The following is a 288,358-nucleotide window of genomic DNA, read 5'->3' on the forward strand; positions in this document are numbered from 1 at the left end:
AATACGGCGCTGCGGTTGGTAACGCCTATGTAAGACAAAAAGTGTCAGGCCCAGTTGTTAGATCAATTACTGCTGCTACAATAGCAGGTTACCAAGATTTAAGTGAGTTTGAACGTGATGTTAAGGTCGGCGCACGGGCGATGGAACACAGCATCTCTGAGGTAGCGATGAACTGGGGATTTTCCCGTACGACCATTTCTCGAGTGTATTGTGAATATCAGGAATCCGGTAAAACATCAAACATCCGCCATCTATGCGGCCGGAAAAAGATCCTGGAAGAACGGGACCAACGACAACTGAAGAGAATCGTTCAACGTGACAGAAGTGCAACCCTTCTCCAAATTGTTGCAGATTTCAATTCTGAGCCATCAACAAGTGTCAACTTGTGACCAATTCAACGAAGCATCATCGATATGGGCTTTCGGAGCCGAAGGCCCACTGTTGTATCCTTGATGACTGCACGAGACAAAGCTTTACGCTTCGCCTGTGCCTGTCTATATCGACATTGGACTGTTGATGACTGGAAACATGTTGCCTGATCGGACGAGTCTCGTTTCAAATTGTATCGAGTGGATGGACGTGTACGGACATGGAGAAAACCTCATGAATCCTGCATGTCAGCAGGGGAGTGTTCAAGCTGTTGGAGGCTCTGTAATGGTGTGCGGCGTGTGCAGTTGGAGTGATATGGGACGACACGTCTAAATACGACTCCAACAGGTGCCACGTACATATGTATTCTGTCTGATCACACGCACCCATTCTTGTGCTTTGTGCATTCCGACGGAGTTGACCAATTCCACCAGGACAAGGTGACACGCCACACGCCCAGAATTGCTACATAGTGGCTCGAGGAACACTCTTCTGAGTGTAAACACTTTCGCCGGCCGCCAAACTCCTCAGACATGAACATTATTGAGCGTATCTGGGATGCCTTGCAATGTGCTGTTCAGAAGAGATCAACATCCCCTCGGACTCTTACGGATTTATGGACAGCCCTACAGGATTCATGGAGCCAGTTCCCTCCAGCACTACTTCAGGCATTAACAGAGTCCATGCAACGTAGTCTTGCGGCACTTCTACATGCTCGCGGGGGCCTCACATGATATTACGCAGGTGTACCACCTTCTTTGGCCCTTCAGTGTACATATACAGGGTGTTAAAAAAAAGTACGGCCAAACTTTCAGGAAACATTCCTCACACACAAATAAAGAAAAGGTGTTATGTCGACATGTGTCCGGAAACGCTTAATTTCCATGTTAGAGCTCATTTTAGTTTCGTCAGTATGTAATGTACTCCCTAGATTCACCGCCAGTTAGCCCAATTGAAGGAAGGTAATGTTGACTTCGGTGCTTGTGTTGACATGCGACTCATTGCTATACAGTACTAGCATCAAGCACATCAATACGTAGCATCAACAGGTTAGTGTTCATCACGGACTTGGTTTTGCAGTCAGTGCAATGTTTACAAATGCGGAGTCGGCAGATGCCCATTTGATGTATGGATTAGCACGGGGCAATAGCAGTGGCGCGGTACGTTTGTATCGAGACAGATTTCTAGAACGAAGGTGTCCCGACAGGAAGACGTTCGAAGCAATTGATCGGCGTCTTAGGGAGCACGGAACATTACAGCCTATGACTCACGACTGGGGAAGACCTAGAACGACGAGGACACCTGCAATGGACAAGGCAATTCTTCGTGCAGTTGACGATAACCCTAATGTCAGCGTCGGAGAAGTTGCTGCTGTACAAGGTAACGTTGACCACGTCACTGTATGGAGAGTGGTACGAGAGAACTAGTTGTTTCCGTACCATGTACAGCGTGTGCAGGCACTATCAGCAGCTGATTGGCCTCCACGGGTACACTTCCGCGAATCGTTCATCCAACAATGTGTCAATCCTCATTTCAGTGCAAATGTTCTCTTTACGGATGAGGCTTCATTCCAACGTGATCAAATTGCAAATTTTCACAGTCAACATGTGTGGGCTGACGAGAATCCGCACGCAATTGTGCAATCACGTCATCAACACAGATTTTCTGTGAACGTTTGGGCAGGCATTGTTGGTGATGTCTTGATTGGGTCCCATGTTCTTCCACCTACGCTCAATGGAGCACGTTATCATGATTTCATACGGGATACTCCACCTGTGCTGCTAGAACATGTGCCTTTACAAGTACGACACGACATGTGGTTCATGCACGATGGAGCTCCTGCACATTTCAGTCGAAGTGTTCGTACGCTTCTCAACAACACATTCGGTGACCGATGGATTGGTAGAGGCGGACCAATTCCATGGCCTCCACGCCCTCTTGACTTTCATTTATGGGGGCATTTGAAAGCTCTTGTCTACGCAACCTCGGTACCAAATGTAAAGACTCTTCGTGCTGGACGGCTGTGAAACAATACGCCATTCTCCAGGGCTGCATCAGCGCATCAGGGATTCCATCCGACGGAGGGTGGATCCATGTATCCTCGCTAACGGAGGACATTTTGAACATTTCCTGTAACAAAGTGTTTGTTTGAAGTCACGCTGGTACGTTCTGTTGCTGTGTGTTTCCATTCCATGATTAATGTGATTTGAAGAGAAGTAATAAAATGAGCTCTAACATGGAAAGTAAGCGTTTCCGGACACATGTCCACATAACATATTTTCTTTCTTTGTGTGTGAGGAATGTTTCCTGAAAGTTTGGCCGTACCTTTTTGTAACACCCTGTATAGAGAATACGAGCGGTCTTATCACACTTCCCTGGGACATTTGTGATGATACCCTTGCCTCTGATAAACACTTGACGTCGATGACATACACATTACACGACTACCCCGCTTAATAGAGTGTTAGCCTAGCTTTCGAGCGCAATACAGCAGAGACTCTGCGTGGCATAAATTCTTCAAGTGCCTGGTTGGCGTCCGGAGGCATGTGACTCCAGATGTCGACGCACAGTCACACAGATTCAATAAATTACGGGTCGGTATGTGTGCGCACAACTGGCGACCGATACCTTCCCAGACGTGTTTCATCGAATTCAAATCACGTGAATTTGGTGGCTAAGATATCAAACTGAGTTCACTACCAGGCTCCTCAAACCAATGTAGCATATTTCTGGCTTTTTTACACGGAGTTTTATTCTAGCCCTAGGAGCACCAAGGTATTTTAGGTTACACGGAGCACCAACCAAGGGCAAATTTTACCCGTGTTGCACGTTGTAAATACTGTAATATATATTTATTTTAAGTAATTGTGTTTCCATTTTGAAATCAGTTTAACAGGAAATAGTGACAACATTACTGCTAACGTAATTTTTTGAACACACAGGGTGAATACAACAAGGAACAGTGGTCGAATCTTGGACAATGATAGTCTGTATAAACTAGGAACATCAAGTCCGTACTTGAATACAAAGGCTGTCCAAAATTTCTGTGCACTCTTTTTTCTAATAACTGAGTAATACAGTTTTCTCTTTGACGAAAGGTTTCAAAAACAGAAATAAAAACTCTTGGGCAAATATAGTAAATAATACATTGAAAACGTTCGAAAAACACTTAACGTGGAGAACATACTGCTATTTACAGGTGACAGTTACCTTCTGTACACAGAATGGTTGATTCTGGATGACGCTTACACGGATGAAGACCACAGCTTCCATATGTTAACTTGGTTTTCGAGATGTTTCTCTGGATCTCTGGTTACTTGCATCATTCAAGCGTATGTAGCATCTTACTTTTCTAGTTGGTTCCTAATTTGCAGTAGTTTTGGTTACCTCTAGTTTCTTTCCAAGGATCTCTCCCATCGTGCAAATAATAGGCAACTGGAATCCTTTCAAGCCCTCGGATCGGTCTTCTAGATATGGTTTCAAAAGTTCAAGGCCTAATTCGTGGAGGTATAGTTTTCTGGCGTTTGATTTCCCATCGTTTCAGTCATGCACATTCATCTCCAACAGTGTGTGTAAATCTATGGCACTCACTCCTCCCTTAATGCAATTATGGTACAGGTTTATATAGATTTTCTTTTTTGGTACATCAACTTCAACTCCTGCATCATGATATTGTGTTGACAACATCAACAGATTTCTTTTGTTTTTCCTTTGTGACGTAAGAGACAATTGTTACTGGAGGCTTCTTAATAAATAGCTCTGTGAATGCAAATTTGGAAGAACACAGCTCTCTGCTTGTTGTCGTCTTATGTCCTTGCGATATGTGTTTTCTGTTTGATTTGAGTGTCCAAAACAATGTAAGTTTTTAATCTTCATACAGAATGTCCCCCAATTCTACAGAAGTGTAGAAACGTCAGTTGCGATATTGTACCCTGTTTTCTTTACTGTGTCTACCAGTCTCTTCACAATCTCAAGAGAATCTCGTTCACAGGCAGGTATACTGTATTTTCCAGCATACACTTCTATTTTTACTATGTGTCGTTCAGTTGCACTACTAAGAATTCCAACAAGTATAATATGAGGGTTATTCGGAAAGTAAGGAGCGATCGGTTGCGAAATGGAAACCACAGTGAAAATCCGATGAAGTTTTGCACCAGTGTGTTGGGCAGTGTCTCTAGTGTGCCCGTTGATCGCGTTACGTCGTTCTTTTTAGTTCTGAGCACACTGGGAGCACATAAAGATACCTAGAACAATAGTGTCTCCCGCCAAGAGGGCCTGGTGAGAAATTTCGCCCGAAACTATACAGCCAACATTACATAACTGTCGTAGGTTTTCTTCTTCAAGACAATTCTTAGCTGCATTCTGCAGGGGCAATGAAGATGCTCCTGCATAGTTTGCAATTGGAAATGTTTGATTACCCACAATACAGCCCGTAATTGTCTCCCTCTGAGTTTCATCTCTGCTCACATGAACCTCTGGCTATGAAGACAACATTTTGGCACAGACAACGAGCTGTAGGCCAACGTAGAGAAATGGTGCAAAGCACTGGCGGCTGCCATCTATAACGAGGGTATTGGAAAGTTGGTACAACGCTACGACAAACGTCTAAGTCAGATCGGCGACTACGGAGATAAGTAGCTGGAAGCTGTAGCTAACTCTAGCAAATAAAACTGTTTTGATTTTCACCGTGGTTTCCATTTCGCGAACTATCGTTCCTTACTTTCCGAATAGCCTTCGTATTTTCCAGGTTTTCTCTGAGTAAAAAGTTAAAAGGACAACGACTTCTGAAACGACATTGCATTTCGTCAATTGCATTGTGAGGTCCACTTCTGAAGTACGTTGGGAATATTCCATTCAATTCTTCAAATACTTCACGCAGCAGCACAAATTTGTCACTTACAGGTCTTTCTGCCGTGGTACCTTTATCATTAAAACGAAGAATTTTCAATGGTTGATACGCTCTTATCTTAGCCATAGTTCCTCTATACACGGCTCTTCACGATAAATTTTACCATAAATCATAAAACGAAATATTGGTATTTTGGTAAATTTCCATTAGAATTAAGATTCCCATCAAAGCATATATTTCAGAAACGCCAGCAGGAGATACGGTTTTCTTTCAGCTTCTTCTTCCTTTGTATGGTCAACAATTTTCTGCACTATTCCAGGGGTGAAAATTTTTTTTGAATGATCCGCATATACTTGTTACTTCCCCCGCAGTAATTATTCCCTGATGTTTACGGAATATGTTGGCAAAATACCTTTTACAATGCCTCGGAGCTTCTGAAATATACTCTCTACCAGAACTTGTATTTGTTTGCAGCGCTACCTACATGGTTTGCTACACCGCTTTCCTCCACTTCTTCATTTGAATTCTCTTCTACTTCTGTGTGAACAGTCTCAAAATCACTAAGTCTGATAATTCGTTGTCTACTAAAAGTTCAGCAAGAATTTCTGCGTAGTGCAAGCCTCTATAATTCATTTTGGAAAATCTGCTTTACAAGAAGGGCGTTTACTCTACTGTGACAGACTACTAATAATAATGGTTAGTAATCAACAACGAAAATGAAGCTCGATAATTAGACTCTCAACAAGGCACTTTAAAACTCACATCCGAGCTTGCCAAATGAAATTTAACAAACGATAAATCTACGGGCAATTTTTATCCGTGCTTAGTGGTTGTAGATTGGCTCTGAGCACTATGGGACTTAACATCTGTGGTCATCAGACCCCTAGAACTTAGAACTACTTAAGCCTAACTAACCTAAGGACGTTACACACATCCATGTCCGAGGCAGGATTCGAACCTGCGACCGTAACGGTCACGCGGTTCCAGACTGAAGCGCCTAGAACCGCACGGCCGCACAGGCCGGCTAGTGGTTGTAGAGATGATGATAAAATTATGGTCGCATGTAGTGTCAACCCACGGCAAAATGTGTCCTTGGGCACAAAATTTCTATTTCTTATTTATTATTTTTGAAATTCTTAACCAGAGAAATGTACAGTATAGTACTTTATACGATGAAAGACATAGAAAAGGCCCATAAACAGAGATGGATATTTGTTATGATTTTTTTAATAAAAGAAAAATGTACGGCAATTTTTGCCTGTGCTTGGTAGTTGTAGGGCTAGTGGAAGATGCTAGGCTATCGAAGAAGGCATAAAATGTGAAGAGATGCTTGTGGTCCGCTGTAATGTTCACGTGGTTTACAGCTGTCTGTCCGAAGCCCCATGTTCAAAATACATACAGAATAACATTGTGTATGTTATTAAGAAGTATAATGCAATGTTCCTTCGGACATACATGTATAATACAGGCAGTGCTATTCGCATTTATTCGCCAATACCAGACCATCGACTCTGAATAAATATGTCCTCCCTGGCCATGACGTACGAATGCAGATACGCTGTGGTGACCGTTTTTCCTCTTAGTGACATACTTATCATTTTCACGTCCATATGTGTACAACGTAATAGTGAAACATGCAGATAAACTTTATAGAACTGAAATATGGACGTGAAATTGATAATAAGTGTGTAACTAAGTGGAAAAACGGTCATCACAGCGTAACAATAATAACGATGCTTCAGCATTATGTAAGTACAGATATATTTTCGACAAATGCTGCCTTGTCAGTTACAATTGTGCCACTTGTATCTGTTTAGTCACCAGAAAATATTTTTTTTTGTATTTATACAGTTATCTCGAGTATATAAACATGTACATGAATGTATAAACACCTGACGATTGGCGCAAGCACGAAACCGGTCGTGTGACAAATAAATAATCTTTTATTGTGACTGGTAGCGGAAATTTTTCTACACCCTATTTTGACCAACTGTTTAATAGCGTGTTGATCCACTTTTGAAACACAGTACAGCAGCGATTCTGCTTGGCACGAATTCTACAAGTCGTTGACAGAATTCCAGAAGTATGTCGCATCAAATGTCTACTCATTGGTCGCTAAATTTTCGCAAATTACGAGACGGTGTTTCGTGAGCACCCAGCTGTCGCCCGATATGTGTTCCATTGGGTACTGATCAGGAGCAGAATCTACTCTGTAGGAATCAACATGGATTCCAGAATTAGCGATCGTGTGAGACCCAACTCGATTTATTTGTTCATGAGACCCAGAAATTATTAGATACAGGCTACCAGGTAGATGCCATTTTCCTTGACTTCCGGAGGGCGTCCGATACAGTTCCGCACTGTCGCATGATAAACAAAGTAAGAGCCTACGGAATATCAGACCACCTGTGTGGCTGGATTGAAGAGTTTTTAGCAAACAGAACACAGAATATTGTAAAACGTCCCCTTTTGAAAAATTATACATGACTGTGCTTATACTGACACACAATATTTAATTGTTCTCAATAGAGAGACGTCTACAGACGTTAAAGTAACCTCTGGCGTGCCACAGGGGAGTGTTATGGGACCATTGCTTTTCACAATATACACTCCTGGAAATTGAAATAAGAACACCGTGAATTCATTGTCCCAGGAAGGGGAAACTTTATTGACACAATCCTGGGGTCAGATACATCACATGATCACACTGACAGAACCACAGGCACATAGACACAGGCAACAGAGCATGCACAATGTCGGCACTAGTACAGTGTATATCCACCTTTCGCAGCAATGCAGGCTGCTATTCTCCCATGGAGACGATCGTAGAGATGCTGGATGTAGTCCTGTGGAATGGCTTGCCATGCCATTTCCACCTGGCGCCTCAGTTGGACCAGCGTTCGTGCTGGACGTGCAGACCGCGTGAGACGACGCTTCATCCAGTCCCAAACATGCTCAATGGGGGACAGATCCGGAGATCTTGCTGGCCAGGGTAGTTGACTTACACCTTCTAGAGCACGTTGGGTGGCACGGGATACATGCGGACGTGCATTGTCCTTTTGGAACAGCAAGTTCCTTTGCCGGTCTAGGAATGGTAGAACGATGGGTTCGATGACGGTTTGGATGTACCGTGCACTATTCAGTGTCCCCTCGACGATCACCAGTGGTGTACGGCCAGTGTAGGAGATCGCTCCCCACACCATGATGCCGGGTGTTGGCCCTGTGTGCCTCGGTCGTATGCAGTCCTGATTGTGGCGCTCACCTGCACGGCGCCAAACACGCATACGACCATCATTGGCACCAAGGCAGAAGCGACTCTCATCGCTGAAGACGACACGTCTCCATTCGTCCCTCCATTCACGCCTGTCGCGACACCACTGGAGACGGGCTGCACGATGTTGGGGCGTGAGCGGAAGACGGCCTAACGGTGTGCGGGACCGTAGCCCAGCTTCATGGAGACGGTTGCGAATGGTCCTCGCCGATACCCCAGGAGCAACAGTGTCCCTAATTTGCTGGGAAGTGGCGGTGCGGTCCCCTACGGCACTGCGTAGGATCCTACGGTCTTGGCGTGCATCCGTGCGTCGCTGCGGTCCAGTCCCAGGTCGACGGGCACGTGCACCTTCCGCCGACCACTGGCGACAACATCGATGTACTGTGGAGACCTCACGCCCCACGTGTTGAGCAATTCGGCGGTACGTCCACCCGGCCTCCCGCATGCCCACTATACGCCCTCGCTCAAAGTCCGTCAACTGCACATACGGTTCACGTCCACGCTGTCGCGGCATGCTACCAGTGTTAAAGACTGCGATGGAGCTCCGTATGCCACGGCAAACTGGCTGACACTGACGGCGGCGGTGCACAAATGCTGCGCAGCTAGCGCCATTCGACGGCCAACACCGCGGTTCCTGGTGTGTCCGCTGTGCCGTGCGTGTGATCATTGCTTGTACAGCCCTCTCGCAGTGTCCGGAGCAAGTATGGTGGGTCTGACACACCGGTGTCAATGTGTTATTTTTTCCATTTCCAGGAGTGTATTTTCTCGACTCGCCTGATCCACCAGCTGAACAAAATCATCTGTTGACACTCGCTTCCTCCCCTGACCGCCTGCATCATGGACGTCTTTACGAACTGCTTCAAAGTTCGTGCACTATTGCCTCACTTTACTGTCACACATGACAGTTACGTTATGTGGGCTCCATGAAATGAGGCGGAACCCCTCAGCATGAAGAACTCGGATGACAGCACGCACTTCCCCCTTGGTGCGAGATTATTGTCCTGAGAATCTCAAAGTACTTACAGTGCACTCAGAACTGAAAAGGGTGCTGTGGCGGACATACTAGAGACACTCCGCATCTCATCTGCGGAAAAGCTTCGTCGTTCTATCACTGTGGCTTAAATCCTCGATTGATCGGACCTTGGAAAAAAATCGCCTTCGTATGTATACATCCCGTGACTCTGTGTAAACACATAAGTAATTAACTATCAATTTTAATGATTTCTGTGACGATATTGACACCACTGAAAACACTGTAGCTCAGAGGATCTTCTGATAAATTCTGTTATGAGCTATGGCTAGATGATAGAGGAGTACGGAAACAAATAAGTAAACTTCTGTTGTGTAACAACGGTAGAAACTATTTTACATCGTAGTGGGTCGCATAATTAAAATATTAAAAGGCCACGTACAAGTTAATATAATTTATTATTCTTTACAAAAATTATCATTTCTTACAAAACTAATAGTTATTGTACTATTACTATCAGAAATATGGCATTCTTGATGAACATTACCTCTATAATCAAAATCTGTCTCTTTACCAGAAGCAGATTTACTTCTTGCATGGAAAATTTGTACAAAACTAGTTTATAAATGTACAAAATAAATTAATATAAATTATAGTCAGCATGAATTTTGTTGTATATTTTTTCAGCGGTTCCAAATTACGTAGTTATACATAGAGACTGACTGGGTAGATATAAGTGGTTGTAAATGTAAATTATGCAGTTGGCAAATAAGGTACTACGTAGCAAGTAATTTGCCGAATAATAATCTCATACTGCTAATAGTATGCTCTAAAGAAAAACACTGTAAAACAAAGCTTGTAATTTCAGTTATTCAGTCCATTTGTTCTTAAAGATATTATTCAAGTGACATTACTTGCACACGAAATAATAAATTTCATTAATTGAAAAGTTGCTGCTTGCACTACACCTGGTTTTCTGCAAAAATAGGTAAAGTCTGTTTGCTCTTGTGGCCCCTTTTGACGAATGTTGATCTACTTCAAGATGACCGTATAAATGTGGTGTAACAACCAAGAATAAGAAATTGTCGAAATTTTCTTTATCAGAAATATTACTAAGTCCGATGATAGCCCACCAGGTAATTTAAGCAAATATTGAAAACTGGACGTTCATTAAAAGATCAGAGAGACAGCACTAGTTTGTGAACCGAACAGAACTTCACGAACACACCAGAGTAGGTGCGCAACTCTGTCACTAGAATTGCCTGTTTTCCCCTTTCATAACGTTATTTATCTTTGGTGTGATCAGGAGTAATGAATCATGCACTAATAATTCAGAAGGCACACGGGGTATGAAATTAGCGAAGTACAGCGTAAAACGAAATATTCCAGAAACCAAAAGTGAGAAGAAGTAGTACAGTATAATCAGAAGTAGCAATGTACGTTGTTTCCCTCACAGTCAATTTTTTTCTTTGTTCTACTCTGCATTACCAGAACTACATGTACGTTACCAACATAAAATTCATGGTGAATTCATGGTGATTTTATTATTTACATGATACCAATGAACATCCTGAAATGTATGTATAAAAGTTGCAAATATTAAATCATATCAGATTTTTTTTTAATCTGCTGAAAGTTTACAGTGAACCTTTTCAACAGATTTCAGGACTACTTCATTTAACGAAGAACTGAGAACATCGTTCACTATTGTTTGAATGTACACGATCAAAAATGACATTTGTCATATTCCAGCCAGCTCGTGAAAAGAACGTCTCTTAAGCCTAAGTATGGAGTCAAATAGTTCTTTATATGCGTGCTGTTCGCAGAATTGATACATGAAGTTTCAGAAGCTTTGTACATTCGATTCACCTTTTCTCGAAGTAGTAGTTCATAGTCCAGCGCAAGTTGTTCTTGTATAACGCTGCAAAAGTTATTATACTATGAAAGTTATTGTGTAACTGAAGTTTTAAGTTGTCCTGTAATCACTTCAGACAAATAACTTTTATGAAAGTTATAGAACAAAGCACAAATTTCAGTTTCTCTGAGAAATATCCCTTCCACGAAGAAACCACCGTCACTTGCATTTAAACTGTTCATTGCACATAACCATGAAAGATATGTCTCTTGTCTCTGTTATTGCTGCTTGTGCTGTTTCTTGTACGTGCGTCGGTAGAAAGAACCAAAGAGGTAGAGGAAGTACAAAGCATTGACTCCCAGCAGCACGACGATGGCTTTGGGGTAATTGCAGTCGTAGATGAGCAGCTGTATGTTGTGCAGGAATACGATAACGAACTGCACCTGTAACAAGGGGAGACAACCATTAAATGCGTGAACTCTATCAAGTCTACATTATTAATTCTTATCAACGTAACTAATAAACTGTAGCAGCTGGCTGTCAGCATTTTTACTGAAAATGAACGCTAGGAAAAAAATTACCTGGTAGATTATCAGTAGCAATAAATAAAATTCCCAATGATTCTGCATAAGCTTATGTAGTGTAATTCTACAACTAATCTTCTGTTGAGGACACTAACAGTCCTACATCGAATTCCAATCTTATTCTTTGGGACCATGAATTTTAGGATAGAAACCAAAACTAGTTTATACAGACGGTGACGCTGCTTTTAGAACTTAAGGTAGATGTACTCCACATGATCAGTGTCTTATACAGAGTGGTGCAGATGCTTTAAAATCTAATTTTATGCAGTCCGACTATTCATGATATGGCCCCTCTTCGCAGAGCAAGGCAGTAGAATCAACTGAGTTGGAGGATGCCCTGGGTAACAGCAGAAATCGTTAGTGACACTCTGAATTCAATATTGCGAACAGAAAGAACTTCTGAAATGGCCATGATGCAAACAACACGTAAATTACAACACTAAGGGCACACAGAGACTAGAAGAAGGATCTGTATAGCCACTAAATGTCCAGCTGAAGCCAGGATTCGTAACATCTAATTTAGCACGGGCGTGGTGGAAGATTGGATTTTTTATATATATATATATATATATATATATATATAATTTTTTCCTTGTATTCCTTTTGGTATTGTTTATTATGGATGCGCTTAGTTTACAAGGTTACATACCCGATTCCAAAGAACACTCATACTATATGAAGCTTGGCTAGAATAGGGTGACGATATTACGATCCGTGGCTAAGAAATTTCTCACGCATTGTTCTATTCACTACGTCTTTCAGTGAAGCACATTTCGAAATAATTACTTCCGTAGTCGATATAAAGCTATGTAAAGCGTTTTAGTCGCAGTTTGCAAACAATACAACCTCAACGACTTGACAGACTGTCTGACTTCGAGGTTAACAGTTGTCTAAGGCGATCAGGATTCGGTGTCTCCTTTGTCCACACAATCTGTTTTGAACAACACTATAGGAAAAGTTTAGTGGTGTAATATCAGCTCAGGCAAAGGTTCATCTCTTTCCTTTGCCTTCGTCGTGATACACGGCATGAATTGCTCATAAACGGATTCCACCGTGTGTGGTGGAACGCCATCATGTTGAAACCACAGCCTGCAGTGGTCCAACACTGGCACTTCATCAACTATGGAAATTCGTTTTGGAGGAAGTGAGAGTAGGGCTCCCATCAAATTACTACCAAGCAATTGGGACCGCTGAGATAACTGCTGGCGAGTCCAATCAATATGTTTATGACCCATTGTGATGTACACTCTGGAGGTTATCCATACACAGTATTTGTTGTGATGATTAACAACTCGGTTGGCTTAAATAGTTATTAGTCGGGAAATTGGATATATGTGCTACGTAAGCTACGTGGTATTGTCCACATTGTGTAAGGTTCTCCGACTAAGCCGCGTATCAAAATCGTAACCTTCGATGTCTTGTTATATGAAACTGACGGGCGTGCAGCATCACAATATAAGAGACGCCCGGGCTGAGTTGTCAGTCTATGTGCTGATGTGTGGGCTATGTCGAATAGCGCCAAACAGAAGCCGTTAATTTTGACTGACAAACTGTTGTATGATCGGTTGCAAGCCGTGCCCTTCCCTGTTACGCACTTTCATACAGGCGTCGTTTACACCGAGACGACAACTTTCCGTCCGGATGGCGTTCGTGATACAACCGTTGGACCTCTAATACCATTCCTCTCGGTTCTCAATAACACAGTAATATATCAACGTACTTCATTCAACTTCCTCGCATAAACTGTGGGCTATGATATCAATAAAAGAATAAATGTCATGCAGCTAAGTGCGTAGCATCAATCTAGTGCAATAGTTTCAACTGAAAATCCATAGCCTTTCGTTTCCTTAAAAAAAAACTGTAAACGACTACACGCTCTGCATTAATATGCCAAAGATTTTTCTGCACACTCTACATCATTTTCTAAGTCCAAGTGTGACGAAAATGACATTACAGTGGTCGATATTTCTCCAGAAAATACTGTTATATTTGCTGATGTGTGAGAAGCAACTGCAGCTATAAACACATTATTTATATCTGATCATTTTGTGTGTTCATTTGTGCTTTCAATATTTAGCTACTGATATCGTGCTCTTCTCTAGCCAGTAAAATGCAAGTTCTCATTTTTTCCAAAAATCATTGTGCCGTCCCAGCAACAACTGTGTCGTAAACAAAAAGAAAAAAACTTGGAACGAGAAGTGTATCTCGCAACGAAATAAATGCATACGAACCTTGTGTGTTTCTCCGACCGCATAGGTGGCGTAAAATTCTCCTGTTTTATAGCAAACATTAAATTTAATCTTAGTATGAAGGAGTAAACTCCTTAAATGTAATAACTTCTGTTGTTGTGGTCTTCAGTCCTGAGACTGGTTTGATGCAGCTCTCCATGCTACTCTATCCTGTGCAAGCTTCTTCATCTCCCATCAACTACTGCAACCTGCATCCTTCTGAATCTGCTTAGTGTATTCATCTCTTGGTCTCCCTCTACGATTTTTACCCTCCACGCTGCCCTCCAATACTAAATTGGTGATCCCTTGATGCCTCAGAACATGTCCTACCAACCGATCCCTTCTTCTAGTCAAGTTGGGCCACAAACTCCTCTTCTCCCCAATCCTATTCAGTACCTCCTAAATTAGTTATGTGATCTACCCATCTAATCTTCAGCATTCTTCTGTAGCACCACATTTCAAAAGCTTCTATTCTCTTCTTGTCCACACTATTTATCGTCCATGTTTCACTTCCATACATGGCTACAATCCATACAAATACTTTCAGAAACGACTTCCTGACACTTAAATCTATACTCGATGTTAACAAATCTCTCTTCTTCAGAAACGCTTTCCTTGCCATTGCCAGTCTACATTTTATATCCTCTCTACTTCGACCATCATCAGTTATTTTGCTCCCCAAATAGCAAAACTCCTTTACTACTTTAAGTATCTCATTTCCTAATCTAATTCCCGCAGCGTCACCCGACTTAACTCGACTACGTTCCATTCTCGTTTTGCTTTTGTTGATGTTCATCTTATATCCTCCTTTCAAGACACTATCCATTCCGTTCAACTGCTCTTCCAAGTCCTTTGCTGTCTCTGACAGAATTACAATGTCGTCGGGAAACCTCAAAGTTTTTATTTTTTCTCCATGGATTTTATCACCTACTCCGAATTTTTCTTTTGTTTCCTTTACTGCTTGCTCAATATACAGATTGAATAGCATCGGGGAGAGGCTACAACCCTGTCTCACTCCCTTCTCAACCACTGCTTCCCTTTCATGCCCCTCGACTCTTATTATAACTGCCATCTGGTTTATGTACAAATTGTAAATAGCCTTTCGTTCCCTGTATTTTACCCCTGCCACCTTCAGAATTTGAAAGAAAGTATTCCAGTCAACATTGTCAAAAGCTTTCTCTAAGACTACAAATGCTACAAACGTAGGTTTGTCTTTCCTTAATCTAGCTTATAAGATAAGTCGTAGGGTCAGTATTGCCTCACGTCTTCCAATATTTCTACGGAATCCGAACTGATCTTCCCCGAGGTCGGCTTCTACTAGTTTTTCCATTTGTCTGTAAAGAATTCGCGTTAGTATTTTGCAGCCGTGACTTATTAAACTGAGAGTTCGGTAATTTTCACATCTGTCAACACCTGCTTTCTTTGGGATTGGAATTATTATATTCTTCTTGAAGTCTGAGGGTATTTCGCCTGTCTCATACATCTTGCTCACCAGATGGTAGAGTTTTGTCAGGACTGGCACTCCCCAGGCCGTCAGTAGTTCTAATGGAATGTTGTCTACTCCCGGGGCCTTGTTTCGGCTTAGGTCTTTCAGTGCTCTGTCAAACTCTTCACGCAGTATCATATCTCCCATTTCATCTTCATCTACATCCTCTTCCATTTCCATAATATTGTCCTCAATTACATCGCCCTTGTATAAACCCTCTATATACTCCTTCCACCTTTCTGCTTTCCCTTCTTTGGTTAGAACTGGGTTTCCATCTGAGCTCTTGATATTTATATAAGAGGTTCTCTTTTCTCCAAAGGTCTCTTTAATTTTCCTGTAGGCAGTATCTATCTTACCCCTAGTGAGACAAGCCTCTACATCCTTACATTTGTCCTCTAGCCATCCCTGCTTAGCCATTTTGCACTCCCTGTCGATCTCATTTTTGAGACGTTTGTATGCCTTTCCGCCTGCTTCATTTACTGCATTTTTATATTTTCTATTTCATCAATTAAATTCAACATTTCTTCTGTTACCCAAGGATTTCTACTAGCCCTCGTCTTTTTACCTACTTTATCTTCTGCTGCCTTCACTACTTCATCCCTCAAAGCTACCCATTCTTCTTCTACTGTATTTCTTTCCCCCATTCCTGTCAATTGTTCCTTATGCTGTCCTTGAAACTCTGTAGAACCTCTGGTTCTTTCAGTTTATCCAGGTCCCACCTCCTTAAATTCCCACCAAAAAGGTGGGAATAACTTTTATGCAATTAATGAGGGAGAAGAACGCTCCTAGATTGTTCTTCTCTCCCTCTCTCCTCGCTTGTTTCTAGTAATAGGATGCAGACATATTGTACCGCGAAGATTAGTGGTTGTTAATATAGTACGTTAAAGCTTATATGTGAGTTATTTCAAGGTACAGTGAGCGCTCTGTCATGTTCCTTGCACTGAATTAATTTTTCTCAAGACGTTTACCGCTCCACGATTTTAGCGGCCGCTGCTTCAACGCACGCCATTACGCGTCGACCTATAAAGCGAAATCATAGCGGAAGCGCAGAGATCGCCCGCTTTAACATTCAACAAACTTTTTTTTCACGGCAATGAGCCGCAATGGAGAGCAACATTAGTTTTAAGATTTTACATTTTAGCATACGCCGAGAGCCAGGATTCGACTACCACAACCTGGGTTCACAATAATTTCAGTATTTGAGCCCATGCTCTTAAAGTACAAATATTTTCATTTAGAAGTTATATTCTTGGAAGTAAATCAGTCCATTATGTTTGCTGATTTTACTGCTCCGTTGCGAGTTACGTAAAAGTAAAACCAATTTAGCAATAATTTTCTAAAATAGTTAAATAACTCAACAGTCAAAAATCAAAGTGTATATTTAAATCTCTTTCAATTATAGATTTCAAGTAAAAATCATTTACATTTCTTACATATTGGACCACACAATTACATTCACGCGTGTTTTTAAAGACATCAAACAAATGAGAAAAATATAAATAAATAAATATACTCCTCTCGAAGGGCCACTTCATCATCACGACGCAATACCTGTATGTCACTGAATTAAAATTACCAGTTTCCGTCAAACAGACCATCCTCAAGTATATTTTAAATCTGAAGACGGTCCGTTCTCTCACTAAAACTCGTAATTATAATGAAGTGACGTACAGCTGTTGTGTCCAGCCATAATTTTTCAGAAATATGTAAAAGCTGTAAATCACCGACTCCTTGCTAATATGTCCTTATATTATCCCGGGCTAAGGTAACGGACCTATGCTTGCTACAATTATTGCCTAAAGGCATGGGTTGCATAAGACTAGACTGAAAGGATCATTCTGAATAGTACGGCAGTAGGATGATTTACAGACTGTAGAAAGTTTCTTTTTTATTACACGAAGAGCGGAACGAAGCTCAGGCTATATTAACTGAACTGGGCTAAAAATGTGTTTCATGTCATTACATGGAAGTTCTTCCAGAATCTCGACAAAGCAGAGCAACTACCCCACACAAAAAAGATCTATCACATCGCATTCATCTAATAATTTATATTTCACTTATTTATTTTACTTTTAAAGGAACAGTTACTTACTTATAAATAAAATACAGCTATCTGCAGCGACGTCGGAAGCTTAACATCATTTTCACAAATGAACATTTTGTAAATATGTACTGCTTTATGCGTTCAGAATTTATTCCCTACAAATCTCCTTCATTAGATGAGTCATTCGATATTTTCAATTAAAATTAACTTCATATTCATGCAAGAAATATGAAGATGTTTTACTAAAATTTTCCGTAAAGTCAAGGCGCACGATTTTCGGAAGAAATTGATCGTCGTGTCGAAGGTTTATATGAAAATATGATACGATGTCTCATTTCAGCTACTTTTACAAACTATTAACAGGGTAGGTACAAGCTATTTACAATGTCTGAAGTCGTTGCTGGTAGAAAACACAGTCATATTAAGGGGAGCAATTAATATCCCTGTCAGATAGATTAAAATGAATCTTTTGTCAATAACTAAGAGTTATAAATTGTTAAATGGTTTACATTTTTTGTGTTGTTTAGCAAGCGAGATGAAATCTACAAAGTTAAGACGCCTTAAAGAAGCTGTGGGAAGCGGAACGGCGGAGCGAGTGGCTGTGAGGTTGCGGTGTGTATTTCGTGTTGGTGCTTTGACTTCCCTCTGCCAGATTCATCCTGGTGTCTCCCAGGTGCACTCAAATTGCTGCAGTAATAAGTTTCTGGAAATTAGTTTCTCTCTGGAAGTTACAGGCCTACCGTCGAGACGTGCTCACCACAATATTTCCGTTCTCGCGCGAGAGGTCACGAGAGGGGAAAAATAGGCTTTACCGTCAACCCCATCTAAAGCAAGATGAAACTTTTATTCGCACCTCGGTTTATTAGCCGAAAATGTGAAGGCAGAGGCGAGAGAAACAGCGCTTCGTTTGTACTTGTGTTTCATTATTTAACTAATTAAATGTTGTATACATTTACTGAAAACTATGTAGTACGAAAAAGTAACCTGAAAAATAATTTTAAACAGATGAATTTATTTAAATTTAATGAAATAAAAGGAATGGGTCTATTATGATGAAAGCAATGTAGGTGTACTGAAGTGAGATGATATCACAGCATAAGTATTGAAAGAGCGATATAACGAAAAGGACTTGACAGTTGACAATTTATACCAAACAAGGACACAAAACCAGTGTAAATTTCCTATTGACACGACTTATTCAACCTTACGTCTATTACATCTATTGGTGTGAATGAATGGAAACTAAGCTCTTCCATTTTGGGGGACAAAATACATGTTTAACTGTGATTTTTGCAAGAGTTTCGTTAAGTTTGTAATGTATAATTTTCAGTATCGACGCTTCCCATACTGGTGTTGGTTAGCCATCTGTATTTCAGATAATCGCTGATGCCATTCACGTCTCACAACAGAAAGTAGAAGTTCCTCGTACGACCAATTTCAACTTTAAAAACAATTTCTCATACAATGGGACTACCTTGATGGTTTATACTGAAAGGTTACGTTAAAAAGATCACCTGTTTTATGAATAGCATCCCCTCCCTCCCAAATAGAGAGCTGGCCATCGAAAGGAAGTTAACACTGCAAAGAAATGCAACGATGTCTCGTATAGCATATATGTGGTTCATCAGCTCTCCCTAACTGGTTATGCTTTGCATACCTGGTAAATCTGAGCGTCTCATACAGTCAAGGTAACTACTTAAAGTAAGCAACTTCCATTCCCACAGACGGGGTTAGTTGCATTAGTAACTTACATACGTAAATAACTAACTTTGAGACCGTAATTTATGACAGCACGTGTCAGCAAATGCTTTAGGTTATGTCACACACTCTCCACCTTCTATCTACTTAAAAACACTAAAAATCGTCATTGTAAGAAAAGTTAACTATTCACCATGAAAGTCAAAGTGTACATCGAAAAATTACTTTAGGCCGATTTTTCGTACCAGAATTTATAGCTTGTAATTCATGTAGTCTGTTGGTTGATGTAATTGTCTGGCAATATGTAACAGATACAGAAATAGCGAAACACATTACGCATCCATGGATCACGATTCTAACGCAAGAGAAGGAAGCTAGTATGCTTATTGCAGCGTGTCCACATAAAATATCACGCTTCTACAATTATTAACGACTCATATACAAGTACAAATGAAATGGTTCACAATATATAAAACCAATTTGTCGGTTTAATATGCTATTTATGTCATACTTAAAGTAAAGCAATAATTCCAGGTAAGTCTAGTTTCTGTATTACAGTTCATTCTTTATACAATATTTCGATATTTGTAAACAAATAGCAGTACCCGAGGAATTTAGCTACTATTTTGTTGTAATAGCCACGTGCAAATTCACCATCAGTTACGTGGCAGTGAGAACTAAACATGTCTATGATACTAGTCATATTTCACGTCTGTGTTACTTAGTGCACGTGATTTCTATGGAAGCAGAACCTTAATAATGCGAAAATAGTTGTACAACACTTGTGAAACAATAATATATTGAGGATTACAGCCTATTTCAATTATACATTTCTTGTGCGTAACCGTCCGTGATTTTAGTTTGAAAATATATTGCGACAGAAAGAAAGATTAAGAGGTAACCGTTACAGAGATGCCAGAATACTAACTCTCCGGGTGACAGATGAATAATATCTTTGTTGGCAATTGAGGAATGAAAATTATACGGCAAAAATTACAGAAATATGTTACAAGTTGGTAACTTATTGACGAAAATTTGATTAAAGTAGACATTACTTTATATGGCCACAAAATTGCTGTAACAGGAGTCTATGCAATAAGTTAATATGAACCAAATCGTAACAAAGATGTCTTTAACAAACTGGATGGCGTAGCGGAGAGGAAAATAGGAAATAAAAGAAAAGTGATTATTGCTGGAGATTTCAATAGTAGAACAAGGAGACAAGTGAGAAATTAAGTAGTAGGACCATATGGAGAAAATGCAGTAAATGATAATGACATAAAATTAATTAACGCATCTGAATAAAATTCTCTATAAATTATAAACGGTTTTTGTCTGCATTAAGACAGTCATAAATATACGCGGCTTCAGAATACACTTCAATTAAAATCATTAATCGATTACACAATAATTAGAAAAAACAGCCTTAAAAACACAAGACGTCAGAGAATACAGAAGAGTGATCCATAGTGAGCATTAAATTGTGTTTACAGGTGTATATATGACAAGTAAAGAAGATATTGTTGATAATGATGAAGACTTCAAAACTGAAACAAAACTTCAAAAGTATATTGTAAATAGCCTAAAGAATGAAAGTACAATATTTATTCGGAGAAAAATTAGTGAAAGATTAGCTCGAACAAAAATTTAATAGTCCACAAACAGAATATAAATACAATGTTAATAGTTTACATATGAAGCCAAAGAAGTTCTAGATAAACCAATTAATTGCAAGAGAACAAAATCATTATGTTATTTTGATTCAAATATAGAGAAAGAAGTTACAAGTATAGAAATAAAAATATTTAAAATGGTTACAATACAAAATATTCAGGACAAACTAGAATCAATAGTGCAAAAAACGAAAACTAGAAAAATGGCGAAAGAAATGAGACTTGTGAACAGGCTTAAAAGAAAAGTGGACCTTTTTGGGGGAAGAAGCAGCTCAGAAGCATGGAGGATATTGATAATATTGATGAAATCTCTAAAGAAAGACGAAATTAATTGTGTTCGTTTAAGAGATGGGAAATGTTTTGGGAATTATTGACAGAAAATAGGGAAGAACTTTTGGATACAATTAATAACGAAACAGAGATAACAGAAAATAATGAGAGCTTTTCTTTGAACACAGAAACAGTAAAAGATTTAATAAAAAGTTCAAAGAATGAGAAGCTATAGGAACTGAAGGAACCCTAACTGAACTGTTGAAATATGGAATTGATAAATTATGTGATGCTTGAGAAACATTTTTGAAAAATGTTTCAATGGTGAAGATGTCCCAAGGGACTGTAAAGTACGATTTATTCAGTTTGTAAGTAATGAAAAAGAATATGAATAAGAATCACATAGGAATAACGGTGGCAAATACATTTAGCAGAATTTATGGTAGAATTATTAAGCATTCTTAATCGAGGAATTTAAGGAAATCGAGGCTGAAGAAGAAGTTGACTTCAGGGTGGAAAATCAACTGTACACCATATACTTCGTTTGCAAAAACGTACTTGACAAAGTTTTCGAAATCAGCCCTTTCACTTGGTATTTGTAGACATAGAAAAAGGCTATGACAATATACACTCCTGGAAATGGAAAAAAGAACACATTGACACCGGTGTGTCAGACCCACCATACTTGCTCCGGACACTGCGAGAGGGCTGTACAAGCAATGATCACACGCACGGCACGGCGGACACACCAGGAACCGCGGTGTTGGCCGTCGAATGGCGCTAGCTGCGCAGCATTTGTGCAACGCCGCCGTCAGTGTCAGCCAGTTTGCCGTGGCATACGGAGCTCCATCGCAGTCTTTAACACTGGTAGCATGCCGCGACAGCGTGGACGTGAACCGTATGTGCAGTTGACGGACTTTGAGCGAGGGCGTATAGTGGGCATGCGGGAGGCCGGGTGGACGTACCGCCGAGTTGCTCAACACGTGGGGCGTGAGGTCTCCACAGTACATCGATGTTGTCGCCAGTGGTCGGCGGAAGGTGCACGTGCCCGTCGACCTGGGACCGGACCGCAGCGACGCACGGATGCACGCCAAGACCGTAGGATCCTACGCAGTGCCGTAGGGGACCGCACCTCCACTTCCCAGCAAATTAGGGACACTGTTGCTCCTGGGGTATCGGCGGGGACCATTCGCAACCGTCTCCATGAAGCTGGGCTACGGTCCCGCACACCGTTAAGCCGTTTTCCGCTCACGCCCCAACATCGTGCAGCCCGCCTCCAGTGGTGTTGCGACAGGCGTGAATGGAGGGACGAATGGTGACGTGTCGTCTTCAGCGATGAGAGTCGCTTCTGCCTTGGTGCCAGTGATGGTCGTATGCGTGTTTGGCGCCGTGCAGATGAGCGCCACAATCAGGACTGCATACGACCGAGGCACACAGGGCCAACACCCGGCATCATGGTGTGGGGAGCGATCTCCTACACTGGCCGTACACCACTGGTGATCGTCGAGGGGACACTGAATAGTGCACGGTACATCCAAACCGTCATCGAACCCATCGTTCTACCATTCCTAGACCGGCAAGGGAACTTGCTGTTCCAACAGGACAATGCACGTCCGCATGTATCCCGTGCCACCCAACGTGCTCTAGAAGGTGTAAGTCAACTACCCTGGCCAGCAAGATCTCCGGATCTGTCCCCCATTGAGCATGTTTGGGACTGGATGAAGCGTCGTCTCACGCGGTCTGCACGTCCAGCACGAACGCTGGTCCAACTGAGGCGCCAGGTGGAAATGGCATGGCAAGCCGTTCCACAGGACTACATCCAGCATCTCTACGCTCGTCTCCATGGGAGAATAGCAGCCTGCATTGCTGCGAAAGGTGGATATACACTGTACTAGTGCCGACATTGTGCATGCTCTGTTGCCTGTGTCTATGTGCCTGTGCTTCTGTCAGTGTGATCATGTGATGTATGTGACCCCAGGAATGTGTCAATAAAGTTTCCCCTTCCTGGGACAATGAATTCACGGTGTTCTTATTTCAGTTTTCAGGAGTGTACCTTCGTGCATATGGTGAAAAGTTTTAAAATAATATAATATTAATACTATAATAGATAAAGGCAATCCAGAACATTTATGGACAGTACTGTAGTCAGGGGCGCAGTGCATCACCAACAATTTATAAAATAGATGCAGAAAAAGAGTTTGGAAACTTGAAAGAAAAAATATAGAAACATGCGAATCACAATACGTTATAGTAGTATGTATCCTATATATTCCCTATAATTTGTTGATGACCAGCTAATTTTGTCACAAGTGGAAGACGACGTTGAATTAATTGACAATAAGAAATGGGGTCATCAGGTCAACATTAATAAAACAAAATATATGGTAAAAGGAAGATCAGATCAAGGTATTACACTGGAACAAGGGATGGGAACGATTACTCATGCTGAAGATTACAAATATCTGTGAGTAAAACTCATGCAAGATGGTAATCAAGATACGGAAATTAATTGAAGAACTAATGCAGAGAAATTTACTATCGTAACATTAAATTTTATTGTACTCGATCAACAGATTAGAAAGAAAAGAAAAATCTTCAAAGCAATTATTAGAAGCATTATGACATATGAACCAGAAGTATGGAGAGTTAAATCCCAAATAACGAGTATACTGATGGAAACTGAGATGGATTATAGGAGACAGTCTCATACGATAAGCAGGAGACAAAGGGTCAGAAATGAAATCAAGACTGTCACAAGATCAATTATTGATTTTCTGGAAGAAAGATATGGTGCAGACATATGAAAAGGATGTCAGAGGAGAGACTGCTACGATGGGTCATGGAATTTGAACCACCAAGAAGGAAGGAAAGGAGGGACCCCACCATCCACATGGATACAAGGAATTCAGACATTAATTAGAAGAAGAAAATTTATGGACACACACGGGTACAGATGGAGAATTTAAATTAAATTTGATATATAATCTTGGGTTATCGAGAAATTTAAATACATTGTAAAACTTGGAATGACAACAATCTTTGCTGGGGAACTCTCCTGGACTCATACCAGGAAACAGTGAAAATCTAAATCACAACGGCCGGACTAGGATGAAATAAGGCTCCTTGTGAATGAAGACTGTTTTATCTTAAGTATACTGGGTGTATTCCTGATTACGTACTCTCAAGTACGATCGATAAGCACAAAACTAGTGAAACAAGAACGATATGGAATGCTTAGTAAGTATTGCACCAACAGACGAAGATTCCAATGATACTTTTGAGTATCTATCACCAAACATTTTCAGTTAACACGTGCCCAGGCATAATTAACGGTTACTCGACACACAAGTTAGATGGAGCGATGTTCATTATACTCCGGAGATAACAATTCTTTGAATGTTAAAAAAAATTCACATTGTTGTTGTTGGTTACATCAAGGCCCATCATGATGAGTGATCGTGTCGCTTTGTACAAGATGTCCTCTACCTGCCTCAGTGCGATTGGCTAATCTGATCCGTGTCTATTGTTTTCGTAGAGTATTTAAGACCCCTGACAAGAGTTTTTCTTGCCTGCGACCTTGACAAGGATTCAAGAATTAACCGAATGTAGCAGACCGTTTATGGCTATCCAGATTGAATCACACATGCGATTACCACGGTTTCGGTCCTTTGAAAAAGGCCTTAAGGAATCGACGATTGCTGTCAGACGATGATATGCAGCAGGCAGTTACGGACTTCTTCGCGCAGCAGGACACGGTGGTTTACCAGACGAGTATCTCCACCCTGGTGCTTCGGTGGGGTGACTACCTCAATGCTGACGGCGATTTTACCTGACTGGCTTGCTGATTCTTGACTGTACGGCCTCCGAATGGAAACCTTTTGATCATTCCCTATACAATGTTTACATGGAATATGCTAGTGTAAGTACGGCATATTTTTTATGCCTCATCGTTAGAGGATGTGGGATAAATCACAGTACAAGCACTGGAGAAGCTTGTGCTGGACCTTCGTAAATATTTCGTAGTGCCTTAAAGCTATTTTTAAGAATTTATTTACATGTTACTATATGCGGATATTTATTGTGACCACGCTTACATAACGCTCTTCGGTAAACTACAAACGAAATATCGTCGGAAGAGAGCATTGCAGTTTATTAATTACGTGTTGCGCTGATCGTTATACGTTTTGCCACACTCTCAACGAATGTCTGCTATCCAGGCTGTTCGTCCAAAGTCACGGAAACAATACCGAGTCGTTTCTCTGGCTTCAGAAAGAGGTGTGGGAAACAATGTATTACATCCCCTCCGCTGGTGTTTGGACTGTCCGAATTTCATCTACATCTACATCTACATCTACATTTATACTCCGCAAGCAACCCAACGGTGTGTGGCGGAGGGCACTTTACGTGCCACTGTCAATACACCTCCCTTTCCTGTTCCAGTCGCGTATGGTTCGCGGGAAGAACGACTGTCTGAAAGCCTCCGTGCGCGCTCTAATCTCTCTAATTTTACATTCGTGATCTCCTCGGGAGGTGTAAGTAGGGGGAAGCAATATATTCGATACCTCATCCAGAAACGCACCCTCTCGATACCTGGGGAGCAAGCTACACCGCGATGCAGAGCGCCTCTCTTGCAGAGTCTGCCACTTGAGTTTGTTAAACATCTCCGTAACGCTATCACGGATACCAAATAACCCTGGGACGAAACGCGCCGCTCTTCTTTGGATCTTCCCTATCTCCTCCGTCAACCCGATCTGGTACAGATCCCACACTGATGAGCAATACTCAAGTATAGGTCGAACGAGTGTTTTGTAAGCCACCTCCTTTGTTGATGGACTACATTTTCTAAGGACTCTCCCAATGAATCTCAACCTGGTACCCGCCTTACCAACAATTAATTTTATATGATCGTTCCACTTCAAATCGTTCCGCACGCATACTCCCAGATATTTTACAGAAGTAACTGCTACCAGTGTTTATTCCGCTATCATATAATCATACAATAAAGGATCTTTCTTTCTATGTATTCGCAATACATTACATTTGTCTATGTTAAGGGTCAGTTGCCACTCCCTGCACCAAGTGCCTATCCGCTGCAGATCTTCCTGAATTTCGCTACAATTTTCTAATGCTGCAACTTCTCTGTATACTACAGCATTATCCGCGAAAAGCCGCATGGAACTTCCGACACTATCTACTAGGTCGTTTAAATATATTGTGAAAAGCAATGGTCCCATAACACTCCCCTGTGGCACGAAAGAGGTTACTTTAACGTCTGTAGACGTCTCTCCATTGATAACAACATGCTGTGTTCTGTTTGCTAAAAACTCTTCAATCCAGCCACACAGCTGGTCTGATATTCCGTAGGCTCTTACTTTGTTCATCAGGCGACAGTGCGGAACTGTATCGAACGCCTTCCGGAAGTCAAGAAAAATAGCATCTACCTGGGAGCCTGTATCTAATATTTTCTGGGTCTCATGAACAAACAAAGCGAGTTGGGTCTCACACGATCGCTGTTTCCGGAATCCATGTTGATTCCTACATAGTAGATTCTGGGTTTCCAAAAACGACATGATACTCGAGCAAAAAACATGTTCTAAAATTCTACAACAGATCGACGTCAGAGATATAGGTCTATAGTTTTGCGCATCTGCTCGACGACCCTTCTTGAAGACTGGGACTACCTGTACTCTTTTCCAATCATTTGGAACCTTCCGTTCCTCTAGAGACTTGCGGTAAACGGCTGTTAGAAGGGGGGCAAGTTCTTTCGCGTACTCTGTGTAGAATCGAATTGGTATCCCGTCAGGTCCAGTGGACTTTCCTCTGTTGAGTGATTCCAGTTGCTTTTCTATTCCTTGGACACTTATTTCTATGTCAGCCATTTTTTCGTTTGTGCGAGGATTTAGAGAAGGAACTGCAGTGCGGTCTTCCTCTGTGAAACAGCTTTGGAAAAAGGTGTTTAGTATTTCAGCTTTACGCGTGTCATCCTCTGTTTCAATGCCATCATCATCCCGGAGTGTCTGGATATGCTGTTTCAAGCCACTTACTGAATTAACGTAAGACCAGAACTTCCTAGGATTTTCTGTCAAGTCGGTACATAGAATTTTACTTTCGAATTCACTGAACGCTTCACCCATAGCCCTCCTTATGCTAACTTTGACATCGTTTAGCTTCTGTTTGTCTGAGAGGTTTTGGCTGCGTTTAAACTTAGAGTGAAGCTCTCTTTGCTTTCGCAATAGTTTCCTAACTTTGTTGTTGTACCACGGTGGGTTTTTCCCGTCCCTCACAGTTCCACTCGGCACGTACCCGTCTAAAACGCATTTTACGATTGCCTTGAACTTTTTCCTTAAACACACAACATTGTCAGTGTCGGAACATAAATTTTCGTTTTGATCTGTTAGGTAGTCTGAAATCTGCCTGCTATTACTCTTGCTAAATAGATAAACCTTCCTCCCTTTTTTTATATTCCTACTAACTTCCATATTCAGGGATGCTGCAACGGCCTTATGATCACTGATTCCCTGTTCTGTACATACAGAGTCGAAAAGTTCGGGTCTGTTTGTTATCAGTAGGTCCAAGATGTTATCTCCACGAGTCGGTTCTCTATTTAATTGCTCGAGGTAATTTTCGGATGTGCACTCAGTATAATGTCAGTCGATGCTCTGTTCCTACCACCAGTCCTAAACTTCTGAGTGTCCCAGTCTATATCTGGTAAATTGAAATCTCCACCTAAGACTATAACATGCTGAGAAAATTTATGTGAAATGTATTCCAAATTTTCTCTCAGTTGTTCTGCCACTAATGCTGCTGAGTCGGGAGGTCGGTAAAAGGAGCCAATTATTAACCTAGCTCGGTTGTTGAGTGTAACCTCCACCCATAATGATTCACAGGAACTATCCACTTCTATTTCACTACAGGATAAACTACTACTAACAGCGACGAACACTCCACCACCGGTTGCATGCAATCTATCCTTTTTAAACACCTTCTGTACCTTTGTAAAAATTTCGGCAGAATTTATCTCTGGCTTCAACCAGCTTTCTGTACCTACAACGATTTCGGCTTCGGTGCTTTCTATCAGCGCTTGAAGTTCCGGTACTTTACCAGTTAGAGATTTCTACTCTGCACCTATACTTTTTTCTTCCAGCATTTATCCGCCCTATGGCGGGGCCCGCTAATTCTTGATTTGCCTACTGTCTGATTTAATTGTGTGGCCGAATGTCTTTCGTGTCAACTCGGATCGCAGGTAAATCAAGAGAAGATATCTTTTACTCCACCTGTATGAAACGTATTGCCGGCCGCGGTGGTCTCGCGGTTCTAGGCGCGCAGTCCGGAACCGTGAGACTGCTACGGTCGCAGGTTCGAATCCTGCCTCGGGCATGGATGTGTGTGATGTCCTTAGGTTAGTTAGTTTTAAGTAGTTCTAAGTTCTAGGGGACTGATAACCACAGCAGTTGAGTCCCATAGTGCTCAGAGCCATTTGGACCATTTTGAAACGTATTGATTTTGTTGTGTTTCTTGTATTTCAGCTAATTATGTGTAGTGTTTTATGCAGTAAAGTTCGAAAACTATCGCTGCGTTTGCTAGAGAGAACGAGGGAAATAAAATGGAAATGCCGTGTGGTTAGGGCCTCCCGTCGGGTAGACCGTTCGCCTGGTGCAAGTCGACTACATCGACTTGCGTGTCGATGGGGATGAAACGATGATAATTAGGGCAACACAACACCCAGTCCCTGAGCGGAGAAAATCTCCGACCCAGCCGGGAATCTAACCCGGGTTGTTAGGTATGACATTCCGTCGCGCTGACCACTTTTTTTTTTAATCTCATTTTTTTCGCTTTCGTTCGTTGCATCTGCTCGGGGCGGACGTCGTAAGACATCCATTTAAGTTTGTTGTTGATCGATTAACTCAGTTTTTTGGAATGAGGTTTTCACTCTGCAGCGGAGTGTGCGCTGATATGAAACATCCTGACAGATTAAAACTGTGTGCCCGACCGAGACTCGAACTCGGGACCTTTGCCTTTCGCGGGCAAGTGCTCTACCATCTGAGCTACCGAAGCACGACTCACGCCCGGTCCTCCTCATGGCTAAGCCATGTCTCCGCAGTATCCTTTCTTTCAGGAGTGCTAGTTCTGCAAGGTCGCAGGAGAGCTTCTGTAAAGTTTGGAAGGTAGGAGACGAGATACTGGCAGAAGCGAAGCTGTGAGGACCGGGCGTGAGTCGTGCTTCGGTAGCTCAGATGGTAGAGCACTTGCCCGCGAAAGGCAAAGGTCCCGAGCTCGAGTCTCGGTCGGGCACACAGTTTTTTTATTACAGAGGGCTGCTAACGCTCTGACCGAGCACGCCGAGCTACCGTGCCGGCAGCCACTCAGCTACCAGGGGCAGACACGTGGGAAATGAAACCACTGAAGCTGTATCAAGCTGGCCAGTGTACCAGGACTGTGGTAATTTTGAACTGGCACATGAATTCGATACTAGTGCGATCAATACTATACTCGTTTAGCTTTACGAGCAGGTGATGCTATGTTTTTAACTCATATACAAGAAACTTCTATATGGGAATAGTATCTGTTTTAGGGTAACACTAGGTTATCCTCAATTTTTACATTGTGCCCACAGTTGCCACTCTTTACATTAAACTTCAACGGAATTTTCACGACAAAGGCTGGTGACACTACATATTTAAATAATCGAAACTAGGTTTCAGTTACAAAGAAATAAAGTCCCAACCAATAAAGCAGTTTCAGTCCACATAGGGATCAAATTTCCTATGTCTACAATTATTGTCAGTATGTAGGTAAGCTTTATAGGTACTTTCAATATTTGCTACAGTATTTTTGTCCACAAAGTAGCAGTTTTGTAACTTTTTGTCGTAAGTCTAGGTATCCATTTAGTATTTTATGTACTTTATTCCCTGGTATCCAACGCACACATAAACTTGTATCGGAATTAATAGCGAAACCTGACACGCTTGAAAGTACTCAACAATACCGGGGCGTGCAGAAAAGTAATGCTTCCGAATTTTTTCTGTAAAAAAATCTCAAAGACTTTTAAATAAAACAAATGTTACTAACATTCTACACATTTATTCTTCATGTCTATACATTTATTTCTCAACATATTCACTCTGGCGATGAAAAAACTTATCCAACCGAGAGATCAGTTTGTTGATACCGCCACTGTAGAATGTTTGACTTCGTTGACTGAGGCACAACTTGATCTCTGCTTGAACCGTTTCAGCGCTATCACACTGTAGCCCTCGAAGGTGTTCTTTAAATTTTTGGAGGTGCACCATGTGTCGACGAACTCTTCGAATTCGAAACTCAGATAGAGCGCGCTGTTTCTCACGCACCGACATGGTCACGTTACACACTTCCATGTTACTCGCTACAATTCGGAACCCTCTAGCGACAGGACTGCAAATTCGTAGACATGAAAAATAAAAATGTTGAATGTTAATAACGTTTGTTTTATTGAAAAATCTTTTTGAGTTTCCACATAAAAATTCGGAGGCATTACTTTCCAGCACCCATCGTAGAAAAAAACTTCCTAGTAAACATGAGTCCGCAGACAAGTCGTATTCTAGATAAATGCGAATGTATGTATACGAACTACACTGATTTCAGTATGGAACATTGTTCTAGCTACAAGAAATGAATCTCAAGTCTAAACTTTTGGATTAAATCCTCATCCGATTGGGCTCAAATGTAACCCATAGCCTGCCGTAACAAGAAATACAATACCATTTCAACACCTTACAAATTACTGTACCGCAGTACGTGTTAAAAGTGTTCCACGTGCCTCCCTCGCATTTGGACGACATATTGCACTCTGTTGTTTTTCTTTTTCAATTACTCCCGCACAGTTCATAAACCTTGACAGAAATGTACAATTCGCTGCTCAAGTTCTTCGAGCTTATTAAACGGGAGTGCTGTGCATTTCACCATTGAGATGATCCCACACAGAAAAGTTCTTGGAATTGAGATCACGTGATCCTTAAGGTCAATGAACAAGCCCTGCTGGACTTGTCCATAACGGGCAATACTAGTACATTAGTTGTTTTTCATTATCGGCAAAATGTGCCAGTGATCCATCATGCATGCAACATATTCCCGAACGTCGCGCAAGGGCGAATTGCTCATGCAGTCCTGGAAGATCCCGCCGCAGAAAGCGAAGGTACCTTCGTCCATCAGGTTTTCTTGGAAGAATGTGTTGGTCTAATAATCCAAAAGTAATGCACCTAATCAAACATTCAATGAGAAACGTTTCCAGTACGGTGGCTAGTGAGCAGCATGTGACCTTACGTCAGATCTTAGGCCCATTAGGTCGGCACATAATCGACAAATATACGTTTCAAATATATTTGTAGTAACTAGGAAAATAATTCATACTGAATTCGGTGGCAGGTCGTTACCACAATTCGTAACTATCGCGCAACGGTTACTTGGCTCCTTTGTGGACCTATGTTTGTTGGAATGTTTTTGCTTCTGTTGTCATATGTTTTCACTCACCTCATTTTTTTGCTATGGACTGATACACCCTGTATGTACCAAAGAAAAATCAAAGATGATAAAAAAGGAAAACTTATCAGGAGGTTATGACGTTGAATGTGCAAATTCGACATGACATTATAAAATTTTAGTTATTCTGTTTCCTATTTCCATCTTTAAAAGAAAGTTACAATTTTCCGTCAAGCGTCACAGTACTACCAGTTACGGTTATAAACGTTTATAAACCATTGGACGACTGCTTAAAGGCTATGTAGTACAAACATGAGTTACTTTCGTAACGTATAGTTGTGCTATGCATTATTTCTGTAAGAAAAATGTTTAAGTACATATACATTTAATTAGTTTTAAGGTCAGCTAGTTTTTCCATAGCTTGCAACTAATGAGGACGTAAATAAAGGGTGATCAGGGACTTCGCTGTCCATTTGAGAGGTTGTTACGTGTTGTAGTGGTACCGATTGAGTGGCTTACCATCTGCAGTGTTGTGAGGTACTTCTTCCACCAGAGGTATTTCTGATACTGGGGACCCAGCGAAGCCAGCAAGTAGTACGAGTACATGATGATGTGCACGAAGCTGTTTATGAGACCCAAAAGCGTCCCGTGACCACCTGAAATACCAAAAAACCTTTAATACCAATTAAATAAGTATCATAATGTCATTTCTAAGTTGTTTTTCTAATACTATATTTCACGCAGACTGGTAAAATTAACTTAAAATTTCTTTAAGACGATTTTGTGACGAGCAAGATAATTTCAAGAATTTAGGAAGAAAAAACAGAGAATAGTTTTTTGCAACACAGCACGATACCAGTGTGGGCGAAACATATTTTACCTTTTACCACCACACTAAAGTACCTTTAAGTCTTCCTTGATAATTTCAAACATCTCTGACTTGAAATAACGATTTTCTCATCAAATGAAGCAGCTGTGTGTTTTCCATCCTTTGATTTCATTGGCATGTGAACCTATCAGGCGTAATCCCTCCAGTTAGCTTCATGTTTTGAAAGGAAAATAATTCATACATTTCAGATTTTTATACCATATCTGAGAGAGCTGTCCACTGGTGTACTGCCGGTTCACAGTCTACAGTGGGCGCTATCAACCGGCAATACACCCGTAGGGTGGTGGCTCTACTAAAACGCCGTGAGAAACTGATGAAAGTCACTAACACAACAGTTTGTATAACTTTAACAGACTGGCCTGCCGAGGCAAATAATTTAAACTGCACGCATGCACTGGCAGTTCCTTATGTTCGATGCTTCACCTACAAGGAGTTCGTCTCCCAACGATACTTTAACGAAAGTAAGAAACAAGGAGGTCACGTCGTTAAAAATACTCTAAGTACACATTTTATTCAAATATGAGACCATCTGTCAGGAATACTTGACTCCTAAGTATTCCCACGTAGTTTCAGAAGTGAGAGAGGCGACACATTTGAATTCTAGATGTTATGGGTTATCTCGTATAAATAAAATGGCGTGCTTACGCCAGAATTTATTTAAATTACCAGCATCTAAATTGCTACTGTGCTGTCGAAAGAAAAGGCGTGATACGTATCAGAATCAGTAGATGATCATTTGTTCTCCACGTGTCTGGCTTGTACTTCATGGTAATTTTGCTTAGCAATGACCTGTACATTTCCTCACCGACGTGACGTACCACGGTTCACACTCGAGTCCATGCAATAGATGAACAATTTGCCTACTAGCTCATAAATAGTGAAAATATGTATGCACGTGTAAACTAGTACCTATAGACGACCGTTTAATATTTGTTTGGCTATTCCAGTCATTCGAAAGACCCGACAACAATTCCTAAACAAAGTGGAAATTTTCATGTTGCTCCTGAGCTCTTGAGTTTGTCAATGGCGCTAATTAAAAAATATATGGAACATTCAATATGATATTGGCATAATGGAGCCAACTAGGATTAGAGTCTGTTCTGAAACTAATATTTCTTAGGGTCTAATTTCTCAAATTTGGGTTCGACTTTAGTCTGTTAGTTTATAACATTTTGGAATGGTTATATAAATTGCCTGAAGAATAAAGGTATGTAACAGTACACGCAGACCAGTGCTCGTTAGCATCAGTAATATGGTGTGAACATTTACTCTGGCCTACATAAGGCTGTAGCCTCTCATCGCAAGATTTAAACCCCGTGTTGTAACGCGTTGTTTGTTTACCAACCTGGGAGGAAGCGGCAGCCGATCCACGCGCAAACGGGCATCAGCGTATGATGCCACAGGTGCAGGTACGACACCTGGTTGTTCTTCTTGCGCAGCACGAAGAACACCTGCAACACGCCTGCAGTCACTCTCCTGCCTCTTTCTGCCCTTATTTACTTATTGAGTACACGATACTATAGGTGTGTCAAATCTATAGATTGCATAAAACTGTCTCAGCCCTTCCCATTAACATACCTTCGCTGCATGTCTCATAATAACATTCACATCAGGAATTTTCAGATAGTGATTGTCCTAGTACTCTCTGTCTCGCTATGTGTAGTTTACTTTGAGAAACGAATCAAGTATTTTAGTAACCTTATTAAAGACTTTTTATAGTTACGGGTTGTTTGGAAGAGGAGATCAAACAGCGACGTCATCGGTCTCATCGGGTTAGGGAAGTACGGGGAAGGAAGTCGGCCGTGCCCTTTCAAAGGAACCATCCCGGCATTTGCCTGAAGTGATCTAGGGAAATCACGGAAAACCTAAATCAGGATGGCCGGACGCGGGATTGAACCGTCGTCCTCCCGAATGCGAGTCCAGTGTGCTAACCACTGCGCCACCTCGCTCGGTAGCGATTTAGGGAAATCACGGAAAACCTAAATCAGGATGGCCGGACACGAGAGACTTTCCATAGTATTACGCAAGTAGATGCATACAGTCTGATGAAATGTGAGTTTTGTTCGACACAGAAATAAAAATCCACTATTCTGAAAAGGTAATCAAAATTTACCCCTCAATCCCTGCTATTTGTTTTCGTAGTTTACTGATATGAGGACATTAACTACAATTATCTCAGAATCTTTACTCATACACTTTGTAAGAAAATATCACGCTGTTTTTATGCATCCCAATCAATCGCTACTCCAGAACCAGTAATTACGCAAATAGTTTCGTGAACAATTTGCTGCAGCGATCACATTCTTATTCAAAACCTTTGTTCATTTTTACTGTCTAATGAAATCGCATTTCGTTTTTTCTTGTGAAATAGCTAATTCCCATTTTTCTATTCAGAATGTAATGCTATGGGAATGGCCAGAAGTTTATTTGATGAGCAGATACAGCAAGCTGTGGCGGCCCTTGACGTCCTGTTCATTGTCCCACTATTTGTTTGCGTCCTTTTGATTAGGTTGGTTCGAATCCTGCCTCGGGCATGGATGTGTGTGATGTCCCTAGGTTAGTTAGGTTTAAGTAGTTCTAAGTTCTAGGTGACAGATGACCACAGATGTTAAGTCCCATAGTGCTCAGAGCCATTTGAACCATTAGATTAGGTTGGACACAATGTCAGTCTTTTGGGTCCGTTGGTTAGATATGTTGTGTTATTCAGATTCTCTGCCTTGACACTGATGTTTGCCTTGAATTGCCTGGTGTACTTCAAACAACGGAACCAGTAAGAGCGATGAAAAATATTGCACTTTTCAAAATAGTATCTGCTTCAGTCCAGAAAATTTCAGTGAAACGTGTGCTCCGTAAATTGGATGGCTTATGATTGAAGCGAGTGTGTGTGTGTGTGTGTGTGTGTGTGTGTATGTGTAATGTTAGAAATGGTTCAAATAGCTCTGAGCACTATGGGACTTAACATCTATGGTCATCAGTCCCCTAGAACTTAGAACTACTTAAACCTAACTAACCTAAGGACAGCACACAACACCCAGTCATCACGAGGCAGAGAAAATCTCTGACCCCGCCGGGAATCGAACCCGGGAACCCGGGCGTGGGAAGCGACAACGCTACCGCACGACCACGAGCTGCGGACGTAATGTTAGATTTAGTTTTGAAATTTCGGTAACGACGTGGTACAGCAACCTGGATTGTTACTGTGGAACAGCATGAATTAATAATGTAGATACCCTCCGATATAAAGGGGCAATCAATTGAAAACAAGAGAGACGAAAAATGTAAGTGAACAGTTTACAGTTTATTATTTTAAAAGTAATTGCCATAACAGTTAATACATTTTCTCATTCTGAGACAAGACGATCAGTGCCTTCGTGGAATAATGATTGCGATTGCCTACGGAACCATGATACTGTCCAGGCGTGTACCTCTTCGTCTGAAGCAAATTGACGGCCACATAGTCTTTTTTCAGAACTCCAAAAAGATTGAAAAAGATAGGGGAGAGATCGGGACTGTGCGGGGGATGCGTAAGAACTTACCAGTGAAACTTCTGCTCACATGTTGCTAAGAAGGGAGCCGTACGAACTTCCCCTCAACGATTTGATTCATATTGACAGGTTGTGTAGGGCACGACTAAGGCTTCAACATACGTAAACACGACCTAACTCTGAACCATTTTCGAGAAAATCGTGTTTGAACATTTTACCCGTTCATTACACACTTCGCACGGTCGCTAGTAATCAAGGACACCACAGCCAAGAGAGTAATGCTTACAAGGGGAGGCCGCCAATTGTGAAATTCAGATTCGATTCATGCTGCGCATAATAAAAGCTCATGGCCAGAGGTGTGATGTGGCAAAGCACCAAGATGCACTTCTCAGCCGCTGTCGAGAAAATCGACAGTCAAAAAAACCATTGCGGTGAAATACTCTCTACGATTAATACTTTTTCTACAGCGTCATGGCGCAGCGGTAAGCGCTCGGGTTCGTAATCCGAAGGTCGCCGGATCCAATCTCGCGCCATGCAACTTTTTTATTATTTGTTTTTTGTAATTTAAATGTATATATACACGCACACACACGATAGAACAATTTTCCAGAATGTCAATCAGGTGTGTTTCCCAACAGATAATTTAAGAAAACAATTGTTCTTGTGAAAACGCTTCGTTTCTCAGATGTGCTCGATGTCGTGCTGTTTTCTGCTTTCCATGTTTCTATGATAACTATCACTCTGGTTCGTGCGATACTCCAGCTACTTCTGGTCACTAATTGTTAATTACGTGCGAGTGTATACCGAACTTGACAATAAATTGTATCCACTTGAATATTATTTGTGATATCGTGTTTTATTTCAAATATTATCTTTCCACGACAAAGACTTTCAACAACATATTATATGCATAATTGTTGCAACTGATTGCCGGAAATTATATATATATATATATATATATATATATATATATATATATATATATATGTGTGTGTGTGTGTGTGTGTGTGTGTGTATATACATTTGAATTACAAAAAACAAATGATAAAAAAAAGTTACGGCGCGAGCTTCGATCCGGCGACCTTCCGATTACGAATCCGAGCGCTTACCGCTGCGCCACGACGCTGCAGAATATTGTTAATCTTAGAGAGTATTTCGCCGCAACGGTTTCTTTTAACTGTCGATTTTCTCGACAACGGCTGAGAAGTGCATCTTGGTGCTTTGCCACATTACACCTCTGGCCATGAGCTTTCATTATGCGCAGTATGAATCGAATCTGAATTTCACAATTGGCGGCCTCCCCTTGTTAGTTTCGTATTCTCCAGGTCTGTGGATGGAATTTCGCTTCCGGTACTCTTTTTTTATTTAATTTCCATGTAATTCTTGCAACAGATATGCGTGGTAGGCCGCTAAATTGTGCGATGACCGAGCATTGCTTACTAATGTAACCCAAGTTTGTTTTGCAATAGACACATTGAAAAACAGCATGCATATGCAAAGATCCTGCGTTCATTATAAGTGCCGTAGGTAGAAATAACTATTGTTTTCTGTGTTTCTATGATCAGTATCAACGTGATTCGTGTGGTGCTCCATAGGTTACACATCATACTTGCCACAAATGCGGATGAAATAATATAGATAAAATTAAATGGGAGAAAAAGTGCAGCCAGGGATATTCGTTTCATGGACCTCGCTCTCCTGAGACTAACAGCGTAACATGCTCTTTTTTGTTTTTTTGTTTTTCTTATTTTTTCGTTACCTACTTTTATATTTGTTTTTTATTTTTTATTTACTTTCATTTTATGTTCGAAGTTTATTTCACACCTTTCACAAGTAACCACATAAAAACATTACAAAATGCCATAAAAGGCAGAAAATTGGGACAAAATAATTAGAGACGCGCTCCTGTAATATGCATAATATGCATTAAATAAAATGGGCAAATATTGTTTGACAACACCGTCTTGAGCTGTGTTGCCATTACTAGGGCCGAGGCTCTATAGTCACTATTAAGCATGGTGAGCGGTCATTACTGATCCACACTGTGACCTTCAGCCCTTTTCGTTTTCGGGCGAAAGCAGGATTCAACAAACACAGGCGGTACGTATGTGTCAGGCAGCATGAGATTGTACATTGTTATCCATCGGCGCATAACAGGCGAAGTCTTTCCAAAAATACTGAAGCTATGACCCTTTGTGACATCAGATCCCGACCATCCGCGGTATGGAATACGACGATCAACGTACGGCAAGATCGTCGTTTTTGCGTATCACATAATTTCAAATCGAAACTGAAGAGTTTCCTCTTGGGTCAAATGGCTCTGAGCACTATGCGACTTAACTTCTGAGGTCATCAGTCGCCTAGAACTTAGAACTAATTAAACCTAACTAACCTAAGGACATCACACACGTCCATGCCCGAGGCAGGATTCGAACCTGCGACTGTAGCGGTCGCTCGGCTCCAGACTGTAGCGCCTAGAACCGCACGGCCACTCCGGCCCCTCATGGGTCACTCCTCCTATTCTGCCGAGGAGTTCCTTGAAAAAGTAAGCTGATTCTTGTTATATTGTTGACTGCGTTTACTTAAACTTATGGATTGACTTCTTTCGGTTTCATAAACATTTTGTTTTTATCTGTTATTACTTTTATGTTGTAATTTCATGTACTGACACGTTCCATGACCTTGGAGATTTGCTCCTCAATTGGGTACTACGGAACTTGACTTGTATATAAATAAATAAAGTGGTGGACATCCCCCGTCACCACCGTCCAAGCATCTGGCCCTTATACTGTAAGCAGGCCTTCCAACCTGTGTCGCGTGAGAGTGTTGATGTGCGCCTTAACACGGTTAACTTCGCCCTGCCGGTCAGGAGACGGGGCTTGCAATGACACTTCAAGAAGCATCGTGTAATAAAACTCCTTAGTGTCCCTGTGCCATTGTCTTTTATCTTGGCCTTACTTAATACGAGCCGGCCGATGTGGCCGAGCGCTTCTAGGCGCTTCAGTCTGGAACCGCGCGACCGCTACGGTCACAGGTTCGATCCTGCCTCGGGCATGGATGTATGTGATGTCCTCAGGTTAGTTAGGTTTAAGTAGTTCTAAGTTATAGGGGACTGATGCCCTCAGATGTTAAGTCCCATAGTGCTCAGAGCCATCTGAATCATTTTACTTAATACGGTCAATACGGCACGCCGAGTGTCCTGTAAAAAATGTAAATCTTCTCTATTCCCTTTGATTTGTTCCTATGTGACGCCAAGCCGCTATATCACTTGTAGTTTCTTGCAGGTCCTGAAAGTGAGAGTTTGATTCTTCGGAGCTAGGAGGCAACTGAAGTCACAGCCGAGGCGAAAGTGGTCGTACCTGCCGGCAAAAAGAGGAGCAATACCTGCAGGATGAAACCGTGCTCTTTCCTTTCGCTGATCTGTGCTGGGTGGAGGGGGGGGGGGGAGCGTAGATGTTGGTGAAGCGGGTCCCTTGAACAGTACTGCCAGACCCCGCGCAGATGGCAGAAAAGAGGGATCCGTTCCCGGTATTCCATCCCCTATTAGGACGAGTAAGGTGAGTTGTGCGCGAAATATTACTTCAGGGAGCGCGTCGAGCCGTACTTCTTGCACCAATAGGATATCAACTTCAGACGCATGTAATATATCAAGAAAGAGTTCAAATTCAAATGGCTCCAAGCACTATCGGACTTAATATCTGAGGTCATCAGTGCCATAGACTTAGAACTACTTAAACCTGACTAACCTAAGGGCATCACACGTAGCCATGCCCGAGGCAGGATTCGAACTTGCGACCGTAACAGCAGCGCGGTTCCGGACTGAAGCGCCTAGAACCGCTCGGCCACAGCAGCCGGCAAGAAAGAGTTGTAACTTCACCGTCAAACTAGTGATGTCGATAATGACAGTCCAAATTTTACAGGCTTGCGGTTTGGTGTCCGTCATTCGATTTCGAAATGGAGTAAGGGGTGTATCCGCAAGGAGGACTCCCACGGTTTCCACGGCGTAACTACCTTCTTACGGACGTCCAATATCATCAGTCGATTGGCAGGGTGGGCACCACCATGGCGTCGCCGGCGTTCTGTGTGTTAGCCCCTTCAGTTTCATCATTTTGGTCGCCCCAGTCGAGGGTGTCAGGAACCACAACCCTTCCATGATACTTGTTGACAGGTGGTGTGTCTAGATCGTCGCCTGTCACGTCATGCACCTCTACATCAATATCGTGCTCCAGTCTTACTTCGGTCGCCGCAGGCGTTGGGAGTATTGCGTCGGGCGTAATTTGCAGTCGGTCTCCCCTCGACCGTATGCAACGACACTGCCGCCACCTCCTGAGTCGGCGGATCGATAGAAGGCTTCGGCGTCGGCGTGTGCCAAAATGCCTCTACGTGTATCAGCGGAAGAGAGGTGGTCGCATCTGTACCTCAGTGGTCGCCCCTACACAGTTGCCTCAAACTCCTCTACATCTACATCTACATAGATACTACGCAAGCCACCACAAGGCACGTGGACGAAAATACCCTGTACCACTACTAGTCATTTCCTTTCCTGTTCCACTCGCAAATAGAGTGACGGAAAAACGACTGTCTATATGCCTCCATATGAGCTCTGATTTCTCGTATCTTATCTTCGTGGTCCTTACGCGCTATGTATATTGACGGCACTAGAATCGTTCGGCAGTTAGCTTCAAATGCCGATTCTCTAAATTTTCTCAATAGTGTTCCTAGTTGCCTTCCCTCCAGGAATTCAGTTTGAGTTCCCAAAGTATTTCCATAACATTTACGTGTTGTTTGAACATACCAGTAACAAATCTAGCTGCTTGCCTCAGAATTGTTTCGATGTCTTCCTTTAATCCGAACAGTACTCAAGAATAGGTAGCACCAGCGTCCTATATGCGGTATCCTTTATGGATGAACAACGCTTTTCTAAAATTCTCCCAATAAACCAAAATCGGCTATTCACCTTCCCTACCGCAGTCCTCCTCTGGAGGCGTTCCGACCGAACATGGCCCTCACTGTCGCATCCAGAACTGGCCATTGGCTATCCATCGTATATCATTATGGCTCTGCAAAACCCAATGCGCAAATATGAATTCACAGGTTTTGTCAACTTAGTTCTTGCCTGTCAAACACTATTAAGTACCGGACAAGTTGTAAAACTTGTCATTTTTTGGAGGTATGGATAGTCACCGTACCATATTGTCATAATGCATTTGTCACCATCATTTCCGGTACCTCGAAGGGCAGTTGAAAAATCCATATGGTGCGGATACCTAAACCCACATGATCCACTGACACATTTCCTGTATGGCTGCTGAGTGACGAAATTTTAATCCTCGTTTGTCATCGTTAAGTATCTTCTCACATGCCGCATCTGCAACCAGCTTGACGTAGACGACACTGGTCCCAATCGATAAATGGATGTCCGTAAGTTCATTGTAATTAATGCACACTTCGTCTCACGAAAATGTTCGTTTCATGAGCCTTAGGTCTCGTATAGTCGTTGAAGAACGTGCGTGTTCTTTCTGGGAGATGTGCCATATTGCTCATCTATCAGAATTTACATAAGCGAAGACGGCTGCAGTACAACTAACCTCGACCGCGAGCGCGCGGAGCCAGGGTGTAAACAGTTCGGCCAAGCTGCTCGATTGAGAAAGGCAGACTATGAAACTAACCGCCTAACACGCTTGGCTGCGGACTTCTTGTGTACTAGCGACTACATAAAACATATATTTTCAAACTCTATTTCCTCGAAAACGATTGAGAGTTGTGTGTTTCTCTTTACATATGTTGCATACAGATCCTTTCAATATGAGTCGAATCGGTGAGGGGAAGTTTGTACGGTCCCCTTGTTAGGAACACGTTGGCGACCCACATGTTTCTTCGACTACGCTGCAAAAGTTGCGCTGTGTAGCCCTTACACCTCTTCCATACAGTCCCAATCCCTCCCCATGCTGACCGAGCGAGGTGGCGCAGTGGTTAGACACTGGACTCGCATTCGGGAGGACGACGGTTCAATCCCGCATCCGGCCATCCTGATTTAGGTTTTCCGTGATTTCCCTAAATCGCTCCAGGCAAATGCCGGGATGCCTCCTTTCAAAGGGCACGGCCGACTTCCTTCCCCGTCCTTCCCTAATCCGATGAGACCGATGACCTCGCTGTTTGGTCTCCTTCCCCAAAACCAACCAACCAACCTCCCCATGCTGTTTTTCGGACGAAGAGGTACACGCCATGGTATAATCATAATTCAGTAAGCAATTGCAAACTTTTTTCCATGAAGGCATTGACCATCTTGCATAGTGGGATGTGGCGATTACTTTTGAAATAATAAACAGTTTACTTACTTTTTTCCATCAGTCTCGTCTTCATTTGATTGTCGCTTACCCTTTTCTCACTATATGAGCAATATAAATATGTGGCAGTATATGTGGTGAAAGATTGTATTCTGAACATTTTACCGGGGACAGAAATATAGATACCCGCTTATCAAATACTATACACTTTCCTAGAGGAGAATCGGTTAACTAAAATAAATAAAAGATAGTACCCAAGGATGTGAGGAAGGCACATGATTTAATAATACCCGGTAACACAATCATGTGAAAAGCATATTAAGGTAGTAAGAAATACAGCGATGAAGCCGTGTGCTCACCGTGTCTAGGAGCTCCACCAGCTTACACATGAAGTACCACCACACGGCGCGCGCCATCTGCAAAAAAGTCGGAACAGTGAAACACTGTGAACTGAGCACTGTACGATCCACAACACATATTCATTGATTAGATAAGACAACTGTTTTTCCTTTTATTTACATTTGGAAAACAGCACAAATTTAATATCACTTTTGTACGTTTTTCTTAAATAACTCTAAAGCCGCATTCTCCAGCGAAAACGTGTCGCAGTACAAAATTAAACTACATTAAACTTCCTTTATAAAAGGTCTAAGTTGTTTTTCTCTAGGACTAGTAGTTTTCGCCAAGAGAGCGCGATAACATTGAAAACCTTACGCGACGTGCATGCACTGTAGTTTATCACAATTGAAGCTGTGAGGGCGGGTCGTAAGTCTTGGTTGAATAACTCAGTTGGGAAGATAATTACTCTCTAAAAGTAAGGTTCCGGGTTCGATTATCGGCCTGACACATAGTTTAAACTTGTGAGGAAGTTAAATTTATAAACAAATCATGAATCTTTTTATACATCACCTATAAAAAATTCTGTCCTCATATAGACAAAAATATGTTGGACAAAATTTTCAATTTATTTTAACGATTTAAATTTAATGTGGTGTTTGACATGACGAATCGATAATAATTCAGTCAATGATAACACGAAACTGTCTGTGAACTGAGTAACTAACACGACATTGATATCATGATGTACATGTAACTATGTTCGAGCAGATGTGGTGTACTCACCCTGAGTGCCAGTGGGTTGTCTGAGTAGTCTACAGGCTGACACTTGAAGCTGTAATGGTGCAGCCAGCCAGCTTGCAGACCCTAGACGAACAAAAATACATTATCATACTGTACATTGCTTAAGATGAGTGGTACAAAATTAACTGTTATACATTTTCGTCACCACGGGCACAAAGCGTCCTACCCCCCTGCGGAGAATCCAGGTGTTACAAATGTTAACTAGAGTGATCTCTAGGTTGGAAAAACAACTAATATTTAAAGTAGTATGCAAAGTCAAGCAACTATAGGCAGTTCAATCTAAAATGACTGGGGCAGTGTAAGGAAAATTCTTCGGGCTTCTCACGACGTAATCACCAGTTGCTTAACACAAAGGAATCAAGTATTCTAGTATTCTCAGACATATAGGCAGCACGTGAAGATAGGGATTCATTAGTTTGTCAAAAAGAAGACAATATTCTGATCACCTGCTGGCTAAAATCGGCTCTAAGTTCTCCAAGCATTACGGTCTTTACATATACAGGTTGAGTTAGGAACAAAACTACATGCTTTGAGGGATGTTGGTGATTATAAACAAAAAACTTCATATCTACATATGCCCTGTTCCGCATGGGTTCGAAGTCAGCACAAATTTAATATCACTTTTGTACGTTTTTCTTAAATAACTCTAAAGCCGCATTCTCCAGCGAAAACGTGTCGCAGTACAAAATCAAACTACATTAAACTTCCTTTATAAAAGGTCTAAGTTGTTTTTCTCTAGGACTAGTAGTTTTCGCCAAGAGAGCGCGATAACAACGAAAACCTTACGCGACGCGCATGCACTGTAGTTTAGGTAGTTTTTGTAGGCCAATTTGAGGTAGTTTCCCGACTTGATAGACCACAAGAGTCCCGTATCAAATTGACTGTCTCTAACACCTCTACACTCCTGTGGTACGTTGTATACAAGGCATGTTGTATACAAGGCACTGAATAATACAGGAAATAAATAGCAATCTATATTAAATCTTGGAAACAGTTCGGAATAGGGCATACGTTCATAGAAAGTTTTTTGTTCAGAATCATTAATACCATCACCCTTCAAAGCATCCACCTTTTCTCTTGACTCACCCATTACCGTCACGTCGTAACCTGAATGAAGTCGAAATCCGAAAGCAAGGTAGTCCATAAGTACAATATTTAGCACTGAAAGCGCTTGTATTACCATCACCAACGTAAACTCAGAAAAGAACTCAATTCCTGGATGGAGAGTGCAGCTATTTATACAGGCATCGAATATTCAATACTATACATACATAACAAACGCAAGGAATTTCGAGAACATTCCATAAATGTTAAATATTAAATGACAAATAACTGCGGGCCGTCGAGACTGAACTGGTGACCCATAGCAGGCTAGCCAACGACACTAACAGCTATGTCACATCGTATGCTGCACAGTTCGCGCCAGTATGACCCAACATCTTGGTATTTTCACATGCCTTCGAATTCAATACTTACGAAAACCACATCAAGTTTGCCACGAGAATCCCAGGTCATTTTCATTTTTTAAAATTATTTTGCAGTTCATTATACCGTTGACTGCTTCTAAAACTGATTATTGATGTGTACCATTTTCTTTTAGGTGAGTTGATCATTCATTCTTGTAATTAATTTTTCTCCTACGTTAAAAACTGCTCTCTCATGTACTTCCATTAGTTGCTGAACAGAGGCAAATTTTATATCAACGAAACGGAAGTGGTTCACGTATTTTCGATTCAGACGTAATCTGTCTTCTTTCTCCCAGTTCAGGAGTCAGAAAAGGTTCTCTAGCTGACAATAGCACGGTGTGGCCGTGCGGTTCTAGGCGCTTCAGTCTGGAACCGCGTGACTGCTACGGTGACAGGTTCGAATCCTGCCTCGGGCATGGATGTGTGTGATGTCCTTAGGTTAGTTAGGTTTAAGTAGTTCTAAGTTCTAGGGGACTGATGACCACAGATGTTAAGTCCCATAGTGCTCAGTGCCAATTTGAATTGTCTGATGGAATCTTATACAAGGTTTGATACCGACGAATATACGTGTATTATTCATTATACTAACAACAATCGAATAAATGTCTTTCTCAAGAAGTGCTAATTTATATTCACTAGTTCGTTCCATTATCTGGTTTAGACCTTCAGACTGATTCATTTCGCTATACCCACTTCTAATGCCAGCTCGTTACACTGCTTGCTTAAAATCCCATGTCTTTAAATGCAGTTGGTGCTAATTCTAGTCGAAATATTTTCCCTTAACTTTATAAACGGGTCTAACATTTTTATGGAACACTGTTACACTAGACGTGCTAGAAGTTTCAATCGTGTCTTCGGTCAAATAATTAAAGATTTGTTTGTGTCGTCAACGATTTGTAATAACACATTCGCAAGTGCTCAGAAATGTCATTTCCCACTAGGTGGTTCTTAGTGATTGGATAATAGTGCTACATTCGTGCCAACATCCTCCAGATACAACTGCGAAGTATGGTTCAATTTAATGAGGCTGGATGTCAGTTACATTGTTTGAAATTCGTACTGCACAAAACTATGGAGCGGCACAGTTGAAATAATGCCGAGGAGCAGCAGTCGCGCAACGCATACGCCAGCTACAGAAGGTTAGTGGAGCCAAACTGGCTTGTTAGGCTGCGGTTGTAATTACAGAAGTTGACTCACCTCCCACACCAGCCACGTGCTGATTATAACTTGAGCAAAGTTGTAGACCATCAGCACGGCTTTCAGATCGTAGGGCTTCCTGTCCCTCATGAATCGCGGGCCAACAGAAGTCACGAAGTACAGATAGGAGACCAAGAGCGTGATGAGAGGCGCGGGGCTCGTCACCAGGAACCAGTCTTTTGTTCTCGGGTCTGAAACAAAACACCCTCGTTAAACATTGTCACAATACCTTATACGTAAATACAAAATTTAATAGTATCGGTGTTTCAAGATTTTAAACATGGCTGAAATAGCAACTGTTGAAATTCTTCACGGTAAATGATAACAGCCAAACAGTTACAGGATAAAGATTTACTAAAATTCTTGACCACGGTTTCGGTATATCCACTGCAGGATGTGATTTTAGTGTATTTTACTTCTGATGAGGGTATACTTAGATACACCGAAACCGTGGTCAAGAATTTTAATAAATCTTTATCCTGCAACTGTTTGGCTGTTATCATTTACCGTGAAGTATTGGTGTTTGTTAGCACGGGAGTATCCAGATAAGATTTTTATACGTTTACTGAACATCCTCAGTCTAAGAGCTTTCGTCCTCATCTAAGTGATCTAACTTCGTATTTTAGAAGTACTGAGCAGCTAATCTCTTTCTTCTTGGTAACTACTCCGTTGTACGATCCGTTGTGGCACACATCTTACGAGTCGCAGTTCCGTTATGTTAACGTACAGGACCTACAGCAAATGCTTGTGCACTAAGCGCGTCTGCACGTACATTCCTTGTTCGATATGGCTTTACTTATTTAAGTTTTTATATAGTGTGTACCTGAGGTGAAACATTTTGATTTAACCAGAATTCTCTTAATCATTGTCGAGAAATCGCCTAAAATCTGCTTCCAGTCAGTCCAGTGGGGTAAATACGTTACGATAATGGGAGTTAGTGTCTTACAAGCTGTTCCCGTGGGGATGCAGTTTTGTGATAGGTGAAAATCGCGAGAAAGGCAAGAGAAAAGGGGAAAAGAGCTAGCTAGTAAGGGAAGGGGGGAGGAAGAGGAGGAGGAGGAGGAGGAGGAGGTGGAGGAAGAGGAGGAGGAGGTGGAGGAGGAGGAGGAAGAGGAAGAGGAGGAGAATGAATCGATTTGAGGCCACTAAAGTGATAAGAGGTAGGAAATGTACGAAAGAAAATCATGGGGAGATTCAGACTGGACTCTGTTGAACAACACTTTCATAAGACCTTTTCCGTAGTATGGTGACTCTTATTTCTTATTTTCTGCCTCTTGATGGAGCTACTCTCGTTATTCCAAGAGAGCCAACGCAACGAAAGAGTAGATAGTATATTCTGACTGGCAATGTAACAATGAAAAACGAATGACGATAATGCTGCAAACGCTGCAACAGTGGACTGTGTAAATTCAGTATCTTGAATATCGCACAAAAATTAATCATTAAATTAACGGGCTAAGCGGTGATGAGGATTAAACAAGAAAACTAAAGGGAAATCAAGAGGGAAGAAAGGAATGAAAAGACCACCTCCAACAACAGCGGTACGATATTCTGGGGAATTTCTGTCCCTGCTGATTTTTGTTCTAAGAGTATCAAATCCACATGGAAATATGGTAAGGGAAATAATCAGATCCTTACTCTGATCCAGTATTACACTTACTGTATTTCAGGTTCGCCTGTTATGCAGGCACTGTTTCTTTCTTCATACATAAACCATAAATGTTTCAGCACATGTGTGCCATCATCAATAGGAAATTAGCCGCGCGGGGTAGCCACGCGGTCTGAGGCTTGTTGTCAAGGTCCGTGCGGCTTCCTCCATCGAAGGATCGAGTCCTCCCTCTGGCGTGTGTGTGTGTGTGTGTGTGTGTTGTCCTTAGAGTAAATTAGTTAAGTAAAATATAAGCTTAGGGACCGATGATCTCGTCAGTTTGGTCCCATAAGACCTTACCACAAATTTCCAATTTTTTCAATAGCTTATCTTTATTTAGTTCTGTAAAATGTAAACTTGTTTTAAGTAATATTTACTTGTCTCGACATTATGCCTAAAAACAGTTTTTGTCTGCTGCTGTCATTACCGTCATTTTACCTACATTGTGTATATGCGAGTGCCGTTCAAAAAGTAATGCAACACATTTTGTTTCTCGGCCAGTGTCGGTTGAAAAAATAGGGAATTTGTTGTGGGACATCTTGGAATATTCCCGCTTCAGCCCCTACGCTTTCATGAACTTCCGATAGGTGGTGGCACTATACGTAGCCTGCAAAATGGCGCTCGCATCTCGTGGTCGTGCGGTAGCGTTCTCGCTTCCCACGCCCGGGTTCCCGGGTTCGATTCCCGGCGGGGTCAGGGATTTTCTCTGCCTCGTGATGGCTGGGTGTTGTGTGCTGTCCTTAGGTTAGTTAGGTTTAAGTAGTTCTAAGTTCTAGGGGACTGATGACCTAAGATGTTAAGTCCCATAGTGCTCAGAGCCATTTGAAGCCAACCAAAATGGCGCTGTAAGAGAGTTGCGTTCCACGCAGAGAGCTGTCATTGAGCTTCTTTTGGCGGAAAACCAAGGCATCGCGGATATTCATAGGCACTTGCGAAATGTTTACGGAGATCTGCTAGTGGACAAAAGCACGGTGAGTCGTTGAGCAAGGCTTATGTCATCATCGCAACAAGGTCGCGCAAAACCGTCCGATCGATCTCCCTCCTGCTGGCAGGCCACACACAGCTGTCACTCGTGCAATGTTGGAACATGTGAACATTCTGATTCGTGGTGATCGACACATCACAAATACCCCGCTGCTCAACTGGACGTCTCTGTTGGATATTGAAAGGTTTTCTTTGTTTGATATCCTCCCTCTTGGTGCACCGATCAACTGAGTGCATTGTGGCTACCCTCAGGATACTGAAGAAACAACTTCAGCATGTTCATCACCACAAAAATGCAAACAAACTTCTTCTCCACGACAACGTAAGGCCTCACAAGAGTCTGCGCACCCGAAAGAAGGTCACAAAACATCATTGGGCTGTTCTTCGTCATCTACCCTACAGCCCGGATATGTCACTTTCCGTCTTCCATCTGTTTGGCCCAATGGAGGATGCACACTGCGGGAATCAGTGCGTGGATGATCGGGAGGTTATTGATGCAACAAGATGTTGGCTCTAGCGTCGGCCAGTAGAATGGCATCACGCATGCCTGTAAGGTGGCGTATGACCGTCCCATTGAACGAAGATTGGGGAATAGTATAATTTTTTAGACATGAGAATAAAATCAGCTTGTTTTCAGAAAATAATGTATTGCATTACTTATTGAATGCCCCTCGCACTTTACATTAGCTTGTTATCTGCAGTCAAATTGTGTTAGTGCAAATTTGATTGTCGAGTTAAAAAATCTATAAAAGTAATTTTATTGTCCCAAAATATTTCGCAACTATACTTTGCGATTACTTACGGTTAGTTTCAAAATATCCATTCTTTTCTGTGTTTTCATCTGTTTTTGAAATACAAAGTTATGTTGCTGCAGAACCTCACACGTAAGTTTAGCTTTTTGTATTTACCGAACATAGTGTTTGTGTTGCTGTTCTGTATCCAGTTCCTGTTAATTTTAACTTCTTCTCATATTAGTTTGGTATAAAATCTGTTTTTTACTTTCTCTCAAATAAAAACCGTTTTATGGCCAAATTTCCTTACAATAATTCGTACTTACAACGTGTTAACATTTTACAGAACCGAAAATGAGTAGTAACTGACGATGACACGTAGTAACTGAAACACATATTTTCGGAAGGTGGTACCCCACAGCTCGTAAATATCTGAAGAGCGTCTTGATATACCACCAAGAGCTGATGATAAAATTTCGTCATTCAACAACCAGTTTCGGTCCACAGACCATCATTAGGTTCATACAAACATTTACATCATCATATTACACGATATAAAATCAACTGCGTCAGATAACAAAATAAATGAAATCATTATTGGTGCCAGATGATAATGTAAGTTACAGTGTCGATCACAAAATTTGCTAGACAGTGCACTCATTCATGGTATGTCAAGGTCAGCTTTAGCGCCGGTAAACAGTAATCAACTGATCAGTCGGCAATAAGTGGAATGTCTCGTTTCGTAGCGTTAATACTGACTGTTGATACAGTATGAATGAGTGCACTGCTTGGCGCGTTTTATGACTCAGGAGGTAATTTGTATTACTCTGCGACCACAGTGACGAATTCATTGGTTTTATTACCTGGCGATATAGCTTTTATATCGCGTAGTACGATGTTATAAATGAATCTGATGATCCATAGACTGAATCTGGTAGTTCAATACAGAAATTTAGGCAGTAGCTCTGGGCAGTAAATCATGATGTTATTCAAAGCGCTGAAACATGTTTGGGATTACATAAAAAACAGTTGTTCACGTAACAGATGAATCTGAAATCCCGTGATATTGGCTGCAACTATGGCTGCTGCAAGAACTTCAAAACTAAATGTTCAATAGTATTTTACTTCACACATCCTGAAATAAATTAGTCTTAACAAACCTTAATACCAATATTTATGCCATCAACAGACGATTATTAGCGTTGAAGTTAAGGCATCATGAATGATCAATGCTCAAATATGGGGAAAGTTGCTTTGCAACCCGCCTGTCTTCGTAAACATTAAAGAAAATCACAACCCCTTCTTCCTATTAATCGGGAAGAGTACCAGATACTAAGACCTTTAAATACGAACGCAAATGTCTACGTTACTAGTATCATTCACGTCTGATGTTGCTTTGTTTGTGAAATGCAATACAGAGTAAGAGATCTCTTGGTACAAGTTCTCATCTCCATAAAATTTCTGAAAATATTGGCTGTTAACGATCTTTCATTCTTTACTGTACCAGCATAATACGTTATCTTTATCTGTATCGCAGTGATGAACACCGCTGCAAATCTAGAAGATACACATGTTGCATTAGACATCAGCATCAATTATCAAGTAATAAGTCTTTCGCTGCGACTCTTAGAAATACACTCGCTTCTGTAGTACTATATTCATAACATGTTAAGAGCAAATGGCCATTATGAGCTTTATTGTACAGATAATATAATTAGAAGTCTAGCATGTAAATAAAGGTCGGTGTTCTTTATGGAACTGGAAAGAATACGCGAAGGAGAAAGCTGACTGAAGGAGCTACATGACTGTTGCCTCTTCACACCACCGTCGTTAATTATACTGCGACTACTATAGCTTTGCGACGGACGTTTCAATGAGTCGAGTGTCAGGGGTCACCCTCTAAGTTATTTTTCAAGTGCCACGTGTTCGCTGTCTTCCCTATTTTTTAAGCATTTGGAGAACTTTGTCAAGCGTGACTGGTAGCACGTCGGGAACATTCTCTCTCACCCCCTGCCCGACACCGCACACCTATTAATCACAAAGCAATTTTATTCCACATTTGGAGTCTTATCAGCTGATAGAGACCACTTTCTGAAAGTAAAAGGTAGCAGAAATTGCACAAAAGTAATTTTACAGGAATTTCTCAGACACACGGAATTAATTAAGTGTGGCATGTTGATGTGGCGTGAAAGCTTGAGAACGCATTTTCAGAAGTGTTGCTGGTTATGTAGAAGTTGGACAAAAATGTGAAGACGCTGCGAAAAATGCATGCTTGAACATAAATGCAGATCCTTGCCAAGCCTGCAAATTGCGCCTTTGTATTTTACCACGAACTGGCACCTGTGCAATGCCCTCAACACGTCGCCAGTTTCAGTCGTGGTCACAAAAGTGTTCCCTGTAGTTGTGAATGCATTATGTCGAAGCTACGTAAGTTCGATTGTTACCAAATTGTTGGTGCTCGTATGGTGGGGTATTCCGTGACCAATGTAGTCGAAGTCTTCTGAGTTTGAAGAGGTACCGTATTGAAGATTTATACTTCATACATTGATAGCTGAAAAATGTCATCCACTAGGCCACGACGGGGACGAAACTGTGTTGAGCGATCGTGACAAACGTTCATCGAAGGGAACAGTGACGAAAACTAAGAGGACGACAGCTGCAAAAGTCACTGGAGATCGGAATATAGTACTCCCGAACGCTGTGTAACGGGACATCCTCCTCTAGCATTACTTTTCCTAAACAGTAGTTAGTGATACGAGTAATATTTTTCGAATTTTGGGCAGGTCATCATTATCTTAGCTGCTTTTCTGAAAACTTTCATTTAATTTTATACACAATAGGTTATATTTCAAGCTAAAATTTATGAAAAGGAATTACTTTATTTTTTATGTTACTATCGGTATGTACTAGATATGAATATATACACTACTGGCCATTAAAATTGCTACACCAAGAAGAAATGCAGATGATAAACGGGTATTCGCTGGACAAATATATTATACTCGAACTGACATGTGATTACATTTTCATGCAATTTGGGTGCATAGATCCTGAGAAATCAGTACCCAGAACAACCAACTCTGGCCGTAGTAGCGGCCTTGATACGCCTCGGCATAGAGTCAAACAGAGCTTGGATTGCGTGTACAGGTAGAGTTGCCTATGCAGCTTCAACACGATACCACAGTTCATCAGAAGTAGTGACTGGCGTATTGTGACGAGCCAGTTGCTCAGCCACCATTGACCAGACGTGTTCAGTTGGTGAGAGATCTGGAGAATGTGCTGTCCAGGGCAGCAGTCGAACATTTTTTGTATCCAGGAAGGCCTGTACAGGACCTGCAACATACAGTCGTGCATTATCCTGCTGAAATGTAGGGTTTCGCAGGGATCGAATGAAGTGTAGAGCCACGGGTCGTAACACATCTGAAATGTAACGTCCACTATTCAAAGTGCCGTCAATGCGAACAAGAGGTGACCGAGACGTGTAACTAGTGACACCCCATACCATCAAGCCGGGTGATATGCCAGTATGGCGATGACGAATACACGCTTCCAATGAGCATTCACCGCGATGTCGCCAAACACGGTTGCGACCATCATGATGCTGTAAACAGAACCTGGATTCATCCGAAAAATGACGTTTTGCCATTCGTGCACTCAGGTTCGTCGTTGATCGCCGGCGCTCCTGTCTGTGTTACAGCGTCAGTGGTAACCGCAGCCATGGTCTCCGAGGTGATAGTCCATGGTGCTGCAAACGTCGTCGAACTGTTCGTGCAGATGGTTGTTGTCTTGCAAACGTCCCCATCTGTGGACTCAGGGATCGAGACGTGGGTGCACGATCCTTTACAGCCATGCGGATAAGATGCCTGTCATCTCGAGTGCTAGTGGTAGGAGGCCGTTGGGATCCAGCACGGCGTTCCGTATTACTCTCCTGAACCCACCGATTCTATATTCTGCTAACAGTCATTGGATCTCGACGAACGCGAGCAGCAATGTCGCGATACGATAAACCGCAATCGCGATAGGATACAATCCGACCTTTATCGAAGTCGGAAACGTGATGGTACGCATTTCTCCTCCTTACACGAGGCATCCCAGCAACGTTTCACCAGGCAACGCCGGTCCACTGCTGGTTGTGTATGAGAAATCGGTTGGAAACTTTCCTCATGTCAGCACGTTGTAGGTGTCGCGACTGGCGCCAACCTTGTGTGAAGGCTCTGAAAAGCTAATCATTTGCATATCACAGCATCTTCTTCCTGTCGGTTAAATTTCGCGTCTGTAGCACGTCATCTTCGTGGTGTAACAATTTTAATGGCCAGTAGTGTACTTAAAATTATATTTTTTAGAAACATTTGAAACTATGAATTATTTGGCGCACTTAATATTTCTATTATTATGCAATCTAGTACCGTTTACTGTGTTTATTTCTGGTTTCATTTATGAAATAATAATTGAAATTAATAGAAATTCATTTGTCAAGTAAAACTGTGAACCATTTGGACTATAATTATTACCGCAGATTGAAGTAGTAGTAAGCATGATTGTCGGCCGGTGTGGCCGTGCGGTTCTAGGTGCTTCAGTTTGGAACCGCGTGACCGCTACGGTCGCAGGTTCGAATCCTGCCTCGGGCATGGATGTGTGTGATGTCCTTAGGTTAGTTAGAGTTAAGTAGTTCTAAGTTCTAGGGGACTGATGACGTCAGATGTTGAGTCCCATAGTGCTGAGAGCCATTTGAACAAGCATGATTCTGATGTGATCTGACGAATTTTTGTATGTTGGGCGAAGAATGTGATTTCGGCTTTGTTAATGTGAAAATTCAAAAGACTGTATGATATACTAAACTGTGCAAAATATATTAACGTAGCAAGAAAAATTCTGTAATAACAGTCTTAAAATTTGTGAGAATTTCAGCTTCAAGAATCAGACCTCTAGACAAAAAGAACTGGAGCTACCTCTATACGAAAAGCCAACAAGACTAGAAAGTTTATTGTAATCTTCGCTCCTCTCAAATTTTTCATAAAAGACGTTGCTTATTGTGGACTGTGGTGTCACCGCCAGACACCGCACTTGCTAGGTGGTAGCCTTTAAATCGGCTGCGGTCCATTAGTATATGTCGGACCCGCCACTATCAGTGATTGCAGACCGAGCGCCGCCACACGGCAGGTCTAGTCTAGAGAGACCCCCTAGCACTCGCCCCAGTTGTACAGCCGACTTTGCTAGCGAGGGTTCACTGACTACATATGCTCTCATTTGCAGAGACGATAGTTTAGCATAGCCTTCAGCTACGTCATTTGCTACGACCTAGCAAGGCGCCATATTCAGTTACCAGGAGTCATATCTTGAAGAATGTATTCTGAACAGATAATATTGTGAATCATGTACCGTCGAGAGCGACGTTTATCATTACTGGATTAAAGTTAAGTATCAAACTAATTAGTCCGCTTTCTGAATTCTAATTCCTTGTCATGTTCCAGACCTCACGTCAGTATAGTCCTCCCCTCCTCATGCCAGCCTGCGTGAGCTAAAACGCGTGCATTTCGGCCTCCTCGAGTAACACGGTGTTGGCTCTTCTGCCAACACTACATGGACAATAGGTGGAATTATGAAGGAGGGGGGGGGGGGGATATTAGAGCTATCATCGCCAAAACAACAGGAAGTGAAACGTTGGAAACTGCAGGGCGAGCTCGGATTCCAAAGTCACGCTTCGGTGAAGCAATTACCCGTGACAGGAAAACGTGATGCCGAAGCCATAAAACCTGGACTAGGGAGTAATGTAAGAAACTCATTTAGTCGGGTAAATCTTGTTTCACGCTATTTACAACTTCTGGGGGGAGGGGGTTAGATCCTAAGAGTGAAATATGGCCGAGGTTCGGCGATGATTTGAATAGCTATATCGTGGCATTCATTGAGCCCAAGGGTTACGCTGAAAGATCACATTACTGCAAAGGATTATGTGGCCGTTTTCGCTGATCAGATACATCCCATGGTACATTATTCGTTCCACAAGGGTGATGCTGTATTCGAAGACAACAGGGCCCCTGTCCACACAGTTCGCATCGTCCAGGACTGGTTTTGCGTGCACGAGTATGAATTGTCACGTTTCCCCATGGTCACCACCGTCACCAGAACTCAATATTATTGGGCTTTTGTGGTCTACTTTGGAGAAAAGGGTATTTGTTATCCACCTCCATCATCATTGCCTGAACTGGCAGGAAGAACGGTATACGGTTCCCTTGAAAACTGTACAAGACTTTTACTTATAAAAGGAGGTTCAATAAGTAAAGCAACGAATTTTTTTCTCAGCCAATTTCGGTTCAGAAACTGCAGAATTTTTTTGTGGGACGTCGTGGATTATTCCCTCTTCAACCACAATAGTTTCATCAAGTTCCAATAGGTGACGGCGCTATACGTAGCCTGCAAAATGGCGTCTGCGTCGGACGTCAATTCCAAGCAGAGAGCTGTCATTTAGTTTCTTTTGGAGGAAAATTACAGAATTTCAGATATTCATAGGCGTTGGCAGAAAGTCTACGAAGACCTGGCAGTGAAAAAAAGCACGGTGAGTCGTGGAAGAGGCGTCTGCCGTCATCGCTTACAAAACTTCATTGGAACGTTCTTCCTCATCCACCTACAGCCCAGACCTCGCACCTTCCGACATCCATCTGTTTTGCCCAGTGAAGGATGCAGTCCGTGAGAAGTAGTACGTTGATGTTGGGGAGCCTATTGATGCAGCAATACGTTGGTTCTGACGTCGACCAGTAGAGTTGTGCAATGCGGGTGTAAAGGGCATCCAAGTAAGGTTTCGTTGTGTCTGCGTAGTAAATCAATATACACTCCTGGAAATGGAAAAAAGAACACATTGACACCGGTGTGTCAGACCCACCATACTTGCTCCGGACACTGCGAGAGGGCTGTACAAGCAATGATCACACGCACGGCACAGCGGACACACCAGGAACCGCGGTGTTGGCCGTCGAATGGCGCTAGCTGCGCAGCATTTGTGCACCGCCGCCGTCAGTGTCAGCCAGTTTGCCGTGGCATACGGAGCTCCATCGCAGTCTTTAACACTGGTAGCATGCCGCGACAGCGTGGACGTGATCCGTATGTGCAGTTGACGGACTTTGAGCGAGGGCGTATAGTGGGCATGCGGGAGGCCGGGTGGACGTACCGCCGAATTGCTCAACACGTGGGGCGTGAGGTCTCCACAGTACATCGAAGTTGTCGCCAGTGGTCGGCGGAAGGTGCACGTGTCCGTCGACCTGGGACCGGACCGCAGCGACGCACGGATGCACGCCAAGACCGTAGGATCCTACGCAGTGCCGTAGGGGACCGCACCGCCACTTCCCAGCAAATTAGGGACACTGTTGCTCCTGGGGTATCGGCGAGGACCATTCGCAACCGTCTCCATGAAGCTGGGCTACGGTCCCGCACACCGTTAGGCCGTCTTCCGCTCACGCCCCAACATCGTGCAGCCCGCCTCCAGTGGTGTCGCGACAGGCGTGAATGGAGGGACGAATGGAGACGTGTCGTCTTCAGCGATGAGAGTCGCTTCTGCCTTGGTGCCAATGATGGTCGTATGAGTGTTTGGCGCCGTGCAGGTGAGCGCCACAATCAGGACTGCATACGACCGAGGCACACAGGGCCAACACCCGGCATCATGGTGTGGGGAGCGATCTCCTACACTGGCCGTACACCACTGGTGATCGTCGAGGGGACACTGAATAGTGCACGGTACATCCAAACCGTCATCGAACCCATCGTTCTACCATTCCTAGACCGGCAAGGGAACTTGCTGTTCCAACAGGACAATGCACGTCCGCATGTATCCCGTGCCACCCAACGTGCTCTAGAAGGTGTAAGTCAACTATCCTGGCCAGCAAGATCTCCGGATCTGTCCCCCATTGAGCATGTTTGGGACTGGATGAAGCGTCGTCTCACGCGGTCTGCACGTCCAGCACGAACGCTGGTCCAACTGAGGCGCCAGGTGGAAATGGCATGGCAAGCCGTTCCACAGGACTACATCCAGCATCTCTACGATCGTCTCCATGGGAGAACAGCAGCCTGCATTGCTGCGACAGGTGGATATACACTGTACTAGTGCCGACATTGTGCATGCTCTGTTGCCTGTGTCTATGTGCCTGTGGTTCTGTCAGTGTGATCATGTGATGTATCTGACCCCAGGAATGTGTCAATAAAGTTTCCCCTTCCTGGGACAATGAATTCACGGTGTTCTTATTTCAATTTCCAGGAGTGTATATTTCAAATTATCCTGCAGTTCCTCGTATCACCAACTTTTAAGGCAGAGGAAACATTTGGGAACCGAGTTTCAGTAAGATGCAGATTTGACCCCACTCAGGCGAAGGTATATTTATTTCCACAGAAATCATCAGATGGACTTAAGGGATAACATGAGAGCCCTCATACTCATGGTGTGTACAATTCGGGAAAACTACAGTAGTACATTATTTTGCTAGGGTCCAGGTCTACTCTCCTCCCACACAGGCCGTAAAGGCGCAAAGGTCCCGACTGACCGCCGTGTCATGCTCAGCCCACAGGCGTCACTGAATGCGGATATGGAGGGGCATGTGGTCAGCACACCGCTCTGCCAGACGTATGTCAGTTTCCGAGACCGGAGCCGCTACTTCTCAATCAAGTAGCTCCTCAGTTTGCCTCACAAGGGCTGAGTGCCCCCCTTTGGCAACAGCGCTCGGCAGACAGGATGGTCACCCATCTAAGTGCCAGCCCAGCCCGACAGCGCTTAACTTCGGTGATCTGGCGTCCAGGTCTACAGTTGGGTATTATTTGACAAGGAACGTATGCACACGATGCAGCAGCAAATAAACGGCATATAAGAGTCAAACATCCCGTTGAGAACGATGTCATTAGAGACGGACGCTAGCTCGCAATGGGAAAGGATAGGGAAGGAAATCGGCGGCGTCCCTTCAAAGGGACCATGCCTGCATTCGGCCGTAATGGTTTAGGGAAATCGTGGAAAACATTAATCTCGCTGGACGTCAATTTGAGCCGCCATCCTCCCGAATATCCTCCTGAATATCCTCCCGAATACAAGTCCAGGATTTTACGAGAGCCCCACCTCGCTCGGCCATCCCAGTATCCTATGCATGACAAAAAAGTGAAACACCCAGAAACGGAGGAGGAAGGAAATTATCTTTATGTGTAATTTCAGTGATTACAAAATCGAGTCAAATTTACAACGAAACTGACAATGTGAGCCCACTTATAAGATGACGGTGGCAGCCCCTCTGACCTGGATGCATACGATGAATTGCTGGGGAATGCTGTCATAAAGCCGCTGTATCCTCTACTGAGGTAATCTACCCATCTACTGTTGAAACTGGCTACTGATATCCTGCATACTGGCACAGGGATAGAGTTGACGTTCGAGCTGACCTGACCTATGTACTATCGGGGACACGTCTGGGGATCTTGCTATCCACAGGAGTACCTCAGCATCACGCAGTAATTCCATAAGGACATGTACCATGAGTGGACGAACAGTGTCCTGTTGAAAAATGGCTCCGCGATACTGTCGCTTTAGAGCTAATAAATGAGGACGCAGGATGTCCGTGATGTACTGTTATGTCATCAGAACAGCCACAATCACTACCAGCAGTGACCTGAAGCCATACCCGACTGCTCCCAACAACATGACGCCAGGAGCGACACATCTGTCCCACTCTCAAACGCAGGAGGAATAGGACCTATCCTCAGATCACCATCACACTCCCCGACGATAGTCATGCGAGGCAGTGCAGATTCACCATTCATAGCTAAACACAATACAACGCCATTCATCGGCAGTCTGTGCTTCCCGGTCGCAGCACCACGTCAAACGCAGTCGTTTATGTTATCGTGTTAACAGAAGCCTACGTTTGGAACGATAATTCGCTAGTTCGGCTGCTTCTAGTCTCCGATGAAGGGTGTTAGATGACACAGAATGTTGCAGGAAATCTGTTACTTGTTCTTAAAAGGCAGGCGCACTTAGCTGGTGCACCACACTGAGATCATCCCTTGTGAAGTCAGATGTGGTCGACCGGAACCTTGACAGTGAGTATACCTGCCCTCACCTTCCCATGCAGTCCCACATCGGGCAGCTGTCACAGCCTAGTGCCCCACAAATCTAGCTATGCAGACAAACAAAAATTACGCGAAGCGAAATGTAGTGTGAGGAGGGCTATGCGAGAGGCGTTCAATGAATTCGAAAGTAAAGTTCTGTGTACTGACTCTGCAGAAAATCCTAATAAATTTTGGTCTTATGTCAAACCGGTAGGGGAATCAAAACAAAATGTCCAGACACTCTGTGACCAAAATGGTACTGAAACAGAGGATGACAGACTAAAGGCCGAAATACTAAATGTCTTTTTCCAAAGTTGTTTCACAGAGGAAGATTGCACTGTAGTTCCTTCTCTAGATTGTCGCACAGATGACAAAATGGTAGATATCGAAATAGACGACAGAGGGATAGAGAAACAATTAAAATCGCTCAAAAGAGGAAAGGCCTCTGGACCTGATGGGATACCAGTTCAATTTTACACAGAGTATGCGAAGGAACTTGCCCCCCTTCTTGCAGCGGTGTGCCGTAGGTCTCTAGAAGAGCGTAGCGTTCCAAAGGATTGGAAAAGGGCACAGGTCATCCCCGTTTTCAAGAAGGGACGTCGAGCAGATGTGCAGAACTATAGACCTATATCTCTAACGTCGATCAGTTGTAGAATTTTGGAACACGTATTGTGTTCGAGTATAATGACTTTCTGGAGACTAGAAATCTACTCTGTAGGAATCAGCATGGGTTTCGAAAAAGACGGTCATGTGAAACCCAGCTCGCGCTATTCGTCCACGAGACTTAGAGGGCCATAGACACGGATTCACAGGTAGATGCCGTGTTTCTTGACTTCCGCAAGGCGTTCGATACAGTTCCCCACAGTCGTTTAATGAACAAAGTAAGAGCATATGGACTATCAGACCAATTGTGTGATTGGATTGAGGAGTTCCTAGATAACAGGACGCAGCATGTCATTCTCAATGGAGAGAAGTCTCCTGAAGTAAGAGTGATTTCAGGTGTGCCGCAGGGGAGTGTCATAGGACCGTTGCTATTCACAATATAGATAAATGACCTTGTGGATGACATCGGAAGTTCACTGAGGCTTTTTGCAGATGATGCTGTGGTGTATCGAGAGGTTGTAACAATGGAAAATTGTACTGAAATGCAGGAGGATCTGCAGCGAATTGACGCATGGTGCAGGGAATGGCAATTGAATCTCAATGTAGACAAGTGTAATGTGCTGCGAATACACAGAAAGATAGATCCTTTATCATTTAGCTACAAAATAGCAGGTCAGCAACTGGAAGCAGTTAATACCATAAATTATCTGGGAGTACGCATTAGGAGTGATTTAAAATGGAATGATCATATAATGTTGATCGCCGGTAAAGCAGATGCCAGACTGAGATTCATTGAAAGAATCCTAAGGAAATGCAATCCGAAAACAAAGGAAGTAGGTTACAGTACGCTTGTTCGCCCACTGCTTGAATACTGCTCAGCAGTGTGGGATCCGTACCAGATAGGGTTGATAGAAGATATAGAGAAGATCCAACGGAGAGCAGCGCGCTTCGTTACAGGATCATTTAGTAATCGCGAAAGCGTTACGGAGATGATAGATAAACACCAGTGGAAGACTCTGCAGGAGAGACGCTCAGTAGCTCGGTACGGGCTTTTGTCAAAGTTTCGAGAACATACCTTCACCGAAGAGTCAAGCAGTATATTGCTCCCTCCTACGTGTATCTCGCGAAGAGATCATGAGGATAAAATCAGAGAGATTAGAGCCCACACAGAGGCATACCGACAATCCTTCTTTCCACGAACAATACGAGACTGGAATAGAAGGGAGAACCGATAGAGGTACTCAAGGTACCCTCCGCCACACATCGTCAGGTGGCTTGCGGAGTATGGATGTAGATGTAGATTCGACCAGCCGGCCAAATGGAGACCCACAATAAGGCCCCTTCCAAACTTCGTCAGGTGCTGATAACGCTTCTCTCAAGAGTGCGTGGTATTTCCATGTCCCTCACAGTAATGGTTGGTTGGATGATCTGGGGGAGGGTACCAGACAGAGAGGTCATTAGTCTCACGGGATTAGGGAAGGACAGGTAGGAAAGTCGGCCGTGCCCTTTTACAGGAACCATCCCGGCATTTGCCTGAAGCGATTTAAGGAAATCACTGAAAAAATCTAAATCAGGATGGCCGAGCGCGGGTTTCAGCCGTCGTCCTCCCCAATGCGAGTCCAGTGTGCTAAGCACTGCGATACCTCGCTCGGAACTCTGACAGTAACCAATCAACATCCGACGCCTTCACATCGCTTATAAACCCTTCCATGTCTTGCAATAACACTAAATACGAACAACCCTAATGCACTTTGATGGTCGTTCTACTTTTCAGAGAACTGCAACTCTAACGATCTAAATACCTACCAAAGGTGTGTACGTGTACGAAGTTACGCTGCATTCTGGATGCTTGACCTTTCTTTTGTCGGTCAATGTAATTCACATGAAATTTTTAAGATTCCTCGTACAAAGGTACCTCATCAGCCGGAAGTCCACTCTATTCCCACGTAATCTAACACTTTTCTGCCCTGGCTTAGTCCGTCATTGAATTTTACAATGAATTGCCACGACTTCCCAAATCTTCAGTGTTCCAACTGTTCAGTTCCGGCGTTGCTGCTCTAATGATAATCTCTACCCTGTGACGTACGTGAGTGTGGAATTGATCTTGTTCGTAATTTCAATTTGGTATGGCTGATCGCACGTTGTCCTGCACTGAAACTGCGAGGCAATTGCTGCAGTCTGCCCTGCCTGCGTTGCGTTAGAATCCCAGATATCCCACGGCAGACCTCTTCGTCCAGACGTGACAGACTCGTGTAGACACTTAACAAGAGGGCCCGCGAAAATACAAGGCTTCCCAGGTAGAGTGCCGCCTACATCCGGCGTCTGTAATCTGGCTGCGGTCGCAGGCGTTGACAACTCTCGCGTTGTCCTCAGGCAGCCACTACGGGGTCTGACGATCTCTCCGTCCATCTCCTCCTTCCCCCTCCCTGTCCACGTCCTCCTCGCCCTCTCCCTGACCTCGAGCCTTACAAATAGTTATTGCAAATTATGGTTCCGTAATAAATTTCTAATCATAAGCCAATAAGAAATAAATACTACCTTTCTGTTTTCTGTGAAAAGTGACTACAAGGAAGAAAACAATAGCACATTGTTTCCACACAATTTTTACTTAAAATTAATATAGTGTGAAAGAATATGTATGGAGAAACAATTTTTCTAGTGGTTTAAATGCCCTGGTATCGTAGCTAAACGTGACTCCGAGAAAGAACACAAAATTTTTCGTTTTCACAACAGAGTACAGCGCCGCATTTTCTTTCTTATAGTCAGTTTTAACAGGAAACCTTATCATTGTTCTTTAATAAATGTATTGCTTTTGTGCATCTGAATTGTTATTAGAGTATTTCATTCATTTTTAGCTTGAATGGGGCGATCTGTAGTTATTACTTAGGAGGACAACAACTTCTTAGCCTATATCGCTATTAAACATTTTATTGTAGGTAACCGGTTTCGATAAAACTAATTTACCACCATCAGACATGTAATAAAATTACAAGAAGTGCTACAAGTTGGTTCAAATGGCTCTGAGCACTATGGGACGTAACATCTGAGGTCATCAGTCCCCTAGAACTTAGAACTACTTAAACCTAACGAACCTAATGACATCACACACATCCATGCCCCAGGCAGGATTAGAACCTGCGACCGTAGCGGTCACGCGGTTCCAGACTGAAGCGCCTAGAACCGCACGGCCTCAGCGGCCGGCGAAGTGCTACAAACTGTTATAAAATAATGCAACATTGACCCATAGAGGGACCAAGAGACAACTTACCTTCGTAAAGGTTATTACAAACATCTTGTGCCAGCTACACACAAAATCTTTCCATTGAAATTCTAGATACATAAAGAATGAAATGAGCGATGCGATGAAAGGTCAAAATTAAAATTACTATGCACATCATAGTTCGCTGAAACATCGCTCAAATAGTATAGACTAGCCTTCGTAGGTTTGTGAGTCAGGATTGCGTTTTGGAATCTCATGTTCACTATTCTTTGGTTACAGATGTCCACGTACTCAGTCTATGCTGCGGATTGTAATTATTTTTGACGGTTTCCCGTTAGTACCCGACGTAATATTCATGATCCTGATCAGGGCTATCACATCGCCTAATTTGTTTGCTGCACTAAATATGATGCGTTGCTTTATAATGGTATAATTTTCAGATTGGTTATTCTAGCTTCCTATGTTGGGTTGATCATCACTGTATTTTGGTTTCAATAATTCACAAAAAAAATTTTATTGTACACTCTAACATTTGGTTCTTATAATAAGTTTGAAAAAATAATTTTTCTCTTGTAACTATGTTTGTGCTGCGCGGAGAGGTCACGCGGTTTGAGGCGCCTTGTCACAGACTACGCGGCTCCTCCCCCTCGGTCATGGGTGTGTGTGTTGTTCTTAGCATAAGTTAGTGTAAGTAGTGTGTAAGTCTAGGGACCGATGAGCTCTCCAGTTTGGTCCCTTAGGAATTCACACACACACACACACACACACACACACACACACACACACAACTATATTTGTCGCTTTATTAGTAATGCTATCACAAAAGGTACTAGCAGTTTTCTATTAATATAACGCAAGTTTCGTAAATATGGTGTATAGGGTTTCTTAGCGGTCTTCGGCCACGAAGAAATCATCAAAATATTTTATAAACATTTCAGAATTTCTTACATATGTGAATTTGGAATCATGATTCTTTTTAACTTACGCATTTGGCTTTTACTAACAGAATCCATCTACTGGAGCGACACCTGTTGTGCTTGTGGTCAGATCGTCTCTTGCGTTGGCTGTTGACAGTTATTTTGTGGCATCCTGGTAAGCATATTATGGGGACGACCTTTTTGCGAATTGTGATGCACATAGTAATTTTAATTTTCACGTGCCATCGTATTGTTCATTTCATGCTTTATGTACCTGGAAATTCAATGAAAAGATTCTGTGTGTAGCTGACACAAGTCGTTTATTTTATACCTTTACGAAGGTATGTTGCCTTTGGTTCTTCTATGGGTTAATGTTGCATTATTTTATAACAGTTTCTAGCATTTATTCTGATTTCATTACGAATCTGAAGATGGTAAATTAGTTTTATCGAAACCAGTTATTTAATACCAAATTTTTATAGCGATCTCGTCTAAGGAGCTCATCTTCTCCTCTGTTATCTATATACATCTATATATTGTTGTTGTTGTTGTTGTGGTCTTCAGTCCAAAGACTAGTCTGATGCAACTCTCCATGTTACTCTATCCTGTGCAAGCCTCTTCATCTGCGAGTAGTTACTGCAACTTACACCCTTCTGAATCTGCTTACTGTATTCATCTCTTGGTCTCCCTCTCCGATTTTTGCTCCCCACGCTTCCCTGAAGTACTAAATTGGCGAGATCCTGATGCCTCAGAATGTGTCCTACTAACCGGTCCCTTCTTCTAGTCAGGTTGTGCCACAAATATCTCCCCAGATCTATATAGTACCTCCTCATTAGTTATGTGATCTACCCATCTAATCCTCAGCTTTCTTCTGTAGCACCGCATTTCAAATGCTTCTGTTCTATTCCAGTCTAAACCGTTTGTCGTCCATGTTTGACATCCATACATGGCTGCACTCCATACAGATACTTTCAGAAAAGACTTCCTGACACTTAAACCTATCCTCAATGCTGAGAAATTACCTTTCTTCAGAAACGCTTTTCTTGCCATTGCGAGTCTACGTTTTATATCGTCCCTACTTCGACTGTCGTCAGTTATTTTGATTCCCAAATAGCATAACTCATTTACTACTTTGTGTCTCATTTCCTAATCTAATTCTCTCAGCATCAACTGATTTACTTCCACTAGATTCCCTACATTCCATTATCCTCATTTTGCTTTTTTTCATGTTGATCTTATAGCCTCCTTTCAAAACACTGTCCATTAGGTTCAACTGCTCTTCCAAGCCCTTTACTGTCTCTGACGAAATTGCAATGTCATCGGTAAACCTCGAAAGTTTTCGTTTCTTCTCCCTGAACTTTAATTCCAACTCCAAATTTTTCTTTTGTTTCCTTTACTGCTTGCTCAATATACAGATTGAAAATCACCGGGGCTAGGCTACAACCCTGTCTCACTCACTGTTCAACCACTGCTTCCCTTTGGTCCCACTCGACTGTTACAACTGATATTTGGTTTCTGTATAAATTGTAAATGGCCTTTCGCTCCCTGTATTTTACCCCTGCCACCTTCGAAATTTGAAAGAGAGTATTCCAATCAACATTGTCAAAAACTTTCTCTAAGTCTGCAAATGAATAAAACATAGGTTTGCCTTTCCTTAACCTATCTTCTAAGATAAGCCGTAGGGTCAGTATCGCCTCACGTGTTTCAAGATTTCTATGGAATCCAAACTGATCTTCCCCGAGGTAAGCTTCTACCAGGTTTTTCATTCGTCTGTACAGAATTCGTGTTAGTATTTTGCAACCGTGACTTACTAAACTGATAGTTTCGTAATTTTAACATCTTTCAACACCTGCTTTCCTTCTTATTATATTCTTCTTGAAGTCAGAAAGTATTTCGCCTGTCTTATGCTTCTTGCTCACCAGATGGAAGAGTTTTGTCATGGCTGGCTCTCCCAAAGCTATCAATAGTTCTAACGGAATTTTGTCTATTCCTGAGGCCTTGTTTCGGCATAATTCTTCCAGTGCTTTGTCAAATTCTTCACGCAGTGTCATATCTCTCTTCTCATCTTCATCTACATCCTCTTCCATTTCCATAATATTGCCAAGTGCAGCTCCTTTGTATGGACCCTCTATTTGCTCCTTCCACCGTTCTGCTTTCCTTTCTTTGCTTAGGACTGGTTTTCCATCCTAGCTCTTGATATTCATACAGGTGGTTCTCTTTTCTCCAAAGGTCTCTTTAATATTTCTGTAGGCAGCATCTATCTTTCCCCTAGTGATATATGCTTCTACATCCTTGCATTGGTCCTGTAATCATTCCTGCTTAGTCATTTTGTACTTCCTGCCGATCTTATTTTTTAGACGTTTGTATCCCTTTCGACTGCTTCGTTTATTCCATTTTTATATTTTCTCCTTTCAACGATTTAATTCAATATCTTTTGTGTTACCCAAGGATTTATACTAGCCTTCGTCTTTTTACCTACTTGATTCTCTGTTGCCTTCACTATTTCATCTCTCAAAGCTACCCATTCGTATTCTACTGTATTCCTTTCCCCTGCTCTTCTCATTCGTTCCCTAATGCTCCCTCTGAAACTCTCTACAACCTCTGATTCTTTCAGTTTATCTCCTAACTCCTCCTTTTTGTAGTTTCTTTAGTTTTAATCTGCAGTTCATAACCAATAAATTGTGATCAGAGGTCACATCTGCCCCTAGAAATGTCTTAAAATTTAAAACCTGGTTCCGACGTCTCTGTCTTACCATTATACAATCAATCTGAAACCTTCCTGTGTCTCCAGGTCTCTTCCACGTATACAACCTACATTCATGATTCTTAAACCAAGTGTTAGCTATGATTAAATTATGCTCGGTGCAAAATTTTACAAGGTAGCTTCCTCTTTCATTCCTTTCCCCCAGTCCAAATTCGGCTACTATTTTTCCTTCTCTTCCTTTTTCTACCACGGAATTCCAGTGCCTCATGACAATTACATTTCCGTCTATCTTAACTGCGTGAATAATTTCTTTTATCTTATCATATATTTCCTCAATCTCCTCCTCATCTGCGGAGCTAGTTGGCATATAAACTTGTACTGCTGTGATGGGTGTGGGCTTCGTGGCTACAATAATGCATTCTCTACGCTGTTCATAGTAACTTATCCGCGTTCCTACTTTTTGTTCATTATTACACCTATTGATTTTGTATTTATATCCCTGTATTCATCTAACCTGAAGTTCTGTTCTCGTGTCATCAAACTTCACTAATTCCCACTCTATCTAACTTTAACTTATCAATTTCCCTTATTAAAATTTCTAACCTACCTGCCCGATTAAGGGATCTGACATTGCAAGTTCCGATCCGTAGAACGCCAGTTTTTTTATACAAGGGGATGCCATCATCATTTAACCATATAACAGATCTGCATGCCCTCGGGAAAAATTGCGGCTATAATTTCCCCTTGGCCTCAGACGTTCGCAGTACCAGCACAGCAAGGCCGTTTTGGTTGATGTTACGAGGCCAGATCAGTAAATCATCCAGACTGATGCCCCTCCAACTACTGAAAAGCATGCTGCCCACGTGTTTTTCTTGCCTCTCAACAGATATACACCACTGTGGTTGCACCAAAGGTAGGGCTATCCGTATCGCTGACGCATGCAAGCCTCCCCACCAACGGCAATTTATATATAATATACAATAAAATATACATACCCTATGTCTGCTCAATTGTTCATGAATCTATCATGTGAAATATGAAGTAATCCGGTCAAAAACATTGAGATTTTGAGTAACGATTCCCTTTCATATGTTTCATATATGTTTATTTATTGCATATCTTCAAGAAATATAGTCTCTGTCCGTCCGAATGTTCATTAGAGCATCATGCAAACATTTGAAGTTAATTGGTCAAGAACTTCTCGAGATTTTGAGTAACTACTTTTCCTCTTTATATGATAAATATTTATTTATCTATTATATATCTTTGCAAAGAATAAATATCCTCTGTACCTCCGAATGATTCATAGCCTATCGTATTAAAATTTGGAGTAAATCGTTCAAGTATTTTCGAGATTTTTGGTAATAAACAATGACTTGTCTTTATATAAACTGAAAAGAAGATCCCAACACCAAGGAGAAGTTGTAAGACGCTAGTAGCGCCTCTACGAGCATGAAAATAAGGTTTGCTTTAAATGCACTCTGTAACAAATGGCTCTGAGCACTATGGGACTTAACTTCCGAGGTCATCAGTCCCCTAGAACTTAGAATTACCTACACCTAACTAACCTAAGGACATCACACAGATCCATGCCCGAGGCAGGATTCGAACCTGCGACCGTAGCCGTCGCTCGGTTCCAGACTGTAGCGACTAGAACCACTCGGCCACCACGGCCGGCTCACTCTGTAACAGTCATGAGCGTTAGTTACCTTTGAGATCAGGCATGACGAGTTCATGTTAATCGAGAATGCCTTTAAGGCAACAAAGAAGCTATTAACAACACCTCAATGAGCTTGAACGAGGTCGGGATAGGACAAGCTAGACGTTCCTTCTGCGATACTGCAGAGTGACTTGGCAGGCATGCAGCCACTGTAAATGATTAATGGCAGCCGTAGTCACGGGATGTTGGGTAGCAAGAGGGCCGGACTCCGGACGGCCAAGCATTCGGTGTATGGCTATGTTGAATCGAACTGCATCTGAAGCAGCAATTTGAGCAGCAGTTGGCACCACAGTGACACAAAAAACTGGCATAAATCTGTTGCTTCAAGGAGAGCTTCGAGCCAGACGCCCTGCAACATCAATTTCATTGACCTTAAACCACTGCCATTTGCAACTTCAGTGGTATCGAGCTAGAGCTAATCGATGGACAGAGTGGAGGTCTATTGCGTTTTCTGATGAAAGCTGATTCTGCCTGGGTGCTAGTGATGGCAGTGTGTTGGTTAGGAGGAGGCCAGTTGAAGACCTACAACCAACCTGTGTGCGTGCTACACACACTGGACCTACACTTGGAGTTATGGTCAGGGGTGCGATTTCATAGGACAACAAGAGCACTCTCGTGGTTGTCCCACGCATCATGTCACCCAGTTTGTGAGTCAATCTGGCGATTCGACCTATTGTACTGCCATTCATGAACAGTGTTCCATGGAGCATTTTACAACAGGATAACGCTCGCCCATTTACCGCTGCTCTAACTCAACATGCTCTACAGAATGTACAGCATGTTGCTGCTCGAGCACCAGGTCTGTGTCCATACGAACACATATGGGATGTCATCGGACGACAACTGCAGCGTCATCCACAAACAACCTTAACCTTACCTGTACTGACCGACCAAGTGCAACAGGGATGGAACTGCATCCCACAAACTGACTTTCGGCACCTGTACAACACAATCTACGCACGTTTGTGTGCTTTCCTTTAACATTCTGGCGGTTACACCGGTTATTAATGTACCAGCATTTCGCATTTGCTCTGACTTATCTCGCGCTTACATTGACCTATGATCTTGAAATGTTAATCACTTAAGTATGTGACCTACAGAAATGATTCCTGAATCAAGTCTAACTGAGCTTGGATGAAACACACGAATGCTTTATATCACGCTACGTGTCAGAATTAATCAGTCATAGTGGATGCTGACTGCAACTGGTGACAAAACTTTTTCAGTAGGTGAGATATCTGGAGAACGTGCTCACCAGAGCAAAAGTCTAACAACGTCTGCATCAAGGTAGGTCAGTACATAACGGGCAACACACGATTCTGAGTTATCTTTTTGAAAGATAACGTCACGGGGACGTCGAAGATGTGGCACAGTCACCAACATTAGAAATTCAGAAATGTAACGTTTGCTTTCCACACGCCCAGCTATGCCAACTATAGGTGGTCGTGTCGAGATTTGCCAACACCAACCGCGAAGCATTAGAGATCATCTTGGAGTGATAGTTAACAACAAACATTAACCATGTTCCACATTTTAGTGCAGCTTAAATATATATAATTCATTCTCTCTCAGATTTGGGAAACGTCATCTGCAACTAAGATAGAACTGTAACGACATCTATGTGTGTGCATTCCGGATCCGCATTGCAAATTTTTCGTGTAAGTATGTAAGTCAATAACCTAGCTCTTTAACATGTAACGCCGTTACCAAGCTAAGAGTAAAATTTGTCAGAAAGTGCGATGGAACATTTCACTACCTGCCAGTGTCCAGCATCTGAAATTATCTTGAGACGGGCTAGCCTCGCTGCGTGTCACTTTCCAGCTAATGCGCGGCACAGGCAAGGCTATGTCTCCATCATCAGGGTTTCGGTGGTATTGCCGAATACGTACCAGGAGCAGCGCAAGGAACCGACGTATAAGTTGGAAATAAAGTGTTACTTTTGACGAGTGCTTCTCCCTGGGCCTCATAGGCCTGCCTTCCTGGCTGACAACGTAGTCGTCGTCTCCCCCCCCCCCCCCCCCCCCCGAGGTCGGCTGTAAATACACAGTAATATAATGGCCACGGAATAAATTAATCAGAAGTCTGGACTGTCGCTATCTGCTGTATGCCTGTTGGGACAGCTCTAACATAATTGGTTCGCGACGTTTTTATTACGTTTTCATTAGGTCGCTTTTTTGTCTGTCAGTTCGGTTCAGATTTTGCTATTGAATTTAAACTAACTTCCTGATGAGTTAGAGACTTGAAATTTTAAACATAGCTCAGAAATGGATGGAAATGCAATATTATCTCGCTCACTTGTCTGCTGTGTGGTGAAAGGTACTTTGCTTGTCAGTGGTATTTCCCCTTTTTCCTATTCCAGTTGCAGATTATTCACAGAAAGAACGATTGCTTATAAGCCATTTCGTGAAACAGAATCTTTCTAATTTTTATCTTCTCAGTCTTTTCGCGAGATATGCGTAGGGGGAAGCGATATCTTGGTTGAGTCAGGTGAAGAGAAACTGAAATTAACCTGAAATTTACCACATGCCTCTTTTCTAATCTCAAAATATTTTTAATGGATTGAAAAATTTCACACACTCAAGACTACAAAGCAGAAAGTAATTACGCAAATAAAACTGTGAAAAGTAGGGTACATGCAATAGATAACTGAGGCATGAATAATTCACTTCCTTACTATTATCTATTGCATGACCCCCCCCCCCCCCCCGTTTTTCATTTTAAGCTTTACAAGTATTTTTGTAGTTATGAAAAATGCACAGTCAAAAATTTTCAGGACTATCTGTATGGGGTTAGGACTCGGTATGGGGCTAGGAGAAATTATGTTATATCTTCTAGCCCAACTTAAAAGCCAACGGCCTTGCCGCAGTGGTAACACCAGTTCCCGTCACATCACAGAAGTTAAGCGATGTCAGGCTGCGCTAGCACTTGGATGGGTGACAATTCGGTCTGCTGAGCTCTGTTGGTAGGCGGGGTGGTCTCAGCCCTTGTGAGGCAAACTGAGGCGTTACTTGATTGAGAATTAGCGGCTTCGGTCTCGTAAACTGGCATACAGCCGGGAGAGTAGTGTGTTGACCACATGCCCCTCCATATCCGCATCCAATGACGACTGTGGTCTGAGGATGACATGGCGGCCGGTCGGTACCGTTGGGCCTCCTAAAGCCTGTTCGGATGGAGTGTAGTTTTAGACCAATTTAAAAACTTAGTCTATTAAAACTTATTTTTATTTAAATAATAATTTCATTTCCTTATCGACACTGTCGTAGCACTCGCATTCGCTCATCAATAGAATTTTTAGGTTTTTTGAATTCCTTCCGGCGCAGGTTCTCCTCTGACTTGCCTTTTCTACGGTTCCGAGCATACGACGAGTCACGTGAGACAATATCTGCATTTGTTTACTTATTTTATAATTTTCAGCCTAATACCCATACTTACACTCTTACGAATACTTTTATGGTCTCAACTTAGGTCGTAGCAGTGCTCCGTAAGCTCTTCACAACGACATCCGTGACACCCGAATCAATGTCCTAGGTAAACTCTATTCAATGCTATACTAATTTATACCTTTACATAAAGCTAATTCTTAACAATCACGAGTATGCGCCCAAATTACTACTATGACGTCACAGGTAAAACAAGTACTGCACGACAAACTTGTACCAGACATGATCGATTCGTTGTGGGATGAATCACTTTCTTCGCATTATTAGCCACATAGTTATTACTGATTCGAATCTGACGGTATTTTGTCACACAAGAAAGTTCGACTAACGAGCGTCTGTGGCAAAGGGCAGATTGCGTCGGCTAGGCAGTAGGGTATGGTTAGCGTTACGTGTGGAGGCTCATCAGACGTTCATTTTTTGCCCACATTAGTGACTACTAAAGGTGAAAGCTCTAGCAGACGGCGTCCTAGGATTCCGTGTCGCATCAAAAAATGAGGTCATTGAAGACTTGCATTCTCTATACAGCAGAACAGATATTTGCCTATGGAGGTACTGACAACGAAGTGAAATTTTGAGGAAGAAAGGAAAGGAAGAAAAAAGAGTAAATCGTTTAGTCGAAGATGAGGTTATTGAAGGCCGAGTACATGCTGTGATACGACGTATATAGGGAAAGAAATTCGACAATATTAAAAAGAACAATCCTGACAGTTTCTTTAAACTGTTTAGAGAATCACCAGCAAAATCTGAATCAGGGTGGCGGTAGCCGGACAGGGTTTGAATTTCAGTTCTCTCGAATGAAAATTATATGTCTTAAAAATTGCGGCATTCCTCTTAGTATTCTTGATATTTGCGAATGTATAGGAATCTGCAGTACACTACTGTTTATGGTAAACAACGTCCAGATTCGCGCCACGCCAGTTTGTCTCCGGGAAACATCGTCTTCAGGAGAGGTCGGTAAACGAGAGTTCATGAAGTAGTATAAGGGGCTCAACGACTTGCCTCAGCTGATGTTCTGGAGATCGTTATTCATCAGATACACATAAACACGGAATGTTATCGCGTACCAGCTAAAACTGCTAACAACGCCGGCCGGTGTGGCCGAGCGCTTCTAGGCGCTTCAGTCCGGAACCGCTGGGCTGCTACGGTCGCAGGTTCGAATCCTGCCTCGGGCATGGGTGTGTGTGATGTCCTTAGGTTAGGTTAGGTTTAAGTAGTTCTAAGTCTAGGGGACTGATGACCTCTGATGTTAAGTCCCATAGTGCTTAGAGCCATTTGAACCATTTTTGCTAACAACACAGTCAGCTGAAGCCATTACTTACGACTTCCAGCAAATAACTTGTCTAATCTGTGCTACAACAGACTGCAGTTGTAGCGAAAAATTTCTTAAAAGTATTCGCTTTAGTACAAAATCGGACATTGCAATGTGGCTGATGCGACAAACTCACAATCTGGAGAAAACATGCAACAGGCTGGTGGAAAATTAGTTGTCTAGGCAAGTTACGTTTCTCGAAGCAGGTCACGAAAAAGATGGAGAGTAATCAACTGTTTGTACATTTACATCACATCCGCCGATTTCCGTCCCATTCGGATAATTTCTTCATGGTGCATCGTCTTTTTTTTCTTAGAGTGTATCCTCCACCGATTATCATTCCATGTTCTAAGTCTGTTAACTCGTGAAGTGCTGCCATATTGACCACATACCTGTCGGCAACAGACGGATCTGGGTGTCGTATCTTCAGTCACTCCACACTTCTCATCCTGGAGCAACATTCGGCCGTCGTACGCGATACGTCGTCAAATAGGACAGACCTTTCCGTGACTTTTGGCCACTGAGCTTACAATACTTTCGTCCGCCACAACTCCCAATACACGGCACGTCGTTCTATTTTAATAGCTCTGTTTAGTGCTCCGAATTATTTTTCTTACTTTTCTTAGAACGCATGCGCAAAATACATGGAAACTCCGTGAGAAATGTCTGCTTGAACTTAGATGCGCATGCTAGCCAAACGTGCAGGTTTCACTGCTGTGTTTTACCACGAACGTCTTAAAAACGTTGCAAGTATCATTCGTGGTCAGAACAGTGTTGCGTGTAGTTGTGATTTCATTATGTCGGAGCAAAGTCAGTTCGAATATGGCCAACTGTTGGTGCTCGTATGGTGGGCGCTTCTGTAACCAAGGTAGTCGAGGTGTCTGGTGTACTGTATCGAAGAATTATACTGCAGACAGAGAGCGGGAAAACATCATCCGCTAATCACAACGTGGATGAACGAATGTGTTGAATGATCGTGACAGGCGGTGATTCAAGGTTTGTGATGAAAAATAAGAGAACAACAGCTGCAAAAATCACTGCATATAGGAATGTCGTACTCGTGAACCCTGTCAGCGGCAAAACATCCCCGTGAGCTGGGAATTGCAGGGCGAGCTAGAATTACAAAATCATCCATCAGTGAGGAAAATATCCGTAACAAGAAAGTGTGTTGCCAAAGCCATGAAATATTGAGTATCGAGTAATGGAAGAAAGTCATTTGGTTTGCTGAGTCTTGTTTCACAGTTTCCAGCTTCTGGCTAAGTTTACATCCGAAGAGTGAAACATAGCGGGGGTTCGATTACGATTTGGGCCATCATATCGTGGTATTTCATGGGCCCCATTGATACTCATCAAGGTCGCATTACTGCCAATGATTATGTGATTATTTTAACTGATCGTATCGATCCCACGGTACAGTGTCTGGTCCCCAATGGTTACGCTGGGTTAGAAGAAGACGGGGCCCCTATTCACGCAGTTCGCAACGTCCAGGACTAGTTTTGTGTGCACGAGGATGAATTGTCTCATGTCGCATGGTCACTACAGTGAACAGATCTTAATATTATTGGCGTGTTTTAGTCTACTTTGGAGAGAAAGGTCGGTGATCGCATTTCACCTTCACCATCATTATCTAAACTTCCCACGATTTTACAGGATGATTGGTATTTCATCCTCTTGTACCTACACAGGATCTGCATTTATTCATTCAAAGATGGGGCTGGAAGCTGTTTTAAATTCCAACTGGTTTCCTATATCGTATTAGGTTTGACAATATTCCCTCACTTCTCCCCCCCCCCCCCCCCCCCCCCTCTCTCTCTCTCTCTCTCTCACTCTCTCTCTCTCTCTCTCTCTCTCTCTGTGTGTATGTCTCTTTTAATGTCTGTCCGTCAGGGGTTCCCTGATCAAATCCGCCGTTAAGTTTCAAAATTTCTGAGTTCATTACACATACTCCTGCACCAAGTAGGTTGGTACTACCAAGACATTGAAAGATTTAACTCCTGCTACAAGTAGGTTGGTTCGATATTGGTACTGCCAAGAAATAAAAGAACAAATACGGAAAATTATGTATTGCACTATCCGGTATCTGCTGGCAGAAAAAGTGATTGCCTATTACTGAGGTTCTGGTAAATGCTAAAGTTTAGCCAACTAGCTAATGTGGCAAAAATATCCAAGAACAAGCATCACTGTACTAGTGATTCTAGTAGAAGCAGCAGCAATAGTAGTAGAAAAAAGCGTAATGGGTAATGTCGCATGAAAATACTGTACCTTGTTATGTTCAAATGGCTCTGAGCACTATGGGACTTAACATCTATGGTCATCAGTCCCCTAGAACTTAGAACTACTTAAACCTAACTAACCTAAGGACATCTCACAACACCCAGCCATCACGAGGCAGAGAAAATCCCTGACCCCGCCGGGAATCGAACCCGGGAACCTTGTTATGTGTCTCATTATGAAACCTATATTTAGTTGTTGCCACTTTAATGATTTACCTACAAATATGATCAAGTTCAAAGTCGCAACAAGTTACGTCCATTTTTCCCAGAAGTCATGGGACAGTATGATTATGTGGCTAATATGTTTGCTGTTGTAGCATGAAAAATATTCCTCTCCGGACATGGGTTGTCTGTCAGATGATTCCCAATCCATTGTCGTTTACTCATCAAAGCAGTTTATATGAGCGATTTAGATAAAATATAAACTCTACAATATGTTATTGTGTTCCATTACAGCTCTATTGGAAAGCCGAAAAGAAAGTTCGAGTCCTTATTAAGAAATTTATGTGACACCAGAATATTAGAAAAGACATTAAATGTATTTGCAATTGTGAATATGGACAACTATCGGATGTATGCTGGAACGGTGACGATGAAGATCTTTTCCGGACCGGGACTCAAACCCAGATTTCGTGCAGGACTCACGGCCAGGGCCAACCTTCCATATGTTCTCAAACATATGCCTACAACCTAAACTCCTACATCCATTATGTATATTTCCGTACGGGGCAAACATTTTAATTGAACGCCGCTAAGGCGATTAAGGTGACCGCTCGCGTAAAGCGGGGAAATTCGGGTTAGATTCCCGGTCGTACACACATTTTTATTTCGTGATTTCATTATGCAGCTGACGGCTGTCTGAATTTGCAACTGCTAATAAATTTGATGTCTTTCATGATGGCTGTAGTCGCGTCATTGCCTGTTCCTTCGGATAGACATGCATGCATATGCCAAAGAACATGGCATCGATCTTACAACACAGGCAACTGCAATGTATTTGTCCGCCGATACCAGGTAGCGACCTTCAATTAAAATGTCCTTTCCCATCCCCTGTACAGGAATTACATTATGTGCACTTGTGCGGGTGCGACGCATGAACGACGACATACGGAAAATTGGCTCTGGACGTGAGTCGTGTACCGATAGCCTAAGCGATTAAGGCGACCGCTCGTTAAATCCGGGTTCAAGTCCTGGTTCGGCACAAATTTTCATTGTCGTTATTCCATTATACAGATGATGGGGGTCTCCTCCTTAACAACACAGGTGCTGCAATATTGTGTGAGGAAAGAGATTACATAAGAGCGTTTTGCGCAGTCTCCTTTACAAAGTTCCTTATGATTCGTTTCTGGTGTCATTCTTCCGTAACATGGTGCACACGTGAAAAGGAAGGATAGGTAGTGCGATCAGCTTCCCACCAAGACCGTTCGCAGTCTCCGGTTGGATAAGAAAAGGGTCCAGTAGAAGCATCATTTCAAACGAATCTTTATGGCAATTGCCTTGAATGTTTTAAGGAGATAAAGGAAAACCTAAATGTGGTCTACGGAGCGGGATTTGAGCTCGTTACTTCCGAGTGCGAGTCCAACTTCGTAACGAATGCGCCACCGTGTAACATTATGAGTCTGGCGGTTCGTCGTGGCTCTGACATTTTTTGTACTCCGATGCCCTGCGTCGCATCGCAACGTTACTTGCATCTGAGCGGAATGTTTTATACATTTATACACCATCCGGCCAAAAAGTTCCGAGACTAAATTTATTATTGCCGCATAAGCGTCGTCAGCGCAGTAACTACGCTGGCAGCTTGTACTAACAGCTGTAAACGACAGAAGTGCATCCGACAAGAAAGTTCTGAGCAGACAGTGTTAAGTACTGGGCGCTATGTCGTAGTGTGTCAGCGTTGTTGTGCCACAAAGCGCAATGGAACAAAATCTCTGAATCACATGTTCGAATCATTTTCCAGATTATTTTAAGGAAGAGAAAAGTGTGTGCAAAGTTTGTCCCGCTCACCTTGACTTCCAAACTAAAACGACGTTTGGCCACCTGTCACAAACGGATTGAAGTGGCACATGCGTAGATTTTCTTTTCTGGAAAAAGTCATCGTAGTGACGAGACTTGATGTTACCAATACGAACCAATCACAAGACTACAAAATGCAGACATTCATACAGAAGGTTAAAGATTTGATGACATAACCGACATTATTCAAGCAAATGTGACGTTAAATATTATCACAAAACCGGCCGCTGTGGCCGAGCGGTTCTAGGCGCTTTAGTCTGGAACCGCGCGACCGCTACGGTCGCAGGTTCGAATCCTGCCTCGGGCGTGGATGTGTGTGATGTCATTAGGTTAGTTAGGTTTAAGTTGTTCCAAGTTCTAGGGGGACTGATGACCTCAGATGTTATGTCCCATAGTGCTCAGAGCCATGTTAACCATTTTTTTATATATCACAAACAAGAAATTTTCTGTAAGTTTCACACGGTTCTATAAACGTTTTGTGTGTTGCTTTCAAGTGGAAGGGGGAGGGGGGCTATGTAGAACACCTGAAGAGGTATAACTACCATCTTATATATTATCTCTACTTTTTACCTTGTTTTTATTAGTTCGCTTTTTGTCTGGCTGTATGCTTGTTCGGTGCAAGTTTTTCCGTTGATTTTAAACTAACTTCCCGGTAATCTAGAGCTTATAAATTGTAACCATAGCTCGGAACAGCATGAAAATGCAATATTGACCAGTTTTCTTGTCTGGTGTGTGGCGAACGGTACTATGTGTACCAGTGCCATTTACTCCTCTTCCTTTTCCAATCGCAAATGTTTCGCGGGAAGAACGATTGTTGGAAAAGCTCCATGTGAGCTCTACTATCACTAATTTCTACCTTCACTATCTTATCACTAGGTATAAATAGAATGAAATAGTATATTCGCCGATCAGATAAAGAGAAACTAAAATAAACGTGAAGTTTACCACATATAACTGTTTTTATGTCAGGAAAATGTTTGGAACCGATCGAAAATTTGAAAAAGTGGAAAATAATTATTTAAATAAAAATGAGTTTTTAATATACTATGTTTTTAAATCTGTAAAGTATAAAATAATTTATCTTAGCCCCATACAGATTCCTAACCCCAGACAGGTAGTGGAGAAGATCTGTGACTGTGTAGTTTTAATAGCCATGAAAATATTTATAAGATTGAAACGAAAACAGTGGGGCTCATGAAATAGATAACAATAACGTTAGGTGCATGCAGTACGTAATTTAGGCATGATTAGTTCACCTCGTTACTGTTACATTACTTACTTATACATGAACAGTTCACCTCCTGAATATTATCTGTTCCACAGGCCCTACGTTTTTCGTTTTAAATCCTACAAGCATTTTCATAGTTATTCATACAACACAATCAAAAAGTTTCAATACTGTCTATAAGGGATCAGCAATCTTTATTGGTCTAGGGGATATTACTTTATACTTTTAGTCCTATTTAGATACGCGTTATACTAAAAATTCGTTTTCATTTAAATATTATTAACCCAGTCTCGAAACCATCTGTACTGACGGGTACGTCTGCGACATCTGTAAGGTTTATTTCCATTTGTATTTGAACTGCTTGTGTTGCGTTTTTCTACAATGGCGGGAAGAGGAATATGCCCAGAATTCTTTCAAAGTGGGAGCAGAAAACACAAGAAAAACTGGCAGAAACCTGTACCAGCCCAAAGTTGTTCATTGCTCTGATTGAATACGGGTTATTGCAAGATAGGATTCAATGTGTAAGACTGCGAGCAGAGCATGCGATTCTCAGAGATGCACTTCGTGTTCCCAGAATCTTAGATTAAAAAGATAACATCACCCCTATCTTCATCCTCTTTCTCTCTCACACACACTCTCGATCGCGGGCGCGCGGGCGCGCGCGCGCGCGCGTGTGTGTGTGTGTGTGTGTGTGTGTGTGTGTGTGTGTGTGTGTGTGTGTGCGCGCGCGCTTTATTTGGGACTCGCGAAGTAAGCTACTCTTTTTTAGAAATCTAAGTAGAATTATTTGCACTACTGTGGGCGTATAGAATTAATTGGCAACTGCGTGTTAGAGGAGCCATAAATGATTTTCGCTTTAGGCTAATGAAGTGTTAGCAACAAAGCAATATTACAGAGATCAAAGTTCGCGTCTACAAAATGCCTCTAGCTGCTGCAACACGGCTGTTACCAGTCGAGGAGAAAGCGATTCCCATTCGTTTTCTGTTATGAAAATAAGCTGCGGTCGTTCTTTCCCCGCAGGAAAAAGAAACAATGGAACAGTAGTGTGACTATGACACAGCAGATCCAACCTTTATTACGACGGCGCCGTCATCGTTACCTGCCAGGACGCTATAGGTGCAGACAATTTTCTGTTGGCCTACTTGCAAGTAATAAACGGTACGGCGTAACGCACAATCTTCTACCTGAGTTCCTGGAAGGACAACCGTGATTTACGCCGGTGTAGCCGGCGGCAGTGCTTTACTGAGACCTCGCCTCATGTGGCAGCAAAATCCAGCACAGCACCGTCGGCAACTCCTCACTCTTCGTGTCATGGCAGTCTCGGTATGCACTCGAGGAAAGAAGCTACACTGGGAGTGCGTAAAGTTATACCACACAAACTGTAGCCACGTTGAATCTCTTTGGACCCTGGAGATTTGCTTCCTGAGAACCACCAGGTAAGAATTCCGGATAGTTAGCAAGTAACCTACAGAGAATCACGTTACGCTGGGAATTTACTTATGTAAATTGAAAAGTACAGTCTGCAGTAATATCAGAGTGCTGAATATTCTAAGCTAGGGACGTAATAGTTTGCTCTGCAAAATATGTTAGTGTAATAAACAAATACTCGCAATATGTAAAGTATTCCGGCTTCGGTAATATCGTTTCTGTCCGTACATTCTGCAGGCGTCAGTGTAAGGTATACAAGTTCATACTAGAAGAGACGCCGATCGCCACCTCATCGCAGTCAACCTTTTACGGTAGGAACGCTTTACACACCGTTAATGTGCAATACTTAAACATTATGAGCTGATAACCAAAGGTACCCTCATTAAACGCCTCGAATTTTAACTGCGGACGCAATCAAGTGACGTAGGCCACAATGTGTACAGGAAGTTTAAATGCCACACTGGGATTATACGGGTATACGTTCACTTATCCCATTCCACACTGGCAGGAATATCTAGGTATCATTCAAAACAATTTATACCGCTTTAAGTATGTCAATTGCAGGAATTTTTATAGTTTTATAACAGATTTTATACTCACACCCGTTCAAGACCTGCACGTGAATACCTAGTAATTTAATTTTTCGACACTCGATAGGTCATTCCAAGCTCAAATTTCAATTGATTTTGTATTTCATGTTGTGAACTCTCTGCATTAACTACCAGCGGAATAATGGGAGTGAGCTACACAAAAACAGTGTCTTGTTTGCTCCATGGTGCCATGCTCATTTCGGAATGTAAGGGAAGCATAGTTGCCGGTTCAAATCTTGTTGGACTAGCGATGTGTATCACTTCACATTTTTTCTTTTTCGCTGCAAATAGCCAAAACGGAATTCAGTAACCAAATTCTAACAGTGCCTTTGCTTTGCACTACATGAACGATCAGCCTATTTTTATTTTTAATCGTCAACCTTCTTCGATTTGTTATTTTTACTCTTATTGTTGTTATTCGATTACTTGCAAGAGCTTTCCTAGCCCGATGAACATGAGCAGTGAATCTGGAAAAATATAAAGTTGGGTGTTCGCCGCACAGAATGTGCACATTTACCTCGGCATCTCCTTTTCAGGGCAATAGCAAAAGCGCATTAAGAAAAGACAACTACTGGAGACTGGTGACTGAGGCAATAATTTCGTTCTTTTTATGTTAAACACTAGAGCTTTACAGCATTTTAAAGGTTTCTAAAAGACCCAAATGAACCTAAATTAAGTCTCTTGTGAGAGCTTTTGCAACTAACTGCGTGGAACTTGTTTAATACGAAGGCTGTGACTCGCCAGTACTCGAAGTTTACATGGCAAAGCAGATGCACGTGCACTGTGGCATCATCGTGTACTATTCATGTTCAACACACTCCTTTTCTACTTTTGAAAGAAAATTCATTTCAAATCATAAACTGTCGTGGCAGTACTTTTTCCAAGTCTTTTCTAATCATGTTAAAGTGGTTTACCACAGTTAAACATTGATTGAAACCCAAAGATATTAAATCTGCATAAGAGTGTTCTGTCATTCCATAGTTGTTTCAATACTTAGGTGGTTAACTAAATTGAGTAAAAAGTTGAAATTTCACTCCTTGTTTCCATCTTACGGATGTTCACTTACAGTTACACACCTCACATCTCATACAGATACACCCAAAACTGTACTTACCGCTTTTAGTTTCCATGAAGTTTCGGTAACCTTCAACAAATCCCGTCAAACCAGTTACGTTGGCAGCCATTTTGTCTGAACTTCAAATATTCGTCCTGTAAATTAAAGAAAATTGTAATTACAGCATAATATTCCATTATTTAGCATGAAAGCAATAAAGTTTGTAAAAGTGCGGGCTTATAAGCGACATTCTATGGATTGACAATTGACAGAAGTAAATGATATTGTGTTAGACATAATGAGTTGACACTGGTCCGTCCGTCGGATTAGGTCGTTAAACTGGATTTCACTATTTCTCTCCTCTTTCATCACTCCGCCATCACCACCACCTCTACAAAAAGGGCACTAAGCTACAACTCACACACCATCAACTCTGTAGGCTATTACAAAAATAGATACACATGAATTAATGTAATTAGGAATTCGAAGCTGTGGGCCTGACTATTGAATATACGGAAAACACAATAAATAATGTTTTGAGTCACACGAAGTACGAGTATTTGGACTTGCGTATTATACTCCCAGTGCAGTCACACTTAAGACAGATTCACGTTTCACAAAGAAAGTGTGCCCAGTGGATGGGGAAAATGGAAATGAGATGAGGAGGATGGAGATTTACTGTTCTGTCGACGTTGTAACAACGTTGTAAGTTCAAAATGTACCCAAGATTCAAATTTTTTTGTAACGTGGTATACGTACGCTAAAACCGAACTGAGTATCAACTTCGGTAGCTGCGTTCAGCCATCTGCATAAATTACGAAAAGCGTCTCAAAGCATATCAAGACATAGTGCTATTACAGTAACTCACAAAATGCAACAGATTTGTAGAAGGCAATGTTGGTCTCACTGTGACAACGTATAGTTGTCAGTTAAACTTGGTAACATGAGGCAAAAATTTAATTCACTGCAGATAGAACTTATGAACTCTGTACGTGAGGCCATCATTGCGGAACAGAATCTGGCTATAATTCGGCAACACAGCAGTTTGACTTTAAAGTCACCATTCCTGTGCGATTTCTGAGTAGGGAACGGGAAGTAGTACATACAACGTTGTTTATACTTATTCAGTTTGCACATATTAAATATCATTTAAGCAGAAAAATTTCCATGTGCGTACCCGAGTTACACAATATATGTCAGCAGCTAATGTAATTGTTTTCGGGTCTCGAGAGATGCTATGAGACGCGCTTGGCGCCCCTATCTTCCACAGTCTTTTACATGTATTGCTATATGTGAAACTTGTTATCCAGCATAGCATTTATTTTCTCGCTCTAAATGTTATCTGGTCTGCTCACATGCATCGAGGTAAAGAATGCAGCAATGAGCAGCAGCGCCAGTGTTCAACGTGCATGTAAATGAGTTTGGCAATGTTTCAAGGCATGCTATTTCTATAAGCGTGCATGTTACCTTCAGTCAGTCTTCCAAAAATTTCCATTGAGAAATACTTGACTGGCTCGCAGAGCGTTATGCTGTATACACCGAGACGCTACCTCTACATCTACACCACCTGATCAAAAATTTCCGGACACCTATTAGTGGACATTAATGTGGGGTGGGTCCGTGGGTCCACCCTTCGCCTTTGCGATATCCTGTACTCTGCTGAGAACACTTTCAATGAGGTGTCAATATCTGTGGAAGAATGGCAGCACATTCTTCCGTAAGATCCGAAGCCAGAGAATGTAGTGATGTTAGACGCTGGGGTATAGGGCGTCGTCGATGTTCTAACTCATCCCAAAGGTGTTCCACAGAATTCAGATCGTTATATCGGACAGGACTGCCCATTTCAGAAATGTTATTGACGACAAATCATTGCCTCACACAAATATAGTTTTGTGACAAGGTGCATGGTCTGGCTGATACAATCAATCATCGTCTCACCGCTGGTCCTCTGCTCTACACAGTACGCAGTCCTATAAAATGTGTACATACGCTTCGTCATTTAGCATCTTCTGAAGCTCAATGAAGGGAGCGCATCCTAATCACGAAAACTAATCACGAAAAATACCCTCATACGGTAACACCACCTCCTCCGTGCATTACTGTTGGCAGTACACATGATGGCACGTAACTTCTCCAGGCATTCACCAAACCCAAACCCATCCGTCGGATTGCCACTGTGAAGGGCATGATTAAATACTCCATATCACTCGACACAGTTCAGTGACGTCGCTCTTTACAACATCTCAAGCGTCGCTTAGCAATGGCAGCTCATGAAGAAATGCTTGACCATTACACATGATGTTTTTTAATTCCCTATACAAAGCCATTTTGCTAGATAGACTGCTGGTAGACATGTGGAACTCAGGAGTGATTTCTTCCGATGCTTTCATGCGATTTTTTACAACCACCCTCCACAATTCTCGACGGTCCCCGACTGTACATGAGGTCCAGCTGGTACTGGTGTGACTGTGGTCGGTGTCTCCACTTCGCAGTCACGTGACCAACTGTCGACTTGGGCGGCTCTAGAAGGGCTGAAATTGCCCTCTGGATGTGCTACTCACGTGACATCCTATGTGCAGCCCACGTTCGAAGTCACTGAGCACTCCTGACCGACCCATTCTGATATGACAGCTTCTGTACTAATAACAAAATATTTCCACCTACTTCTATGCTGGTTGTACCGCCTCCTGTCGTATCTAACACTCGCTTTCCCCATTACATACAGGTGTCCGGATACTTTTGGTCAGACGGTGCACACTCGGTGAGCCCCTGGGTGGTGACAGGTGCTTCTGGTACCACTGTCTTTTCCTCCATTCCTGTCCTACTCGCGAATGGCGCAACTGAAGAATGATTGTCGGCAGTCCTTCATGTTAGGTCTAATTTTTCGAAGTTTGTCGTTGTAATCATTTCACGAGACATGTCTGGCAGGAATTAATTTGTTCCCTTACCCTTCCCGGTACATACTCTGCGGAAATTTCAATAATACACCTCTCGGTGATGTATAACGCCTTTCTTGTTGTGTCTACCACTGGAGATTGTTGTGCAACTCCGTAACGTTTATAAGCCGACTAATCGATCTTGGGACGAAGTGCACCACTCTTCGTTGGATCTTGTCTCTCTGTTTTATTAATCCAAGCCTCATTCGATAATTAAGATTCATGTTTTTCTTTGTTTCCATAAGTTACATCAGACGTATGAAAATTTGTAAACGAGTAGCCAGGAGTAGACGAGAGAAAAGGGTAAATAAACCTTTTTTCGAAAAAGAATTAAACTAACGCCACGGTGGTATAATTAGCACACATGTCTGTATGCAAATGAAACTTTCCGAATCACAAGGAAGGCAGCACTATGACAAGTGGAAGACTACAAATGACCAGTAAAAATCACAGGAAAGAAAAAGCACTACACTGATGTAATGAACAATTGTTGCATTCAGTAAAGAAACGTATGCTTATATTCGATGCTTACGTTCCTAGAATAGTTGCTAGGCGACTAAAAATTTCTTAAAAAGTTTAGACAGTAAGTTACGGACAAGTAGTAAGGATAGAATTTAACGAAAGACGTGTGGAAAAAGTCTGATATACCGTGAGAGAGCGACATGTAGAATCGCCGGCTTTAAAATGCCTTAAAACAGTTCTCTTTCCCGATTTGTTCCAATTTTAAGCTAACAAAGACTTGGTAATATGCTATGCATCAGAGTAAAGTTTGTAAATAAAAAATTCAGACAAACGAAGTTATCAAAGAAGTAACTACACTTTTTTACATTTCTAACAACCACATATCGCCGCTGGACGGTAACGTCGTACAAAACTTAATCAGAAGGCTGCAACTACTTTTGGCTGGTGTTAATATAGTGATAGTATGATATCAATAGATCCTCCTCACTTAAAAAGTATCAGAAATTAGTATCTTCGTTCATTCTTGGACAACAGGGGCATTTAAACATTGCGTAAGTTTCGGTAGTTAAAAGAAGCAGTTTCTCGTAGAGTATATTTATAACGAGATCTATATAAAACCCATTCTAAAACTGTCTTTGCTGTCGCTTAACACTAACAGAAACCTGTTTTAAGAATATTGTTCAGTGCTGTAATTTATTAATATTATTTTAACATGTGGAATAATTGGGTCTACTGTCAGATGTTTGTGTCACTCTGGCAATATATTTCGGCCACGTAACTCTTTGCCTTCTTCATGTGCTACCTGAGACTGTCGTGTTGGAGGATATTGTCCAGTATTTATGCCCAGAGGGCGCTGGGTGCTCTCCTTGCCGTCCGCGCCCGCCTGGCGCTGCTTGTAATGTGTTGTCTCTCTCCCGGTGTTCCCTCCGACGTCCGCGCCCGACTTGGGCGCCATCTGTGGCAGCTCTCTGAGGCCTGTCCTGTGTCGGGCGTTCCGTTCACGGTCTGCGCCCGCCAGGTGCTGCTCCTGAGGTTTTTACCCCTCCCTGGTGCTCCCACGGACGTCCGCGCCCGGCTCGTCCACCATCTGTGGTCGTGGCAGTTGTCTGGGGCCGGACCCTCATGTGGCGTTCCGTTCGTGGTCCGCGCCCGCTTGGCGCTGCTCCCGAGGTGTTGGCACTTCCCTGGTGCTCCGACGGACGTCCGCGCCCGCCTAGTCCACCATCTGCAGTTGTGGCAGCTGTCTGAGGCCCGTCTCGCGTCGGGGGCTCTGTTCGCGGTCCGCGCCCGCCTGGCGCTGCTTGTAAGGTGTTGTTTCTTCCCCGGTGCTCCCTCGGACGACTGCGCCCGACTTGGTCTCCGTCTGTGGCAGCTCTCTGAGGCCTGTCCTTTGTTAGGCGCTCCATTCTTTGTCCGCGCCCGCCTGGTGCTGATCCTGCCGTGTTGGCACTTCCCTGGTGCTCCGACGGTCGTCCGTGCTCGGCTCGTCCATCATCTGCGGTCGTGGCGACTGTCAGAGGCTCGTCCTGCGTCGGGAGTTGCGTTCGCGGTCCGCACCCGCCTGGCGCTACTCCTGCAGTGTTACTACTTCTTGAGGAGTTTGTTGGTTCATTTCGTTGAGCCCTGATAAGCTCCAGAGCCGGACTCCACGCCGAGCTGAGCTGGTAACCGCTGTCTCGGTTTATTAGGTTGTCTGTGACCTTGATCTCGATGGCCTCCTTTATGACACTTATTTTATTTTAGTCAATTTGCAACAACTGAAGCCTTTTTGTAGTGGCACTTCCTGTGACGAAATTTACAATTTATGTCTATTTAATTTCCATCATGAAGTGTACTGCAGACTCATATTGCAATTATGACAAAAAATTTTGCTATGTATTGATCTTACATACACTTCACGCTGATATTTATCCACTCATCCAACGAATTTATCTTCTTTGCGTAGATGTTTAATATCATACCAGTTGAACTGCCACTTATGAGATTTTGGTAAACAAATTAAGCACATACATTTCTAATTCACGAAATTGTCCTATTCGTTCTTGTTGTCTTCCGAGAGTTAATCAAACGACCTGTAGGAAACATATTTCTTTTATAATATCCCTTTTCATTTAACAGTGTACAAAAAATATCATGCTTCTTATATGTTGCTTGAAGATCGTATAACGAAATCGATTGCAATGTAAACATGCAGTATGCGCTACACAATGTAAAATACGGAACCCATCTTCAACTATCAGATGCTTTAATATTATCAGTAAATACTTTGGTAGTATTTCTATAGATTCACTAAGCAATTCATTCCGCCTATGTTCTTTGCTCCACTTCTGATCCATTCATCTCCTGTGTAAAATTTCGAGTGAAAGGAATAATTTATTAATCTGCCATTCCACAATGTATATCATTCCCATATTATACATAATTATATGGCATCGTGGTTATACACTGTTGGAAAACAGCCTTTTGTCTCTAAATCTGAGCTGATGCTTAGATTAAAAAGCGAAACAAAGTACTGTTACCAAATGGGATGCTTCATGAAATCTAGATGTACTGTTGAAAAGTCTTTCGAGAAGATGTAGGTTCCTGGTTGCAAAACAATCGTTGGCTTTGGTTAAATGGCAGAGAAAAAATAGGGAGGATGCTGTAAGCTATATTTTTAAGTAGACACCTCGTGTATGAGGGAAAAGTAGTTGAACTGAATGAAATGCATGTAGAAAGTCGAGGCATATTGACGCAAGAAGAAAAGGTACACCCGTAAATGATGACAACCACGGCGCAAGCTTTTCTTTGTTATTGACCCTCGATCCGGGCCCATTCAGCAATCCCAATAATAATGCCAATTTAGACGATACGAAAGTAAGAATAACACAACAGCCAGTTCCCTAGCGGAGAATATCTCCGGCCCGGCCGGAAATCGATCCCGGGCCCCTTCGCTTAACAGTCCACCGCGCTGACTGCGCAGCTACCGAGGCGGATTTTGGTAGGTATTCATGGGATTAATGGATATGTTGTAGCGTGTAGAAAAAACTGTGACTTGGGGAAAAATGGAGCTAAAAAAACTAATCGGTAAGAGAGAGTATACTTACATATTCTTAGCACAATAAGTAACGCTCGTTCCTGCTTCATTCCTTTATTTAGAACATAATTTACGGTACTAACTTGTCACAGCAGGCAATCAGACTTCACTCCTTCACGTATGCAAAGCATTCTCCCCTCGATAATTCAGTTAAGACTTAACAGAAAACGCAGAAGACCTTTTTAAAACCCTGCAGAGTAGCCGTGCGGTCTTAGGCGCCTTGCCACGGTTCGCGCGGCTCTCCCCGTCAGAGGTTCGAGTCCTCCCTTGGGTATGGGTGTGTGTGTTGTCCTTAGCTTAAGTTAGTTTAAGTTAGATTAAGTAGTGTGTAAGCCTAGGGACCGATGACCTCAGCAATTTGGTCCCATAGCACTTACCACCACCTTTTTAAAAACGCATAAATTTGTCTTACTAACAAGTGGTACTCACGTCAGAGTCATATTACAATTTACTAACAACTACTTGTTAAATGTTCGAATGATGGTTTCAGATTTCTTTCTTGTACAGTGACTGTTTTCCACTGTTTTTGTGGTGCATGATATTTCATGGTTTCAGTTTTGAGTGTTTAACGAGGAACTTTGTTTCACACACATCGCTTTAAAGCACATAAAGTCTGAGAGCTGTTACTCCACAAACGCCGTTCCACACATGCACTCAGCGCAATTAATTTCTCTACCTAATCACACAAATATCTTCCCAATTTTCAGTGAGCAGGTAGTCAAAAAAGGCTTGGATATTGCCTCCAATTTCCTATTATAAAGGAAGCATATTCGATACTTGCCAATCGACCTTTTGTTTGCAATATGTTTAAAGAAAATTAAGTTTGATTACCACTTAATTTGACAACCGGACTGTGTCAGCCCATGTGGAAAATAGAGGAGAAGTCATAAAGGAAAGAAAAACCAACGTGAGTGATAAGCAAACGAATTTACCTAAGGATGGAATAAAAGAAACTGTCGCACAAAAACTTCCATGAGGGGCGAAAACAACGGAAAAGTTGAAAAATGCATCTATCTACTACGATTAGCGAATCGTGATGCCAGCGTAAACCAGTAATTGTGTGTCTCAAAGTCAGTTGGTGCATCTCACTTTGTACCTGTAATTTCTGACGCATCATACACACATAGCACCATAGTTTTTACCTGATCGTACTTGGTCGTGTAACTTCCTTATAAAACTATAGTGACTTTCTCGCAGAAAAATATTATTTAGGGAATACATAAAAATTAAGCAGAATTTTTTTGTATCAGTAGTTGCGTAAAGATTACATTTTCTCCTTGAAACCTGATAGCATCTAACAACATCAAATACTGTGAGCATGAGTGACGAGTTTCCCATCACCAATTAGAAACAGTACTGCACAGAAATGCTTTCCTTACTGTTAGGTCGACAGTGGCGGCAGATACTCTGATTTGTGTCGAGACCGTGATGGCGACGTTGTCCTGCCTTCCCCCACGCATTTCAGCTAAAGGTCAACTACTCCCGCTGCCGCTCGGCATGTCCTTCCGGCTGAATACATTATTAATTAATGCTTCCTGATTCTATGCAGATGATTATCATCTGTCCCTGGTACACTCCGCGCATTTTACTTCAACACAATCGTCCTCCAGGTTATGGGTAACTATTTTTGAATTACTGGACGATAAGCACGTGGTAAAGTGGACACATTGATAATTCCATCAACCTAATAACTTTTTACGCTTTTAAAAAGTAAATTCTTTAGGCTGCTATGGAGGTAGTTATTTTACGAGCGTCAGTGAGAATTTCATGCCTTCTACATAGTTCTATTATGGAGACCATGCTTTCCATCTATTTCTACACAAAAAATTTGAGTACACTAGGCTGTGGGGACCTATTAGGCAATGAATATGACTGATGCAACCACACGGATATATGAAAATGCTCAAATGGTTCAAATGGCTCTGAGCACTTTGGGACTTAACATCTTAGGTCATCAGTCCCCTAGAACTTAGAACTACTTAAACCTAACTAACCTAAGGACATCACACACATCCATGCCCGAGGCAGGATTCGAACCTGCGACCGTAGCAGTCCCGCGGTTCCGGACTGTAGCGCCTAGAACCGCACGGCCACCACGGCCGGCGAAAATGCTCAATTTAACTTGCATGTCACAGCGCAGTTGGAACACACAACTTCTGACATGATTAAGACGAGAGATCAAAGGAAGGCTGAAATACATATCGTGATTCTTGCTGTATGATTCTTTAAGACAACAGCCCCAGCACAATGTCGACGGCAATGTACGACACATTTTCAGCTTTAAGAATTCTACAATACATTTAACAGTGGAATGTTAGTAACATAAGCTATAGATGCATATGAAACGTACTCCAGAGGCAGTCTAAAACGAAATTACTAGGCGATTTCTCATCGACAAAATTAAAACTGTTTACCTATGAGCAAATTCTACCCAGCTCTTTGTATTGCAAAACTAAGAGTTCTTAAAATTTCTCGATATTTTACTAAATTTATTATTGCCCGCAGCTCGTGGTCGTGCGGTAGCGTTCTCGCTTCCAGCGCCCGGGTTCCCGGGTTCGATTCCCGGCGGGATCAGGGATTTTCTCTGTCTCGTGATGTCTGGGTGTTGTGTGATGTCCTTAGGTTAGTTAGGTTTAAGTAGTTCTAAGTTCTAGGGGACTGATGACCATAGATGTTAAGTCCCATAGTGCTCAGAGCCATTTGAACCATTTTTTGAAATTTATTATTCTGTTTAACATCCCCGTCCGAGATTTCATTACAAAATTTACCTGTCGTAAATGGTTTTGTTTCTGAGCCTGATTTCAGTGCAGCCGGCCGGGATGGCCGAGCGGTTCTAGGCGCTTAAGTCTGGAGCCGCGCGGCCGCTACGGTCGAAGGTTCGAATACTGCCTCGGGCATGGATGTGTGTGATGTCCTTAGGTTAGCTAGGTTTAAGTAGTTCTAAGTTCTAGGGGACTGATGACCTCAGATGTTAAGTCCCATAGTGCTCAGAGCCATTTTTTTTTTCAGTGCATTATGTAACTACTGCACAGTTACGATATTGCTGTGGCTGTGTTGTTCAGAAGTACGATGCAGTGTTCCATAGTACTTCTGAACAACTACTGCAATATCACATTTATCTGACGACACCGGGCAAGCGGTTTTCAAATAATATGTCTCCCCCGTACGGGAACATAAAAATGGATTTACGAGTGCAGGTTGTAGACACATGGTTGATGACATATGAAACCGTGGGTCTGACAGTGAAGCGCGCGCTCGGATAGCCTAATTTTAAGGCAATCGCTCGCGGAAATGCCTATTCGTGTCCCGGTACGACACAAACCTTCACTGTCGTTATTCCACTATACAGCTGATGGTTGTCCATATTCGTAGCTGCGAATACATTTAATGTACTATTGCTTAAGATGACACACATCACAATATTTCAAAGACTTCAGTCAGAGTATGAGGATGTATTGTAAATTTCCAGTATGCTATAGATAAATTACTATTAGCAATCCAGTAAGTCCGATCTGAATAAATGTTCTCGTATATTTGCCTATTTTTTAAAAAAGGGGGGAACGAACTTTAAAAAAACGAACGCACTAAAAAAAAAAACGTTCTATTCACTTGCATACTCCCAAAATATCAAGTGGATGAAGAATGTTGTTGCTTCTTCACGTTATGTAGAGAGATGATCAGGTTTCTCAGATTGTGAATTCAAATAGCTACGGATCGTATGAGGGAATATGTCAGCAGACTCACCGGAAAGTAACGCTGCATCCTACTGCAGCGAAAATACGCGTCTTTGCTGCACGGTTACCTCAGCTACCTCGCTGTAAGAATCTGCTTACTCAGCGTGATTAGGAAGCGCGCGGGAGATTCAGAGATGAGGTAACCACTACAAAACGAGGTCAACAGTGTTGTGAATAATCGACGAGGAGACTTATTTGCTCGCTGCTAACTTGTCTGTCGATGTGAGATTCTGCAGTAAGTAATTAATCTGACAACGGGGTACTCGTACATCTGTTCCAATGCTATTATTTCACACACCAGATATCACGATAATCAACTTAGACGTTGTGAGGACAAAGATTCCTCCAAAGACAAATGATACTGCTATAAAAATTTGCCAGTACCGTGAAATAACTGTGTAAGGAAAAACAATGATCGGTGTCAAACACTTTTTATATGAGGAAACAAACAACAGTTCCTGTACAGAATGTAAGCATACTTAATGTTCCGTAATACAATGAAGAGCCAAACTGGTGCACCTGCCTAATATCGTGTACGGCCCCCGTGTGCACGCAGAAGTGCCGCATCCAGACTTAGCACGGACTCAACTATTGTCTGAAGTAGTGCTGGACGGAACTGACATCATGAATCCTGCAGGGCTGTCCATAAATCCGTAACTGTACAAGGGGGTGGAGATCTCTTCTGCACAGCACGTTGCAAGACATGCCAAATATGTTCCATAATGTTCATGTCTGGGGAGTTTGGTGGCCAGCGGAAGAGTGTTCCTGGAGCCACTCTGTAGCCATCCTGGACTTGTGGGATGTCACATTGTCCTGCTGGATTTGCCCAAGACCGCCGGAATGCATAATGGACGTGAATGGATGCAGGTGATCAGACAGGATGCTTACGTACGTGTCATCTGTCAGTGACGTATCTAGACAAATCGGAATCCCAATCACTCCAACTGCTCACGCCCCACATCATTACAGAGCCTCCACCAGGTTCAACAGTCCCCTGTTGACATGCAGGGTCCATGGACTCATGAGGTTATCTCCAAACTGGTACACGTCCATCCGCTCGATACAATTTGAAACGAGACTCGTCCGACAAGATAACATATTTCCAGTCATCAACAGTCCAATGTCAGTGTTGACGGGCCCAGGCGAGGCGTAAAGCTTTGCGCCGTATAGTCATCAAGGGTACACGAGTGGGCCTTCGGCTCCGAAAGCCCATATCGATGATGTTTCGTTGAAGCTCAGCATTGAAATCTGAAACAGTTTGTGGAAGGGTTGCACTTCTGTCACATTGAGCGATTCTCTTCAGTCGTCGTTGGTCCCGTTCTTGCAGGATTTTTTTGCGGCCGCAGTGATGCCGGAGATTTGATGCTTTATCGGATTCGTGGCCGTCCAGTGTGGTCGAGCGATTCTAGACGCTTCAGTCTGGAACCGCGTGACCGCTACGGTCGCAGATTCGAATTCTGCCTCGGGCATGGATGTGTGTGATGTCCTTAGGTTAGTTAGGTTTAAGTAGTTCTAAGTTCTAGGGGACTGATGACCTCAGATGTTAAGTCCCATAGTGCTCAGAGCCATTTGAAATGGTTTGATACGTCACGTGAGCAGGGTGTCAACAGAGTTCGCTCTTGCCGTTTGCGTTACAGTCATACACAGGAGTTACACGACACCCGACATCAGCGCATTTGATAGCGACAAAATGTTGGGTGCCAGAGGCATGGTCCACTTCACCACTGCGGTCGTGCAGGCAAGGGTCATTTCACATACCACTACGTCGAAAAAGTATCTTTAATATCTCTCTGTTCCATAAGTCTGCTGTCGTTGGCAATAACACATTGACTCCTATGTTGCCGTTCACTGTAACTGGTAGATACTGTAGAAAATCACACACCTATTAATTGCTGGACATTAACGAAAACTGATAAGCTGCTGTAACGGAGAACGAACAGCTCACTATGGGGTTCAGAAATAACAACTCCCACATGAATAAGTCTCTGTGGCCACTACACGTCTTAGATCATAGTGACTGGCATGGGCGCAGGAGTATCTGTACACAGCTCAGGAGACACGAAGTATGGGAAGTAGACCGCATTAAATAATAATTTCTAGTACACGTTGGCGCAGGCTGATGGAAGAGTTCGTGTGCGTCGAAAACCATGTTAAACAACAAATTCTCTTATCATGAGAGCGCTGAAGGTGTTCTCGAGTGCAGGCTATTTACACGAGATGAAACGGGGCCCTGATGCGTATTAAGTAATGGAATTTGTATAGGATTAAAAGGTTGAATTCCTATTGGAGGTCATAATATTCCTAGCTCAATTGTTGGTACTAGTCTTCTTCTGAAGAAGGCTCAGAAGAATGAAACAAAGAATAATACTTCTGATGCAATAAATAGGATTATTCCTCATCATAATCCAATTGATACAAACCCTGTATGTAGTCCTTGATATGTTCCTTCTCGAGCTACATCTCGTCATCATTGAATTATAGTTAGTAAGGTAATTCTGAATCCAATTATAAATAAGTTGATGTTGAATAGGTGAAATCATTTTGCTAATCCTGATACTAGGACTATCGCTCCAATTGCTCCTGTTAGTGGTCAAGGTCTACAATCTACTAAGTGGAATGGGTGATGTGAGTGAGTTGTTAACATAGGTTAGTATACTTCTCTAGAATATAAAGTTCTTAGAATTGAGAAAACATAAGCTTGAATTATTGCCACTGCTGATTCTAGAATTAATAGAAGTATTTGTCCAATAATTAGTAGTGAGATTAGGTTTATTGCTATAGATGGTCCTGTATTTCCTAGTAAGGTTAATAGTAAATGTCCTGCATTTATATTTGCTGCTAGTCGTACTGCTAGTGTACCAGGTCCAATTACATTTCTAATTGTTTGAATTAATACTATGAATGATATTAATGCAGGTGGTGTTCCTTGTGGGAGAAGGTGTGTAAATATATGATTAGTATGATTAATTCATCCAAATAACATGAAACTTAATCATATAGGTAGGGCGATTGCAAATGTTAATGCTAAATGTCTTGTTCTAGTAAAGATATAAGGAAATAATCCTATGAAATTATTAAATAGTATTACAATAAAAATTGAGATAAAGATGAATGTTGTTCAATTAAATGATTTTGGTCCTAGTAGTCTTTTAAATTCGTTGTGTAAGGTTAGGTTTAGTTTATTTCAGATAATATTAATTCGTGATGGTGTAAGTCAGAACATTGATGGGATTAATAACAGTCCTAAAAATGTTCTAGTTCAATTTAATGATAAATTGAAGATGTTAGTTGATGGATCAAATGTTGAGAATAAGTTTGTTATCATTTTCAATTTAAGTTTTTTATCTCAATTGTTCTTTTTTCTGCTCTTTTAATAATATTAGGTTTAAATGAGAAAAAGTTTATTTGATTAAATAGGATTAGGGTAGCTGAAAATATAATGAATAGGGAGAATCATATGAGAGGAGATATTTGAGGGATTTAGATTTAATTTCCCCATCAGAAGTAGTCGTTAATTTACTATTGTTTGGTTTAAGAGACCATTACTTACTTTCAGTCATCTGATGTTTCAAGGTGTACAAAGTTTTTAGTTATTTTAGATTGACACTCTAATGTTATTTATTTAACTAACTCCTTAGGTTATCTTAGATAATCACTTGATAAATAAATTTACTGAAGTTCTTTCAATTACAATTGGTATAAATCTGTGGTTTGCTCCACAAATTTATGAGCATTGTCCGAAGAATAACCCAGGTCGGTTTATTGTAAATGTTCCTTGATTTAGTCGACCTGGTGTTGCATCAATTTTAACTCCTAATGCAGGAACTGCTCATGAGTGTAGAACATCTGATGCTCTTGTTAATACTCGTACTTCTGTATTTATTGGGAGAATTGTTCGGTTATCTACATCTAGGATTTGGAATCCATCATTTTATAAATCTTGTTCTGGTGTTATGTAAGTGTCGAATTCTACGTCTATAAAGTCTGAATATTCATATCTTCAGTATCATTGTCGTCCAATGGTTTTGATTGTAATTATTGCGTCTACTGAATCATCAAGTAAGTATAATAGTTGTAATGATGGTAAAGCAATAAAAATTAGGGTAATTGCTGGTAATGCTGTTCAGATTGTTTCAATTAAATGTCCATGAAGTATGTTTCGGTTTGTATAGGCAATAAATAGTATATAACTTAGGGCATAACCTACAATTACTGTAATTAATAATAATACAACCATAGTATGATCATGAAAGAATGATAGTTGCTCCATTAATGGTGAAGCTCCATCTTGAAGGGATAAATTTGATCATGTTGCCATTTATAATATTTTCTAATAAAAGGTCAAACCTTTATTTGTAGAGCTTAAATCTATTGCACTAATCTGCCATATTAGAATCTAGAAATTAATGGTAATTCTGAGTAACTGTGTTCTGCAGGTGGGTTATTTTGTAGCCATTCTGTTGATCATCTTACATTAGCTCTAAATATGATTGCTCGGTTTGTAACCGTTCTTTCTCATATAATTACAATGAATATAATAATTCCTACAATAGAAATTGTAGACCCAATTCTTGATACTACATTTCATGATGTATATGCGTCTGGGTAGTCTGAATATCGTCGTGGTATTCCTGCTAATCCTAAGAAGTGTTGAGGGAAACATGTTAAGTTTACTCCAATAAATATAATTGTGAATTGGATTTTTAATCATGTATTGTTTATGGTTAATCCTGTAAATAGTGGGTATCATTGAATAACACCTCCCATAATTGCAAATACTGCTCCTATAAATAATACATAATGGAAGTGGGCTACTACATAATACATATCATGTAATACAATATCAAGTGATGAATTTGCTAGTATTAATCCTGTTAATCCATAATAATGGTGGATTGAACTTGAATTTAGTTCCATATAGTGTAGCTAGTCATCTGATTACCTTAATTCCTGTAGGTACAGCAATGATTATTGTTGCTGATGTGAAGTATGCCCGTGTGTCAACGTCCATTCCTACTGTAAATATATGATGTGCTCATACAATAAATCCTATTAGTCCAATTGATAGTATGGCGTAAGTTATACCTAATGTTCCGAATGATTCAATTTTTCCTCTTTCTTGACATACAATGTGTGAAATAATACCAAATCCGGATAGAATTAGAATGTAAACTTCTGGGTGCCCAAAGATTCAGAATAGATGTTGGTATAAAATTGGGTCTCCTCCTTCTGCAGGATCAAAGAATGATTATTTAAATTTCGATCTGTTAATAGTATGGTAATAGCTCCTGGTAAAACTGGAAGTGAAAGAAGGAGAAGAAGGGCTGTAATAGCTACAGATCATTAGATTAGATTAGATTAGATTAGATTAGATTAATACTAGTTCCATGGATCATGAATACGATATTTCGTAATGATGTGGAATGAGTCGAATTTTCCAATACATGACATAATTAGGTTAATTTAACAACATACTTAAGTTAATATAACAACTTTATTTTTTGTGTTTTTTGTTTTTCTTTATTTTTTATTTTTATTTTTTTTAAATATTTTTTTTCTTAATTTATATCTAAAAATTCCTCTATGGAGTAGAAGGAGTTGACATTCAGAAATTCTTTTAATTTCTTCTTAAATACTTGTTGGTTATCTGTCAGACTTTTGATAGTATTAGGTAAGTGACCAAAGACTTTAGTGCCAGTATAATTCACCCCTTTCTGTGCCAAAGTTAGATTTAATCTTGAATAGTGAAGATCATCCTTTCTCCTGGTATTGTAGTTATGCACACTGCTATTACTTTTGAATTGGGTTTGGTTGTTAATAACAAATTTCATAAGAGAGTATATATACTGAGAAGCTACTGTGAATATCCCTAGATCCTTAAATAAATGTCTGCAGGATGATCTTGGGTGGACTCCAGCTATTATTCTGATTACACGCTTTTTTGCAATAAATACTTTATTCCTCAGTGATGAATTACCCAAAAATATGATGCCATATGAAAGCAATGAGTGAAAAAAGGCGTAGTAAGCTAATTTACTAAGATGTTTATCACCAAAATTTGCAATGACCCTTATTGCATAAGTAGCTGAACTCAAACGTTTCAGCAGATCATCAATGTGTTTCTTCCAATTTAATCTCTCATCAATGGACATACCTAAAAATTTGGAATATTCTACCTTAGCTATATGCTTCTGATTAAGGTCTATATTTATTAATGGCGTCATACCATTCACTGTACGGAACTGTATGTACTGTGTCTTATCAAAATTCAGTGAGAGTCCGTTTACAAGGAACCACTTAGTAATTTTCTGAAAGACAGTATTGACAAATAAAGATGTTTGATCTAAAGTTATACTTTCTGATCGTATATTAATTGCTGTTGTAATGAAGTTTACTGCACCAAGAATGGATGATACACCTGCTAAGTGTAGTGAGAAAATAGCTAGATCTACAGATGCACCTCCATGTGCAATAGCTCCTGCTAGAGAGGGGGTAAACTGTTCATCCTGTACCAGCACCATTATCTACTATAGAAGATGTAAGAAGAAGGGTTAATGAAGGTGGTAATAATCAAAAACTTATATTATTTATTCGTGGGAATGCTATATCTGGTGCACCAATTATTAATGGTACAAGTCAATTACCGAATTCCACCAATTATAATAGGTATTACTATAAAGAAAATTATTACAAATGCGTGGGCTGTAATAATGACATTATAAATCTGATCATCTCCAATTGGAGACCCTGGTTGACCGAGTTCAGCACGAATAAGTATTCTTATTGATGTTCCTACTATCCCTGCTCATGCTCCAAATAGGAAGTATAAAGTACCAATGTCCTTATGGTTTGTTGAAAATAATCATTTTTGCTGTAAGATGGCTGAATTTCAGGTGGTAGACTGTAAATCTACTGATGAGATACTTTCTCTCTTACCATATTTTGGTCTTGTATTCAATTATGATTCTCGACTGCAATTCTAGAGGTGTAAAATTTTACTAAGGCCTAAAAGATTATTCTTTTAATTATAACTTTGAAGGTTATTAGTTTAATTGACTTAAGTTCTTAGTATAATGAGATTAGAGTTGATGTTTAGATCAACCCTATTGTTGAAATTATTACTGTTATAGGAAGAATAATTCTTGATTTTTGAGACTATCTTTACAGATCATGAATTTTCTGTGTATGATATAATTAAGGCTGAGAATCTAATATGTATGTAATAATAAAGTGTAATTGTAGTTAGTATGACCATAATAGTTATAATAGTTGTTATGTTGTTTTCTATTAATGATTTTATAACAATTCATTTTGGTAGGAATCCAAGAAATGGTGGTAAACCACCTAGAGATAAGAGAGATAAGAATAATATGAATTTAATTTCAGTTTTTATATTTCTGGCTGAATAAATTTGGTTTATGAAAATAGATTTATTTGCTTAAATAATAAAACCATAATTAATCTTAGTAGTGAGTAAATAATAAAATATAGTTCTCAGATGTTTTCTCTGACTGTTAGGGATCTAATTATTCACCCTAAATGTCTAATTGAAGAATATGCTAGAAGTTGACAGAGATTTTTGATTTAAACCCCCTATTGCTCCAACAATAATTCTTAAAATGGTAATTGTTCAAATGAAAGTTCTTAGTTGAATACAGTATGATAGTACCATTATTGGAGCAATAGGGGGTTTTTGTCTCCTGCACCAAAAATGGCTCTGAACACTATGGGACTTAACATCTGAGGTCATCAGTCCCCTAGAACTTTGAACTACTTAAACCTAACTAACCCAAGGACACCACACACATCTATGCCCGAGGCAGGATGCGAACCTGCGACCGTAGCGGTCGCGCGGTTCCAGACTAAAGCGCCTAGAACCGCTCGGTCACACAGGCCGGCTGTCTCCTGTACCACTCCTGTTACTTTGGGGACTGAATTTTTGAACACCCTGTATTTGTGTCTTGACGGTAACTATAACTTCAATGTGGAAGCACACTACGTCCGAACTCTTGGGGGAACTAGGTAAAGCTGCGAGCAGTGAGGGTAATGGGCCGAGGGCACTACATGTGTAGTGTGCGTCAAGCTAAGAATTTGGGTTGGAGGGAAAACGAGTTCGGATAGCCGAAGCGGTTAGGCGGCCACTCGGGTAAAGTGGGAAATCCTGGTTCGGCACTAATTTTCACTTGTCGCCACTGAATTTAATTCAATGCTCAAGTTGCGGCTGAGATCGTTATTTCTCTTAAATCAAAGATTTATGCGTATATTGTTATCAACACTAGCCGCTACTCTGAAGATTCGGACTTTTACATACTTTTCAGTGGAATCATCTGTATTGATATTCAACATCCATAAATCTCCGCTTTACACGTGAACTGTCGTGTACTGTAGCCGAAAGAGACATTTTCATGAAGAGATCAGAGTTATTTTAGATCCAGTGGGGCCCTAAACCTGATGGATCACATTAGAGTGTATGATCAGTTTTTCCTGTCTCAAGCATAGCTCCATAAATTTTTAGATTTACTTCGCCTGAAGACAAATACACACTTTAAAAAAATGGTTCTGAGCACTATCGGACTTAACATCTGAGGTCATCAGTCCCCTAGAACTTAGACCTACTTAAACCTAACTAACCTAAGGACATCACACACATCCATGCCTGAGGCAGGATTCGAACCTGCGACCGTAGCTGTCGCACGGCTCCAGATTGTAGCGCCTAGACACACTTAAAGATGGAGAAGTAATGTATAAGTTATACATGCTGAGATACAAAGTATGGAGCGGCAGCCACTTTCTCATAACTACGTGTACTTCTTACGTAAGTGTACTTTACATTATTGTACAGTTTTATACAATCAAAAGAATAATGTTTATGACAGCAACTTCACTGCTGCGGTATGAAGGAAAATTTCCAAATAGAACAGAGGCTCCCTTCACTGTGCAGATGTGTTACAAAATCTAACCGGTTGATAAAAACGACCGCGTACTATTCTTGATTAGTAATTTGCGCAAACATTATCTAAGATCCCATAAACAAACGACCAGTTTATATCCTCTATCATAGTTCCATGGGCAGTATACTTCATATATTAATATGAAAATTTTTTATTCATTTTTTGTGAATCTAGATGTTAAACACCATGGTATTTACCGCAACAGTTGACTAATTAGCAGAAAATTATATCACACGCAAAAACAACTTCTATACAACTGCATTTTGGGAAGCTCCTTTGATGTTCGCGTCAACTTGTTTGAAGTTATGCGTGCGAATACGTGATACAGAACAAGAGTTTCTTAAAGCTCGTCCCAGCCTATTGTTATAAAATTTCATTAAAGACAAAGTAGAGATACTTGCCCGTATCCCTGCCTACTAGGCCACGTGCTATGCAAGGTGAGTCCATGATGAAGCTACGAATTTTCAGGGGTGATGGACAAGGAGAAATCAATCAACTTGAGGTAAGGGACCCTGGTCCTGAATCGACAGCGTCGAAAGTTACAAGCGAAAATCGTTCTGATACCTCTGGCAATGAAATACGTGTACCGGCACTGTTGTTGCTAAAACCGTAGGGCAGGCAACTTTCGGAAATGATAGTATAGACCGAAACAGGAAAAAGTCTAATAAACATGCTCTACAAAATGCACACCTTGGAACTATGAAGCACTTATTCGTCTTCACTATTGTGGAACACATCTCTTCTACCGGAAAAAAAGATTCATTTTCCCTTCTCCATCACCCCTAAAAGTTTATAACATCATCAAGGAATCACGCTGAATATATATAAAACAATTATTATTTTTCTATCAGGTTCCACTGTAATCAAACTCCCATCATAAATGAAAACAGTGGAAGAAGAAACTAAAACGATTTAACAGGATGAAAAAGGTTTGATCCTTAATACGAGGGGGGCCGAGCGAGGTGGCTTAGTGGTTAGACCACTCCACTCTGTGGTGAGTCCGTGCTTGGCTACCACAGGGCCTCGTCTTTGCATAATTTTTTCCCTTCCGTGCTGCATGTCTATCCTCATGCTGTTCTTTTTCCCCTCCTTTGTGGAATATATCTGCGATATTTTCGGGAATGTATTCTGAATTTCCAGTAGCCTGACATCAGAACAGTTTCCACACAGTTTTTTCTTTCTTTCTTTCTTTCTTTGTTCTCCATCTCCTCTCCTTCCTCCACTTCCGCGTTTGAGGTTCCTCTGTTTCTTCTTCCTCCCTGTGAGCTCCTGGAGGCCCGGCCCACGTGTCTGCCACGTGACAGGTGACTGGTAATTCTCAGCCCCAGGTCGATACGTAGGGTTCGCATGTGCCCTCCCTGGTACAGGCCAGGTCGAGGAGGGAATTATTGCCTGAGCTGTTACCTTCCCAAATAGCCAATTGGTCCATCTGTCAGGAGTACAGGAGGTGTGACCTTAGGTGTGAACAATCACCTGAGGTGGGTGAACCCCCCTCTGAGAAGGGGTCCCGAGTTGGAAGGAGCGCACCATTAGAGACGATGGCAATCATGGGGAATTTTCTCGCAATGAGCCAGTCACCACTCAGCCTACTTCTACTACCGTAAATGGAATGAGGCTAAGGATTACAAGACTCTCCCAGCTGCATCTCGGCTCACTGATCACGCACTGAAGGAGGTCAGCCATTCGCTACAGTTAACCTGTCCATAATTCAGGAAGGTGTTGACGCAAATGCCGGCCCTCTGAAAAACTAATCTCATTTATGTAATGGAACTTTGCTTTCGGGGCGAACTGTGGTTCTCAATCCCAAAAACTGCCTGCAGCTTCACTCCTCCACGGCTATCCTGTTCGTGTTGAGGCTCGTCGAAGCTGAATTCTTCACATGGTGTTATTTACACTAGGCTACACGATGGTCTGACCAAGGGAGAAATCCAAACTTACTCTCTGATCAGAGTGTCACTGAAGTTTACTGGATAATGTAAAATGTTTATGAAACCTTAGTGCCTACACGCACTCTTCCCATGTTTGATAAGGCAGTACTCCCATCAGAGATCAAAGCAGGCTATGAAGTCATCATGTTCCAACACTACATTCCAAACCCAATGTGCTGCTACAAGCGTCAACGTTACAGCCACCGTCTAATGTCATGTCGAAACACAGCCAAATGTGTTACTTGTGGTAGGGATGCTCACAAGGGCGATTGCCCACCTCCTCCTCCCCGCTGTATCAATTGCAATGGCGACCGTACAGCCTTATCCCGAGAATGTTCCGTGTATTTCAACGAGCGGACTGTCCAGGTATCCAGGTGAAGGAAAAAGTGCCTTACCCTGTCGCTCGAAAGTTGTTGAGTAGTCGAAAGCCCTGCGTTTTACCATTTGGCACTTACAGTACTGTTTTTGCTACAACTCGCGCCACGACGGATACAGCCACGCAGACTTGCGACCTCAAATTCAGCACCACAGTTGTAAAATCGCCCAATGTCATGATAGCATCCCCGCCTCCTTCTCCTCCAGCTGTGCAACGGTCCACGACATCTTCGCCTCCGGCAGCGAAATTAACTCCTACACAACAGGCAGGCCGGAAAGGGCAGAAGGTATACTTCTGCAAACACTTTTTACGTCTCTCCAGCCAACAAACTCCGAGTCTACCTCTGACAACAGGAAAAGCTCCAAGAATTCGAAGAAAGGCAAACGGTCTTCTCCTTCATCGACTCAGAGATTCTCTTCAGTAGTGTCACCGCCGCGTGATACCCCCATCCGGCCGACCTCTGTTTCGCGGGTGCGCACCGCCAACCGTTTCTCTGCCGTAGAATCTGCAGACCGACAGAGTCGGAATGCCGATGCCTCTGTAGATCCAGTGGAACAGGATCCTCCAGGCTCTGCGCCCTGTAGCAGTGAGTCTTCAACGGCTGACACTCGGCTGCCGCCGGGGTGACAACTCTTCATTATTTTCCTCCTCCATTCTTCCTGTCACGACTCTCCTCCAGTGGAACGTTGGTGGCATTAGATCCAACAAGGAGGAATTATGTCTGCTCCTGGAATCGCAGCATCCACTAGTTTTCTGCCTCCAGGAAACAAAATTGCGCCCTAGCGACTGCTTTGACCTCTCGCATTTCTTTCTAGTGCACTTTGACCCTTCCCCCGTGGATGGCTTTCCATATCATGGGGGAGTCATGTTGCTCATCAGGGATGACGTTCATAGTCAAACCATCTCAAACCATCTTACTGAACACTGAGCTGGAATCTGTTGCACTCCCCATTTTCTTTCCTCTCTTCACCTGTTTTCTTTGTAACGTCTACACCCCTCCATCATTCGATGTCACCAGAGAAGACTTCCTCCAGCTTATCGGTCAACTCCCTCACACCCTTACTGCTGCTTGGTGACCTTAATGCACACGCTCTCCTCTGGGGCTCTTCCAGAACATGTCTGAGAGATGCCCTCTTGGCTGACCTTCTCAAACAACTCAACCTCGTCTGCCTTAAAAATGGAGCACCCACGTTTCTTTCCGACTCCACGCGCACCTATTCCCTTTTGTACCTTTCGTTCTGCACTGCCCAGCTTGCCCATCGTCTCGACTGCTCCGTTCTCTCTGACACATACTCTAGCAACTATTTCCTGTGTGTTATCCATTTTCTGACTCCTAACCCACCAAAGTGTAAGCCGAACTGGCGGCTTTCTGAGGCTGACTGGCGGCTTTATTCCTCCTTGGCGATCTTCGCCGAACTACATTCCCCAGTTGTGATGACCAGCTAGAATACCTTACAAACCTTATCCTTACCACCGCAGAACGCAGGGAGTGGAACTGTCAAGAGAACTAATAAATGAATTCCAGCTAGCTTTTTCGCCAAAAGAAGATTACGACGCATGTCCACGCGCGCGAATTGCGTCGCGGCACGCCTCAGTCCATTTTGACTGCATCACCCTTTCAATATGAGACTCTGAGTACTCTGAGTGCCCATTCTTTAAGAACACCACTCGTATGTGTTGTTATCCTTCGGCGAGACTCTCCTTGTCTGGAAGTGTTTGAGCTTTATGGACCACAGTTTGTAGAACCAACTTTCTTTGTGACGGATGGTGATGGCTCGAGGCGTGGAGATAGATAGTGTGTGTAGGTTCAGAAAATGAAAACAACAACTCGGCTGAACAACCGGAAGCTTACTATTAATCTATCATGCCGAGAAAACCTGAGATATCGTATGTGAAATTTCTCCTTTTCTGGCAACTAGAACAACACAACGTTCCAAGAGATTGGAAAAAGTCACACGTCATTCCCGTTTTCAACATCTAACACGTGGGCATAACTATGAGGACTGATCTCTGCCTATCGTAAAATCATGGAAGACGTTTAATGCTCGCGCATTATGCCTTTTTTTAGACCAGAAATATCCACTGCAGGAATTAATATCGACACCGCAAACGACGATCTTCTAAAACCCACCTCGTTCAGCTGGTCAATGTTATCTGGAGGACAGCAAATATCGGTCCCCAACAACTGATTCCGTGTTCTTAGATTGCTAAAAGGCAAGATCCGCAGAATGCAAACTTAAGTAATATTGGGCCTGCGTCTGATTAGATTAAGGACTTCCTCGCATACAGAACTCTTTCTGACAGGATGGAATCGTCACTCGGCAAATGAACTTCGTGCATGTCCCAAGGGAATGTTCGGCGCCGTCATTTTTCACGATATATTGACCTATCAACGGCCAAGGATTAGTGAGATCGTATGCGAATAACACTGAAGTATATAGGGAACCCATAACGCAACAAAACTAGAAAATTGTAGGGTGACGTGCAGGAACTGCTACGTGACTCCCAAAATAAATTGATGTAACGTACTGCTCATATATAGGCAGTACATCCAGTTTTAGATGAAGTGTTTCATTCAACAGCTGGGGAAAGTGAGAACGGCATATGTTCCCGAAGAGTCAGGTGACGTATCGCTTCTTTGTACATACGTCTCACATAAGGACCATGACGCACACTTAAGCTGGCTTGAGAATCACGCATATACATGTACAGAAGCACATTATATTGTGGCTTTAAGATTCATACATAACTTATATCTTTTATTTTAACATACTCTGTCTATTCACTGTAACGATAGTGAACTGCGAAGAAGGCATGTATGAACACAAGCAGTCTCCACTAAACAGAGATAAAGCTTAATGTTTCATGTTTAGATGTATTTATATAAAACAACAGACTGTAGGACTACTTTTTCTCTACAGGTATGACAAGAGACTGCAATTAACGAGACCACATTTTGGGTGATACTCGACATGATCTTTAAAAATAGGGAGTAGAGTTTTGGCTTGGAGGACTGGGAAATGAGGCAGACTTAAATATAATATGTATAGCCAAATTCATGAACGCTAGCCTGGTATATGCTCTATCTTCAGTGTGGTTCGTAGGTGATCCTTCACTCCTATTGAGGCATAAACTAGACTGATTTCCATTATTACTGCCATTTAAGCAAAACGGAACAAGTTTTATATGATGTACAGACATATCTTTCATGGCTTTGCTCCGAGCCAGAGGTAATGCTGTGACGGAAAGGAAGAGCCTTTAAGATGCAAAAAAATAAACCAGACTTAAGATGAACAAAGTCCCATCAAGTTCAGGCCTTGAATGAAAGCGGACGTCGTAAGGAAAAGAATGGGTGGGACAGTAACTCATATCAGAATGTGGAACAGTTGATTGGTGCTATTCAGTTAACGGAAATGAGTTGCAGAATGACATTTCTACTTTTAACTGCTGTCACACAATGGTCACAGAAGATTACCAGAGTTAAGTGAAGAACTGCCGTAAGGAACTGTTCGTGTCGTATCGTCATAGAAAGACCCACATACACTAGACTTATGCCAAGAGGAACATATACGAACACAGTAGCAACATCTGACTCCTCTCAAACATGGTGTCGTTGCTGCCAGTGCATGGTGGCGGCAGCTAGTGTCGTATTAGTTTGGAAATCAGTTTCGCTCACTGAACTCCCGCCGAAAATGTAGCAAGCAGCGTAGCTGCCAGTACAAGCGGGAACCGAGCTAATCGATTTACACTACTGGCCATTAAAATTGCTACACCACGAAGATGACGTGCTACAGACGCGAAATTTAACCGACAGGAAGATGCTGTGATATGCAAATGATTAGTTTTTCAGAGCATTCACACAAGGTTGGCACCGGTGGCGACACCTACAACGTGCTGACATGAGGAAAGTTTCCAACCGATTTCTCATACACAAACAGCAGTGGACCGGCGTTGCCTGGTGAAACGTTGTTGTGATGCCACGTGTAAGGAGGAGAAATGCGTACCATCACGTTTCCGACTTTGATAAAGGTCGGATTGTAGCTTATCGCGATTGCGGTTTATCGTATCGCGACATTGCTGCTCGCGTTGGTCGCGATCCAATGACTGTTAGCAGAATAAGAAATCGGTGGGTTCAGGAGGGTAATACGGAACGCCGTGCCGGATCCCAACGGCCTCGTATCACTAGCAGTCGAGTGACAGGCATCTTATTCGCATGGCTGTAACGGATCGTGCAGCCACGTCTCCATCCCTGAGTCAACCGATGGGGACGTTTGAAAGACAACAACCATCTACACGAACAGTTCGACGACGTTTGCTGGAGCATGGACTATCAGCTCTGAGACCACGGCTGCGGTTACCCTTGACGCTGCATCACAGACAGGAGCGCCTGCGATGGTGTACTCAACGACGAACCTGGGTGCACGAATGGAAAAACGTCATTTTTTCGGATGAATCCAGGTTCTGTTTACAGCCTCGTGATGGTCGCATCCGTGTTTGGCGACGTCGCGGTGAACGCACATTGGAAGCGTGTATTCGTCATCACAATACTGGCGTATCACTCGAAGTGATGGTATGGGGTGCCATTTGTTACACGTCTTGGTCACCTCTTGTTCGCATTGACGGCACTTTGAACAGTGGACGTTACATTTCAGATGTGATACGACCCGTGGCTCTACCCTTCATTCGATCCCTGCGAAACCCTACATTTCAGTAGGATAATGCACCACCGCATGTAGCAGGTCTTGCATGGACCTTTCTGGATACAGAAAATGTTCGACTGTTGGCCTGGCCAGCACATTATCCAGATCTCTCACAAACTGAAAACGTGTGGTCAACGGTGGCCGAGCAACTAGCTCGTCACAATACGCCAGTCACTACTCTTGATGAAGTGTGGTATCGTGTTGAAGCTGCATGGACAGCTGTACCTGTACACGCCATCCAAGCTCTGTTTGACTCAATGCCCAGGCGTATCAAGGCTGTTATTACGGCCAGAGGTGGTTGTTCTGGGTACTGATTTCTCAGGATCTATGCACCCAAATTGCGTGAAAATGTACTCAAAAAAATGGTTCAAATGGCTGTGAGCACTATGGGATTCAACTGCTGAGGTCATTAGTCCCCTAGAACTTAGAACTAGTTAAACCTAACTACCCTAAGGACATCACAAACATCCATGCCGGAGGCAGGATTCGAACCTGCGACCGTAGCGGTCTTGAGGTTCCAGACTGCAGCGCCATTAACCGCACGGCCACTTCGGCCGGCAAAATGTACTCACATGTCAGTTCTAGTATAATATATTTTTCCAATGAATACCCGTTTTTCATTTGCATTTCTTGTTGGTGTTGCAATTTTAATGGCCAGTAGTTTATATACAGAGCAATTACTTTTATTGGCGTGATACAAGTTATATTCGTTCGCTTCGGATGCATAAAGGAATCTGACGTATGGTATAAAGTGTAATTTCCTCTCCATAGCAATAATCAAAGGAGCACGATATTTCCACAATGAATCCCAGATGGATGTGTGTTAATTCGCTATTAATCTGTATCTTCAGACCAACATCAGTCCACAAAAACATAACGGCGCGTTCACACAAATCTCAACTTTTTCTTAACTATATATTGATAAGCCAAAGTATTATGACGACTGCCCACCGCGACGTTTTATGCCACCTGGTGATGTTGAGGGCACGTGACACGGTAACAAAAGCATATAAACGGAGCAGACATGGACGACGGGTCACCCTGGCGAAGATATGAGCTGCAAATGGGGAAATCAGCTGAGATAAACGCCTTTGACAAAGGGCAGATTATTATTATTACGCAGAGCCTTTGGACGAGTATCTCGAAAATGGCGAAGCTGGTCGAATGTTTATGTGCTACTGTCGTGAGCATCTGCAGAAAGTGGTATAAGGGCAGTGAAACTAGCACTAGGTGCTAGATGGTTGGACGTCCACGGCTCTTCACAGAACGCGTGGTTTGGAGGCATGTCTGCTCTCTAAAGTAGGATAGATGGCGATCTGTGGCACCTCTGGAAATAGGCACAATGCTGGTGGACGCACTAGGGTTTCGGAGTACACCAGTCAGTGGACACGGTTAAACAAGGGCCTCCGCAGCCGACCCCTGCGTTTTCACATATTGGCCCAACGACAGCGTCAATTACGATTGTAGTGGGCACGAGATCATAGAGATACGACCCTGTGTCACTGGAAACGTGTCAATTCATCAGATGAATCACGAATTTGCTACACCAGGTCGATGGTCATTTCCACTAACGCCGTCATCCAGGAGAACGGGTACTCGAAACGTGCACTGCGCCACTGATTCAGTCTTATGGGAGCAGTATTATGCTATGATAGACATTCTCCTGCACTTGCATGGTATCTGTGGTAGTAATCGAAGACATCAACTGACCTACGAACCACCTGTATCCCTTCAATGACGATATCATCTTTCAGTAGTATAATTGTCCGTCTCTCGAAGCCAAAACAGTGCTGCAATGGATCGAGGAGAATTATAATGAAATCACGTTAATATCTTGGTCACCAAATTCACCTGATGTGAATTCAATGGTTTCCATCTGTGTCGCTATCGAGCGTCGTCACAGCAAACAGAAATCAGCTACCAGTTGTTTATGGGAATTACATGCCATGTGCGAAGACACCTGGTGCCACATAGCTCCACAAATCTATCAACGAAATGTAGGGTAGGTGTTACGTAGGATCGGTGATATACAGGGTGAAAAGTATTTAAACCGACAAACTCTGGGAGGTTGTAGGGGACATCAAAACAAATATTTTTCCCTACTGTAATTTTTTCTTATGAGGAGTATTTAAACCGGTAGAGTAAGATTTCCCTTGCGGCAAATTAATTAAACCAACAAACACCTTTCCATTTTTTTATGACCAAGAGACAACACATTAACACAACCCAATTACAATTACAGTAGATTTGCAAAAATTCCTCCATTGACACGTAAACAAAGGTTACACCGTAGGATCATGTTCTGTCAGACACGAGCAAAAACTCCAGGACTATTCTGAATTGTTCCTGCTGCTGCAGCTGCTGCTACTATCCGGGCAACCAGATCCTCTTCTGATGCAACAGGAGTTGCGTAAACAAGGTTGTGCATCTCTCCCTACACAAAAAAGCCCAGATGGGACATATCTGGGGATCGAGCATGCCCGCCTCTGCCAATCCATGTTTCTGGTAACCGTCGGTCCAGGAATCGACGCACACGACAACTGAAATGTGCTGGCGCCCCGTCATGTTGGAACCACGTGCGTTGCCTTGTAGGGAGCGGGACGTCTTCCAGCAATTCTGGCAATTCTCTGGCGAGAAAATTGTAATAGTGCCTGCCATTTAATGGCCTAGGTAGCAGATACGGCCCAATTAAACAGACTCCAACAACACCAACCCACACATTAACGAAGAACCGCACTTGATGAGCGCTGGTAACTGTGGCATGTGGGTTATCCTCACTCGAAACATGCGAATTGTGCATGTTGAAGACTCCATCAAGCCCGAACGTTGCTTCATCGTTGAACAACACAGAGGATGGAAATGTAGGACGCATTTCACACTGTTCCAGGTACCACTGCGAAAACTGTGCTCTGTGTGGATAATCAACTGGTTCCAGGTTGTGGACACGCTGTTAGTGAAATGGACGAAACAATTGCTCTCGATGGACTGTTCTTACATTCGTCTGATTCGTCCCCATGTAACGTGCAATTGCAGGAGTGCTGATTGAAGGATCCCGCTCCACATGCTGCAAGACAGCTTTCTCGAATTACAGCATTCTTACCGTGCGACGGCGTCCCTGTCCAGGTAATCTGCTAAATGACCCGGTCTCACACAGCCGTTGGTACACAACAGCAAAGGTCGTATGACGCGGGGTACTGCGATTAGGATATTGTTGTTGATAAACCGGCTGTGCAGCTCGTCCGCTGTGGTGCGCTACGTAGTATGCACCAACAATATCAGTGTACTCACTCCAGGTGTATCGCTCCATTAGTAAACAGAGACAATGCACTACTACGCTGGTGGACAACAGTTGCCTACAACTGAAGAGCGTAATACCCCCTCTAACGACTGAAGATTGTAATACGGCCTGTAACAACTGAAGAGCGTAATACGGCCTCCACCGGTTTAAATAATCCTCATAGGAAAAAATGACATTAGGAAAAAATATTTGTTTTGATGTCCCATACAACCTCCCAGAGTTTGTCGGTTTAAATACTTTTTACCCTGTATTACGTTAAAAAAAGCGGCCCAACAAGCTATTAAGTAAGTGATCATAATGTTTTGGCTCGTCGGTGAATAATCCAGGTGTCGGAACTGCAATAAATGAAACTCCTGTCCACAATATATTAAACAGCGAGCGACAAAACAATTTAAAATTCATACAAATTCATAAAATTAAACATTCAGAAAGGTCTATCTGAAAACCACCGGTTGGGTATTATAATAAATTCACGTAACATAACAACTGAAAATAATGCAGCTGAAGTAGTCTCTCTAAAAACCGTTATAATATGACCCCATTTCCGTAACGGAAATGCAGTGCAGAGAGTGTAGACTTGTTTCTTTTCAACCGCGCCTCAGAAGGAAAAATAATCTCCCTTTCGACGCAGTAAACATACTGTATGGCAATTAACAGTTTATTATAAATGTGCTACCCGAGAACGTCCTGCTGTGCTGTTAGTACCCTCAACAGTAACCCTATCAGAGAAAGGGAAGACAAACTCCATCGGGCTCTTTTAACCTAGCCAGAGTGGTACGTAGGAAAAATTCTGAACGTGGCATCGTTGGTCTGGCACGTTTTAAGGATACTACAAGGTGCCAGAGTCAATTGTTAAGAGCATTACCGGCGGAAGATGTGGAAAGATGTTCGAGCCTGGACTGGCACACACAATCACTGAAAGTTTCTTGATAGCATACTACACCTAACTTTCTCTACTAAATATCATTTTCTAAAGTATGTCAAGATATGCTAGTAACAGCATGATAAGATCGAAAAAATACTCCTCAATGAAAATCTTTTATGTAAACTACTACTTTCCGCTACATGATGATTTTTTCCATAGTGTTCAGACTCCAGGGATTGATCCATGAGAGCATACGGAACAAAATAGATCTAATGAACTTACATCCGGAAATGCATGGTTTCCATGCTAGAGACCATTTATTCAGTCACACTTTGTTACAGAAACTGCGGTATAATACGCGCTGTACCATGCTGCCACAGATACAGTATGCATGGTTTCCTCCTAGAGGGTGGTACTGTTTCACATACGTCATGCCCTAGCGGCATCTCCTGCTATAGTAATTGGTAATGTTATGTCCGATTCACTTCTCTTGCTGACTCATCTTGTTGCGGATGTGATACAACGTTGTACGCAATGGTACCGTATTCGAATCGAGAGCTTACCGGCATGGTGTTTACTTACGGAATGGCAAATAGCAGCGGACGGCGGGAAGCGAGGTTGTATCAGTAGAGCTATCCCCACTGACTGCAACCACAGCATTCACTGTCTGCAACAGTGTTTCGCCGTTTGTCTGAGACGGGGTCGTTGCAGAAAGCAGGAAGTCATAAAGGATGTATCCGAAGTGTGTGAACACCAGACCTGGAGGAAAATGTAATTGGCACTGTGGAAGGCGACCGTCGTGTCAGTACCAGGCAGCTGGCCCGCCAGGATAGGCTAAGCCAGACGACCGTGTGGAACATTCTCCATGCAACCTGTTACTACCCTTATCACTTACAACGTGTGCAGAGCTTACTAGCGATAGACTTTCCACTTCGGGAGAAGTTTTTTTACTGGGTTCTTCACCAGGCAACTACGATTCAGGGATTTCTGTCATTCATCCTGTTCTCATCTGAGGCCACCTTTACGCTAAGTGGTATCTTCATAACAGTCATCTGTCGAATAGTATTCAGAACCCCCATATTATGGTGACAGCGAATCATCAACATCGGTGCATCAGGAATGTGTGGGCCGGGATAATTGGCGAACGTATTTTGGGACCACTCTTCCTTCCACGTCGCCTAACAGGCCGAAACTATCGGCTTTACATGCTGGTGACTTTGCCTCCCCTTCTGGAAGAAATGCCATTGCTGATTCGAAGGGTTATGTGGTTGCGACATGATGGTGCTCCAGTCCACTTCGCCGTTAACGTCCGGACGCGTGTCAATCGTGTCTTCCCTGGTCGATGAATCGGTCGAGGGGATCCAGTTGCATGGCCTGCTCGTTCACCGGATCTCAATCTGTGCGATTTCTGGTTATGAGACCAACTCAAAAGTGTCGTGTATGCAGAGCCTATTCCAGATGTGGAGACACTGGAGTAACGTATTCATGCTGCCTTTGATACTGTTCGGATGCAGCCTGACCTGTGTGAACGTGTGAGACAGAACGTGCTACAGCTTGTGTTGAGGCACGTGGAAACCGTTTTTAACGCATGCTGTAACTGTGGCTGCATGGTACAGCGCGTATTAGACAGCAGTCTCTGTAACAAAGTGTGATTGAACAAATGGTCTCTAGCATGGAAACCGTGCATTTCCGGGCATAAGTTCATTAGATCTTTTTTTTCCTCTCTTGGATCAATCCCTAGAGTTTGTACATTGTGAAAAAAATCACCCTGTATAGTTACACCATCAGGATGGATCTCTTAACAGCAATTTTCACAACTACGTAGCTGGATGTTTCGATTCTTCTTCGGGCAACTAGCATGTATCTAATGTGTGTGTCCGTTGTGATTAAGCCGTTTAATCCTTGTATGCCTTTTTACCTTAAGAAACCAAGCGACTGGAACGCGCCAAAACACCTAGATATTGGAGAAAACCTTAAAAGATTTTAATTTTGATGACGTCGTCCCAGTGAAAGCTAAGTCACTCAAGATTACTGACGTCTAATATCTACAAGAACCTAGCTGCCACAGCAGTTTTAGCCTGTCATATTTCATGAACAGTTTGTTGTTACGCAAACGATTCCAATTGTTCTGAAATCCTACGAGGTAGGGAATGAAAATGTTCTGAATACAAGTAACATCAAGAGATGAGGATTGCTGGTTGTTCACTGACGTTATTTTCTCAAAAATGGTTCAAATGGCTCTAAGCACTATGGGACTTAACTACTTAAACCTAACTAAACTAAGGACATCACACACATCCATGCCCGAGGCAGGATTCGAACAAGCGACCGTAGCAGCAGCGCGGTTCCGGACTGAAGCGCCTAGAACCGCTCGGCCACAACGGCCGGCCATTATTTTCTGTAATATGAAATGTGAATATTAACTTCCAAGTAAATTATGTTTGACATGTAGAGGAGTGGTAAATTATACAGTGCTACCATCAACCTACCTACGAAAAGAAATAAACTCTGATTCGCAACAACACGAATCACCCATAAACTCCTACGGATTGGAAACCATACAACAGTCTGATTTTCTAAAAAAAAGGATATAACTCACTGAATTTAGATAGCATTCCAAGAACAGGACTAAATACACCAATAATATCTACCGAAATTCCACAATCCTTCACTAAAAACGGTACTCTATACACGCACATGATCCCATTGCATATTGCCACCTGAAAGAATGTCCCAGGAAGTACAGCAAGACCATTTCCATCGATTACAGTATCATTCTTTATACTGACTATTACTCAGAACCGTACAAAACATCCATAACTTCATTTTTACTAAAATTTGATAAACCACACTCCCTAAAACATAATCGTATTGGCCCATGCCTGTCTTTAGCAAAATCGTTGAATGCAAAAAATCCCTCTACACCTAACAGCACAGCCACCAATTCCCAACACCCAATACAGCTCTTCTCCTAACCACTCTATATATTAACCACTTCCGCAACTTTCCGACTTTGTCACAGAATGATTAGGAAACAAAAATCCACCGTTTTCGTTTAACTCGATGTCTTCAAAGTGTTTGACCGAGTACGGGAGTCTGGTATTGACTTCAAGCTACAGATCAATGCGCTCCCACTGATAGGCCAATTGTATCGTTCCTCCACCACAGTTCCACTTATCTCTCTCTCAACAACATCTGCTGCCGTATCATTCACCCTTTCGTCGCTTACGCACTGGCGATTTCGTCGGGCGACTTGCCGAAGCGGCAGAATCGCATTCGTCATTTAACATGTCGTTCCCACAAGGCCTTACACAACAGCGATTTCATTGCGCAACCCACTGTGCACCCGCCGGTCCCCGCGACTGATCGCGGCAATTCAGCCACGTCTGACAACCCTTTCACACGTGGAAATCCAGCAGCTCGGTTACAGAGGGAGGAGTAAGCAGTTGCGGCCTCGTGTCATTGTGCTGCATTTGTCGTTTGTTAGCGCTTTGCGACTGTTGAATCACGTGCATATTCTGTGTCGTTGTAAAGGATTTAGTATTCTTTTCTGCTACAAAAATGGCTTTCAATGTGGAACTTTTCTTCTCTGAAACAGGACATCGTCCTGTAAGTTGAGATTGAGGAAATAAGGATTACAGCAATAAAATCGACAAATGTAATGCTTGGGAGCATATGTGTAAGAAATTTGTTCCTGACTTCGAAAATAAAACTGTGTCTGAGAAAAACGAATTGGCGTGTCTTATTCTGTTTATTACTTATTAGAATAAATTTGATATTCTGCTTATTTGCCAAGGAACAGCACCTTCAGTGCTAATAACGTAATCTGCCAACTTGTCTCATACGCTTGCGGCACAGTGACTTCTTATAGGCGTGATGTCGTGCATCTTCTAAACCAGTTTTTTTCTAAAGTTTCACTCACCTCTTTTGGGAACAAAATTGTGCAAAAATGGTTCAAATGGCTTTAAGCACTATGGGACTTAACATCTCAAGTCATCAGTCCCCTATCCTTAGAACTACTTAAACCTAACTAACCTAAGGACATCACACACATCCATGCCCGAGGCAGGATTCGAACCTGCGACCGTAGCAGCCGCGTGGTTCCGGACTGAAGCGCCTAGAACCGCTCGGCCACAGCGGCCAGCAAAGTTGTGCAGAACGCCTTATGCTCTAATTGCAGAAGTCTTCTCTCGCACTTAAAAGGCGATGAAATGTTCGTCATTTGCTCTATAGGATACCAAAATAGCTGCGTGCCGTCGATATCCTGTTATGTCACAGACATTCTACAGTAGTTAAGGAATTTGGCAGAGTTTTCCATCATTTCTTTATAAACTGCAAAAAATGTCCGTGTTTCTCACGAGTAGTTAACATAGGATGAATCCAGTACATTGTCAACGTCGTAGGCGTCTGAATTTTCTCTCCAGTAACAAAACGAAAAGCAACACTTCCTCCTCAAAATTCATTTTCTAACTGGATCACACAAGCACACAGCTCTTTCGTCACAGATCTTCTGCTGCACAAGTCAGTTGCGACCCTGACGATTCAGCCGTGCGACTCAAACGCGCGATGGTCGCGGATTGCAGCGATTGAACCGCACTGCTGAATCGCTGTAAAGATGCTGCCGGTGTGAAAGTAACCCGCTACTTGCGTGCCTAATAGTCTGTCCCACCTTCTTTCCTACATATCGTTACAGTGTGAAAAGGAAGAAAGCAAATAAGGGTTTCATGTCACATCGAGACGAGATCAAAAATGGTTCAAATGGCTCTGAGCACTATGTGATTTAACATCAAAGGTCATCAGTCCCCTAGAACTTAGAACTACTTAAACCTAACTAACCTAAGGACATCACAAACATCCATGCCCTAGGCAGGATTCGAACCTGCGACCGTAGCGGTCGCGCGGTTACAGATGGAAGCGCCTAGAACCGCTCGGCCACTCCGGCCGGCGAGACGAGATCATCATTAAAGACTATACTCATACTCGTGTTGGGGCCGTGTCCCTTTCAAAGGAATAATCGAAGCATGTGTCTTAAATGATGTGCGAACGCCATGAAAAACTTAAGTCTGGGAGACGGTACGGAGATTTGAACCGTCGTACTTCTGAATGCTAGTCCTGCGCGTTATCATTGAGCCATTTCGTTCCATGTTTGTACACCGCAGAAATCTCCAAACCCCCGCTATCCGACCTTTCTCCCTGTGTGCTGATGACACCGCCTACGTCACTACTCCCCACAACAACTATTCCAGACGTCCTTACATCGTTGCCTGTTGTCCGCAGCTCGTGGTCTAGCGGCTAGCATTGCAGACTCTGGATCACGGAGTCCTGGGTTCGATTCCCAGCCGGGTTGGGGATTTTCTCTGCCTGGGGACTGGGTGTTTGAGTTGTTCTCATCGTTTCATCTTCAGCATCACTATCATCATTCGTGACAGTGGTAAGATTTAACAATGTTAAAAAACTGGACTGTGTAAAAAAAAAAAAAAAATGGGAATTTGTATGGGCACTGATGACCGCGTAGTTGAGCGCCCCACAAACCAGACATCATCATCGTCGTTACCTGTTAATTATGTAAGAAATAGAAACGTGAAGGCACTATCGTGGGTTGTACAAACAGGCGTTTTCCACCTCTTCATCAGTCAGTCAACCGATTCCTCATACTAGTAGAGTCTAGAAATTACGACTGAACTTAAATGTGAAGATAATTAAAATATACTCCTCTTCGCTATGCAACAGATACCCTGAAATTGACTTAAACTACCAAAATTACTAAAATTCTGTACTTCAGGTTAACATCAGTTGTAGGGCAAGGCAGTTTCTACCCCAAAGTACCGTTACCCAAGAGGGCGGCCGTGACACAAGTACGTGACGTCACGTGATGTCAATTGACGACGCGATTGACGTCATTCAAGATGGCGAGAAGTTTTAATTTTTGGAGGGAAGATAGCTCAATTGGGATACCTCTACTAACCTAAGAAAGTGCCATGCCTCCCCCCACCCTGATGACAAGTTTCAATTTCGGAGGGAAGATAGCTCAGTTGGGCTACCTTTACTAACCTGCAACATGCATGCATTGTGTCGTATAGGTGCTGGAAGTCAGTTTGTGACATGGAGTTCCATGCCTCTTGCACTTGGTCGATCAGTACAAGGACGGTTAAACCTAATTATGGATGATGCTGCAGTTGTCGTCCTATGATGTCTCATATGTTCTCGACTGTAGATATATCTGATGATCGAGCAGACCCAGGCAACATGTTGACACTCTGTGGAGCATGTCGGGTTACAGCAGTGGCATATGAGCTAGCGTCATCCTGTTGGAAAATACACTCCTGGAAATGGAAAAAAGAACACATTGACACCGGTGTGTCAGACCCACCATACTTGCTCCGGACACTGCGAGAGGGCTGTACAAGCAATGATCACACGCACGGCGCAGCGGACACACCAGGAACCGCGGTGTTGGCCGTCGAATGGCGCTAGCTGCGCAGCATTTGTGCACCGCCGCCGTCAGTGTCAGCCAGTTTGCCGTGGCATACGGAGCTCCATCGCAGTCTTTAACACTGGTAGCATGCCGCGACAGCGTGGACGTGAACCGTATGTGCAGTTGACGGACTTTGAGCGAGGGCGTATAGTGGGCATGCGGGAGGCCGGGTGGACGTACCGCCGAATTGCTCAACACGTGGGGCGTGAGGTCTCCACAGTACATCGATGTTGTCGCCAGTGGTCGGCGGAAGGTGCACGTGCCCGTCGACCTGCGACCGGACCGCAGCGACGCACGGATGCACGCCAAGACCGTAGGATCCTACGCAGTGCCGTAGGGGACCGCACCGCCACTTCCCAGCAAATGAGGGACACTGTTGCTCCTGGGGTATCGGCGAGGACCATTCGCAACCGTCTCCATGAAGCTGGGCTACGGTCCCGCACACTGTTAGGCCGTCTTCCGCTCACGCCCCAACATCGTGCAGCCCGCCTCCAGTGGTGTCGCGACAGGCGTGAATGGAGGGACGAATGGAGACGTGTCGTCTTCAGCGATGAGAGTCGCTTCTGCCTTGGTGCCAATGATGGTCGTATGCGTGTTTGGCGCCGTGCAGGTGAGCGCCACAATCAGGACTGCATACGACCGAGGCACACAGGGCCAACACCCGGCATCATGGTGTGGGGAGCGATCTCCTACACTGGCCGTACACCACTAGTGATCGTCGAGGGGACACTGAATAGTGCACGGTACATCCAAACCGTCATCGAACCCATCGTTCTACCATTCCTAGACCGGCAAGGGAACTTGCTGTTCCAACAGGACAATGCACGTCCGCATGAATCCCGTGCCACCCAACGTGCTCTAGAAGGTGTAAGTCAACTACCCTGGCCAGCAAGATCTCCGGATCTGTCCCCCATTGAGCATGTTTGGGACTGGATGAAGCGTCGTCTCACGCGGTCTGCACGTCCAGCACGAACGCTGGTCCAACTGAGGCGCCAGGTGGAAATGGCATGACAAGCCGTTCCACAGGACTACATCCAGCATCTGTACGATCGTCTCCATGGGAGAATAGCAGCCTGCATTGCTGCGAAAGGTGGATATACACTGTACTAGTGCCGACATTGTGCATGCTATGTTGCCTATGTCTATGTGCCTGTGGTTCTGTCAGTGTGATCATGTGATGTATCTGACCCCAGGAATGTGTCAATAAAGTTTCCCCTTCCTGGGACAATGAATTCACGGTGTTCTTATTTCAATTTCCAGGAGTGTACTTGTTTGAAAGCTGTTCAGGAATGGCAGCACAACAGGTCGAATCACCAGGCTGAAGTATAAATTTGCAGCCAGAGTACTTGGGATACCGACTAGGGTGCTTCTGCTGTCATACGAAACGACACCCCTGCCCGTAACTCCTGGTGTAGGTCCACACAGACAGGTTGGTTGCAGGTCCTCAGCTGACCTCCTCCTAACCAGCGCACTGCCATCACTGGCACCAAGGCAGAACCAACTTTTATCAGAAAACACAACAGACCTCCACCCTATGATCCACTGAGTTCTCACTTGCCACCAGAGAAGTCGCAAATGGTGGTGATTTGGGGTCAATGGAATGCATGCTGCAGGGCATCTGCTTCGGAGCTGTCCTTGAAGCATCCGATTTGCAACAGTTCACTGTGTCACTGCGGTCCAAACTGCTGCTCAGACTGTTGCTGCAGATTCAGTACGATGCGCCAGAGCCATACGCCGAAAACGACGTTCTTCCATCTCGGTGGTGCCAGGTGGTCGTCCGGAGCCGGGTGTTTTTGCGACCGTACATTCTCGTGACCAAGCTGCCAGCAGCCATGTACAGTGGCTGCATTCCTGCCAAGTTTTCTGTAGTACCACAGAAGGAACATCTAGCTTCTCGTATATCTATTACACGACCTCGTTCAAATTCAGTGAGGTGTTAGTAATGGAGTTTTTGTCGCCTTAATGGCATTCTTGACTGACATCAACGCACCACATCCAGCATCAAAGCTAACTAATGCTCGTTACCGTTACATCGCGTATTTAAACCAAACCTTACTTGCATCCTCATAGTGGGGCTACTAGACATCTTTCAGATGAAGAAACACGACTACAAATTTTCGTTTATGTTGGGGTTCGATTTTTTCCGTCAATGTCTTTCACGGATATCTATTCGGACCATAAAAACTGTATGTTTTAAGGATATAAAAATTTGAATATTCTTCAAACACTCACTCAACTACCTTGAATGCTGTGGAGGTAAAATTAGACGACAACAGTTCGCTTAGAGGTATTCTTCGATTTTATGTATGTCAATGGAGTAAGGGTAGTCTTTAATATAATTTACAGTAGCAAGTATTCCCTTAAATGTACGTTACAGTGGTTTATAAAGTAAAGATGCAGATGCAAACATGGAATATGCGAAGGTAAGTGTCATGGTATGTACCAGTTATAAACCTCAGGTTGAAAATATCTCAAGGCCAAAAGGAGCAGTTTCAGAATAGTGAAGTGTGGGCAGAAAATTGCGAACATATCACCTGAGGCTTCTGAGATATTGAGGAGTTCATAAAATAGACACTTCGAGATTATTATTGTTATTTTAGTTATTATTATTATTATTATTATTATTGACACTATTCTGTAATCTACTTCATTGGTGGCAAGCACAGTTTAAGTAGTCAGCCGGTTGTATTGCGACATGTTTCTGTTGAGACATCTGTCCTTGGGCAGTTAACAGATGCTGATAGGTTCTACATGCGTTGCCATTACAAAAGGCACACGCCTTGCTGTTGTCTGCATAACGTTTCAGTTGACGCAAGCTTTCTAGACGTTAGCTTACAAGACCACCTTGACCTGACGGTTAAGAATTTGCCTTGGTTCGTATCATTTCTAATATTTGTCAGTGGGCCGAGCGCCATGACCACTACTACCACCACCAATAGATTTTAATATTAACGTGACTGGAAATATGTAGGCATACAGCACATTTTAGATTTAAAACTTAACCATCCAACTATTGGAATATTATAAACACTTAAACATATAAAAGACAGTGGAAACCTCAGCATTCTTAGGCTGTATCATAACAAGAATATAATGCGTACTTTGAGTTACTGATTATTGTTTTGCAAATACCAGCTCCCTTTTTATAATGAACAGATTTATCACCCTCAGTGTCGCCGAAAAGTTGTCAGTTAGAAGCTTAATTACAATGTTTTATGGCAATGATATTAGAAATTTTCGACAGCCCAAGGAATGAGTGCATTACACAAATAATATAAGAAGGACTTTCAATAATTAAAGACACAAATTGATGTGAAACTCAGTATTTTTACAAACTGAGGCTTTTACCAGAGCGTACTGAAAAATGACGCCCCCTGAATTTTTTTTTCTGTTCAGTTCTCAACACCGGTTCGCTAGAAAGGTGCAACACACTGCCGCTGCAGCGCTCCGAATCGTAGCGTGTAACATGGAGGTGGGTAACATTAACTACGCCGGTGTGTGAGAAACAGCGCGCTATAATCCCTCAGAAAACTGGAAGCACGAATTCTAAGAGTTCATACACGCATAGAGCACCCTCTCCTTCAACAAGATAATGCCAGGCCACACATGAGCGCTGAATCTGGAACGGTCCAACGCCTTGGGTCACTGCCATCCGATCATCCTCCAACAGTCCCTACTTGGCCCCATCCGATCGTCATGTGTTTCAAAACTTAAAGAATTCCTTTGGTGGTGATGAAGTAGCGCAAGCAAATGTAAGGTTGTGGCTCTGTCAATAGTCAGACATTCTACAATGGCGGTGTCAACAAACTGGACTCTCGTTGGGAGAAATGTGTTCGTAACCAGGATGACTATGTCGAGAAATAAATATGTAGACATGAAGAATGAAGATGTAGAAGGTTAATCAAGTTTGTTTTATTTACAAAGTTTTATAAGTTATCATACAAAAACCTCGGAGGCTTTACGTTTCAGCATGCCCTCGTACTACTTCTCAATATAATGTCTATCACTATTGATACACTTGTCCCAAAGATCAACTAGTTTCTTTTATACCGAATGTAAAGAAGTGTTTGTATTGTTTGATCCACTTTCCCAAAAATTCTTTGACGTCATCGTTGTCTGCTTTGTTTTTTGACTCTGTTTCAAAATGGTAAACACAAGTTTCGTCACATGTTTAACTGTTGTTTAGAAAAGCGTCACCTTCCCTTTCATAGCGTCCTTTCAAAACTTTATACACTTTGAGTTTTGTTTCCTTGTGTGGACCCACCTCGCACTTGTTCTGCTGCACTGCAGCTTGTTACTGATAACGTTATGAACTGTGCCAACACTTACTGCAACTGTTTTTGTTACACGTTCAACTCCAGTTCTTCTCTCTTCACCAATAGTATAATCATTGCGTGTTTCAAGCGAAGGAGCTGACACTTCAGCTGGCTTACTAAGACGAAGTCACCAATCATTGAGGTTCGACGGTTTTCTGAACTACCCACTCATAAAAATTTCCGCGGTTCGTACAACTTTCACCATACAGTGAAAATCAATCAAGAAAAGATTTTAGATCGCTTTTCACTTTCAGAATGAAAAAAAAAAAAAAACTGATCACTGGACGTTGTTCGACCAGGCGTGGAAACGTTAATCAGACAAGCCATCGTTAATTGCAATATTGAATTTATAAACAAAACAGCTTTTACCAGTCAGTTGTTCTCAGCTCATCCCAGTGATGCCAACTGAAGTCATAAGAGTTTCAAACTCCTCCTACAAACTGTTCATTTCTGCATCAGTTTCTCTCTTTAATTATTTGACTGGGGAAAGGGAACCAACAGTTTAACGTGGAAACCAAACTATGTCATGTTCCTGACGACTCCTTACATCGTTGAGAGGTGAAGGCTACGTTAAAGCAGAAACTGAAAATCGGTAGTCCAACCGAGATTCAATTCTGCGACGTCTCTGTTTCCAGGCACGCGCTTTACCGCATTACCAGCAGGCCAGACATGTATATAGATACAAAATGACATATTCACTCTGCAGCGGGGTGTGCGCTGATATGAAATTTCCTGGCAGATTAAGATTGTGTGCCGATACGACACTCGAACTCGGGACCTTATCGACGCACACTCAGATGCAGAGTGAAAATTTTACTCTGGCAACATCCCACAGGCTGTGTCTTACCCATGTCTCTACAATATCCTTTCTTCCAGAAGTGCTAGTCCTACAAGATTCGCAGGAGACCTTCTGTGAAGTCTGGAATGTAGGAGACGAGGTACTGGCGAAATTATAGCTGTGAGGAGGGGTCGTGAGTCGTGTTTGGGTGGTTCATTCGGTGGAGCACTTGCCCGCGAAAGGCAAAGGTCCTGAGTTCGAGTTCTGGCACGCAGAATTGTCGCAACACGACATGGCATGAATTCGACTAATGTCTGAAGTAGTGCTACAGGGAATTGACACAATGAATCCTGCACGGCTCTCCATCAATCCGTAAGAGTACGAGGGGGTGGAGATCTCTTCTGAACAGCGCGTTGCAAGGCAACCCAGATATGCTCAATAATCTTCATGTCTGAGTTTGGTGTCCAGCGGAAGCCTTTAAACTCAAAAGGGTGTTCCTGGAGCAACTCTGTAGCAATTCTGGATGTGTGGAGTGTCGCATGGTCCTGCCGAAATTGCCCAAGTCCGTCGGAATGCACAACAGCCAGAAATAGATGCAGGTAATCTGACAGTATGCCTACGTACGCGTAACCTGTCAGAGTCGTATCTAGACGTATCAGGGGTTGCATATCACTCCAACGGCACACGCCCCACACCATTACAGAGCCTCCACTAGCTTGAACAGTCCCCTGCTGAGATGCAGGGTCCATGGATTCATTAGGTTGTCTCCATACCCGCACATGTCCATCTGCTCTATACAATTTGAAACGAAACTCGTCGGACCAGACAACGTGTTTCCAATCATAAACAGTCCAATGTCGGTGTTGACAGGCCTAGGCGAGGCGTAAAGTTTCGTGTCGTGCAGTCATCAGGGACACACGATTGGGCCTTCGGCTTCGAAAGCCCATATCGATGATGCTTCGTTGAATAGTTTGCAAGCGGACATTTGTCCAGCATTGAAATCTGTTGTGACTTGGCGAGACAGCCAAGCCACTATGAGGTAGCCGAAAGGCACGCGTTTAAGCTCACGCAGGCTGGCGTGAGGCCTGGAACAGTTAAAGGAGTTGAGTCTAGTAAAAAAAGTACGTAGCTTCTGGAATACTTAACTTTAATTCATAATTGGTGAACATCGGTCTGACAGTACATGCATCACAAGATAAATAGCAAATGATTATGGCGCCTTGCTAGGTGGTAGCAAATGACATAGCTGAAGGCTATGCCAGCTATCGTCTCGGCAAATGAGAGCGTAATTTGTCAGTGAACCATCGCTAGCAAAGTCGGCTGTACAACTGAGCGAGTGCTAGGACGTCTCTCTAGACCTGCCGTGTGGCGGCGCTCGGTCTGCAATCACTGATAGTGGCGACACACGGGTCCGACGTATACTACCGGACCGCGGCCGATTTAAAGGCTACCACCTAGCAAGTGTGGTGTCTGGCGATGACACCACAAAATCTGCAGCAATTTGTGGAAGGGTTGCACTTCTGTCACGTTGAACGATTCTCTTCAGTTGTCGTTGGCACCGTTCTTTCAGGTTCTTCTTACAGCCGCAGCGATGTCGGGGAGTTGATGTTTTACCGGATTCCTGATATACACGGTATACTCGTGAAATGGTGGTATGGGAAAATCCCCACTTCATCTCGACCTCGGAGATGCTGAGTCCTATCGCTCGTGCGCCGGCTATAACACCACGTTCAAACTTACTTAAATCTTGACAACCTGCCATTGTAGCAGCAGTAACCGATCTAAAAACTTCGACACACGCTTTTTGTTCTATACAGGCGTTGCCGACCGTAGACCGTATTGTACCTGTTTACATATCTCTGTATTTGAAAATGCATGCCTATACCAGTTTCTTTGGCGCTTCAGTGTATATGGCCGTATCTATTTATTGCATTGACTTAGAAGCTTAAATTGCGTACGCTGCCAGGGGACCGTAGACCTTAGAATGTGACGTAAATTACAAACTGGTACCAATATTCGTTTGTGAAAAATGGTGTCTTAACTGTCTGTCCGACAGATGGACATACTGCAAACTTACCCTATAAGGATTCCGTTTTTAGCGACTGGGGCGAGGAACCCTATAAGTAAGTAAGCTGTTGAATGTTTCAGATGTAAAATAACAGTCAGTAAATATATCACACTGTGAGACAAGAAGGTGAAAACCTTTATGGGAAAATTTTTGCTGTTGCTACGGAACCATGATTGTACCCAGGAGAGCACCTCTCTGTCCGAAGCAAATCGACGTCCACGAATGCACTTCTTCAGGTCTCCAAAAATAACAGCAATTGCATGGGGAGAGATCGGGACTGTCTCGACGATCTGTAAGGGCTTCCCATCGAATCTTGAGCTGCATACTCGGAACAACCTTGGCAACAACTGGGCGGGCCCATCTCAAACATATTAAAGGGTATACGAACCAAATATTCAGTTTATACGACTGGAATCGGTATGATTTGTGGAGAATTATAGTCAATAACTTAATTTTAAAATTCAGTTGAGAGGTATACTGGAGTTTTAGCGCTGATGTTTTGGAAATTATTGAATCCTTTCGTTTTCATGTATGGAATATTGTCATGTTAATACAGGGGTCAGATGCTGTAACGTTAAACGGAGTGAGATACTATAATCACAAAGTCAATTGGTTCACTAGTTATAACGTTAATAGCTTAGAATTTTTTGTGAGCGTACAGAAATATCAGAGATTCAGTTAATATTACAGAGTTAAACACTTCTGAACTGAGCTCACTGCCCACTTGCGTAGCTTAGTTGAAGCTTTTAAATAGTAATAATAATAATAATAATAATAAAAATTATACTGGAACAGAACCATTATAACAGATAAAACAACACCACATAACAAACCTGACATCATACTCATCAATAAAAAGAAGAAATTAACACAACTAATCGAAATATCCATACCCAATACAACAAATATACAGAAGAAAACAGGAGAAAAAATTGAAAAATACATCCAACTGGCTGAGAAAGTAAAGGACATTTGGCATCAGGATAAAGTTGGCGTTATACCGATTATACTATCAACTACAGGAGTCATACCACACAATATCCACCAGTACATCAATGCAATACAGCTACATCCAAACGTATATATACAACTACTGAAATCCGTAACTATTGATACGTGTTCAATAACCAGAAAGTTCCTAAATACAATGTAACATATACCATACAGTTAAAAGGAAGTCACGCTTGATGAAGGTCCGCGTCACTTTCCATTTTTAACCAGACCTAAGGTCTGAGAAAAATAGAAATAATAATAATCTCTTTAGGTTGTCTTTAATAAAAATTCTGTTTTAGGACTAGCATTGAACTCAATATCTTACTGAAATTTATTTTGCAAAGAACTTTTTGGTTTAAAAAATCCAGTAGTCACTTTTTCACCAAAAATGAAAAGTTAAAATAAGAAAAGCGGCAACGCACACTGAAACCAACTTTTTGAACTACGAATTTGTGCGACTCCAAGCTACTAAATCAATTAAGAATTATGGATAGAGCTCTTTCTAAATGAGGAAAGCATTAGTTCAATTATAATTACCAGTAATTGTATTCAACGCCAATTATCTCCATAAGCTTAAGTTGTAACCAAATCGCAGTACCTTCTATTTACATTTATATCAATTTCCACCCTTTCCCCTTACCTGATTCAGAATACCCACGTGGTTCAAACTGTACTCACATGTGTATTACACTCTTTGAGGACAACAGGTTTTCATTCTTACAAGATTAGTAGGAAATGAACATTTGTTTTGAACTCTGCAAACTTTTAGAAAAGCATTTGTTTACTTCATTGCTTACTCGAAAACACAGACACATATTGGAAATCGTTTCACCTGTACGTGATAATGCAACAAAGGCTCTTTCAAACAAAAAGTCACCTTTCGATGGCTTACGAGGTTGCTCAATTTGGTTCGGTGGACGAATGTGAGGAAAACCAGCCGTGTGTTATTCGAAGTGTAGAGCTGGGTGTATTCTTTCAGTGAAGATGGCACTACGCTCTCTGTTGTTTGCAAATACGGACAGTAACACTGGGGTCTCGAACACATCCTCTCCTTAACTTCTACTCACTTCAGTTTCCCACGTTTTGCAAGTCGCCTCTGTGATTCGGGGTCATATCTTTCACACCAACTCATCAAATACAGTAGTTGTCGTTAAGAGGTGCTAATAAATCACTCCCTTCGGTTCCTAACCTACAAGAATGTGGGTTACAAGGTCAATCAGCGGATTTTATACAGTCGCAGCTGCGTCATGTTCCCACGGTAATTTACTCCTGTCATTGTTGAGTCTGCTGTGTTAGTGACCTTACCTACATAGTTACCAGAAACAGCACTGTCGATAATTGGGTCACCGAATTCCAAGAAGGGATACAAGACTAATAATGTTGGAAATAGTTGGAGAATGAACACAATAGAACGGCGTTATTAATTGTTAGCCTTACGAGACGTCTTCTAAATGCAACACTGGATTCATAATAGGGAATGTCAAATCAGTTGCACTTCCGGTGTCTATGAATACATTATATTTCTCTATAATTAGTTTCATGGGCTTGGTGTCTCTTTACGGGTAATGCCACACGTCACGCAGTTTAGAAAAAGAAAACATTGAACTGGTTCCATGCGTTAAAATCTGTTGATGGAAGGCAGCACACTTTACATCTGTACGCTGTATCAATCAATGAACTGCGTGGTAGATGGTGGAAGTTACTGTACCATATATTAAACTTTCTTACAGATTCCTTCACGGGTCGAGCGTGGGATGAATGTTTGTTCGTATGACTGTGTTCGCTGTTATTTGCCTAATTTTATATGAACGGTCTATGCAGGATAGGTGCGCAGGTGGCTAAAGAACATCCTTTTCTTCTATCCAGAAAGAATGTCCTTGCAGTTTCTGATCAGGTTCTACGATATGTAGTTGTCTTAGAGTGTCTACCACTCAAGATACATTATGTGATCAAAAGTATCCGGACACCCGTATGTAATGCGGAATCGCCCACTCCTAAAAGGGAGTGGTCGATTCCGCATCACAAAAGGTGAGGAGTCTAGAGTTATCAGTAAAGAAAAGTAACATCAGAGTAGGTCGCTCAGTGTCTCCGAACATGGACTAGACACTGGATGTCACCTGTATAGCATGTCAATGAGAGGCATTTCAACCCTTCTATGGCTGCCCAAGTCGACTTTTGGTGACGCGACCGTGAAATGGGGGAAAAACCTCAGCTAAACTAAGACCAGTCAAGACCTCATGTATTGTCGGACAGTCACTATCGAGCAGTAAGGAGGGTGGTTGTAAGAAATCGCATGAAATCAGTATAAGAAATCATTCGTGAGTTCCAAAGTGCTACCAGTAACCCAGCAAACACAATGCTGTGCGTAGGGAATTAAAAAGAATGGAGTGAAACGGTCGATCAGCTCCTCGTAAGTCACAGATTTCTATACTCAGTGCTAAGCGACACTTCAGGTGATGTAAAGGGCGATGTCACTGGAGTGGGAATGGCTGGAAAAGAGTTATCTGGAGTGATGAACTAGCATAACAGTTCGCACACCGTGACTGTTGAATTAGAATGAGAATGTACCCTTTCATAAAACAGCATTTGAAAGTCAATGGTTTGTGGATAGTAACATTCCTGAAATGGAGTAACCTAGCGAAATGGAACCCATTTGGAAAGAGTTGAAACATCGACTTCGCTCCAGACCCCGGCGTGCGACATAATTACCTTCGCTGGTTTCGGTTCTTGACGAAGATTGGGCTGCCATTCCTTCACAGGCACTTAGAAACCTCATTCCAACCGTCATAAAGGCGAACGGTTGACCACCCCATATTAATGTCCAGACAGTTTTGATCAGATAGTGTACACAACAATTTATGCCGTTCACTTTCGCCAATCGAGCAATGTTATGGCTACTCACGTCGATCTCGTTCCTGTATAAATTCCCGACTTTATACCGGTCCCCCATAATTCGGCAGTGTTCGAGTGTTTTGTATGCAATCTCTTATGCAGTTTCCTTGTATACTATGAAGTGAAATGAGCGTTTGGAGTCATTGGTCGTGAGGCCCCTTACGGGGCAGGTCCAGCCGCCTTGGTGCAGGTCGTACTACATTCGACGCCACATTGGGCGACCTGCATGCCGGATGAGGATGAATTGATGATGAAGACAATACAACACCCAGTCCCTGAGCGGAGAAAATCCCCGACCCAGTCGGGAATCGAAACCGGACCCCTTAGGACGGCAGTCCGTCACGCTGACCATTCAGCTATCTGAGCGTACCTGTTATTCTATAAAGTAACAGTAGCCTCTCATTTTACACACCTATTGTTGATCTTCTGTGGTCGTTCACCTCAACACACTATGTGATCGAAAGTATTCGGACAAGTGGATGAAAATGACTTAAGAGTTCGTGGCGCTCTCCATCGTTAATGCTGGAATTCTGGAATTCAATATGGTGTTGGCCCACCTTAGGTTTGATGACAGCTTCCACTCCCTCCCAGGCATACGTTCAATGGGGTGCTGGAGGGTTTCTTGGGGAATGACAGCCCATTCTTCACGGAGTGCTCCACTGAGGAGAAGTATCGATGTCGGTCAGCGAGACCTGGCACGAAGTCGATTTTCCAAAACATCCCAAATGTGTTCTGTAGGATTCAGGTCAGGACTCTGTGCAGGCCAGCCCATTACAAAAATGGTACAAATGGCTCTGAGCACTATGAGACTTAACTTCTCAGGTCATCAGTCCCCTAGAACTTAGAACTACTTAAATCTAACTAACCTAAGGACATCACACTCACCCATGCCCGAGGCAGGATTCGAACCTGCGACCGTAGCGGTCGCGCGGTTCCAGACTGTAGCGCCTAGAACCGCTCGGCCACTTCGGCCGGCCAGCCCATTACAGGGATGTTATTGTCGTGTAACCACTCCGCCACAGGCTGTACATTATGAACAGGTGCTCGATCGAGTTGAAAGGTGCAATCGCCAATCCCGAATTGCACTTCAACAGTGGGAGCAGAAGGTGCTTAAAACATCAATGTAGGCCTGGGCTGTGACAGTGTCACGCAAAACAAGGGGTGCAAGCCCCCTCCATGAAAAACAAGACAACACCATAACACCACCGCCTGCGAATTTTACTGTTGGCATTACACACGCTGGCAGATGACGTTCACCGGGCATTCGCCATACCCACATCCTGCCATCGGATCGCAACATTGTGTACCGTGATTCGTCACCCCACACAACGTTTTTCCACTTTTCAATCGTCCAATGTTTACGCTCCTTACACCAATCGAAGCGTCGTTTGGCTTTTACCAGCGTGATGTGTGGCTTATGAGCAGCCGCTCTACCATGAAATCCAAGTTTTATCACCTCCTGCCTAACTGTCATAGTACTTGCAGTGGATCTTGATGCAGTTTGGAATTCCTGCGTGATTGTCTGGATAGATGTCTGCCTATTACACATTACGACCCTGTTCAACTGTCGGTGGTCACTGTCAGTCAACCGACGAGATCGGCCTGTAGGCTTTTGTGCTGTACGTGTCCCTTCACATTTCCACTTCACTATTACTTGTTTATCAGTGTGGAAATCTCGCGTTCAGACGTATGTCACAAGTGTCACCCAATCACCTGACCACGTTCGAAGTCAGTGAGTTCCGCGGAGCGCCCCATTCCGTTCTCTCACGATGTCTAATGACTACTGAGCTCGCTGATATGATGTACGTGGCAGTAGGCGACAGCACAATGCACCTAATATGAAAAGGGCATGTTTTTTTTTTTTGGGTGCGGGGTGTCCGGATACTTTTAATCACACAGTGTATCTCCGCACATTGATACGCTAACATCTATACCACACTGTCCACCAGAATCCACGGCAATATGACTAACCTAAATCAGTCTCACTAAAATGCAGTCGAAGAATATCACACTGTCATGTCCCTGAAGAGCAAAACTTTTTTTTACTACACGATTAGTTAGCTGCAGAGGTCTGCACCAGTCTGATAAATTGTCGAGCTCTAACTGGATACAGTGCAATTCTTACAAATAGTTTCCTTCAGATAACTGGAAAATCTGCGAAGGAACGTTCTTTAGAAATTATCGAAGTGGTACTGGCTTAGAAGATATTAGGAAGTCTGGAAATAACAAATGAACTTTTCTCCTATGTTGATAGAGCAGAGGAAACCACGTGAGAAAAGGCGAGCTGCGTTTCGCACAGTTATTGTTTTCTATATGGTGGCTCCTTAAAGGTGTGGGCTGTGTTTGCGTGAAATGGACTGTGTCCTCTGGTCTAACTGAACCGATCATTGACTGGAAATGTTTATGTTTAGCTACTTGGAGACCATTTTCAGCCATTCATCAACTTCATGTCCCCAAACAAAGATGTAATTTTATGGATGACAATGCGCCTTGTCACCGGACAATTTAAAAAAAATGATTTGGCCAGAAAATCGGCCGACATGGATCCCCTAGAACATTTATGGGACATATTCCAGAGGTCAGTTCGTGCAAAAAATCCTGCACCGCAACACTTTCATAGTTATGGACGTTTACAGAGGCAACAGGGCTCAGTTTTTCTGCCCAGGAATTCCAGCGACTTGTTGAGTCCATTCCATCTCGAGATGCTACAATATGCCTGGCAAAAGGAGGGTCGACACGATGGTAGGAGATATCCCGTGACTTGTCATCTCAGTATATTACGGGAGCAGCTTTATACAGGCTAGGCCGATGACAAAACGTAAAACCAAAATTTCAGGACGCATATCTCATATATACACTAATAGAAAAAATCGCCGCACCAAGGAGGAGTTCTTCGACATAAACAAAAGTTTGTAGGTGTCTTTTTACATCTGAAACATGTTTTCTGTTCAAGTTTCACGCCAGTTTCATAAGAGTGACGCTAGTAGCGCCACTATGAGAATGCAAATCAGGTTCGCTTTAAATACACGCTGTAACTGTCTTCAGCGTTATTTACCTCTGAGACTGTATGTGGTGAAATGGTGTTAGTCAATAATGTCTTTAAAGTGACAAAGACGCCATTATCAACAGCTCACTGGGTTTGAACCAGGCCGTGTGATAGTGCTACGAGTAGCTGGATGTTCCTTGGGCCATATTTCAGAAAGACTTGCCAGAAATTTAGTCACTGTACATGACTGCTGGCAGCTGTGCTCGCGGGAGTGTACGGTCACTAGAAGACTGGTCTCCGGACGGCCACATGGCACTACCTAGAGGGAAGTCCATCGTGTTCGGCGTGTTGTTCCGGTGCATCGCACTGCATGTACAGAAGCAATCTGAACAGCAGTTGGCACCGCAGTGACACAACAGACTGTTACAAATCGGTTACTTCAAGGATAGCTCCAAGCTAAACGCCCTGTAGTGTGCATTCCACTGAACCACCAAACCACCACACATTACGACCCTCTTCAACTGTCGGTGGTCGCTGTCAGTCAAGTGACGAGGTTGGCCTGTAGGCTTTTGTGCTGTACGTGTCCCTTCACATTTCCACTTCAGTGGACCTAGGGATGTTTAGCAGTGTGGAAATCTCACGTTTAGACATATGACAGTAGTGACACCCAATCACCTGACCACGTTCGAAGTCCATGAGTTCCGGGGAGCGCCCCATTCCGCTCTCTCACCATGCTTAATGACTACTGAGCTATCTGATATGGAGTACGTGGCAGCAGGTGACAGGACACTGCACGTAATATGAAAGGCGTATGTTTTGGAGGGGGGGGGGTCCGGATACTTTTCATCACTTAGTGTACGTCCATACTGAGGGGCTGTAGTCTCAGCGATTCATCAGTCACGTCATTGGTGATCACATGTAACTCAGGAGCGAAATGTGTACGTCGTCTGTTTTGATTCTGCAAATAGTAGCGGTGCTGAGTTTAGAGGCGAACAGTGTTTGAAATTTTTATTCTAGGATACAGACATGCCCCGTCGACGAATGCGTACTCTTGTTGGGCAACTTCATCCATTTGAACGGGATCGCATTGTGGGCCCGCGGGAATCTGGATGGACGTATCGACTGACTGCTGCACATGCTGGACACACTGGTGTGGCGCTGCTTTCGGCAGTGGTCTGTGCAACATTCGAACAGCCGTAGACCAGATTCTGGCCGTTCGCGTTGTACTCATGCAAGTCAATATCAAATGGTTCAAATGGCTCTGAGCACTATGGGACTCAACTGCTGTGGTCATAAGTCCCCTAGAACTTAGAACTACTTAAACCTAACTAACCTAAGGACATCACACACATCCATGCCCGAGGCAGGATTCGAACCTGCGACCGTAGCGGTCGTGCAAGTCAATATCAACGGAATGTGCGAGCAGCAGTGGCCGAGCGATCACCGTCCCAGAGAGGAAATCGGGTGCATGTTGCACCTCCTGTGTCGCAAAGCACCAATGGGAAGCGTTCACTTGCAGCTGTGATAAGCTCACGTGAGCGTCTTACCACGCTACCGCTACATCATCAAACATGGCTACTCTGGTGTCATGAAAGAGTTGCTGAGTAGTGGAATGGTGCTGTGTTGTCTTCAGCGAAGAGAGCAGGTTCTACCTGTGTATGTGTGTCGGATATACACGCGTATGGCGTAGAGCTGATGAGCTGGCTATTTCAGAGTGCATTTGCCCTCGACACACAGATCCTAGGCTTTGCGGTATGGGGGTCATCAGTGTCAACTCGTGGTCGCATTCGGTGTATCTGCAGGTTAAAGTAATCAGTACCCGTACGCTACACAGGTAGTATCCACGTGCCATTGCCTTTTCTTCGACAGGAAGGTGATGTGTTTTTTCAGCAGGACAATGCACATCCATATACGCTCTCTGCGACACTACGTGCTCCTTATGGCGTTCAACAACTGTCCTGGCCGACAAGATCACCAGATATGTCGGCAATCGATCATGTATGGGACACGATGAAGCAGGAACTTAATCGTTCTGCAGAGCCTGCAAGAACTGTTGTCGCATTTCGACAAACGTTGCATGATGCTTGGACCGTCTATTGCAGGATGCCATTCGGCATCATCTTTATGATAGTTTGCACACCTGCGCTGCCGCCTTGGGGTGATTCTTTGGGCTCCCTGTACTGTAACATGCGTGTTTCATTTGGTCTAATGGCCGAGCGGTTCTAGGCGTTTCAGTCTGGAACCGCGCGACTGCTACGGTCGCAGGTTCCAATCTTGCCTCGGGCATGGATGTGTGTGATGTCCTTAGGTTAGTTAGGTTTAAGTAGTTCTATGTTCTAGGGGACTGATGACCTTAGGAGTTAAGTCCCATAGTGCTCAGAGCCATTTGAACCATTTTTTCATTTGGTCTAAATTTGTTTTCACTTCTGCAATGATAAAATACCTGTCATATAAAGGCCAATAAAATGATCTCGTCCTTGAGGGTGTTGCATCTTTTTCTGTCAGTGTATTTGTGTGTGAGGAGCGTCTCCCGAAAGTTGGGCCATACCTTGCTGCTACATCTTACATAAGAGTTTCCACAAGTAACATGGACTCACCGTAATATGTCAGCTGTTTTGAACAAAACAGTGTTTCTTCATAAGTAATAATGCCTAAAGTAGACGAGTAGCATGATGAAGATGTACACAGTAATTAAAAGATATTGCTTGTTCTTTTGATTTCCTGTCCTAATATTTGTGAAGTTAAGCAGAATCGTCTGGAGTAAATCCACTGGCAAGTAAACCGACAGAAGAGAGTAAAGGGAGTTGGGGATATTTGTACTAAGATGAGTTAGTATGCAGCTTTAAGCAGGAAATTATGTTAACATTTCTCAAATATGACATGAATATCGTGGACTTCCTATAATTTCCTGGTAATCTACGACAGTATTCTGCTACCTACCATCTTGTGCAAGGTGGGGGGTGAGTATATTAATAGTACTACTTTACACTCGCGTTATTTTATTCGTGGATGGTAGACGAGAAGGAAAGATCACCTCACGTCTCTAGTTTTATCATCATAGTCAGTATGCCAAATCTATATGGAATAATGTGGTATGATATTGTTCTCAATCGTGCACGCGTCCTCTGAATCTACATCTACATCTAAGTGAATACTGAGCTAATCACATTTAAGTGCGTGGCAGAGGGTTCACCGAACCACCTTCACATTTCTCTATTATTCCAATTTCTTATAGCGCGCGGAAAGAATGAACATCTATATCTTTCCGCACGAGCTCTGATTTCCCTTATTTTATCGTGGTGATCGTTCCTCCCTATGTAGGTCAGTGTAAACAAAATATTTTCGCATTCGGAGGTGAAAGTTGGTGATTGGAATTTCGTGAGAAGATTCCGTCGCAACGAAAAACGCCTTTCTTTTAACGATGTCCAGCCTAAATCCTGTATCATTTCTATGACCATCTCTCTCATATTTCGCGATAATCTAAAACGTGCTGCCTTTCTTTGAACTTTTTCGATGTACTCCGTCAGTCCTGTCTGGTAAGGATCCCACACCACGCAACAGTATTCTAAAAGTGGACGGACAAGCGTATTGAAGGCAGTCTCCTTAGTAGGCCTGTTACATTTTCTAAGTGTCCTGCCAATAAAACGCAGTCTTTGGTTAGCCTTCCCCACAACATTTTCTGTGTTCCTTCCAAAAATGTTAAGATAAAGTCATTATGGCATCGGCGGTATATCGTTTTGTAGTATGAAGTTTTGTTTGTGAAAAGTGGACATCTCTTACTTTAGGTAGCATCAGGGATTTATATTCAAATGCATTTTTCCCCTTTAAGGAGAATAAATTTTTAAAAATTACTACGTAACGTTGCAGGTGGGTCAGTGATAAAGCGTACAAATCTTTCTCTTATGCAGTTAGAAAGTATACGGCACGAAGATTGAAGCTTCCCGCATTTCCCAAATACTGATGACACTTCAGACTAAGTTCCTCCATACTTTCGCATGGCCACAAAAGAAACATACAAACTTGTGGATTCTTTGTTTCAATCGGTCACCTAAAAGACCTACTGACACTCATATTAAGATATAACATCGAAATATCCCCAGAAGGTCGTCATTAAGCTTTACCTGTCGCAATACTCGGATGATGCAATGCTGCCAGACACCTGTAGAGTCAAGCTGATGTGGATTCTTTGTTTCAATCGGTCACCTAAAAGACCTACTGACGCTCATATTAAGATATAACATCGAAATATCCCCAGAAGGTCGTCATTAAGCTTTACCTGTCGTAATACTCGAAAGATGCAACGCTGCCAGACACCTGTAGAGTCAAGCTGATGTGACGCACGCGTGAACTCACGGAAACAGGAAGGTTTTCAGTCATTAACAGCTCGAGAGCAGATAACAGAAATTATGAAAAAAATTCAGAAAGAAGATAAGACGTAAATAATTAAAAGTATGAATACTGACTGGATAATTAGCACACGTTTGACTGACAGGTAGAAACGGAACTAGCAGCATGAATTAAGATTACTCGGCGGTTAACTGTTTGCATGGATAACAGCTATTTAACGTATTCAGTATTACACAAGATAGCATATGTTCAGTGCTTTCTTTAAATGAAGATTTCCGATACTGTGTCCTTTACCTCGGTGGGTAGAACAGCTGTTAAATGGTAGTTTATCTAACGTGGCTTTTACTTATTACTACAGGCTTACTGCCAAACTATGTGCTGTTTTAGAGGTATTTAACACTATTTCGGGTTCCCACAGACAATCTTCGAGCATAGAATGCTTGTAACTGTCCTCGTGAAAAACTGAGAATACGACTAAGTAGATTTGAAAACCTGAAACAAGTTACTGTGGAGACGAAATGGATGCACAAACTTGTCATGTGCTGCACTAAAATTTTCGTTGCCAAACTAATTTTTAAAAATTCCAAATTTGTTAAGTTTCGCCACAATGCGAGCTGTGTATCAAAGAAGTCCTCATTATGTTTCCACAAGTGGTTCCGAAATCTAAATGATCTTAATTGACATGCGTAGAGCATTTTCCTTCGCGAACTGATAGTTGTTCCACATCCTATTAAAAGAGGACGCAAAGTTACATCTTCGCGATAGTCGAACTTAACGACAAATTATGATGGAGACTTGGCTGAATTTAATTAGAATGGAGGCAGTAACTGACGCTGGCCTATTTGAGGAAACCATCCGGGCACGCACTTTAAGTGAATCAGTGTGTCAGGAGTTCTTTTGCCCATTGCTCCTCCAGAACACTATCCAGTGTCGCAACCGCACCACCACTTCCCTGTTACGTTGGTGGCACGAAAATTTTGTCTCTTTTCAAAACGCAAAAAGTTTTGAATTTTAATACAATAAGCAGCAACGTTTATAATAGATCGTAGCTCTAAAACTGACCACGTTTCGCCATCAATGACGAAACCCGTAACACATTTAAATTGCCAGAACGAATCTTCATACTACAGAGGAGTGTGCGCCGATTTGAAACTTTCTGGTAGTTTAAAACTTTGTGCCGGCCAGGGACTAGAGCCTGGGACCTAAGTCTCGCGCAGGCAAGTGTTCTGTTGACTGTGCTATCCAAGCCGACTCACTAACCGCCTAAGGCCACACAGGACGGATCGTGAGTCTTGTTTGGATGATCAGTCGGTAGGGCACTTGTCTACAAAAGGCAAAGGTCCAAGGTTCAGGTCCCGGTCCGACGCACAGTTTTAAACTCCAGGAAGTTTTATATATAAATTGTTTTGCAGTGGTTGGCATAAATATTTAACATGAAGATCTTGGGACCAACAGCTGTCTTCACAAACCCACACTGTCCCAGTTCTCTGATATAATGCATACCATCCCCATCACCTGTTCGTAGTGCGAGACTTCAGTTTATCATGTTGGACTAACCAGAAACGTTGTGATGGTCGGACATCGGCCTAGTAAATTACGTATTGCGTATATTCTAATGTACGTTAAGTGCAGTGGTTTCTAATTATCTTCGGGTAATACTTATCAAATGGTAACGATCATCAGCACGAACTATTCTTGAACGATCACTATTCTGTTCACGTTGAGTGAAAATAGTTTCAATGCATATTACCAAAAATAATCAGAAGACTTCCAAATGGTAACGATCATCAGCACGAACTATTCTTGAACGATCACTATTCTGTTCACGTTGAGTGAAAATAGTTTCAATGCATATTACCAAAAATAATCAGAAGACTTCCAAATGTCTACTATCTTTAGGGGGAAATTCCCTGTCGTTACAACGCCCCATTTGTGAGTGTTCACACAATGTGACAGGTGGCACCATCTCTTTTCAGCAGAAATCAAATAATGAGAAATGTCAGTATTATTAGACTCTAAGATGTATATGTTTCACAGTGCAACTTTATGTGCTTCACGATATCGTTAATTTCTCTCCACTTCCTTTAGGACAAGAGACTAATAAACCCGTAAAAGCCTTACGGATTGTCGTACTATCGTAGAATTGGTTGTATAGAATGGGTTTCTAGCATTTTTGATCCGCTAATTGAAGTTGTCTTTTCTTTGACATTAGTATTACGGCAAATGCCTTGGTAAGTTGTTGTCTGAAGAAATTATGTACATGGATCGGAACATGTGTTGCAAGAGAATCTGTTAACTCTGAGACGCAACTGTTTGCAGGAAGCTTTACAAACCAGGATTGAAAATATTTTCTATTCTGAGAACATAATTGCTTAGATGAAGTCCATATTTCCAATCACTGATATTTATCCGTATTACACCTGTGCAGATCAGTTTGTCACATTTTGTGTAGGGCATCAAGGAAGGGGAAGCTGGAGTAAACAGAGCAGCGATGCATTCCGCACGAGTGTTTCAGTTATTATTGAGAGTATAAAGGTTAAAAATGCTACGCAGTCGGCTTTGCTACAAGCTCCAGCAATGCGTAATAATATCTCACGGTGACCTTGGACAACATGATGTCGGCCCGTGTGCGTATCTATCTATCCTAAACGTGGCACGAGCCGCATGCAGCATAGTCTACAAAACAACTGTTACAAAACACTAACACTACCATTACGTGACTAGCATATCATTCTAATTAACAAATTGAATACGTGATCGTTTGATCTATGGGAGCTAATTATTTAAGTGTGAACATTTAGACGACAAAAATGCAGAGTATTAATTTTTAGGTGGGTTGTAATTTTGTCATAACTGGATTCCAAATCATGAGATAAGAACAAACATTCAACACAGCTAGAAGCAAATTTTATTAATGAAATAGACGAATACTATCTTCGCGATGATAGCATGCTGAAGTACAGGGTTATTACAAATGACTGAAGCGATTTCACAGCTCTACAATAACTTTGTTATTTGAGATATTTTCACAATGCTTTGCACACACATACAAAAACTCAAAAAGTTTTTTTAGGCATTCACAAATGTTCGATATGTGCCCCTTTAGTGATTCAAGCCGATAATCAAGTTCCTCCCACACTCGGCGCAGCATGTCCCCATCAATGAGTTCGAAAGCATCGTTGATGCGAGCTCGCAGTTCTGGCACGTTTCTTGGTAGAGGAGGTTTAAACACTGAATCTTTCATATAATCCCACAGAAAGAAATCGCATGGGGTTAAGTCGGGAGAGCGTGGAGGCCATGACATGAAATGCTGATCATGATCTCCACCACGACCGATCCATCGGTTTTCCAATCTCCTGTTTAAAAAATGCCGAACATCATGATGGAAGTGCGGTAGAGCACCATCCTGTTGAAAGATGAAGTCGGCGCTGTCGGTCTCCAGTTGTGGCATGAGCCAATTTTCCAGCATGTCCAGATACACGTGTCCTGCAAAGTTTTTTTCGCAGAAGAAAAAGGGGCCGTAAACTTTAAACCGTGAGATTGCACAAAACACGTTAACTTTTGGTGAATTGCGAATTTGCTGCACGTATTCGTGAGGATTCTCTACCGCCCAGATTCGCACATTGTGTCTGTTCACTTCACCATTAAGAAAAAATGTTGCTTCATCACTGAAAACAAGTTTCGCACTGAACGCATCCTCTTCCATGAGCTGTTGCAACCGCGCTGAAAATTCAAAGCGTTTGACTTTGTCATCGGGTGTCAGGGCTTGTAGCAATTGTAAACGGTAAGGCTTCTGCTTTAGCCTTTTCCGTAAGATTTTCCAAACCGTCGGCTGTGGTACGTTTAGCTGCCTGCTTGCTTTATTCGTCGACTTCCGCGGGCTACCCGTGAAACTTGCCTGCACGCGTTCAACCGTTTCTTCGCTCACTGCAGGCCGACCCGTTGATTTCCCCTTACAGAGGCATCCAGAAGCTTTAAACTGCGCATACCATCGCCGAATGGAGTTAGCAGTTGGTGGATCTTTGTTGAACTTCGTCCTGAAGTGTCGTTTCACTGTTATGACTGACTGATGTGAGTGCATTTCAAGCACGACATACGCTTTCTCGGCTCCTGTCGCCATTTTGTCTCACTGCGCTCTCAAGCGCTCTGGCGGCAGAAACCTGAAGTGCGGCTTCAGCCAAACAAAATTTTCTGAGTTTTTCTACGTATCTGTAGTGTGTCGTGACCATATGTCAATGAACAGAGCTACAGTGAATTTATGAAATCGCTTCAATCATTTGTAATAGCCCTGTAGTTGTTTGCTTCCATTTACTTCAGGATACATTCTTTTCGAACTAATAGGAGTATTCTAAGAAACAAATACTTCTGTAAACATCAGGAGCAGATGAAATAGCTTTTCGTTGACACACTTCTAATAATTTACTAAGCTTTAGTGGATTTTCGTGTCAGCGTGTTAATTACTAACATTACAGTAATTTCAGTGCTGGCTCGGTGGAAACCTGTTTCATCATTAAATGAATATGAAATCGTTTTTCAGTTTAATTCTTGAGAATGGTACAGAGCAGCTGAAAAATTTACATACTGTCACTAACAACAGCGTACAGGTTTTATTTAAAAGACCACCGACAATGATGTGTTGTGAGGAACAACAGACTTCATTTTTCAAGCGAGTACCACAGTCTGGAAATTCATTATTCCGGCACTGTGGGGTGTCGAAATTAGAGAACGATGGATTCAAAGCTTCTTCGCATTATGTTTGGCTACGAAACCCATTAGCCATCTATGTAAAGGTTTGTCAAGGACAGCAGCTGCGAGATAGCTTACTGTGTGGAGCAGGACAATAAACTGTTCCGTTTTCAGGATGATATCCATGTACACAAATTCATGTTCTAGTCACTGTAGAGGCTCACAGCTAGAGCACGATACAGGTTTGCTGATGAGTGAGTGATCCTCATTTTGTTTAGAAACGCAACAAGAATGTCACACTGTGCAGTACATTACAAAGAGGTTCAAAATTCTGATCGCCAACTGTATTTAAGGGTGAACTTCGGCGATATATACAATCGTCAGCCTAGTTTGAGGTTATCTTCTTCACTGTGTGGAGCTCTTGTTGCGTTTCTTACGAAATGTGGAAAGCCATAAATCCAAACTGTTCTCTAGCTCCAGCATGGCAGACTCGCCATGAACAGCTCGACATTTGACTACAAGGATGTGGAGATCAACCTAAAACACTCAGGAGGGTTGAGTAGCAGTCCATCGATCGTCAATCCGGCGCGAAATTTATCTATGGTTGAGGCTCAGTTCCCCGCCTCGTAATCTATGAAAAATATTAACACTAGAGTTACAAATACATTTCACAGTGCGTACCAGTTCAACGTCTTTCATATGCAATGCACTCCGACATTTGATTGCAGAAGAATTTCCTTCGGTTGCAGATGTTTTAAACACTCATTTTCGAGCGGCATCATTGTGGGTATGAGGCTTCATCCTTGTGAAAATATAAAGTACATGTGTGCCTTGTTCACTGAGATATCAGGTTAGCATGGTTCTATTCTGGCATACTACTGTATGATGTATTCTACGTATATCTCTCACTTCATGCTCTCGTTAACTGGACTGTATTACAGCTTAACATGTTACTAAATTAAAATCTCCCGCAACTTTTTTCCGTCAGTACGTAAAGGCTAATCTCAGGAGCAACGGTAGCAACGCTGATACGGTCTTCACTAAGACTGATTCACAGGGAAGATTTGTGTATACAAGGTGCTCTAGAAGGAATGATCAGTGTTCAGGAACATGATAGGAACGATTATTCGAAGCAAAAACGTCTAGTAAACATACCTCTAGAATGCATACCTTAAGAGATATGAGCACTTACTCAGCAGAACAGATGTGTTTGTCAGTAGCGAAGGTGACCAAGTGCTCACAGCCTTTAAGGTAATGTACTCCTATTTTACAGCCCATGTTTACTAGGCGATGTTGCTTTTTTGTTCAGCAGAAGAGAGATGTTTCACAATAGCAAAGATGGACAAGTCCTCATAGCTCTCGAGGTATGCATTTTACGTCCCATGTTTACTCCTCTCTTTTTCTTTGTATGATCGTTCCTGTCATATTTGTGAATATTGAGCATTCCTCCTGGGACACCCTGTATGATCCATCAGCACTACGACAGACAAGTCGTCCTGGTTGCCCTTGCGAAGCTGCGGCGTGTAGCTGGTTCAATACTACTGATTTATTTTACTTAACTTCACTGCGAACCATTCATGTGCATTTCCATGCACAGTTGTAAGGCAAACTTACTTTCGTATTTCTAATCTCTGTGAAGTCACAACTTTCCACGTTACTCTCAATTACATTTTACAGAACACTATAATAGATGAAAGTGTGAGATGCGACATTAAAATTACGCGACGAGCGACAGCTAATTATGTTACTATCGTGTGTTACTTGAAAAGAAATCTGAAAACTCTTAACAGTTTATTTGGACGGATGCAGTGAGATAAATGGCAATGATCTCAACATAAAATTAGCTCTTACCGTTCCGAAATCAAATAGCTGTGACGTAACGACCATCACCGACAGAAAACCTTGCTTTCATTTGTTCGAATTTGTCTGTGTTTTTCGCGGTAGTGAATAAATGCAAAGAGGAAGGCTTGTAAAATTATTATATACTTAAAGTTTTTCCCAACTACGCTATCATAAGTACTGCCTCATACCGAAATGACGGCTATGTGAAGAAATAAAGCTAAGATCGCACTGAAACCAGTGTTCGACACACGTGATTCAGTGACAGATGAAACTCGCTGGCCTCGAATTACGTACGCTCCAACAACCGCAATAGTAGGGATTGTGATGAAACTACGGAAAATCACTGGAATCGATGGAAGGCACTTACTGCTCATTGAGCTTCGGACCAGCCCTAGTCGTATTACTAACTATTTTTTCTGTAGTACAGCCCAGTATTTCTTCCAGTTTCCATTGCAGATGTGATATCAAATTATATTACTTCGCCGGCCGCGGTGGTCTCTCGGTTCTAGGCGCGCAGTCCGGAACCGTGCGACTGCTACGGTCGCAGGTTCGAATCCTGCCTCGGGCATGGATGTGTGTGATGTCCTTAGGTTAGTCAGGTTTAAGTAGTTCTAAGTTCTAGGGGACTGATGACCACAGCAGTTGAGTCCCATAGTGCTCAGAGCCATTTGAACCATTTATATTACTTCCTCTTATACGAAAAGACAGTTCAGTTTTTCATATTCGTCAATAGTTTGAAACGAATAAATATTCAGGGTGATCAGAAAGAGTCTGGAAAACTTGTAAGGGTGATGCAGAGGTGTTGTGATAAGACATAATTTTTAAGAAAAAAGTTCAATACGTTGTGCCATTTCAGAGTTAATTAGCATTGTAGTTAACCAATCAGGCTTTTGAACGACAAATTCAAGCGGCCCGCCAGATAAATTAGTGTCAGTCTTTCTCATAGCTCAAATGATTGCGCACAAGACTCCTCAGCCTTTAGGTCGGTTTCGATCTTTACTACCGTCCCATGTCCAATTTTTGTATCGCTTTCCCGTTGGGTTTTTGGGAAACGAAACGAAGAACACGTCTGGCGAAGCCGTCTTTGGTCTCTGGCCGACCGCTTGAATTTGTAGGCCGAACGATCTGATTGGCTAACTTCAATGCTAATTAACTCGGAAACGATGCAACGTATTGAATTTGTTCCTCAATTATTTCTCAGCCCAAAATACTCTGCAACACCCTTACAAGCTTTTCAGACTGTTTGTGTCCAGCCTGTACATACAGTGTGGATCACCTAAAGCTAGCACCGCAAATATTGCGGAAATGGAAAGTGCTACTGATGTGCACTTTTCGCAGAATGGGTAGATAGTCGGGGCTCTTATAGTTAGCTAATCAGTAGAATGTAATGACACTTAGGAAGTGTATTTTTGTACAAACATATACTTTTTTTTTAAATTGAACGATGACTATTGATAGTAACAAACTAAGAGTATGGCTCTGGCTCTGAGCACTATGGGACTCAACTGCTGAGGTCATTAGTCCCCTAGAACTTAGAACTAGTTAAACCTAACTAACCTAAGGACATCACACACATCCATGCCCGAGGCAGGATTCGAACCTGCGACCGTAGCGGTCTCGCGGGTCCAGACTGCAGCGCCAGAACCGCTCGGCCACTTCGGCCGGCAAACTAAGAGTATGGTAAATTAGACTGTCACTGGTGTACGTTTGCAGGATTCTAGTGTGAGGCGTTTACGAGATATCGTATGATGAAAAGTTTCCACAGCGACAATTGTTTATGGCATTCAAGCTACGTAGTTGCTACATACAATGTTGTTATGTTTGCTTACAGTGCGCTTGTGTGTTCCTTGAGTTCATTGCGACTTGCTGGTCAGTCAGTGCGCGACAGACCAAGCAGCTGTGAGTGGACGATGGGATTTACCAATGAAGAAAAGCCGACATGCTCATGGTGTATGGAGAGTGTAGGAAGAATGCAGTTCGTTCTTGTACGGTGTATGAGGCAAGATATCCCAATAGTCGTCAACCATCTCGGCAATTATTTATCAAACTCTTCAACCAGTTACGTGAAGGTGGGAGTGTAACACTTAGGCAACGTAACAGAAGGAAACAAGTGGTGACAGAACAGGAGGAAATTAATGTTCTTGCTGTCGTTGCAGATGATCAGCACGTTAGCTCCCGCGCAATGGTAAAGGGAAGTTGCATGAGTCAGGCAAGAGTCCTACGCATTCTCCATCGAGATAGGTTCCATCCCTGTTACATCTCTCTCTATCAAAAACTGCATGGAAACGATTATGAGAATCGTGTTAAGTTCTGTACATGGCCATGAAGACACTATACTCTAGATGTATCATGTATCTCGTTTGGTGATGAAGCCACATTTGCCAACCATGGCCAGATAAAACGCCGAAACATGCACTATTGGTCTGTTGACAATCAACGTTGGCTTCGTCAGACTGAACGTCAGCGTTAATGGAGTGTAAACATGTGGTGTGGGATAGTCAACCACCAGCTTGTAGGTCAGTTTTTCATAGACGGAATACTGAACGTGAACAAGTATCGGAGCCTCCTAACAGACTACCTTCCATGGGTGCTACAAGACGTTTCTCTGCAGACTAGGAGGAACCTGTAGTACCAACATGATAGCTGTCCAACCCATAGTGCACGAAGTACTACAGCATGTCTTCACGAATTTTTTCCATATCGTTAGATTGGACGCAGAGGACCTGTGCTTTGGCCGGCCTGGCCCCCGGATTCGACGCTTGTAGACATTTTTTTGTAGAGCAAGCTGAAGGACGCTGACTACGAGGACATACCAATTACACCCGATGAGAGACGTATGACTGCAGCTTACTCTGACATCCCCGCTGAAATACTAACCGATATGCAGCGGTGATTCCATACCAGACTGAAAGCGCACATTACCGCTGCCGTTGGTCATCTTGAACACAACCTGTGATGGTCAGTTGTCTCTTTGGAAATTTGTGGTACAGTCCTATGGGACCGAACTACCGAAGTCATCGATTCATACGCTTACACACTACTTAATCTATGCTAAACTAACTTACGCTAAGGACAACGCACACATCCATGCCCGAGGGAGGACTCGAACCTCTGACAGGGGCAGCCGCGCGAACCGTGGAAAGGTGCCCAAGACCGCTCGGCTACCCCGCGCGGCAGTTGTCTCTTTAATGGTCATAATACACATAACTAGAGTATGCACTTTAGTGTGTGCTGCCACCAGTATTGTACAAGTGTGAGTGTGGGAACTTTTCAAAATACTATATCTCGTAAATGACTCGCGCTAGAATCCTGCAACAAACACTACTGACATTCTAATGTACCCTACTTTTAGTTTGTTAATGTCAATAGGCGCTGTTCCATTTAAAAAGTGTATGTTTGCACAAAAAGTACACTTTCTAAGTATTATTACTAGTATTGATTGGCTAACAATATGAGCCCCTAACTACCAGTCCATTATAAAAAAAACGCACATCAATAGCATTTTCCATTTCGCAATATTTGCGGTGCACGTTTTAGGTGACTCACCCTGTGTACATTTTAGGGTGGTTCCACCACCTATCCTTGTGAACTTGCGACATAGCATACACTTCAGTGCTGCAAAGGGGACTTTCTTTATCACCATCTGGGCATAAGTTCTCCGAACTTCGCACACGCTGTTTTGTCCGAAGTGGTCAGCAATCTTCATTCAAGTAACCTCTTCCTAGTCTCGACACACGCAGCTGACCAAACATTGCCCGAAAGTAGTCCGCCCAAACATACATCCAGTAATGGGAAGCGTACTATATTTCAACCTAACGACTGCATCCAGAAATTGGAAGGTCAAATCATTAGAATGATTCACATCTCTACTGATGTACCTATACAGAAGTATTCGTGGCTACTAAGAAGACAGCGTGGTCCTTCATGGTGTTTAGAGTGTCGCATTGCAAACAGAGACAGATTTGCGGCTCTGCAGAAGTTGAAACCCAGACTGTCTTGAAATACAGTACCTTTTGGTATAATGAGATAGAAATATCAAGAATAAGGAGAATAAAAAAGAAACAACTGAACTGATTTAACCATTCTAATATATCAACATGTATAAGATCATTGTGTGGACTTAAGAGAAAAGTGGCAAGTACTTAATAGGCACTGGAACGGAGACTGTGACCCCTAACCAACCAAGGACATCTCGGCTATACCATGGAGTAATTCGCTCTAGTTACCTCCTTAGCTACTGCCGTGTACTTGTTCAGAAGTGCGGTTTGTACTCAGTTCCACCAATGAACAAGTATACAACCATTTTTAATGAGGGAGATGATGCAGCCTTGTCCTTAGCAGGTGACCCGACTGTTAAAAAGTCACATCATATTGCCATAGCAGGAAAGTTAACGAAATTTTCACCGCAATTTTTAACCTGCATGGGCAACAGGATAATTTCTCCATGCATTGAGGAAGCTGACTCGTTCCACTTCATTTCCACAAACTAAACTAAGCTATTTGTCAATGGGAAATGCCATAGTGGCTAAGTAGCTGTCGTAGTGTTGGCCTCACCAACTACTTGTTAACGCCACTGGAGTGCCTTATTAACAGCCAGGCTGTCTGCATCTAATCCAGACAGATGTTTTAGTCGCTCTCAGTGTAGGTTCAGGAGATTTAATTCTACCGTTGACAACCCTCTCCGTTGGAGGATATTTCCTGCTGAAACATCACTTAATAGTAATTATCTTCGATCCTGAGAAAGTTTCTGGGGAGTATAATATCATCCGACACCTCAATTCACGGAGCTTCCGAGGACGTCTTCATATGTTTTGCAGTTTTTCCTCTCTGCATATTATTTGAAATAGGAAGTAAGTCACGTACTGTCTGATAGCTTTGATAATAAAACCATGTCCCCCAAGACCCATATAGCGTTTTTTATTTGTGAACGCTTTTTCAATTTGTAGCTCACATTCCAGCCATGCGGCAAGCACGGATCCGCTGTGGATAATTTTAGGAGGCTGAAAGGAAAGATAAGGAATAGATGATTTAAGTTTTCCGCAGAAAAGTTTTCGTTTCAGCAGTTCCGAAACACATAGATCGAACGAATTTCCATCGTTCTCCCGCTAACAACGAGTCTTAATAGAATTTCTGCAAGACGATCTTTTAGAAAAAGGGTTGGTCAAAATTGTGTATTTGACGTCAACGTTTAACTCTACCAGGCTTGTTGGAAGGCTCTTAATTGTTTTAGATGTGACTAATTTTAAAAAAATAATGTATTTCAAATATAACTTTTTGATCTTTGCTTTATAATGTGTTAGACAAGCACCATAATTATAAAATTGTTTATACGGATGGGTAACATCAGTATTACTGTCTTGGCTGCCCAAGCCGAGTTGTACACGATCCTGAAGCCACTGGAACACATGAGGCGCGACCGAAGGAAGAAGTTTCTAATTTGCTCAAATTCCCTTAGCGCACTTCAACAAATGTACTTAGCAGCCAGCCACACGTTTTGTAAGCCTTCCCTACTTAACACATTTATTACTTTTTCATAAGGTTTAACATCTGACAGAGACAGTGAAATCCATATATCTAATTACCCTAAATTTCTATCCCTCTGTTGTATGTGAACAAGATTTCAAAGTGTTGATGAAGTTGAAATGTATTCAGAGACAGTGGACAGACATTTATTTCGCTTGATAAAATGGCAGAGTTCATTCCAAAGATTCTGGGGTGAAAGTAGTTCGGTTGTATCTTCAAATCAGCAACGCTGCTTATAATACGAACTCCATCAGGTACTGGGAATAAGCTACCAGAAACAAATGACCATATAAAAAAGTAAAAACGTAAGTCTTTCAGAAAGGACAACGATGCTAAATTGTACATGAGAAGCTTAAACAAGGGGAAAGTTGTGGAGAAGATAGTCGACTGTGCTGGGAAGCCGCAGAATCAGTGAGGCGCATTTGCAGAGTGTCTGGGTGTCTCGTTACACAACTGCTCGGTGGTCGTGGGGAGCCGCTAATCGGCTGTTGGTTAATGAAGGAGGACGCGGGGTGCATCAGTGGTGCTGCCATCTCCCTTTTGCTCACAGTATTCGCCGCTCGAGATCCGCCAGCCAGAGGAGCACCGCGGACGACAGTAACCTGGCGTGAAATCGCGGAAGTTGGAGAAGCCGTACTAACGTTAGACGCCATCATGCAGCGCTGTCGAAGCCAAAATAGCATTAAATGTTACGAGGACGCAAAACTAGCTCTGCTTTCTGACGGTGTCTTTACCGCTCTTCGTAGATGAGGGATAATGAAAGTACACCTTTTCGTCAAAAATACATGTTCTGTAATCAACTGAAGAATGCAATAGACATTCCGAGCATGAAGTAAAATCTTGAATCTATTATCAATGCGTAACACCAACAATAGTATACGGGGCTTCAATTCTAAACCCGTGGCACCAACTAGCCAAAAACAGTAGCTTTCTATAAAGTGGTAAATAATGCGTTCACCACAGCCCAAGCTCTTGCGCAGCCAGTTTTCCTTTTTACTCCTTTCATACATGCATTCGCACGCTTATGGTGACCGTAGCAGATGAAACTGGACAGGTTTTAAGAATATATGTGTGAAGAGTACGTACGCTAACCATAATCACGAGGACGTACGATTTCAGTAGTGGCTTTAAGCGAACTTCGCTCTATGAACCAACGCTGTTATTGATGTAAAGTAATTTTCACTGCCGGCCGGAGTGGCCGAGCGGTTCTCGGCGCTACAGTCTGGAACCGCGCGACACTACGGTCGTCGGTTCGAATCCTGCCTCGGGCATGGATGTGTGTGATGTCCTTAGGTTAGTTAGGTTTAAGTGGTTCTACGTTCTAGGGGACTGATGACCTCAGAAGTTAAGTCTCATAATGGTCAGAGCCATTTGAACCATTTAATTTTCACATGACACTTGACAACAAAGAGGGCGTACTTGATATTACCTTGTCACTTCTCTTCGTCAACTTCAAGATACTGTAACTTTGCTAATAATTCGGCACTTAAGTCTCCCCCACAGAATCTACAGAAGTGTATCCTGAAGTTATCGTGTATTTCCCTTTTTGCTGACGAGTGGACTTGAGCCTGATACGGGAGGCGCATACGTGTCTATTGTACGCATCAAGAACGGTGAAATGTAGATGAGATGTAAAGAACTCTTAGTCACAAAATTCCTAGAAAAAATCCGTAAAGTCATGTCGAACGTACTGAGGTTTCCCGGAATGTTTGGGATTTCTCTGAAAGTATATATCATTTCCAGTAGCTCATTGAGAGAAAAGTTAATTTAGAAGTGTTTTCTCGCAGTTTTAGTAGTACCCAGCTATTGCAAATGTTTATAAAACAAAATTTTCCAAGAAAATTCTATAACGGTATATCAATAATCGACTTAAGCAATCAATTTTAGTAAAATTTAGTGCCATGTGTCGACATCCAACGTTGGTACTTACAAACATATTATAGTGGGCTCATATTTAAGTTGGAATAATAAAATAGTTCATCAAGCAGTTTAAACCACAGCTGCGGAGATCGAAATACCATTAACATAGTTTTACTTTGGGTAGGTGAAACATCTTTCTGAATGTATACACAAAGTGTGCGACTAATAATCTTGGGACCGTAATTCTGTTGTATAGCTTGACTAGGTGTTTTTCACCCCGAGGGGTGGTAATGGAATGGGAGCGATCAAATAATAGTGGTCTTACAGAAGAGTCCTGGAAAAATACACGTTTCCCAACAGAATAGCATGATGATACACTGCATCCAAAAAGCAGAAGTAGGTTCAGATTTGGCTTCGGACGTCAGTTTTCGACCCTACGCAGACAGAGGCACCGTCTTCCAGAGATGGAGACACACTCTTTCGCTGGGACTCGCGTATGTTTACGCCGCTCACCTGTGAGGTGTGCTCCAGTGGCGAGTCTTGCGTCCGCCAAGCCGCGAGGTCGACGCCGCACTGGCCCGCAACGCGCACCGCTGCTCACAAAATGCACGCGGCGGGGGGAGCGTCCTTGTTTCGCCTGCCCCTTCCTCCGCCAGAGAGCGCTGCTGCCGCTGCCGCTGCCGTCGACTCTCCGGAAGGTTGTCGCGCGTCCTTACGGGCGGCCGCAGCTTCCGCCCCTACACGCACACGAAAGAAAGCGGTGTCGCCTCGGCAGCAATGGGACCGGCTGGCTGTTAGCTTCGGTGCTTAGCGATGCGTTCACTACATCAACATCTATGTTTTAAGTGTGTGGACAGAAGGTATTTCATGCACCATTGTCGCTTCCCACCTTTTCTGTTCTAGTCGTGAATGGTCTGCGGGAAGGACCACTGTTGGTAAGCCTCTGTGCCTACTCCACTCTTTCATTTTACGTTTGAGATCTTTTCGAGAAAAAGAAATATATTTTTGAAAAAGATTCCGATTAAGAAAATCGATGACAGATTCATTATGAAGTTCTTTTTGAGGTCTGTAAAACGAAAGGAGCATACGACCAGTCGTTATGGTATACATTTCCTGCGTCTGCTATAGCAGTACTTCGGGCTGCTGGTTGTTTACGCCAGTGGCCACAAGTTCAGAGTAGACGACAGAGGGCAGTCTCCTGCCTCACAGCCAGAAGAGGAGTGAAAGCGGTTTTGCAGCAGAATGCCATGCTGTCGTCCGGCCCGTGTCATCTGATCTGAGGTTATGGCCAGCGGCGAAAACATCTAGCATCCCGAAGTACAGCGCCATCAGCCGTCGGAAATACGTACCAAACGATTGCTCCATCGTTTCTTCCTTTATAAAGACCTTACTCTAATTTTCATGCGGTTTTCATTCTTAGACGGCCTTACTCTATATTACACTTTACGAATACCTTACACAACCTTAATGGTAAAACTGACACATTATGCGGTTTTTACAGTTGAAGATTGGTCTTAGAGAGGACGTGCGTATCTAGCGCAAGGGGAAATAAAATGTGCAGTTAGTTGTATCTGTGCTACTCACAGGTATTTTCCCCGTGTATTTTAATTGCACATCACTTAACTCGTAAGTAGAGGCAGTAAAAATATTTTTTCTTGATTTACCATCTTAATATAAACCTATGGCACGTCTCCCGTCCGAAAGAACAGATACCATCTTCATATATATATATATAGTTAAGGCTCACCGGCCATTTGACCATCTTCTTCTGTGCGAATGCACAAACAGTGCCCCAACTCTTACGGGAATCGCCGGTAAAGCCGCGAGTAACGAGTATAATGGTCAGGGGCACTATGAATATAGTGCAGGACAATAAGTTCACGGGAGACGTGGAAGAGATACGTCCCTGGAGTCGCACTATCCTCTGTGTCCTCGGTAGCTCGGATGGAGCAGGCACGGTAGCTCTGCGTGTTCGTTCAGAGAGCTGGTTGGCCTCTGTAACAAAACAACTGAGTAGAAGGATCAACAAACGAACTTGAATGGATGTCATGTGACGTCCGCAACGAAAAAAAACACAACGACCAACAACTAAAAACAAATGCGTAGAGCGTCTGCCATGTAAGGAAGAGATCCCGGGTTCGAGTCCCGGTCGGGGCACACATTTTCAAGTGTCCCCGTTGACTTATATCAACGCCTGTATGCAGCTAGGGGTATTCATTTCATTGTAACTCTTAATTTTTACCTATTGTTGCATCTGACGATGGGTACTGTGGGCCGGAACCTGCTATGATTGTGTCATAAAAAGTGACAGTGTCAAAGAAATAGAATTTTATAGTACATATTTTACTCTTCCAGGAACGTACGCTGTCAGAATTTCAACAGTAAACTACACCATTATGCAAAACGTCTCTAATTGCGCCTGCAGCTCTAGTTGGGTGAGCATCTTCGTGACACTTCCAAGCTTACTAAAATAACTCGTGACGAAATGCCCTGCTCTTATCTGGATCTTCACCATTTCCTCTAGCACTCGTTCAAATGGTTCAAATGGCTCTGAGCACTATGGGACTTAACATCTGTGGTCATCAGTCCCCTAGAACTTAGAACTACTTAAACCTAACTAACCTAAGGACATCACACACTTCCATGCCCGAGGCAGGATTCGAACCTGCGACCGTAGCAGTCACGCGGTTCCGGACTGAGCGCCTCTAGCACTCGTACCTGGTACGGTTTACAGACAGACGAGTAGTATCCAAATACTGATCAAAAGAGCGTTTTGTAAGGTATTTCATTCGTTGGTGGACAACAATGACTGTGGATTCTTCCAAAGTTTTATGTAATTGTTGCACCTTAAATCGCTCTACACGAATACACCGAGCTATTTAATGTATGTGTCTGCTTTCAGTGAATGTACGCCAATGGCGCAATTATGCAATGACGAGGCTTTCCCAACATTTATGCTTAATACATTACATTTGTCTATGTTGTGGGCCAGCCGCTAATCCTCGCGCCAAGTCTCAATCCTCTGCAGGTCTTCCTGTATTTTGCTACATTTTATAGCACTGCGACTTCTCTGTGTATATCACATAATCCGAGAACAGCTTCATGGAACATCTAACGCTATTCACTACCTCATTTACATGTATTGTGATCAGTGGAGGTCCTTGAACACTCCTTTTGGGTACACCCAAAATTATTTTGACGTCGGAGGATTTATCTCCATTAAGAATCGTATGTTGTGTTCTATTTGCTAGAAACTCTCCAATTGAGTCACCAAGCCTATCTGGTATTCTTACGTTCATATGTTGTTCATTACGTAGCAGCGCAGAACAGCGTCGAACGCCATATGGGAGTTAACCTGGTCGCCGATACACAGGGTGCCTCTGAAATGTTCCAACAAACTTAGAGCGGCTGTTGAGGGAGTCTTGAGGAAGAAGTCGGCGGTGATAGCAACCAACGACGCTTCAGAACGTCGATGTTATGGGCGCCTGCACCTACCAGTAGGTCACCCCTTCGGCAGAAAAGTGACTTTTTACGTTGACAGACCATTGTTTACTATATTACGACTGATTTGCACAATCGACAGTGGAGAAGAAGGAGCTAGCTGTCGCGTAGAAAGGCTTTATCTTAAATAAATTTGATGCTCTGTTGCCGTGGAAGATAATGGTTTCGGACACGGGTTTCCATCTGCAGTTTATTTTTCTCCTGGAGCCCCATATAATCTCCAATGTTTTTCGGTATACAGGAGAAAAATAAACTGCAGATGGAAACCCGTGTCTGAAACCGTCATCCAGCAATGCAACAGAGCATCACATACATAGGAGACAAGGCCTATGCGACAGCATGCTCCATCCTCTTTACTGGCGATCGTGGAAATCAGTCGCTATCACTGAATAACAAACAACATTGCGAGACGTTCCGACTACGGTCCGTCAGCGTACGAAGTCGCATTTGTTGCAGAAAGGGTGGCCTAGTGCAGGCGCTAGCGCCGATAACTCTCTGCAGCGCTCTGCAGAGCTCTGCAGCGTCGTTGGGTGACATTTCCGGACGCGGTTTCCTATTCTCGATTTGTTCCTGAAGACACCCTCTACAACCCCTCGAAGTTCGTCGCAACATTTCTGGCACGCCTTGTACATTTCCTTTCGGGACCCGTGAATAAACAGAGCGAGTTGTGTTTCAGACGGTTGTTGTTTGTGGAATCTATGTTGATTCCTACAAAAGAAACGGCTCTGAGCACTGTGGGACTTAACATCTATGGTCATCAGTCCCCTAGAACTTATAACTACTTAAACCTAACTAACCTAAGGACAGCACACAACTCCCAGCCGTCACGAGGCAGAGAAAATCCCTGACCCCGCCGGGAATCGAACCCGGGAACCCGGGCGTGGGAAGCGAGAACGCTACCGCACGACCACGAGATGCGGGCTCCTACAAAACAGATATTGGGTCTACAGAAATGTCACAAAATGCTAACAAAACTTATTCTAAAATTCTACATTAGCCTTAAGTCAACGACATTGCGGTACTCTTGTGAGTGTCTGTTCGACAACCGTCCTTGGAAACGGAATGGATCCGCGTATTTTACCAACAACGAGAACGTGTTTACCTCCAAAAACCTAAGAAATGCTGCAGTTAGAAGAGGAACAGATACATTCGGATACCAAATGTGGAATCATGTATGTATCCCATCAAGTCCAATCGTCTTTCCAATGATGAGCGGTCACTTAATTCGATATCTGTCATTTTGACTGAAAGAAGGAAATGCAGTACGATCTAACTGTGCGTCTTCTTCCGTTTCGACGCCACTATGCCCACTGAGTGTGGACAGCTGGCTTTGATCTGGTTACTAAATTTAGAAAACATCTAAATTTCTTTGTTTTTGCTGTCAGAATGGTAGATAGAATATTAGTTTCGAATTCGCTGAATGTTTCATGCTTGGCTCTACTTAAGCTAATTTCTCCTTCGTTCAGTTTTTGCTTGTCTACCAGGCTTTGAATGCGTTTAAATCCGAGGTGAAGCTTTATTTGCTTTCTCAACAGCTTCCTAACACAGTAATCGAACCACGGTCAGTCTTTACCTTCCCTCACAACTTCCCTCGGCACACACCTGTCTAAGGCATATTGCACAATATTCCTCACCTTTGTCCATTTATACTCAACATTTGCAGTCTCAGAGAGTAAGTTTCCATATTGAATGCTCACATAAAATGAAATCTGTCTCGTGTCCCACTTATTAAGCAGATATACCTTCCTAACTCTCTTTATATTCCTATTTAAAATCGTATTCAGTGATGCTATAACGGTCTTCTGATCAATGATTCCCTACACTAAATTATGAGTCAGACGTTCGGCCCTGTTTGTAACCAGTAGATCTAAGTTGCTACCCTCATGAGTTGGTTTTTTTATTTATTGCTCAAGAGAATTTTCGGGTAAAGCATTTAGAGCACTTTCACGCAATTCACTGTCCCTACTTTCCTCCCAAATCACTTAAGAGCTACATGCTGAGATTCCGCTGACACCGAGACTTAGCTCTCAAAACCACCACGAAGTCCTACAGGAAGCTTTGTCAATCATTCAAATACAATTTTAGCCAGCCATTGTGAACATCTGTCTCGTAACTACGGTGGCATAGCGAAAGTTTCTCGGGCTGAAAGTGAAAGAGTGTTTTGTAGGTCAAGATGCCCTTATTTTATGACGCGTTTTTTCTGGTCAATTCTGTTTCTAAACTATGAAGTATGGTTCTAGACGGCCTGAAATATCCTTCAACAGCAGACATAGCGTCATCATTGAAACGGTAAAACATTCCAAGCGCAAATTTCTTTATGTGTAAGAACAACAGAAAGTCAGTGTGTCCAATCAGGCGAAAAGATTGAATATTACTGCAGTCGTATTTCAGATTCAGGTCTTTTTCAGAGAATTTTTTTCCTTCAGAATCCAGTCCTCACCACCCCTTTTTTTTTAAAAAAAAATAAGTTGGTTAAGAATACTTGAGTGATATTGACCAGTTTGTATTCTACCCTTTGCAAGATACTAAATTAGAATAACCCTATTTGTGCCACAGAGCATTTCTGACAAATGCAATCGGATTTATCTTTCTTAGTGTACGGGCACTTACTCCCAGTCTTTCGACTGCGTGAAGTGGCGGATATAAGTCTCATAGACTGACAAACGATTATAATTACAGAAAAAAATGGATGGTTTATTCAAAAGTAAGAGCTTCACAAATTCAGCGAGGTGATAACGCGTTGGTCCACCTCTGGCCGTTATGAAAGTAGTTACACGGCTTGGCATAAATTGGTAGCTGTTGGATGTCCTCCTGAGTCGTATCGTGCCAAATTCTGTCCAAGCCCGAGATAGCTGGAGGGCACTGCCCATAATATTCCAAACGTTCTCATTTGAGGAGAGATCCGACGACCTTGATGGCCAAGATAGGTTTTGGCAATTACGAAGACAAGCAGGAGTAACTCTCGCCGTGTGCGGGCGGCCATTATCTTGCTGAAATCTAAACTCAAGAAGCCCTTCCGTGGAGTGCAGCGAAACAGAGCGTAGAATATCGTCAATGTACCAGAAGGATGTAAGTTGCAGTAGGTACTGGGAGATGAAGAAGCTTGCACAGGATAGAGTAGCATGGAGAGCTGCATCAAACCAGTCTCAGGACTGAAGACCACAACAACAACAACCGCTGTGTTGTAAGGGTACCGCGGACAACAGCCAACGGGGTACTGTTATGAAAAGAAGACCATCACTCTTGATTCTCTTGCCATATGTCTCGTAACTACGGTGGCATAGCGAAAAGTTTCTCGGCCTGAAAGTGAAAGGATGTTTTGTAGGTCAAGATGCCCTTATTTAATGACGTTGTCGTTGGTATCCTACCACTCTCCGGAGCGTCTGGAATCTCATTTCTCGGAGTATAATTGTCTTCAGTGATGAGTTGTGCTTCGAAATGAGCCTTGATGACAAGCGATGACGTATGCTGAGACGCCGTGGACGGCGGTGGGATACCAACCCGACTGATACCCGCCATACAGCCCGACAACCAGGAGTGAAGGTCTGAGATGCCATTTCTTTTCATAGCAGGACCCCTTTGGTTGTCATCCGCTGCACCGTTACATCACAATGGTACGTGGACGATATTCAACGCCCGGTTTGTTGCCCTTCATGGCAAGCTATCTTGGGCTTATATTTCAACAAGATAATGCCGCCCGAATACGGCGAGAGTTTCCACTGCTTGTCTTCGTGTTTGCAAAACCTTACTTAGGCCAACTAGGTCACCGGATCTGTGCCCATCTGAGAAAGTTAGGAAGATTACGGGCAGCGTCCTTCAACTAGCTCGGGATTTTGACGATCTAACGCATCAATTGGTCAGAATCTGGCACGATATCTCTCAGGAGGACACCAACTACTTTATGAATCAATGCCAAGACGAATAACTGTTTGCCTAAGGGCGAGAGGTAGACCAAAGACGTTATTGACTTGCTCAATTTGTGAATCTCTTTCTTTGAATAAATTATCTAATTTTTCTGGAATTATTGTCATTTGTCTGTAAAGGTACATCACATCTACTGATTTTATTCCTTTTAACATAATTCCTTCGTGGTACGTCTTTTTCTCTTAGAGTATATTTCAAAAAAGGCAGCAGTCACACTGCATAGTACTTTCACTTACTTAAAGCTTAATGCTAGATACACCGTACCCATTCTTTACTTATGCCAATGGTGCCAATAATTTGATATGACATACCTTTAATTGTTGATCGTTCAAAATTATGAGTTCATGCTGAAAAGTAATACTTCCTAGTTATTTATGTGAAATATCTTGAGGTTTTTAAAATAAATATCTACTCTCATAAATTCTATATCTTTATTCTTCATGTCTACATATTTGCAGCCATCTTCCGCCGGAAGTCTTCGAACCTTAGCGTGTAATGTGGTGATGTGTAACGTAACTATTTCAGTGCGTGAGAAACAGCGTGCTGTAATCGAGTTTCGAATTCGAGGAGTTCGTCCACGCATGGACACCCTCTCCTTCAGCATTACAATTCTAAGCCATACACGAGCATTGCGACATCTGCATGAATCCGAGGCCTTTGGTTCTCTGGCATCGATCATCCTCCATACAGTCCCGACATGGCTCCATCCAATTTTCATCTGTTTTCAAAACCAAAAGAACACCTTGAAGGACTTCACTTAGGTAGTAATGAAGCGGTGCGAGCAGAGGTGAGGTTGTGGCTTCTTCAACAAAGTCAAATATTCCACAGTGACGGTAATAACAAACAGGGCTCGTGTTGGGAGAAATGTGTTCATCACTAGGGTGACTATGTTGAGAAATAAATATATAGACATCAAGAATAAAGATGTACGATGCTGACAGCGTTTCTTTTATCTAAAAAGCTTCAAGAGTTTTCACATAAGAAATTTGTAGGCATTATTTTTCAGCACGGTCTCGCGATTTAAACCTCATGCCGGGTTGAATATTTCATATCCTGGTTATTCCTTCATAACAGCCGTCATCCACAAACGTACGAGGCTTTAGGAAGCTACAAACCAACCCCCAAAAGCATTGCGCTGAACATGCCGAATGCTGTAGATTGCTGCAGAGCGATGTACCAATGTAGTTCCATAATATATATATTACTAAATATGGTGTTATCCAGGTGACAGATGAGAAGCTGAAATCCATTTATTTTGCGAATTCCAGTTCATAGAATTAGTTTTTAATTTCAGCGTTCACCAAACTCACTACCGATAGGATTTAGAGAGAGAGCATCCATTAAAAGATAGCAGAGTACAAGTAGAGAATCTATTGTAGTCCTGCCAAAGAAACAACGAAAAAAATGTTTCGTAGTGAGAACGCTTCAAGATAAACATATTATCTTATCAAAAGTATCCAGACACATATTAGTGGACTTAATTATGGGGTAAGTTCATCCTTCGCCTTTATGACAGTTTCAGCTCAGCTGTGAACACTTTCAACGAGGTGCGAGGAAGTCTGTGGAATAATGGCAGTCCACTCTTCCTCAACCGCCGAATTCAGAGAAGGTAGTGATGAACTCTGGGGTCTGGAGTGAAGTCGATGTTCTAACTCGTCCCAAAAGTGTTCTGATAGGTTCAGTTCGGGACTCTGGGCAGTCCAGTCCGTTTCAGGAGTGTCATAGTCCACAAATCATTTCCTTACAAATGTTTCTTTATGACAGGGTGCACTGCCTTGCTTATACAAACAATCATTTTCTCCGGATTGTTCCTCTACTGTACGTAGTACACAATACTGTACAATATGTCCATGTCCTCCACATTTAGCGTTTACGTAAGCGCAATAAGGGGATAACACGCAAACTACGATAAACACATCTATACCCTAAGATAGGGCTCTCCGGGTGTTCGCCAAACCCAAACCCTACCCATCGGATTGCCACAGGGTGTAGCGTGATTCATCACTCCAAATCACTCGTTTCCAGCCATTCACTGCCCATTGGCGTCTTCCTCTGCACTATCTGAAGCGTTGCTTTGGACTGCAGGAATCTGTGGGTAATGAGGATCTACTAGACTATTGTAACCCACTTTTTTTTTACTCAAATCAATCATTGTGCTAGCTTGACTGCGCTTAGCACTAAGGAATTCACATGTCATTCCTTCGGCTGATTTCATGCAATTTTTTAGAATACTCTCCGCTATGCACGATGGGTCGTGTCTGTCAGTACATGTTGTTTGCCTAGTGTTGATTGAGTTGTTGTTGCTTCTTTGCATTTCCACTTCACAGCCACATCACCTATACTCGACTCGGGCAGCTTTAGAATGATTGAAATACCCATGACGGCTTTGTTTCTCAGGTGACATCCAATGACTAGTCGGTGTTCGAAGTCACTGAGCTCTCCTGACAGAGCCGTTTTGCTCTTACTGCTTCTCTACTGTCAACACAACACTCTCCTCCGCCTTTTAAACTGGCAGTTTCACCTCTCTTGACATCTAGTATTAAGTCCGCATTACCTAGGGTGTCCAGATACTTTTTATTAGATACTGCATGTAACCACAGAGGACTCTCGATTTCAGCGGAAAAATGAAGTCTGAGAGATAGGATTGGTCGCACAGTGAACGTAGACACACATGCCGCTAGCAACACTATGCCTAAACTACACTCATGCTTATAAATTAAGGATAATGCTGATACATGGTGAAACAACGCTCTGGTGGGCGGTTTGCCGGTTTAAATCACCTCGGGGTATGACCATGCGGTGCATTTGACCTGTGGTCGTCGGAAAATGGTTCAAATGGCTCTGAGCACTATGGGACTCAACTTCTGAGGTCATCAGTCCCCTAGAACTTAGAACTACTTAAACCTAACTAACCTAAGGACATCACACACATCCATGCCCGAGGCAGGATTCGAACCTGCGACCGTAGCGGCCGCGCCCTTCCAGACTGTAGCGCCTAGAACCGCTCGGCCACTCTGGCCGGCGGTCGTCGGACGGTGGCGCTGGCAGCAGTCCACATACGCAGAGGTGTGTTGGTGCCTGTCAGAGTATGGTGCAGCGAGTAAGTGTGCAGGCGTTTTCAGGCGTGCTAATGGTGACTGTGTGTTGAAAATGGCTCAAACAACATATATTGATGACGTTATGAGGGGTAGAATACTAGGGCGACTGGAGGCTGGTCAAACACAGCAGGTCGTAGCACGGGCCCTCCGTGTGCCACAAAGTGTGATCTAAATATTATGGCAACGATTCCATCAGACAGGAACGTGTCCAGGCCCTATAGTACGGGACGTCCAAAGTGTATAACACCACAAGAAGACCGATATCTCACCATCAGTGTCCGCAGACAGCCACGGAGTACTGCAGGTAGCCTTGCTCGGGACTTTACCGCAGCCGCTGGAACAGTTGTCTCCAGACACACAGTCTACAGACAGCTGAACAGACATGGTTTATTCGCCCGGAGATCTGCAAGGTGCATTCCACTGATCGCTAGTCACAGGAGAACCCGTAAAGCCTGGTGCCAAGAACACAGTACATGGTCATTGGAACAGTGATCCTAGGTTATGTTCACGGACGAGTCCAGGTATAGTCTGAACAGTGATTCAAGCCGGGTTTTCATCTGGCGTGAACCAGGAACCAGATACCAACCCATTAATGTCCTTGAAAGGGACCTGTATGGAGGTCGTGGTTTGATGGTGTGCGGTGGAATTATGATTGGTGTATGTACACCCCTGCATGTCTTTGACAGAGGAACTGTAACAGGTCAGGTGTATCGGGACGTCATTTTGCACCAGTATGTCCGCCTTTTCAGGGGTGCAGTGTGTTCCACCTCCCTCCTGATGGATGATAACGCACGGCCCCACCGAGCTGCCATCGTGGAGGAGTATTTTGACACAGAAGCTGTCAGACGAATGGAGTGGCCTGCCTGTTCTCCAGACCTAAACCCAATGGAGCACGTCTGGGATGCTCTCGGTCGACGTATCGCTGCACGTCTTCAAACCCCTTCAACACTTCAGGAGCTCCGACAGGCACTGGTGCAGGAATGGGATGCTATACCCCAGCAGCTGCTCGACCAACTGATCCAAAGTATGCAAACCCGTTGTGCGGCCTGTTTACGTGTGCATGATGAACATTGTAATCACTGAGATACACGGGGAAAAAGAACAGCAAAGGTTAAGACTTGTACGTATTCCTAAAAATGACTTCAAAACTTGGACAGCGCAGATGCGTGCTGATAACGAGAGAAAGCATTCAACCACTGGACTCGTTGGTAGCAGCAGGTGTGTGCCGCAGGACAGGCGCGTAAATGGCGGCCTACGCTCGCGTTCATTTGCGCGGTGTGGTTTTAAGTGTGTGAGTGAGCTTCTCGCAAGCGAGGCCCTCGTGTGCTGCAGTGACCAGAGAAAAAACTCTGACTACAGTTTATACCACTGCACATTTACTTATTTATTTACACGTCTAATGCCATAGGGCCAAACTGAAGAGCAAATCTCCAAGGTTATGGAACGTGTCAGTACATGAAATTACAACATAAAAGTAACAACAGATAAAATAATATGTTTATGAACCCAAAAACGTCAATCCATAAGTTTAAGTAAACGCAATCAACAATATAACATAGGAATCAGCTTACGTTTTTAAAGAACTCCTCGACAGAATAGAAGGAGTGACCCCTGAGGAAAATCTTCAGTTTCGATCTGAAAGCGCGTGGATTACTGCTAAGATTTTTGAATTCTTGTGGTAGCTTACTGAAAATGGATGCAGCAGTATACTGCACACCTTTCCGCACAAGAGTTAAGTAAATGTGATCTATATGCAAATTGGATTTCTGCCTAGTATTAACTGAGTGAAAGCTGCTAATTCTTGGGAATAAGCTAATATTGTTAACAAGAAACGACAGTAAAGAGTATATATATAGAGAGGCCAATGTCAGAATGCCCAGACTAGTGAACAGGGGTCGACAAGAAGTTCGCGAACTTACACCACTTACTACCCAAACTCCCGTTTCTGAGCCAAAAATATCCTTTGAGAATGGGAAGTATAATACCATATGACTTAAGCGAATGAAAATAAGTAAAGCAGACTAATCCGTGTAGAAAGATCACTTACTTCAGGTACCATTTGAATAGTAAAAATGGCGGCATTAAGTCTCTGAACAAGATACTGGACGTGAGTTGTCGCAATGTTCACATATGGAGCAGTTCTGCACCATTGCTTCTTGCCAGCGAGCAATCTGCACACAATATTACAACGTCCAACGACAGCACCATCAAACTGACGCTTAGAGTGATAAATAATTTAAAATGTAATAGTCATTGACTCCCATAAAGACAGTAATTTTCCTATAATCTAGTGTTTTGTACCAGTGTCGATTGTGTGCGATAGATTAGTTATTGACGTATGATATTATTGGTTCAAATGGCTCTGAGCACTATGGGACTTAACATCTGTGGTCATCAGTCCCCTAGAACTTAGAACTACTTAAACCTAACTAACCTAAGGACATCACACACATCCATGCCCGAGGCAGGATTCGAACCTGCGACCGTAGCAGTCGCGCGGTTCCGGACTGAGCGCCTTAACCGCGAGACCACCGCGGCCGGCTATGATATTATTAACAGGGATGGGATCCTAATTCTAACATTGGTAGTGGCCTGGCCAAGCGTCATAAATATGTAACAGAATTTAATTCAACTATACCAAGAATTTTCTCTTGAAAAATTCAGAAGTAAGGTTAGGTTAGGTTGTTTGGGGAAGGAGACCAGACAGCGAGGCCATCGGTCTCATCGGATTAGGGAAGGACAGGGAAGGAAGTCGGCCGTGCCCTTTCAAAGGAACCATCTCGGCATTTGCCTGGAGCGATTTAGGGAAATCACGGAAAACCTAAATCAGGATGGTCGGACGCGGGATTGAACCGTCGTCCTCCCGAATGCGAGTCCAGTGTTTCAGAAGTAAATCTAAACTAACTAATAGCCAGTTTGTATAGCAACAGGCCTTCAGCCTGGTAGTCTCTGATCTGAAGGAACTAAATATAGGTTGAATGCTGACACTCAATAATTTAAATATGAAATGAAATTAGCTTTTACATCTATAAGGTTGGGTGTTGATCACTTGGTGTACTGTATTTTGGTACTGTTTCAACTGTTGATATTTCACAGTGAGTTTCAGCGGTTTGCGCGGGATTAGCCGAGCGGTCTCAGGCGCTGCAGTCATGGACTGTTCGGCTGGTCCCGGTGGAGGTTCAAGTCCTCAAAATGGTTCAAATGGCTCTGAGCACTATGGGACTCAACTGCTGTGGTCATAAGTCCCCTAGAACTTAGAACTACTTAAACCTAACTAACCTAAGGACATTACACACATCCATGCCCGAGGCAGGATTCGAATCTGCGACCGTAGCGGTCGTGCGGTTCCAGACTGTAGCGCCTTTAACCGCTCGGCCACTCTGGCCGGCGTTCAAGTCCTCCCTCTGGCATGGGTGTGTGTGTTTGTCCTTAGGATAATTTAGGTTAAGTAGTGTCTAAGCTTAGGGACTGATGACCTTAGCAGTTAAGTCCCATAAGATTTGACACACACAAGTTACAGCGGTTTAACAGTTTTATTTTTCTGTTATGCTTAATTAATCTAAAAACAATTTGTGAAGCTAAAGAGTGTGTTGCAACATCTACGAATAATTTTGATCAAGGTAATTTCAGCGTTTCAGTAACCACTGTCAAAATTAAAGAGCAGAGTGATCAGGCATTCTACGAGGGCTATTCGGAAAGTAGGACCGATCGGTCGCTAAATGAAAACCCCTGTGAAAATTAAAAATGTGTTATTTGTAACAGTTTGCTACAACTTCCAGCTACTACTCTACATAGTCGCGGCTCCGATTCCGACATATGTCGTAACCTTGTACTAACTTCCCCATAGCCTCGTCATAGAAAGCAGGCGCCCTCGCTTTCCGCAAATTCTTTACACTGGTCGGCTCAAATGGCTCTGAGCACTTTGGGACTTAACTTCTGAGGTCATCAGTCCCCTAGAACTAAGAACTACTTAAACCTAACTAACCCAAGGATATCACACACATCCATGCCCGAGGCAGGATTCGAACCAGTGATCGTAGCGGGCGCGTGGCTCCAGGCTGTAGCGCCTAGAACCGCTCGGCCACTCTGGCCCGCCTTTACACTGGTCTAAAGCTCGTTGTCTGTGCCAGAATGTTGTCTTCAAAGCCAGCGGTTTGTCTGAGCAGAGATGAAAATCAGAGAGAGCCACGTGGGAGCTGTATGGTGGGTGATCGAACACTTCCAAGAGTAAACGCTGTAGGAGCATCTTCATTGCTACTGCAGTGTCCGGCCGAGATTATTATGAAGAAGGAAAGGCATGACAGTTATGCTATATGGACTGCATAACTACAGACGAAATCTCTCATTAGGCCCACGTACTTGGCGGGAGAGCCCATTGTTGTAGGCATCTTTAAGCATTCACTGTGCGCTCAGGACAGAAAAGAGCGACGTGACGCTATCGTCGGGCGTACTAGAGACACTGCCTAACACATCTGGGCAAAGCTTCATCGAATTTTCAGTGTGGTTTCCGTTTAGCACCCGATCGGACCTTACTTTCTGAATAGTCCTCGTAAATTCAATAATAACGGGGTATATTAGTGTCATAGGCACCGATAAAAAATTGGGTAACAGACTTATACACGCGAATGTAGATTACGAACGCCACTGCTGTAATCCATTTTGAAGAGAAGTTTGTCCAATTCGACTGGTGACTATTATTTCGACATTATCGAAGTTCGTTTAAAGTAACTAAATTATTCAGCCCATGAAAGTAGTTATTATAGTAGTTATTATAGCCGCCAAAAATAAGCTCAATGAGTTCCTTCCAGTCGGAATTACATTCACTTCAGTGTCAATACGAACATGTCATCGTAATGGGTGACTTGAACATAGACCTGCTAAGAGACACTCCCTCCGCAATAAACCTAAGAAGACTGTTTAGTTGCAATAGCAAGAACATTCTTCCATTACAACCTACACACCATACGGCGCACAGTCATACTCTTATAGACGTAATCGCAACGAAACAGACTGACAAAGTAAGAGATGTTGGTCAAACATCGGCCCCTGGCCTCTCAGCACATGATGTAATATTCCTGGCCTACTCTGTGCAGCCCCCAAGGATCAAATCGCGTTACATAACTTGTAGGAACATGAAACGTATTGACCTTGATGCTCTAACAGCCGATTGCTCAGAAATCTCATGGCATCAAATAATCAGAAAACCCACAATCGACGGCAAAATTAATGAACTTGGTGATAAGCTCACTGCCCTCTATGACAAACATGCACCTGTGCGCACAATCCGTGTAAGAAAATCTCCTGCTCCATGGCTGACAGCTGAATTACGTCAAATGATGACTAATAGGGATGCTGCCCACAGGCGTTTCAAGGCAGATCTGAAACCCGAGCGTTTCGAAGAATATAGAAAGCTACGGAACAGAGTGAAACAATGCATTCGCAATGCTAAAATCAGGCACGCTCGCTCCCTTGTATGCAGCGATCTGACGCCCACGACTCTATGGAAGAATCTCCGTAGCTTGGGGGTCGGAAAGGCAAAATCGGAAACTACTTTTCATGTGTCAGCTAACGAATTAAATGAATTCTTCTCTGCACCTCTGAATACCAGCACAGCTGATAATTACCGTCCACAAGAATCCCCAAACAGGATAACTAACAACGATACCTTCCATCTAAAACATGTAACAACAAATACGGCAAGAAAAGCAATAATGAGAATCTCTTCTGATGCAATAGGCAACGACAGTATCGGTATAACCATGATTAAGAATGTTGCCGATATCTTAGTACCTGTCTTAACTGACATATTTAATTTTTCCCTCGTGAACGGAATATATCCCACTGCATGGAAAAGAAGCCTAATTCGACCCATCCCTAAGATCGAAAACCCGCAACTGCCTAGTGATTACCGACCAATTAGCATACTGCCTGCTGTTTCCAAAGCGCTTGAGTATATTGTTCATGACCAAATCACTGAACACTTGCATGAATTTAGCCTATATGACAAATTTCAATCCGGTTTCCGTAAACATCACAGCACAAACACTGCTCTAATTAAAGTAACTGATGACCTGAAATATGCCATCGACAATCGAAAGGCAACAATATTGACGCTACTGGACTTCAGCAAAGCTTTTGACACTGTTAACTTTGACATATTGCTCAGAAAAATGCAACAGCTTAATTTCTCTGATAGTGCAATGAGATGGTTTGAAAGCTACTTAAAAGACAGACAGCAATGTGTTGTCTGCGTAAATGAAAAATCTACCTGGAAACATGTTTCCTCGGGAGTGCCACAAGGATCAGTCTTAGGACCACTTTTGTTTTCTTTATATGTCAACGATATTTCGTCGGTTCTGTCCTCCTGTAAATATCATTTCTATGCCGACGACCTCCAGCTCTACCTAAGCGTCAGACCTGAAGATGTAAACACTGCAATCGCTCAGATGAATGATGATCTGTCTTCAGTAGTGAGATGGGCGAAAAACCTGGGGCTTAAACTAAATGCAAAAAAGACGCAAGTAATCTTAATAGCCCATCAGAAATTAATAAGTTCAGATTTCCGCGAACGGCTATCTCCTATTCTGCTCGACGGTACTCCAATACCATACCAGAAAACAGTGAAGAACTTGGGTGTAACTTTGGATGAGCATCTCAACTGGGCGGAGAATACAGTCGTAGTGTGCCGAAAGACGTCTGCTTGTCTCTATGCTCTCAAAAAGTTTCGGAACATATTTCCACAGGACTTGAAACGCCAGCTCGTGCAAGCACTCGTTCTACCGAACCTCCACTATTGTGATGTGATTCAACAAGGCATGAGTAGTGAAAACAAAAGACGGCTAGAGCTAACCATGAATGCCTGTGTGCGTTACACCTGCAACATTCGCCGATATGATCATGTTAGTGCTTCATACTCCGAGCTAGGGTGGCTGCGGCCGGACAAATTGCGTGACTACCACACTCTATGTCTACTCCACCGACTCCTCATCGCGCAAGCACCCCAGTACCTTGCTTCAGAGATTAAAAACCTGTCGTGTCATCATAATCGAAACACGAGGTCACTCTTATTTGGTATCCTAACTGTGCCCACTCACAAAACAAAAACTTTTGCAAACTCCTTCTCAGTTGCCGCTGTCCGCCTCTGGAACAAACTGCCCCTTACCTTGCGCAAAATTCGATCTCCTGCTGCTTTTAAGAAGAAGTTGAAGCATTTCCTACTATCATCCTCACAAAGTTCTCCACAAAATTAATGCACAAGGACAATCCCCTCATCTGTCAAATAGCAAAGCTAGCGTCTCCTATCTTGCTCCTGAGATGCCTTCCTCTTCATCTTTCTCTATTAGCCACGCAATCTTCTTTTCCTTTATATTTCCTTAATTATGTTTCATCATGTCTCTATTCTTCTCCTCCCTTCACCATGAGTCTCCCTCAAACTCCCTGCTCCCGGCACTCCTATCTAAAATCTGTCTCTTCAATAATGTCTAATTATAACAGTACTTGTGACCTAAGAATATAAACTCTATATGTATGTATTTTTCCAGGTGTACCTTTCAAATTGTTTATTTCACTTTTTGTACTAGATTTAGTTTAACATGCCTACTAAAACATATGAATGTAAAATAAGTAGAATGCCTGGTTAGATGTAAGAGAGGGCCTGATGGCCCTAATCTTGCCAGGTTAAATAAATAAATAAATAAATAAATAAATAAAACTATAATCTTTTTATTTATTAATAACTCCACGTCAAGAATATTTTCGTAGTTCAATGAGTTGGCATTGGCATTCTCGGCAGTGGGTTGTGCACACTTCTCCGTTTAGATCGGCAGTATTCGAAACCGATAGCCTAGCTGTCGAGATTCCTGGATATGCGACCACACAGTCGGGTGGTTTAACCGATCGGAGTATGCGGAAGCTGCAAGCACCGAACGAGATGTGCACGCTTTGCAGCTCGCTCCACCATACCTCCGCGAGTTGTGAGTAGCGGTTGAGGGGTCATGATTCACCATGGCTTACCAACGCTTTTATTGTGTTACATAGTCCATGCCACAGCAAATCGTCTCTGTCAGCTGGGAGACTGGGCGTGTTAGTCGCTACATCATGCGGAAACGGGATGTCTAGTTCAGTTGCTCATGTGTGTACACACGACTTTATTGTAAAAAAGCTTATCATTACTTCGCTAGCCGATAGTGATGATAGGAAACTCAGTGAAATTTCGAGCAATTGTTTGAATGTTGCATCGCTAGTCAAATAGATTCTTCGATTGTCCGAAATGTAAAATTCCCTTTTGTGTATGTCACTGTCCGGTTATATAACGAATGAAACGGTTCGAACTATTTACACGCCATAACTAGATGCAGATACGTGTTTTAAATGTAAACAGAATGTTCTTTGTTGTCCATGGGCATACTATCCTTCACCAAGTGCGTAACAGGAATCGATACTTTTAATTAGAGCCTCGACTCGCCAGGCACGTGTGGAATCGCATGCACCGACAGCTTAGAAATTGCCAGAGCTACCACGTGCTGACATCACCACCGAAGTGCACCCAATACGAAGTAACCTCGCAGACACTAGCAGCACGTAGAATGAACCGCTCGTCGGGACTGTCTGCCTGCTCGAATACTTCTCGTGCTGTTAACGAGGAGTTCTCACGTTCTGTTGAGTCATCACTTAGTGGCGGTAATTGGTCTCGCACTGATCGATAGAGTCGTTGCCTTCCGCAACAGTGGGCCAGTTTCTCACGCGTCTGGACCCAGTAGCTTACAGAACGGTCAGCCAGACCACGGATTCAAAATGGTTCAAATGGCTCTGAGTATTATGGGACTCAACTGCTGAGGTCATTAGTCCCCTAGAACTTAGAACTAGTTAAACCTAACTAACCTAAGGACATCACAAACATCCATGCCCGAGGCAGGATTCGAACCTGCGACCGTAGCGGTCTTGCGGTTCCAGACTGCAGCGCCTTTAACCGCACGGCCACTTCGGCCGGCCCAGACCACGGACAATTCATCCAGAATGATTAATAGAATAGCTATCTAGCTGGCCAACAGTTTCCTGCCCCGTAACAAATGGCCATCGGAAAGTAGTTTCCATTTGCAATGAATTTCCCGATGGTGCGGTAGAGGAAGAGACTGCTTAGAACAATGAGAAGTGACACGAGTCTCACATTGCACTGAAAAATTTTACAATAATGCAAACACCCTCGAAGAAGACTTTTACACAAATTGATCACAATCGCGAGAATCTTCACTCCCATACTCTTGCTTAGGGTTAACGCGGATGAAGAAATGCTGTTTACTTTTGTTATTATAGTTAGTATTAAAAACTGTAATTTGCCCTGAGATTTTTAGTTGCACCTTTCGACCGTAAAACCCTTACCACCTATGGACATATTTATACACATATCTGTATGTCTGTCTATCTAGCTAGCTATCTTGAAACGAGTCAGTTGACTCCGTTACATGAATCTTAAGTGCCTCTAGTGCTTTGACATGCCGGCAGTGTTTAGTCCCTTTATCATCTTATTTTGGTGCAGCTCCATTCAGCTTCTGGAAAAGGGAGGAGTGGTTTTCTTTTTTCTTTTTTTCCCTTCTGCACAGCCTGCTTCATTTCCACTCTTCCTTTTCAGTTTCGCATTCGGAGGAGAATGTTGGTGATTGGAATTTCGTGATAAGATTTCTCCACAACGAGAAACGCCTTTGGTTTGATGATGTCCATCCCAAATCCTGTATCATTTCAGTGAAACTCTCTCCCCTGTTTCACGATAATACAGAACATGCTGCCTTTCTTCGAACTTTTTCGATGTGCTCCGTCAATTCTATCTGGTAATGATCCCCCACTGCGCAGCAGTATTCTAACAGAGGGTGGACAAGGGTAGTGTAGGCAGTCTCCTTAGTAGATCTGTTACATTTTCTAAGGGTCCTGTCAATAAAACGCGGTCTTTGGTTAGCCTTCCCTGCAACATTTTCTATATGTTCCTTCCAATTTAAGCTGCTCGTAATTGTAATTCCTAGGTACTTAGTTGAATTTACGACCTTTAGATTTGACTGATTTATCGTGTAGCCAAAGTTTAACGGATTCCTTTTAGCACTCATGTGGATGACCTCACACGTTTCATTCTTCAGGGTCAGTTGCCATTTTTCGCACCATACAGATACCTTTTCTAAATCTTTTTGGAATTTTTTTATCGTCTGATGACTTTACTAGTCGATAAACGACAGCTTCTTCTGCAAACAACCTAAGACGGCAGCTCAGATTGTCCCCCAAATCGTTTATATAGAATAGATAAGGAACCTCAAAGGGCCTATCACACTACCTTGTAGAACGCCAGGAATCACTTCTGTTTCACTCGGTGACTTTCCGTCAATTATTATGAACTGTGACCTCTCTGAGAGGAAAAAAATGGTTCAAATGGCTCTGAGCACTATGGGACTCAACTGCTGAGGTCATTAGTCCCCTAGAACTTAGAACTAGTTAAACCTAACTAACCTAAGGACATCACAAACATCCATGCCCGAGTTTTTTTTTTTTATAGAAAATTACCTCTTCCACTTCAGGCGTTGGCCCCTATCACCCATACTACCCCCGAAAACCCATCTAGCCTAAAAACAAAAACAAAGCTAGTGCCACCGCCACTTTCATCCTGAAGCTAACTAGGACGGCCGTTCGCCGCCACTTCAGATTCCGCCAACGAACAAAAATTAAATATGCCTCTGAACTTTGTATAAAAAAAATAAAATAAAAGAAGAAAGGAAAGGGTATAATACTTTATTAAATTTTATTTGTTGTTCATTTTGTTCTTATTTTGTTCTTGTGTATTTATTTGGATTTGAAAGCAGGTCTCCCGCCCACGTTTTTTTTTTTTTTTTTTTTTTTTTAATGTGCGAACAGTCACAGTTAACCAAGCCTGGAAAACTAAAACAGAATGAAGACGCCATCGAAGATATGAGACATAAATAGCATGAAAAGAAAGCTACCACGTCGTAGTGAGGCTTCCCAGCGACTGCGCCCACTGATAAGATTGTTCAATATATGGTCGTTTGCAGTTCGTTCTGACCTCATCTGCCATTGCCTGGAACATTACAGCTACACGGCGCGCTGTGAAAGGCACTCCATAGGTAGTTTGCGAAGCACTGTCGATATCTGGTATGCCCGGAAATAGCATGATGTCTTTCTTGCAAATAGAGCCAGAAGTCAAGGATATCCTTGTGTCCGTCACGACAGAGGTAATGGACGGCATGTCCACGTATCCAGGTGACAGAGTTGGTTTGAGTCTTGGGGTAAAATGTCTCATCCGGAAACAATAACGTGCGTGCAGATACATGCTCCGGCCTAACTCGCAAGAGATAAGCCAGCATCTGCCGCACTAGGTGCCAAACCGGTTCCGCCTCTCCACAGCTGAGGCGGTGCTCGTCAGAATCTACTGTATTACAACCCACACAATTGGGAGATTCTGTCATGTGGATATTGTAGAGACGTTCTTGCGTCACGAGCTTCCCATTCACGACGACGTACCATTGAGAAACAACATCGGAATCAAGCATGGCATCGTGTACAGTCTTCCACACCACGCGCCACCGTACGTCAGGATATTTTAGTTCGACCACATTTAGGGGGCGGCGTTGCAGCATGTCATGATATAGGCGTCGAGTTGTGGCCGTTTGTGGTGTCGTGAGCGCGACACTGCAATAACTTTGTTCTAAATAGAAACGTCCTATATAAAAGAGGGGCGCTGGGATGTCCTGTAGTGGCACCGGCGCTCTTAGTGAAGCAGGGCGTAGCGCCGTCAGAAGCAGACTCGTGAGGCTCGTTGGACAACGGCGCAGCAGACATAAATGTGAGCTAACATAGAGGGCAATGGCCCTATCATGGACGTTAACTAGGCCGAGACCACCTTTTTCCTTGGGGAGGGTAAGAGATACGTATCTGATCTTCAGTAACATACCAGTGGTGACGAAGTATCCCAGCGCTGCCATAATGCTACAAGCCAAGGGCTTCGGAATGGGTAGCGTTTGGGCGACATGCGGTATGCGGGACGCAAGGTATACATTGGCATAATACACCCGCTGAACGATGTTGAGGGATCGCAAGCGCTGATTTGCAATTCCGGCCCTAATTTGGTTAAGAAGACGTCGATAATTGAGCGTCGTCGCGCGTCGCATGTCGTTCATGAAATCTAAGCCCAAGCAGCGTACAGTATCACTGAAGCGTAAGGGGGCAATGTGTTCCTGCGGTAGCCCAATCCCGATGCTCAAGGCGACGGACTTGTCAACGTTGATTTGGCTACCAGAAGCTGTACCGTAGGTTGCAATCCAGTCCAAAGCCGCGGCCATATCGTCAGCTCCTCGTATGACGATCATCAAATCATCCGCATATGCGGTGCAGCGATAGATGGAGCCGCCGAACTGTATCCCAGTGAGCCTGTCTCGGAGACCACATAACAAGGGTTCTAAGGCCAATGCAAATAACAGTGTTGATAATGGACATCCCTGTCGTACTGATCGGCGGATCGGCATGGGTGCCGTCAGTCTTCCATTGACAAGAACTCGAGAAGTTGCACCATGTAGTAGGCGTGTCAACACTGTGATAAAGGGGTCGGGGTATTCCATGCGCCGTAGAACGGCCGTGAGGAAAGTGTGGCCCACACGGTCAAAAGCCTGGCTAAAGTCGATAGACGCGAGGGCTGCCGGCAAACGTCTCACCCGTGCAAGGGAGATGAGATCTCTGTAACGACATAACGCAGTTCTGATGTTGTTGGTCCTCCCAAGGACGTCTGATCGCCGGACAAGACGTGCAATAGTGTGCCGCGAATACGTTCTGATAGCAGCCTCGAAAAGATCTTGAAGTCGCTGTTCAATAACGTTAAGGGACGATAGTCGCGGACATGATTCCGTCCCTTCGGCTTATGGATGGGGACAATCAGACCTTCCAAGAATGGTGCAGGCAATGTTGTATCCGGGGACATCAATTCCTGGCAAATTTCAATCAAACACGGTAGCAACAGTTGTGTAAAGGCTCGATAGAACTCTAATGGTAACCCATCGATTCCTGGTGATTTATGGGGAGCACCTTTACCAATGGCGTCGAGCACTTCCTCTTCTGTCACTTCTCCCAGTAAATTCGGTACCATGTCTGGTGGAACTGTACCGTGGACATGTGCTGAAACGGTGTCTACCGTCGCCATATCAGGGAGCACTGCTGAATAAAGTTGAGCGTAATGCCCATAGAAGGCTTCTGCTATTGCTGCTTGTTCTACCACATGTCGACCGTCGTCGGTTATCATGTCGGTTACCAGTGCCCTGCGGCGCCTCCTGCGTTCTATGAGCACGTGGTGCATAGATGGCCTTTCTGATTGTATCATGTCTGGAGCACGCGACCGTATAACAGCGCCTTGTAAATGATGGCGTGCTAAGGAGACGAGCTGCGCTTTCGCGCGATTGACTATGATCTGCCTGTCAGGTGAGGGCTCCATAGCAAGACATTCCCGTAGGACGGTGTAATAAAAGTTTTCCGTGCTCCTCCTCCATGCCGCTGCTTCCCGGCCGTAAGCCATGAAGGTGCGTCTAAGAGCAGGCTTCGCACATTCAATCCACCAACTGAGGGTCGATCGGTACCGACCACGACGCCGTAAGGACGCGGTCCACGACTCTTCGACAGCACCTTTACATGCCGGCTCGTCCAGATGGGCGACGTTCAGTTTCCAGGGGGGCCTACTGCGCCACACACGTGCAGGTTGGAGGGCAATGGTGCAAATATAGGGTGTGTGGTCGGTGAATGTAGTGGGCCAGAGCTCTGCTCCTCTCGTCGCCGTCGAAAGGGTGCCTGTGACGTAAATCCTGTCCAACCGACTTGATGAATGGCTTGTATAATGGGTGTAACCAGGAGCTGGGCCATGGATGTGGCGCCACGTGTCAATCAGGTGGAGGTCACGCACTAGCATTTCCAATTCCGCACACGGGACGTGATGTGGCTGCTGATCAGATGGAGATAATGTACAGTTAAAATCTCCTCCGATCACCATATCGTCTATGTGGCCCATAAATAGACGCGTAATATCTTCCGAAAAAAAGCGGACCCGATCTCTCCGTCTCCCTGATCCTGAAGAGGCATATACATTGATGAGTCGTACACCGTTGACAGTTACTGCCATGGCTCTTGCACTCGGTAAGTACAGTACGTCCGTAGCCGCCAAACTGTCCCGTAACAGAACAGCCACACCACAATCGGTAGAAGAGGTGTGGGAGATGTGGGCGGTATATCCGTAGAAGTCAGGGAAACTAGCGACACATACTTCCTGTAAGAGGGCCACGTCGATGTCCGCCGCATCAAGCATGCGTTGTAGCATTGTCAGTTTGTGTGGCGCCCTTATCGCGTTGATATTGATTGTGGCAAGCCGAAAGGTGTGCTGCCTAGCCTCTTCACCTAGGGTAGACGCCATGGCAATAAAAGCTAACCGCAAGAGATGCCGGACCCACCAAACCCGTTACAAATTATGAGTCGTTCACGCTAGTAGTGGCATCCCCAATGCCGCCCCCTCCCCTGTCACCCGTGCCCTCTTCAGGAAGTTCCTCAACATCGTCCGACCACAGTGGGTGCAACACGATGCTGTGTGGCTGATCGGCACCTAAATCTCTCTCACGTACGTCGTCTTTGGTAGAGGTAGACGGATCGCCATCCATCGACGCGACCTGCCGCGTTTGTGGTGCAAGAAGTAACTGGGCACTCGTAGTATGGGCAAGTGAACCGTCTACACCACTTAGATCCTCAGCAGGCGCAGCATCCATGCCGTCTGATGAGATGTCACCTTCTTGACCGGCCGTGTGTAGGAGGCAGTCGTCAGAAGGAGTCCGCCGACGTCGCTTGCGTCGTCGGGGCGAACGTTGCTTTCGAACGCGGACATCCGTATCCGAATGTGGGAGGCAATCCAGCGTCGTATCACCTTCCGCTAGGAAAGCCGCGGTCGGGACAATGTTCGCGTCCACGTCCATCGCGTTCTGAATGTTATGTTGCGTCTGGAGTCCGTGGGCCTGTTGCTGCTGTTGTTGCTGTGGAGGGGGCGACATATGGGTTGGCACCGAGGGTCCTTCCTCTTCCTCCCGTGGTACTTCTGGCGTCGATGGATGTGTCTGATCGCCCGTTTCGTTCTCAACTATGGTGCGCATCGTCGTCTGAGCGTACGTGAGGGGCAGGATTGTCGTTCCCGTCGGGGAAACGGAGTCTCCCACTGGTATCTGCGTAATTCTATGTTGTAAGCAGCTCGATCGAACATGGCCTTCCTGCCCACATCCGGAACAGGTACGCGGTTGACCGTCGTACATGATGATTGCACGACAGCCACCGATGTTCAAATAGGACGGCACATGTTTCTTGAGCTCAAGTTTAATTTGGCGCACACCATTGTAGACCTTATACGTCGAGAAAGTTTGCCACTTTTCTGCAACGTGGCTGATAACATTGCCATATGGTCGGAAGGCGTCCTTGACAACTTCCTCTGGGACCTCGAAGGGGAGCTCAAAAACTCTTACAGTCCTTAGGCCCATGCCAGCATGATCCACCGTCACTGCACCGATATGCCCGTCAGAATGTTTGAATCGGAGAGAGTTCGAGTATTTAGAAACCACTGTCGCGCAGACCTCTGCACTGGTCATTTTAACATAAACCACGCTCGCCGTTATAGAAAAATGTATTCCGACGACAGTCGCCGGATCTAAACGTAGATCGTCGCGTATGAACTGTTCTATTTCATAGGCTCGAGGACGCGCGTGATCTGGTTGAAAAGTAATTTTGATCGTATCGTGGCGCCATGTGTGTGCCATAATCGGACTGAACTTGGAACAAATACAACTCGCGCCGCGAGAAGGTAAACACAAGCAAGCGCTCACGGTCGCGCACGGCGAGGCGCAGCGGACGTCCTCGCCCCACCGCAGCCGAAAGCAGACTGACCAACTGAGCTACCGAAGCACGACTCACGCCCGGTACTCACAGCATTACTTCTGCCAGTACCTCGTCTCCTACCTTCCAAACTTTACAGAAGCTCTCCTGCGAACCTTGCAGAACTAGCACTCCTGAAAGAAAGGATATTGCGGAGACATGGCTTAGCCACAGCCTGGGGGATGTTTCCAGAATGAGATTTTCACTCTGCAGCGGAGTGTGCGCTGATATGAAATTTTGGAAGGTAGGAGACGAGGTACTGGCAGAAGTAATGCTGTGAGTACCGGGCGTGAGTCGTGCTTCGGTAGCTCAGTTGGTAGAGCACTTGCCCGCGAAAGGCAAAGGTCCCGAGTTCGAGTCTCGGTTGGGCACACAGTTTTAATCTGCCAGGAAGTTTCAAGTCAGTTCCTATTAACAAAGCATCTATGTTGAACTATAAGAGATATTAATATTTGCTCTCTAAAAGAAAACTGTTGGAGATCCGTGTATAACATTCGCAAAAGTGTTTAGTTCTCTCATACAAAATCATTGGTTTTAGTTATGGTCTAAACGTTTTTTTCAGAAAATAATAGTCTCTCAAGAAGGATTATTTTACGGATTCTAAACACTTTGTAACTTTTAAAATGTATGATAAGAATGAATTTGTCTATTACATCAGCTGTTTCTGTTTAAGTATGACAAACAGAGTCATATTTAAGTTAGGGACATATTAGTCACACTGTGTATAATTTTCCCCCAAAATAAAACTCAGGATGATTTCGATTTTATTAAATCAGGTACAGCTGTCAAAACTTTGTTATCTAACGGAGATATCTTCAAATATTTATTCTGAGTGTAACAATCTACTGTTTGCAAATAGATGATATTCTAGACGGTGTTGAAGACGAAGCAGAATCTCTATTAAATTCGTACTTCGGCCGGCCTCTGAGAGGAAATCACGAATACATTCACATAACTGAGACGATATTCCATAAGCATGCGATTTCACTACAAGCCGCTTGTGTGTTAGAGTTCCAAAGGCCTTTCGGAAACCCATAAGTACTGAATCAGTTTGAAATCCCTTGTCAATAGCACTCAACATTTCGTGCGAGTAAAGAGCTAGTTGTGTTTCACAACAACGGTGTTTTCTAAATCGATGTTGACTGCGTGTCAACAGAATCTAATATCTACTTGCATGGTGAATTTCTCTTTGTTTCCCCATTTTTTAATTTATTGGAAATCATGTTAATCTTAGCTTTCAGCTAACCTCATGTCTTGGGTTCTACCATTTCAGATCCATGTGCCCATGCACTTTGTAAAGCACATAATCCTGAGCAAAACGACTATCTACTGCTACAGGAAAAATTTCTCTTGTTGATTTAAGTATTTTCATCCCTTTTTTTGGGGTTTGAGTGTTGAGACGCCTCCCCGACAATCTCGACTACGTCCTGGTCATTTGAATAACAGTGGATTGTGGAGTTAGTGTTATTGGCGTCCTGCATGTGTTCATACGTAAGTGATTTGAGTGCTGTCCCGTCCCCCTGTAATGTAGTTTCCCATTTACTGAAGTCAAACTGGGGTAGATTGTGTGTACTCAATTGCTCCGCCGATTTACCTTACGCAAGTTCTTATTGAGGGAATGTATACGGAAAGTTTGACTATAGAATCCAGATGTCTATTGAACAATGTATTTGTTGATCGTTTAAGTGTAGGACATGTAGAGAAGTTCTTTTTGATATTGGCGTGTTTAATAAATTCATATAGTGCTTTTTTGAACTCACACTATTCATTATACACTCCACATTACTCTACATTATTTCCTGATCCACCCCATAAAAATCGAAACATCTGGAGACCCGTCAGGCTAGGAAAAGAAAAGGTTAGCATTGACGTCACGTGTCTAGCCTTCGCTGATGAGCTCGCGATCCTTTCTGGTGATGAACAAACAACATCCATCAGATTGAAATTCCCAAAGAATGTGCCAAGAAAGTTGGATGGCAAATTTCTTTTTCTGAAACCGAATTCATGGCTACAAAACACACCAAAACACAAAATTTAATCACAAAATATGGCACAGAAAACAAGGTTAACTACTTCACGTTCTTAGGAGAAATTATTGAACGTACCGGTACAGAAAGATTAGCACAAAAAATACGGGAACTCAAAATGCGGAAAGTTGCGAGCATCTACAATAAAAATGCATAAACATCAACAACAAAGTTCGACACTACACGACTGTTACCACACCTGAAACACTCTACGCCAGCGAGACTCCAAACCTTAATTACAAAGGAGACTTCGAAAATATCAAAAAGGCTGAAAGAAAAATCATCCGAAAAATCTTTGGCTCAAAACTCACACATGAAAGATACCGTCTACAATCACAAACAGTCACAGAAAAATATTCCAACATCGAAACCGTTTTCCGCATAATTCTACGGACATATGATGAGACTAGATGACAACCGACTAACAAAGAAAATTTTGACGTACTTGCAGAAACTGAAAACGACAGCAGTCTGGATCAAACAGGTCCAAATTGATCTAATAAATGCCAAAATCTCACCGTCAGACATCGGAGTTCGAAACATCTTCGGACGTAATGTCTACAGCTGGGAAATTTTATCAGAAGACAAACCCAAGGTACCTAGAAGAAAGTGGTCAGATGAACGTCGAGCTAAGCATAGCGAGATAATGAAACAATTCTGGAAGAACAAGAAAAATAACAGCCACAGGTCATTATTTGCTTTATGTGTTCCTCTATGAGTCTAAACAATGTAAATAAGTAAGTAAATAATAATACAAATTTTAACTTTTAAGGAGGTTCTCTAACTTGAACCTAATTAATTAGAGCCCAAACAGCCCTATGAAAGAGATGCAGATTGATGTGTATGCGCCGGCCGCTGTGGCCGAGCGGTTCTAGGCGCTTCAGTTCAGAACCGCGCATTTTACAGTACTGTGTAACGCGTGCAGCAGAGGAACAATTCGGAGACGATGATTGTATCAGTGTGACAATGAGACCTGTCATAGAACGGCATTTGCGAGGCAATTATTTGTGGACAACAACATTCCTGAAATGTTTAACATTCCTGGAGTAATGACCTGAACCTAATGGAACATCTTTTGGATCAGGCAGAACGTCGACTTGGCTCCAGACCCCAGCGTCTATCCCTATATTCTCTGATGTTGGCCGTTGAGGAAGAATGGGCTGCCATTCTACCTCAGATATTCTGACATCTCACTGAAAGTGTTCCCAGCAGAGTACAATCCGTCAAACAGGGTGACAGTTATTGAAGGTGACAGTTATTGAACAATATGAAATAAAATCGTCATAGCTTCTGAACGGTTTGCGTTTGAACGTTGACACTGCACGGTTGGCTACGGGCATGAAGGGAATTAGTATGCGGTGAATGGTTTGGTTTAGCGACGAAGCCAACTTTCATGTGGATGGGTTCGTCAATAACCAAAATTGGCGCATTTGGGGGACTGAGGATCTGCATTTGGCGAACGTGTAGTCCCTTCACCCTCAACGGATGATGTGGCGTGTAATGTATATGCGCGGAATTATCGGTGCGATATTCCTTGATGGCACGGGGCTACCGAATGGTACGTGAATGTTTTGGAAGATGATTTCATCCCCGTTATCCGAAGTGACCCTGTTTTCGACAAGATGTGGTTCACGCAAGACGGAGCTCGGCCCCATCGAAGCAGGAGAGTGTTTGGTGTCCTGGAGGAGCACTTTGGGGACCGCATTCTGGGGTACCCAGAGACCACTGGCATTGACCTCAATTGGCCGCCATATTCTCCGGATCTAAACACATGCGACTCCTTTTAAATACAAGGTGTACAGCAACAATCCAAAAATGATTGCTGAGCTGAAAGCAGCCATTCAGAAGGTCATCGACAGCGTCGCCGTTCCGACACTTCAGCGGGTCGTGCAGTATTCCGCTGTTCGTCTGCGCCACATCACCAATGATGGCAGGCATATCGAACATGTAATAACGTAAATCTGAATATCTGTAGTGACGTTTAAATGCTGAATAACGAGGGTGCCAGCCGCGCCGTTTTTCATGTAGTTCAATAATTGGTATCCTGTAAAGGCGAAGGGTGGACTCACCCCGTATTAATGTCGACTGACATGTGTTCTGATACTTTTGATCAAATAGTGTATAACACAATTAATACAATGTTTCTGTCGTTTTCATTTTGAACGCTATATGGAATGCAAATGAAGAACTGCAACTTAAATAGTTCCAAATCCAGTCGGCTAAAACGTATTATTAATAATACACATGTATTACGCCAACTGAAGACAAGTGAAAATCGAAACACCTCTCAGGGAAAATTATGTTATACAAAATGTGTCTCGTTGCTGCATTTCTTCAAGCAGTTTAAACCATTGATATCTGCCACAGTTTGCACTTTAGTGTGAGCTAGGTTAGGAAAACAATGTGGTTCGGAAAATTACACTGTGTAAACGAAACTTCATAAAATTACAAATCTGAACCCGATTACCGCGGTAAAGAATCACATGACACCAAGAAAGTTCGTCATTAATCTCTCAGGAAATTACACGTGCTGAAAAGTACCGGACTGACTACAATGGTGGCAAACTCTGTGATACCCTCTGCTTATATTATACTGCAATTGATCCACAAGAATGGAAAATCAGATCTCATTTCCGAATTAACTTATCATTGTCCACTGAAAATACCACGCTGCTGTATGGCGACTGTGATACGGATTTAATGAATTCATTTAACGGCAAGGCAGGAACGACGCAAATCTAGCAAATTTTTAACAAAATATCATTATGCAGCAACAGCAGACACTACCTGCAGTTAATTCGAATTACTTCCAAATGAAATTACTGGCACGGTATTGAAGTATGATGAACAAAATCAAGGTAACAAAGTGTATTCACGGGCAGTGCGTATGGAAACTGATTCTGAAATTTTTGAATTATCAGTAAGAGGAAACAGCATACACAAATTACAGAACCAATTATTTATCTCCAAAGAGAGTAAACAGAATGAAATCACGGTCGTACCAACGTCACAGGAGTGCTGGTAAAACAATAACGTGGTGGATGAATATAACTTTCCGATGTGCGTCAAGACTTTCGGAAATCGAATACGTCTTTGTTCATGTACGATACACTCTGCTAGTAAAAATCAGTTAAATTAAGTAGCGCTTTGTAGTCTCGCTAAGAAGGATGGGGAAAGCTAATACCATATAACTTTGCTGAATGACTTTGTATGCAGCAACTAAACTCTTATATCAAAGAATTTTTATTTTAATTTCCATAGTCGTACGTTCTCCGGCTGACGTGATGCCGTCGTACATCCCTCACTGTCTTGGGGCCTATTTTTCATATCTACGCATCTGATACGTATGACAGCTTCGTCAATCTGCTTAGTACGGTCTATCCTTTGTATGTTTCCAGAATTTCCTCATTTTGTTACTCGTACAGCGCCTGTTTAACTACTACTCGATGCCGAGACAGATGTCCCATCAGTCTTGTGTTTCCCACAGACATCGGCCATCACCTACTTCTTCTAGCAGCTCAGCACTATGTATCTCGCCTACCCTGCAAACACATTTTTCTCCGGTTTTCCATTTATCCACCTTCCACTTGCATACCTTATTTTTCTGCAGATGTACGCTTTTAAGTGCTTTTCTGTCAATTCCAAGTTAGTACTTAAAACTGCAGAATGGAAAATACTTGTTGAAGAAATTTATCTTTATCTCCCCCAGTCTACTTCTGAGATCTTCCCCAAATCAGCTGTCCAGATTAAAATCTCTTTCTGGATGGGACAATTTCTACAAATTATCGATAAATGCATTCTCTAAATTTTATGTTAATTATACCACTATTCTCATTTTTATTATGCCCTTTAGTTTTGTTTGCCTAAGCCCATACCCCTTAGTAATTTTTGTGCCCATTCCGCTAAACGCATCTTTCAGGACCTCCTTACCAGCAACTAGATTGGTTAAGTCGTCAGCAAACGGTAGCAATCGCATTCAGTTTGTCTTACATTTCTTCTGCGCTTTCATTTTTTACTTGATTCATTGCGTACTCGTCCGAAAAGTTAAACAACTGCACAGTTCACAGTGCGAACTTGTTACGGCCTGTCATGACATTGCTATCCACGGCAGTCGGCCCTCTTAGAGAAATACGGTCCCAGAAGGTGGCAGATCCATGACCGAAGCCAGTGTGTTCTCTAAGTGTGTCCCTGTATCAATTGTCTGTAATTAGGAAGAGAACATATGGCAATGAATTGAGAGTGTGGCATGACTCAGCTCTAGGTTGTCGTTCACGTCGATGTTAACGACGTCCCTCGACCAGAATTTGGGACCATTCTCGATTCTTTCCAGAGACTGGTAGAAGTGGTGAGCCTCATTCGTGAGGTCTTTGCCCTGCAGCGGATTTACGTCGTACCGAGAACTGATCGCAGTTCTCTGATCTGGAAGAGACTGGAAGTTCTAAACCAGAGATGTCTTCAGTTTTGTAATGAGCACGATGTTAAATACTACGACCTTCGAGCTTCGAGACTACCATAATTTCCTGGGGTAATTTAATTGGTGTACTGTATACCGGAAGTAGTTACATGGGTAACATGCCACGTAGGGGAAGGTGGGGTAATGTGGTCATTCTAAGGGAAATCGTGGTTACTAGTAGGACATTACCACTTACACATTTAATCTATGTATTATACGGTATCACACCAAACATTTTTATTTTAAAAAGAAAATAAGATATAACAGCTATATGCATTTTTCTAAAGGCTTACATACCGTCAATTTTTTCATATCTAGGGTGGAAAAGTGGCCAGTACCATCGCAACAGTATTCCATGTTTGTTGTTCTGCTTTTTGAATATATTTTTAGGCATCTTGCCCTACTGCCTAACAAAAAAAAAAAAAGTTTAGAAGTCATATGTACACCTACAACATGCTGACATGAGCAAAGTTCCCAACTGATTTCTCATACACAAACAGCAGTTGACCGGCTTTGCCTGGTGAAACGTTGTTGTGATGCCTCGTGTAAGGAGGAGAAATGCGTACCATCACGTTTCAGACTTTGATAAAGGTCGGAGTGTAGTCTATCGCTATTGTGGTTTGTCGTATCGCGACATTGCTGCTCGCGTTGGTCGAGTTCCAACGACTGTCAGTAGAATATGGAATCGGTGGGTTCAGGGAGGTAATACGAAACGCAAATGCCGTGCTGGATCCCAACGGCCTCGTATCACTAGCAGTCGAGATGACAGGCACCTTATTTGCATTGCTGTAACGGATCGTGCAGCCACGTCTCGATCCCTGAGTCAACAGATGGGGACGTTTGCAAGACAACAACCATCTGCACGAACAGTCCGACGACGTTTGCAGCAGCATGGACTATCAGCTCGTAGACCATGGCTGCGGTTACCCTTGACGCTGCATCACAGCTCAGGAGCGCCTGCGATGGTGTACTCAACGACAAACCTGGGTGCACGAATGGAAAAACGTCATTTTTTCGGATGAAACCAGGTTCTATTTACAGCATCATGATGATCGCATCCGTGTTTGGTGATATCACAGTGAACGCACATTGGAAGCGTGTATTCGTCATTGCCATTCTGGCGTATTACCCAGCGTGATGGCATGGGGTCCCATTGGTTACACGTCTCGGTCACCTCTCGTGTGCATTGACGGCACTTTGAACAGTAGATGCTACATTTCAGATGTGTTACGACCCGTGGCTCTACCCTTCATTCGATCCCTGTGAAACCCTACATTTCAGTAGGATAATGCACGACTGCATGTTGCAGGTCCTGTACGGACGTTTCTGGATACAGAAAATTTCGTCTGCTGCCCTGGCCAGCACATTCTTCAGATCTCTCACCAATTGAAAACGTTTGGTCAATGGTGGCCGAGCAACTGGCTCGTCACAATACGCCAGTCACTACTCTTGATGAACTGTGGTATCGTGTTGAATCTGCATGGGCAGCTGTACCTGTACACGCCATCCAAGCTCTGTTTGACTCAATGCCCAGACGTATCAAGGCCGTTATTACGGCCAGAGGTGGTTGTTCTGGGTACTGATTTCTCAGGCTCTATGCACCCAAACTGCGTGAAAATGTAATCACAAGTCAGTTCTAGTATAAAATATTTGTCTAATGAATACCCGTTTATCATCTGCATTTGTTCTTGGTGAAGCAATTTTAATGGCCAGTAGTGTAGTTCTGGTCCCGGCGGAGGTTCGAGTCCTCCCTCGGGCATGTGTGTGTGTGTGTTTGTCCTTAGGATAATTTAGGTTAAGTAGTGTGTAAGCTTAGGGACTGATGACCTTAGCAGTTAGGTCCCATCAGATTTCACACATTTGAACAAGTAGTGTAGTTCAAACGTTGAAGAGTGTGTGAATTCCTAAGGGACCAAACTGCTGAGGTCATCGGTCCCTAGACTTACACACTACTTAAACTAACTCATGCTGAGAACAACACACACACCCACGCCCTAGAGATGACTCGAATCTCCGGCGAGAAGGGTCTGCAGTATAATGCGTGATGTATGGAAGTAACTAACTGTTATTGAGTAAACAACTTGACAACTTTTCCCGAAAAGTAGCGTGGCCACTTTTCCCGATGGGACACTATGTCAGCATTAGCAGTTCCCAGAAGAAACTATCAAAACGAGAGCAGCAACAAGGAACTACTTTTGGACGCCAAAACACGTTGTTTCAAATTGGTTCGGTAAATAGGTATTACTCAACACACATGTGAGGTACGTAGCAAGAATAACGTAAACGACTTACATCAGACGAATGAAAGTCGGAAAACTTTGTACTAAATAAATAACGGACAAGTTTACTCCGTAAAACTCACAAAAAACAACTATTTGCATATTAGAACTAGTCTGACCACTTCTTGGTAGACAGCAACTCTGTTCAGGACAAAAAAATATGCAGAGTCCACTTTTCCCGCCCTGGTCACTTTAGCCTACTTTCCCCTATGGATTGGCCAAATTTTAGGTTAGACGGAAAACAAAAATTTTAACTGGCGTAACATTCTCAGAAAAGATCCAAATATCACCTCTCTTCAAGAAATCAGTCACCATGATGTAATACTAGGAATTAAGAGTTGTTTGAAACCCGAAGTATAAGACAGGAAAACTTTCAAGAACGTGTAGAACGAATGTAGGGAAAATAGATTATTACTTATTTGTTATATAATTTCGCTTAAAAGAAAAGAATTTGCAGAAAGGTGAGAAATTAAGGAAATGAGACCTGGATAAGTAGAAAGAACCAGAGGCTGCTGATATTTTCAAATGGAGAACTAGGCTACCATTGACTAGCAAGAGAAATTAAATACAATACACGATGCGTGGATTGCTCTGAGAAATCAAATAGTGTACGTAGCAGGAGATGAAATAGGCAGAAAGACAAGGTCTAATAGAAATCCTTGCACAATATTCGAATTATTGAACGTGATTGACAAGAGAGAAAATATGAAAATGCAGCAAATGAAACAGGCATGGAATACAAAAATAAAAAAAAATAGATAAACAGCACTCACAGAATGGCAAAGAAGGAATGGCTACAGGAGAACTGTAGAGCTGTACAAGGATGCATGGTTATAGGATAGATAATGTTGCGTGTAGCAGAATTAAAGACATACTTGGAAAAAAGAGAAGCACTTGTATTACGAGCCCAGATGACAAGTCATTACCAAGCAAAGATAAGGCAGAAGGTCGGAGGACTATAAAAAAGTTCAGTGATATCACTACGTCTTACCTTACAAGAATTTGTAGATTTGGAGAAAACTTTTGACGATGTTGACTGGAAAACACTCTTTGGTACTCTAAAGACAACAGGGAATTAAAACTTAGTGAGCTTGTTCAGAAACCATTCTGCAGTTATAAAAGTCGAAGGACATGAAAGGAAAGCAGTAAGTGAGATAAGAGTGAGACAGGTTTGTAGCTTATCCCCGATTTGTTCAATCTGCACATTGAGCAAGCAGTAAAGGAAACCAAACAGACCCATGATAAGGGAATTCAACATCAGGAAGAAGAAAATAAAACTTTTAGGTTTGCCAGTCACAAGTTTGTCGGAGACAGCAATGAACTCTGAAGAACAAATGAGCCGAATGGATAGAGCAATATAAACAGCTCATAAGATGAGCACAAAGGAACTAAAACAGGGGTAATTTAATGTAGTCGAATTAAATCGGATAATACTGAAGGAGTTAGGTTAGGAGATGAGACACTAAAAGTAGTTGAATTTTCTCATTATGAGAGTGTTGAAGGGCGATCTATTTTAATTGTTATAAACCATAAAATATTTTAGCCATGAGAAACGTTTTTAATGTGCCGAGTTTTATCCACTTGATATCTTGTGCATGAGTTTCAGCGTAAAATGAACATGTTTTACTACAAAATAAAAGGGTTTAAGATCTGAAGATGACAGCTAATGCTGCTGAAACCGGTTATCTTGAATAAGAAATGGTTTGTGCGATCTTGGTTTTTGAATAGTTTTTCTCTAAAAGTAATAGACATTTTTGGTATTTAGGCAGCAAAACAGCCGACGATGGAGGAAACAGAAGATGTAAAATGCAAACATGCAATAGAAAGAAAAGTTTTTCTAAAAAGGAACGGATACTTTAATATTTAATATAAATGTAAGCGTTCGATAATATTTTTGAAAGCATTTTTCTGCAGTGAAGCAGCACAGACAAGACGAGACTACAAATGTGGCGGTACAGAAGAATTCTGAATATAAAACAGATAGGTTGTACAACAAAGAGGTACGGAATCTATTTGGGGGAACCCGACTAAGAAAAAGGGACTAGTTGCTAGAATACGTCCTCAGGCATTAAGAAACAATTAATGTGGTTAAAGAAGGAAGAGTTTGGGGGAGGGAGAAGGCGTAAAAATTGTAAAGGAGACCAAGACTTGCCTACAGCAAGCAGATTCAAGACGATTTCGCTCCAGTAGTTCTGCGGAGGATAGATTTCCATAGGATTGACTCGCGGTGAGAGTTCTCGGACTGCAGACTATAACAACAGAAACCGATTACGCACTCCAGAAGATCGTATGTTTATACGAACAACTTCAAAAATATTAGGTATAGTGAGGTCCAAAATCAGCCCCTCTACGATTTCACATACACAAATCTATCTGCTGCGGTGGATTTGCAATAATAACTTGATTCTTCCAATGTTCGCCAGTTTTAGACACATCGGTCGGAGAGTCATTGAAAGATGGCCTTCATTAAATAGTGCAGAAATACTCAGACCGTACGGCAGCAACAGACACTGACTTAAATATTCAAGTTTTAGAAAATAACCAGACATTATTAAGGACAAACAATTTTACGAAGTAATAATGAATATGACAAAGTGCCGTATTAGGTGCTGGTAAAACTCAGATAAAGGCTAAATGTTTGCCCCTCTGTTACTTATGCACAGTGAGATACCTGCGAATCACCCGAATCGCGAGGTCGCCATTAAGAAGATTTAGACACATTACCGTGAGCTATTACCGCAGATGTCCGATACTTGTCATTATTTACTCCAAGGTATTTGATCGCAAACACCTCCTGGCTACTGTCTATAATTTCTGCAGCCACGGGAAAGGTGATATCGTCGAGTACTATTTGCAAAAACGTTTCATGAAGGTTTTAGGTATGTGAGGCCATCTACCAAATGTAGGTATACCCGCAAGAGTCTTATACTGTGTATCAGAGTGTGTGATATTATGAAATAGTCTCTAAGATTAAAAGTATTTACCTCATCGGGACTCGAGCCTAGATCATTGTCTTTTATAGGCAATTCTTTTACTGGCTGAACGATCCAGGTACAACTAACGACTGGACTTCACAGCCACAGTTTTGTTAGTACCCCTTTACTACGCTCTAAACGTAACATATACCGTACTGCGCATACGTATACTGTTAATGCTCTCTGGAGGTAACCGTCACATTGAGCATTTCAACACGTACGGAGGAATGCAGATCAAGGAAGGTCCTCGCTATTGAAACATTGACTTTCATATTGGTAGTAGACGTTTGATTTAACGGGAAGCCAGGATTTGTCATCACTCATCAGACTACCGTGAAAGGAATCTCTTCGAATGAAACTGTCATTTTGCGGCGTGGTATAACTTCAACTGAACCTATGAACATCCTCATCATTCCACGTGCAGCTACGACTCGTATTATTTCGGGAAGCGTCTTAGTGTTTGCAGTCGTCGTGCCAGACGTAAATGCATTGTGATTTGTTTCGCAAGAACAACGTAATTCAGCTGCTATGAAGGTCATTTATCCTATCATCAACTGCATCACGCATCACTGCGTGTGTTATACTGATGTTGGGCATCATATTACTCCTTACTGGCGTGACTTACGCAACATCTAAGTGACACAGTCGTTTTGAACATTTCGAAATTTGAGCATATATTCTCTTTCAGGAACTGAAGGACGTAGTAGTGTGAAGTTACAGCCACTGTAAACACAGACATTGTAACCACCAATGATATATCCATGCCTCGACAGGCAAAAACGACGATGAAATATTTATTTCTGCCTATGCGGGAATCACGAAATGTGCGAGCATAATGGTCGTGGACTCGGTGACATATGAAGGTTTGGGTCGCTTCTGGAGGAGTACTCGAATAGCCGAAATGATTTCGCCGCTGCTGTAGCTCAGCGTGTGCGGTCGGAAGGTTAGTTGCCCTCTGTAATAAAAAACTGGGTGACTGGATCAACGACGAACTTGGACGGGTGTCATGAGACATCCACGCCGAACAAATACAACGAACAAAACGAGATTTAAAAAAAAGTAGTTAAAGCGACCACCCACAATACGGCACAGCGCAGCGGTTAGCATACTGGACCAACCGTTCGGGAAGACGACGATCCAAACCCGCGTCCGGCCATCCTGATTTAGATCTTCCCTGATTTTCCTAAATCGCTTCAGACAAATGCTGCGATGTTTCCTTTCACAGGGCTCGGCCGACTTCGTTCCCCATCCTTCTCTAATGCAATGGGACCGATAACCTCGCTGTTTGGTCCCCTCCACCATCGCAACCAACCAACCAACCACAATAAACGGGAAATCCGTGTAGGAGACCCGCGTGTCAGAAGCAGCTGATGTAATTCCGGATTTGCAAAATGCGAAGCAATTTCTTAATATTTATCACAGTTCTAATCGTCATAACAGGTCTGTTCCTTCAGACATGCGCAATGTGAAGACGCTGACAATTTGCAAACACAGATGTTGAAAAATGTATAAATGTGTAATAAATCTTATGGGACTTAACTGCTAAGGTCATCAGTCCCCAAGCTTACACACTACTTAACCTAAATTATCCTAGGGACAAACACACACACCCATTCCCAACTACTCAGTTGGGGAAGCATGGGGAGAGCTACAGTGGTGGGGGGTCGCACAGATCGCTGTACGGGAAAGTGCTGTTCTAAACTGGTTGAAACCATCGATGATCTACGTGAATAGTTTTCATGTAATCAGCTACGAGAAAATCCACATTCAATTACTCACTGAAAGGAGTGAAATGTGTACCTGTCTTATTCAAAACTGTTACTCCGTCGCGAGCCGCAGGTAATATGTCACGCATTATGTAACTTGCGACATTAGTATATTCTGAATATCACCATATATTTGGAATTTCTAGTCGGAAGTTTCTCAACCTTGACTGCACGTGAAGGACACCGAAATACTTGACGACACTGTACTTACCAAAAAAAGGTACAGAACTGTTAAATGGATATAGTGCACGCAAACTGCCGTGGCCGCCTGATACGTATTCAGTTGGGGAAGCATGGGGAGAGCTACAGTGGTGGAGGGTCGCACAGATCGCTGTACGGGAAAGTGCTGTTCTAAACTGGTGACCATGGTGACCATTCAAAAAGATCTACTGTCACCTCTACTTTCGTTAGTATCTAAAAAGAATTCCGCCGAAAATACAGCGATTTATTTTCGTCTGGCCTGTTAACTGTGGTGTCACCGCCAGACACCACACTTGCTAGGTGGTAGCTTAAATCGGCCGCGGTCCATTTAGTACATGTCGGACCCGCGTGTCGCCACTGTGTGATCGCAGACCGAGCGCCACCAAAAGGCAGGTCTCGAGATACGGACTAGCACTCGCCCCAGTTGTACTACGTCTTTGCTAGCGACTACACTGACGAAGCCTTTCTCTCATTTGCCGAGAGACAGTTAGAATAGCCTTCAGCTAAGTCCATGGCTACGATCTAGCAAGGCGCCATTAGCCTTACATAGTTTGATAGTTATCGTATGAAATGTCTCATCCAGAATGCTGTACTCACATGAAGGAAATAAAAGATAAGTATTCGAGGAGCTGCATACTTTTCTTATTAGAATTCATTACTTATCCTGTTCCAGAATTCACGCCCGTCTGCGTTAGATAGCGTGCATTTCGGCCCCGTCTATCTACAAGGTGTTGGCACATTTACCAACACATCATTAACCATTTGTAACTTTCAGAGAAGCGTCATGAGTGGCGAATTTTGAGTTAAACCTACACATTTCTCTGGTTTCCACATCAAAATTTTCTTCTTTTGCCAAAGTACAGTGGAGTTTACACAGTCTCGCCTCACTAACATATTGTGCAGACACAATTGCGAGAGAATTCTGAAACAGTGGTTTATTAAATTTATTAAGTGAGGAACAGAGGAAAAGTAAAGTCAGTGGCTTATGAAAAAGCGCATCCTCGGTACAAAAAAGCATGTAATGTCTTCACATATGTTGTTCCAAAACCCACAACTTTTCTCGTTTCACCAGCTCTCGATGGTCTTTAAAAATTACAGCCGGCAGGTGTGGCCGAGCGGTTCTAGGCGCTACAGTCTGGAACCGGGCTGCTGCTATGGGCGCAGGTTCGAATCTTGCCTCGGGCATGGATGTGTGTGATATCCTTAGGTTAGTTAGGTTTAAGTAGTCCTAAGTTCTAGGGGACTGATGACCTCAGAAGTCAAGTCCCATAGTTCTCAGAGCCATTATTTTTAAAAAAATTACATTATTTCAACGAAAAAGTCTGTAGTAATTGGAATAACATGGTAGATAATGAAGTTTTACATAATAACGATATGGTAAAATACTCTCCTCTTTGAGTGCTGTCATTTGCAAAATCTCATTTCGATATGTAAAGAAGTTTATGAAATATGAGGAATGTTGTGAATATTTCACCCCGGCTTTATCGTTGACTCGGCGCGATCGCAAATAGGGTGTCTTACATCAGATCAGTTTTCTCGAGATTGGTGACTGACAATATGTCTACCCACATCTAAAAGAAATGCAATATGTTAGTTAAATTTCATACTAAAAACATATTATGTAATACGCACTAAACATAAAATCACAGCGACCTCTATTTTTCATTGCACAGTTTTCCGGATTTCGCGAAGTGTCTTATTTTCACGCAAATATCACAATAACTATGACCATTAACGAAATGATGGACATATTATCACGATTTGACATATAAAGCTGTAAGTAAAGCAAAAACGAATTCCTTTACCGAATAGTTTCTGTAAAATCGTTTGAGAAAGATGACACGGTGCGCCCCGCGATTCTGTCATCGCTGGCCGGCCGAAAGTTTCAAAATACTTATCGGCCTCCCCTTCCCAACAAACGAGTGATCTCGCCCAACACTTTGGGCGAAAACTGGTCACTGCGTATTGTTCACCGTATCCTGCGCGAGTCATACGCGAAGCATATAAGGAAGGCCTGTTGAACACGGCTTCGCGGGCGCTAGGGCTCCGGCCGTCAGTTCTGCCAAGCTCTCCGAACGCAGGGGGACAGTAGCTGAAGTGTGTGGAGGAAAAAGAGCGAGAAGACTGCAAGCGGACGCCGGTAGAGCAAGGCAGCCACCTTGTCACACGCCAAGCAGTCTACAAGTTGTGTTCAATTAGATTTAGGTTCTCCCTTGGGAATATTACGCATCTACGCATTTTTTCACGAAATGAAAAAGTGGAGAAGCCACATCGGTCGTTGCGGAATGGGAGTTAAATTTACTTTCTCGTGTTACTTGAAGGCCACGCAAAGTGTTTAATATACTATCGCAAGATTGTGAGCTGGAAGAACGCTCGTTGGAACGTCATTGCAACATTAGCGACAAGAACGATATCATGCACGAGGTGATGAACGAGACAGAATTCTGGCTGAACTGAACGCAGCCCTAAGAGAAAAAAAGTTGGGATAAGAGTAAGTACAGAGAGTGACGAAATTTTATAAATTACATGTTAAGATTTAAAGAAAGATATATTTAAATATGCAACTGAGTTAATGCGGCCGTACCGATCGAGCGGGTCCAGACTGAAGCGCCTAGGACCACTCAGTCACACCGGCCGGCAACCACATGCTAGATTTTCATATTCTCTCACTCGCTACGCACGAACTACTAGTCCTACAGAAAAAATGAACGGGACCTTTTGTACAAAAATTAATGTAGTTAATGTTTTTACTGTTTTCGCTAGAGGCCGTAATTTCCGAATTATTCAAGGAAAACTTACAGAAGTGACCGTCAAACGCACCGCCACTCCGACCTTCTGCCTCACAGGTCACGATTTCTACTATGTTGAGGCACTCTCTTCTATCACAGTACAAAAATTTGCGACTGCACGAATTATTTACTACGTTCGACCTTCTTATTCGAGCACTTAAAAACTGTAAATCTGACGTTTTTGTAAATTCCTCCTAACCGTCTTGTGAATTTTAATAGCATAAAATAATCAGTTACATGGCTGTATTCGTCGGGCATTCTGACTACGAAACCACTTCTACTTGTAACGGTGAAGTTTAGCTCGAACTGTCAATGTTAATAGTTTTAGCGTAACGTATACAAGAAGACGTTTTACTTTCATTTCCGTTACGGGCACGTTTAACTTAATAATGTGAACGAAATAGCTGACTGTGCTGGCAACGTAATAGAGACCAAAAAAGTCGAACACCGAGAATAGTTGGTGTAGTCGACAATTTTTGTGCAATGGTAGGAGGGAATACCCCGAACAACATACTAGAATTCCTGAATGGTGGGGAATAGTGTGGGTGGGGAGGTGCGTTTGGAGGGCAGTTTTGTACATTTTCCTTGAATAACTCGAAAACCGCAGACTCCGTCAAAAACGCATTCCAGTGCAAAATTAAACCACATTAAAATCCTGTTCATTTTTTCTTTAGCACTAATAGTTTGCGTGCTGCGAGTGAGAGAACATGAAAATCTCGCGCGTAGTTTTTGATGGCCACATATAACACTGTAGGTTGCATAAAACGACATCGGTAGGGGCATCTGATTCACCCTGTATATTCGGTCACGCAGGTTGATACATTGTACGTTTACGGAAGCCGAATATGTCGATGTTCCATATCATTCCAAAGTCAGCTGGTTAGCCGCGGACGAGACCTGAACAAGTTCCTGAATTTACGAGGAGAGATCGCAACGTTCCTAGAGATGAGTGGGAAAGGGGACAAGTGTCTCCGTAGTACTCCTTGGATTGCTGACCTCGCTTTTATCGTCAGCATCATTCGTTAAGTCTCCCAATCCAAGAGGAGAATTATTTGGTAACAGATATGGCGAACAACTTGATGTATTTCAAACAGAAATTGAACCTATGTAAAAATCAGCTTCAGGTTCATGACATGGAGCATTTCCCGGAACTCAAGGCAGTCAGCTGTTGAACAGATTACGTTGCAGTAATTGTAATACTTCATTATAATTTCTCAGAGACAGTCCAAGACTTTGACGACTGAACACTGATTTCGATTTATTTGTCCGACCTTCCTCGTTTTGGATGCTGATGTACACTATTACTTCTAACGTGAACTGATGGAACTACAGTGTAGCAACGGCTCAAGGACCGCTTTGTCAAATCCAGGAATTTACAAGACATTTTATAAAATGACAAGAGCAGTATCCTCGATTGCAGAGACAAGTTACTAAAATAATTTCAAAGTGTGCTTCCACACATACATTCGAATATTTTTCATGTAATTGGCAAAGCCCAGCCAATGTTCGGTTTTAATAGGTTTTAATATCCTTAACCCAACGTGTTTGGCGGTTTCACAAATCGTAGTTCCAGACTTAAAACTGAAACGTGTATAAATTTATAAACTTCGTAACTTAATGTTAAATGTGTTATGTAAACCGTTTTGTTTTGTAAAAAATATGATTAATTCTGCTCGTCGTATTAAATACTATTCAATGTACTTATTTAATTAAGTAGTGAAGTTAATGCTTTGGTAGAAGAATAAAAAGTTAAAAATAAACACTAGTGACAAAATCGTTCTTATAAAAATACTAGCAAATCCGACAAAGGTTAGCAATTGCTAAATGTGAACAGAAACTGGATAAACCTCCCAATCTTCTCCCCCCTCTCCGTCAGTCAATTTTTCTCCCCCTCCTCTGTCCATTTCATCTCTCACTCCCTCTCTGACTTTGTCTTGTCTATTGTTATTGCAAAATCCAACCCTTTAGTAGTATTCTAATCATAAGCAGATAAGCAATAAATACAATTTCCCTGTTCTCTGAGATACCCGACTGCAAGAATGAAAATTCAATGTAATGAGAAAAAATGTATATGGGAGAAACAACTCGTCTGATGTTTTAAATGCTGTTGTTCTAGTTGAAACTGACTGCGAGAAAGAAAGCAAAACAGCACATTTTTACACCAGTTGTATCAGAAAACCTGTACATTGTTGGTTACAAAAATGGTGCCTATGTCTGTCCGACTGTTAATTAGAGTATCGTGCAAACATCTGAAGTAAATCGGTCAAGTACTTTTCGAGATTTTTGGTATCATAATGTCCTCTTTATACGTTACATATTTAATTAAATACTATATTCTTACATATTCAAAATTGTATAGCCTGTATCCCCCCGAATGTTCATTAGAGTTTGGTGCACAAATTTGGAGCAAATCTATCAATTACTTTTCGGGGTTTTTCGTAACAACGTTAAACAACCACTTATTTTTTGTAGTAGTTTAAATAGTTCAGAAGCTGCAATTTTCGCCTCTTAGGAGCAGTCCTACTACGTTCCAAACAAGTCTTCCTATATTTACCGGTTGCGCAGCCTCCACGTATAGTCGTCCCACTCACACACCTGCCCGGATTAGTGCAGTGGTGGGGGAGGTTGGAGCGCTGGCCAAACTCTTCCTAAGCTCCTGGAGCGCAAGTTTCAGATTGTGCGCAGTTCGGGAAGACTGGCTCCACCAAGGCAGCAGGGTGGTGCATGAGGTCATGACGTGAAGACTTACCACGGTCCAGAATGGGAGCCACAGGACAGGAAACTCAATTGTAGCAGTAGACAGAAAGGCCTAGCCCACGCTTACTGTACAAGCTTTGAGTTCAGGTGTGAATCTCCATGGTGAATACAACTATACCTGACAAATTAAACAGTTGCCAGCCGTGTCTGACAAGGGGACGTCACGGTCTCGGAAATTCAGTTCGTGATGAGACGTCGCAGATCAGTAGTATAACTCAAGGATGTCCACCCGTAAAGGTTGTAAAGCGCACTAGCCAGAAGATTCCGAGAAAACGGGCTATAAGTTATTATGTGCACCTCTTATACCAGTCATTCTAGATGCTGTGGTAGCAGTGCGAAATAGCTGAGCCTTAGGGGCTCGCTTGTCGCCCAGCCGATTCAGGTTCGATCCTATGAGGGTAATCCCAAAAGTAAGGTCTCCTATTTTTTTGTAGGTGCATAGACCTGTTTATTTCCACAATGATTTGCATCAGTTTACAGCTTGAACATTTTGCTTTTTTTCGACATTATCACCATTTCTGTAGATGCATTTTTGCAGACGCTGTGGCAGTTTTTGAATGCCCATGTCATACCAGCTCGCCGCCATGCTGTTCAGAAAGTTATGAACCTCTTCCTTCACCTCGTCGTCGAAGCTGAATCGTTGGGACCACAATTAACGCTGACAGGTATTGTGAGACTCTGAAAAATCTCAAACGGGCAATTCAGAGCCGAAGAAGAGGAATGTAGAGCAAGGGCGTACACATTCTCCATGACAACGCTCGCCCACCCATCGCTCGGCAAACCGTTGCTCTCCTGCAACAGTTAACAGTTTCAGTTGAACATAATCACCCACCCACCCTATAGTCCTGACTTGGCGCCCAGTGACTATCCCCTGTTCCCTAGCTTAAAAGAACATTTGGCCGGAAAGCGATTCGACGATTACTCCAACTGGCTTTTATGAGCCCATCTCAAACTATAACATCTGAGTACGAATAGGTCATTCATTTGCTTGGCTGGGAGGCATAGTTACCGACAGCGTCTAACTGAGTACACGAAATGAAATTAGCAAAGACTTCATAACCTAGTACGACATGTCACCTGCTTACGATCCTTGCCAGTTGCCCCGTGAAATTGCGCTGTGGCGTCGCACATTCATCTACAGGCCGCCAAATTTAGCAATTTTGCATTTTCCGTCGATGCCTGTATGAATTTGCATAACTCCCTCGTGGTGGGTAATTTTTTTGTCTTGGAGGGTATTACACTAGTAAGTATTTATTTACACACATCATCCCGATATCTTGCACAGGTGTGTTGCTATGTGACTCTTCGTATACCGATCGGAAGACGACCCCTGATGTTGTTTGTAACCAGACGCGCAGATACCGTGAGCACTATCTACGGGTGGAACGCAGCACTCGGATTGACTGCAGCATTTCAGCTGAAAGTAAAGCACCAGCAAGGACGCATTAGAGAGGTTTGTGGAACACTAGAGTGAACGTCCATTACGCCACGAAGGAAAATATTGCCACCAACGATCGTGTCCTCGTCTTCACGTCACTCGCACAAAGTTTGTCAACCACGGAAGTTTTTGGACGTGCGCACTGGATTCAAAGTGATGCGACACGGACATGGAGTCGGTTCCAGTGGACAGGTAGTGTTTGGACTTAACACCGCAGAGGCTGTACACGTTCGACAGATGCACAAGATGATCGACTGCATGATGCAAACATCCATTCCTGACGACCATGGCGAGCACCATGGGCTCCGTTACAAAAGGGCAAGAAATCGTCTAGGATGGACGTCCCAGAATTTACAACGAAACTCGGATCTATGTGTACCCCCGATAAATCGCAGATAACGTGTTCAGAGACTACCCGGGAATATCGAAAATCTTCAATACTGTGTACCACATGTGCAACAAGATGGTGGTGGAGTGACGTTATGGGGTGGCACTACAGGAGGCCAACGTACGCCTCTCGTGGTCGTTGAGGGCAGTCTCACTGCTCTACCGTACAGGGACAAGGTTCTATAATCAATAGTGGGACCGTATCGCCAACATGGTGGTGACAGCTTCATCTTGATGGATGATAACTGGGGTGATCAGCGTGCTGTCCTCGCGAACACGTTCCTTCAGCATACCAGAATCACCAAAGTGAGTTTCCTGCCTATTCCCCGGGCACGAACCCAATCGAACATGTATGATCGATTGAAAGGAACTGTTTTTGAGCGAGTACATTCATGAAGCGGTATGTCCAACGTATTCAGTTAAATATGTTACAAGAAGGTGAGATTGTGACACTGGGAACGATAATGCTTGAGGTATGGAAAAGTGTGCTCGGACTGTGCAAAGACATTACTAACAACTTTGGAAAAAATAGAAAAATAATGATGGTTCCAGTTACAGGTGTTGATTTAATTGGACGTGGACAACAGCTGAAGGCACACAATGCGTGATATTGTGATAGTGAGGTACAAACCACACAAAACTAAACATTAATCAAAGTTACAAAAAGCGCTGACGAATCACATGGAAAGGAGATGTAAGGCATTCAAAAGAAATAATGTGATGCAGAAGGAAATCCATATGGGCCTGCACATGCATTGAATTACAAATCGGCCGATATAGAACTTATAATTGAAGTTCGGGAGCCATCACCAACCAAGTACAGACCCGCAACTATAATTCGTCCAGTTTGTGGTTTGTATTTCTTCGACCGTTAGCGCAGAGGGTAATGAAGATTGATGAAAATATGGGTCCGCTAAACGTACACTTGTCCTGCAACATGGCCCCACGTGCTTGTCGTGTAGCCGCTAGATTAAAGCTTTAGTGACTGCGAGTTCGTACCACAAGAAAAAGCAACGTTTACTGCCTCCTATCAAAGGTAGTGTAGGCTGAAGACCTTTCGCAACATGCATACAAATAATCTATTCAGCACCCATTGACGAATTTATTACTGGAACCAGTTGATATATAAGGTTTGGACATGTCAGATTTTACGTAAAATCTATGTAATTATGCTGACGGAAAAATTGCAACACCAAGAAGGAGCTACCGACATAAACGAAAGCTGATAGGCGTGTTTCTCCTTCTGAAGCATTATGTGTGTTCAAATTTCGCGCAAGTCGCGTAAGAGCGGTGCTAGTAGCGTAACTATGAGGATGCAAATCAGGTTTGCTTTAAATGCACGCTGTCAGCGTTAGTGATTGTTAGTTACCTTTGAGACTGGAGGTGGTGAGTTGCTATTAGTCAAAATGAAATGTTCAAATGTGTGTGAAATCTTATGGGACTTAACTGCTAAGGTCATCAGTCCCTAAGCTTACACAATACATAACCTAAATTATCCTAAGGACAAACATACACATCCATGCCCGAGGGAGGACTCGAACCTCCGCCGGGACCAGCCGCACAGTCCACGACTGCAGCGCCCTAAACCGCTCGGCTAATCCCGCGCGACTGATGTTAGTCAGCAATGCTTTTATGGAGACAAACACGCCATTGTCATCACCTCACTGAGTTCCAACGAGGCCGTGTAATAGGGCTACGAGAAGCTGGATTTTCCTTCTGCGATACTGCAGAAAGACTTGGTAGGAATGTAGCCGCTGTCCATGATCGCTGGCAGCGGTGATCAAGAGAATGTACGGTCCAAGACGACCGGGCTCCGGGCGGTCACGTGGCAGTACCGAGAGAGTGTACTGTGTCAAATTTGCAGTACATGAAAAGACGTTGTTCACCTCCACATATGTGCTACGTAAAAAGGGGAAATTTTAATGTAATCGTGTTGTAATTGTTGCCTAAGCATTTTTGTGAATATGTTGTAGATATCCAGATCGACCAACGGCTGCAAAACCTACCAACTGTGCAGCAAAGTAGGCTGGACAGCGGGGAGAGCGGATTCCAGAGGCAGTCCCCCATCGCAGATATCTGGCCGCTATACGACGCCACGGGAGCTATTTTTTGCGATGTGAACAGTATTGTGAAGTCAAAAAATCGTTGCTGTTTTCTGTGATATGGTTCCCGGAGATCTTGACATTGTCAGACTGTTGAGCCCCCGTTTTGCCATAGGACGCAGAAGATCGTCCCACGGGAGATAATATTGGAAACTGTTTGCTTGGATGGGCAAATCTAACTATTGAGAGAGGTCGCCGTTAGCTCATTCCGAAATTTGTGCGGTTTAGGAAGTTTAGTAGTGGTCCTAAACGTGAGGTTCCACATGTTAGAATTTGATTAATTAAGCTCTAAATGTGATTACGTGGATTAGGGAGATCGCCTATTTGAGTTAGGAGCTGGTGCAGTAAGTAGTGTATATGTGAGGCTGGATAATTCCAGTGGAAGTTAGTTTATTTGGACTTTGCGGGTCCTACAGTTCCGTGAAAGGATATTAGCTTATCTGCTGGCCGACTCTGAGGTGATAGAGCTCTTGCTTATTTGGTGATTATTGCGAGCGGACGTCCCAATGTACTTTATATTTTGTTCGACAGTTGCTAACGATACGTAAATTGGGAACTGTGTCTTATTTTGGTACTGTATGCAGCGTGTTATTTGAAGTTTGCGATCAACCCTAACGTGCAAAGAAAAGAAACAGAAGGTCAGAATAGTTGGAACCAAATTACGAGGCGCTGTGTAACTATTTTAAGACCATTGAAGAGATCCCTGACGAGTGACTTCCGTAACTTGTTTGAAGTAATGGTACCGCGTATTGTCAACAGCTGAAGTGGTTGATTTTTTTCCCGTTCCGGGGACCATAGATTTCTCGTCACTGTGTCACACATCACACGTGTATACGAAGAGTGTAAACGATAATTGAACTTTTATCGATAAATAGAAAATAAAGATAGCTGAGACTGGCAAAGGAAGTGAAACTTAAAAACTCGTCTCATAATTTCGTACTGCGTGTTAACGAATGCTGTGAGAAACAACATATTTTAAATAGTGTGGATATTTGTCGTGTTATCTGGAAAGTTCTTTATTGATTAAATATATAGCAATACAACCAAATTCCACGTACGGTTTCTAATTACTTGAAAGAGATTTACGTATGAGAAACAGTTTGCGAGTACGCGTAATGTATAACAATATTTTGAACCAAAGGTATTAGTTATTCTTTGTGTTACGTCAAACGAGAATTCTAGGTAAGAGACGCTATTTATGTAATAGTGGCATATGGTTGAGTAAGTTTATAATATCTTTGAGTCAACAAAAGAAAAGAGATATTTTCACGCTAAATAACAAGACTCGATAAATAATTACACACAAAAGGTATTAAAACAATTAAACCCGAAATAGCTTAGCAAGGGCGTCAATACAAACTGCTATGATTAATAGTACATGAGAATAAATCGACGATCCCTTAACACTTTGCTGAATTAATTAAACTGAGTTATTTCGTATTATCGTAGTGTGAAGGTACAACTTGGCTATACTAATTAAAAGGTTTTTGAGAGTCCTTGCAAATAACAGAATTGCCATTAAAGCAGTAGTTCTGATAACACGTTACGTAAATGAAGCCGTTACGTATACGTTGTGTGTAGGTTTGAAAGTGAAAATACTGGTACCTTGTGTTTACACATAAACCGTGGGTATTACGTGGCTTTATTGACTCTTGAAATCATTGTCTATCGCTAGAGTCTAACCGAGTTTAGGAATAATAGTTAATGTCATCTCAACTGAAAAAATCTCAGAACGGTTGACTCTCTGCTATGTACTGGACACTGTGAAAGTGATTGGATGCGACTGCGCATCGCGTATAGAAATTATTCTAACTTTGCTGGGTATATGTATGTCAAATAAAAGGGCGACGGGTGTCATTCTTGTAACCTGCTGAACAATAAAACTACTTACGTAGCAGCGTAAGCAATTCTAGCAGTCGAGATAACATCGACCCAGGGCAGCCATAATATACGAACCCAGCTGAGCTTTATGTTCAGCGTATGATTCTGGCGCATCTTACTGCACCTACAGCAGCAATTTCAGCAGCAGCGGTACCACAGTGACACAACGATCCGGCACAAACTGATTACTTCAAAGACATCTCTGAGTCAGGCGCCCTATATCCCAAACCACCGCCGTTTGCGACTTCAGTGGTGTCAAGCGAGAGTTCATCGGAGGGCAGAGTGGAGGTCTACTGTGTTTTCTGACAAAAGCTGGTCCTGCCTCGATGCCAGTGATGGCAGTGTGTTGGTTAGGAGGAGGCCAGTTGAGAACCTGCAACCAACCTGTCTCCGCGCTAGTCACACTGGACCTACATCTCCAGTTACGGTCTGCGTCGTGATGTCATATGACAGCAAGAACACTCTCGTGGTCGCCCCACGCACCCTGACTGCAAATTTCTACGTCAGTCTGGTTATTCAACCTGTTACACTGCCATTCATGAGCAGCATTCTAGAGGGTGCTTTGCAACAGGATTACACTTGCCCACATACCGCTGTTGTAAGGCAACGTGCTCTTAGAGTGTCGACATGTTTGCCTTGACCTGCTCGATCACAAGATCTATCTCCAGTCGTGCAGATATGGGACATCATCGGATGACATCATCTCCAGCGTCGTCCATAAAAAAACATTAACCGTCCCTGTACTGACCTGGCAAGTGCAACAGGCATGGAACACTATCCCTCATACTGACATCCGGCATCTGTAAACCACAACGCATGCACGTTTGCATGCTTGCATTTAGCATTCTGGTGGCTATACCGGTTATTAATATACCAACATTTCACATTTGCAATGGCTCGTTTCTCACTTACATTAACGTGTGGTCTTGCACTGTTAATCACTTAAATATGTTACGTAAAGAAATGTACTCCCGAAATTTCATTATTCTATGTTTATTATTTTTTGGTGTTGCATTTTTTCCGTCAGTGTATTATGCATGATCACGTTTTCTGACGAGTTTGATACAGCCTCTTGAATACAAAAAGATGTTTCACATTTTTTTATCTTATTCCACATCCATGAGGGCCACAGAAGATACATTAGCATCTACCATTTTCTTTGCAAATACCTTTTGTGTAGTCACATTTTATTACTTGTGTTACATCTGCATCTCGTATGAGGATCTGCCCACTATGTATGTGTGGAGAAAAAAAATATCTAAGCTGATCTAACGTAAATTCCGGTGTCCCTGCTGATGTCTCTATCATGTGGCATGTCGTGGTCCTGAGTGGAAACGCTGCTCAGTGGATGATGCTCTCTAGTACTGAATTAACTCGCCTACTTGTTATTAGAGTACACGATAGCAGGTGAAAATTGATGTTTTCAACACCTTCTTCACAAATGCATGTGATTCTGGCGCCAGCGGTTTCCCCTCCTGAAGGTAGTCACACCCTTGTCACTACGAGTCACGCAGCAGCCGCCAGTCGAGTGGCCGAGTTTGTGACTTTTGCGAATTCCTGACCAGGAACGAATAGTGTAGTTTAGTCTGTGTGCTTTGGTGGTTTAATTTCTTGAATTTCTATGTGTTGATTTATTATTTGATAGACACAGTTCTCTCGTTTTCGTTTGTGTCGGAAAGTAAACTAATTTTGTGGCATATTACAAGATCCTAATCAGGTGCGATTTATTTAGTCTCATCAGAGTGCTTTTGTAGTTTAGTTTTTGAGTCTCTGCATGTTAATCTAATTCACTAGACACAATTCTTGCGTTTTCGTCAGTGTCTACAGTAAAGTCCGTAGCACGTGCCGGCAGCCCTTTGTCTGCCTGTGTAGTTTAGTTTCCCACGGTCTTTAGTATGTATAGGGACTATGATTGCTGTCTGCAGATGCGAGCCGAGTTGGTGACACTTCTCTCTAAGCTCCAGGCTGTGATGGCTTTGTTTACACGGTGCAAGGCTGCAGTGGATGGCCATCACTGTTGTGAGCTTGCCATGGGGATCCAACAGATGTCCAGCACGACTCACTAGTCTGCCGATCGGTCTGCACCGGTGGTCAGCCCAGTTACTCCTTGCACTGAGGTTGACTCCTCACCTCTGGTGGAGTGCGAGGTCGCCTCGAGGCGTAGCAGGTAGCGAAAGACTTCTCTGGGGTCCAAATGTGAGGCCACTCCGGTTAGTCTGACAAACACATACCAGGTATTGTCTGTGGTTGACGCTCTCCCTCAGCCCGATACAGTCGCTTGTCCTGTTTCAGAGGAAACCTCTCAGCCTGCAAGATCCAGGCAGTCACAGAGGGTGAGATTATTGGGAATTCCAATCTTAGGGGCGTTATGGGCCCATGGTTACATGGTTTCCAAGGAGGGGAAGGAAGCCAATATGCACTCCTTGTACATACTGGGTGTAGTCATTCCAAATGTGTGGCGGGCCCTTTTAGATGCCATGAATAGCACACGGTGCAGCCTACCGCAGGTGGTGACTCACGTCGGTACCAATGATATGTGTCTCTGGTTTAGAGCTGCTATCAGAAGTGGTAAAGGCTGCCAGTCTTGCTTGCGAGATGAAAGCAGAGTTCACCATTTGCAGCATTGTCGACAGGGTGGATTGTGGACCTCTGGTACAGAACCGAGCCGAGGGTCTGAATGAGAGAGACAGTCGGATCTCCGACCTACAGATTACGCGACTTGCGCCAAAGGGTGTTTGGGTTTCGATTCTGCAAAATAGGTCAGAGGACCATTACACACAGGAAGCGGCTACACTGGTAACAGCGGCTGTCTGGGCTGGTCTGGGAGGCCTTTTTTAGCTTAGAGGGTTTCGGAGATGCACAAAAAGGGCTTCAGTCCCAAAAGTTGCGTATCGAACAGAGGAAGAGCTTGGATCTAGGAACGATCAGTATAACAATTATAAATTGTCGTAGCTGTGTTGGGAAAGTACCAGAACTCCAAGCGCTAATAGAAAGCACTTATGCTCAAATCGTTAGAGGTACTGAAAGCTCGCTGAAACCGGAGATAAGTTCAACCAAAATTTTTGTGAAGGACCTAATGGTGTTCAGAAAAGATAAGCTAAACACAGTTGGCTGTGGCTTGTTTGTTGGTGTTAGAAGTAGTTTATCTTGTAGCGAAATTGAATTAGATAGTTCTTGTGAGTTAGTGTGGGCAGAAGTCGTTCTTGGTAACCGGAGTAAAATAATAATTGTACTTTTACCTACCTGCCAACTCAGATGACACAATTGCTGAAAGGTTCAAAGAAAACTTGAGTCTTATTTCAAACACGTACCCGATTCATAAAATTGTAGTTTGTGGTAACTTCAATTTACCCTCAATATGTTGTGGAAAATACATTTTTAAATCCAGAATTACTCATAAAACATCATCGGAAATTGTGCTAAACGCATTCTCTGAAAATTATTTCGAGCAGTTAGTTCATGAACCCACCCAAATGATAAACGGTTGTGAAAAGACACTGGACCTATTAGGAACAAATAATCCTGAGCTAATAACGAGAATAAAAATTGATATAGGGATTAGTGAACAAAGGATTGTCATAGCGAGACTGAACACTGTAACTTCCAAATCCTCCAAAAATAAGCGAAAATATATCTATTCAAAAAAGCAGATAAAAATTAGCTTGATTGCTTCATGAGAGACAATCTCCACTCTTTCCGAACTATCGGTGTAAGTGTAGACTAGATGTGGCTTGAATTCAAAGAAATAGTATCGACAGCAATTGAGAGATTTATACGAAATAAATTAACAAATGACGATGCTGATCCCCCTTGTGTTAAAACACTGTTGCAAAAACAACGGAAAAAGCATGCCAAATCAAACGAAAGCAAAATCCCCAAGATTAGCGTTCTTTTACAGAAGGTCGAAATTTAGCAGTGGCTTCAATGCTAGATGATTATAGTAGCTTCAGCAATTATCTCGAAACCTTGCAGAAAATCCAGAGAGATTAAGGTCGTATGCAAAATATGATAGCGGAAAGATATAATCAATGCCTCCAAAGCGCTTAGCAATGGAAATATATCGATGATAGTGCTTCTGATGCAGAGTTATTAAACACAGCCTTCCGAAATTCCTTCACCAAAGAAGACAAAGTAAATATTCCACAACTCGAATCAAGAACAGCTGCCAACATGAGAAACTTAGAAGTAGGTATCCTCGGAGCAGTGAAGCAACGTAAGTAACTTAATAAGCGCAATTCTTCTGGCCCAGACTGTATACCAGTTACGTTCCTTTCACAGTATGTTGATGCAATAGCTCCAAACTTAAAAGTCGTATGCAACAGCTCGCTCGAAGAAAGATCCGTACCTAAGGACTGGAAAGTTGCACAGGTCACACTAACATTGAAGAAAGGTAGTAGGAGTAATGCACTAAATTACGGGCCCATATCATTAACGTCGATATGCAGCAGGCTTTTGAAACATATATTGTGTTCGAACATTATGGATTACTTCGAAGAGAATAGTCTATTGACACACAGTCAACATCGTTCTCGTGAAGCACAAATAGCTCTTTATTCACACGAAGTGATGAGTGATACGACAAAGGATTTCAAATTGATTCAGTATTTCTAGATTTCCGGAAGGCTTTTGACATTGTACCTCGGAAGCGGCTTGTAATCAAATCGCATGCTTAGAGAATATTGTCTTAGTTATGCGACTGGATTCGTTACTTCCTGTCAGAGAGGTCACAGTTCGCAGTAACTGAGGTAAAGTCATCGAGTAAAACAAAAGTGATTTCTGGTTTTCCTTAAGGTAGTGTTGTGGGCCTTCTGCTGTTCCTTACCTATATAAACGATTTAGAAGAGAATATGAGCAGCCGTTTTAGGTTGTTTGCAGATGATGCTTCGTTTATCGTCTAGTAAAGTCCTCAGAAGATCAAAAAATTCGCAAAACGATTTAGAAAAGGTATCTGTATGGTGCAAAAATTGGCGGTTGACCCTAAAAAACTGAGTACATTACATTATATAGACCTTAAATAACGAAAAGTTTGAGGGCATCCACATGGATGCTAAAGCAAATCCGTTAAACTTCAGTTACACGGTAAATCAATTAAATCTAAAGGCCGTAAATTCAACTAAATACCTAGGAATTACAATTAAGAACAACTTAAATTGGAAAGAACACGTAGAAAATGTTGTGGGGATTGCGAACCAAAGACTGAAAGTTCAAAGAACAGCAGGACGTTTTGCATTATCGAGAAATAAGAGAGAGATTGCATTAAAACAAAAGCGTCTCTCGTTGCGGCAGAATCTTCTCACGAACTTTGAATCACCAACTTTCTCCTCCGAAAGCGAAAACATTTTTTTGACACCGACCTACGTATGGAGAAACGATCATCATAATAAAATAAGGGAAATCGGCGCTCTTACGGAAGGATGTAGGTGTTCGCTATCTCCGCACGCTATTCGTGGGTGGAATAATAGAGAATTATTGTGAAGGCTGAAACGTCCACTCAAGGTGTTTCGATGAACCCTGTGCCACGCACGTAAGAGTGATTTGCAGAGTTTCGATGTAGATGTAGATGGCATGTGAAGAGAGAGACCCGTGCGGACGGAGTTCATCCAATACCTTGCAGCGATCAAATGGGAACGTTTTGCGCATCTTGTGCTAGATTTTGACCAACCCTCCAGCACAAGACCTGACATCACTTCATATGTTGAAAGGTGGCTGTGAAAGTGTTTACGAAAGTCGTATCTGACGGCAGTTTATGGCTGCAATAGCATTGTCGTCAACATTGCAGCATTGAGACTGCAGTACACGGCAGTATTCTGGTTTGGCCGTGTAATGTTGCTGACGCGGCAGGCTGTTGCAGATAGGTGCCAACGTATTGTCTAAGGGCTGTCGGTGCAGTCTACCAAGGGTGGAGAACATATTTCGTATTGCCGGACCATACCTAGCCCTGTCCTTTTCTGTAACTGTTCCCCTTTCACTCTCAGCCTCGGTTCCTCAAGCTGCAGTGCCAAGTTACGCAATCTGAACAGTGACTCAATACCAGTATCATTTCACTTCAGCTCAGAAGATGTTGCGCACTTAACTTTTTGTTGTCTACAGAAATGGAGAAATGGGCGAACAAGACAACCATGTGTACTACCGGACAAAAGAACACTCGAGTCTCGGGTCGGCATTGTAGTAGGCTCTAGCAAGCCTATTTTTACATCTGGAGGTGGTCGAGCAGATACCACAACACACACAAAATATTAGATCACTTTATTAAAATGTGAAAACTCTGAAATACGTAATTTGGAAACAATCAATGTCCAAAGGACTGACATATTTATTTGTTACTGTCGCTGAACACTATAATTCTTCACTTGATAAAATCCAGAGTGACAGTCTCATCTCAGTGCACAATTGACTATAAACTTCGATGCACATTTCTGTCTTTTATTACGACTCGTACTGCTGGATCTGAAGCAAGATAATGCTGTGGTCTTAGGCGCTAATTACTGACCTGGCGCTGCAGTTTCACATAAGTAATCTTCCAGCCTAAGGAACCTCCTGAGTGTGTGTCCACCCAAAGACCTCTCATTCGTTGCTGTGTCAAGTAGCGACTGTCCTTACATGTGGCTCCGTACTGAGGCTCCAACTCTGACACGGGACCTCGTTCTTTGGACAACACCACATAATGAATTCCATAAATATACACTGAGGCGACAAAAGTAATAGTATAGCGATATGCACACATACAGATAGCGGTAGTATCCTGTACACAAGGTATACAGGAGCCGTGCGTAGGCGGAGCTGTCATTTTTACTCAGGTGATGCACGCTAAAACGTTTCCGATGCGAATATGGCTGCAAGGACGGGAATTAACAGACTTTCAACGTGAGATGATACTTGGAGCTGGACGCATGGGAATTCCGTTTCGGAAATCGTTAAGGAATTCAGTATTCCGAGAACCAGAGTGTCAAGAATGTGGCGAAAATACTAAATTTCAGGCATTACGTCTTACCACGGATACTACTGTGGCCGACGGCCTTCACTTAACGACCGAGAGCAGCGGTGTTTGCGTAGGGTTGTGAACACTAACAGACAAGCAACAATACGTGAAATAACCGCCGAAATCAGTGAGGCGCGTACGGCGAACGCATCCGCTAGGATAGTGCGGGGAAATCTGGCGTAAATGAGGTATGGCAGCAGACGACCTACATGAGTTCCTTTGCTAACAGCACTACATCGCCTGCAGCTCCTTTTCTGGGCTCTTTACCGTATCAGTTGGACCCTAGACAACTGGAAAACCGCGGCCTGGTAACATGAGTACCAATTTCAGTTGCTAAGAGCTGATGGTGTGGTTCGAGGGTGGCGCAGACCCAATCAAGCTATAGACTCAGGCTGTCAACAAGGCACTATGCGAGCTGGTGATGGTTCCATAAAGGTGTGGTCTGTGTTTACATGGAATTGACTGGGTCCTCTGCTCCAACTAAACCGATCATTGACTGGAAATGGTTATTTTCGCCTAGCTGGAGACCATCTTCTGCCATTCATGGACTTCATGCTCCCAAACAACGATGGAATTTTTACGGATGACAATGCGCCATGTCATGGGCCAAAATTGTTCATGATTGGTTTGAAGAACATTCTGGACCGTTCGAGAGAATGATTTGGCTACCCATATCGCCCGCCATGTGTCCCATCCAGAATTTGTGGGACATAATCGAGCGGTCAGTTCGTGCGCAAAATCCTGCACTGGTAACAATTTCGCAATTACGGACGGCTATAGATGCAGCATGGCTCACTATTTCTGCAGGAGACTTCCAACGACTTGTTGAGCCCACGGCACGTCGAGCTGCTGCGTTATGCCGGGTAAAAGGAGGCCGGGCACGATATTAGGAGGTATCCCATAAATTTTGTCACTTCACAGTATAACACGTCCATTTACGACAAGAGCGATAGACTACGAAAGGTAATACATACGAAGGCTGAAATATGGAAAAGGACATTCTCGCTGCTACCATCATAGTGGATGATTCGCAGAAATGAGCCACAATTGTATTGTACTAAAGTTCTTAAGCTTTTTGCACTTCTTTCGAAGATCCATCACTTGCTTGTGATATGGTCTTTGTGTACATTACTTTACACATCCAGTAACTCTGGTCATAGATGTATGAGATTAATGAAATTCATGGTTCTGTACTGTACCGGTGAACCATAATACAATAACAGCATAAACATTTGGTTTTTGTTTCAAACGTCTTTAATGAACTCCTGAAGTCCTTCCACCAAAATGTTGCAAACGCCTGATACTACAAGGCACATCGATGGGAAGTACACTTTAAAGAGATATATCAGACTTCTCTATGAATCATCGGGGGCCAAAAACTGAAGGGCGATCGCCAGTATAGTTGTAACTGGCATACCGTCTTTCATAGCGATATTAATCTTACCAGTTCTCAGACGAACAGCTTTTAAACGATGTACAAGGAGCTTATAATTAGTTGTTGCTACTGGAGCCTGTGTACACGGCAAAATATTTACCGTATGGGTACCCAGCTTTGTAAGAATGATGTTCACAATGTGTGCTGCAGGTTCACATTTTTAGCAGTGTTAGTGTCATGACTTGTCGTTATTCGCCAGTACTGATACAGCGACGTAGGGATGAAACGCGAGCATCAGTGTGCATACCAGCTGTAAACAGTCAACACGGGTCCGGACAAGGTGAGCAGGACTTTATTCGTAAAGCTGTTTTTTATCAAAACGACAGCAATAGTAATGCTACTCTTGGTGAGTATCGACGCATTAGGGACATCCGGAGAGGTCCTCTTTCCGTAGCAGGGTTGAAGAACATGATTCAGAAGTTCACATTAAGTGGCGATTTGGGAAACGCTCCATGGAGATGCTGACGTCCAGTTGTGCTTCAAACTGTTGAAGAAGTGACTGTTGCAATGGCTGCGAATGCTGGACGAAAAGCGTGATCTTCAAGAAATGGACGAGCTGTGCTACGACACATCTCACCTCCGATATTTCGACCAGCAGTAGAACAATCTCTAGTACGGTTCCAGGCTGTCGTGGATGCAGATGCTCCTCACCCTGAGCAACGTTTCTAACCTAGAAATTATCAACTTTTATCCTCTCATGTGGAAATTAAAATGTATTTCTTTCAAGAGTTTATTCGTTATTTCTCTTCTGCGTGTCCTTAAAAATGTTTCCACGGTGTTCCAATGTGTCACGATCATTAATTTGTCATGGGGTCCTCTCAAGTAGCGAAAGTTTAATTATAACAACCGTGTATACAAAACCGTATTTCAGCATTCTGGAGAAAAGGTGTGTCTCCAATATCAGTTCACCATTTAAAGTTTCGGACACAATCTGCTTACTTAAAAAAGTACTCATCCACAAAGCTCGATTGATCTTATTTTTCTAACATTTTTCTTCGTGGTATAAATATGCGGGAAAGCTGTAGCCACCTCCATTGTCTAGATTTCGCCCTTCAGTGAATCACTTATGGCCAGGAAATGTACTGCCCCACACACAGTCGGGCAACAGTGGCTAGAAATATTGCCGAATATGTGGCTGGAATACTTGATGCTGGCAGTGTTGCTGGGCAACATTGACAGAATTTGCTGTCTGCAATATATCTGTTTATTTTGTATGTTACGGTACAGTTTTTTTCAAAACTGCTACATAACCTGATTAATAGCCCACTATTCCAATTACACTACCAAATTAATTCAGACTAGAGGCGGAACATTATATTGTGCAAGTAATTGAACCAAATATCAGTGACTGTGAATGTACGAGAGGTGTTCAATAAGCAACTAAACAGCATTTTTTCTATGAGCAGGTTCGTTTCATTCAGTATTCCAATACACCGACCCTATTTCTCAACATAATCTACGTTCAATGCGACGGCCTTACGCCACCTTACTGGGAGGGAATGGTACCACTCCACTGGTCAACGTCAGAGCCACCATCCCGACCTAGTCCTCACCATCAGCCTCGTAATACGCAAAAAATTCCGCACAGATGGTCCTTCGCTGAGCTTTGTGGTCTTCTGTAAGATCCCGGGAAACCCAGCGGGCACACACCTTTGAGTACCCCAAATTATGGACGAATGTGTCAGCACTACCAGCAGAGACGTCCAGTTGTTCAGCGACATGTTTGATTGTGATCCGTCGATCACTTCTAATGAGTGTGTCCGCACGTTCCAACATTGCAGGAGTCATAGCTGTGTGCGGCCAGCCACCGCGCAGGTGGTTTGCACGACCATGTTGCGATGATGACAGACGCCTCACCTAATGACTTACCGTGCTTTTGTTCACCGCCATGTCTCCGTTGACATTCTGCTAGCGCATATGAGTACATGCGATGCTCAAATTTTTCGGCAAAAGAAGCTCAATGACAGCTCTGTACTTGGAATGCACCTCCGTTACAGACGCCATTTTGAAGGCTACGTATAGCGCCGGCACCCATCGGAACTTCATAAAACTATAAGGGCTGAAGGGGGAATATTCCATGATCTCTCACAACAAATTCCTTATTTCTTCAACGGAAACTTCCCGAGAAAAAAATGTGTTGCATTACTTATTGAATGCGCCTCGTAATTAGTACGTCATTCCGCTTCCGTATAGTGGTGAAAGATATGTGTAACTTTTCTGTGAGATGGGCCCACTGGCTTACTGTGAGAATGCGAGGGCCGCAGGGGTAAAATCAGAAATGGGTCGTACAACTGCACTTTCGCTAAATAACTGAGTCGCTTGCAGGTATACACCGGGTGACAGCCACTCTCTGGGACGGCCCCTTCGATCCGGTGTGGCTACAGCAAACTTGGCAAGCGTGAGCCACAGTGAAAAAAAATGATTCTAAAAATATTGGGATCTGAAAGAGGATAGGAAAACATGAGACACTCAGAGAGAGAGAAATCTGCAGGACTCGAAGGAGGTCAGCAGTAATAGATGCGTAGTTTTTCTACGGGAGCCCGAGATTGGCTCACCAAAATTATTTTAGCAATGGGGATGGAAGCTTACGAGTCCCTGTGTGCAGCCGCTGTCATTGGAGGATAAGCAAAACAAATCTCATAGTGGGAGTTAGCTTCTGGTTTCTGACGCAACTCTGAGAGCGGAATGTGTATTATTGGTTAATTACAGCAAATTCTCTAAGAAGAGGGAGATTCCTAAGACGGAACCCGGAAGGTCCGTAGCAACTGGCTGATGAAAATCCGGTGCTGGCAGTACCAGCAAGATTTTTAGATCGAGACGGTAGGAACACTTGGGCTTAGAGCTCAATGTGGAGGATCGCTTGGTCTGCGTCTGCATTTCCAATAGACATATTGTTGACGGTTGTTTTGACACTCTGTCTCAGAGACGATCACAGATTCTGGTGCGTAACTTGCAAGTTTCAGTTACTACAGCAGCTATTTCCTGCATCTGAGTTTTAGAATGATTGTAAGAATCTACAGCATTTGCGTATGAAGTGACGAGGCAGACGGGAAGCTTTCGCTTCGAGTAATGTCCTACATTTCCGAATTAATTCAAGCGCTCAGCTAGTTGAACTCAGGCAAAGGTACTATCGCCCTTATGTACTTCTCTGGGCCTTTCCTTTAATCTGTTAACTAATTCAGGCATGAATGGGTGTTTATGTGGACATAGTAAACTGTACGACGTTATTAGCATTTCCTTTTCAGTCACACCCCTAAAGGGATTGCAACACTTATGGGCGGTATCGATTGTACTTCTATCTTGTAATTTGTATGTTCATGCGAATACTGTAATATCTGTCTTTGAGTCAAAACATACGGAAATAAAAGTTCTTGTCTTATGCAAAGTATGTTAACGGAATTATTTTGTGAATGTATTTTTAAAACTACGTTCCTTCACAATGTAAATGTATTAACGTATTGTGTGTAAAACTGGTCATACACAGGGCATGCGCAGGGTGCGGCGCTTAAATGCGGACAAATTTCGATCTGAACTTCTCGCCATATCATAGTTCTGCTAGAGGTCACGATTGGGGTTCTTGAAAGCCATAGGCATCTAGTAAACAGTCAGAACGTCAAAATGGCCGAGAATGTTGAGGACAAGAGCGGAGTACAGCGGAAGGGCAGCAATTATCGAAGGTCTTGGAGATGGGCCTTCGCCCACTGAAACAGTTCGATTCTACGGGTACCCGAGATCAACTTTTTAGGATATTGTGGCCAAGTATAATGCTTCCGAGAAATCTGGGAAGGTGCCACTAATCCGGCGAGGAAACCTCATTCGAGGAAACGCGTGTCACGAACTGCGTCAGTCATCGAAAAGGCTCAGGCGCTTACTTCGGAGGACCTGGGGGAATCGCTGAGGAAACTGGCTTCAGTGCTGAATGTCAGCGAGCAAAGTATGCGTCGGACGGCAGAGAAGGACCTCATACGAGCCATTTAGTCCCAAAATAGCTCTCAGATAACGTTGACATGTTCTGGTCAAAGGAGTTCTGACGCCCGAATAGTCAAGATTTGAACCCTCTCCACTACTATGTTTGGAGCGTAGTCGAAAAAATAACCAATAAGACGAGGCACCCTAAAGTCGCATCCCTACGCACCGCTGTCAGAGCAGCATTCGCGAATATGGACAGCGCTGTTTTAAAGAGTGCGTGTGATCGCTTCAGGACAAGACGGGAGGCGGTCATTGTGGTTAAAAGGAGCTACATCGAGTAATGTTACTCTTGAAAGATACCACTAGTTATGTGTAAAAGGATTTTCATTTTCATTTCTATTTTGTTTTAATAAATCTGCTTTTTAAAAAAAGTTTCATTTTTCTGATTTGTAGTCTTGTGAGAAATGTAAAATGTGATACATCCACAGCGAAAAACTTTCAGCGGGAGTGTAAAATTTGGTTTGACGTGAAGTACCACAAGATGCCACAGGGTGGTGGGGTTTCGGGTTCCGCTGAATAGGTCAGGAGTTCACTACACTCAGCTGGCGGCTACACGGGTAGCGGAGGCTGTGTGGCGTAGACTGGGCGGTTTTTTAGGTTAGAAGGCCTCGGGAAAGTACGGGGTGGGCTTCAATCTCAAAGGGTGCATGGCAAATACAGGACGTGCTTGGATCAAGGAACAGTCGGAATTGTAGTTGTAAATTGTTGTAGTTGTGCTGGGAAAGTGCCTGAACTGCAAGCGCTAATAGAAAGCACAGAAGCTGAAATCGTTATAGGTACAGAAAGCTGGCTAAAGACTGAAATAAGTTCTGCAGAAATTTTTAAGAAGTCTCAGACGGCGTTAAGGAAAGATAGATTAGGCAGAATTGGTGGTGGAGTGTTTGTGTCTGTCAGTAGTGGTTTATCTTGTAGTGAAGTCGAAGTAGATACTCCGTGCGAATTGGTATGGGTGGAGGTTATACTTAACAGCCGAACTAAGTTAATAAATGGCTCCTTCTACCGACCCCCAGACTCCGATGATATAGTTGCTGAACAGTTCAAAGAAAATTTGAGTCTCGTAAAAAATAAATACCCCACTCATACGGCTATAGTTGGTGGGGGCTTACACCTTCCCTCGATAAGTTGGCAAAAATACTTGTTCAAAACCGGTGGTAGGCAGAAAACATCTTCCGAGATTGTCCTAAATGCTTTCTCCGAAAATTATTTAGAGCAGTTAGTCCACGAACCCACGCGAATTGTAAATGTTTGCGAAAACACACTTGACCTCTTAGTCACAAACAATCCAGAACTAATAGAGAGCATCATGACTTATACAGGGATTAGTGATCACAAGGTCGTTGTAGCTAGGCTCAATACCGTTTCTTCCAAATCCACCAGAAACAAACGCAAAATAATTTTTTTAAAAAAGCGAATAAAGTGTCACTAGAAGCCTTCCTAAGAGACAATCTCCATTTCCTCCGAAATGACAATGCAAATGTAGACTAGATGTGGCTCAAATTCAAAGATATAGTAGCAACAGCAATTGAGAGATTCATACCTCATAAATTGGTAAGAGATGGAACTGATCCCCCATGGTACACAAAACAGGTCCGAACGCTGTTGCAGAGGCAACGGAAAAAGCATGCGAAGTTCAGAAGAACGCGAAATCCCGAAGATTGGCTAAAATTTACAGACGTGCGAAATTTGGCACGGACTTCAATGCGAGATGCCTTTAATAGGTTCCACAACGAAACATCGTCTCGAAATTTGGTAGAAAATCCGAAGAAATTCTGGTCGTATGTAAAGTACACAAGCGGCAAGACGCAGTCAATACCTTCGCGGCGCAGTGCCGATGGTACTGTTACCGACGACTGTGCCGCTAAAGCGGAGTTATTGAACGCAGTTTTCCGAAAATCCTTCACCAGGGAAGACGAATGGAATATTCCAGAATTTGAAACACGAATAGCTGCTAGCATGAGTTTCTTAGAAGTAGATACCTTAGAGGTTGCGAAGCAACTCAAATCGCTTGATACGGGCAAGTCTTCAGGTCCAGATTGTATACCGATTAGGTTCCTTTCAGATTACGCTGATACAATAGCTCCCTACTTAGCAATCATATACAACCGCTCGCTCACCGATAGATCTGTACCTACAGATTGGAAAATTGCGCATGTCGCACCAGTGTTTGAGAAGGGTAGTAGGAGTAATCCATCGAACTACAGACCTATATCATTGACGTCGGTTTGCAGTAGGGTTTTGTAGCATATACTGTATTCAAACATTATGAATCACCTCGAAGGGAACGATCTATTGATACGCAATCAGCATGGTTTCAGAAAACATCGTTCTTGTGCAACGCAGCTAGCTCTTTATTCGCACGAAGTAATGGCCGCTGTCGACAGGGGATCTCAAGTTGATTCCGTATTTCTAGATTTCCGGAAAGCTTTTGACACCGTTCCTCACAAGCGACTTCTAATCAAGCTGCGGGCCTATGGGGTATCGTCTCAGTTGTGCGACTGGATTCGTGATTTCCTGTCAGGGAGGTCGCAGTTCGTAGTAATAGACGGCAAATCATCGAGTAAAACTGAAGTGTTATCAGGTGTTCCCCAGGGAAGCGTCCTGGGACCTCTGCTGTTCCTGATCTATATAAATCACCTGGGTGACAATCTGAGCAGTTCTCTTAGGTTGTTCGCAGATGATGTAATTTACCGTCTAGGTAAGGTCATCCGAAGACCAGTATCAGTTGCGAAGCGATTTAGAAAAGATTGCTGTATGGTGTGGCAGGTGGCAATTGACGCTAAATAACGAAAAGTGTGTGGTGATCCACATGAGTTCCAAAAGAAATCCATTGGAATTGGATTACTCGATAAATATTACAATTCTCAAGGCTGTCAATTCAACTTACGAACAACTTCAGTTGGAAAGACCACATAGATAATATTGTGGGGAAGGCGAGCCAAAGGTTGCGTTTCATTGGCAGGACACTTAGAAGATGCAACAAGTCCACTAAAGAGACTGCTTACACTACACTCGTTCATCCTCAGTTGGAATATTTCTGCGCGGTGTGGGATCCTTACCAGGTGGGATTGACGGAGGACATCGAAAGGGTGCGAAAAAAGGCAGCTAGTTTTCTATTATCACGTAATAGGGGAGAGAGTGTGGCAGATATGATACGCGAGTTGGTATAGAAGTCATTAAAGCAAAGACGTTTTTCGTCGCCGCGAGATCTATTTACGAAATTTCAGTCACCAACTTTCTCTTCCGAATGCGAAAATATTTTGTTGAGCCCAACCTACATAGGTAGGAATGATCATCAAAATAAAATAAGAGAAATCAGAGCACGAACAGAAAGGTTTAGGTGTTCGTTTTTCCCTCGCGCTGTTCGGGAGTGGAATGGTAGAGAGATAGTATGATTGTGGTTCGATGAACCCTCTGCCAAGCACTTAAATGTGAATTGCAGAGTAATCATGTAGATGTAGATGTAGATGTAGATGGCTCTGTGTCACATATCTCTGGTGGTCAGCATACAACCTGTTAGCATCTAGCATCTTGAGTGCTTGACGAAGCAAGAATTGTAGCACGAGTCGATTAATTATGCCTAGGTTGGGCATTTTTTGGTTTGCTCTGAATCACAAAATTTCGACGTCAAGATGATAATTTACAGAGTATTTTTACATCTAAAAGCATTATTACGCCTGACAACTGTACTTTAGCCACAGAAGATCGCCGCAGTCACCCCTTCAGGAAAAGTAAAGTTTAGTATTACATTTATTTGCAAGGACCAGTAATCTGCTGAAAAGCTGAATAATAACTGATCCAATCCTAACTTTGTGCTGAGAACAATGATTTATCCTCAGTCAGGTTCCTCTTTCAAGTGGTGCAGTAATTCCAAGTGTCCGAAATTATTAATCTTTAGAATCATTACTACTCCATATTGGTTATTAACTTACGTGGAGTAAAAATTTTCTTGAGTGTTAAGTTAGCATTTTGTATGAAACGTTCCAACCGGTCAGCAAAGTGAAAAAGCAAGGATAAAGGATCTGTTACAGTGATTATTTCAATTCTTATCAAAATCTTTGCTCAGTACTAAAAGTAACTGAATAGAGTTGTGACTATAAGAAGCGTTTACAGGCCATTATAGTTTAAAGCCCTACACATTCTTATGTACTTTACAGACATGTAAAACTGTTTTCATTCGTATATTTGTGTTTACGTGTGTATTGTCACTGTGTCTACTTAGAAGTGTTAGTCTTAAACAGAATCAGTGGAATAAGAGATTCTGGGCCCCCCACCAGATTTAGAGCCAATTGTATAGTAATTCTTACATTGAAATTTTTTATGAAGTTTAGGAATCAATGTAGAGATATTTGTGCTCTGGTAAATAAATGTAACAGGTAACAAATTATTAAGACCATAACAGGTTCAAGGTCCATATGCTTTACTTACGTTCTGAATAATGCAGAAACTTATATGCTGCACTTGACAACAAATAATAATTACGTTAGTAGGCATAACAGTTTGATAACCATTTCAATATTTCTGTCTTCCAGTAGTAAACTGTTAAAGGCACGTGATGCCCAATTTAGCTGTGCTCCTCGTGTAAAGTGGCAGTGTGTACTGAACATTGTTTTTATTGTCTTAAAACAGACAATGTAAGTTAGTGGGAGATATTTTGTCACTTATACATTTTAAGTTTTTCTATGTTGTTACTTCTAGTCGGTCTCTTTTAGTGCCTCTCTTCAAGTGCGGCCAAAACATAATCTTTCTGATGACGAAATATTGTCCGATCAACTTCCATGAGCACACTCTCATTGTCAAACTTAAATTCCTCTCGAAGATATTTGGAGTCAAGTCCATGCATTTTAGTAATAAACAGGGCTTTATTGTGACCTGTAGTTTCACTCCCTAGTTTATGGAAACCATTCCTCATTATTTCTATGCGATCTATGGCACCCATATTTCATGTGTAATTGGGCCACCCTGTCCAGTTTCAGATGTTCAATAGTATCCATCGCGTAACTTTACCATAATTTTCCGCATAACGTTATGGGAAACGGTCTTTTGAGTGTATAGGTCACCGTGTTCAGATCTTGTTAGCATCACTTACCACTTAAAGCTCAACTATAGTCTCAGATAATAATTTGGTGTCTCTTGACCAAGTTTTTTTCGAGCACTGTCTATCTTCTGATACGCAGTCGTCTTATACGCACCTAAATTAAAAATTCAGCGACCACCTTTTTAGGACTTCCCATTCGCTGCGAAATTCTGATGTGCTGTCGTCCCCAATTTAAAGGGTTTAACCATTTTATTTTTACAAACCCAGACATGAAAAGAACATCATAGCATGATTATTCTAATAAACTTCATGCAAATAAAATATTAAGTTTCTGGCGCTGTGCTAATTTGTACATTTCTTTCTGAAAGAAGACGGAGGCAAGGATAGTCAGTCGTTGTCCTGTGTCTCAAAGTTGAACTTTTGGGGCTTTTATTTATTTGAGTTTGTGCTTTTGGAAAAGTTTCATTGTGTTCTCTTGTGTACGTGGGGTTTAGAAAAATTCGTGGTAGGCAAGGAGTGTTCTGTTTGTGTCAGGACTGGGTCGTGTCGAAGTTAACCCACGCTCGTGCACACTATTTAGGATGAACAAAATCAAGAAAGAATAATCTAGTCATTCAGAAACTAGAGATTATTGCTTAACGATGGATATCCAACAGGAGAGTATGCAACAGAGTGAGGACAGTGGAAGTTGGAATAATAATTTACGGGGAACATTTTGACTTAGGAGTCGAGTAGAGTGACATACAGAACAGTGGGGACCAGCAAGGGAATTAATCTAAAAGTGAGGAAAATGTGACAATGTTAATGGCGGCGGAGAACCCCTTCCACGAGGAAGTAACACACTGTTACGAAACGTGCACCAGCTTCTCCCGTACTGGTGCCATTTGATGTTCAACCTTATTGACTGAGATAGCGTTGGAAACTAAACTGCCATACAAAATGATGGAAGAAAATTTCGCCAAAATAGCCACAAATACAGGAGAAAAGGTTACGAAGTTAGAACAGAATGCAGTGGAACAGGCGAAAGGGACTGATGAATCGATAGCGTAGGTAGATAAGATGATAAAGGAAGAGTCTAGAGACAGGTTAACTCAAATAAATGATGAGCAAGTGCGTGGTTGGGTAGGTATGTTGCCACAAGAAATGAAAGGCATTATAGATGAACTGTGTAAAAATGTTGATTAAGCCAAAGAATAGAAGGGCGAAATCACAGAAGGAGTAACTAAAGTCAAGGAACAAGCTGAACATCTATCGTTATGAAGTGAGATGGGACCAAGCAGAAAAATGGCGCTTAATTTAAAAGACCAGGAAGAAATCGAAGTACCATTCCAGTTCAAATAGATTCAGTCAGACATAAACCATCGGAAATGTGAAGCTTATACAAAGGAAAAGGATATAGCAATACGTACCCCAGGGAATAGCAGAATGAATGAACAAGCCATGACCAAGCGGAAATGAGAAACGAAGAGGAAGAATTGCGCCAGTTCAGTCATATAATCTTTTGAATACGCGGTGAGTCGAATCACTCGTCACCACCTGTACGATCAGCAATACCAGTGAGCAATGGGCATCAAGGAATTGAGGAAGACGAGATACGAAGTACTTTGCCTATGCGAAAATACGTGTTAGTCCCTGACCGTTCGAACGATCTTCATTCGAAAATTTCTGGTGAACATTTTTCAGACATGCTTGGTCTCTGGGACATAAAACAAATTTTGTTTGTACACACCTTAGAGAAGAAGCAGCATGAGATATACGAGTAACTGTATTCAGGTGAAAAATGTAGGAGGAGTTTAATAGCGCATTGATAAATGAGTACTGGGCGAAAGATAACCAATAGCGCATAAAATTGAGCGTCTTAATAACTTATGGCTCTGAGCACTATGGGACTTAACATCTCAGGTCATCAGTCCCCTTGAACTTAGAAATACTTAAACCTAACTAACCTAAGGACATCACACACATCCACGCCCGAAGCAGGACTCGAACCTGCGACCGTAGAAGTCGCGCGCTTCCGAACTTAATAACTTAAACATACGCTGAATCACAGTACCAAGATTCGATACAGTATTTCAAGGAGATCGTGACATGTGACCGGTTTCTGGTCGCACCTTATGAGCAGAAGGAATCGATTAAAATCTGTCAAACACAATTACCGTACCCAATTCAGTGAGAAATAATGATTATGGGCCACTGTATGAACGATAGTAATGCATTCCAGTGCTTGTTGCACGAACTTGGGTTCGATTACAGAGCTGGAGTAAGACAGCCTAACCCAAACAGATGAGTGAGACACCCACCCCATAAGATCAGGAATAGATGGAACAGGAATAATCAGCACGGGTCTTGAGGGCCACAGTACATAACAGATGACAAGCGACCTACTGGTGGACGAAATGAGCAATGTAGAGATGGCATCGCAACTGTTGAAGTATAAAGTCCTGACCCCACAAAGAAATCAGGGAAACAATGACGGAGATGGGAATAATCAGGTCAACTGCCTAGTGGTTGGGGCTCCGACCTCACTGTAAGCTGATATACAGCTAAACGGAGCTTTACTTACTGAAGAGGAGGATGGTGACGAATATTAACCAGTTGAAAAATAAGTTATCAGAAGGTGTCATTGTATTCGAGAAGGAGATGGAGGACATTGCCTATCCAGTTACTGACTTGAAGATGGGTGAGCCGACAGTACCATGCATTTTAAACTCAGGCAGGCACATTTTGCTTCCAGATAAAGATGCATCTTAGACTCGGGCAGTCACATTTTGCTCCCAGATAAAGATGTTTACAAGATGTGTTATTTTGGAATAAGCAGTGGCCGAGTTTCAAAATGCGCAGCCTCAACGTGCATGGTACACTGCATGGAAAGAGTGCTGAAGTTAAACATTAAATCAGGGTCGAATTCGAATGCCAATTGCACATCCAAACTTTTTGTCATATGGAGCCTGACAGTAGAGGCTATTCTAAGTCTCGACTTCTTTAAGTTCTGCTGAGTAGTAATGCATCTGAAACAAAAATTTGCGTTGGTATACCTGAAAGTAACAGAAATTAAATTAGAATTCAGGGACTTTCTGGACGGATTTTCTGATGATTGTTTTGATATGTTAGGAACTGGGCCCATTGATGAAGAACAAATTCGGTCTGGAAACGAGCTAGGGCAGTTGATGGATATAGCTGAGGAAGAGTTAAAACAAGATGAGGGGAGAAGTGAAGTTTATTTGTTGTATATTCTTAGAACAGAAAATATTAGTGATAGAAAAAAAGTGTCAGACACCAAAGAAGAACGAGAGGATGACGAAAAGTGGGAAGACTCCGAAGATGACGAGACATGTTATTTAGGGTGTAATACTGTAGAAAAGGCTGGTAGAACTTTCGACACTTTTTTTTTCACGAAACAGAAGGGATAAGTGATACTAAACGTACCTGAAGAGGAGGATGGTGACGAATATTAATGTGCAAACGGCGAATGTGTCGTAAAAATCCGCGAAGAGTAATATGTTATGAATGCAGGAAGTTCAGCTGTTCTCATAGTAGAAATGGAAAAGAAATAAGAAGAAGGAGCCGACATTAACAACAAGAATGACCCCTGGGGCAATTTTTTCAATGTGGAAGACGAATAAAGACAGTAAGTTCCGAAAGGAAGGGATTGTATATGTCATTAGTTAATTGGTTAGTTAGAATAAATACGATGTGAACATATGGGCGTACGCGTGAATTAAGTGTATGTTCTTATGTCTCATCATTATAAGACAGATAAGGTTCACTGAAGGTGATGAAATTTTATTGAAGAAAAGAAAGAGATCTCAGAAAAGTTGGTTCTTAATCCACACGTTTTCCTACATCTTCTGTCGACCATACTGTGTAACGAAAATTATTCACAACAATGTTGTTTAGATAGAAATCATGAGAAACTGCAAGCGAAAGGCCCAGAAAAACATTTCCGATCTTTAAACATTTAAAGTGTAAAGTGAGTCAGAGGTCACACACCCATGGTGGGAGGTAGATGTACAAGAACAAGAAAAACAAATTAATCCGTTTAAGTAGAAACTGAGCTTATGACTTCCCATGAAAGTTGGAGTTATTGTAACTGCTTAGATGATGGCCAGGAAGAAAGCATCGGATGAACTGTCAGTTGGATTTGCTTGGTAAGGGTAGTTTGTGTGTTAAGAGTTTTATTAGGAGCCAGTTGTGAAATGCATGATCCTTGATTTGCTGGTTACGAAGTAACGCCGTGCCATTAGGGATACTTTTTTAATTGAGGCAGTAGCAGTTGAAGGGTGAGCCATAATTTGCTTGTAGCGTGAAGGCACTGCACCGTTAAGGATTTTCTTGCTGGGGTTATTTGAAAGATCCAGTAGACTGTGCACTGAGCTGTTAAGAGTAAGAATACAGACGTACCACGCTACACACAGGTGTGCGAGTAGGATGAACTGAAGATGCAGGAGCTTTTTGTGTTTCTCGTGCTATTCGTAGGGAGTGCAGCTGACATCCAGAAGTAGTCAATGCGAGTGACAATTAGATAGTAAAAGATGACATAACTCAAATGTGCCAGCTCCAATAAAAATGACAGATAGTAATAACACAAGTACACGGATGAAATAAGTAAGAGCCACAAACTCGGTTGAGGGAAAGGTAGAGTGAGTACTCAAGAGGTACAACACTAAAAAAATAGTTCAAATGGCTCTGAGCACTGTGGGACTTGACTTCTGAGGTCATCAGTCCCCTAGAACTTAGAACTACTTAAACTTAACTAACCTAAGGACAACACACATCCATGCCCGAGGCAGGATTCGAACCTGTGACCGTAGCGGTCGCTCGGTTCCAGACTGAAGCGCCTAGAACTGCTCGGCCACTCCGGCCGGTGTACAAAACTAGATTAATAAGGAATTAATCGTTAAATTTTCGTGTGGTGCTTTGTTTTTGCTGTCTATTGTATGTTCCAGGAAGTGCTGTGTTGTTTTCAGCAACAAGCATTAAGAGGAAGGTAGCGACCTAATCTGTAATCGAAAAAAGTGCTACCAAGAAATAGAGAGAATAATGTCACCACACAAGTTTTAAGTGACTCATAGATAGCCTGGCACAGTAATTAGTTAAATAGCATGTAGAGTTATAATAGAAAACTGCATTAAAAGGTAGTTGTGAGTTATCCACAAGTTATCATTGAATGTTCCAGGTACTACTAGATATTACTAGAAACACGTGCACAAAAAATAACAGCATTCCAACTAACAAGTCGATATACCCATCCACTCCCAGTAACATGATAAGAAACTGGGACAAATAAATGACTTTTATATTTAAAGTATTTTGTACCATCTTGCTTGTGATTTACCAGTCGCTCTAGGCTTCGGGGTTCTAATGGGCAAAGAAATACTAAAAAGTTAACGCTTTCAGTTTGATTGAAGGCCAATGGGCCAGTAATTAGTGCAATATTGTACATTTTTTTACGACAAGATTTTAAATAATGTATTATGTATACCTAATGTATAATGTATACCTAATGTATGTTTCTGTAACACCGCTGGAGGGCGACCACACAGTGGCTCACAATGCGAGAGGTGAGAAAAGCCAGCTGACGGAAACTGTTATTGTGAGGGTGCAGGTGACTTCTGGTTGACTGCAGGAGAGTGAAAGGGGGATCCCCCACTTCCGGGCCGACCTGTGTCCACTGTTATCTGCCCGCCAATGCGATACTTGCCAAAGACACCCCACACCAGGTGCATGACACAGCGAGAGCTTAACAACTCGTGCCGCCACTGAACTTCTGCACTACGCCGCAGCTGAACACTATGGAAGAAGCGGCGTGCACCGTAAGCATTTATCGGCGGTCGGTCTCTTACCTGATCATATGGGAAAGCAGCTTACGCAACGACCTACAGCAACCTCAAGAGCCTATGCCTTAAGTGACAGCTGCAACGAGAAGGATCACATAGGCTGTCACTCAGTCCGGAAAACCAGTTACATTGCGTGGGTCAAGAAGCTTGTATTGGATTTCGTGGCACAATAACAAGATCGACACACTTAAAAATCTGGAGGAGCGCCCAAAGGGACTTTACGGCACCCGGAAATTGTAACAAACATATAACTGCAGACACCGGTGTAACTGTAGCTTCATCAGCGTTTTTTCTTTACTCTTTTCGAGAATTGTTAAATAGTGAGATAATTTAGTATAATTCTTTCAGTTCGCGTGAGTTCCCGGTTTGTTCTTTCAGAAAGACTTGGTTGCGAACTGGTCCATTCTATTATTAACTACCGAAGCTCTAATTACCAGAGCTCTAATTTGCCTCCTTCGGTTTGTCTCGTACATGTTTTGCAGTTTTCTTTGCTGAAGTATTATTGTTCGCTCTCGATTTCCATAGTTTCTTTAACGGAGCATGTTTCGTGCTTGCTTGATTAACATCGCCTCAAATGTAGTCTCGATTTCCTTATTGCACAGAGTACGCCCCATGCTTATCTCTCTCCCACTTAGTTTTCACTCAGTTGAGAATGCGTATGGGACAATTAGACGAAGTAATTCTCAGTTCTTTTATTAGTCGGTCGTTGTGGCAGAGCGGTTCTAGGCGCTTCAGTCTGGAACCACGCGACCGCTACGGTCGCAGGTTCGAGTCCTGCCTCGGACATGAATGTGTGTGATGTCCTTAGTTTAGTTAGGTTTAAGTAGTTCTAAGTTCTAGCGGACTGATGGCCTCAAATGTTAAGTCCCATAGCGCTCAGACCGATTTTTACTTCTTTTATTGACAAATTCCACGTCAATTGGCCAAGAGAATGTTAATAAGTGTTGTAGTTTATAATGCTTCTTTTAAATTAAAATCTTCCCCGTCTCACGTGGTAGGCGGTAGTACAAGTCAGAAAGGTACCAATTATATGTAAAGATCTAGTAATTGTCTCCCTAAGGCTGTACCACGTTAGCGTTACCTCGCCCAGCGTTACATTAAGATCTCTTTTAAATTCAGTGCTTAAACTATACATTTTTCTGTGTGTAGAACCCGGTACGGCCATCGCAATTATGGTTGATTAATGCCTTAACAATAGAAAAAAATAATTGTTATATCTGGTGAGGGAACACACTGCTACACTCATCTACGCCAGGAACGATCAGCTTTCAGCTATTCACAGGTTTTGTCCCTTATAACCCCTAGACGTTTCCCACCATCAGTACTACCGTTAGCCTTAATAATTCGACAGTACCTTCCAATGTGGACATATAGCATTTCCTTTACAGTTCGATCCCAACTCCCAACACCACCTCATGCGAATCTACTTTCGCATATGTCCAATTATCCATTTTAATCATTGTGCACTTGATAATTGCTTCTATTATCTATCCAGTGATTGAAGTCAGGTCAGTGCGTTTCAGCATAAAAACAGGACTTTACTGTGCGCTGTAGATTCATTCCCCAGTTTGATTAAAACCTTCCTCATTGTTTCTATGTGACCAATGGTGCCCATATTTCACGTTTAATTGAGCCACCCCTGTTCAAGTTCAGATGTTCAGTAGCATCCGTTGCGCAACTTTGTGTTACTAATTTTCTGCGTGATCTTATGGAAAGCGGTCTGTTCGCTGCATACGCCACAAGGTTCAGATCATGTTAGCATCACACGGGTATGGTTAAATCTTAATGGATGTCTCACACGTAATCTTTCAGCATAACAGAGACAGAAGAGGCTATCAACTTGCATCAGACGAGAATGCCTCTTTTTCTTCATGTTTCTCACGTCACCTCTTGCTCTGACTATTAGAGTTGCTTTGGCATGTTAAGGGTTCTTTTTAAGAAGCTGGAACATCAATTTCACAAAGTACGGGGCACCTCGTGCTAGTTACGCAGGAAAACATCCTTGTTTTCGCAAGTCACACGAATTGGAGTAAAGTGCACTTCTCCTCAATATGAACTCACAAGGAGGCCGCATGGAAATCGGATTTTTGTAATTTTGTATATTTACGCAACGTAAACTCACATACCAACAAGAAAGGCACTTACACGCAACTCTCAAAACTTTCGTAAAAATCGACTTCGAAGTGTTGAAGTTATCAGAGTTTCCTTAGTACCTTAAAGTAGGCTGTGTGGCGCTGTGGGAGAGTGTTCGCCTGCCCAGTGGACGGGCTGGATTCGATTTGTGGCAGATTCACATTTTTAAACAAAGGTGCAAGTTCTAGGAACATTCCCGCGAAGCTTTAAATTGCATAAAGATTGAAAAATTTGGTAGCGCTCGAGACTGATAACCGCTGGGTGTGTGTCGTGTGAGTCTTAATTTTCTTTGCTTTTTTTCGTTCAGTTCAAGTTAAATATAAAATTCGTCATATATATTCTAATTAACGCGTACCTAGTTGTAGTTATTATGAAAAATGCACACCTTCTTATTTATAATTAATATATCACATGAAAAATTTAGTTTCGATTGCAGATATAAACTCTTAATTACCAATCTTTTAAGATCGGTAACTAAATTTGAATCAATAAAAGAAAAAATTGAAAATCAACTTCTTTCATCTTTATGCATTTTACGTAGAACACCCACCATTTATTTTACATTTACCATGACCGGGAATCGAACCCGCACCACCAACGCCTCGACCAAATATTCTACCAAAGCGTCATGCTGCCTGGCCATGAATCGATCTTACTTTACGGTATTTTATGTTCTCGAACTAACTTCAAATTCGATTTCCTCAAGAATTTTGGAGGGTTGCATCGAACTGATTATAGAACTGAGTTTTGAACTTCACGTACAATAAATAAAAAACAAATTACAAAAATCGAGCTTCCGTGTGTTCTCCTTGTTTGTTGACAATTGGATGAGGCGAACGCAGCCAGCATCGAGTGGGCATCGGAGCACGTAGTTTCAGTTATGTGATTCATGGAGTTTAAACTTAGCTGTAGATAACGAGATATTTCATTTTCGTTGTTGCAATGTAGTTTTCCTATTAGTTCGTAGTACTTATAATTTTGGCAGTAAAATTTCATTGTATGCGTGAACATGACTTACTTAGTCCGTCTCCTTTTTCTCACCGATGTATGTAATGATTAAGTACAACTTCATGTTCATGAAATCGCTGGAAGTAGTTCCTGTCGCTGTAACAGGTGAGACATTTGTTCAAAATTCAATTTCGGTGTTCCTTCACGTTTGGCAGGACGTCATGATTCAATCAGCCTTGATTCATAAAGTAACTTTAATGAACTTTATTTAGAATTCCAAGGATGAGGTGTGCTTACGGTGTTCGGTTTTTACATTTCCGCCTTGGTTCTTCTGTTTGTGTCGGCATTTCGAGCTACAGAATTACACCGAAATGCTTGGGGGCCGTGGTCTCTACAAATCCTTATCGAAAGATCAGGTGATTTACAGTGTGTTTCCCAGTAGAATTTATAGCCCACCAATTGTATTTAATGTTTTGCGTCTCATTCATTTGTGGAAGAAATTAGTGCGAGTTCTCATCTCAACCTATTACATATGTGATAGTCAGTCATATTGTAAACCCCCAGTTGTTTATCAGCAAAAGTTAGGTACGTGCATATACAATGGAGCCCCATAGAAAGTGCTATAGGCCTACGTATTCAAATACAGAGACATGAACACAGGGATGACACGGCGCTGCGGTCAGCGACGCAAGTGTCTGGCGAAGTTGTTGGATCGGTCACTGCTGTAACAATGGCAGGTTATCAAGATTTAAGTGAATCTGAACATGGCTCTATAGTCGGCGCACGTGCGATGGGGGACAGCATCTCCGAGGTAGCGATGAAGTGGGGATTTTCTCGTACGACCATTTCACTAGTGTACCGTGAATATCAGGAATCCGGTAAAACATCAACTCCCCGACATCGCTGCAGCTGGAAGAAGATCGTGCAGGACTGGGACCAACGGCGACTGAAGAGAATCGTTCAATGTGACGGAAGTGCAACCCTTCGGCAAATTGGTCTAGATATCAATGCTGAGCCATCAACAAGTGTCAGCGTGCGAACCTTTCAACGAAACATCATCCACATGGGCTTCCGTAGCCCAAGGCCCACACGTGTACCCTTGATGACTGCACGAGACAAAGCTTTACGCTTCGCCTGGGCCTGTCTGTACCGGCATGGGCCTGTTGATGACTGGAAACATGTTGCCTGATCGGATGAGTCTCGTTTCAAATTGTAACAAGAGGATGGACGTGTAGGGTTATGGAGACAACCTCATGAATCCATGGACCCTGCATGTCAGCAGGGGACTGTTCAAGCTGTCGGAATCTCTGTAATGGTGTGGGGCGTGTGCATTTGGATTGATATGGGACCCCGGATACGTCTAGATAAGCCTCTGACAGGTGACACGTACGTAAGCATCCTGTCTAATCACCTGCATCCATTCATGTGAATTGTGCATTTCGACAGGTTTGGGCAATTCCAGTAGGACAATGCGACACCCCACACGTCCAGAATTGCTACACAGTGGCTCCAGCAACACTCCTCTGAGTTTAAAATCCCCAGACATGAACATTATTGAACATATCTGGGATGCCTCGCAACGTGCTGTTCAGATGAGATCTCCACCCCTTCGTACTATTACGGATTTATGGACAGCCCTGCAGGATTCATGCTGTCAGTTCCCCACAGCACTACTTCAGATATTAGTCGAGTCCACGCCATGTCGTCTTGCGGCACTTCTGCGTGCTCGCGGGGGCTCTACACGATATTAGGCAGGTGCACCAGTTTCTTTGGCTCTTCAGTTTAGAAAGGTCATGGCTCTCGACTCCGATGCTCACGATTGTCACAAGCTTCTGCCTTTCCCAGTTCCCGCAGTTTCTCGCCTATTTGTCGTAAAGCAGAAATACAAATTATTAGCTTTTACATGCGTATTCAAGCACTTACAAAGGGACTGCGCGCACTCGTCATTGCCGATTTCGTCCGTATGATTGGTATATGCAGTGCTTATCCAGAAATGAAAGTGACAGAAGTGCGAGCTCCAGATGGCTAAGTGTTCGAAAAAACAGTAGCCAGATGCGATTAGGACTCACGCATTGCGGGTTCCGTTCAAGTTTCATTATGAATCAAGACAGTTTATCCAGTCCGGGATCGAAGATATTGCCGGCCGAAGTGGCCGTGCGGTTAAAGGCACTGCAGTCTGGAACCGCAAGACCGCTACGGTCGCAGGTTCGAATCCTGCCTTGGGCATGGATGTTTGTGATGTCCTTAGGTTAGTTAGGTTTAAATAGTTCTAAGTTCTAGGGGACTAATGACCTCAGCAGTTGAGTCCCATAGTGCTCAGAGCCATCGAAGATATTGAGGATTTTTTCCTGTTATCGACACTGATACTTGGAAGGTATCGGCCCCACGGGTTCCAAGACTTTCGAAAATGTCTAATTTCAAATCTAAAGTCGGATAGCAAATGACAAAAGAAATATTTCATTGTGTGATATAATTAAAAATTAACAATTTCGGTTTTTTTATTTACTTGTACTGGGAACCTTGCTTCTTGCCAAATTTCATGATTCTAGATCAACGAGAAGTACTCTACAGGTTTTCATGAGTGATTTTTTGAGTTTCAAAACATGTGACATAAATTGCCGTATCTCTGATTGCAGTGACTTATAAGCATAAAACTTCTATGCCGCCAGGGGATAATTGACTTTAATACGTGACATAAATTTGAACTTGATAAATATGCTAGTTCCTGAGAAAAAGCGTTCTTAGCAGGCGGACAGCCAGACAAACAGACAGACAGACCGACAGACGGACAGCCGGCCGGTGTCCGTGCGGTTCTAGGCGCTTCAGTCTGGAACAGCGTTACCGCTACGGTCGCAGGTTCGAATCCTGCCTCGGGCATGGATGTGTGTGATGTCGTTAGGTTAGTTAGGTTTAAGTAGTTATAAGTTCTAGGGGACTGATGACCACAGATGTTAAGTCCCATAGTTCTCAGAGCCATTTGAACCATTTTTTCGACAGACGGACAACGAAGCTGTCGTATAAGGGCTCCGTTTTTACCGATTGAGTCACGGAGCCCAGAAATTGTAGATTTCTCGCGGGTCGGTTGAGCCGTGAGCCTTTTGTGTTAGCGTAGTTTCCAGCCAGCAGTTGGCGCAGTAGAAACGGTTCAGAAAGGGAATCCGAGGGTCATGAATTCCAATTGAGATTCGAATTTTTGTTTTTGTTTTCGGTTTTTGCTTTACATGCACTGAAAATAAATCGAAAACGTCAAAATGTCGTATTTGTTAATATTTTTATAAAAAGCATGACAAGGGAACGCAAAGGAAAATTTGGGATAGCAAATAAATATCCGAGGATGGATTGTACTTACAGCTTCCACGAGGACTCTGCAAATAACCATTCAAGACGGTATTGTAAGTAATACGTACAATGCTTCGTATTCCATTAGTTCAGTTTTGACCTTCGAGCAGCGTTACGTATGAATTGCTGAAAACTGTGCTTTGGGAGAGAACCTTTGATGGATGAAAACGAAGTTTGTTTTTCTATAGAAACGTTAAGACAACCATAAACCTATAAAAATGCAGCTTCTATAACGTGTGCAAGATGTCGAGAAAATTAGTGCTTTGCCCGCTTTACGTTGAGTATAACCCCAGGACGAGTCAAATGTCAACTGTAGAAAAATAAAAGGTTTTAATTTTGTGTACGAACGTGTCGTGTACGCCTTACTGTCACTTACACGAAATTTATTTGCAGAAACCTCATGGATGTTGTAACTATAGTTCTTCTCTGAAAATTTATTTGCTATGCCAAATTTGCTTTTCCTCTTCATGCCTTTCATGAAAACATTAATAAATGCAATACATCAACCAGTATTTCGATTTCTTGGCGGGGTAAATAACGTAAAAATTGAAAATAAAAGTTTCCGGAGAGTTACTCAATCCTACGACCCTCATATTACGTTATGTACTCCTTCTGCTGCGCCAACCGCTACCTAGAAACCACCCTAACATAAATGGTTATTGCCTCGTCCGACCCGCGCCAAAAATGCTATTTTTTTCTAAACGATTGGCCATCTGGAGCTCCCACTTCTATCAATTTTTATTTCTGGTCAAAACTTGCATATAATGTAAATTTTGCCGAAAACGGTGATTACAAGTTGACGGGGTCGTGTAATTAGATACAGTATGTGATCAAATGTATCCGGACACCTGTCTGAAATTGACTTACAACTTCGTGGCGCCCTCCATCGGTAATGCTGGAATTCAATATGGTGTTGACCCACCCCTACCCTTGATGACATCTTTCACTCTCGCAGGCACACGTTCAATCAGGTGCTGGAAGGTTTCTTGGGGAATGGCTGCCCATTCTTCACGAAGTGCTGCACTCCGGACAGGTGTAAATGTCGGTCGGTGAGGCCTGGCACGAAGTCGGCGTTCCAAAACATCCCAAAGGTGTTGCATAGGATTCAGCTCAGAACTCTGTGCAGGCCAGCCCATTACAGGAATGTTATTGTCGTGTAACCACTCAGCCACAGGCCGTGCATTATGAACAGGTGCTCGATCGCGTTGAAAGATGCAATCGTTATCCCCGAATTGCTCTTCAACAATGGGAAGCAAGAAGGTGCTTAAAACATCAGTGTATGCCTGTGCTGTGATAGTGCCACGCAAAACAAGGGGTGCAAGCCCCCTCCATGAAAAACACGACCACACCATAACACCACCGCCTCCGAATTTTACTGCTGGCACTACACACGCTGGCAGATGATGTTCACCGGGCATTCGCCGTACCCACACCGTGGCATCGGATCTCCCTATTGTCTACCGTGATTCGTCACTCCAAAGAACGTTTTTTTTCACTGTTCAATCGTCCAATGTTTACTCGCCTTACAGCAAGCGAGACGTCGTTTGGCATTTACCGGCGTGGTGTGTGGATTATGAGGAGCCGCTCGACCATAAAATCCAAGTTTCCTCACCTCCCGCCTAACTGTCATAGTACTTGCAGTGGATCCTGATGCAGTCTGGAATTCCTGCGTGGTGTTCTGGATATATGTCTGGCTATTACACATTACGACCCTCTTCAACTGTCGCCGGCCTCTGTCAGTCAACAGACCAGTTCGGCCTGTACGCTTTTGTGTTCTACGTGTACCTTCACGTTTGCACTTCACTATCACATCGGAAACATTTGACAAAGGGATGTTTAGGAATTTGGAAATCCACATTCGAAGTCCGTGAGTTCCGCGGAGCGCACCATTCTGCTCTGTCACGACGTTTAATGACTACTGTGGTCGCTGATATGGAATACCAGCAGTAGATGATAGCACAATGCACCTAATAAGGAAAACGTATGTTTTTTGAGGTGTCCGGATACTTTTGATCACATAGTGTAAGTACAAGGTATGTTCGAATAGTTCGGTGAATGGTCTAAGAAAATGAAGGAAACGAGAGTTACAAACAAAATACTTTTACCGCCCTTCAAAGTAGTCACCATTATCTACAACACACTTTTGATATCGATTATAAAGATGTTGGAAACTGTAAACAAACACGTGGAATCGCTCGAATAACTGTGGGCAAGCGTTGTTGGATATAGACATCATTACAGGAGATAAAACCTCCAGAGACCAAGTGACAGTCAGTGTCCTGGTGGTTACTGTGTTCTCCACCTCCTTCGGACAGAATATCAAGATGGGTCAAGCCTTTGCTGTCGAAAAGTTGCTCAACTTCGTCTTAATCACGAATTTTGTCAGACGAATTTTTGTTAGCGGCAGGGAAGTCGATGAACACCATGCCATGGACTGCCGCTTGGTCTCCAGACCGTATTGGTAGCACCAGGCCTCATCAATTGTGATGATGAGGATATTCAACAACGGATGACCACGGTGTTTCTAGCGATTCCATAAGAAGCGTTTGCTGACAGTTTCTATCAGCTTTACAACCGCTGTCAGAAATGTGCTGTAGCTCATGTAGATTACTTTGATGGCGAGTTCAAATGGTTCAAATGGCTCTGAGCACTATGCGACTCAACTTCTGAGGTCATCAGTCGCCTAGAACTTAGAACTAATTAAACCTAACTAACCTAAGGAAAATGGAAAAACTAGTAGAAGCCGACCTTGGGGAAGATCAGTTTGGATTCCGTAGAAATATAGGAACACGTGAGGCAATACTGACCCTACGACTTACCTTAGAAGCTAGATTAAGGAAAGGCAAACCTACGTTTCTAGTATTTGTAGACTTAGAGAAAGCAGTTGACAATGTTGACTGGAATACTATCTTTCAAATTCTGAAGGTGGCAGGGGTAAAATACAGGGAGTGAAAGGCTATTTACAATTTGTACAGAAACCAAATGGCAGTTATAAGAGTCGAGGGGCATGAAAGGGAAGCAGTGGTTGGGAAGGGAGTGAGACAGGGTTGTAGCCTATCCCCGATGTTATTCAATCTGTATATTGAGCTAGCAGTAAAGCAAACAACAGAAAAATTCGGAGTAGGTATTAAAATCCATGGAGAAGTAATAAAAACTTTGAGATTTGCCGATGACATTGTAATTCTGTCAGAGACAGCAAAGGACTTGGAAGAGAAGTTGAACGGAATGGATAGTGTCTTGAAAGGAGGATATAATATGAACATCAACAGAAGCAAAACGAGGATAATGGAATGTAGTCGAATTAAGTCGGGTGATGCTGAGGGAATTAGATTAGGAAATGAGACACTTAAAGCAGTAAAGGAGTTTTGCTATTTGGGGACCAAAATAACTGAGGAGGAGGAGGATATTAGTGTTTAACGTCCCGTCGACAACGAGGTCATTAGAGACGGAGCGCAAGCTCGGGTGAGAGAAGGATGGGGAAGGAAATCGGCCGTGCCCTTTCAAAGGAACCATCCCGGCATTTGCCTGAAGCGATTTAGGGAAATCACGGAAAACCGAAATCAGGATGGCCAGAGCCGGGATTGAACCTTCGTCCTCCCGAATGCGAGTCCAGTGTGCTAACCACTGCGCCACCTCGCTTGGTAAAATAACTGATGATGGTCGAAGTAGAGAGGATATAAAATGTAGACTGGCAATGGCAAGGAAAGCGTTTCTGAAGAAGAGAAATTTGTTAACATCGAATATACACTCCTGGAAATGGAAAAAAGAACACATTGACACCGGTGTGTCAGACCCACCATACTTGCTCCGGACACTGCGAGAGGGCTGTACAAGCAATGATCACACGCACGGCACAGCGGACACACCAGGAACCGTGGTGTTGGCCGTCGAATGGCGCTAGCTGCGCAGCATTTGTGCACCGCCGCCGTCAGTGTCAGCCAGTTTGCCGTGGCATACGGAGCTCCATCGCAGTCTTTAACACTGGTAGCATGCCGCGACAGCGTGGACGTGAACCGTATGTGCAGTTGACGGACTTTGAGCGAGGGCGTATAGTGGGCATGCGGGAGGCCGGGTGGACGTACCGCCGAATTGCTCAACACGTGGGGCGTGAGGTCTCCACAGTACATCGATGTTGTCGCCAGTGGTCGGCGGAAGGTGCACGTGCCCGTCGACCTGGGACCGGACCGCAGCGACGCACGGATGCACGCCAAGACCGTAGGATCCTACGCAGTGCCGTAGGGGACCGCACCGCCACTTCCCAGCAAATTAGGGACGCTGTTGCTCCTGGGGTATCGGCGAGGACCATTTGCAACCGTCTCCATGAAGCTGGGCTACGGTCCCGCACACCGTTAGGCCGTCTTCCGCTCACGCCCCAACATCGTGCAGCCCGCCTCCAGTGGTGTCGCGACAGACGTGAATGGAGGGACGAATGGAGACGTGTCGTCTTCAGCGATGGGAGTCGCTTCTGCCTTTGTGCCAATGATGGTCGTATGCGTGTTTGGCGCCGTGCAGGTGAGCGCCACAATCAGGGCTGCATACGACCGAGGCACACAGGGCCAACACCCGGCATCATGGTGTGGGGAGCGATCTCCTACACTGGCCGTACACCACTGGTGATCGTCGAGGGGACACTGAATAGTGCACGGTACATCCAAACCGTCATCGAACCCATCGTTCTACCATTCCTAGACCGGCAAGGGAACATGCTGTTCCAACAGGACAATGCACGTCCGCATGTATCCCGTGCCACCCAACGTGCTCTAGAAGGTGTAAGTCAACTACCCTGGCCAGCAAGATCTCCGGATCTGTCCCCCATTGAGCATGTTTGGGACTGGATGAAGCGTCGTCTCACGCGGTCTGCACGTCCAGCACGAACGCTGGTCCAACTGAGGCGCCAGGTGGAAATGGCATGGCAAGCCGTTCCACAGGACTACATCCAGCATCTCTACGATCGTCTCCATGGGAGAATAGCAGCCTGCATTGCTGCGAAAGGTGGATATACACTGTACTAGTGCCGACATTGTGCATGCTCTGTTGCCTGTGTCTATGTGCCTGTGGTTCTGTCAGTGTGATCATGTGATGTATCTGACCCCAGGAATGTGTCAATAAAGTTTCCCCTTCCTGGGACAATGAATTCACGGTGTTCTTATTTCAATTTCCAGGAGTGTAGATTTAAGTGTCAGGAAGTCATTTCTGAAAGTATTTGTCTGGAGTGTGCCCATGTATGGAAGTGAAACATGGACGATAAATAGTTTGGACAAGAAGAGAATAGAAGCTTTCGAAATGTGGTGCTACAGAAGAATGCTGAAGGTTAGATGGGTAGATCATATAACTAATGAGGAGGTATTGGATAGATTTGGGGAGAAGAGAAGTTTGTGGCACAACTTGACTAGAAGAAGGGATCGTTCCGTAGGACATGTTCTGAGGCATCAAGGGATCACCAGTTTAGTACTGGAGGGCAGCGTGGAGGGTCAAAGTCGTAGAGGGAGACCAAGAGATGAGTACACTAAGCAGATTCAAAAGGATGTAGGTTGCAGTAGGTACTGGGAGATGAAGAAGCTTGCACAGGATAGAGTAGCATGGAGAGCTGCATCAAACCAGTCTCAGGATTGAAGACCACAACAACAACAACAACAACAACAACCTAAGGACATCACACACATCCATACCCGAGGCAGGATTCGAACCTGCGACCGTAGCGGTTGCTCGGCTCCAGACTGTAGCGCCTAGAACTGCACGGCCACAACGGCCGGCTGATGGCGAGTAAAAGTATTTTGTTTGTATCTGTTATTTCGTTCATTCTTTAGACCTTTCGAACTTCTCAGACGCACCTTGTATACGATAGTACTGGTGCTGTGGTAGCTTAAGAGCACAACAGCATTCAAATCAGAATCATCTCATCTTCATGATTTCCAGGGTATTCGTTGCGCTTTGAGTATTATAGCAAGATATTACGAGTTTCCAATCACGGGCGATAAAGAGGAAAACGGTGGGGTTTTGAAATGTGTTATTATTAATACTATAACGTTAATTCTTAATAAAACACCTTCAATTCAGCACTGTACCTACACAGTGTAATGCTTCCTTCGTTATAGTATTACGTCCAAAATCTGTCATCAGTGACATTCATCTCGCTCTGTAGCACTGAGTTCAACATCTCATTCATTGTGGAGGGCTATCGACTCAGTTTATATGACGTGAAAGTGGAAAACAAGATCTACATCTACATCTACATTTATACTCCGCAAGCCACCCAACAGTGTGTGGTGAAGGGCAATTTATGTGCCACTGTCATTACCTCCCTTTCCTGTTCCAGTCGCCTGCCGAGGTGGCCGAGCGGTTCTAAGCGCTACAGTCTGGCACCGCGCTATTGCTACGGTCGCAGGTTCGAATCCAGCATCGGGCATGGATGTGTGTGATGTCCTTAGGTTAGTTAGTTTTAAGTAGTTCTAAGTTCTAGGGGACTAATGACCTCAGAAGTTAAGTCCCATAGTGCTCAGAGCCATTTGAACCATCCTGTTCCAGTCGCGTATGGTTCGCGGGAAGAACGACTGCCAGGAAGCCTCCGTGCGCGCTCTAATCTCTGTAATTTTGCATTCGTGATCTCCTCGGGAGGTATAAGTAGGGGGAAGCAATATATTCGATATCTCATCCAGAAACGCATCCTCTCGAAACCTGGGCAGCAAGCTCTACCGCGATGCAGAGCGCCTCTCTTGCAGAGTCTGCCACTTGAGTTTACTAAACATCTCCGTAACGCTATCACGGTTACCAGATAACCCTGTGACGAAACGCCCCGCTCTTCTTTGGATCTTCTCTATCTCCTCTGTCAACCCGACCTGGTACGGATCCCACACTGATGAGCGACACTCAAGTATAGGTCGGACGAGAGTTTTGTAAGCCACCTCCTTTGTTGATGGACTACATTTTCTAAGGACTCTCCCAATGAATCTCAACCTGGCTCCCGCCCTACCAACAATTAATTTTATATGATGATTCCACTTCAAATCGTTCCGCACGCATACTCCCAGATATTTTACAGAAGTAACTGCTACCAGTGTTTGTTCCGCTACCATATAATCATACAATAAACGATCCTTCTTTCTATGTATTCGCAATACATTACATTTGTCTATGTTAAGGGACAGTTGCCACTCGCTGCACCAAGTGCCTATCCGCTGCAGATCTTCCTGTATTTCGCTGCAATTTTCTAATGCTGCAGCTTCTCTGTATACTACAGCATCATCCTCGAAAAGCCGCATGGAATTTCCGACACTATCTACTAGGTCATTTATATATATTGTGAAAAGCAATGGTCCCATAACACTCCCCTGTGGCACGCCAGAGGTTACTTTAACGTCTGTAGACGTCTCTCCATTGATAACAACATGCTGTGTTCTGTTTGCTAAAAACTCTTCAATCCAGCCACACAGCTGGTCTGATATTCCGTAGGCTCTTACTTTGTTTATCAGGCGACAGTGCGGAACTGTATCGAACGCCTTCCGGAAGTCAAGAAAAATAGCATCTACCTGGGAGCCTGTATCTAATATTTTCTGGGTCTCATGAACAAATAAAGCGAGTTGGGTCTCACACGATCGCTGTTTCCGGAATCCATGTTGATTCCTACAGAGCAGATTCTGGGTTTCCAGAAATGACATGATACTCGAGCAAAAAACATGTTCTAAAATTCTATAACAGATCGATGTCAGAGATATAGGCCTATAGTTTTGCGCATCTGCTCGACGACCCTTCTTGAAAACTGGTACTACCTGTGCTCTTTTCGAATCATTTGGGACCATCCGTTCCTCTAGAGACTTGCGGTAGACGGCTGTTAGAAGGGGGGCAAGTTCTTTCGCGTACTCTGTGTAGAATCGAATTGGTATCCCGTCAGGTCCAGCGGACTTTCCTCTGATGAGTGATTACAGTTTCTTTTCTATTCCTTGGCCACTTATTTCGATGTCAGCCATTTTTTCGTTCGTGCGAAGATTTAGAGAAGGAACTGCAGTGCGGTCTTCCTCTGTGAAACAGCTTTGCAAAAAGGTGTTCAGTATTTCAGCTTTACGCGTGACATCCTCTGTTTCAATGCTATCATCATCCCACAGTGTCTGGATATGCTGTTTCGAGCCACTTACTGATTTAACGTAAGACCAGAACTTCCTAGGATTTTCTGTCTGGTCGGTACATAGAATTTTACTTTCGAATTCACTGAACGCTTCACGCATTGCCCTCCTTACGCTAACTTTGACATCGTTTAGCTTCTGCTTGTCTGAGAGGTTTTGGCTGCGTTTAAACTTGGAGTGAAGCTCTCTTTGCTTTCGCAGTAGTTTCCTAACATTGTTGTTGAACCACGATGGGTTTTTCCCGTCCCTCACAGTTTTACTCGGCACATACCTGTCTAAAACGCTTTTTACGATTGCCTTGAACTTTTTCCATAAACACTCAACATTGTCAGTGTCGGAACAGAAATTTTCGTTTTGATCTGTTAGGTAGTCTGAAAGCTGCCTTCTATTACTCTTGCTAAACAGATAAACCTACCTCCCTTTTTTTATATTCCTATTTACTTCCATATTCAGGGATGATGCAACGGCCTTATGATCTCTGATTCCCTGTTCTACGCTTTCAGAGTCGAAAAGTTCGGGTCTGTTTGTTATCCACGAGTCGGTTCTCTGTTTCATTGCTCGAGGTAATTTTTGGATACCGCACTCAGTATAATGTCACTCGATGCTCTGCAATGCAATAGAGACAGCGCTATAGGCATGACGCTTATTTCAGCCGAAAACTATGTATATTAGTGTTTGAAGTGACTGCTGTTGAAATATGAATGAAAAGTTCAACATTAATTTTGCCATTACTAAATAATATATTTACGAGAATGTTTCTAAAAACGTGTAAGTTCTTCCAACAAATTATGTGACTGTGCGCATGAGTTAGATACAATTAATTTATGTTTCCTATTTGTATTACGCGGACATATCTAACGTCGTAACATAAACGCTCTATGGACGAGAAAGAGAATTTATAGTGGCCAATACGAATTTCGGGAAACTAAATGTTTGCCGTTTTCTCTCACATTCCTGAACAGTTTCATATCCGTACATTAGTAACTCGCCTTCTGGGAAGGCGAGGTTTCTCAAAACGTATGATACTCTCCATTAGCCACTCCGTTTTGTCGCATGCATAACACTGGTTTTTAATGTAAAGATGGCTACGTGCATTGTTCGCAACGACATTGCCGTTTTTTGCGAGGTCTAGAACGGTCGTTACTAACTTCAGACGGCGTTTGCGATTAAGCGAGTCTCATAATCGTGGGCGCGCTTACGACTGGCCGTGCACAGTGCTGCTGGCGAGCTTGGCAGGGAAGCCTCGTTGCAGGACAATCGATGAGCTCGCCCGTAACGTAATTTGGACTAGACAAGCTAGATTTCCAGTGCCCGCACGCCGCCTCTAATTGTTAATCGACCTGAATTGTTTGTGAAACATGATGTCGATTCGATATTTATTTTGTCTCCGCACATTCGGTGTACAGTGATTACAAGTGGTCGACCTATAAAACGCTGACAGTAACCGTTTACACAATTGCAGTGTATTTCAATGTGCGTTGTAAATATTTGATCCGTAATCTAGCTTGTACCTCCGTCCCACAATGTTATAAATACGAAACTCCAAAGATGTGCCAATAAAATTTTAATACATGGAATCTCCCAAGCTCTCAGGTGTTAATAGCCGGCCGTTGTGGTCGAGCGATTCTAGACGCTTCAGTCCTGAATCGCGCTGCTGCTACGGTTGCAGGATCGAATCCTACCCCGGACATGGATTTGTGTGCTGTCCTTAGGTCACTTAAGTTTAAGTAGTTCTAAGTTCTAGGGGACTGACGACCTCAGATGTTAAGTCCCATAGTGCTCAGAGCAATTTGAACCATTCTGGTGTTGATAGAGTAAACAGTGCTTGGTGGATAGTAGACGAAACCTGACAAAGGAAATGCAGTAATTTCGGTTTATAAGAATGAGTATGTAGAAGAAACCAAACAAATTTTCTAAGAGAGTGGCATTGTAGAGACAGAGATAGACCCGATGGATAAGCTCGAAAAAGAAATTAAAATCGATCTGAATAATGCCGAAAAATTTGTCGGCAAGTTTCGTAATAAATTGTTAGTAAATATGAATCCTAAACCGTCAATGGTGAGGAGCCAATTTAAAGTCCATAAACAGGGGAATCCTATCCCTCCGATCATAGACAGTAAACATAGTGCTCTTCACAAGGTAGCACGTTTGTCACACACAAAGCTTGAAGAATATTATATTTTTGAGAAAAGCTTTTAGGTGAAAAGTGATGAAGACTTGATCAGTAGATTAACTAATATTAAATTCTCTGCTCAAACTAAATTAGTTTCCTTCGATGTAGTTTGCTTATACACTAACGTCCCAATAGACACAACACAGTAAATAGTAGAGAAGAATTTGCTAACCCACAAGAAAATAACTGTACCGGAAACTACAGAACTCATGGATCTGCTTAGAATCGTTTGCAAATATAAATATTTCAACTTTGGCATTAAATTGTAACACAGCCCTTTGGTTTAGCCATGGGTAGCCCCCTGGTGAGCCTGCTAGCAGAGATTTTCTTAAATTCTTTCAAAGTCAACTATTTTAACGGAAATGCCGAAATATTGAATAACATTAGATTTTATGCACGATACGTTGATGACACGCTCATCATTTTTGAAGGCATAAATGATGAAATATATCAACTGTTTCTCAACTTCAACCAGTTTAACGAAAAAATTGTTTTTACTAACGAACTGCAAAACAGTAGCAGAGAATCGAATTACTTTGATCTTACATTAAGAGTACATGACGACGAAATGGACTTCAATATTTCCTGTAAGAAAACTTTTTCCAGTAATATCATACATCGCACTCAGCACACGCCCAAACCCATAAACTGGCCTTCTTCCATTCTAGTATTCGTCAAGCACTGATTACTCCATTTACACTTGAAAGCTTGCGAGACAAGACTAAGTTAATTAAAACTGTAGCCAGCAATATCGACTATATTCCCTCAGTAGTTGGCAGCATTTTGGATGAGAAAACCTCTAAAAATTGACCCACCTTAGGTGATAGTACACGTGAAGATGAGGATTGGAAAAGATGCTTCAATTCCATACCGTTTCTAAGTAATGTTTAGTATAAAATTAGATGATGTCTTTCTAAGAAATACAGCCGCAATGTGTCTTTCAAATAATAACAACTTAAGAGGAAACTTAATACACAACTTAGAACTTAAAGAAGATCAATTTTCACAATCGGGGCTTTATAAATTAAAATTTAACGAATACCCACGTTTTTATATAAGTCAGACAGAGAGAGCAATTAAAACTAGTTGTAAGGAACATTTACTGGGCAAAGGAGGTATTAATATTCACAGCTCCATATACGCTGAACATCACGTTCAAAGCGGACATTCCCCTAGTAATTGGGAAGATATCGTTATTTTGCGTAGAAAGGAGAAGGGTTACAGGTTGGATTCACTGGAAGAACTTCAAATTTTCAAACATAGTTTCAACAATAAGAATTCAATTTTGAATAACCAGCTCCAACTGAAAAATAAAAATTTCTTCTATGGTTTTCGTCCTGTGTTCGAATTAACGTAATTATCACATCGGCCTGCTATACAGTTTTCTGGATGCCAAACTCTTCACAAGCGTTTACAGTAAAATTTCGTACATCGTCTATATAATCACGTCACTTCACACGTAATTTCCATAAGCCTGTTGTCTTATTGCAACAATTTTTGATGCTTTCTTTCACTCATTGTCTTCGGAATTGTGTTGTAAAAATGTTTCGTTTTTGCATGTTGTGCAGGTACATCAGCTATTTGCTGCGGCTATAGACCGCAGGGTGCATCACACATGAATGTTGCTCCGTCAGCTACATTTGCTGGTCACACGTGCCACATCTAATATGTGTATTATTTTATGCATGACAAAGCCAGATGGGTGGTTTTCAACTGTCAATTTCATTGTGACCTAGCCTATTAGCAGCATATCATGATCAATCAGCATGTAAAACGTAAGTTGTGGCTTTTTTTAACGATTAATAGCTTTTGAACTTTATGAAATATATCAGTATCCGCGTTAGGCCCTTCAAATGGTTCAAATGGCTCTGAGGACTATGGGACTCAACTGCTGTGGTCATCAGTCCCCTAGAACGTAGAACTACTTAAACCTAACTAACGTAAGGACATCACACACATCCATGCCCGAGGCAGGATTCGAACCTGCGACCGTAGCAGTCGCACGGTTCCGGACTGCGCGCCTAGAACCGCGAGACCACCGCGGGTTAGGCCCTTGGCCAGTCGGCCACACTGTAGTGTTTTGCACATGGCTGCTCAGCTTGCATTTATGATAACAAGTGGACGTATTTTTATTGCATATTGTAATAATCTCCGCTATATGTATGTTGTGTTTTTATAAAATCCTTATTTGTTGAACGTTGCATTTATCCGTATACAGGGTGCTACAAAAAGGTACGGCCAAACTTTCGGGACACATTCCTCACACACAAAGAAAGAAAATATGTTGTGTGGACCTGTGTCCGGAAACGCTTACTTTCCATGTTAGAGCTCATTTTGTTACTTCTCTTCAAATCCTGTTAATCATGGAATGGAGACACACAGCAACAGAACGTACCAGCGTCACTTCAAACACTTTGTTACAGGAAATGTTCAAAATGTCCTCCGTTAGCGAGGATACATGCATCCACCCTCCGTCGCATGGAATCCCTGATGCACCGACGCAGCCCTGGAGAATGGCATATTGTATCACAGCCGTCCACAATACGCGCACGAAGAGTCTCTACATTAGGTACCGGGGTTGCGTAGACAAGAGGTTTCAAATGCCCCCATAAATGAAAGTCAAGAGGGTTGAGGTCAGGAGAGCGTGGAGGCCATGGAATTGGTCCGCCTCTATCAATCCATCGGTCACCGAATCTGTTGTTGAGAAGCGTACGAACACTTCGACTGAAATGTGCAGGAACTCCATCGTGCATGAACCACATGTTGTGTCGTACTTGTAAAGGCACATGTTCTAGCAGCACAGGTAGAGTATCCCGCATGAAATCATGATAACGTGCTCCATTGAGCGTAGGTGGAAGAACATGGGGCCTAATCAAGACATCACCAACAATGCCTGTCCAAACGTTCACAGAAAATCTGTGTTGATGACGTGATTTCACAATTGTGTGCGGATTCTCGTCAGCCCACACATGTTGATTCTGAAAATTTACAATTTGATCATCAGAATCGAGGAAGTACAGTACATACTGACGAAACTAAAATGAGCTCTAACATGGAAACTAAGCGTTCCCGGACACATGTCGACATAACATCTTTTCTTTATTTGTGTGTGAGGAATGTTTCATGAAAGTTTGGCCGTACCTTTTTGTAACACCCTGTTACTTATTTTTAGATAATAAGACTTCTGAAGAAGGCCCGTTTATATTGGCTGAAACCTAGGTCCAGAGGATTTGATTCCTACCTTCCGCAACTGGTTTTTATTCCACATATTATATTTGCATAGTTCAAAAAATGGTTCAAATGGCTCTGAGCACTATTGGACTTAACTTCTGAGGTCATCAGTCGCCTAGAACTTAGAACTAATTAAACCTAACTAACCTAAGGATATCACACACATCCATGTCCGAGGCAGGATTCGAACCTGCGACCGTAGCGGTCGCTCGGCTCCAGACTGTAGGGCCTAGAACCGCACGGCCACTCCGGCCGGCCTTTGCATAGTTGTCCTGCATTCATGCTTAAGATTCGAGTAACAATTGTGTGACTTTTGAAAGCTGAAATGTTGAAAATAATAATTCGAAAATAATCTCTTTGCACTTTCATTGTTACAGTGGTTCAGATTTCCTCTTGTAAGCTGGTTATGATGTTTGTTAACGTCAGCTGATTGCATAACACTGTTTTAACTAAACAGATGTTTTATCAAAGCTATTGTTTCATAAGAACAGAAGACCTATTCGCCTAGTTGTCAGATGGTTACTTTGTTAATTCGAAGTTCCATAGTTCACCTGCATCATTTATATCATAATGGCGAGGGATGGATGAGTTTATAGGCTCTATACGTGTGACTAGCTTAGTGTCCACTGCTTCGCTCGCATAGACTGTATGGTCTGTACAAATTTTGTGTGTCTCTAATCGTATTTTTACGTTTTTCTCAAATTGTAATACCTTCTAAGCTTATGACGCTAATTATAGATATAGAAGCATGATCTTTTCCGAATGTACTTCTGACTAAAAAGCAGTTCTGGTAGCTGGAGTCCAAGGTTTTTGTTAATCACGCCTTTTGCGTTCTTGTGATGAAACTTCCATTTTAACTTTCATTCCATGACACATATTATCTTATATCTAAAAATTTCCTTAGATTTAGCTTCAAAAATATTAGCGTAATGAAATATTTTCATAAAACTTTTCTCCTCTATTTCACCCCTTTAGTGAAGGAATTTTGAAGATTCCCTTCTTATACGATGCCTGCAGTATAAGATCAAAATCCACCACAAATTTCGAATTTGTATTATTAGTGATTTGGCCTGGGCGATGATGAGTCAGTCAGTCATATTACGAAGTGATAACTCACACAATGGATTAAATTTAAAGACAAAAAGAATGTAATAGTCTTGGAAGATTCCGACGTTATTAATGAAACTTACTGCAACTAATCAACAGAAGTACACGCGTTTATCTCTTATATTAGATGTGTTGTTAGTTATAACAATAAAAAATTACGTAAAATATGCCTGTTTCCGAGCTTGGCAACACGTTTTGGCAGCAATCACCGATTTTTGAGAGCATTTACGAGCTATCTAACTAAAATACTTTATAAATGGATTAAAAGCAGTCTTGACCGTAGTAAAATATGTATTTGTAATGGTAGCCCGTTTCGGTCAGAGTGTGACCATCTTCAGACCATTTACACTGAAATATAAGTACAGAATGTCTTTAGAGGGAACTCTGATAATAGTAGTAACATGTAAAATTCATCATACGTAACGAAAATTAAAAGATGGAATTACATCCATGGTGGTAGGCGGTGGCGGTGAATTGAGCTGGTGTCGTGGCTCCACGAACGTTAGCTGCTGAGGAGAGTAATGGAGTTGTTTCTTAAACACACGATACTCCGTTCACCGCATACCGCAATAGCCGTTTAGGCTTATAGGAAGTAAAACAGTTTTTTCAGTGCAGCATATACAGAATACTTACACAAAATTTAATAGCAAATGAAGAAATAAGTACATTTCATTATACAGGGTGGCCCATTGACAGATATAAGCATCAAACGAAAAAACTACAAAGAACGAAACTCGTCTAACTTGAAGGGGGAAAGCAGATGGCGCTGTGGTCGGCCCGCTAGATGGCGCTGCCATAGATCAAACGGATATCAACTGTGTTTCTTTATATAGGAACCCACATTTTTTGATTAGATATTCGTGTAGTACGTAAAGAAATATGAGTGTTTTAGTTGCACCACTTTTTTCGCTTTGTGATAGATGGCGTTGTAATAGTCACAAACGTATAAATACGTGGAACCACGTAACATTCAGCCAGTGCGGACGGTACTTGCTTCGTGATACATTACCCGTGTTAAAATGGACCGCTTACCAATTGCGGTAAAAGTCGACATCGTGTTGATGTATGGCTATTGTGATCAAAATGCCCAACGGGCGTGTGCTATGTATGCTGCTCGGTATCCTGCACGACATCATCCAAGTGTCCGGACCGTTCGCCGAATAGTTACGTTATTTAAGGAAACAGGAAGTGTTCAGCCACATGTGAAACGTCAACCACGACCTGCAACAAATGATGGTGCACAAGTAGGTGTTTTAGCTGCTGTCGCGGCTAATCCGCACGTCAGTAGCAAACAAATTGCACGAGAATCGGGAATCTCAAAAACGTCGGTGTTGAGAATGCTACATCAACATCGATTGCACCCGTACCATATTTCTATGCACCAGGAATTGCATGGCGACGACTTTGAACGTCATGCACAGTTCTGCCACTGGGCACAAGAGAAATTACGGGACGATGACAGATTTTTCTGCACGCGTTCTATTTAGTAAGCGTCATTCACCAACAGCGGTAACGGAAACCGACATAATATGCACTATTGGGCAACGGAAAATCCACGATGGCTGCGACAAGTGGAACATCAGCAACCATGGCGGGTTAATGTATGGTGCGGCATTATGGGAGGAAGGATAATTGGCCCCCATTTTATCGATGGCAATCTAAATGGTCCAATGTATGCTGATTTCTTACGTAATGTTCTACCGATGTTACTAAAAGGTGTTTCACTGCATGACAGAATGGCGATGTACTTCCAACATGATGGATGTCCGGCACATAGCTCGCGTGCGGTTGAAGCATTATTGAATAGCATGTTTCATGACAGATGGAGTGGTCGTCGAAACACCACACCGTGGCCCGCACATTCACCGGATCTGACGTCCCCGGATTTCTTTCTGTGGGGGAAGTTGAAGGATATTTGCTATCGTGATCCACCGACAACGCCTGACAACATGCGTCAGCGCATTGTCAATGCATGTGCGATCATTACGGAAGGCGAACTACTCGCTGTTGAGAGGAATGTCGTTACACTGTTGCCAAATGCATTGAGGTTGACGAACATCATTTTGCGTTAATGTTGTATTTACAGGTAATCACGCGTTCTCCGAAATGATAAGTTCACAAAGGTACATGTATCACGTTGGAACAACCGAAATAAAATGTTCAAATGTGCCTACGTTCTGAATTTTAATTTAAAAAACCTACCTGTTACCAACTTTTCGTCTAGAATTGTGAGCCATATGTTTGTGACTATTACAGCGCCATCTATCACAAAGTGAAAAAAGTGGTCCAACTAAAACATTCATATTTCTTTACGTACTACACGAATATGTAATAAAAATGGGGGTTCCTGTAAAAAAAACGCAGTTGATATCTGTTTGACCTATGGCAGCGCCATCTAGCGGGCCAACAATAGCGCCATCTGGTTTCCCCCTTCAAGCTAGACAAGTTTCGTTGTTTGTAGTTTTTTCGTTTGACGCTTATTTCGTGAGATATTTGGCCCGATCACGATCAATGGACCACCCTGTCTGAAATAAGTGCTGTGGACAAAATTTCGTGAATATGTGATAAAAATATATACATGTGAGATAACCAATAGTAATCGGATGTGAGAACATCGACAGCCGTCTATGGGGATTAGCGGAAAACTCGTAGATTGTATGCTTACAAAGGTAGAGCTTAAGTGAGACTAATGGTTCTCATACAGGCGACGTGGATGTATTGACATGTGCCATCCAGTAGAAGACGATAACAGAGCTGCGCCAGTGGCCAACACGTCCATCCGCTCCATACAATTTGAAACGAGACTCGTTCCACCAGGCAACTTATTTCCAGTCATCAACAGTCCGATGTATGTGTTGAAGGGCCCAGGCTAGGCGTAAAGCTATGTGTCAGTCATCAAGGGTACACAAGTGGGCCTTCGGCTACGGAAACTCATGTGGATGCTGTTAAGTTGATTTGTTCGTAAGTTGACACTTATTGATGGCCTAGCATTGAAAGCTGCAGCAGGTTGTGGAAGGGTTGAACAATTCTCTTCAGTCATCATTGGTCCAGTTCTTGCAGAATATTTCTCCGGCCCCAACGACGTTGGAAATTTGATGTTTTACCGGATTCCTGATATTCACGGTACACTCGTGAAATGGTTGTACGGGAAAATCCTCACTTCGACATTACTCCTTTCGTTTTTAAGAATTCCCATAGAATATTTCGTGGATATTTAAGTTTGTTCTCCTCGATTGCGATTTATGTAGTTTTTTGTGCTTTTTAGTCATTGATATTTAAAAATACTTTTTCACAAGGTAATGTTAGCTATTATACACTGTGATGGCAAAGTTGCGGGATAGCGATATGCACATACATAGATGGCAGTAGTATCGTGGCGCAGCTGTCATTTGTACTCAGATGATTCATGCGAAAAGGCTTCCGACGTGATTATGTCCGCAGGACAGGAATTAACGGACTTCGATGGCGGAATTTTAGTTGTAGCTAGACGCATGGGACATTCTGTTAAGGAGTTCGATATTCCGAGATCCACAATTTCAAGAGTGTGCCAAGAACACCAAATTTCAGGCATTACCTCTCACCACAGACAACGCAGAGGCCGACGACTTTCACGTAACGACAGAGAGAGCGGCGTTTGCGTAGAGTTGTGAATGCTAACAGACAAGCAACACTGCAGAAATCAATGTGAGACGCAAGACGAACGTTTCCGTTAGCACAGTGCGATGAAATTAGGTGTTAATGGGCTATGGCAGCAGACGACCGACAAGACTGCCGCACGACATCGCCTACAGCACCCCTTCTGGGATCGTGACCATATCGATTGGACCCTAGACGACTGGAAAACCGTGGTCTGGTCAGACAGTATGGAGATGGAGTATCGAAAACAATACAGCCAACTTAAGGCTATTCTTTACATTGTGTAAGATTGGAAATAAATGAGCACTCAGATATCGATAGTAACAGTCCGAGGGTTAAACATGGGAGCGCGATTTTAAGCATTGTTGTGAGACGACTCAGTAGCGTTGGTCGAGAGCTCGGAGACAGAAGATGTGTCATGCTTGCCTCACGTCGGTGATGGCAGATCTTACTACACTCAAGGCCTGATTTCATTTATATACCCAAGACAGATAGATTTAGATGGCATAACTACACTTGAAGATTGAATTCAAGGTAAAATTCGCAAGCATAGCGTAAAGCGAAATTACTGGTTTACGCTCGTGATTGTTAGTCCGAGTTTGCAATAATCCCATGTTATGATTATCAGATAAAGAAGCCTCCTTATCTTCCATTCGGGAGGACGACGGTTCAATCCCGCGTCCGGCCATCCTGATTTAGGTTTTCCGTGATTTCCCTAAATCGCTCCAGGCAAATGCCGGGATGGTTCCTTTGAAACGGCACGGCCGGCTTCCTTCCTAATCTGATGAGACCGATGACCTCGCTGTCTGGTCTCCTCCCCCAAACAATCCAATCCAATCCTTATCTTCCAAATAATGATAATCATTCTCCACATCCAATTATTAAATATGCTGTGGTTACTAAATGATAATGTAACTTTAGAATTGAAATAATTTGTTAATCTGGCACTCAGCCAATATTGATACTTATGTCATTGTCAGACATTCCGCCATTATTAATACTTGTCAAACTATTATTGGTCAGATTAAAACTGTGTGCCCGACCGAGACTCGAACTCGGGACCTTTGCCTTTCGCGGGCAAGGGCTCTACCATCTGAGCTACCGAAGCACGACTCACGCCCGGTCCTCACAGCTTCACTTCTGCCAGTATTATTGGTCATGACGATTTCTGAAGTTTTTAAATAGACTTAGTTTGTAAAATCTCTCTTACAAGTTATTTAGTATTTAACAGGACCCAAGCAAACGCCTTTTTATGAAATTCGTTCTTGGTAACAATAAGCTTTAGGCGCTGCTGCCTGCATGCCGCTGCGAATTGGTGTAAACCACTTTGAAAAATGCAGTCATCTAAAGGGGTGAGAGCAAAACTTGGGGCCAAAATAGAGACACTAACACACTGCAATATGTCATGTACTCCCAATCCAGTAAATTCCGTTGCACAAGCCAGAATCTGTATCACTTGTAAATTCTTATCAAATACGCAGTCAGATAGCTTATCCAAATGTTAGCTTCAAGTTTTTCGTGTAACGATCTGTTGAGGGTTTAAATGACAGTGAAACTGACACTCATACAACACGCACACAGTGTTATGCGGGTTAGATTTAGATTACTGATAGCTCAAGTTGCTTATCGAGTCCGTTTTCACAGACGAATATAAGTTACATGTTTGTTGTAGGTACGTTACAAGATGAGTCCCGACGTCAGTTGGTGAGAGCTGATGGTAAGATTTGAGTGTGGCGCATACCCCATGAAGCCATGGATCCAAGTTGTCAGCAAGGCGCTGTGCAAGCTGGTGCATAATGGTGTGGTCCGTGGTTACGTGGAATAGCCTGGGTTCTCTGGTCTAACTGAACCGACCATTGACTGGAAATAGTTGTGGTCGGCTATTTGCAGCCATTCATTGATCTCATGTTCCCAAACCACGAATGAATTTTTATGGATGACAATGCGACATCTCACTGGGAGACAATTGTTCGCGGTTTGTTTGAGGAACATTCTGGACAATTGGAGCCAAAGATTTGGCCACCTAAATCGCCCGACATGAATCCCACCACACATATTTGGGACATAATCCAGAGGTCAGTTCATGCACAAAATCCAGCACAGGCAACATTTCCGCAATTACGGGCAGGCAACATAGCCCAGTATTTCTGCAGAAGATTTCCAACGACTTGTTGAGTCTATGCCACGTCTAGCTGCTGCTCTACGCCGGGCAAAAGGAGTTCCGACGCGGTATTGGGAAGTATCGCATGAGTTTTGTCACCTCAGTGTACAGTCATTTAATGTCATGGTAGTTTGAGTTTCCTGGAAAAACATTTGGTTGAATTATGTGTGTAATTTTATCTTCCATAATCCTCTGTCTGGCGGATATAGAGTTTCCAAGCTGAATGAAATGTGCTTTAAATTTTCATTCATTTCTGTATCATACTCAGGTAATACAGCTGTTTCCGAAAGAGTTCACAAAATAAGGAGTTGGTAAAAGGAAAGAAGAACGTGAACATTTATGAAAAAAACAGTAGCCTGTTCAGGCGAAGTAATCTGAGATTTGACTACTGTTGAATAGTCAGAGGTTATAACAATTTGAGCACTTCTTCTTCATTCTCTTAAGCTGTAAAGTAGGGTGTTCATCTAATATGACAAATGACACCCAATAGGCATCCTAAATCTAAGAAATACTCACGATATACACTTCATGTTCAGTAATCCACGTCCAGCTCCGTGGATTCATCGCCTTTCAATCACTTCATTGTCGTGGGGGTGACCATGGGTTACATATGTCTTGGTAGAAAATCCATCATACGTGGCGTTTATTTAACTAAACGTTTCATGTCTAAAGTAATGCTAACAGTTTTTGAACTTTAACGAAGCAAATAAGTAATGCTCATTTGAAATCAGTATTGACTCCGAATCGACAGCGATTGTTTCATAAATATGAGAAGACATTTTTCTCCGAATACCGGTACAAGTCACAAAATTTATTGACTACTTAAATTATTTAATTAGTGACATGTTATACCTCATTATTAGGCTACAGTGGCAGTACAAAACGTTGTTGGATAAAAAAGACTAATTATTAACACAGAACTGAAAGCTTTTTAACACGACAGTCTATTGTAAAGGGAAGAGACACTTTATTGAGACACAAAAACGCGATCACGGTCGTACAGGCCGCGGCAAGATCGGGTCATATTACTGTTAATAGCTGAAATGAGCTTGACAGGAACACGTGAAGGCTCAGTTTAACACTATGCTCCACAGATGGGGCTGTCCCTAGACTTCCAACGGTCGCTAAAGTGACTCTGTGGCCGGGAAAACATGTCCGCTGGGCAACGCAATGGCTGCTAATTTCTGATGGCCGCTTTTCTCGTCAAGTGCAGAATTAAAGCTTACCCCAAAATTAATTACTACTGAATCATATGTGTCACTCAAGAGGTAGTAGTCTCGTTTCAAGCGGAAAGTATGATCAGCTACGCTTGTAAAAATGCGCCTTCGATATCCACATAAGTTTATACGTTGTTATAAGTCAAACGTTCTAAATAATTCCTGAAATGTAAAAGTGAATATCTCGGCAACGCATTATCCGATTGCAACAAACGAGGTGTCTACGGATACATATCGTAGAACTGTATAGAACTGTGATAGTAGATTTACTGAAATTATTCACATATTTAAATGAGAGGCTGCAAGTGGATTTCTCGCAACTAAAAACAGCATTTCTTACTAAATAAATACACAGACATTAGATGTAGCGGCAGTGCTATAAATGTTAGATATATTGAAAATCATTTAATGTATAATTTAAGTTGCTTGTTAATATCTACACTTATAACTCCGAAAACAGAGGAAAACCATAGAAATTATTGTTTATAAATAAACTATGGTAGATAAAAGAAAAGTGAAAACAGCATAATATTTCTCAGAAAATTTCGGTGTGATCTGATGTATCATATTTGTATAAAAGGTTAAAATTAAGAATATCAGCAATTTTCACTTTCAGTAATTTAAGTGACTCCACTGGTGCTTGACCGAGGTTTCGTGGGTGAATAGCGGTAATTTGGAGGGGAGTCTTGGTTCGGGCACCGTTGGAAGCGGTCAGGTTGCGTTGTCTATGTTAGGAGAAAGATTTAGCTGATAAGCGGTGAAATAGCCGCTAGTTTCGCGTTTGTATTCCCACATTCAGACACAGATATTTTTGTACATCTCATGAACTTTTGGTTTTTGGGTTGCGTGTGATACAAGCAGCACTTACAAGGTTTCAGTGGGTAGTCACTGTTGAATTAATAGCTTGATATACTGTGGAACTTCAACGGCTTTCTAATGATAACTCACGCAATTAATTGTGGCTTATTCAAACTCCTCCAAGATCTTGAGAAACTCGTCAAGGCTCTGAAATTAATTTATTGTGAACTGCGACTGTCGAGTTTCCTGTGTTATCATGGGAAATAACCTTGAACTTGTGACCTTTAAAAATACGTGAGTGCGTACATGATTTTGGGATAGCCAGTCCTGCATGTATTTATATTAAATACATTTGTGGGACATTGGGTACATTGCGAAGAATATGAGTTGGCGTGCATAAACGAAACGTAGCCAAACTTGTGAGACCAAACACATTTATGGAGGCCCATTGAAGTGTGTGTGCTGTGTAATGTGTGGGTAAATATTTCCGTGCAATAGCACGTGGGGTCTCCAAGCTGATATAGAACTTGTAAACAGTTTAGAGCCTTGATTTTTGGCGAGTTGATGAGAGAGATTGTATTTTATTTCGTCATCCATACAACATGCACATTCACGTACAACCCGACTGGCCCAAGCTCCATTCAGTGAGAATTCTGTTTGTCCGTTCCTTTCCATAGTAATTTCAGTGACCGAAATATATGTAACATTATGAGCATTGAGAGACGAGTTTTTGATGTGAGAATAACATTGTTTATTCTCATTAACAAGTGCACTTCAAGCTATAAGTTAGATCAGCAGTAGCGCCCATGTCGCTTTTGCAATTTACGCAGTTCGGGAAAAACTTGCATAATTTTTAAAGATGGTGAGAAAAATGCAGAGCTTTCGGATGATTTTTCTACATGCTCAAGATGGCTACGTTGTGATTGTCTTTTTCATTTTAATAGCCTCTAAAATAATAAGCTGCGATTAGCCATCTTATTTTAATACCACTTTTATTCGCTGGAGAAGTTTGGGGAGTGGGATGAAATTGGGAAGGGAGTGAGGGGAGGGTATTGTGGTGGTTAGGAGGAAGGGGGCGGGCACTGTCATGCGATAAAGAATGCATCATAGACGAAGGGGGCGTGGTATCGTTACAAATGTAAACAAAGTGGTCCAGAATGTCCAATGTAAGCAAAGTAGGCCCAATAGCTGTTAAGAAATACTGCTCATAGGGGTGTCTCCATACCTTTGATCATATAGCGTTCTCAGTAAGTTGCCGCTGATGATGGGAATGTGCACCAGATACCAGTTGGGCAATAAATGGAGAAAAAGTACACTCTTTTGAGCAAGCTAAACTCCTTAACGGGCTTCTGGACTGACTGCCCCTCGTTTGTCGCAACAGGTGGCCCACTTAACTTGACCAACCCAAAAAACTTGTTGTCCAGAAGCAAAATAAAACATTTATCTAGCAAATTTTTTTAGCTTTCAGGGTGCATCAAAGAGAATGACTGCCTTCCTTATAATTTTGGTTGCATTAACCAGTGGAGATGGTTTTTTTCAAATATTACATTTTGAATATTTCTGAACAGAGATTAATCAGCTAACAGCGGTATGAATCACCTAAAACATTTATTTCTTAAAAGGTTCAAGAAACATTTATAGGTTATATATTTTTTTCAATATATGTATAAGTTTTTTAGTAAAAATATCGGAAAGTGCTTCGTTTCTTTACTTCATTTTTAACAGAGTACTCTCATTAAAGTTCAGACATATGTTACATAAATGTTTGATGTATATTGTTACGGCGTAAAGTCAAGCGCCGGCACGCCAGTCGGGAACGACAACGAAGAGAAGGTTGTGAGGAGGGATCAGACAATAGCACGCTGACCGATCTCCATACCAGGACGACAACGCGACAGCAACGGCGCCTATGTGAAGACGTAAGCGCCGCGACCGACTGGTGACTGCCCAGTTCGATAGCAGCTTCAAGATTAGCGACTTGGATAGCAGCGTCAACGATAGGCTCTTCGATAGCAGTTCAGGAAAGAGTTTTGTCAGTTAGAGATTAGCACTCACTGCAAAAGACTGATTATTTCGTATGTCGCCCTTTGCTTGCGACACATCTGTGTAATTGACAAAGTATAGTAATTTTCTTATGTAATAAAACTGATTGATACGACTTGATTGTTTTTCTAGCGAACCGAGTACGCAGGATTCCTAGACAATATATATATATATATATATATATATATATATATATATATATATATATTCTCTCCCGGAGCTCTGTTACATCACGTGATAGAGGCGGTACACACACTAGATCTTTAATGTGTCCCCACAAAAAAAAAGATAATGCGAAGTGTTCCCGGGCCTTATGTACACCACTAAATAAAAGAGTAATGTTGATGGAAAAATCTCTAAAAGTACTTAATCAATTTAGTTCAAATTTGTGTTCAATAATCTAATAAAAATTCAAATTGACATAGGCTACACTTTTTTTTAAAAGCAGCTGTACAGGTTGTACCGACTGTGAGAATAAAAGGCCTCTGTGCTGTAAAAATGTGTCATTGAGTTCGCTTTCTCTCAGAAAAAATTTAACTACAATATCAGGGCTTTTAAACCATTAGACAAATTGATTCTTCTTTATATATTGTACCTCTTTGTATAATATTTTAAACAAAATTTGCGGACACAGCAATGTGTTGTTTCGTTTCATCCTCGCAGTCGTTTTTAAGAGAAAAAAGGGAAGTTGTATTATCGGTAATCGACTCATGATTAGAATACCACCACGGAATTTGAATCAGCATAAACTCTGTAATCCTACCCGTTCACATATTAAAACCATACGAAATAGCGTCGTCAAAGGTCCTATCCCCATGGATCCAGCTGCTGGAGAGGTCTCTCTCATACCCCGTATGTCAGAGATCCTAACCGATTTATGCATTCAATTTGAGCGACTTCAATTTCCGATTAAGGTTTGCTTTGCAACGCCAATAAACAAGGCTCAGAGTCAGAGGGAGAGGCGAAGAGGAGGTGGGCAGAAATTTGGAAGTTTGTGGTAAGTTCCTGTGGGACCAAACTGATGAGGTCATCTGTCTCTAGGCGTACACACTACTAAAATAACTGAAACTAATTTACGCTAAGGACAACACACACGCCCATGCTCGAGGGAGGACTCGAACCTCCGACGGTGGAAGCCGCGCGAACCGTGACAAGGCGCCTAGACCGTGCGGCTACCCCGCGCGGCCGAGATGGGCAGAGAAGGGGTAAGAAATGCACATAGAGACAGGGAAGGAGGGGATGGACAGAGGGAGGGAGGAGGAGGAGATGGACAGAGAGAGGAGGAGGAGAAGAACGACAGAGCCAGGATGGAGGGGGGGGGGGGGGGGGGGAGCGAATACGGAGATTTGGAGGTACATCCAATTCCCATACGTATTTAGCAATTGCGAAGCATTGCTGGGTTCGCTAGTGTCTAAAATCTTCTTCATATTAGTGTAGGTCATACTGTATATAACCACGGAGATAGGAATGAAAGCCCACTTTTATAAGTTTGTCGATTCCGGCCGGTTTGCAGTGTTTCCCATACAACAAAATTACGCGTCCCCCTCACTACTATCCTTTGTCTACAGCCTTGTTTCAATAAGTTGAAGTGTTCATGGAACAAAAGGAGCACAAATTTTAGAGCTTTCACATCGTGCATCGCTATTAATAAAGCTTTTGCTAGCATTATCCGAAGAACTTTATTCCATAGCAACCAATGCCACTGAATTCTCAGATTACAACGTGTAACTAAAAACGAACGTTCTGCAGTAATAGTATCATATTGAAGGATAATCGATTTGCAGAATATCAGCAGTAAAGCAAACTCGACACCTGTGCTTCTATTACTGTGGACAAGCTGGATCAGACTTGGCTCTCTACTATCTGCCGGTATTAAATCTCCGCCGAGATTCTGCAAAGCGAAACTCCTACTCGATATTGTAATCACTGCGTGGAATAACTTACGCAAATAAACACTAACAACAGAAATGTACCATGTTTGTTGTCAGTTTTCGAGTGTCAACTTCAGTTTGTATTTTTTGTGAAACTGTGTATTGTGTACAGCCCGACTGTGAAATTAAAGCAAGTTGAACATAACGGCCAAATTAAATGGAACTTAGACGACGTATGACTGATTCATACAAATTAATGTTTAATATTTAATACGTTAAATGAATTCGCAATTGCTAATAAGGACAATCATCAGCTGTAGAATGGAACGACTTGCGGCCTGACCTAAATTTCCATACATCGTCAACCATTCGTCTACGACCTGTACTATGACATACATTATGTATATCCCCGTAGAGGTCAGTCGTTGTACTTGAAAGTCGCTTGTCGGGTATCGGCAGATAAATACGATATGCATGCATGCATCTCCGAAAGGAACTTTGCATCGTAATCAGAATAACACAGGCACTGCATTGTCATATTAATATTTCACACTGCTATCGTATCAACCGTATTTTTAAAAACATTGTGGGGTTTTATAGATTATTCCAAATATTGCCTTTAACTTTAAGCAGCTGTGGGAGTGTCCCTATTGTTCTTTAATCGAAGCCATGCGGTCATCAACCTCCGACTGAACGTAAAGAGATCTGAATGTGTTAATGAGCTTATTGTTTTAACATCTACTGGCTACTCTGGAAGTCTCTTTTACCCATAATTGTTTGATGCGTTATTTACTATTAAATTATAATTCATATATTTTAGATGTCTCAAGGTTATTTGGCCCAGATTTTCTCTAGATTATTGGCAGGAATAGATTAAAATTTCTATGTTGTTCCAGAGGGGCCAGGGATCATTATAAGGTTAACATCTTTTACTAGATCATTCCTTTACATTGCTGTTGTGTGTAGAAAAGTAAGAGTATCTGGTTAATGGTGCCATTTTAAATCAGCTTAAGTATGAATCATTTTCGTTGACTTTTAATGAAATGAATAACTGTTTTTCTCAGCTACTTTATTGAAATTACGCTTGTGTTTGTTAAATTATAAACATTTATTGTCAAACTTAAAGTAGTAATATGAATTTACACATGCTACTTACTATTTTCATGTGCACTGCTTTTTACAGCTATTACTCAGATATCACTATTTCATTGTTTTTTTTTCAGGTGTTCTTTATTTTTAATGTTATCCATTGCAACATTCAGACTCTAGTTTAATAAGAATGAAATTGAAGTTTGTTACGTTTGTTTTGCGGAAAGTCTAGGTTTCCTGACGGTTGCATGTAAACTATTATTCTATTTTGAAGACTATAATAACGAATGAGCGGAAATAATGACGTAGTAATAGTAGTGACATGTAAGTTTTCTGAATTTCTCATTATATTTCAAAATACCCTCAATGACAAAACTGGAGATTTAGTTCATTACATGCTTCTACGACAAAGTTTGAAAAATGTAATAGAAGATGGGATGGAATGTGTACAAGGTGTTCAGGAATTCCCGTTACAAACTTGTAGAGGGTAGTGAGTAAGTAATGTATTAAGTTGTTGTTGTTGTTGTAGTCTTCAGTCCAGAGACAGGTTTGATGCAGCTCTCCATGCTACTATATCCTGTGCAAGCTTCCTCATCTCCCAGTACCTACTGCAGCCTACATCCTTCTGAATCTGCTTAGTGTATTCATCTCTTGGTCTCCCTCTACGATTTTACCCTCCACGCTGCCCTCCAGTACTAAATTGGTAATCCTTTGATGCCTCAGAACATGTTCTATCAACCGATCCCTTCTTCTACTCAAGTTGTGCCAAAAAACTTCTCTTCTCCCCAATTCTATTCAATACCTCCTCATTAGTTATGTGATCTACCTATCTAATATTCAGCATTCTTCTGTAGCACCACATTTCGAAAGCTTCTACTCTCTCCTTGGCTAAACTATTTATCGTCCACGTTTCACTTCCATACATGGCTACACTCCATACAAATACTTTCAGAAACGACTTCCTGACACTTAAATCAGTACTCGATGTTAACAAATTCCTCTTCTTCAGAAACGCTTTCCTTAGCATTGCCGTTCTACATTTTATATCATCTCTACTTCGACCAACATCAGTTATTTTGCTCCCCAAATAGCAAAACTCCTTTACTACTTTAAGTGTCTCATTTCCTAACCTAATACCCTCAGCATCACCCGACTTAATTCGACTACATTCCATTATCCTCGTTTTGCTTTTGTTGATGTTCATCTTATACCCGCCTTTCAAGACATTGTCCATTCCGTTCAACTGCTCTTGCAAGTCCTTTGCTGTCTCTGGCAGAATTATAATGTCATCGGCGAACCTCAAAGTTTTTATTTCTTCTCCATGGATTTTAATACCTACTCCGAATTTTTCTTTTGTTTCCTTCACTGCTTGCTCAGTATACAGATTGAATAACATCGGGGATAGGCTACAACCCTGTCTCACTCCCTTCCCAAAAAAAAAATGGCTCTGAGCACTATGTGACTCAACTGCTGTGGTCATAAGTCCCCTAGAACTTAGAACTACTTAAACCTAACTAACCTAAGGACATCACACACATCCATGCCCGAGGCAGGATTCGAACCTGCGACCGTCGCGGTCGTGCGGTTCCAGACTGTAGCGCCTTTAACCGCTCGGCCACTTCGGCCGGCCTCCCTTCCCAATCACTGCTTCCCTTTCATGTCCCTCGACTCTTATAACTGCCATCTGCTTTCTGTACAAATTGTAAATAGCATTTCGCTCCCTGTATTTTACCCCTGCCACCTTCAGAATTTGAAAGAGAGTATTCCAGTCAACATTGTCAAAAGCTTTCTCTAAGTCTACAAATGCTAGAAACGTAGGTTTGCCTTTCCTTAATCTTTCTTCTAAGATAAGTCGTAAGGTCAGTATTGCCTCATGTGTTCCAACATTTCTACGGAATCCAAACCGACCTTCCCCGAGGTCGGCTTCTACCAGTTTTTCCACCCGTCTGTAAAGAATTCGCGTTAGTGTTTTGCAGCTGTTACTTATTAAACTGATAGTTCGTTAATTTGCACATCTGTCAACACCTGCTTTCTTTGGGATTGGAATTAATATATTCTTATTGAAGTCTGAGGGAATTTCGCCTGTCTCATACATCTTGCTCACCAGATGGTAGAGTTTTGTCAGGACTGGCTCTCCCAAGGCTGTCAGTAGTTCTAATGGAATGTTGTCTACTCCTGGGTCCTTGTTTCGACTTAGGTCTTTCAGTGCCCTGTCAAACTCTTTACGCACTATCATATCTCCCATTTCATCTTCATCTACATCCTCTTCCATTTCCATAATATTGTACTCAAGAACATCGTCCCTGTATAGACCCTCTATATACTCTTTCCACCTTTCTGCTTTCCCTTCTTTGCTTAGAACTGGGTTTCCATCTGAGCTCTTGACATTCATTCAAGTGATTCTCTTTTCTCCAAAGGTCTCTTTAATTTTCCTGTAGGCAGTATCTATCTTACCCCTCGTGAGATACGCCTCTACATCCTTACATTTGTCCTCTAGCCATCCCTGCTTAGCCATTCTGCACTTCCTGTTGATCTCATTTTTGAGTCGTTTGTATTCCTTTTTGCCTGCTTCATTTTCTGCATTTTTGTATTTTCTACTTTCATCAATTAAATTCAGTATCTCTTCTGTTACCCAAGAATTTCTACAAGCCCTCGTCTTTTTACCTACTTGATCCTCTGCTGCCTTCACTATTTCGTCCCTCAAAGCTACCCACTGTTCTTTCACTGTAGTTCTTTCTCCCATTCCTGTCAATTTTTCCCTTATGCTCTCCCTGAAACTCTGTACAACCTCTGGTTTAGTCAGTTTATCCAGGTCCCACCTCCTTAAATTACCATCTTTTTGCAGTTTCTTCAGTTTTAATCTACAGTTCATAACCAATAGATTGTGGTTAGAGTCCACATCTGTCCCTGGAAATGTGTTACAATTTAAAACCTGGTTCCTAAATCTCTGTCTTACCATTATATAATCTAACTGAAACCTTCTAGTATCTCCAGGGTTCTTCCATGTATACAACCTTCTTTCATGATTCTCGAACCAAGTGTTATCTATGATTAAGTTATGCTCTGTGCAAAATTCTACCAGGCGGCTTCCTCTTTCATTCCTTACCCCCATTCCATATTCTCCTACTACGTTTCCTTCTCTTCCTTTTCCTACTGTTGAATTCCAGTCACCATGACTATTAAATTTTAGTCTCCTGAATAATTTCTTTTATCTCGTCATACATTTCATCAATTTCATCATCATCTGCAGAGCTAGTTGGCATATAAACTTGTACTACTGTAGTAGGCGTGGGCTTCGTGCCTATCTTTGCCACAATAATGCGTTCACTATGCTGTTTGTAGTAGCTTACCAGCACTCCTATTTTTTTTACTCATTATTAAACCTGCTCCTGCATTACCACTATTTGATTTTTTATTCATAACCCTGTATTCACTTGCCAAAAGTCTTGTTCCTCCTGCCACCGAACTTCACTAATTCCCACTATATCCAACTTTAACCTATCCATTTCCCTTTTTAAATTTTCTAACCTACCTGCCCGATTAAGGGATCTGACATTCCACACTCCGATCCGTAGAACGCCAGTTTTCTTTCTCCTGATAACGACGTCCCCTTGAGCAGTCCCCGCCCGGAGATCCGAATGGGGGACTATTTTACCTCCTGAATATTTTACCCAAGTGGATGCCATCATAATTTAATCATACAGTAAAGCTGCATGCCCTCGGGAAAAATTACGGCTGTGGTTTCCCCTTGCTTTCAACCGTTCGCAGTACCACAACAGCAAGGCCGTTTTGGTTAGTGTTACAAGGCCAGATCAGTCAATCATCCAGGCTGTTGCCCCTGCAACAAACCACACGTTTGTCTGTCCTCTCAACATACACCCCTCCGTTGTGGTCGCACCTACGGTACGGCTCTCTGTATCGTTGAGGCACACTAGCCTCCCCACCAACGGCAAGGTCCATGTTTCATGGGGGGGGGATGTATTAAGTAATATTTTAAATACTAACCCACGTCCGGAAACGGCCGTTTGCAAACATGTTTGTTAGGTACGTATGCAATAGAGTAGTTATGGTGGGAGGGGGGGGGGGGGCGTCGGACCGGCTGATGTCATTTGACGTCTATCCTAGCTCTGTGACCTCTTTCGAGACTCTTTCAAGCGTCTATGAGTGTTAGAGATTATGGTTGCGTACACGTTTGCAGAATACACCGACATGTTCGTTCTTAATGGCGAATCCGACGGTAATGGAAGAGCTGCTCGTCGCCTTTATCAAGATCGTTCACCCCAACGTTCAAATCAATCGCGTAGGATTTTCGCCATAATTAGGTAGGAACAGAAAGGGTATCTCCACCGTCACCAGGGGTGACTGGTGCTCTAAGGAGGCGCCGCACACCCGAATTGGAATAGGCAGTACTGCAAATGTTGAAGACAACCTGTCAACGAGTACACGATCAATTTATTTGGCTATTAATGAATGTAAATGTAAAGCAAATGATGTACTAGGTCACACCTAAACAATTACATGTAGAAATGGTCGTGTTACCAACATGTTTCAAAGCGGTTGTCGCACGGAAACGATACATTTCCATAATTACCTACCCTTCCCCTCTGCAAGACCTGGAATTTTGTAAAGGGAGTTTCCGAACACCTTTTATTTAGGCCTGGTTAAGGAGCTAGATTAAGGAAAGGCAAACCTACGTTTCTAGCATTTGTAGACTTACAGAAAGCGTTTGACAATGTTGACTGGAATACTCTCTTTCAAAATCTGAAGGTGGCAGGGGTAAAATACAGGAAGCGAAAGGCTATTTACAATTTGTACAGAAACCAGATGGCAGTTAGAAGAGTCGAGGGGTATGAAAGGGAAGCAGTGGTTGGGAAGGGAGTGAGACAGGGTTGTAGCCTCTCCCCGATGTTATTCAATCTGTATACTGAGCAAGCAGTGAAGGCAACAAAAGAAAAATTCGGTGTAGGTATTAAAATCCATGGAGAAGTAATAAAAACTTTGAGGTTTGCCGATGACCTTGTAGTTCAGTCAGAGACAGCAAAGGACTTGGAAGAGCAGTTGAACACAATGGACAGTGTCTTGAAAGGAGTTTATAAGATGAACATCAACAAAGGCAAAACGAGGATAATGGGATGTAGTCGAATTAAGTCGCGTGATGCTGAGGGAATTAGATTAGGAAATGAGACACTTAAAGTAGTAAAGGAGTTTTGATATTCGGAGAGCAAAATAACTGATGATGGTCGAAGTAGAGAGGATATAAAATGTAGACTGGCAATGGCGAGGAAAGCATTTCTGAAGAAGAGAAATTTGTTAACATTGAGTATAGATTTAAGTGACAGGAAGTCGTTTCTGAAAGTATTTGTATGGAGTGTAGCCATGTATGGAAGTGAAACATGGACAATAAGTTTGGACAAGAAGAGAATAGAAGCTTTCGAAATGTGGTGCTACAGAAGAATGCTGAAGATTAGATGGGTACATCACATAACTAATGAGGAGGTACTGAATAGGATTGAGGAGATGTTTGTGGCACAACTTGACTAGAAGAAGGGATCCGTTTGTAGGAGGCATCAATGTATCTCCAATTTAGTATTGGACGGCAGCGTGGAGGCTCAAATGGCTCTGAGCACTATGGGACGCAACTGATGAGGTCATTAGTTCCCTAAAGCTTAGAATTAGTTAAACCTAACTAACCTAAGGACATCACAAACATCCATGCCCGAGGCAGGATTCGAACCTGCGACCGTAGCGGTCTTGCAGTTCCAGACTGCAGCGCCTTTAACAGCACGGCCACTTCGGCCGGCCAGCGTGGAGGGTAAAAGTCGTAGAGGGAGACCAAGAGATGAATACACTAAGCAGATTCAAAAGGATGTAGGTTGCAGTAGGTACTGGGAGATGAAGAAGCTTGCACAGGATATAGTAGCATGGAGAGCTGCATCAAATCAGTCTCAGGACTGAAGACCACATCAACAACAACAAGGAGAAGTGACGACAGGACCGATTTTGGAATCAGGAAATTAAATACAATTGAAATTCTCTTGGATCAAGATGTCTAGTTGGCGACACGGGAACGTAATGTTCACAGTATGCGCTGGTACCGTTCATAATGCGAGATTCGCAACAGGAAGGCGTCCATGGCAGAAGCAGTTTCTGAAGGCGGTGCCTTCGATTCGCTGCCGCCAATGAGCAGCAGCTTTATCTCGACCGCGTGCCCCTCCTGGGTATTTCCATTTTACACGCTGTGAAGAACAACGGCGATGCGAACGACGTTCGCTGACACGTTCGTAACCTAAGAGCCTGCTCATCGAATCGCAGGCAAATTATCACTCACGTCCGTGTAATGACTCTTTTTAAGAGCTTTTATTTTCGTCTGCGGCGTCAATGTGTAGCACAGGTGATTAAGATGGCTGGTGCTAAGATATGGTTATATTATGTTTGTTGAATGGAGATGGATCTATATTGCGGCTTACATGTTAAGAGACTCCTCCTTACAACGTGCTTTATCCCCACTCTGTTCGGTTAACTACGTAACTTGCCACTTAAAAAAAGAACGCTTAGAATGCGAACACCATCCGTGAAAGCCTACGTTGTATTATTAAACGGACATAACACTTCACTTTATCCGTGTTAATCTGAGATACTGCCATTAAAATACAGTTGTGCTTAAGATATCGGGCACAAACTGCTGAAATGTCGTAAATTAGGTAAGCTTTCACCAAGCCATAGTCTAAGGGTAATGCGCATAAAAATAATGAAGTGTTCCAGAGCGAGCTGTAAGAACACCTGCTCCGCTGCTACGAGGAAACATGATGCTTCTTATTTAAGCTTTCTGTTCACTCCACATCCTATTCTTTATTTTTCTCTAACCTTATTACGAACGAAGCGTCTTATACCTAATGCTTTGCTCGCGTTGCATAGTATTGTTAATATTGGGAAACCCAGTGGTTGCATTTTAGTCGGTAGTCTCTTGACAGCCACGAACGAATCTATAGGAAAGACTGTTTTTCATAGAAACGAGCATGAGCGATGACGCCCTCATTTAGAATCGGCAACCTGACAAATTTGCACACTAAGCCAAAGCTCGAATCTTGCCAATTTCAGCTGATGGTACGAAAGGACCAATGTTCCATCCTGAAAGTGTGTTTGGAGCTGTTATCACCGTCGCAAATCTGTCAAATTCAAAAATGATTCATATGGCTCTGAGCACTATGAGACTTAACATCTATGGTCATCAGTCCCCTAGAACTTAGAACTACTTAAACCTAACTAACCTAAGGACAGCACACAACACCCAGCCATCACGAGGCAGAGAAAATCCCTAACCCCGCCGGGAATCGAACCCGGGAACCCGGGCGTGGGAAGCGAGAACGCTACCGCACGACCACGAGATGCGGGCGCAAATCTGTCTAGCGAACCTACGCATAAAGGTCTTAGTTTTACCACTTGAGTGCTAATTTCATCAATATATTTTTAATAGATCAAGAAGCAAGCAAATAAGAATCCCGTGTTATTTATACAATTGTTTTAAAGATTATTGAATAATTTAGTCCCCGATGCTCTGGAAGTAGGCCACTCTTCAGGAACATAATCGACATGGCTTTCCTGAGAATTAGCAGTATTTCCGATGTAACGAAAGTTGTTGGTTACACTGTGATCAAAATCGTCGTTTATGGTTATGACCAGCTGGTCGTATTAGGATGTGCAATACTCAAGAAAAATTCACCCCACCCACCTCAAAAAAACTCCCCCCCCCCCCCCCCCCCCCGAAGTAAACTGATCAAAACATTTTGCAGCACCTGCACGGCTGCAAACGTGTGAACGTTTACATTCAACGGCAGCTGAGAATGAAGTAAAGGTAGTCTGTTCGAAAAAGCACATCTTTACACGTTTGAGAAGTAAAAAGCACCTGGTGGGAGTGATTTAATACCTCGTTGACCCATCCGGTTCATTGTAACATGCTCGGGCCTCCTTGCCATCCTCTCCACAAGCTGACACAGACGTTTGTTGTCAAGCCTGATCCAGTCTTGGAAGACGGCCCTCCTGAAGTCATCCAGTGCGCGACTAGGGTTCCTGCACTGAAGAATTAAAAGGAATTACAAGTTTCAACTGATCCCAAGAATGCTCGATAGGGCTGTATCAGCAGATACGCAGAGACGAACGCAACGCTGAAATGCTGACTTTAGGATTGGAAAATATTCCAGAGGACCCAGTCCAAATAATGCACAGTCCTTAAATTATCCTCGATAGCGATTAGAGGCGTGCGACAGCCATTCATGATACTGTTCCAAAACATGACTGACCTGCCTCCCTGTTAAACTTGTAGGACTGCATACCTGAGATGGTCACTGGCACGCTTCACGCTTCACATTAGGCATCAGAAAAATCGTAGACTCGTTTGGTGAAAGATGACTCGCTGTTACCACGTATTCCTCCCAAGCTACCTAAAAGAAGGCACCCCCTCCCTCCCCCACCCCATCTCTTCTAGGCGAGCTGCCTTATGTAAAAAATGGCACGCCTTTCTTCTGTGGTGAAGACCTGTTATTGCAGTCTGCGTGGTTTCCAGATTTCCTGTTCATATTTAGGACCATTTCTGGATAATTTAGTAACCTTATCACCGTAATTTATGACCAAATGTAATTGACAGACATTTTCACAGGCTAGTCTTGTTCAAAAATGGTTCAAATGGCTCTGAGCACCACGGGACTTAACATCTGAGGTCATCAGTCCCCTAGATTTAGAACTACTTAAACATAACCAACCCAAGGACATCGCACACATCCATGCCCGAGGCAGGATTCGAACCTGCGACCGTAGTAGCAGCGCGGTTCCGGACTGAAGCGCCTAGAACCGCTCGGCCACAGCGGCCGGCGCTAGTCTTGTACCAATTAGTATCATTTACGACTCGATATGAACGACACAATATGTTGCCACTACCAAACATGGCTGTCCAGTGTTTTTACCCCACCATCCACAGTTCAAAATAATCGTTGCATTGTTCACGGCTATGCAGTTGCTTATCTCCACCACTCATTTACATCGTCTGGGCACACTAACCAGGTGGAGTCAGCACTCAATTCCATATGGCATAGCGAATGGTTGATCAACATCGTGAAGCATCAGGAGAACTCTACCATCTCCAGACAGAATTAAAAAATAATTCACATAGTCGAATTCAAATATTATTAACCCTTTTCTCTCACTCATCACTCATTATTATTAGTCTATATGTGTTTGTGTGCATTTTCATTTAGTACTTGTGCCTCAGTACAATACCCTTATACATTGGAGTAGAAATCAACACTACTTTATATGTCGGGAAAGGGCACACAACTCTTCCCAGACATTGGATTTTCATTGCTTACACCACTGCTAAATCTATTCACTATACTCCTCTTCACCACTACTTGTCAATCGACTGCGGATAGACAGAAACATGTGAAAGTGAGCATAGCATCAGATAGTGACTGCAATGTGCTAATAGAAATCTAGAATGTTCAACATGGTGCTAAAGTGCCGTTTACAGGGATTGAGTAGGAGCTCCTCTGTATGTGACGTTATGGAATACATGGAGAGTCTGATGACTACAGTGTATAACCCATTTCATCTTCCTCCAGACATCTACGTCTTTCCCAAGAAGGTGTCCATCAGTGACATGTATGAACATGTAGCTCCAACACTAAAGTTAAAACCCGGAGACTCTGTGCAGTGCATTTATTTACATCATTCAAGTATTAAGAATTTGCATGCTCCATACAGTGCTTTATTGATTGTGACATACAGGCTGAGATGGTGGCAGTTGTATGTAGAACTGCTGTTTATTGATTTTTCGAACTACACTCCTGGAAATGGAAAAAAGAACACATTGACACCGGTGTGTCAGACCCACCATACTTGCTCCGGACACTGCGAGAGGGCTGTACAAGCAATGATCACACGCACGACACAGCGGACACACCAGGAACCGCGGTGTTGGCCGTCGAATGGCGCTAGCTGCGCAGCATTTGTGCACCGCCGCCGTCAGTGTCAGCCAGTTTGCCGTGGCATACGGAGCTCCATCGCAGTCTTTAACACTGGTAGCATGCCGCGACAGCGTGGATGTGAACCGTATGTGCAGTTGACGGACTTTGAGGAAGGCGTATAGTGGGCATGCGGGAGGCCGGGTGGACGTACCGCCGAATTGCTCAACACGTGGGGCGTGAGGTCTCCACAGTACATCGATGTTATCGCCAGTGGTCGGCGGAAGGTGCACGTGCCCGTCGACCTGGGACCGGACGGCAGCGACGCACGGATGCACGCCAAGACCGTAGGATCCTACGCAGTGCCGTAGGGGACCGCACCGCCACTTCCCAGCAAATTAGGGATACTGTTGCTCCTGGGGTATCGGCGAGGACCATTCGCAACCGTCTCCATGAAGCTGGGCTACGGTCCCGCACACCGTTAGGCCGTCTTCCGCTCACGCCCCAACATCGTGCAGCCCGCCTCCAGTGGTGTCGCGACAGGCGTGAATGGAGGGACGAATGGAGACGTGTCGTCTTCAGCGATGAGAGTCGCTTCTGCCTCGGTGCCAATGATGGTCGTATGCGTGTTTGGCGCCGTGCAGGTGAGCGCCACAATCAGGACTGCATACGACCGAGGCACACAGGGCCAACACCCGGCATCATGGTGTGGGGAGCGATCTCCTACACTGGCCGTACACCACTGGTGATCGTCGAGGGGACACTGAATAGTGCACGGTACATCCAAACCGTCATCGAACCCATCGTTCTACCATTCCTAGACCAGCAAGGGAACTTGCTGTTCCAACAGGACAATGCACGTCCGCATGAATCCCGTGCCACCCAACGTGCTCTAGAAGGTGTAAGTCAACTACCCTGGCCAGCAAGATCTCCGGATCTGTCCCCCATTGAGCATGTTTGGGACTGGATGAAGCGTCGTCTCACGCGGTCTGCACGTCCAGCACGAACGCTGGTCCAACTGAGGCGCCAGGTGGCAATGGCATGGCAAGCCGTTCCACAGGACTACATCCAGCATCTCTACGATCGTCTCCATGGGAGAATAGCAGCCTGCATTGCTGCGAAAGGTGGATATAGACTGTACTAGTGCCGACATTGTGCATGCTCTGTTGCCTGTGTCTATGTGCCTGTGGTTCTGTCAGTGTGATCATGTGATGTATCTGACCCCAGGAATGTGTCAATAAAGTTTCCCCTTCCTGGGACAATGAATTCACGGTGTTCTTATTTCAATTTCCAGGAGTGTATATACAACAAGCATAGTATGTGTGAGGAGGTATTAGATGAATGTATATGTTACTGCTAAGGCTCGAAAGCCGTTAATGGGCACAATAGCTAGCTAATCTGCAGATTAACTGATTTGCTTCGTTAACATGCAAAACCAAAAGTTTTTCGCATTTTACCTTGGTAATGGGCACATTAACGTCTTCTGTATCGTTTAGGTTCAAAAGTTTATTTCTCTCATTTTTCCCCTCTCCCTCCATTTTTAGTTTGACTTCGCCAGCGTCGTGTCGTCGGCAGTTGTCGTTTTCAGCCACAAGTCCGGATACTTTTCATCACATAGTGTATCTTATAGCACAAGACCCCACTGAGTAACGTAGTAGTAATACCTGAAGAGGTGGAACAGGGCATCGTGGTGCAATGTCATGACAATTTATAGCCATGCCATAATGGGCGACATGCCACAGATGCTAGGAAAGCCTTCCGTTTGTAATGGAAAGGTAGACAGACATATGTCTGGAAAGATACACAGAATGGTTTGCCTTGTGCTCAAACGGCGCTTCCATCAAGGATCAAAGTTCCTCTACAGGCCCTCCCAGGAGTTACTAAACCATTCCAAAATATTTTCGTTGACATCGTTAGCACCTTACCGCAAAGCACACAAAATAATAAATACATCTTGTGTATCACAAATAATTTTTATAAGTACCTACTACTTGTATCACTTGCAGATATGGCTTCAGAAACCATTGAGTGTGCTTTTGTCAATCATTTATTGCTTCCGTATGGATGTCCTGTCACAATCTTAAACGACCAAGGTGCTAATTTCATGTCTGTCTTGTTTGTGCAGGTGTGCTAGTTGCTAAGAATTAAAAAAAACGGTACACAAAGTCTTTTCATCCCAAGGCAAATGGTCGTTCCGAATGTGTCCATAAGGCAGTTGCTCGAATGCTGCCCTACTATAAATCAGAATGCATTCTGACTGGGACAGTTATGTACCTTACGTATTATAGTCCTATACGTGAATCAACTGGGTTATGCCCTACAAGGCCGTTTATGGGAGACCCATGAATTCCTCGTCCGAACTTAATAAGTTGCTACCCGGTGTTGATATATCTGAAGTGACGGAACTGGCCCGCCACAAAATGATTCCAGAGCTACTCAGAAACAACTACAACGCAGTAACAAGGGAATTATGCTTCCCCAGCATAAATCTGGTGACCTTGTTTTGTCCAGAAGATGGGAAAACTAGTATGAGGGCCCCTTCCCTATTATAAAGGGTAACCTCCCCTGTGAATTTAGGAATCCAGTTGTCTGACGTTGTTGTTGTCGTCTACATCCTGAGACTGGTTTGATGCAGCTCTCCATGCTACTCTATCCTGTGCAAGCTTCTTCATCTCCCAGTACATACTGCAACCTAAATCCTTCTGAATCTGTTTAGTGTATTCATCTCTTGGTCTCCCACTACTATTTTTACCCTCCACGCTGCCCTCCAATACTAAATTGGTGATCCCTTGATGCCTCAGAACATGTCCTACCAACCGATCCCTTCTTCTACTCAAGTTGTGCCACAAACTTCTCTTCTCCCCAATCCTATTCAGTCCAAACTAGTTATCGTCCATGTGTCACTTCCATACATGGCTACGCTCCAAACAAATACTTTCAGAAACGACTTCCTGACACTTAAAACTATACTCGATGTTAACAAATTTCTCTTCTTCAGAAACGCTTTCCTTGCCATTGCCAGTCTACATTTTATATCCTCTCTACTTCGACCAACATCAGTTATTTTGCTCCCCAAATATCAAAACTCCTTTACTACTTTAAGTGTCTCATTTCCTAATCTAATTCTCTCAGCATCACCCGACTTAATTCGACTACATTCCATTATCCTCTTTTTGCTTTTGTTGATGTTCATCTTATATCCTCCTTTCAAGACACTATCCATTCGGTTCAACTGCTCTTCTAAGTCCTTTGCTGTCTCTGACAGAATTACAATGTCATCGGCGAACCTCAAAGTTTTTATTTCTTCTCCATGGATTTTAATACCTACTCCGAATTTTTCTTTTGCTTCCTTCACTGCTTGCTCAGTATACAGATTGAATAACATCGGGGATAGGCTACAACCCTGTCTCACTCCCTTCCCAATCACTGCTTCCCTTTCATGTCCCTCGACTCTTATAACTGCCATCTGCTTTCTGTACAAATTGTAAATAACCTTTCGCTCCCTGTATTTTACCCCTGCCACCTTCAGAATTTGAAAGAGAGTATTCCAGTCAACATTGTCAAAAGCTTTCTCTAAGTCTACAAATGCTAGAAACGTAGATTTGCCTTTCCTTAATCTAGCTTCTAAGATAAGTCGAAGGGTCAGTATTGCCTCACGTGTTCCAATTTTTCTACGGAATCCAAAATGATCTTCCACGAGGTCGACTTCTACCAGTTTTTCCATTCGTCTGTAAAGATTTCGTGTTAGTATTTGGCATCCGTGACTTATTAAACTGATAGTTCGGTAATTTTCACATCTGTCACCATCTGCTTTATTTGGGATTGGAATTATTATATTCTTTTTGAAGTCTGAGGGTATTTCGCCTGTCTCATACATCTTGCTCACCAGATGGTAGAGTTTTGTCCGGACTGGCTCTGCCAAGGCCGTCAGTAGTTCTAATGGAATGTTGTCTACTCCTGGGGCCTTGTTTCGACTTAGGTCTTTCAGTGCTCTGTCAAACTCTTCACGCACTATCATATCTCCCATTTCATCTTCATCTACATCCTCTTCCATTTCCATAATATTGTCCTCAAGAACATCGTCCCTGTATAGACCCTCTATATACTCCTTCCACCTTTCTGCTTTCCCTTCTTTGCTTAGAACTGGGTTTCCATCTGAGCTCTTGACATTCATTCAAGTGATTCTCTTTTCTCCAAAGGTCTCTTTAATTTTCCTGAAGGCAGTATCTATCTTACCCCTAGTGAGATAAGCCTCTACATCCTTACATTTGTCCTCTAGCCATCCCTGATTAGCCATTTTGCACTTCCTGTTGATCTCATTTTTGAGACGTTTGTATTCCTTTTTGCCTACTTCATTTACTGCATTTTTATATTTTCTCCTTTCCTCGATAAAATTCAATATTTTATCTGTTACCCAAGAATTTCTACTAGCCCTCATCTTTTTACGTACTAGATCCTCTGCTGCTTTCACTACTTCATCTCTCAATGCTACCCATTCTTCTTCTACTGTATTTCTTTCCCCCATTCCTGTCAATTGTTCCTTTATGCTCTCCCTGAAACTCTGTACAACCTCTGGTTTAGTCAGTTTATCCAGGTCCCATCCCCTTAAATTCCCACCATTTTGCAGTTTCTTCAGTTTTAATCTACTGTTCATAACCAATAGATTATGGTCAGAGTCCACATCTGTCCCTGGAAATGTCTTACAATTTAAAATCCGGTTCCTAAATCTCTGTCTTACCATTGTATAATCTATCTGAAACCTGTCAGTATCTCCAGGCCTCTTCCATGTATACAACCTTCTTTTATGATTCTTGAACCAAGTGTTAGCTATGATTATGTTGTGCTCTGTGCAAAATTCTATCAGTCGGCTTCCTCTTTCATTTCTTAGCCCCAATCCATATTCGCCTACTACCTTTCATTCTCTCCCTTTTCCTACTACCGAATTCCAGTCACCCATGACTATTAAATTTCCGTCTCCCTTCACTATCTGAATGATTTCTTTTATTTCATCATACATTTCTTCAATTTCTTCGTCATCTGCGACGCTAGTTTGCATATAAACGTGTACTACTGTAGTAGGCGTGGGCTTCGTGTCTATCTTGGCCGCAATAATGCGTTCACTATGCTGTTTGTAGTAGCTTAGCCGCATTCCTATTTTTTATTTATTATTAAACCGACTCCTGCATTGCCCCTATTTGATTTTGTATTTATACCCCTGTATTCGCCTGACCAAAAGTCTTGTTCCTCCTGCCAGCGAACTTCACTAACTCTAATTGTCTGATAAAACTATAAAACTGCGGTAGTACATTTTGACCGGTTAAAACGGTAGAAAAGCCCATCTGTGCCACTCCTACGGCACTACCAAGTCCTTCTTCAAATACTCCACGGCAGAGCAAGGACACTGTGAAGAAAATGAATAAGAAAATAAACAGGTTATTGCCAGCATGTCCTAAGTTATGCCTTAGGGAACAAGTATCCTAATTCCCTGAGATCCAGGGGCTAATTGTGTTTTGTATACAGAACAGATAAATGTCTTGCTAGATTTGTAGAAGTATTGAGAAGTAATTCTTTCGTGGGTTTGAAGAGTAGTAAACATGTGTGAGGTTATTACTTTATTCTTATGGTTCAGTTAACGATTTTGTGTTTGGTAAGCTGTACATACAGACGACATGTGTTATATTAATAGGTTTGTTCTCATTTGGAGTGAAATTCTATTTCATTTTGTGATTTTGTCTGCTAGCTCGCTGCTTGCGCTATCATAGATTGTGAAAGTGCGCAATGCTGTACTATAAGTTTCACTGGTAAGTGCCAGCAAATAAAGCAGTTGAAACTGCTAATTGAACTGTTTGTAATGTGAAGTAGAAGTAACTGTTTGAGCAAGGAACAGTGAAGCAATAATAGTTAAACGTTGGAATACATTGATCTTGCACCATTAAGGAGAAGCTGTGAAAGTACCACCAGAATTACACCAGTATGAGCTAAAGTAGACTAGTGAAAGTACACTGAAGTAGGGCTAAGGAACACACTAGTAATTACGATGAATACTGGACGATTCAGGTTTTACATACTAAAACTTCATATGCTAGCAATGATAGGTTCCCAAAGATTTACTTAAATTGCTACAAATCGAGTTTAACCATTTGAATGATTATTGTGTGATACAGGAAGTAACCCTGAAACAGATGAACACTTTTTAGATCCATTATTGTACAATCTAAAGAAAAGAAAGTTGTAGTGAAGTGATTCTCAAGTGCATTCGAAAAGTAACTTGACACTTTTCCCGCTAAAGTTACATTTAAGAACTCACATATACACGAACATGGTTGTTAACCACGATCAAGGAACTTATCGAAGATTCCTCCTCTTTTACAAGCTTTGGAAGCAGGCAGAAGACCGTTTATTCTAGTTTGTATGATAAGTAATTGAAGTGTTTGCTTCATACAGCTTTGTTCTAAAAGACAGAGTATTAAGCTGTTGCGCCTGTCATTCGCTATGTGAGATATGTGAAGCCACCTACAACATCGTTTGTTACTTACTGTCTGAAAGTGTATTGTGCAGTTAAAGAGAACCTGAGAGAACAGACTAGATTTTTAAGGAAAGAAAGGGAACCATTGGGATAATCTGCTTCACTAGTTAAGACAGAAGTGAGCACATATATGAAAACACATATTTAAAATCACTAAAAAGGAATGGAGCTGTTATTTAAACATAACTACTGAAAGTACGTCGGGTAGAACAGTTGTTCTTGTTTGAACCAGTTGGAACACAGATTATGAAAAGTTGTAATCATCTTGAGGTTGAAGCACCTTTGTCCGTGTTTTCTTTAACAATACATATGTTTTTGGTTGGGGGTCCGCCTTTAGCAAAACAAAATTGTGTTTTGCTAAAGGCGGACCCCATCAAAAAAAAAATGTATTGTATGAAAAGTTAACTGAAGGTGTTCACCTATTACAAGTAATGATAAATGCAACAGTTAAGCATTGTACTGGTTATTACACAAACAACAAGTAGAAATTTTGCAGAGGGGCTACACCTATTTTTGAACGACGTAGGTAAGTTCTGTCTTTACTGTTACTAAGGAGTGCCGTCTTCGATGAAAACAGAATAAATCAACGCAGTTTATAGTAGGAGCGTTTGTGCTATATTCTACGGTCGCAGGTTCGAATCCTGCCTCGGCCATGGATGTGTGTGATGTCCTTAGGTTAGTTAGGTTTAATTAGTTCTAAGTTCTAGGCGACTGATGACCTCAGAAGTTAAGTCGCATAGTGCTCAGAGCCATTTGAACCATTTTTTTGTGCTATCTTCTGTAAAACCTAGTGTGATCAATATGTGATCATGGTTTTAAGGGAGATGACCAGCATCTAATCATGATTTTAGGGGAGATTTAAGGGAGATTAAGCCAGAATAAATTTCGGTTGCACAACTATATCAGATTTTCATGGATTGGGTCACAATGGAGATGTAAATATATAAAAAAACTGCGTGGTTTGCTCACTTTTGTTCTATTTTGTCGTACGATATCATATTTTCGGGTAACTACACAAACCGAGATAAAGTTTATAAGGTGCGAAAGCGTATAATATGACTCAATACAGTATAGTACAGTACAGTATAGTATAGTATAGTACTATACAATATAGCATAGTGTAGCACAGTGTAGTAGGTACGATTAATAAAAGATGACCACACAGACATCTCGTGTTGACTGTCTTCTGTTTCTGGTTACTGACAACTTAAGCGAACTACGGGTACTTGCTCTTTCTGAAGCGTTGCGAAATATTGCGTTATGTACGTAAATTGAAAAATAAATAACGTAACGAGTGTGCTTAAATATGAACGTTTCTGCAATACGCTTTCGCGAGTCCGTGTTACTTCCGTGCCTCACGTATACCACAGCTGTTGATCAGTACATGGCGAACGGATCAGTGGGTTTCCAATATTGGCCGAGAAACAAGTAAGCATTTCCGCTATCGCGACTACTCTAGAGGCGTAGGCTATGTCATTCTTTCTCTGCTCCTCACATTCCCTTGAGCCAAACTGTCTTCATTCCGTAGAAAGAGGAGGAAAAACAAAACTGTGTCAACAATAGTTTACATTATTGCTCAAAATCTTTTAAGGATCTGTCGGCAGAGAACTTTGAACTATCGATAGTATTAATATTTATAACAGTGCTCACTGCCGAAATATACTGGAGAGAGAGGCGGTTAATAAGGGAGTCGGGATGATTAAAGGAAAATTGCTATAATACGGGAGATACCGGGAAATAAGACAGAGTTGTCACCCTAGTAAAATATTTTGATGCCATCCGTCAAGAACTGATAGCGGAGTTACAAATTGAAAACTTATTACGTTAGTGACGCCACACAGTGGATTTACGTCAGGCAGACAGACAGTTCACGCCACGTGGGACCAGGTCAGCTGACCGCGCCAATTATAAGAAACGTACGGAGCTCAGCCAACCACAGTGTATCAGTTAACGTGCGCCCTGGCTTGGCCCCAATCCTACCACCGTACACCACGTGCGCAGTGAAGTAATCTCTGGGTGACGCTGTCACCTCACCTGGTGTTCGATCTTTCTGGTACTGATCCAAATGTAGGAGGATAGTTTTGATTCCGTTGATATTCGCGATGAAGATCACCTCAACATAAGGTACGTTGCGAGAAAGAGAATTGTGAAAAGCAACAGTGGCATCTTCTGGTTACCTGCCAATGTGAACGTAATATTCAGTGCTACTACCGTAGCACTAAATAAAATACCCTAACCGTTCTTTCTGGATAGCTCAATGGCGATAATGGCTCGAGGTTATGCTGATCCTAGGAATGTACTTAATGGCAATAACTACTATTTGCCTGTTATGGAATAAAGTGATCCAAGCCTTGATGTATAACAGTTTCCGAGATTCCAAGTGATTCCACCTGTTAACTAACCGTTATGTCGGGCCCGTGTATGACCTCTAGTACCTTCAGTAATGAATGCACTTGAAAAACATGAATTTATCCCTTCAACGTGTACATCGACCACGAATTAATTGTAACTAAGCCTCTGTGTGAAATATTGCCCCTATTTGAAATTACTACATCCTTCCGGATGAAATTTTGAAACCATCACAAATATAAAGAACAGGGTAACTGTAAACAAGATGAACCATCACTTAATTTTCTATTAACTCCTAAATCTGGCACTTAACGCATTATGACTTTTACTTCAGGTAAGCTCACGCACTCACAACAGTTCTCGTAGCTGGTTTTTAAACCAAAACTGGATTTTTATCCAAAACCGGTCAATACCCAAGACTATTTATAGTCTATTCGAAGGAGGATCAGGTAGTGATAGTGGGTGGAGTAGGGAACAGTCTTGATAGGGACGGGGAATATGATGTGGGCGGTGACCTGGTAAAGATAGCTACTCAAACTGGTGGCACTAATGTGCATATCGCGCAACTGTTCAGCGTCATGATTGGCCTCATCTTATTGCGGCTGTTTGGTGAGTTAACATGGGGCTGGAGAGGGCGCTGATGGCAGAGGGAATGGGTCACATTTCCGTGGTGCCAGTTAGGTCTATCAGTAGATCGGGTTCCACTAGGCATTGCCTGCTCCTCAATAGGTATGTGAAGGCGAGGCTGGCAAAGCTTATAGGTGACAGTGCAGTTGGTGGTGGTGGGATCACTCATGGAAAAATTCCTGTAGTAGTTGATGTTAGAGCTGCACCTTCTTTATATTGAAGTCAGCTTATAGATATACCTGCTTAAAAGAAGTCCCTCTAAATAAGAGCCCACTTTCAGAGGACGTTATACTTCCAAATGGAGAAGGAATTACCATTCATCAAAATATAAGATGTATTAGAAATAAAGTTAGTGCACTGCTTATAGATGTTGACTCTGAAATTATTTGTATATCGGAGCACCATTTAAATAATTTGACAGTTCAGAGGCTTCCATTACCAGGATACAGATTAGCTGGCTGTTTTTCAAGGAGTTCCTTGCGGGGAGGGGGAGTGCCTATATACGTAAAAAACAGTATTCAATTTGAGTCCATAGACGTATCACGGCACTGCACTCAATAGGTATTTGAGTGTTGTGCAGGGGCAGTTGAATTTAGTAAAACTAAACTTTTAATTGTTGTTTTTTATAGGTCCCATAACTCTGCCTTCAGAGCATTTCTGCTCAAGCGAGAGATGGTTCCTGATTCACTTTGCCGGAAGTACCGGAATTTATTTATATGTGGTGACTTCAATATTAATTTTGTATATGATGATGCAACAAAAAGGTTGTTAATAGATCTCCTAAATTCATATGATCTTATGCAGATTGTGTTTTTTCCAACTAGGGTGCAGGGGAACAATAGCACAGCCATACACAATATCTTTATTCCTTCTTCATTACTACAGTGACATTCTGTTAGTAAAAGGGTGAATCATCTTTCAGACCATGATACACAAATTTTAACACTAAAAGGCTGTTATACTCAAAAAATGTCACATTTAATTACAAACTATGTGGGAAGGTTAATCCAACACCGATAGAGAGTTCTTTTAAACCTTGCCAAGGAAAAAGAGTGGCAGGATGTTTATAGTGCCGATAACATAAATGATAAATGTAATGCTTTCGTTAAGACATTTCTCATGCTCTTTGAGATTTGCTTTCCATTAGAACGTTCTAAACGGGGCACTAGCTGTAATAGGCAGCCCGGGTGGCTGACTAGCGGGATAAGGATATCATATAGAACAAAACGGGAATTACATCAAAATTTTAGAAGTAGTCACAACAGGCTACAGTAGGCCATTACAAACAGTATTGTAAGGTGCTGAAAAATGTTATTAGGAAGGCAAAGAGTATGTGGTATGCAAACTGAAAAGTTAATTCACAGGATAAAATCAAAACCATATGGTCAGTTGTGAAGTAAGTGTCTGGTCATCCGCACAAGGTTGACGATATAAAGTCAGCTCGCAGTAAAAATATTTCTGTTACTAATAAATCAGATATATGTACAGTATTTAACAATCACTTTCTGAAGATTGCTGGTGAATTAAAAATTTAGTTTCTACAGGGAATCACGTAACTTTTCTGGCAAATGCCTTTGCGAGATTGATGTCTGAAATACTCCTCTGTGATACAGACAATGGGTAGATTGAGAAAATAATTAAATTACTGAGAACTGAGGACTCTCATGGATATGATGGAGTGCCTAGCAGAATATTAAAGTACTGCACTCACATGTTAGCCCTGTATTTAGCCAAATTTGCAATTTTTCCTTGAGGAATGGTCAGCTTCCTGAACGGTTAAAGTTCTCAGTAGTAAAGCCACTTAATAAAGAGGGAGAAAGGGATGATGTAGACATTTTAGACCTGTTTCTATGCCGTCAGTGTTTTCTAAAGTTATTGAAAAGGCTATGTATGTAAGGATAATTTATCATTTTATATCACATAATTTGATATCAAGTGTGCAATTCGGCTTTAGAAGTAGTTTAACAAATGAAAATGCTATATTCTCTCTTCTCTGTGAGGTACTGGATGGGTTAAATAAAAAGTTTCGAACGATAGTGATGTGTTGGCAAATGTGCCAACACCTTGTAGATAGAGGCGGCCGAAATCTAACGCAGACGGGCGTGAATTCTGGAACAGGATAAGTAGTGAATGGTATGCAAGAAAAGTATGCAGCTCCTCGAATACTTAACTTTTAATTATCCTTGTGGTACATCGCTCTTGATAATACAAATAAGACTATCTTCAGATACGGTTAATGGCGCCTTGCTAGGTCGTAGCCATGGACTTAGCTGAAGGCTATTCTAACTGTCTCTCGGCAAATGAGAAAAAAGCTTCGTCAGTGTAGTCGCTAGCAAAGTCGTCGTACAACTGGGGCGAGTGCTATTCCGTAACTCGAGACCTGCCTTGTGGTGGCGCTCGATAGTGATGTGTTGGCAAATGTGCCAACACCTTGTAGATAGAGGCGGCCGAAATCTAACGCAGACGGGCGTGAATTCTGGAACAGGATAAGTAGTGAATGGTATGCAAGAAAAGTATGCAGCTCCTCGAATACTTAACTTTTAATTATCCTTGTGGTACATCGCTCTTGATAATACAAATAAGACTATCTTCAGATACGGTTAATGGCGCCTTGCTAGGTCGTAGCCATGGACTTAGCTGAAGGCTATTCTAACTGTCTCTCGGCAAATGAGAAAAAGGCTTCGTCAGTGTAGTCGCTAGCAAAGTCGTCGTACAACTGGGGCGAGTGCTATTCCGTAACTCGAGACCTGCCTTGTGGTGGCGCTCGGTCTGCGATCACACAGTGGCGACACGCGGGTCCGACGTGTACTAAATGGACCGCGGCCGATTTAAGCTACCACCTAGCAAGTGTGGTGTCTGGCGGTGACACCACATTCCTCCCCCGCAAATCGGCGAACGGTCGTGTTATAAGGCTTCCGCCCGCCGTGGGGAGAACCCCATGTTGACGTATGCGAGGAGGTGGGGAGCCTAACAACAGGCGAGGCTGTGCCACCCGCACCCGGCCATTCGGTCCGAGGGGAGCTAGGAAACGCCTGAAAACCTAGTCCAGGGTGCACGTCAACATGCGGTGTATGCGCCCTTACAGAGACAGGAGGGGCCAAAGGGTCGACCTCCATTGCGTCGGGGTAGCCGACGCGCGATGACGTCATGTGGTCCGGAGCGGGTAAGAGTTCCATGGCGGAGGACAACTGGTCACGGGAAGCGATCGGCGGCGCGTGACCCAGGGAGGCGCTTGGCGGCTGCAGCGAAGCGTCCACTGCGGGCGGTGCCGGCTGAAGGACAGACGGCGGCGGTGGCGGAGGCGGCGGCGGCACGTCGCCATGGGGCAAAATGGAAGGCATCGTCGGTAACACCTGGGGATGAGGCGAGCCAGTAGATGGGTCCCCAGGGCGCTGACCGGACGGCACCGTCGCTTAAAGCAGACGGGGAGCGGCAGAAGCCGTGCGACGACAGAGGCGCAGCTGATTGAGATGCCGACGCACCTCACCAGAGGCCCCCAAAACCAAATACATCGCGCGGCCGAGGCAGCGAAGAATGCGCCCTGCGAGCCAACGCCGTGAACCTCGATAGTTGCGATAGAATATAACGGCGCCTGGAGCAAAAGCAGAAGTTCGCCGCTGCACTCGAACCTGATGCGGCGGATGCAGCAAAGACATCAAGGTTCGATGAGGACGACCGTGGAGCAACTCAGCCGGCGAGCGACCATCTCGGGGCTGAGAGCGATACGATGACAAAAAGAGCAACAACGCGTCCTCCCGAGAATGCGACTCTTTCAATTTCAACATCTGTGACTTGAAAGTCCGGACCAATCGTTCAGCGGCACCGTTTGACTGAGGCGAAAACGCCGCGGATGTCAGATGTTGAATACCATTGGCCTGGCAGAATGACTGAAATTCTGCGGACATGAATTGTGGGCCATTGTCGGAAACAATAGTCTGCGGAAGACCTTCAATGCAAAATATAGCAGACAACGCTTGGATGGCGGCAGATGACGTCATGGAAGACATCCGGACAACAAAAGGAAAATTACTGAAGGCATCTACCAGAACGAACCATCGAGCATTCCAGAATGGACCAGCAAAATCGATGTGCAAGCGTTGCCAAGGGGAAGTGGCTTTTGGCCATGCAAAGACTTTCCGTGGCGGTGCGGATTGTTGTTCGGCACACGCCATGCAAGAAGAACACATATTCGTAATCGCAGCATCGATTCCGAACCAAGTACAGTGCTGCCGAGCCAGTTGTTTCGTTCGCACTATACCCCAATGTCCTTGGTCAAGAAGCCGTAAGACAGAGGACTGTAACGAACGTGGGACCACGACTCTGGACTGATCATTATCAGAACTCAACAACAAAACACCACGTCGAACAAAAAGTCTCCTTGTGAGCAAAAAATCGGCGACCCAACGGATCCTCGATCCGAGACTTTGACAAAGGCCATTGCGTAGCAACAAAACGCAAAACGGTAGCAAGGACAGGGTCGGCAGCTGTGGCTGTAGCTACTCGACGAAAATCAATTGGAAACGATTCGACCACGTCATCAGTTTCCGAATCAATGAACATGCAAGCAAGTTCGGAAGAATCGAATGCTTTATCCTCAGCAACAGGCAAACGGGACAACGCATCAGCGTTTCCGTGCTTAGCAGTGGACCGATAAAAGATATCGTAGCGGTACTGCGAGAGGAAAATAGACCAGCGAATGAATTTCTGCTCTGTACGCGGAGTTACAGGCTTGTTTGGATAAAAAAGCGACGTCAAAGGTTTGTGGTCTGTGATGATGGTAAAGTGACGACCATACAAGAAATCATGGAACTTAGTAACACCAAACACGAGAGCCAAAGCTTCTTTCTCTATCTGCGAGTAATTTCTTTGCGCAGACGAGAGCAATTTGGACGCAAAGGCAATAGGGCGATCATGCGAGCCAACTTTGTGCGCAAGCACAGCACCGATCCCGAAATCCGATGCATCTACCATCAACAAAAGGGGTTTCTGGGGATCGAATGGTGTAAGACAAGTATTTGAAAGCAACGCCGATTTCAACTGGCGAAAGGCGCGTTCGCATTCCGTCGTCCAGACGAACGGAACACCTGTACGGCGTAAGCGATGAAGCGGAGCTGAAATAGAAGAGGCATTGCGCACATTCACTCACAACTTGTGATGCTAAATCGTGTAATGTTCTTGCGACCTCAACACGCAATGCGTGGGGAACATAGCGCGCTCTGAAAAATTTCGGTTGCGCGTTTACTTTCAGTTCCAAATGTGCTTCATAGTTTTTAGCGCAACCTAGGCCTGGTGCAAAAATGTCTGCAAATTCCTCACATAGACTAGAAACACTGTCTGAAGGCACAGTGATTCACTGATAGGACCTGATTTACTATAGACATGTTAAACAATTGAAATAAATCTAAACCAAACAAGTTCACTACAGTAGAAGAACGAAGAACGTAAAATGACACAAGTTTTGTTTGTCCCTTGTATGTTGCAAGAAGAGTGCACTGTCCTAACACAGGGATCTGCTGTCCTGAATAACTTTTTAACTGAACATTTGCGGCACGCAACGGAGGTTTGCCCAGTTGTTTGTACGTGTCGTGATTGAGCAATGAAACTGCAGCTCCGGTATCGAGCTGGAATGGTATGATCTTGCCATTAAAGTCCAAATCTACAATAAGTTTATTGTCCTGCTGACGACAAGAGCGACTGTTTTGTGCAATTTGAACAGACACTGGTACAGAATCACTTGCTAATTGACGTGATTTCCGGCGACGTCGGCGCACACTTTTCATGGGACGAACACAGTCACTGTTAGAGAAAGTGACACTGGGCGGAGTGGAAGTAACTACATGAATGTCCATGGGCGAAGGTCCACGAGCCTGAGTATTCTTGGTTCGATTCCGGCGCGAAGCAAAGGGCCTGGAATGGTTGTGATTGTCTGATCTGAGCTTTTTCTGGCAAACACTTTGAACATGTCCTTTCTTATTACAGAAAAAGCAAATAGCTTGGCGTGACGGGCAATTTTCACGCGAATGTCTAGTAGCACACCGCGGGCATGATTTCACTGCATTTGTGTGCTGGCGCGGCACACCTGGTTTAGAGCGTGGCGACAGCTGTGTGGACGTGTGCGAGGGCATTTTACCGGGCCGCGCAGGGCGCCCGGCGGGCCGGTTAATGTTACACACTGCTGGCGAAGTTTCAAAAGATGCCTGAGCACAGTCAAGTGTGTCTTGCCTATCCAATATGTCTATCACTTGTTGAAGGGACGGATTAACTAGTTTCAAAATTTGCTCCCGTATGCGAACATCAGAAACGTTCTGTGCAATTGCATCACGCACCATAGTGTCTGAATAAGGAAGGCCACAGTCACATTCAAATGAACAATCCCTAGTAAGACCTTGCAAAGTTGCAACCCACTCCCTATTAGTTTGACCGGCCATACATTTTGTACGAAAGAACGTATACCTCTTTGCAACTACATTAACTGTTTCTTTGAAATAGGCGTCCAATGCCGACAAAATTTCTTCGTAGGACAGTGTGGCTACGTCGCGTCGGGGAAACAATTTCACTATCACACGGTACGTTTGCACCCCTACACACGACATTAAATGAGGCTGCCGCTCGTTACCTTGAATCCTGTAGGCAGCGAGATGAAATCCAAACTGGCGTGACCACTCAGTCCATGATTCGTGCGCTGGATCGTAGTGCCTAAAAGGCGGTGCAACTGCATGTTGTGGCTGCGGTAGCAACGAAGCGGTGGCTGCCGCATCGGTTTGAATGGCACATTGACCCTGGACGAGCTGTCCAAGGGCATCCAATAACGCCTGCGTCTGCTGCTTCTGCAAGCGATAAAATTCGGACAGTACATCGGGAGATTGTGGCGAAGCCATGACACAAATAAATCAGAGCAAGTTACTATCAAAATGACTGCAACGTGGGCGCGTCATCCCATCCTCGTCGCCAATGATGTGTTGGCAAATGTGCCAACACCTTGTAGATAGAGGCGGCCGAAATCTAACGCAGACGGGCGTGAATTCTGGAACAGGATACGTAGTGAATGGTATGCAAGAAAAGTATGCAGCTCCTCGAATACTTAACTTTTAATTATCCTTGTGGTACATCGCTCTTGATAATACAAATAAGACTATCTTCAGATACGGTTAATGGCGCCTTGCTAGGTCGTAGCCATGGACTTAGCTGAAGGCTATTCTAACTGTCTCTCAACAAATGAGAGAAAGGCTTCGTCAGTGTAGTCGCTAGCAAAGTCGTCGTACAACTGGGGCGAGTGCTATTCCGTAACTCGAGACCTGCCTTGTGGTGGCGCTCGGTCTGCGATCACACAGTGGCGACACGCGGGTCTGACATGTACTAAATGGACCGCGGCCGATTTAAGCTACCACCTAGCAAGTGTGGTGTCTGGCGGTGACACCACAGATAGGCGTATTTTTTGATTTAACTAAATCATTTGATTGTGTTGATCACAAAATACTGCTGCAGAAGTTGGACCGTTACGGAATACGGGGTGTAGCTCACAATTGGTCGTTGAGAATGCCTCTTGTTTATATAAAAGATATGTCCTCTAGTATTACGGGTAACTCTAAAATATTTCTCGTTGCTGATGACACTAGCGTGGTAGTAAAGGATGTTGTGTGCAACACTGGCCCGGTTTCAAATAGTGCAGTTAATGACCTAAGTTCATGGCTTGTAGAAAATAACCTTACGCTAAATCACAGTAAGACTCAGTTCTTATAGTTTCTAACACACAATTCAACAAAACCCGACGTTTTAATTTCACAGAATTGGTATATTATTAGTGAAACTGAACAGTTCAAATTTCAAGTGTTGAAATAGACAAATTGTCGAGGAAAACCCACGTTCAGGATCTTCTTCAAAGACTTAATGCTGCCATTTTTACTGTTCTAACGGTATCTGAAGTGAGTGCTCGTACGATACGAAAATTAGTCTACTTTGATTATTTTCATTCGCTTATGCCGAAGGTATTACACTCCTGGAAATTGAAATAAGAACACCGTGAATTCATTGTCCCAGGAAGGGGAAACTTTATTGACACATTCCTGGGGTCAGATACATCACATGATCACACTGACAGAACCACAGGCACATAGACACAGGCAACAGAGCATGCACAATGTCGGCACTAGTACAGTGTATATCCACCTTTCGCAGCAATGCAGGCTGCTATTCTCCCATGGAGACGATCGTAGAGATGCTGGATGTAGTCCTGTGGAACGGCTTGCCATGCCATTTCCACCTGGCGCCTCAGTTGGACCAGCGTTCGTGCTGGACGTGCAGACCGCGTGAGACGACGCTTCATCCAGTCCCAAACATGCTCAATGGGGGACAGATCCGGAGATCTTGCTGGCCAGGGTAGTTGACTTACACCTTCTAGAGCACGTTGGGTGGCACGGGATACATGCGGACGTGCATTGTCCTGTTGGAACAGCAAGTTCCCTTGCCGGTCTAGGAATGGTAGAACGATGGGTTCGATGACGGTTTGGATGTACCGTGCACTATTCAGTGTCCCCTCGACGATCACCAGTGGTGTACGGCCAGTGTAGGAGATCGCTCCCCACACCATGATGCCGGGTGTTCAAATGGTTCAAAGGGCTCTGAGCACTATGGGACTCAACATCTGTGGTCATAAGTCCCCTAGAACTTAGAACTACTTAAACCTAACGACATCACACACATCCATGCCCAAGGCAGGATTCGAACCTGCGACCGTAGCGGTCACGCGGTTCCAGACTGAAGCGCCTTTAACCGCACGGCCACACCGGCCGGCTTGCCGGGTGTTGGCCCTGTGAGCCTCGGTCGTATGCAGTCCTGATTGTGGCGCTCACCTGCACGGCGCCAAACACGCATACGACCATCATTGGCACCAAGGCAGAAGCGACTCTCATCGCTGAAGACGACACGTCTCCATTCGTCCCTCCATTCACGCCTGTCGCGACACCACTGGAGGCGGGCTGCACGATGTTGAGGCGTGAGCGGAAGACGGCCTAACGGTGTGCGGGACCGTAGCCCAGC

At 42.9% G+C, this 288,358-nt stretch overlaps 1 protein-coding gene across 1 annotated transcript; it reads right to left on the minus strand.

Moving 5' to 3' along the window:
- Nucleotides 1-9,990: 9,990 nt before the first annotated feature.
- Nucleotides 9,991-151,838, minus strand: LOC124555167 (elongation of very long chain fatty acids protein AAEL008004-like). The gene is made up of 8 exons (XM_047128990.1): nt 151,755-151,838; nt 82,210-82,304; nt 46,217-46,407; nt 43,536-43,616; nt 42,773-42,829; nt 33,987-34,092; nt 32,272-32,408; nt 9,991-11,757 (listed from the first exon to the last, which is right to left on the minus strand). Exons 2-8 carry the CDS (start codon nt 82,277-82,279, stop codon nt 11,593-11,595), a joined length of 807 nt encoding a protein of 268 aa, XP_046984946.1. The 5' UTR covers nt 82,280-82,304; nt 151,755-151,838; the 3' UTR covers nt 9,991-11,592.
- Nucleotides 151,839-288,358: the final 136,520 nt, after the last annotated feature.

Source organism: Schistocerca americana, chromosome X, assembly GCF_021461395.2.
Source record: "Schistocerca americana isolate TAMUIC-IGC-003095 chromosome X, iqSchAmer2.1, whole genome shotgun sequence".
NCBI classification, from domain to species: domain Eukaryota; kingdom Metazoa; phylum Arthropoda; class Insecta; order Orthoptera; family Acrididae; genus Schistocerca; species Schistocerca americana.

Coding starts and splice junctions, on each gene's coding strand:
- LOC124555167 (XM_047128990.1), bottom strand. CDS start 82,279: ATGGCTGCCAACGTAACTGGTTTGACGGGATTTGTTGAAGGTTACCGA. Junction 42,830..43,535: donor ACAACCCACTGGCACTCAGG/GTGAGTACACCA, acceptor ACTTTTTTGCAG/ATGGCGCGCGCCGTGTGGTG. Junction 11,758..32,271: donor ACCTCACAACACTGCAGATG/GTAAGCCACTCA, acceptor CCCTTGTTACAG/GTGCAGTTCGTTATCGTATT.